The sequence below is a fragment of the Pteronotus mesoamericanus genome, unplaced genomic scaffold, assembly GCF_021234165.1.
Source record: "Pteronotus mesoamericanus isolate MK-2021 breed Mesoamerican mustached bat unplaced genomic scaffold, CSHL_Meso_final scaffold_99, whole genome shotgun sequence".
In the NCBI taxonomy this organism is placed as follows: domain Eukaryota; kingdom Metazoa; phylum Chordata; class Mammalia; order Chiroptera; family Mormoopidae; genus Pteronotus; species Pteronotus mesoamericanus.
Genome location: NW_026555330.1, coordinates 2314540 through 2568352, shown reverse-complemented (window position 1 = coordinate 2568352; position 253813 = coordinate 2314540). Strand labels below are relative to the sequence as shown.

The 253813-nt window shown below is 39.2% G+C and overlaps 1 protein-coding gene across 2 annotated transcripts; it reads left to right on the top strand.

The window, feature by feature from the left end:
* The first annotated feature begins 108777 nt into the window (after positions 1–108777).
* MAN1A2 (mannosidase alpha class 1A member 2) lies at positions 108778–240350 on the top strand. 2 transcript variants are annotated; one of them, XM_054564910.1, is made up of 13 exons: positions 108778–109815; positions 134249–134504; positions 141393–141489; positions 153420–153538; positions 159604–159684; positions 177538–177632; positions 187162–187285; positions 188468–188561; positions 208419–208534; positions 212009–212225; positions 218146–218318; positions 221717–221832; positions 234503–240350. In XM_054564910.1, exons 1-13 carry the CDS (start codon positions 109514–109516, stop codon positions 234633–234635), a joined length of 1923 nt encoding a protein of 640 aa, XP_054420885.1. In that variant the 5' UTR covers positions 108778–109513; the 3' UTR covers positions 234636–240350. The 2 variants fall into 2 exon arrangements, with proteins under 2 accessions (XP_054420885.1, XP_054420886.1); XM_054564911.1 differs by having other exon boundaries at positions 109750–109861.
* Positions 240351–253813: the final 13463 nt, after the last annotated feature.

Sequence of the window (253813 nt, the reverse complement as noted above, 5' to 3'; positions counted from 1 at the left end):
CCTGCCCTGCCCCCTTCACGGTTATTTTGAGACTCCACAAACACACTGAATGTGCATTCCATAGGCTATTGCTGTCGGGCGGGTGGGTTAGAGAGAGAAGCTCATCTGTGACCTTTCACCCAGCGCTCAGATTCCCAGCAGGACAGGACGCAGAAAGCTCGCTCTCCTCGCGTGGTCTCCTCTACCCCCTCCATAGCCAGGAGGAGGACCCTGGATAGCAAACCCGCTGAGGGGCTGACTGGTTCACAGGATGCCGGCTGAGCAACCGCGTATTTTGGGGTGAAGGATTAAGGTGGGAGGATTCCAGGGTGGGCACACTCGCTGCTGGAGTAAGCATGGCGCACACACAGCTGGGAAAGGACAGGCCGGGAGGACTGGGCACTGGGAGAAGACAGCAGAGGAGAGGGTAATTCAACGGTGGAAAGAGCTTTAGTCAGCCAGAGCCAGGTCCGAGTCCTGGGTTCTTCACCCATCGCATGACTGTGGGGGAAGTACGGCATCTCTTCCCGAGTTGGACTGAGGAGTAGGTGACGGGGTCCATGTGCCTTCCCTCTCCCCAGAGTAAGTAAAGTGGTGGTACCCGGGACCTACGAAGTGCCTGTGCTAACTGGATCCTCCCCAGTCTGGGTGGCTGGGGAAATGAGAGCAGCGATTTCAGTAATTTCTATACAGGTTGACCCCACCCTGCAGACCCAGGGTTTCTGCCCATCTCCTCAGTGAGCCTTAGAAAGAGCAGCCCCTCCTCAGAGGCCCCAGAACAGAGTCACTGAGTCTCCTCCATTTATCCATCATCATTAGGGATGGGATAAGGGGGCCCCTGGGGTATATAAAACAAGACAATCCACCAAGACGCCCTTGAGTGAGAGATAAAGTGACCAATGGGCAGCTTCTGTCAGGAGGAAGGCGGGAGGAGCCCATCCACCAGGAAGGCAGGCACTATCAGGCAGGGGCATGGAGCTACCGCTGGAGAAGGAGGGAGACATTGCTTTGCTTTTGACTGCAAAGTCCAAAGATCAGTGAACATGAAATAATGGGGAAAATTCATTGCAAAGGAACAACTAAAATTGCAAAATGGTAGAATAACATGAACGCGCGCGTGTGTATGCATGCATGCATGTGTCTGTGTAGAGAGGGGGAGAGAGGAAAGAGAGAGATTTTGAAACATTGACCTCTCTAGGATTTAAGAACCTCCCTTTTTTTCCTTTTCTTTTTATTGTTTATGCAGTTACAATTGTTCCTGTTTTTCTTCCCTTTCCCCACCTCCTCCCAGCCCCATCCTCTCCCCTCCCTAAGTAAATCCCTGTTTTGTTGTCTGTGTCCATGGGTTGTGCACAAATGTTCTTTGGTGAATCCCTTCACTATCTTTCATCCAGTCCCCCTCCCCTGAGAGCCTCTTTTGACATTTTCTTCTCTGAAAAATGCCTAGTGCTCCCTGCTCTGACCTGTGCCCGACTGTCTTCTTTCACCTCTCCCGCAAAGGATGGTGTCCTCTGTCATTCTGCCATCCTCCTTCTCACAGCTCTCACATCTCTGGCAGCCTCGCCCACTCCTCTGCCTCAACTGCCTGTATGTCTGAAGATCTCGATGTCCCCAGGCTGTACCTCCTGACTGAGCCCTGCCCCACACGTCCAGCTGCTTAGTGGGCATCTCCATGTGCCGTCCTACAGGGACCCAGAACTGAACGTGTCTGAGCTGGAACGTGTCATTTTTCATGTGTGACCACCACCACCCTGGCCCCCACCTGCTCTCCCTTGGCTAACCAGCCTTCTTGGAGAACGGCTGCATCCAATGCCAGATTGCCCGAGTCGGAAAACTGAACCTCACCCTCTACTCTCTCTTCCTCATGCTCCCCAAGTCTCCTGATTCTTCCTCCTTGTATTATTTGCTCTGATTCCCATAACAGAGTACCACAGACTGGGTATCTTAAACAACAGAAACTTGTTTCCTCACAATTCTGGAGGCTGGAAGTCCAAGATCACAGCATCAGCAGGGACAGTTTCTTCTGAGGCCTCTCTCCTTGGCTTGTAGACAGTTATCTTTCCCTAGTGTTGTCACATGGTCTTCCTTCTGTATATCCCTGTGTCCATATTTTATAAGCAAAGCAGTCGTATAGGATTAGAGCCCACCCTACCCACCTTCAGCATAATCACCTCTTTAAAGACTGTCTCCAAATACAATCGCATTCTGAGGTAATGGGAGTTAGGACTGCAAACATAACATTTTTTCCAGAGGAGGGCACTATTCACCCCGTTATGCCTTCCAAAGTCACCTCCTTTATCTGTCTATCCCCAATAATATCACCTCAATTCAATATCTCATTATTTCCCATTTGAAGTGAATTATTAAACAGTCTCCTCTTTCATTGTCCTGCTCCCAGTCTGCCCTATGTGTGCCAGTCTGCTCACTGCTGCTGGAATGACCTTTCTAAAATGCAAATCTGACCAGACCACTTCCCAGGGTAAAGTGACCCTGGTTCTCCAGTGCCTGTAGTCTGGCCTCTGCCTACCTCTCCAGATTTTGCTTTCATGCCCGACCCCCCGCCCCCATCGCCGCTCATTGGCATACCAGGCATGCCAAGCTGCTTTGGGTTTCTTGAAAATGTCATGCTCTCCTAAGCCACTCTGCCATTGTCCATGTTGCTCAGCCTGCCTGAATCCATCACTCACCTTTCTCTTGCTTTATGTAAATTCTATGGGAAACTTTTCGCCATCACTTCAATCTGACAGGTGCCATACTCTCAGCTCCCGTGTGAAACTCATGCCCACTTCGTGTTCCTAAATTGTGATTGCTGACTGATCCAACTCCTTCTCTAGATACCTCTTATAAATAGAAAGACATTTTGCCCTGGCCAGGTGGCTCAGTGGGTTGGAGCGTCATCTCATAAAACAAAAGGTTGTTAGTTATATTCTTGGTCAGGCACATACCAAGGTTGTGGGTTTATCCCCCAGTCAGGGTGCATATGGGAGGAAGGCAACCAATGTTTCTCTCTAACATTGATGTTTCTCTCTCTCCCTCCTCTCACTTCCCCTCTCTCTAAAAATTAGTAAACATATCTTCAGATAAGGATTAATTTTAAAAAATAGATATTTTACTCACTTTTGTGTTTCACACCAGCATAAGGCAGGCACAGAGTAAGGGATCATTAGCATGTTTGTTGAATAAATGCACGTTTTTCTTTCATAGCACACAATAACAGTACTATTCCCTGTCTATGCATCTATCTCATCACTAGTCTATGAGTTCCTAGAGGATGAAAACTATGCCTCATTCATCTTCGTGTCACCAGGCCCTGGCACCATGCTAGATACATAAAAATGACTTGGTAATATTTGATGGATGGGTGAGCTGGGATCAACTTGGAGTGTAATCCATTAAATACTCGTAAGCTGAGACGTCTTAAGCTAGGTTGAGGTTCTTAGACGCTAGAGAGAACAAGTTGCATATGAGATAGAGAAACAATTTAGGGTTAGAATAAAGGTAGAGCAGATGTGTGAAACAAATACAAAATCTGTTTTCTCTTTGCTGGTCTTGGGGAGAGAGAAACAGAGACCGCGGCTAACTTAATATTATCTGTAAAGAAAAGGTCTCGTGAATTTTTTAAAAAATGATTTAAATAACACTAGCCAGATGACTCAGCTGGTTGGAGCGTCATCCCATACACAGAAAAGGTTGCAGGTTTCATCTCCAGTCAGGGCACTTACCTGTGTTGTGGGTTCGATCCCTGGTTGGGGTGCATACAAGAGGCAACCGACCATTGTTTCTCACATTGATGTTTCCCTCTCTCTTTCTCTCTCCCTTCTTCTCTCTCTAAAATTGATAAAAATATATCCTCATGTGAGGATTAAAAAAATAATAAATAAGTAAATAAATGCAATCAATGAAATTTCATTTAAAAATAAAGCATTCAACAGCCCACTCACTTGGAGCTCTATTTTCTCATTGACTATCTATGTGTTTCCCTGTGCACCAGCTTAATGTTTCCCTCACAGCTTATCCTGGCTGATGGAAGAGCATCTGTTTACGTGTGCAGTTTTGCACTTTTCACAATAGGCTGGGGGAACTCATGTGATTCTTACCATAACCCCACAGGAAACTGAGTCTCAGGGATTAAGGAATTTTTTCAAGGTTAATACTTTGAATTTCTCCAGGCCTACTTACCTGTGTGTATAGATAGGATCATAGTCATGAAAGTAACAAAGATATCACTAGCTCTTGAACCTACCACTGAAAGTTGAACTTCAGCTGTTGGCAAATTTTACTTTTGAGAGCCTCAGGACAGGTTACAATGGTTCTCAGAAAAGCAAACTGTGGAAGATTCTTACACTAAAGGCCCCCAAAGAATCATGCCTTTGTGTAACTAAGCCTTTGTGTGGTCCCCTCCCACACTGGCTCTGGGCTTGGCCTTGGGGCATTAGCAAGGGGGACGTAAACAGAGGCCCGAGAAGCGCTTGTGCGTTTGGGCTAGTCTCTCCGGCTGCTGGGGCCTCTTCACCACCTGGTGACAAAGCCTGCGGGGCAGAGCTGGGTCATCTCAGCTGAGGTCCCCTGCCTCAGCCAGGCCCTCGACCGCTGATAGCCGACTGCAGCCACCTGCGTGACCTCAGGGGCATGGAAGAATCACCCCACTAAGCCCAGCCTAAATTACTGACCCACATAATCATGAACAAATGAAATCATTGTTGTTTTGAGCCACTACTTTTGGGGTGTTGGTTACATAAACAATAGGTAGACTGTCTTTTCATTTCACTCTGCTCCAAGTTTCCCGCTGATGGTCACTGCCTCTGAAGTCACTTCAGATGGCATCTCACCATTCCTGCTACTGCTGGGAGCCTGATAACTTAACCCTGATACCTACAGCGGAAGTGCTGTATTGCTTCCAAATTGGAACGGTGCTCCATAAGCGCCCAGCACGGTAAAATATGTACACGAATACATACACACACATACGTATGCATGCACACAAACCAATGCCTCAGAGTTTATAATAAAAATGTTTGTTGTTGAATCTGCCAGCAGGAGGGAAATAAAGAGAGCTTCTCCCGTGCCAAAAGCAACTACCACACCCACACCTCTGCACCTTTTCTTCAATATTTCAGCTTTCTCTTATATACTAACACACTCTGAGACCTGCTCTGGGAAACGCCTCATAGTTAGCAAGACTTAGGAATCTTATGGAACTCTGCTAGAGGTGAAGAAATCTCACAATACTCAGCAGAGCTGGGAAGAGCAGACCTGTGGTCTTAATACAGCAAACTTCAAAAAGGCTAATTGAAAGGGAAGCCAGCATCTAGTAAAATATTAAGGAGCTGTCATTTTGTTTGGGACTTTGACATTCTTTTAGCAGTTGCTAGAACTCTGTTATTAGGGAGGGGTGACTGTTTCATCACCAGCCATGCTGGGGACCACTGTCCAGGCAGGTGCCTTCCTGCATCCTTCAGCGAAGCCCTCAGGCATGGATTCTTGGCAGCCCTGGCCATCAGCTCACCAGTTCACGAGTTTGTGTGACTCCTGCTGCCATCACAAAGTCACAGTGTGCTGGAGCCTGCGTGCATGATCTGGCCAGCTGACTCTAAACTTAATTCCGCACCCCACATTCATGGAAGACCTTACCAGCTGATCATGGGTCTCTTTCCTGCTAGCCTGGTATGGCCCTAGAAACTCTTTCAAAATAGCTTCCAGACAGTCCCTGGTAAGCAACTGGAGATGTTCCCCATATTAGTTTGCTAAGTAACCTTTGCCATAACAAAGTACCACAAATTGGGTGGCTTAAAGAACAGGCATTTATTGTCTCACAGTTCTGGAGGCTGGAAGTCGGAGATCAAGGTTAGTTGGCAGGGTTTTGAGGGCTATGAGGGAAGCGTCTGTCCCAGGCCTCCCTCCTTGGCTTATAGAGGGCTGTCTTTTTTCTGTGTCTTCTTATCTTCCCTGTGAATGTGTCCGTGTCCAAATTTCCCCTTTCTATAAGAATACCAGTCAGGGTTGGACAAGGGAAAGTGGTGGTGTTAAAATGTAGACAAATGTATTTGAACAATAAAAAAACTAAAAATAAAAAAAAAGAATACTAGTCATATTGGGTCAGAACTCATTCTAATGACCTCATTTTAATTTAATTACCTCTGTAAAGACACTGTCTCCAAGTCAGGTAACATCCTGAGGTGTTAGGGGCTTAGGGCTACAATATATCTTTTTGGGGAGACACAATTCAACCCATAACAGTCTGTGGATAAGGCCCATTGGTCCTTCCTTTCTATACTCTGCTGTTCTAAACTACACACATGCCTTCTGTCCTGAGCAGAATGCATACAAGGTTTGAGGGGAAAGGTTGGGTGTGGGACTGTTTTGGCTCCAGAGATGATGTTCTGGACCTACCTGGTGAGATGAGGTCCCCAGCCTGCCTCAGGCCCCATGCATGTCCTTTACCAAAGCTACACATTAACAGAAAGGACAATGACGGAAGATCGAAATGTCGATACCAAATATTTGTTGTTCCACCTCAGAGAGGATTAGACTTCTCAATCCCATTGGCATCAGGATTGGTTGTGCGACCAATTTAACCAGTAATGTGAGTGAAAGGGGCATGTGTTAATTCTGAGAGGAAACTGTAAGGGCCACTTGGTCTATGTCTTTCTCCTGTGGAAGACTGGCAATGTCCTAGATGGAGAGGGTCTTGTCAGCCTGGGTCCCAGGGTAAAGTCGATGTGGAGCAGAGCTTATGCTGAACCATGATGGGCATGTAGCAGGAGACTGAAATAAACCTTCCTTGCTAAAGCCACTATGACTCGGCAATTGTTTGTTACTGGGTATAGCTTTGCCTCTCCTGTCTGATACATCAACCTTCCCAAATAGAGGGGGTGGGGGGGCTATGTGTTATTTAGGAATACGAAGTGTGAAGTGAAGACAAGAATAAATTCCAAATGGGTGCAAGTTTAAGTGTAATCCATGAAACCACAAAAATACTAAAAGAAAAACAGGGATTATTTCTAACCTTCGAGTAGGGACCAGATACCATGATAAAAAGAAAGATTGACAAATTGTATTATATAAAATTTTAAAACTACACAGAGAAACAAACAACCATAACACCAAGAAAAAGAACCAAAACCCCAAACAAGAAAACAAGCAAATCTCTAAGTACGGTATATCGTTTGCAAAAGATGGCCACAAATTCCCTTCCCTTATCTACACTCTCAGGGATTCCCTTCCCACCCTGACTCCAGCCTTGGCCATGTTACTCGCTTTGGCCATTGGGACAATAACAACTGTGACACAAGCAGAGGCTTAAAAACACTTGGCCGTTGGTGCTTGCTCGCATGCTGTTTTTCTGAACCTGTGACCGCCATGGTGTGGACGAAACGGGTCACACTCTAAACCTGACAAGAGGCCTGTGTGGTGGCCTTCTAGACTCCGAGACTGAAAGTAACTACATGGGATGGTCTGAAATTAAAACTTTCTAGCCAAAAGCAAATCATGGCAGGTAGTCATGTCCTAGACTGGCATATTTCTTGACAAAGGTCAATCTTTACCTTAACCGAGCCTGTCTATTGTCTTTTTGCTTCTACATAACATACCTTTGGAATGTCAGGGTAATTTCCTTTTCCTCAACTCTTCAGGATACAATCTCCCACCAGAGCAGGAGACCGCAGAGCCCCTCATTGTTTTGATATTGTGTTAATTGTTAACCATTAACTATTCTATACTCATTTATGTAACAAAGAATGTCCATTTTACTTTTTATCCAATCCCAGAGATCCCTGCCCCCCCCCGCCCCCCGCCCCCCACAACCTGCTGCTTTGTTTCCTCCTGCCTCCTTAGTTTCTCACTAATGGATTTCATGCAAACCCCTTAAGTCTTCTCCTTGGATTCCGATGTATAAGATATGTGGTAAAACTACATTCTTTGGAACATTTTCTCAATCCACTGAGATTTGACTTCCAAGCAATTGTTACCAGTTTGGCTCAAATAAACTCATAAAAATTCTTACATGGATAGTTCTTATGTCAACAATGGGAAGAAGGCAGGACTAATCTGTTGGGATAGCTAGTAACCTCTCTTCTACTGACAGCCAGTCAACCACCAGACCTCTGAGTGAGGCCACCAACCACCGGCTGACTTTAACACTTATTGATAGAGTTTTGGGCCTTCCTCTCTTATTTCCTCTACTTGCTTTTAAGTTTCTTAAGACCTGAGGTCAGACTTTGTACAATTTCACATATGGGCTTGTTATCTCTTTCTAATCACATCATTTCCCAGCAAGTTTCTGACTCCAGGTCAAACACTACTGTGACCAATGTTGGCACCCAGTCCCATCTCTGTCCCTGGTCTGGTCACAAGATATCTCACACATTCCAACCTAAAGCCTGAGATTGCCATTGAACAAAGGGATCTAGTTATGTAAGAAATAGTGGATCCATTTATAGTATAAGGAGAGGGAGGGAAGACTGTTTTAGAAGCATATGAGGAAGTTGCTATTCAGGTTGTGATTAGGTTACGCAAACAGAAATTGGTTAACTGTTGGGAAAACATAAAGCCAAGTTGGAATCTCAAGCTGAAACCATGGTTTCAAGTGACTATTTTTTGCTCTCTGAAATCATAACCTTATTTTCTTTATTCCACAAGAGCCAAAGCCAGTGACCTCTGCCAGGGCCTTGTAAATCATTCTCTTCCCCAACAGTAAAACCCATAGTGTATTTCTCAGCTTGCTATTCATGAACTACAGGAACACAGACTCCAAGCTTGTTGGGTCCATGTGTCTCATTCTTTGCAGTGGTTATAATTAGGTGAGAACTGCTACGTGACTAAGCAGCTGGGTTGGCCAGTGGCTCCTACTGCTATTAATTAGGTAAGGGGAAAGCAAGTATCCCTGAAGGAGTCCTGGCCAAATATCTAGGGGGTCACTTAAGGGGCCTGAGGCTATGTGTTCACTGTTGGGATCGCCTCTGACACTGACCTGTGGTGTGTCCTTGGGGAAGGCCCTTCCTCTTTCTGTGCTCAGTTTTCTCATCCATAAGTCTATGCTAATGAAAGTCTTTACAACCATTTATTTGATTCTAAACTTTTAAAAACCAGGGCCTCAGCTACCTGCCCCACTGGTTTCTCTTCAAAAGGGTGTGTTTTTCTTCTTTATACAGTCCATTCGGTTTCCCAAATACAGTGGGTAGTGTAATAGTTTGGATGATTGGCTCATTGCAGTTTTTAAAATAGAACAAGTCATTTAGAACTCCTACTAATTGCCCCCCTGAGGCTGATAGAATCAGTGGGCAAAGAGGCAACACTTTCACCTCTTTTAGATTTAACTTGAAATGCACATATTGTGTGGTGTTTGAGGGGTTCATGAGCAATGGAGCTGCCAACTCTAAGTATCAGAGGACATAGAGGAGAGAGGACTATTGACCCAGTGGCTCAGGATTTCTTACATCTGAGCCCTTGATCTGTTCCTATTAGCTTGCCGGCTGCCCTTCCACATGCTAGGCCCAGCAAAGTCTGTCCCTCTTCCAGGGCTCCCGAAGCTTCTCCCATGGGACCTTCCTCAAGCCTTCTCCTCATTGCCCCACTGGAAGGGGCCCCCCCTCCTCGTTTCCCTCCATAAGCACTACTCTGTTGTAACACTCTGCTTTGTGCCGTGGATGTTTGTGCCTGTTGTCCGTTCTCTTTCTGGAGGGCAGGAGTTAGTTACATGGTCTGCAACCTTATATCCCATAGAACACCCCCATAGAGCAGATAATGGAGGATTCACTCACCTGGGTTGCATTTCCTTCCTCTGTTGCATGTCCTGAACCCTCTCCCCATCTGTTCTGTTCTTCAAACTCAATAAGTTCATTTCTCAACCACTTTCTTAAGTGCTGTGGTAGGCATTGTGAGGTGCCTCTCTGATCTCCCTTCAGAAATGGAGGAATTGTTTCCCCAGCCCCGGGAAGTGCAGTGAGGGCTCAGCTACCAGCCCCCTGCACAACTGCCTGGATAGAGAAGAGCCCTCCTTCAAGGCCATGCCCCCTGCTAGGGTAACCCCCATGAACGGCTGATCTACAGGAATTTACACAGGCTTTCCTACCCAATTGGAGACCACTCTGAAGAGCCCCCCGCCCCCTCCCAGCTTCAGAGATCGCTGTGAGATTGGCTGAGGCCTTCATTAAGTTGGTATCACCACCCACCTTCTCTCTCTCTCTTCCCTTTTATAGCGATTGATCCCAAGAGCACTCATAATAGAAGTCACGCCTACCAAACTCCATCTCAGAGCCTGCTTCCAAAGTACCTATTGTGTGCCAGACACTATTCGAAGTTGTGGAGTTAGAGTGGTGAACAAGATCGGGTTCTGCCCCAAAGGAACATTATTCTATTGGGAGGAGACGGACAATAAACAAGTACACATGTAAGTTAAAGGGGGTTATGGACAAAATAAGGGGGAGAGAGAGTGACTCCGGAAGTAGAGGAGAAATGATATATACCATATTCTTGTCATATATAATGTGCATTTTTTTACCCAACTTTTTGAGGGAAAAATAAGGATGCACATTGTACATGGGTATAATGATTACATTCCATGGGTATAATAATGGGCATAATAATCCCATGTATAGTGCACACAAAAACATGGGTGTGCATTATACACAGCAAAATATGGTATTTTTTTAACAGCAGCCAGTTTGTGCTTTATTGACGCCAGGATGCTAAGGTCTGACCGAGTACTTCGGCAGTGGGTATAGCTGCTCCTTCTACTGCTGCTCCTTGGTCTTCAGGTTCTTTTCGTGCTTGTTGAGCCAGTGGTGCATGGCATGTGTTTTCTTGGGCCTCAGATCCAGGGGCATATACTTCTTGCCTTTGTAGACTTTCCTGAGGTTCTCTCTCTGAGTCTGGTTAAGGACGTTGAGAACATGGGCAATGGATTTGCAAACAACTCAGATGTTGGAGCGCATGCAAGCTACCCCACCTGTCACTTTGGCGATGCACAGCTGGGACAACTTCACCTTCAGGTCATCCAGCTGTTTCAGCAGCTACTCCTCCTTCTTGCCACTAAGGCGTTCAGCCTCACTGAGTATTTACTGGTCCATTGCTTGAGGGAACTGCTGAATTGTCAGTGTAGAGAAAGATAAACTTTTCTTCTATCCTCTTAGGTTTAGTTCCAGGAGACTGAATTAAACTGAAAAAAGACAGATTAACAGGAGCAAGCTTTATTTTGCATGTATGTGGAGGCTTCGTTGAAAAAAAGTGAAAACTCAAAGAGGGGGTTAGACTCAGGGGCTTATAGACCGACCACTTTAACTAAGGGCGATAAAATCATAGAGAAGTGACTAGACAATGGAAAGAGCAGGGTGGTTTGGGCTCTTAGGGGCATTAAATTGTGGGAAGGTGACTAGGAAATGTATGGTAAATAAAGGTTGCTAAGGTTTGTTATGCAGACTCAAGTTAATGCTATCTTCAGAGATAAGAGTCATCTCCCCTGATTAAAAGTATTCTCTGCTTCTTGGTGCTGGAGAGGGAGATACCTTTACAAATGGAAATTTATGCTACCTTTACAAAGAGAAATTTATGCCATGCTTTTAGGTGGTAAGAGGGAGGACAGACAGTTCCTCCTGTGTATATTTCTTAATTGCCTTCAGCTCAAAATAATCTTTAAGCCAAAGTGGCATATTTTGGAATAACATATCCCGATCCCTTCCATCAGCTAAGGAGGTCCTGATTTCCAACAGAGCAGTGTCTAGAAAGCATGAAGTAGAAAGAGTAAATGAATCAGAAAAAGCAACACTTTATAATACCTGTCTAAAACTAAAGAAAACCCAATTATTTATGAACCCACCTCCTACTCCTGCCCTTCTTATATGCCCATTGCCACTGCTCTACTTCAAGCTCTCAGTTCTCAGCTGGACTCTCCCAAGAGTCTCCTAGCTTATTTCCCTTTGCCATTAGTGTTCTCTGTCAGCCGGCCTGTAAACCTGGTTAGGTTATTAATGCGTTACGGTAACTGTCAATGTGTCACTGTCCCGCTCCGAATCCCAGCTTCTCAATCTCTGCAAGATAAAGTCTAAACTAATTTTTATTTTCAACTCTTTTGTCAATCTGGTTCCTAATCTACCCATGCCATTCTTGTATCCCCATCCTCCCTCACCCGAATATCCTGCTCTGTTTAGACTCATTTACTCGATGGGCCTTGACCAGTACGTGCTCCTGAAATGCATCATGCTCTTTACCTGGAGTGCTGCAGCCTCCCGGCCTGTCTCAGGCACTTCACACTTCAGGGACTGCTCAGGTAGCATCTCTTCCTACCCCTTCTCCCCTCACCAATACCACCAATTTAGATTACTCCTTTAGCCCTTACCTATTCCTCAATGGATAGTTATCTTTTATCTATTTCTTACCTCCCTAGCTAGATTTTAGGCCTTTAGCAAGCCAAAGTTATGCCTTATACTTCTTTGTCTGACCCTCACAGTTGGGCCCTTGGAAAGTCAACCCTTTTTCAGCGTTTTATTTTGTGTGCTTCCACTAGGGAGCCCTCCTGCGACGCCTCTGATTGGTGCTTCCAGTTACAGGAAGTGCGCATGGAAAGCCGCCTCCCATTTGTTTTTACTCCATTAGGAAATTCTTTGTGTTAATTCAACGTGTTGTCCTATGACCCATTAAGTAAAACTTCTTTGAAAGCAATTTAATTAAAACCCCATGATTTTTGCAAGATTGCCAACAGTTGCAGACACTCTAGGCAAAACTATGGCTTATTAAATGCAGCATTTTCAGATACCACTCTAGCAGCGGAGGAGCCCTGCAGCTCAGGCTTATTTGAAGATGAAGTTCTGATGAGTTCCTCCCACAATGCTGAGGTCACCTGTCTGGTAAATAGATTTTGTAAATGTAGCTTACTGTCCAGAAGCTGCAGCGACAGCTCGTGGGGGTGGGGGGAGGTTAGGGGGTGGAGGGATTGAGCAGAAAAAAAAAAAGACTCATGTACAACAGTGTGGTGATTGATTGGGGGGTAGGGAGGTATAAGGGAACTAAAAGGTAATATAAAAAAATACAATAAAGATTTTTTTTAAAAAAAGAAAGCTGCAGCATTGGCCCTGGCTGGGTAGCTCAGTTGGTTAGAGCACCCTCCCGACCCACCAAGGTAGTGGGTTTGATCCCTAGTCAGGGCACGAAGAAGGATCAACCAATGAATACATACATAAGTGGAAAGAGTATCTCTCTCTCTCTGCGCCCCCACCATTTCTCCCTTCTGTTCTCTCTCTATAATAGTTTTTTTTTTTAAAGCTGCAGGATAATAAATACAGTCCCCTGTTGCCCACAGAAACATATACATACACACTCTTTCTTTGCCTAAATAAATATAATGGCAATCTGGGTATGCTAATACAGCCCCAGCCATTAAAATTAAAAGCAGCAATTACCACTTTATAGCATCTAAAGTTCTTCATTCTCCAAATGAAAAGTCACCCTCTTTGAAACTAAGTCTTTTCTGCTACCAAGAACTGTCATTTTCTCAGCAAAGATTTATTGATAGCTTGCAATTCACCAAATTGCAGTAAACAATACGAAGAAAAATAATGCCTGGGTTCTTTCCTCAAGTTAACAATCTACTAACAGGTGGCAGGTAATATAAGGTTATTAAGTTCAAGTTCAGGTGCCAGGAGAGATGTGTACATTGGAAAAGATGGTAATTAATACATGGAAGGAGGGATATCTTGGATGGAAGGGAAAGGATAGGTCAAGAAAGACTTCAGAAAGGTTATCTTAAAAGATGCTCACTTGGTTGGCAGTTCCTCAATAAGCTAAACATAAAATAAACATAGGACTCAGCAATTCCACTCCTGGGTATGTACCCCCCAAAACTGAAACAGGTGTAAACAAAAACTTTGTACACAAATATTCACAGCAGCACTATTTACAATAGCAAAAAGGTTGAAACAACCCAAATGTTTATCAATAGATGAATGGATAAGCAAAATAAAGTATATCCATACAACGGAATATTATTTATCCATAATATAAACTGATGTGCTAATATTCTACAACATAGATGAACCTTGAAAACATTAAGGTAAGTAAATGAAGCTAGACACAAAAGCCACGGATTGCATCATTCTGTCTATGTGAAATACCTAGAATAAGAAAATCCGTAAGACAGAAAGCAGATTAGTGGTTGCCAGAAGATTTGGGGAAGTGGTGGAAATGGGGAGTCACTGCTTAATGGTTACAGGGTTTCCTTTTTGAGGATGAAAATGTCCTGGAACTAGGTATGTTGACAGTGAAAACAGCACCAGGTACTAGACCAGTGGAGACAGACTGGACCTTGGCTCAGCAACCTTGGTACTTGAATTCTGGCTAAGAAAGAATTCAGAGCCAGATGCAAACGATAAGAGAAAGTTTATTTAGAAAGTTACAGAGGTAGAAGAATTGAGCTGTCAGAGAAATGGGCTCAGGAAGCAAGTTACAGAGGCAAAAGAAGGGCCCTTGGAGCTTAGGAGAAAGAGAGAGGTAAGGAAAACGCACCTTGGGGAAGGGAGTGGGGAAAGGCGTTGGCATCTCCATAGAGAGAGCTGCCCTGGGTCCTCTGTCTGGAGGGTATTTACGTGGAAATCTCAGAGGAGGATCCCAATAGAATATTCATCAGCCTTCTAAGTGCATCCTCTCAAAGTTGTGGTCTCTGCTGATGGGTCGGTGCCAGGGCAGGGGGTCCTTAGTCAATGCAGCCAGTCGTGATGTCAGCCATGGCGTCCCTTGTCTGGTTTTGCTGCTTTCCTGGGCCTGGAGCTGAAACACAACTGAGACTCGCACAAATATATATCCTGAGACGTGGGTCAGAACCTCATTGTCTCGGGGGCTTAATGCTTAAGGGCTATTCTCCAGCCCTCTTGTTCTTTCCCTTGTCTGGAGGGTCTAACCCGCACGACTAGCAACACACCAGGAGAGGAAAGGTCACCCTGGGGGCAAGGTCACCCAGTTTTGCCCTTTATTAGGCACCTGGGGCTTTCCACCCTGGTGACCTGTGCCTGGTTCATCATCCTTGCTCTGCACACATCTGTCTAACTGCTTACCTAGTGCTAATGGTTGCACAATTAATGAATGTACTAAATGTCACTGACTTGTGCCCTTTAAAAAGTTAAAATGGTAAGTTTTATGTTATGTGTATATTACCATAATAATAATAATAACTGTAATAAACAAACACACATACACAATCAACACAGGGGGACAGAATGTTGTGGGAAGAGGGATCAAATACATGAGGACCTGATACTGCCTGGTGGGTGGCTTTAAGAGATATGATGTGATTGGTGCCAATAGCATCTCCCAGTCATTGCGGCAACCAAAACATGCTCCCCCACTCCAAACACCCCCAAGGGGTAGTGTCCATAGCCAAGAACTGCTGACTTACGTGTTGGGCGCTTTCTAAATTAAATGTAAATACGCCCTTCTTGATTACCAGGATATTTAAATTATAACTCATTTCCGAGGGAAGATCTTAGCTAATTGATTCAAGGCCATTAAGAACAGGTGAGACACTATTCTGGTGTGGTATTAGCTGTGATATTGTAAGTCCTTATAGAGTAGGCAGATTGTTTGATTAATTAAAAATTATTGCTCCATTAGGTATGACATGTACTGAAATTCAGGAAATTGTATTAAAATATGGGCAGAGAGATAGTTTTATGTCAAGACAAAAAGTCTTTATGATATTTTATTTAAAGGTAATTTTATAGCAACACAGACTTGGAATGCGGCCTTCTTTTATGAGATACTTAAAACTAATGTAGTGGGCCACTCTGAAAAAGATTAAATGTTATACATATTGAACTACTTCTTTAGGATTCTATCCATTAAGTGATATTGGATGCTATTGACTGGGTTAGGGAAAGCCTTTTGAGACCACATTTTCTAACCGAAATAGTTTAAAGGGGGCACAAATTGAAGGGAAACACAAGTTTATTTGTGCTTAGAAACACCATTCCAAGAAGGGCAGTCTGCTGGCATATCCATTAAAAACCAGATTCATCACCAATTCAGCTTGAAAACAACATCCACCCCCATTTGTCCCTGGGCCTTATTAAGGTATGGCATTGGTCAAATTCCTTTGTTCCCTTTTGGATTACTAGGATATCTAAATGAGAACCTTTTTCTGGGGGAGTATCTTAGCCTATTGAGTCAAGATCTTTAAAGGCGGGTGGCAAAGAATAGAAGAAATGAGGGAAGGAGAGAAGAAAGAAGAGAGGGAAAAAGTTCAAGAGACTGCAGTTCACTCGCACAAATATATATCCTGGTAGATATAGACACTATTCCTTTTTAACAGACACTGCTCTCATGGACCCACACCCCAACAAATGGGTAAGCACAGTACTCATCTACACATACATACTCGCACACATGTCCCTATAAGAGATTGAAAAGAATAACTTAGCACATAATTACAGTGCTTTTTTTAGGTATCAGCGCTTATTCAATTGTCTTAGTACCGCCCTGGACACCAGCTCCTCCCTTCCGTCATCTGTATCAGCACAACCATACCAAAGCCCGTTCTCCACTGCCGACCTTCCCAATTGCCTCTGCGCACTGTCACCTTCTGGCACAAAAACACAACTTCCTTTATGTCCCTGATCTGGATAATAACACCATCCTCCACCTCACCTCCCAGCAACCTCTTAATTACACCATCGAATGGCTTTCCCCACTCCGCAAGTTCTTAGCTATTTTGCCGCACTGAGTCTTTCAATAATTCACCCAAGAAATATTTGTTGTGAGCTTACTATGTGCCATTATCAGTCAAGACATTAGGAACACTAACACAAATAGACTCTACAACCCTCTTTTCCTTAGTTTCCAATGTGGGGAGGGAAAAGTTTCTCCTCTTTCCTCTTTTAGTTCTTCTGGTTGGCCTCAGAATTAAATTGACATGAGACAGATTAACAGAAGAAAACAAGCAACCTTATTACATATGCATGTAATGGGGGTTCTGTAAGGCTATGGGACCCTGAGGATATATTGGGCAGTTTGATGCTTGTATGCCATCTTGAGTGGAGGAGAAAGGCGGAGGGGTGGTTTGGACTTCAAAGGGGAGAGAGGCAATTCACAGGGAGATGAAAAAGAGCAAACCTGTGGTAAACAAACTCTTCCTGGGCCACCAGAAACAATGGGACACTGAGGAGTATCTAACAAACAGGCTTTGCTAGATATTTCTCTATCTACCACGCTTTATTCAAGTATGCCAAGGTGATTATGCTAAGGTGAATCGCTAAGATGAACAGCTAAAGTGAATGGCTCCTTTCCTTTCAGCAGATTTTTCCATTTGAATTCTTTCAGGTAGATAAGGGGGAGGTTCAAAGGTTCTGAGTCTTTTGTTTCTTAAAAATAACCTGCTTAAAATAATCGATATCCCAAAAGGCATATTTTGGTGTAGCAAACTTTGATCCCCCTCGCTGTTCACACCAGTCTCATATTGTTCAAGCATCTCAATGTCATGGAATCAATACAATTGTTATTGAGCTGGTATCTGTCTGCTGTCTAAATCACTCAGCTAACCTCTGTCACTTTTTCAAAAGTCATTGTTACCGGACTAAAGGGGTTCATTTGCCTGTGTGCATCAAAGCCGAATCAAACTTGAACAGGAGTTTGCAGCCAAGAAAGTAAGGTTTTATTATTTGAGCAAATGATGCTGAGCCTGGTGTCGCAGGTAAGCTGGTGTGCTTCAAGTCCTGGTTCCCTGATGGCTTCTAGGGGATGGGTTATTTAGGGGACAAGGTGTTAGGGTCATGGTTAGGATTGTGGCCTCCGCTGATTTGTTACTGCGAGGGTAGCAGCTGGTCCTGATGTCAGCCATGGTGGCACTTCATCCGGTTTTTCAAGGATGTGGTCAGTGGGGTTGTCATGGAGCTAAAACGCAGCTGAGGCCTAGGTGTTATCTGTAGTTTAAAACTCGATTTCTGTGGTGAATAGACCCAAGACTTTGTTCCTAAGTTTATTTGATAATCATCCAGAACCTCATTGTCCTGACGGCTTATTAATTAATGGAGTGGACAAGAAAGGGAGGGGGAAGCAGGTAAGACAGGGTGCTTTTAATCTGGACAAGGCCAGTTTGAATCAAGAGGGAAGAAGGAAAACAGGTATATTAAAGAAATGAAGCTTCTGCTTGGTTGCACCATCAGTGGTTTCCCATTCCCTCCCATCACTTTAGAGCCTGTCTCTGTAACGGATCAGATTATGTACAAATTCCTCAGGAAACTTCTCTCATCTCAGCTGATGTCCTCTCCTCCTCCTTTGTTGCCCAAAGAGCTCTGTCATCTCTTTCACTACTTATTCATTTTATCTTTAGTAGAGTTATTTATTTATATGTTTTATTTCCTGTAATTCATGACTTCCATGAGCGCAGGAAATGTGATTTATTCATCTTTGTGTACTCCATGGACTCAGCTCAGTAGTTGGTACTCAATAAATGTTTGTTGAGTGAATGATTGAGCTCATGTTTCATTCAAAATACACTTTATCATTGTGTTTCTTTTTTCTCTCCCAGTAGTTAAAAACAAACCCCACCAGACATTAATTCAAAAAATGTGGATCATTTATTTCTGCTAAAAGGAAAATACAGCCAAGTACTGACATCTATTTGCGATAATGATCAATTTAGAGATTATATTGAAATTTGAAAACAAATTAATTATAATCAAGCAACATAAAACCATTCACTAATTATAACAGAGAGCAAAATAACCTTTGAGTCCTCAATCATGGTCAAAAAACAGGATTCTAAATTAATGCAAAGGTAAGCAGTCCTTTGTGAATATTTGATTTATAGAATAATTTAAACAAGAATGGGAAAGTTGACATTCAGAACTCCACTCTTCAAGGTAACTTTTCCTCGTCCCCCAGCTGGGAGAAATTTTGCCTTCTCTTGGGCAGATACACAGCTTGCGTGGATAGCAGGTAGCTGGGACCACCTGCCACAATTGTCCCCAGCACTGCAGGTCTATGTCTACCACTGGGCTGAGGGACATATGTTCACAGCATTGCAGCAGGGAACACGAAATGGATTTTTTTATCCAAAAAAAGAGATGCTATAAATTAGGCTAAATATATCAAAATAAAGCTCTTAATGGTCCTCTTATATTTTGAGTTAAATAGCTCTTGGAATCAGGCCCGGTAACCTAACCATAAAACCTTAATGATTTGGACAATTGCATTTTGAATTCCTACCAGCAAACAGACTTTCAAAACTCCCTCTTTCAGTATATTCTTTTAGCAGCTGGGAAAAGTCCTCTCCTGTTCTCCCATAGTCCTACTGACCTTGCAACAGGACTCTAGGTCCCGTGGCCTCTGTCCTGGGGGGTCTGCAAGATTTCATACGTAGGCATGTGACTTGCTGAGTCGTACTTGAAACCCCGTGCCCATGGCATTTCTTAGAAAGTAAGAAAAATAATACAAAAATGAAACTGTACAGGAAATGAGGCATTGAAGATGATTCTTGAAATATTCTTTCTGAGATTCATTGCCATTAGATTTTATTCATTTGTGCTAAGAACAATTTATTTTCTCATATAATTCACCTAAAACCTATGCTGTGTTCTCATCTGCCCTGAAATCATAGACTCACAAGGTGAGAGGAGCCCTTGGGGATCATCTGGTCCCGTGCCCTCATTTTTCCTGCAAATACAATGAAATTGCTTCAGTTTTATCTTTATCATAAATTGTACGTGCAGCAAATGGTGTGAATACCTCCTTTGGATTCCCAATGTAGCTGACTGGGTTTTATATTGAACCAGCTTTGTTTATAAAACTGGGGAGAATTAATACAAGATGGAAGAAAATAATGTCAGAATCAAGTCTATAAAGTGAAACCCTGGAAATAAGAGACCACAGACTCAAAATTTTAAATTAAGACTCTGCATGCAGGAAGAAGAAACAGAAGTAGCACCCAACGGCAGTGGCTTATCTCCCTGACTCCTCGGCACCCTGGAGGTGCACTTATTCTTTCACCTAACTTTTTAGAAACTAGCTCAGTAACTTGAGCAAATAGCCAGAGGCCTCTTTGTAAGGACTGCCGTAGTGATTGGTGATATCTTTGTGCAAAAACGTTTTTCCACCACGGTTGGGAATTTCTTATGACACAGGAAAGTGTAAGCAGGGGTGCCTGGTAAAACGAGAGTTGTCTTTTTGGGTCTTTCGTGATCCAGGAGGGTTATGGATACTTCTAGAGAGAGTGAGTGAAGTCTTTATCAGGTGGTGGAGAAGAGCAGGAAGTGGAGGGATGTGGCATAAAAGCAAATCTCTTAAACCCAGGTGCAGATAGGAAGAAAACCAGAATAAAATAACCTCTGGATCAAACTCATTTACTCTCCAACCAGATCAGTTCCACCTTTATCTGAATTACATATTGCGATTCTTTGTAACATTTTATTTTATTAAGGGGTATTCAAAAAAGACTTAAAAACTATTGATCGATTTTGATTCCCCTTGATTTAAATCAATGAAAAGACATTAATTAAGCACCTGCTATTTTATGAGTTATGGTGTTTCTGGGTTTATAAAATTGAATTAAGGCACATTTCCTGCTATTCAGAAGTTTATCATCTTATGGGAAAGACAGACTCATCTATCATCACAACAGAGATGATAAGAGCTATGGGAACACAGAAGAAGAAGCAATTAATTCAGCCTGAGACAGCCAAATAAAGCTCTAAGAAGGTAACATTTGAGTTAGATTTAAATGTTAGAAGTTTGTCATGTGGACAAATAGGACAGGTTTACTCAAGAGCAAGCGTGCCTGGTGTGGCTGAAGTTAGGTGCCTACAGGGGTAGGAGGGAACGAGGGAGGGGCCCTGCCGAGGGATGCTGGGGCCAGGCTGCAGGGTGCGGCGAGGGACAGGCAAAGTGGTCGCCAGTTGTTGTTATTGTTTTAAGAAGGTGGATGAAAGGATCAGATCTATGCTTTAAATAGGTAACCTTGGAAACAATCCGCAGGGTGGAAGAGGCAGGAGAGCCCAGCTGGGAGGCCTGAAAAGAGTCTAATTGGGGGAGGATGAGCAGCTGGACTCCCAGCAGGTCTGGCTGGGGGAGAACACGTGCAAGAAATGTTTGCAGGTGGGATTGGTTGTATTTGCTGATTAACTGCAGTGAAAGGCAAGGAAGAAAAGGCACCAAATGGAATCTTAGGGCTATATGTTGGGAAGGGGGTGGATATGGTTCTATTATTGTCTCCAAAGGATAGATACTCAGCTTGGGCAAAGCGGTAAATACCTCATCCTGAGAATCTAAATGTGGGTTAAGAAAGCAAACTGGAGATGCAGCTGAGCATCTAGAACAAGAGATTTAGACACTATCTAAAATCATTCTTTTTCTTGTTTGCCCTCCTTCCTAAACATACACTTCTCATTTCGGCTTCTTTCTGTGTTGACTTTCCCCCTCACATTTGCTTTTTTAAATAACAGCTTCATTGAGGAATCAATGACATAAAATGAACTGTACATATTTAAAGTATACATTTTGTTAAGTTTTGAAATGGAACTATCGTTACAATCAAGATAGTGAACATATCTATCACACCCAGATTTTCCTTGTGCCTGTTCATAATTCCTCTGTCCTGCCTCCCTCTGCCTCTCCTGACCCTTCTCTTCCCGGCATTACCAATCTGTTTTCTGTCACGGTAGAGTAGTTTGCATTTTCAAGAGTTCTATATAAATGGCATCATGTAGTAAGTACTCATTTTTGTCTAGGTTCTGTCACTCATTAATTCATGTTGTCGTATGTGTCTATCGTTCGTTCATGCTTATTGCTGAGTAGTTCCATCACTCTTTTTCTCTGTGTTAGTTTCATTCTTTCATCGCTATTTGATTATCTCATGTGGAAGGAAGCCTGGCCCATGGATGTCCCAAGATTTACCTTTTATGGCTGCCTCTAGCAAGAACTGATCCTCATTCTCATCCCAAGTTCGAAAATTCCTGGGAAGGGATCTGACTGGCCTGTTGTGGGTCAGACACCCAGCCCTGGGCCTCAGGACTGCGGTTGCATGGGCAGCGACACAAGAAGAGCATAGCAGAGCCACAAGAACCTTAGCATGTGTTTGACTCCAGCCGTCAGCTCACACGGAACATCCTTCTGACCTTGCCCCGCTCTTCAGATTCACAGTGAAATTGTGAAGTGCATCTTTCTAGGATCCATTCCAAATGCATCACATATTAAATGTAAAAAATAAATCCCAAAAGGAAAGTTTCTTTATAAATTCAGAGTATAGAAGATCTTTCTAATGATGATACGAAATCTAGCAGTCATAAAATAAAAGATTTAAAATTAAATTCCATAAAAATAAAAATCCTTGCTTGGCAAAAAATTTTCTTGAGCAAAGTAAAAAGACAAATGGCAAATTGGGAGCAAATTGCTGGTAAGTCATTTCACACACAAAATCTAATGTCCTTAATATTTGAAGAGCTCCTAGAGGTTAATAAGAAAAAGTTCCATTACCCAGAAGATAACTGGGCTAAAATGTAATGAGATAGTTGACAGAAAAAAATACAAACAACTTTTAAGTTCACAAATAATCAACCTCCCTTATATTGAGAGCAACACAAATTCAAACTACAATGAAATACCATTTTCCTATCAAATCAGTAAAAACCTAAGTGTAGTAATGCAGTGTTGGTAGAGAAGGGAGAAATGGGCGTTTTCCTACACTGCTGTTGCAATTGTCAATTGGTGCCACACGTACGAGAAAAATTTAGTAATAACCATAAGAATTGGTTAGTCCTTGCAATATTGTTTGCATGGCAAGAAATTGGCAACAGCTCAAATGTCCACCAATAGAGAATTGGTTAAATACAATCTGGTACATCCATGCAACAGAATACTGTGAAGCTGTAAAATGAGAATGTGGGCACCTCAATGAATCGACATGGAAAGATTTCCAAGATGGATTATGAAGTGAAAATAAAAACAAGATGCAGAATAATATGCATAGCATGCTCTCATTTGTGTAGAAAGAAAGGGACTACATTTTAAATGTGTATTTGCTGGTCTCTGTGTTTAAAGTCTGTGGAAGGATTCACAGGAAATATTAACATGGTTACCAGTTTGGGAAGGTGAAGTGAAAAGTGAGCACAATGGAGGACAGGGGTAGAAAACAGACATTTGTATATATTTATTTAATTAATTTTGAATCATGTAAGTTTAGCTACTTAAAAATTGAATGACTTTTCAAAGTTTATATTGCTTGTCTTAAATTGAAGCAAGCTATTTTCTTCTAAGTGTTGATTCTGATTTTCAGATTTGCCTTAGCCAAGCCAGCATGTTTCCTTTTCGGTTTGGCTTCATGATTTTGGTTTCAGTGTCATATCTAGATCACACAATACACACATTCACAGGCACACTGGGGAAAACACTTACATAGACACGTGCAGATACTCACCTAAGTCAGCATGAGCTCTGCGAGGACCAAGCATGCACTCAACTCAGGAAAAGAGTTGAGTGAGTGGGCATCTCTACAGAGGAAGGATGCTGGGTTTGAGGAAGTGTGATTCTGGACGTAACTGGAGGGGAAAAGAGAAAATGAATGGGGGAAGGGAGGATGGGATTGACAAAAAGAGAAAGTTCTTTTGCTGCAATTGCTGCAGGTCCTCACAAGGAGACAATCGTCTCTGACTCAGCAGATCTCAGAGCTGAGTCACCTTATCCTATAGCACTGTGGGGGCCTATCCAAGAGGCCCCAGCTGGCCCCTTACCTCTGATTCCATGTTCCACATCCCTTTAATTTTAGGTACACCCCAGGAGTTTGAGGACAACCTAGAGCCCTCTGGGCACATCAAGAGGCTATCATGACCTCCCCCTTTATTCCTGATAACCAGAGATAAGACCAGAAGAGACTGCCCACTTTTAATGTCCCTATTCAGGGAGGTGAAGGGAATCGTTGTGTTACTGTGCTAGATTCAAATTCAATTCTCCCTCTAGAGGGAAAGGTTTGCTGACTTGAAAGCCTCTGAGGATAGAATTTTCTTTCCTGGCTCAGGTATAGGGTGTGTCTTCTTGACCAACTCATTTTCTGAATCACCTCCTTTCTGTCACCACTGGGAGGTGTTTTTAGCCAGCTGCTCTGCTTGCCCTGGAGTGTGGTCTGGAGTGCTTCCAGCTGACGTGAAAAACTCCAGTGTGCAGAGCTGTGGGTCTTCACTTCCCCATAACAGAACTGGTAGGTGAGGTAGGATGATTAATTACTGTGAACATTTATTGAGCACTTAGTATGTGCTAAAAAACTTGCATACATTATTTAATTTTCACAACTACCCTATACTCTTTACTATTATCATCCCATTTTATAGGTGAGGAAAAAGCTTCAAGGTTAACTGCCTTCCCATGTTTGCAAAGTTGGTGAGAAGGAAGCCAGTATTTGAACTGAGATTTTAAGGACAGGGCTTTCTCCCAGAGTATGCTTGTAAAAACCATTTGTAAAGAAGGTCCTGCACACATTACTTGTTGTTACTATGGAACATGAAGATAGCTAGCAGTTACTGAGTACTTATGATGCACCACGTATGCCATGTATATCACCTCATTTAATCGTAACAATGACCCTTTGAATATCTTGCTGTCCACATAAGATTCCCTTCCAGGGTAGCACAGCTGATGAATTTGGAACACTGGAAATCTGGCATCAATGCTTCCACTATGCGATGCTGTCCTTCCAAAGACTCAAAGATTCATGAAAAATATTCAATGAGGAGCTGAGAATTGCAATATTCCTGTATCTGGCAGCTTGGAAGTTCAGTTCCTGCTCAGATTCATTTTGATAAAGACAAAGTGTGAGTGTTCCAAATCCTATTCAAGTACCTTTCTAACTCCATCACAGTTTTATGTCTCAGTTACTTAATGCCCTGTGCCCTTTCTACTAAGATCATTAAGGATAAAGTAGTCAGCACAGTTGTTAATTAAACTCTCCTCTCCTTCCTCTCTCTTCCAAATGGATTGTTTGTCTCATCAAACAGGCTAAATATTTTTCTTGTGGGATTTTCATCTGATTTCCCATGGAAGAGCGCTTATCTGCAAACCTACCCTTAACTCAACTTGGCATAGATAAACCAACCCCCTTTCTTTCAGGAAATCAAATTTAGTTGTCCTAGGGAAGTGGTTCTATCTGTTTCCCATGCACTACTAAAATGCAGTTTAGGCACGCACGCATGCATGAGGTCTGTCCGGAAAGTACCCAGCCATGCACTATGAAAAAGAGAGACATTTCCTGAAGAAGATACAAAAAACATTTTTCATAGGACAATGATGCCTCAGCCCCCTTCAAAGTAGGCACTTCGGACCTCACACAGTTCTCCCAATCGCCATCAGCTGCCCCGTTGTATTTTTCCGAATCTTATCAATGGTCTAAAATCTCTTCCCTTTCAAAGGTGATTTTAGTTTTGGGAAAAGCCAGAAGTCACAGAGCACCAAAGCTGGTCTGTAGGGGGTCCTGAGTCACCTGAGTGATTTGATATTTCATCAAAAATCTCTGCACAAGACATGATGCATGAGTTGGTATGTTTTTGTGATGAAGCTGCCAATCCCTAGTTGCCCATAGCTACAGCTGTTTTCATTGTATTGCATCTCTCAACCAACAAAGAACATTGAGGTGTTATCCTTTTTAATTGTTTGGCCTGGAGAGACATACTTGTGATGGATAACACCTTCCTAATCAAAACACACAGTTAACATGGTCTTGATCTTGCTGCGACTTTGCCACACCTCCTTTGGGTGTGGAGAACCAGGCGACTTCCAGTGGGACAGCTGGGCTTTTGTTTCCAGATCATAGCCATAGACCTACAATTCACCTCTGGTTATGACCTTCTTGGGGAAATCTGGTTCATTGGTAGCAGTTTGAATCAAGTCACTAGCAACTGCAGCACAATGTTCCTTCTGCTCGGATAGCACAAGCCATGGAACGAATTTTGCTACAACACATTTCATGCCAAGATCCTGCAACAAAATCTCAAGACACAGTAGTTTTTGGAACCCCCAGATCAGCTTCCAGTTCTCACACTGTCAGTCGCCAACCTTTGGTTGATTGCAACCCATACACGTTCAGCAGTCTCAGATGTTCTGCTTGTTGCAGGCCTTCCAGAATGTGGATCACTTTCAACAGATTCTCAACCATCTTTGAGGTACTTGCGCCACACTTTTATTTGCACTGCACTGATTGCATTGTCCCCGAAAGCCTTATGAATCATCCAAATAGTTTCCACAGAGGAATGTTTAAGCTTAATGCAAAATTCGATGAGCTCTGCTCACTCAGTCATTTTGAGTGCAATGGCCACACGGTACACATCTTCTCTCAGTGGCACCTACTGCGCCCGCAGACTAGTTCAGTGAGGTTGTCATTGTTCATACATGTGCATTCCAGTCCATTCTCCTTGGGTGCCTGATTACATTGACGTTGTGCAAACCATTCTCATTATATTAAAAATGGCTGGACTTTCTGAACAGAACTTGTACATTTCATATGCCCTCAAAATCACTCCTGAACAATCTTTAAGATTAAAAAAAAGAGAGAAAGAGATGCTATTTTTTTCTTGACTTCAAATTTACAAAATTCTCCTCTGTCTTCTAAAGACACAGTGCCAACATAGTATGTGTGTGTCTCAGACTCTACTGTAAACTTCTTGAAGACTGGGACGATTTTATATTCACTTGTATCTCTCACAGTGCTTTGTACATAGTATGTGCTTAGTATATATTTGCTGACTGTTATTTGTAGATCTAGAAAACACTGTTTCAATCAAGGAGTATTTATTCTTTATTATTTTTCATAGCCTCTTTACCTTCACAATTTTTATTGATCTGATAGTGCTGATGACCAGTTGTATGGAAAGCTCCTACTATGTGACAGGCAATCTGTCAGATCCTGAGGATACAAATGGGATGAAATATACTTTCTCCACTTCAGGAACTAATGTCTACACTTTAGCCTTTTTCTCTGAGGGGAGAGTGCCATCAGTCTCTTAAGGAATAGAGATGTTTCTAGTGTACAGGAACTTTCCCTACATCCCCAGATGTAAGCACACGTTGCGAAATGAAGCAGCTTAGAAAGGAAAGGCAGCCTGTCATGCTTGTGCCCACAACACCCTTGTTATTGTTCCAGGTGGAAGGCAGAAGACAGAGGAGCAGAGAAATGGCAGAGGAAGCCTTTTAAATTGCTGGCAATTAATTCTTTCACTTATTTTAAATTAAAATGTTCAGCTCTTTTCTCGTCACCCATCAACAACCGTTAACATCAGTGTCTTTTCAGCATTTGGAAGGCTCTGAGTATAAACAGCCCATTACCTTGAATGAAAGATAAATTGTAGAATCTTGATTAAGCAGAATCCTCTGGGAATTAGCTTTATCGGTTCATTGGTTCTTTTACTTATTGGAGATTTAAGCAGAAAAGTTTATTAGCATTTGTTCATTCCATCAATTAATCAACACAACATGGTATGGTGGTTAAGAGCAGCCTCTGGAGCCAGGCTGCCTAGATTCAATCTCAGTTCCATCACTGCGTTACCTTGGGCAGCTTGCTTACCTCTCTGTGCCTTTGTCTCCTCTTCTGTGAAATGGAGTTGATAATGTTTTTTATTTCATAGCATATTTATGAAAAATTAGGTAGAGTAACATATATAAAGTCCAAAGGACAGTCCTAGCACATCCTAGCACATGGTAGGTGCTATATTACTTGCTGTGATTATTGTCAGTCCCTCCTAAAATCTATCCATGAAAAGATAATGAGCAGGAGAAGCATGATCCCTGACTCCCAGTGAATTCCTACTATTATAAAAACAGTCAAACAACATAGAGTCATATAGAGTAAAGTATGAAAACATACTCCATCTCCCTTAATTCTACTCCTCAGAGGTAACCACTCTTAATAATTGTATGTGTATCCTTCCACACTATTTTTCTAGGCATATGAAAATATATACATAGATACCAGTTGTTTATTTTTAGAAGAAATATAGTAATGTTGCTAAAAATTTATATGTACATTTCTGCACGTCATTCCATACAGACCTATCTTATTTGATGTGGCTGCCTTTACCTTCTACAATAAACCATACTTTTTAATTTCACCGTACTTTTTAAAAAAGCTCTCATCCAAAGACATGTTTATTGATCTGGGAAAGATAGACATTAATGTGCCTCCTGTATGCACCCCAACCAGGGATTGAACCTGTAATCCTTTGGTGTATAGCACAATGCTCCAAATAACTGAGACAGCCGGCCAGGGCTAAACTTCCTTTTAATGCACATTAGTTTGTTTTAAATTTTTGAATAGTGCAAGCAATGCCAAAATGAACATCCTGTACAGTTAAATTTGCACATTTGTAGAATATTTTTTAGCATACATTTTCTAAAATGGACATTGTTTTTAAAAATGGATGGTCCCTAGCATTTTAGCATTGTTTCTTAAGATGGACGTTCTATTTATATGTTTATGTGAACATGTTCACTTGACAAAGCAGGAATGAAACGGGATTGGAAAGACAGCCTCACAGCCATCATGGCAATGCCTGTCCCACGCACCAGGCTGTGGAGAGAAGTCAACTGGGTTGAAACAGCTCGTTTGGTTGCAGTTTTCTTCCTTTTAAAGATGCCATAGGAACATTCTCATTACGAGCTGGGATTAACCAAGTTCCAGGTAACTAAGGCTTTTATCTCCATCTCAGAATCTCATTCACATCCCATTTCCCTCCTAGTCCACTCACCCCAAGACATTGTGACCTGGCAAAAAAGCAAAAGCACATGAATCCATGACTTCTGTTCTTCTCCAAATATTTAGAGCATCTGGACAATGAAGGAAGGAGCAAGTGAGCAGAGAAAGAGGGGAGGAAGAGGTAAAAAATGACAGCCAGATGGGGACCATGGTATGCTTATACTGGCAAATCGCTCAAGAGAATCCTCATGCTGTAACTACACACAGATTATGACAAATTCGGTAAATGCATCTGTGGTCCCGAGCTAACTCAAAGAGAGGCCAAAAGGTGGGCCTTGAATACACGACTTAGGGTACAGGCTCAAGTGCCCTCCAAAGAGGCCAGAAGATACAGTGGTTCAAGACGAAATTTAATTCTCCCTCTTGGAAGGGTAGGCTGGAGGTCCAGAGCAGACATGCAGGCCTTCCCTAAGGTCATCCAAGAGACAGGCACTGGGGCAGCTCTTCCATCCTCAGTGGCGGCTCCCCGCTTTGGTCTAAGGTGGCTGCTGCAGTTGCTGCCATTTACCATACAGTAGGAAACAGAAAATGGAGCACAAGCCCTTTCCTCTGTAAATAACGTGGTACTGATGTTGTTCACATCACTTCTGCTCACATTTCAATAGCGGGAATTTAGCCACATGTCCCTCCTAGTTGCGATAACAAAGTACCACAAACAGAGTGGCTTAAAATAACAAAAATTTGTTGACGCACAGTTCTGGAGGCCAGAAGTTCAAATTTAAGGTGTTGGCAGTGCCGTGCTCCCTGTAAACCATGTAGAGAACAATCCTGCTTTGCCTCTGACAGCCTTCATTTTTTTCCTGGCCTTCTTTGGCCTTCCTTGGCCTTGCCTGGCTTATAGATGCCTCCAGTCTCTGCCACCATCATCACATGCCATCTTCTCCCTGTGTATCTCTATGTCTTCACATGGTCATCATTTTATAAGGATTTTTGTCATATTGGACTAGGGTCCACCCTAATGACCTCATCTTGGTATGATTAAATCCACAGAGACTATTTCCAAATAAGGTCACATTCACAGGTAAGAGAGATTAGGACTTCAGTATATCTTTTGGGGAGGGACACAATTCAACCAATAACAATGATGCATGTTAACAGTGGCTTTCAAACTCTTGCATGTACCAGAATCACTTAGAAGATTTGTTAGAATACAGATCGCTGAACCACATATCCAGAGTTTCTGATTCAGTAGGTCTGAGGTGGGGCCTAAGATTTGCATTTCTTTCTTTTTCTTTTTTTTGAATCCTTACCTGAGGATATGTTTATTGATTTTAAAGAGACAGAAAGGCAGAGAGAGAGAAAAAAAAACATTGATGTGATATAGAAACGTTGATCAGTTGCCTCCCAACCAGGGATTGAACCTGCAACCTAGGTATGTGCCCTGACTGGGGATTGAACCCACAACCTTTTGGTGTACAGAACAATGCTCCAACCAGCTGAGCCACCCAGCCAGGGCAGATTTGCATTTCTAATAAGTTTCCAGAAGATGCTATAGCTGATATTATTGAAGGAATGCTTTAAAAACCACTGACGTAGGACCTTGCAACTCAAAGTGCAATCCCTAGACCAGCAGTGTGGGCATCATCAGCCCTATTAGAAACACAGACTCTCTTTTGGCCCAGTCCTACTGAATCAAATCTTCATTTAGCAGGTGATGTGTACACATATTAAAGTTTGAGAAGCCTGTTCGAGGAGACCCACTGTTCCAGCACAAGAGGGAAAGTCAACCAGCTCCAGATACAGACAGAGGGTTCTATAAGATCAATCCAGCAGGCTCAGTCCAGGTAGAGCTGGCCTCCTGAGAGGCCTTGAAGAGCCTCAGTTGGTATCTGGCTCTCTGAAGAAGGCACATCTCTCCTATAGGTCCCCACATCCACCATCATACCTGCCCATGCTTGCAGGATCCTGGGAAGTCATACTTGAGATCAAGTTTTCAGATAAGTAACTGAACTTCATGTGCAACCGCCACATTTGCCAAAGAGAAAAAAGGGCTTACTCTAATTAGCCCGTGAAATTTACACTCACAGATGGTGCTAGGCCACAGGGAAGTGGGAGAGCCACAGATACATGAAAGAGCATATAAGAAAAATGGGTCATGAGGGTTTTTTCACGGACCTGTGCTTGATCTCTTGATGTATCTTGATTTCTTTTAGTGCAGTCTTTTGAATAACTATTTGTTTTCATGGCTACTCTAATTTGAGAAACAGGTGCTCTTTGTTGTGATGCAGTTTGTGCTTTAAAGGGAGAGAAGAAAACAACTCCTCTGAACACACTGAGAGTTTGCTAAATTCTCTCTAATACAGTTCCCAGTGATATTGTTTGTGGTGAGATGTTTGCTCTGGCAAGAAATGTTTTCAGTCATCATTATTATGGTTTTCTAAATAAAGAACCCGGCCAGACCTGGCCCTGCACTAATGTAAAGGAAAGCTTTGGCATCCGAAACTGCTGTAGTGATTCAGGCCACACCTCTGTCTGCTGGGCTAGGTCTATGGCCTCTCTGCTGCTCTGAACTTGAGACAGCCAACGTTGTTTGCTCCTTGCCTGTTTATTGTAGCCACTGAAGGCAATTTACAGAAACTTGCCCACCTCTGGAAGATATGCTCCTAAAGGTAGTCCCTCTCACGTGAAAATCTGTCCTACTAGCAGTAGCATAGAAGAGTTTTAGAGCTGGCATCTGCCTCAGTCTCTTCACCCATCGATAGGTGCAGAGAGGAAAACATGGCTCACGCAACTAGCCCACAGCAGAACCTGGAGTAAATTCCCGGCACTTGCCACATCACCTCTTCATGCCGCCATTCCCTTTAGAGGTGAACTGACTTTGGAATCAACCATAAACTAACTCCCTGCCACGTTGTTCCAAACCATCATCAGCTTACTCTTGTGTTCTCTGTTCCAAACCAACCAGATACATGAGTGCTAGCCCAAAATTCTGTTTCCACAGCAGTACAGGTCAGGGATACCTACCACCCCAAAGTCATGGAATAGTAGGCTGTGTAGTAGTACGAGGCCATTCAGGAGCACATGGGAGTCACACAGGTGGGGAACAGAACCAGCCTGCTGTACTAGGTTCTGTGGAACCTGGGGAGGACAGGCCCCATCTAACGAGGTGGCAAGTACCTCCAGTAGATAGAACTCTTTGGGACCGGAGATCAAATGATGGCAGACATATCCATTTTTTAAGAGATACTAGAATTTTGTATGTGTTTATATGGGAAATTTCTTGCATTTTAAATATTGGCTCACATTTTTAAATGTCTTTTAAAACACTGGCAGGCTAAACACAGTCCAGCCCATGGACTGCCAATATGGCCTCTGCAGCATGGCACTGGGGCTAGGAAAAAAGGGACACCAGGCATTGCATAAATATTAAATCCTTCTTCATCTGTTGTCTTCCATGCCCATAAAAAGAACTGGAAATAGACCAAGAAACATTTCTCAATATTCAAATATGCCTGGAATTTATAAAATATTCAGGACAGTAACTTTCACAGAAAATAGGCCTTCTCCACTGCTCAAAATGGAGGGGTCTATTTTTAATTTCAGTGGCCTCTTTGGTTTATATAGACAGTGTTAGGCAAAAAGACTTTGAATGTATCATTTTTTTTAAAAATCTCTTAAAAAAGAGGTAACTCTATGAAGGCCATTTTCAATGTTTCAGTCCCTCCTGCTCAACCCCACTCACTTCAGCAGCTGTTCAATCCATTTCTGACCCTTTAGTAAGTGAAACAAATTTGCTTGCATTTCACCAAGAGCACTAAGACCCCTTACCCCAAACCCCATGGTCAGGTTAGCACTTCTCATCCTCAGTTCCTTCCCATCCTTGCTGGGGACTTAAGAAACACCCAAAGCACTGGTCAGGCAGCATTCCAAAGAGTTTTCAACCACATGTTAACTCGCCCCCCTATCAGGCACTGCAGGCCAGATCCCAATCTCAGGCACATCATTCATCTACGCCTGCCTTGGCTAAGAAAAAACAGAGCAAGACTCTCGGGTCACAGGCCACATTCTTCTATCAGATCATCTGAACTGTTGCTGGGAGGGTGTTCATTGCTTAGACCAAACACCTCGGGCCTCGTGACAGAAGCCATGCCTTCCTCTGGATATGCTCACAGCCCCTAGCCAGGCCCTGACACCTGCAAGGCTCTCCCGAGCGGTGTGCGCGGCCTGCCACATTTGCCCTTTCTATCTGTCCGACCCAACAGGGAGAGACCATGGGGAACTACCTGCCAGGGTGCTGTGCTAACACAGAATGCTCAGCAGAAGATAATTGCCCCCAGGACAATGTTCCAGGAGCTGGCTGCAAGGGCTGATGCGTGCTGGCTCTGCTTTAGAAGGCTTTCTGGGCGGGCTCTAGGACCTTTAGGTCTTCAGGATGCAATGTTACAATAATGGCAGTGCTAACTTCTATTGGGCATTGATTATGTGCCTGGCAGTGTTCTAAATGCTTCACCTATATTATGTCACTTAATCTTTCCAAGAATATTCTGAGATAGGACCAATATTATTCTAACTTTATGGATGAGGAAACTGAAGGTTAGAGAGTTGCCTTGCTCAAGGTCACAGAGAGGGGTTAAGCCAGGATTCACACCTGTCTGTTTGGCTTAGTGTCCACTCCTTTTCTGGGAAAATCCAAATCTCTTCTCAGTGCTACAGATGAATCAACTGTTTACAGGAACCACAGAGAAGCACCCCGTAGCATAGTTTTAAGAGGTGGTGTGTTGGTGTTAACTTGCCAATGTGTTGGAGTCAGACATAATTGCATTTCAAATTTTACCCCACCACTTCCTAGATGTGAACTTGGGCAAATTACTTAACCTTTCTAACCTTAGTTTCCCACAGCTATAAAGTGCAACAAAATTAGTATCTATCTACCTCAGAAGATAATTCTCAGAAACAAATGAGCTAGTGGATGTAAAGTACTTACTACTTACTACTAGGATCAGACACATAATAAGTGCTAAATTGATGGTAGCTGTTGTTAAAATTTCCCTTCAAATATAGCTCTTTAAAAAATATCCATATTTTCAAAAATGGTGGTTCCTTTAAGTGAGGTCTATGTATACTAAGATGTTCCTAAGATGAAGAACGAAAACCAAGGCAACACATAATCCCTTCTATGCCAGCAGCTCCTGGTGCAGTTGGGCTCACCCTCAGGGCAGCCTGCGCCATCTCAGCAAGGGCCCCAGAAGGCTCCTCTATGAGTTCTCGGCCTAGCGGACCTTCAGGACTTCCTGAGTTGGAACAGAATGACAAGACCTTTATACCTTCTACAGATCAGTCCCTGGGTGTGGGCCACCCCGAGACAGGGGCCAGTCCAGGTGCGGAGGCTCCCTGCCACTGAGGGTCATTGGCCAATAGCTCTCCACAGCTGGGACAGCCAGCCCTTGACTGAAAGGGAAGGGGCCGTTTTCACTACAGCTCAGTTGTACTGTTTTGTCTTTTTTATTTTTACCAGCATTTTTCTTCCTAACAGCTCCCAACACTTCACAAGCTAGCACGTTTTTCTCATTCACTTGTAGAAGACTCTTAGGCAACAAGGTGCTCCCCTGCCTGCTCATGCCCATTTTTCACACAATGAAAACTGACATATGACAAGTCAGTGACAGTGACAGTGACAGGGAATCACACACAAGTCTTCTGCCGTTCAGCCCAGGTTGTGCCTCTGCAATATTGCCTACTTCTTATTTTGCTACCACCCAGATTCCGTGAAGCCAGACCTGACATTGTGTTTGGTTTCGTTTCATGGGGAATGATGACCTCTCAGGGTTCTGCCCCATCACGAGAGCATCATGAGCTTTCTCTATCATCTTCCGCTCCCACACCTCAGGACCAGGACCAGGACTGGGTGGGAGTGGACAAGGGTGTCCCAAACCACTGCTCATCGTGCCAAGCAGAAGAGCCTGGGGAAATAGCACTCCTGTCCGGCACTCGGGCCTCCCTGTACTTTGCGCCTTATCCTGGCTCCCATCGCTATGCTTAGGAACCTGTCTGGCTGTCTCAGATCATGGTCGGCACCAGGAGCTTCTTTAATAAAAGCCAGTGCCATAGTCCAGGGTGAATCCCAACTGTGGCCACTTTGGAGACAATCTTGATGGACATTGTAGAACATTTCTAAGCTTGCTGACAGGTATGCAGTTTTTGGCTCTAGTATAGTTGTACTTTGAGCACTCCTGAAGCATTCACCAATATATCCTCTTTTTTTTTTCTTGTAGGAGAAGGTTTTGAAATATACAGTGTATTAAATTCCCCTTTGAATTCACCTTGCCCTCGGGGTATCATTTTAACCTTTTGTTGTACATCAGGAAAGGACTCCTGGACCCATCAGAGCTCTAGGCCAGAGGTTCCCCAATTCTCTCTTCAAACACACATGCACAAACACACAAAGGAGCTGGGTGATGGCTTATTTCAGACAAATAGAATTCATGGTAAGAAGATTAAGTGGGTCAAAGAAAAACATTTTATACTGAACAAAGGCATAATCTACAATACAGATCTAACATCTGGAAACTTTCTGTGACAATAACAGGTATGTTAGAAATGTAAGAAAAAGAATGCTTGACATACAACATTTGTGAGAGATTTAAACATACTTCTCAAACTTTGACAATTAAAATCAACAAAAATTGTCAAAAACAACACAGAAAACCTGAATCATAAGTAGAATTCTTCTTTATAAAGAGAAAAAATGTTATCTTTTTCAGCTTCTGTTGAACATTTACAAAAAGTGATCCTATGATAAGGTACAAAGATGAACTCTAAGTTTTAAAGCATAAAATTTATATGAGCAGTTTTATCATATCACAAAGTAATAAAACTAGAAATTAAACAAACAAATAAACTATCCACTTGAGGTGAAGGACAAACTTCCAAGTAGTTATTTTTAACAAAATGAAATAAAAAGTATAGCTATAGTTTATTGTTTTTAAATCCTCACCCAAGGACTTTTTTTTTAAATTACTTTTTGAGAGAGGAAGGGAGAGAGAAACACTGATGCTATAGGGAAGCATTGATTGGTTGCCTCCCATACACACCTGGACCAGCAATAATGTGTGCTGGACCAGGGATCCAACCCACAACTTTTCAATTATGGGACGATGCTCCAACCGAGCCACACTGTCCAGGATAGGCTATTTTTAAAATAATGAAATTGAGAACACCTTTTATATATTTGTGTAATAAATGCTTATTGATCACTGCTAGATGATAGACATTGTTTTAAGAGCAAGATATAAAGCACTAGAAAGATAAAATCTGTTCTTGTGGGCTTATGTTACTACTACTAGATTGGGAGAAGATAGGTAATAAAAAAGGACACGAATAAAAAAAGAAAATGTCAGGAGTGATATTTGCTTTAATAAAAATAAAACAGGCCCTGACTAGTGTAACTCAGTTGGTTGGGCATTGTCCCACAAACCAAAAGGTAGCTGGTTTGATACCTGGTCAAGGCACGTGCCTAGGTGGTAGGCCAGGTCCCCAGTTGTGGGCATGCAAGAGACAACCCATTGATGTTTCTCTCATCTGTCAATTTTTCTCTCCCCCTTTCTTTCTCCCTCCCTCCCCCTCTCTGTAAAAATAAATAAATAAATAAAGTATTTTTAAAAATAAAATAAAGATAAAACAGAATAACTTCTGGCCAACATGGAGGGATAGGTAGATACACTTTGCCTCTTTGCACAACCAAAAGGACAACAACAAATTTAAAAACAAAAACAACCAGAACTGCCAGAAAATCCAACTGTATGGAAGTCCAACCAAGGGGCTAAAGAAGATACATTCGTCCAGACCAGTAGGAGGAGCAGAGATGGGCAGTTGGTGCAGAGAGAACATGTGGCAAAGCGGCGGCTAGAGAACCAGGCAGGTGAGGTGGCAGCAGGTGGACTGGGTGGTCCCACATTGGCATGCAGATAAAACATGAGGAACAGTTGGGGAGCAAGACAGACGGCGCAACCCAGGGTTCCAGTATGGGAAAAGAAAGCCTCAAAACCTCTGGCAGTAAAACCCTGTGCAGTTGCGGCAGCGGGAGAAACTCCTAGCCTCACAGGAGAGTTTTTAGGAGACACCCACTGGGTCCTAGAACATACACAATTGTGCTGATTCCTGGGTGGGTGGTACCCAATTTGCTTGTGGGCAGCGGGGCAAGCGACTGAAACCCGCTGGTCAGGAGTCCAACAAGAGGCATTGTTCCCTCTTGGATCCCTCCCCCCACATACAGCATCACAAGACAGAGACCTGGGTTGCCCCGCCCTGGTGAATACCTAAGGCTCCGCCCCTTCCCATGTAATAGGTGCACTGAGACAAAGAAATATGGCCCAAATGAAAGATCAGGTTAAAGCTCCAGAAATAGAATTAAGTGATGAAAGATAGCCAACCTATTAGATGTACAGTTCAAAACACTGGTAATCAGGATGCTCACAGAATTTGTTAACTATCGTAGCAAAATGGAGGAAAAAGTGAAGGCTATGCAACGTGAAATAAAGAAAAATTTACAGGGAACCAACAGTAAAGGGAAGGAAACCAGGACTCACATCAACGATTTGAAGCAGAAGAAAGAAACTTTCAACCAGAACAGAATGAAGAAACAAGAATTCAAAAAAATGAGGAGAGGCTTAGGAACCTCTGGGACAACTTTAAACGTTCCATCATCTGAATGATAGGGGTGCCAGAAGGAGATGAGAAAGAGCAAGAAATTGAAAACTTATTTGAAAAAATAATGAAGGAGAACTTCCTCAGTCTGGTGAGGGAAGTAGACTTCCAGAATGCAGGAAGCTCAGAGAGTCCCAAAGAAGTTGGACCAAAGGAAGCGCACACCAAGGCACATCATAATTACATTACCCAAGATTAAAGATAAGGAGAGAATCTTGAAAGCAGCAAGAGTTTTCTATCAGCTCATTTCTCTAAAGAAACCTTGCAGACAAGAAGGGGCTGGCAAGAAGTTTTCAAAGTCATGAAAAGCAAGGACCTACATCCAAGATGACTCTATCCAGCAAAGCTATCATTTAGAATGGAAGGGCAGATAAAGTGCTGCCCAAACAAGGTAAAGTGAAAGTAAGGAAATAAAGCCCTTATTATATGAAATGTTAAATGGACTTATCTAAGAAAAAGATGAAGATTAGAAACTATGAACAGTAAAATGATAAATTCACAACGATCAACAACTGAACCTAAAAAAAAAACAAACCAAACTAAGCAAACAATTAGAACAGGAACAGAGTCACAGAAATGGAGATCAGAGGGGAGGGGAAGGGGGGAGAATGGAGGAAAAGGTACAAGGAATAAGAAGCATAAATAGTATGTACAAAATAGACGGGGGCGGGGGTTAAGAACAATATAGGAAATGAAGAAGCCAAAGAACTTATATGTAGGACCCATGGACATGAACTAAGGGTGGGGGGCGGAATACTGGTGGGAGGGGGGTGTAAGATGGAGGAGAATAAAGGAGAGAAAAAATGGGGCAACTGTAATAGCATAATCAATAAAAAATATATATGTGTATATAAATATAAACACATATAAAAATATATGTGTATATAAATATAAACACATATATAAAAATATATATGTGTTTTATAAATAAAACAGAATGATGTGACAGAGAATAACTGGTGTGGAGGTGGTATTACTTTTGGTTGGGAAGGCCTCTCAGAGGGCACTTAAGCTGAGCTCTGGACAGTAGGAAGAATTTGCCATCTGAAGATCTGGGAATGTACATTGCAGCAGAGAGACGACCTATACTGTGTATCAGAGTCAGAGGCTGGATACAGCAAATGCAAAAATCAGTGACTCCAAATTTTCTCATTATTGAAGGAAGAACGAAAATAATTGAATTGTTAATTTAATTCAAGAATTTAGAATAAGGATTAAAGGTTCTTTAAAAAGAAGAAAGGAACAGTAAACAACCACAATAAATGCAAAAACGAAAACAAAAAGAGAGTAGGATTGATTTGAAAATCTAGGTTTAGTTGTTTGGGAGGAAAAGTATAAAAGATAAGCATTTAATCAAAAAATTTGTTAAAACCATATGAAAATAAATATAGAAAGCAATCGAATTTTTAAAAGAAAACTCAAATAATTCTAATACCAAATCTGTAACCATAAACCTACTAAATTGAATTCATAGTATATGAAATGATTCATGATTCACAACCAAGAAAACTTCATTCCAGAAATGCCAGGATAACTTAAAATTCAAGAAAAAAAATATAACATGATTTTTTTTTCCAGCAAGACCTATTATATAATTACAATGGATGAACAAAGGCTTTTGATAAAATTCAACACTTTTTCTGATTAAGAGTTACTCTGGCAACTTGGAAGAATAAGGTAACTTGGACCCCTTGCTTCATGCAACACAGAGAATTGGTAGATGACTTATAATACATATAATTTAAATACTAGCTGGGCTCCTAAGAAAGAAAGAAAAAACTAGTTATATAAACAGTGAAGGAACTTAAAGCCAGAATTAAGAGCTGATAAAATGATGACTTGGGTGTATCAAATCCACAATAAATCAGCATTTTATTTTATTTTTTTTGCCATTAAAGGATAGGATACATGGTTTGGGGCCTGCAGAAAGTGGGAGGCTGTGACTAAAATTGTTTTACAAAATTGGGATGTTGAGGAGAGAATTAGGAACAAGAAACACTCCATTCCCTGAAACAGAAAAGAAATAAGGAAATTTGAATCTTCTTAGGACTCTGATTAGAGAAAAAACTCTTCTGGAAACCCAAATCTCGAGCTTGTACTTTGCAGGAGCATGAAGACCAAATGTTCACTACCCAGGTGGTGGAGGCATCTCCAAGTAAAAAAATGAATGTAAAAGTGGTTTGGGGCTAGCAAGTCCCTAGGACCCTCACCCACGGTCTGCTTTTGCTCGACTTGTGTTGAGAATGGTTTTTGCATTTGCAGGAGAAGAAGAGGAGAAGAATGAGAAGAGACAGAGGCTGGATGTGGCCTGCAAAGACTGAAATATTTGTTACCTGGCTCTGTTGAGAAAGGGAAGTTTGCTGATACTAATCAAGACCACAAACAAAGCCCAAAGGAGGAAAATATCATCCATTAAAGAGAACCTTACAAAAAAAAATTACTATATGACAAAATCATCCACCGGTTAGGACCTACAATCTGAAGAAACTACCAATAAGTATTTTTTAAATGATTAAGTTAAAAGGAGGTAGATGGTAAAAATATTGAAATTAAAATTCAAAGGAAAAACTAAATAGCAGATTTAAATACCATTTAAGAAGGTATATCTGAGAAAACTAGGATATAACAACATAAAGTGTAAAGGGGTAGAAAATATGACAAAGAAATTAAGAGTCAGGAAAGATAGACTGAAAATGAGCAATTAGTTTTAGTTCCAAAAGTAAAGATTAAAGAAAGTAATAGAGATAAAATATTTTAAAATTGTTATGATATTTTCAGAATCGATAAAAACATAAAACCTTAGATTCAAGAAGCATACTAAGTCTTCAGCAGGATCAAAAAATAACTCTACCTAGATTCATTATGGTAAATTAAAACACACACAGGAAGAAGAGAAAAAATTAAAAGTAAGCAGAAAGAAAACACAAATTACCACTGTGGCAAAACTTGCTATTTATCTACCTAATATAGTCTAAATCTTCTGGAAAAACATAGTTTTAATTGGGCATATTAATGCTAATGATAGAATTCTATAACTGAAGCATGCCTTCTAGATGTGACTTTAGAATCCTGTAATATTTTACATAATTATGAAAAAAATTTTAAAAGCAACTCCTAAAAGTTAAAAGTAAAAAGAAATGGCCCTACCTTGCACTTAAATGGTGGCATAACCACATGGAAAGAAACTAGTTGAAGTGACTTTAAGGCACAGTAATTTGATTGTATATCTCTGGTAGTATATACTCTAAGGGCAAAATAAATTACCGAATTTTAAAAAAACACTCACAGTAGTCATAGTGTTAGTGAGTAGCAATGGCATTATTGTGAGTTCATGCGGGATAAAGCTAGCGAGTGGTTAGGGTACTGCATTAGCCTCTGAGGGCTGCCATAGCAAACCACCACAGCCTGGGTGATTGAACAACAGAAATTTATTTTCTCACAGTTCCGGGGCTAGAAAGCCGAAGAGCAAGGTGCCATGAAGGTTGGTTTCTGGGGAAGCACCTATTCCTGGCCCACAGACAGCTACTGGACCCTACGTGGCCTTTGCTCTGCATGTACACACACACACACACACACACACACACACACACACACACACTGAGACAGATCTCTTGCATCTCTTACTCATCTTATAAGGACACAGGTACTATCAGATTAGGGTGCTGCTCTTATGACCTCATTGAACCATAATTACCTTTCTAAAGGTCCTATCTTCCAATACAGTCACATTGGGTTGAGGGCTTCAATGTATAAATTTGAGCAGACACATTTCAGTGAGAATTGCCAGGTGTCAGCTCAGCTACCGATTCTCTTTTGCTGCTGCCCCTTGCCTTGCACAGAGCTCCCTTGGGAAACTAATGGCAAGAAAGGGCACTTGACAGGGCAGAGGTATTCCTGGGTTCCCCAGATGGGGGCAGAAGAGAGGAAACACCATCTAGTAACATTCAAACCCCTCTCATTCTTACAGAATCACCAGGAGATTAAAAGCAGAAAATACAAGAGAACTCAACGTAGGGGCCAACATTTCAACACCATGACCCTCACGTTTATTATTAGGGGCTCTGACAGGTGAGAATAGGATAGAAAGAAAGAGTGGAGGAGGCAGATGGGAGGGGAAAGACGGAGGAGTAAGAAAACGACCTCCTCTATGTTCCCCACTACGTTTTCCTTACCTCATTCCCCCACATTATTTCCCACCTACACATCTAAGGAAGAGAGATATAAAAGGGGTGATGAGGATGAGCCAGGTTCAAAGGGATTTTATTGGTCACATCACTCTCATGGATGTGCATGTCTTGGGAAGGTCTCTGCCGTTGTGCGTGTCGTTGGGCACCTCTGGTGTGCTCGGCAGGACTGCGGTCTGTAGCCCATACCACTTCTACTCTGGGTCTTTAGGAGAAGCTCATTTCTCTCTCCATTCCTCAGCATGCTTGGGTTCATCTCTCCTTGCCATCAGAAAGTTAAAATATAGAAGCCCAAGAAAGAGGTATAAATTTAGGGGAGAAGGTGTCAAGGAGGTTCGTTGTCTACATATATTGTTGAGTTTTGCCTTTAGCGTAAGGAAAAGAATCCTTCGGTGGCTACTCCCAGCCTCTCAATGACTCAGAGTAGTGTCTGGGGACAAACTGCCGCAATAAAATGCCTGCATTTGTTTGGCCCTGTCCTCTGAGCATGATGTCCCTCTTGCAGACTCCATGGGCAAAGGCATAGCTCTGGCAAGAAGGGCTCTAGGTGTTCATAATCTTGGACCCAAGCCCAATGTTACCCCAAAAGTATAACACCTCACCCCAAACAACCTTAATGATCATAGATCTGCCATTTTAAGACCTCTGTGGCTAATGCCTTGACAGGGGACTATCTGCTGAGCCCAGCTGGGCAGGGGCTGCTCATAGGGACCTAAGGGACCAAATGCACAACTGTGAAGAGGAATCAGTTCTTGAGGAGCTGTTGCTGTGCCTTCCGTGTCTGCGCCTTGGCTGGCCATGCCTCGCAGTGTTCTGCCGTCTCCATCAGGCTCTTCCTGATTGGTCTCGTAGTGCTCCCCAACCATAGGAGACCTGTTCCTCGTAGAAGCCCTAGGAAATATGTCCTGGTGTGAGGTGGCAGTTTCCAGCAATGGGGCCTCACTTTCTGCAGATGATGTGGTTGAAATGCGAATGGATCTCTCTGAGTGGGAGGTAACCAACAGTCAGAGCAAGCTCCCAGGCTGTTGCTGCCTCATCTTAGGTTTGTTCCCAGGTCGGGACAGGGGCCTCAGGTGACATCCCAGATCCTCTGCTTCCCTCTTCTGGTCAGTTGAGGAGAATCTTTACAACCACTAGAGTTCAGGGAAAGGAGTAATATGATGCTACCTAATAATAAAACCAAATCATAATCTCCACACAGTCACCATTCAGTTCATAAACAGCTACACCCAGGAAGCAGGACAATTGAACAGAGTATCATTGCATTTCAGATACACTCACACAAAGGCAGTCATGGCATTTGTTCTGCTGCAGAGAGCTAGTGGGAAGAGGTTAAACCAGCACTTCCCAAACAGAATGTCAATGTGCATTTTTGCAAAAAGAGAGCTCTGTGACCAGACAAGTTTGGAAAATCTTAACATAAAGTAAGTTACATGGGTTTCTCTACAAACATTTCTCACAGCCTTTACATTGCCAATGGGCATTGTGGATCCCTGAGGGGGTTAGAACATAAGGTTTTTGATCAACGATTCCTTTTTTGAGGAGCATTCCAATGGCTAGTGTTTCATCCTGCAGAACACCACGGGGGGTGGGGGGAGCAATGAGACACTAGACAGTGAAGAGGTGAACTACAAAAGAGAGATCTCCATACTATGAAATGACAGGCGTTACCTCAGCCAGGCCAGCACAAAGACCAATGAAGCAAATGACCACCAATACCTCTTGAGGTAATATTGGACTCAGTTTTAATGACAACTCAGAGTTGGAAAGGATACCAAAGGTCTAAACAGCCCTTGCATTTTTTAGAGAAGATGACTGAGACTCAGAGAACTATAAAGTAAACAATAGTCTCAAAACCCAATGAAGAAATATAACCATAATATCTATTTGTGGGAGTCCAGGATTCATGACCATTTTGCCCAGAGGAGCTATGCAAAGAGTCCTCATTTTGACATATTAGATATGCAGGTAGAAAAAAAAACCTTTGTTTAGAAGACCATCCCCTTAGTATATATCAGACCATTCCCTTCGCTGGAAAGAGTGTACAAGATTTGTAGCATCTGGCAAAACAAGATCAGACTTACTATTGACTTATAAACCCACAGAGGGCACTTTTATAAAAGTCATCATCTTCATTGATACACCAAATGGAAAGTCAGGAAATACAGTTTGTGTTAAACTCCCAAGTGCTTCGATGCTTTGGGAGAGCACCACAGCCATCTACATTAGCTAAGACTCTCCTGGTTGCTAGAGACAAGAACCCAGATTGAACTAGCTTAGGCAGAATGCAAAGGAGGGCAGGGAGTTCTTTTTTGGAAAGCTCTTAGAACAAAAGGAAGAACAGAGAGAGAGGGACCGCACCACCAGGATTCTCACTCTTTCTGTCTTGTGTGCTTTTCTCTGCCAGCCAGCTTCTCTCTCTTCTACTGCAGATGGGATCTGCCACCCCACGGGGCTCAGAGCCTTGCAATGTCCCCTACCAGAAAGGCATAGTCTCAAGGTCAGAAGTTCCAGAGAAGGGCTCTAACTGGCCTTGCTTTTTAAGATGTTTCTTTCTGAGACAAGGGATAGAAGGTCTTAGGAGAGGCAGACAGCATGGTGGGGAAGAGGTTCAAACACTGACTCCCCTGCCTGCCTGCTCTATGACCTTGGGCAAGTTACTTACGCTCTTTTCACTGTTTCCCTCTCTGTAAAATGGGGATGATAATGGTACCTGTTTATAGATTGGATATGATGGTTAAATGTGATAAAAAATGTAAAGAATTTTATGGGGTACCTGCAACAAGGTAACCAATCAAAAATCACTAGCTATTGTCATTACTGGTTCTGCTTCGAACCTTGAAAACCTTGTAAAATGGTTTCAGGAAGTAAATGATATGATATATGTCAATCGTTTAGCATCTTGTCTACCACATAGTAAGTACGCAACGAAGGTTATCATTATTACTATCATTAAGGCCATGTGGGTGGCCTGTGGGAAAAAAGTGATAGCTCTCATTTAAAGGAGTATTTCGCTCATTCACTCATGCAATAAATATTTACTGATGTTTGTGCTGCACTAGGTGCCATGCCAAATGGGAAGAATGCAGAGCAAAGAGCAAGACCAGCAAGGCTCTGTCCTCATGAAGCAAACATCCTAGCAAGGTTTTCAGAGGAGACCTCTTGTTCTGTTCAGGATAAACAAAGGGTGTCCACTGCGTCTACCAAATGTCAGGTTCCTGACTTCCCTGTCAACAGCCAGTCAGTCCTTCAGATTTCCTGTCTTCTGCCTTTTCTTAAAACACTGTCCCTTTCACCATCATATCTTTCTATCTCCTTTTAAAGGGGTACCTTTTTCTAGTCTTGGTAGATGATAATCACTGTTATTTTTTTATGTATGTGTGTGTTACATGTATAAATTGTATTATATGTATAAATTCTTTTGACATTTTATTTTTTTAAGATGGTAAATTTTATGTTATGTAAATTTTGTCACAATTAAAAATTAAAATGCAGAATCTCAGGCCCCCACCCAGACATACTGCATTTCAGCATCAGCACTTTAACAAGATGCCAGGTGATTTGTTTAAATTTTGAGAAACCCTGTATGTTGATATATATTCTTAAAATATAAAGCCCTGTCATTAGTTACTACTCCTAATTAAGACGTATATTTTATTTTTCTCCCTCTATGTTTTTTCTCTTGGAATCCTTCATTTGTAGGAAGAAGGGGGAACACAGTGGCAGCTGGCAGGCTCCAAGGACAGTGTGATGCCATAGCAACCGCTTCCATCAGTAACTTAATTTCATCTCTGTTTTTACATCTTTCTCTCCCTAATCCTGAAGCTGGGAATTTTTAACAAATTATGTATTATTGATTACGCTACTACAGTTGTCCTGGTTTTTTCCCCCTTCCCCCCTCCACCTTGCATCCCCCACTCCCTCAGGCAATCCCCCCACTTTGTTCATGTTCATGGGTCATGCGTATAAGTTCTTTGGCTACTCCATTTCCTGTACTGTACTTTACATCCCCATGGCTGTTTGTAACCACCTATTTGTACTTCTTAATCCTCTCACTTCTTCACCCATTCCTTCATACCCCTCTCCCATCTGGCAACCGTCAACATGCTCTCTGAATCCGTGATTCTGTCTCTCTTCTTCTTGTTTGCTTAGTTTGTTCTTTAGATTCAATTGTTGATGGATTTGTATTTTTTTGCCCTTTTATTGTTCACAGTTTTGATCTTCTTTTTCTTAAATAAGTCCCTTCAACATTTCATGTAATAATGGATGGTGATGATGAACTCCTTTAGTTTTTTTCTTGTCTGGGAAGCTCTTTATCTGCCCTTCAATTCTAAATGACAGCTTTGCTGGGTAGAGCAATCTTGGCTATAGGTCCCTGCTTTTCATGACTTTCAATATTTCTTGCCGATCCCTTCTAGCCTGCAAAGTTTCTTTTGAGAAATCAGCTGACAGTCTTATGAGAACTCCTCTATAGGTAACTAACTTCTCTTGCTGCTTTTAACATTCTCTCTCTATCTTTAACATTTGGTATTTTAATTCTGACGTGTCTTGGAGTGGGCCTCTTGGCATCTGTCTTGTTTGGGATTCTCTGTGCTTCCTGAACTTGCATGTCTATTTCCTTCACCATATTAAGGAGTTTTCTTTCATTATTCTTTCAAATATATTTCCAATTTCTTGCTCTTTCTCTTCTCCCTCTGGCACCCCTATGAGGTGAATGTTGGAATACTTGAAGTTGTCCAGAGGCTGCTTACAATATCATCATTTTTTTTGGATTCTTTTTTCCTCTTGTTTTTCTGATTGGTTGTTTTTTGCTTCCTTATGTTCCAAATCAGTGATTTGATTCTCTATTTTGTCCACTCTATTATTATTTCCCTGTAAGTTGTTCTTTATTTCAATTAGTGTATCCTTTGTTTATGACTGGGGATTTTTTATGCTGTCGAGGTGCTCACTAAGTTCCTTGAGCATCCTTATAACTGGTGTTTTGAGCTCTGCATCTGATAGATTGCTTATCTCCATTTTGTTTGGCTCTTTTTCTGGAGTTTTGATCTGTTCTTTCATTTGGGCTATGTTTGTCTCCTTATTTTGGCAGCCTCCTAGTATTTGTTTCTAAGTATTGGGTAGAGCAGCTTTGACTCTGTGTCTTGGTAGTGTGGCCTAATATAGTAGGTGCCCTGTAGGGTCCAGTGGTACAGCCTCCCCTATCATCTAAGCTGGGTACTCAAGGTGTCCCCTTTGTGTGAGCTGAGTACATCCTGCTCTTATAGTTGAGCGTTGGTTGCTGTTGGCAGATCTATGGGAGAGATTTACCCCGGCCAGTCAGCCACAGGGATTGGCTGTGACCACTTACCACAAACTTCTGCCCTCCATGGAGGATCAGCTATGCAGGAGCAGGGTTGTAGTGATCCAATGTGGTCTGTAGTTGTCCACTGGGTGCACTGGCCCTAGATTTCCCCAGGTGGTGAAGGCCAAGGTTATCCCCCACCTCTGTTTTGCCCAGCGCCACTCTTTCTGAGCTACAAAGCAATCTGAGATGGCTGCTAGTTGTGATGGGTTTGGACATTTCCAGGGGAAGCCAAGCTGTGAGTCTAGGCTGGCTGCTGCTATTACCGGGCCTGGGGCTCCCTGAGGCCAGCTGTTGTTTATTTGAGAGGATTTAGGAAGTTGTGAAGCAGGGGCCAAGAACAGCCATTCATATTGAGAAGCAGCTTAGGTTGGTCCATAAATTAGGTGGGGCAGAGTCTCTGGGGATCTCCAAGGCAGGTCAAGCAGTGCTAGCCAGGTTGATGGATTCTCAGATATGGTACCAACTTGTCAGCTCTGTGGGGGGAGGGTTTAGCAAAGGGACAATGTCCTCTGCTCACCTTGATGCCAGACACTTCAGTTTCTCCCTGTGTGCCACTGGTGCCTTTCAAGCTGATAGCCCAGTGCTGGAGCTCAGCGGGAGTAAGTCTGAGTAGGCAAGTCCAGGTGTGGGTTCTTTAAGAGGAACTGCTTGGGACTCCAGAAGTTCTCTTTATCGAGTCAAACCCTGCTGATTTTTGCAGCCAGAAGTTGTGGGGTCTTATCCTCCTGTCAGTAGAACCCTGGCCTGGGGTTCTGGTGTGGAGCTGGGACTCCTCACCCCTGAGATCTCTCTCCCAAATGTTTATCCCCCACACATGGGTGAGGGACCAGCCCATTCCATGGCTGTGCCCCTCCTACCAGTCTGGATGGATAGGTTTCTCTAATTCTGTAGTTGTCAGACTTCCATTCAACTCAATTTCTGATAGTTCTGAGTGATGGTTGTTCTATATTTTAGTTGTAATTTTGATGTGGTTGTGTGACGAGGCGAGCCATGTCTCCCTACACTGCCGTCTTGATCAGCAGTCTCTCTTTTAGTATTTGAAAGACCTGGTAGATCACTGCTTTGTCTAGGTGTTTGGTAGACTTGCCACCTTGATTAACCTCAAATCTAGGGCATATAGAACCAAGGGTGCAGAAGCTCAGCTTCATAAAAAATAGAAGAATCCTTTAAAAATTGATCAATAAACTCTTACAGTGCACTACATACAAAAATCATTCCCAGGTGATCAAATGGGAAAAGCAAATCAATAAAGCTTCTAGCAGACAATATAGGAGAATATTTTTATGAATTCTGGATCAGGAAAGATTTCTCAAATAAGATACCAAAGCACTTGTAATTAAAAAAAAGTTTGAAAAAGGTGACTATATCCACATTAAGGACATATTTTCATTAAGGTTTACCCCTAAAAGAGAGAAAATACAAGATTCAAAGCAGAAACGATATTTTTAAATGAGTCTAAACAACAAGGGGTATGTATCTAGAACACATAAAGAATTCCCACAAATCCTATAAATCAAAAAGAAAACAAAAACAAACGACACAATAAAAAATGGGTAGAAAATTTGAACAGGCATCTCACAAAAAGGAAACCCAAGTAGACAATTAGCACAGAAAGGTGCTCAGCCTCAGTAGCTGGCTGGGAAATGTACACTAAAATCTCCCTGATCAACACTCACTAACATTGAGTGTTAGTATTGGAGTCAACACCAAACATTGCAAGGATATTGAATACCAAGAACTCTGATACTCTGCTGGAGGAAGTGTAAGTTGGCACAATTACTACGGAAAGCAGATTGACATAATCTAGTAAACTACAAAAAGTGCATAATTTACGACCCAGCAATTCCTCTTCAAGGTAAATGTGCCCATAAAACATATGCTTATGTGCACCAAGATACATATTTAAGAATGCTCATAGCAGTATTGAATAATAGCTGCAAACCAGAAACACCCTAAATGTCTGTCAAGAGTGGTGTAAGTAATACATTATGACATTGTCAGACTATGAAATGCTGTACTATGAGAAATAGGAGGAAAAAAGCACAGCTCTATGACACATAGAAGATGAATCTTAAAGACATAATATTGAGTGAAAAGAGCCAAATAGAACAGGATACATACTGTATGATGTAATTTACAGTAACATTTTTTAAAGGCAAGTTAAACTATTTTTAGGACTTAAACTATAAAGAAAAGTAAGGAAGTCAATACTATAAAAATCTCTTAAGAGAGTATTAGTGTCTAGGGAAGGGGAGGGGTTACAAATCAGAAAAGGGATTTAGGGTGTCAGTAAAATTCTATTATCTCAACACAGGTAGGTTACTCATGGGTTTGTCTTATAAATTGTTAAATCATATCTTTACTTGAAAAACCTTTCAGTATGTTTGTTATATTATACACACACAACTGATTACACTGCAGACATACTAGATAGAGACAGAAATTAATACAGGAGTATAAAGAATAGCATTGTTCAAGTTCAGTCACAGCTCTCTAAGAAAGTGCTGAAGGTCACCAGTTTAAGGATGATCACCAGAGCAAGCACTGATGTGCCTTGCCCAACCACGTTGTACATTCTATTAGTATAACTTGTAGGAAAGGGTTGTTCTAGAGAAAACATATAGGAACCATTAAATCCATGTATTACAACCCATCAAGGCTAAAAGTCTCCCAGAACTCTATCTTGGGGTGAATGTGTAACTCCGCAGATCTACACTTGGTAGAGGGGAAACTCACAGGATGGATGGAGAGTGCCAGCTCTCAGAGCCTGTGCTGCTGGGACACCCTCTACTCCTAGCATGCCCCCAATTTACTGGTCCCTGAGCACCTGACTTGCTCCTCAGCTGCAACAGATGCACCTGCAGGGACAGCAATCGTTTCCACCCTGCACCAACACCTTCCACACCCTGTGGTACTGCCATTTTACAGCCTCCCTATCTTCCCCACAACTCTCTTATTTAGATTTTTTGTTACCTTCTAAAGCCAAAGCAGATCATGTCTGCTGGGAGAGACTAAGGTGTGTTCTATTGACTTACAAACTTATCAACTACACAGCTGCTTCTTCAGAGGTCTGTCCCAGACTCATGGGAGAGTTGAGAGGACACCTGTCTGACCAGGGCCCAATTCCAGACATGCATTCTACGCTTGCGACCATCATGCTCAGAGAGGTTTCTGTGTCCATGGGACTTATCCTTCCATGTGACTAGGACTTGTTGGGTGGCTGTACAGAAGGAATATGCATCAGTGTTCTCGTTCTGGCTTTGATTTCATCCTCCACCTTCTGAGCAAGAGAAAAAGAATCACAAACCCCCTTCCCACTTCCTCTTTTACTGGGTTACCTCAGTCTCTTTCCACTCATTCTTTTGAGGATCATTCCAGTAGGTAGCACAGCTAGAGTGACAATTCAGTGAGTCAGATTATGGGAAAAGCCTGGGAAAGTTTCTAGCTTGCAACACATGCTGGTTTTCCTCCTCCCGAAATGGAAAATCCGGTATAAAGTCCTGTCTAATGAGTTCACACAGGATTATCTTTTCAACTTCTGGGGCTCAATTCAATAAACATTTGATTCAATTAAAGAAGCATGTATAAAGCACCCACTGTGTATACACAACAACATGGGAAACATACAGAAGAAGCCTTGTGTTACAAGGCTGAATAATGTCACTCAGAGATAGCAGGTCCTGCCTTGGCTGTTGTGGCTCAGTGGATTGAGTGCTGGCCAGTGAACCAAAGGGTCACTGGTTCGAATCCCAGTCAGGGCACATGCCTGAGTTGTGGGCCAGGTCCCCAGTAGGGGCCACGTGAGAAGCAACCACACATTGATGTGTTTCTCCCTCTCTCCCTCCCTTCCCCTCTCTCTAAAAACAAACAAATAAATAAATAAATCTTAAAAAAAAAAGATAGCAGGTCCTAATCCCTAGAAACAGCAATATTACCTTATTTGAAAAAAGCTTCTTTGCGGATGTGGGTAAATAAAAGACCCTGAAAGGAGGAGATTATCTTGGATAATCTAGGCAGGCCCTAAATACTATCACATGTATCCTTATACATGTACCTCCTTATACAGGGAGGACGAGGAAAATTAGACATATACACAGAGGAGAAGGCATTGTAAAGACATAGCACAGAGAGATTTGAAGGTGCTGGCCTTGAAAACTGAAGAGATGCAGCCACAAGCCAAGGAATGCTGGAAACCATGGAAAGCTGGAGGAGGTAAGGAACAGATTCTTCCCTAGAGCCTTAAAAGAGAGTATAGCCCTGCTAATTCCTTGATTTTGGTCCAGTGGTACTGATTTTAGACTTCTGGTTCCAAAAGTGTAGGAGAATAAACTGCTGTTGCTTTAAGTGACCAAGTTTGTAGTAATTTGTTACAGCAGCAGCAGAAAACTAATACAGTATATAATCATTTGGAAACAGCCCCCCTCTCTGGTAAGGATATGAGAATGGGGCTGTGTTTGCTCATATATACACACCCCAAAATAAAACACATATGGGGTGACAGAGTGAAATTCAGCATTGAAGTGTGTGCTACCCAGCAGCAGCATCATATAGTGTGAATGGCTTAGTTCAGGTAGTCATTGGTGCTCATTTGATGCCTCTTGCTCAGCACTCGTTTATGTGTTCTCCTCACACATGCCACCACTTGTGGTGACCAGGCCTGGCACAAGGACCACACAGAACCTTAAGCTCAACAAAGATAAGGGTTGTGTTGGAGCTCTGTGAAGGAAGTCACTCTCAGAAAGACTGTTGGGACTGGAGAGCTTGTTGGGAGTGAGTAGAAAAGGAATAGAACCAACTTCCTGTTTGAAAAGCTCAGCTGGACAATGTGTGGATCCAACGTCCAGAATCTCCTAGACGTTGACAGGCTGGCCGTGGGCAGAACCAGAGCTTACGCAGCCGTGGGGAGGCAAGTGGTCTCCACGGGACTGCTCTGGGGACAGAGGAATCCTGGGGAGTGTCGACAGGCTGTGGACTCCAGGACAGTTACCATCAGAGCCCTGAGGAGAGTGGTTCCATCTCTAAGTGGTCAGCGCTATTTCGTCTCAGAAAGGAAAGGCCTCACTTAATTTTGGTGGTGCTATCAACAAGTATGAGAAATGCTACGCTAGGTCATGAGGATGACTGAGACCTCTCAGCATCACAGACGGCGATGGCTGATGGCGGAACAAGTGGAGCTCTGCGGGCGGACACTCTCCGAAGGTTACAAATGTGTCCTTTCCCCACCAGCCCCTCTGACTCCCCTCAAGTATGATCCACCAACACCGTTACATCCATCAGTCTTGTGATCCTTTAATTTGAGGATTTGGGGCAAGGACTCTGGCCATTATATTTTCTGCTCAGACGCTGGAAAAAGCAAGGCTTGCGCTCATAATTGAGAATGGTCAGTGGTACCTTCATGAAGTGCTTACCAAGCAGTCCCAGGTTAAGGTCCCTGTCAGCACAAGCTTTCTCCAGGCGACAGCGTATCCCCTGTTGCCCTCTGCTGTGGCACACAGAGTGAGCTCTCCCAGTGACCCGCACACTCCGCCGCCGCCGACTGCAGCGGCGCAGCCTGAGTTCAGCTCCCCACGAGTTAGACGCTGGTGGGCCTGCGCTTCATTACAGATATGATTTCCATGCTCTTCTGCTCCGCTGGAGCGCAGGGATTCACCTGGAGGGCTGCTGTCATTACTATGCAGATTGCTTCCCTATCATTCGATTGAACATTTAGGAAGAGGAGGTGACTAACGGACCTTCTCCCTCAGTTTCTCGGTGTAGGAAATTGGGCCGCAGAGCCAGGCATCGGCCAGCACCCCGCCGCCCCCCGCCCCGCCCCGCCCGCTGTCCCCCGGAGCAGCTTTCACGGAAAGAGGCAGAGGTTCAGAAGTGGGCTGTAACCAGAGTCAGAGGAACTCTCAGAGGGCCCGTCTCATGGAAATAAGTTCGCCAAGCGCAGCTGGGTCCCCCGCTGCTCCTCAGGGCCTGCATTGCTCACGTGCTGCTCTGGCAGCTTTACCTGCTCTGGCGTCCATCCAGTGGTGTGCAGCAGAGGGAGGGCCGTCTCCACCCCAGGCCTGGAAAAAGCAAGGGGGAGCTGCAAGGGGGAGCTTGGGTGTCACCCTACGGATCTCCTTAGAAAAGGACCTGCCTGCAGTTTGAGGCAGACCCATGAGGAACAAGGTAACACATTTCCGATGTACTGCCCATGTTATTCTATCCTCACAGCCCACTTAGCACTTAGGATCAGCTGCTATCAGTAAGTCAAGTTTGGGGGAGGCAAGAGACTTGTCAGGCCAGCTTCCCCACTGTGGCTTTTAGGTCACAGTGCCCTGAAGTGGACATAGCATTGTTATTCCATTTCATTCTCCTTATCCAATCAATATACCAAGAGAGATAGAAATGACATTTACTGAAGTACCAAAATAGTAAGAGATCAGAAAGGATCTAAATATCCAATAACAAAAGGCTGGTTAATTAAACTAGAATACATCTGTGTAACGGGATACCTTTAGCCAATAAAAAGAAAAGAGTTGGTTAACATATACTGATATAAAATTACTTCATAAAATATATTAAGTGAAATTAGTTCACAAATATATTAAGTGAAAAAAAGGTGCAGAAAGTATGTATAATAGGACACTTTGTGTAAATTCAAAATATGTGAATATATATATATCTATTAGTACATTCATAAATTTTTTCTAGAATGTTCAAGAAAAGTGGTTGCTTTGGGGGCAGGGCTTTTTAATTTTATTTCTTTCTATATATTTTTAATGCTACATGTATATTGCTCTTAATTTTATTTTTATTTATTTTTACTTTTTAAAAGATTTAATTATTTTTAGAGAGGGGGAAGGGAGGGGGAAAGAGAGGGAAAGAAACATCAGTGTGTGGTTGCCTCTCATGCACCCCCATTGAGGACCTGTCCCACAACCCAGGCATGTGCCCTGACTGGGAATCGAACCGGCGACTCTTTGGTTCACAGGCCGGCATGCAATCCACTGAGCCACACCAGCCAGGACTTAATTTTATTTTTATAACAGTTTCCCAAAGTTTCCAAGGCTACCCCTCAGAGGATCTTTCCAAGCTCTCCCTCTTGACTCCAGAGCAACCTTCTCTGTCTGTGCAGATTGTATCCTGAACACAAGCACGCAGCCTGGGGGACAGGTGGGGCAGGAACCCAGGCAGCAGTGTGTTTGCTGAGCTGTGAACCGGGCACAGGCTGCGTGCACTCAGAGGCACATCTTATCCTAATTCCCAACATGCTGCCATATGGCCTGGTGGCAGCTCCGCACCGCCCTTCATTTTACCTTTCGCTGCTGGCAGCCGTTTATTTCCAGCACAGTTTAATTGGGTTCTTGCTCCTCCCTCCCCACCGCCAACCCACCTCTGCAGACCATCCTTCCTACCCTGGCTCCCACCCCTAGTCTAGGACTCATTCAAACTCCAAGCCCATCCACCACCATAGCCAACCTTGGTCTGAACTCAGGCAACCCACTTGCCTGACCTGAAGTGAAGTCAGGCAAATGTTTATGTTTCCACAACTTCTGCATATGTGTGTGCCAATATTTATCAGGTGCAACTTGCGGACAGTCAGCTCTCCATTAGTCACACAAATGGCAATGAATATTGGCACAAGTGAGCCCTTCAGATAATTGTTCTTGGAATGTAACTGGTGATTTTTTTAAATACAGATTTTTTTTCCATCATAGATTTGCTTGAATAAAAATAACTTATATTTTTCATTTACTCGATGTAGGAGACTAAGGGAAGGTAAAGCAAATCCATCAGAGATTAAATCAGCCAGAGACTAAAGATTTGTTCTGGATAGTCTGCGCGGAGGGGCTGAGTTCACCAGGTTTAAAACTGTACTGTGGTTTCTCCTTCTGTTGTAACTTAGGCCTTTCTGCAAAATTACAGACTAATGCCAAACTAGCCTTTCTTCACAATGCTTTTTTATTTGGTAAAATGTGTGTGTGTGGGGGGGGAGAATTAGTGAATTTGATTTTACAAAGCATTCAGAATCTTCTCTTAATTTAACTGAATCCTGAATTCAGCCACTTTCCGCGGCCTTGCCTTCAGAGGGAAGCCTCATTAGTTTATGAATTTCTAGAGTTTGGCACTAAATGTCATTTAGAAAACCCTGCTGCATTGTCATTGCTACAAAGATAAGTGGAATTTCACACTTTGACTATTGATTTTCAGGATTAGGGTACCAGGAGAATGGTGTGTGTGTACCTTTACTCATCTTCTGTGGTGGCTGTGCCTGACCTAGAATGTTGGCACATTTTATCGGAGTAACATATATCCATAGAGCAATACTGGTCCTCACGTGACAGAATCAAGTTCACATATTCATGACTGGGCCTGTCCATTTGACCCTCCGCTGAAAAGTATAAAGCAGGTCATTGTTTTCCACTACTGGAGCAATGAGAAGCAGTAAGTTCTCTTTCTTTCTCTTCTTATTTTCATGGCTCCTCCACTGCCCCATGCCTGGCAGTCTGTGTATAAGTGACCCCAGAGATTATATCTGAGGAAGGGACAGGAAGAATCGGCCTAGCTCACCAGGTAAGCTTGTCAGGGTAGAAATGTCCATTTGTGTTTTCTGTTTTTATAATACAATGTAGAAAGACAGAACGGTTGTCCTAGTGTAGGAGTTTCTGTGAGTGTTAAATTCAGAACGAGGCGGTGCGTACACAGGCAAGGAAGGAGGAAGGCACTCCATAGTTTAGCGAGAGACTCATGCTGCCCCCACCCTTTACTGTGCAGATTTGGACAGGCACTGCCGCAGCTGGGCGCGCTAACAGCCGCGCCAGGCCGGAGCGCCGGGAGGTTCCGTGATTAGAGGAGCCTGGCTCGGCACCGGCTTGCTCCTCACGCTCAAGGGCAAGAGAGGCCACGGCAGGCGGGGCTGGGTTTGGGCCGGGATCTGCCACTTCCTGACTGTGTGACCTTGGACAAGGAGCCCACTCCCTTACCTGTACAATGGGGATGGTGACAGTGCCTCTAATAAGGGGACTAACAGGATTATGAGTAATAATACCCGTGAAGGGTTTGGCACTGTGCCTGGCAAAGAGTAAGTGCTTGATAAAAATATCCTTACCATTATGCTTACGTATTTGAAAACAGTGTCCTCTTAAGTAGTCTAATAACGCACCTTGAATATTTTTCAACAAATACTTTCTTCATAGAATATATGCAAGTAAACTGCAATCAGCCTACGTGAAATGATCATAAATTCCAGATTTGTGGCATCTTAAATAAATGCACTGTCGCTGTTTCTATTACCCGTGTTAATAGCCCCCTCCATTCATACAGATGACGGAGAGCTGGAGGAAGTCAAAATAAAATGTGAGAGCTGTGATGCCCAAGTGGAACTTATTTAAGGAGTGATTATGGCTAGAAAATGGTCCATAAAAATAGCTCTCATCCTTACATCACCTCACTTGTTCCCAGCGGCGCTTTCAAGACTTCCTGAAAGCAGGCCTGCCCCCCTGCAGACCCGGGACTCTGTTCTGCCTCACACCCCCCAGCACACTGCCAGCTGAGTTCTAATTGCAGAATCTTCATTACCAGGATGATTGAAACTATAAAAAGAACCCAGCTGAATTTTTCACATCCTGCTGGGTGAGCACAAGGACCGGCTCCTGTTCCTGTCCCCTCCGCCCCTTGGCAATTACACAAAAAAATTATACCTGTGTGGTCTGGCTTCTGCAGGAAACTCGGAGCAGTTGATAGATGTTACCTCCCTTCTCCTCTGCACCCCCCTCCTCGGGGGTGGGCTGATGACCATGATGGATGTGCCCGGCCTTCCTTGACAGCTGCAGAGACAAGAGCTTCATTTCTTAACCTCCCCAACTAAGTATCTGCCTAAAGTCACCTAGAAACGTGCAACTGGAGAGAGGTAACAGACATTGCTTCTGGCCCCGTAGGCCGTTGTGACAACTTATTGGTAGCTATATCTGCAAATTGGCCTGTTGCAGTTACATCCCTTGTATTTTAGTCCATCCACAAGTCTTTGTAATACGCCTGCCAAGTGCTCAGTACTGAGTTAATTGCAGTGGAGGGAGATATCCAGAAGCAAGAGGCCACCAAGGAATTTAAAATCTAATTGGAAGGCAAACTAGACAGGACTGCTCTTGGTTCTATAGCTAATAACTTTTAGAATCAAGGGAGTGATTTATGCAAATTTTATATGAAATTTATGCAAAACCTTTTCACCTTTTTCTGTCAGAGAGAGAGCATGTATTTGTATATCTAAAAAGAGAAAGAAATGTCTGGGAGGATGTTCACCAAAAAAGTTAACAGTTGCCATGACTCAGATCCATGTAGCAAAATGATTGGGAAGTAGTCTGAAGACACAATGGAGGTTTAAATCCCGATTCTGCCACTGTGTTACCTTGTCTTTGTTATATTTAGCCTCTAAGTTTCTGTTTTCTTAAAATGGGGTAGTAACTGTAGGATCTCATAAAGTTCTTGCCAAGATTAACTAGGATAAAGTATGTAGAGCATTGTGCTGGGCCTGGCATTTAAATATCAGTGCTCATTAAATGTAACTGTTCACAGCCATGAGATGTGGAAAGGGGAGAGGATGGGAGGGGAAGTCTTGGAAAAGGCAAGAGTTGAACTGGTCCCCGGAGAACGGTGACGATGTGGAAAGCTAGAGGGGAGGGCTGGGATGGGTTATGGACACATTCTGAGCAGAGGGCCTGAAGTAGTGACAGGAAGGAGCCTCATCTGTTCTCTGAGACAGGGAAGGCAGTGAGTGAAGTGAGAAACCAGGTTGCCTAAGACGGGGCGCCAAATTAATGGCGGGGCTCAGGGATTTCGGCTGTTGTTCCATGGGGAAAAGAAAGCTCTGGATTGTATTTGAGCAAGAAAGAATCTTCTCAGTGGAGTGTGTTAGAAAATTGTTCTGTGAAGAAGTTTTGTTTCTTTTCTTTTCTTTTTTTTTAATGGAGCTAGAAGAAGAATAGAGGCAAGGTGGTGGCTATGATTGCGTGATTTTTAATCTCCCTGGTGCCCCCAACAGAAATAGACAACTAACATAGTAAAACAAGCCAACAAGAAGAAAGCCACCAGACTAGAAGGCTACGCAGGGAAGACTGAGAACATATGACAGTCCTGAGAGCCAGAGGATTTAATTACTAACAAGTATTTGCCCTCAGAAGGAGGGAATTTCACAAAGGTGTTAAAGCTGAGCATGTGAAGGGTCTACTCAGGCTCCAGGTGGTGGTTTATGGTAGCATCTGGCCAACTCCCCTTCAGAGGGAGAGTCGAAAGTGAAGAAAAATTTTTAAAAGATACAAAAAGAGAAGTGCTCTGGATGGGTCATTTCCCACCCAACATTATTGAGAGACAGGGAGATAGAATCCCAGGCTGGCAGGGAGTTGGTGTGTTAATATTGTGCGAGGCTAGAAGGCTTTTGTGAGGAGGGGTAAAATGGACGGCCACAAAAGCAAAGGGTAGCCTGTCTCTTCTTCCTGCTTCCTGTCAAGGAAATAAAACCCCTAAAAAATTTTCTTAAAAAAACAAAACAGTGCTGCGGACAGAAGCTGGGATGACTTGGCCTCGAGGGCTTTCAGCCCCAAGGACCTGGACTGGGTTTCGTCACGTGGCCAGGGAAGGACGCCCAAGCGCTTGAGCCTCTGCTCGCTTGAAATTCAAATTGACCGATGTAACAGGAGTCAAAACGAGTCACATGATCCCAGGTGCACGCCCCTCCCCACATCACGGCAGGTGAATTTAATCCATCTCTGATGTGCCATTGGTCAAAGGTATGTGACAAGCTCAGCGTCCATGTGCAAGGGGACCAAGGACACATTGGGAGAGAGGTGCTGCTGGGGCCGGAGTGCAGAGCCCGCTGCATCTTCCTCCTCAGACTCCTGTGCACGGATGTTAACGTTTCTGTATCTGGCTTTCATTACTTTTACCTTTTCCAATACATTTTTCTCACTTTATTTCTTCTTGATGCTTTGTGAGATATTGTTCAACCTAATTTTTTGTTTACTACTTCAAATTTGTATCTCTTCTGTGATCCATTGAGTTCCTTAATTAAACTATTATATTTTTCCTAGCTGGTATTTTTACTTGATGTTTTTAAAAAATTATTATACTCACTTTAGTTAACAATATCCCTTGAAATGTGGTAGTATTTCAAGTTTTTTATCTGTCTATCCCATGTAGTATGGGTAACTGGGTTTATTACCTTTCTGTTATTAGCAGTGGCCCTCCTCAGCTATCTGGGTACTTTTATCTTTGATTTTTTTTCCCTTTATGTCTTATAGGTGTCTGCTATTTGTTTATGTGTCTTTACTGGGGAGAAGTCAAAACTCAGCCTCTCATTTGTGTCATTCCTGTCCTGCTTTAAAGGGACACGGGGGTGGGCACCCAGGGAAAAGAATCAACAGCTCAGAGTCTGAGTGTGACCGTCCCTGATTGCTGCCCTCTCATAGGGCAATCTTGTCCCCATAGCCTAAGTCATTAGAAATGTAGGTCCAGCCCTGGCTGGTGTGGCTCAGTGGATTGAGCACCGGCCTGCGAACCAAAGGGTCACCACTTTGATCCCCACTCAGGGCACATGCCTGGGTTGCGGGCCAGGTCTCCAGTAAGGGGCATGCGATAGGCAACCACACATTGATGTTCCTCTTCCTCTCTATCTCCCTCCCTCCCCCTCTGTCTAAAAATAAATAAATTAAATCTTTAAAAAAAAAAAACAGAAAAGAAAGAAATATAGGTCCAGAACTTCAGAGAGAGGTCAGGGCAGAGGATGTAGACTCACCAGAGTTTGGGAAAGTGTTTAAAGCCATGCATATGCCTAAGATCTCACAGACCATGAGTGTGCAAGGTAAATGCCAGGTGGCCAAGGTCTGCAGGAGTCTGTAGTCCATGGGGAGAATCCAGTTCCGCCTTTGACAGGAGCAGGGAATGCCAGGAAGGGAGAGCCATGTTTTGGTAACTGTCAGATCACATCTGTTTTCTGTGGCGTGGTTTCTTCCCTGACTGACAATCAAAATGCATAAATATATGTGACATATCAAACAGACAAATCCACTTTGGACAGATCTGCCTAAATATTTAGACATAACCAAGCAGTGACAGAAATTATGAAGAAATTGGAATTCCAATCACTAAAGGTGAACTGTCAAAGAGAACAGCACTCCTTGCAACCTGTCTGTCATCATCAGGCTGGGGCCGACTCATCGCTCCGGGAATGAGGAAAGGACAGTTCAGCAAACGTGGAAGGTGCCCTCTCTGGTTAACTGACTGTGTGTCCCTTATCCCTGAATTGCCCTTTAGAGAATTTTCTTCTCATGGCATCCCACCGTGAGAGGGCAGACTGGGGACGTGAGCAAAGGGCAGGGTTTACACAAGGTCAAGTCCCAGCTCCACTGGTGGTGGCCTGTGTGTCAGAGCCTCCCTGGGCCTGCTCTTACCTGTAAAGTAAGGGAGGGGACCCCCAGCCCCTCTGCCTCACAGGGCACGTGAGAGTCAAGAGCCCACAGATGTCAGTGGTCTCCGAATTGTGTTCCTCAGGCTCCAGACTTCCACAGTGGCGCCTCAGGAGCCGCAGCCACGAGGGAAGGAGAGCAGGAGAACCCCCCGCCCAGTACTCTTCCCCCCCACCCGCCTACCTCACTACACCAGGGCAGCTCTTTAATCCACTTTATATACTGAGCTTGCAAAGGACATTTCGTTTTAAACTATGGATCTGCTGTTGAAAACAGCCTTGAAAACCACTGATGTATATGAAAGGGCGACGCATCAACATGAAATTTTATTACTGAGGTGTAATTGACGTATTTAGCATTAGACTAATTTCAGGTGTATAGACAGCATAATGATCTGACATTCGTATATTCTGTGAAATGGTCACCGCAGTAGGTCTAGTTACCACCTGTCACCATACATAGTTAACACAATTTTTGATCTTGTGATGACTAACAAGAATTATTATTACCATTAGAGAATAAGTTCACTGCCCTGGATAAATGTTGGATGAAAAAGAATATACATCTGAAATGAGCTTTTTGGATTATCTCTGCTCTGCTGTTTCTGGTGTCCTCTCTTGAACTTCGTTATCAGCTAATTAAGAATTCATCGTATGCGAATTCCTGTGATGATAATTATAACTCGGCTCCAAGTACTGCGCTGAATTGCAGTCTCCTCCTGTGAGGCCACAGACTTGCCTATCGTGAGTGCACCTATGGACTCGGGGCTGAGCAGCCTGTGACCAGTCCAGGCCCCCAGGTGAAGCACAAGTCCCCATCCTGCCGCCCAGGGGGACGGTTGGGCCCAGGGCCTAGGCGGTCCCCACTGCAGAGATGCCATCAGGAGAGTGAAGAGTCCCTCAGGCCAGACAGCCTGTGAGGAACTCAGCTTCCTTCCCCGCATCTCATTGTTTCACATCGTTAGACAAGGCTCCATCACGGAGGAGCGTCCTGGGGATGAGAGGCAGGGCGTCGGTTTCTGCTGGCAGACCCTTAACGACCTCGCTCTGGTCTCGAGAGGACTCTGGGCACCTTGGGATTTGAGTGGGCTGCAGTGCTAACCTTCCAAGTAAAGGGAAATGGGTTAACAAAGGAAACATTTCAGACCTGCTCTAGTTTTAAAGAGAGCGAGATAAATCCTGATCGGGTGTAGTAACCATGGAAGCTGGAGGTAGTTAATTGTCATTCATGTAGAAGAGTGCCGTGTGTTAGCCACAAGTTCCTCCCTTTCAGCAATGATGTCCAAGAAATGCCAGTCAGACATAAAGGGAACATTTAATTGAACAAGGCTCATAAGTTCTTAATTATATTCGCTTCTGACAACTGCAGGCCTTTCAATCGGTGTCTCTCCAGGCAGCCACTTTTGCGGTTAACTTTTTCCAAAGTTTGTTTCCACTTTCTTGGGGGTATGGCACGCAGCAGCTTGTCTCTCTTCAAGTATTGCTTTCTCCAATGCCATCTGGCCACCCACCCAGGACACTGGGAGGAAACATTGCAGATTTTTTTCATTTCAACTCAACCAGGGAAAAGGGGGGATTGGAATAGTGTTTCCTAAGGTCAAGTTTAAGGCCTGGTGACCTATATCATGGTAGGACAATTAGAAAAGTTTAGGGTCTCTAAATGGAAAGCCACAAAATCTCATGTAGGAGCTAATGGAAAATTCCAGAATCCTTCATTTGTCCCCAGCAGAAGGAGCACAGAGCCCTGTTGACCCTGAGGAGAGCCATGAGGTCCCAGCTCCCATCAGCTTATATCATAGAGGTTTGGAGGAGAACACTGTAAACTAAGGGGTAGGACCCAAAGAACATGGTTCATACTGTCAGTCCTCATTTTGGAAACTTCCAGAACTTCACCAGGGAATTCCTAGTTGCTTCCTCAGAGAGCTTAAGAATATAAGCATTGCTGCATGACCCTCAAACATGACATACCCAGCCCAGAAGTTGCTTTATCATGAAAACTTCGGAGAGGTATTTTGGGAGGACACACTGCCCCCCAAACCCACATGTCCTTAGCATCCAGCGGGAGTATCTCTAACAGCGGAGTGTCCGTAGTTCAGAAGAGCACTTCAGCAGTAAGGCTGATTTTATTACTCTGCTACTTAGAAGGCTTTCATGACTCTGACATCTACAGGACAACCACCACACTCCTCTGCGTGACTGAGGCCCTCCGTGGCCTGGTTCCCACAGCTTCTCCCGTCTCTTCTCTGGCCACATTGATTCAAACACTAAATCCTGCGCGTGCTGCACTCTCTTGCAACTCTCCAACTTGCCAGGCTGTTTCACGCCTTGGTATAGATGGCTCTCTGGACTGTAATGCCCTTACCACCCACTCTAGACTGTCTTGGTGAAGCCTTCATTCTCCTTTACGTCCCAGCTCAGAGCATCACCTTCTCTGTGGAGCCTGCTCTGAGCCTCACAGGCTTAGAAGCTCCGCCCCCAGGGCAGTGCCTTGTGAACAGGCTCCTTAGGGCCTCCAGGGCTTTATATCGCAATTGGCTCTTTAGGGCTGTGTGTGCAACTTTGCCAGACTCAGCTTCTCTGGAGAGATATCGAGTCTTTTTCATTCCTTCACCCCTCATGCTTAGCATACTGTGTTGCCCATAGTAGAGGCTTGATAAGAACTTGTTGAATAAAATCAGTGAATTAATTGAGTGAAATTTTAGAAAACTCATTGAATGAAAGAAATGAATAAATGAAATTTTAGAAAAGGTATCTGACTCAAAAGCTATTTAATAAAGGAATCTTGAATCATTGCTAGAATGTTAAGATTTCTGTTGTAAACATAAAAGGAGTAAGAAAAGTAATTATAGAATAAACTTGATATGTAGATTTGAATTTTAAACAGAAGGTAATGTTACTCATTTCAGTTTTCAAAAAGTACACACAGAACTGAGATCAATTACATTTACATAATATTTCATAGTTTCCAAAGAATACTTATATATTCTATCTCATTTGAATTTAGCAGCAGCTCAGTGGGGTATGGTAGAGGAGGTGTTTATTATCCCCATTTTTCAGATGAGGCAACTAAGGGTCACAGAGGTTAAAGAGTCGCACCCAAAGTCGCACTGAGGCAGAGGTGGAACAGATCCCCAGCGTTCCGAGGGTGAGTTTAGCAATCTTTCTGCTCTACCAGGTGGCCTCTGGTAGGAGGTTTGATCACTGCACTGACGGTAAGAGGGCATTCAATACTGTGACGTTCTAGTTTAACACTCTGGACAGACTTCTCAACTCCCCTTCTAACAATAGGCAACAGGGTCCCAGGCACCTCCAGACCCAGGCTCCTTAAGACCTAAGGCAGGTAAACTCCTTCAGAGTCACAACGCCACTCCCTCACACTTCCTACCAACAGTCGACACTATGATTTGGCTGCTCCATTGTCTCAAGCTTTAGATTCATTTTTCTGAAGACTGCAGCCAGAGAGGGTAGGTAGGGCAAGAACAAGGCAAGGGTGGGAACAGAGAGGTGGAGGGAAGTGGAAAGACAGAAAAACCTAGGGTCAAATCTAGTCCTACCTATTTACTTTTCCATGTAGATGTCCCGTTGTCCCAGCATCATTTGCGGGAAACACTTTTCTTTCCCCTTTGGATTATTTTAGTGCCTTTGTGGAAAGTCAATTGCCTGCATGTGTAAATGGTCTATCCTTGGGCCCTCTATTCAGTTTCATTGACACACTTGTCTCTTGTAACACCACACTGTCTTCACAGTGCAGCTTCATAGGAAGTGCTAAAGCCAATTGAAGTCCTCCAACTCTGTTCTTTTTCAGCATTTCTTCGTGCAGTCTAGGTTCTCTGCATATACATGTGAGATTCAGCTTGAGAATTTCTACAAAAACCCTGGTGGGGTCATGATTAGAATTGTGATGAGTCTATAAATCAATGTGAGAAGAATTTACATCTTAACAATATTGAATCTTCCAATTTATAAACATGGTTTTCTATCCATTTATTTAGGTCATTTAAATTTTCTCTTAGGAATGTTTTCCAGTGTAGAGATCTTGCACATATTCTGTTAAATTTGCTCCTGAGTATCACATGCTGTTTTGCTGTTATTGAAAATGGTGTTAAAATTTAAAAAATTAATTTCTTTTTCCAATTCTATCTACTAACAGCAAATCGAGTCAATAGGGCCTAAGCTTCAGAGTCCTTCTTTGCAAAGACCCTTTGCAAGACATTCGGAGGTACTCTAGCAGTTTTGTAACCATAATTTCATATTATTTTTCTTAAACAAGTTTCCCTAAATTGTAAAAAAATCAGACCACACAAAATTTAGACCCATCCAACAGTAATGTTCTTGATCTCTCTTAGAGCCTCAGTCTTCTTATGTGTACAGTTGGGATCATGACAATTAGCTCCTAGGATTATATTTTTATTGTGACAAAATGCGCATGACAAAATTTACCATTTTAATCATTTTTAAGCACACAATTTAGTGCTATTAGTACACAACATTGTACAACCGTCACCTCTGTCTAGTTCCAGGACTTTATTACTCCAAAAGGAAACCCTGTATCCATGAAGCACTTACTCCTCATTTCCCTCTCCCCTAGCCTCTGACAACCATGAATCAGCTTCCTGTCTCTATGGATTTGCCTATTCTGGATATTTTATACAAGTAGGATCCTTCAGTCTATGGCCTTTTGTGCCTGGCTTCTTTCATTTAGCACACTGTCTTCTAGATTTATTCATGTTGTAGCATGTGCCATTACTTCTTTCTTCTTATGGTTGAGTAATATCACATTGCAATACACCCCATTTTGTTTTCCTGTTCCTCTGTTGGTATACATTTGGGGCGTTTCCATCATTTAGCTCTTGTAAATAGTGTTGCTATGAATGTCAATGTACAAGTTTTAGTTTCAACACCTGTTTCCAGTTCTTCTGGGCTAGGAGTGGAATTGCTGGGTCAGATGGTAATTCCAAATTTAACTTACTGAGGAAATGCCTAACTGTTTTCCCTTATGGGGTTATTTTCAGGATCAAATGAGCTGACACATGTAAAGCTTTTAATGTAGTGCCTGGCACAAAGGACTTAATAAATCATTGCTAAAAGATAAAATTCAAATTACTTACAAGGTACTGGCAACAGAGAACATCTATTGTAAAATATGTCATACAGTGAAGGAACAATTAGTCTCTGCTCTCCATTGTTTTGGGCGGAGGGGCCATCCTGAGAATAACATTCCAAGACCCTTTCCTTCCCACTTCCAGGGAAAGAGGAGCGACTTTCTACCCAAAAGACCCAACTGGGTACACTTATGTCAGCCCATCTCACTCTTCCCTTGAGATCTCCATGCCTGCAGGGGCCACGCACGCAGTCTCCTCTACTCAGCCAGCCAGGCCCCTGCACCGGTGGCCTGAGGCTGCCCGCCTCTGACTAAGGCTGCCAGGGCAGGGTGGGGGTAAACGTAATCTGGGCCAGGCCACTAGCAAGCACACCAGCTCACAGATCCAAACCACCTTCTCAAACACCTTCCTCATGAACAATAAAGACTGTATTTTTGCTTTACATCTGCCTGACCTCTGTGTGCCTCACATAAGTGGTTCTGTCTGTGGGAAAGACAAAGATAGGATATATTGCCTGTCCCCTATTCTCTGCCCGCTAAAATACCCTGACCAGATCCAGGAAATGTAACAAGACTGCTTCTAATTCCCAAGTTCTTCTACCTCAACTATAAGTAGGTTAAAATAAAAACTTTCAGTTGGAATCAAATATCATGAGTGACTGTGTGTTTTCAGAGAGTTTTTTATTCTTTCGTCTTAGAAAAGTTGAAATTAAAATAGGAAAGCTTTGGGCTATTCTGTGGTATGGTTATAGTAAACATTGACGCAGAAAATGCTGTGTAGGCAGTTCTCCGTTGTGGAGAGGCTTCACTCCGGAGTTCCTACATTCTTTGCTGCTGCTGTTGTTGTTGACGCTGTTACAGATGTCCTCAAATTCTTAAACCGGCAACCTAGAGGTGGCGTTTGTTTTCACTTTTGCACTTAATAGAGCATGGCATCACATTCATGTTTTCTCTCCTGGAATGAGGGTAGAATTGCTAAGTAGTGAATGTTTTCTTTTTAGTTTAATTCAATAAGCATTTATTGAGCATTTCTTATATGCCAGGCACTCTGCCAGTGGGCATTTTGGAGGAGACCAAAATGAGTAATTTTCAGTTTCCTATAAAGGAGTTTTTAGTTTGGTGGCAAATGAAGGAAGACATTACATAAGTAAATACACAGCAAAATTTAGCTGATCTGGTTTTAAATGGGCTTCAGCCATTTGGTTTAGATAATTAAAATCTAATACATCTCACCAAAGGAAATTGGATTCAGAATTTTTATTTCATTACTATTCCCATGTTGGTTATCCTCCCTTCTGTCAAGCTAAATTCCCCTCTCCCTTTGGAAAACAACATGTTTCCTATAGTTGCCAACATATCATGGCCCATTCAACAAATAGTTTATTTTATCATTATGGGCCAATTCTTTAAGTAGCTTCCCTGTTTAGTTTTTTTTCTTCTTCTGCTACTTCTTAAGCATACAGTAGACAACATCAGGCTAATGAATGAACAAACTAATGAATAAATAGAATCCTAGCCTGAGACTCAGAAAACCTGAATTTTAATTTTATCAATAATTAGGGGTATTCAACCTTTTGGCCTCTCTGGGCCACACTGGAAGAAGAAGAGTTGTCTTGGGCCACATATTAAATACATAAACACTAACAAAAACTGAGCAAAGAAAAAAACAAAACTTTAAGTAAATGTATGATTTTGTGTCAGGCCGCATTCATAACCATCCTGGGACACATGTGGCCTGTGGGCCGTGGGTTGGACACGCCCCAAAGCTGCTCCCCACGGTCCCAGTTCCCACCGTCTACATTTACATGACATGTAGATTCAAAGGATTGGAAAACAATGACATCCAGAGCATCTTTGTCCACAAAAACCTAAGTATGAACATATCCTGAAGGGCAGATATAAGTACCTTCAAGGCCCAAAGGACAGGAAGCTGTCACTAAATGATTTAGGCTGGGCCTTTGAAGTCTCCACTCAGCTCTTTCCCGTACTAGCTGTGCAATCTTGAGCAAGTCACTTACCCTCTCTGGGCTTTAGTTTCAAATGTTCCATGGGGATACTAATACTTCCAAACTAATAGGTACTATGAGGTGAGGAAGTGTGTGTTTAACTCAAGAGGTCTCAGGATATCAGTTTGTATGTTGAAGCATTTTATAAACTTCAAAGGAATCCGCACCCATAAATATTAGGGATTATTTTATGGCCTTCAAGTCTATTTAGTGTTTTTCATTTTGAGAGTGATATTGCCCAAACACTTTCTTTTTCTCCCCATCCAACTGATTTTAAAACTAATTGAGAATCTCAGTCAGTGGAGAGATTTCATAGCTTCTCTGTCTGCCCTCTGTGGGCTGCCTTCCTAGCTAACTCTTTCCCTCTGGTAGCTGTAAAAGCAAGAACTACTGCCAGAACAGCTCTTATCAAAATATTTTAGCACTTCCGCATCTGGTCCTGGCCATAAAATAGAAGTGAAGAAACACTTATGTAAAGCTTTCGGAGCTGTGAAGGAAAAAGAGAGCTCCTATTTTATTGGCTCCCATTCATATATCTCCAGGACAGGAAGGGAAAAAAATCACTTAAAGCTTTAAACCAAAAAGGCATTCAGTGAAAGAAACTTCAAGATATGACAAGAGTACCAGCAACTAAGATAAACAAGAGAGGAAAAAAGAGTGAATGTTGTAGAGTGAATTATCTTTCCCCTGGGCTCTGTTTAGCTCTGTGTACCAAGTAAACTAATGAGCTGAGCCAGTGGGAGAGCTCAATGATCCATATGCTAACAGATCAGCTTTCCACGCAGCCCTGCCCACCCTTGCCCAACTGCTGCGCTGGCGGCCCACATCCTTACCAGCTGGTCTCCCGGCCCCGAACCCCTTCCTACCATTTTTTTCTGTGGCCCAATTCTTTCTGTCCCAGCCCTCCTCCTGATCAAATAGAAAGTGGGTAAGAAAGACAGCATTCATTTAACACGCACTGGGCGTTTACTGGGTTCCAGCCACTAAGCTAGGACCTGGGTGCAAAGATAAGTAAGATAAAAGCCCCTGCCCCGGAGGAGAGTTGGGCAGCTGTGCACACAACTCACTGCGGGGACGCCCTGGGGCCACAGATGAGGAATTGTCACGTTTTGAGGGCCAGGGAAAGACAAAAGCTTCAATTTGGCATTTCTTATATCCATTATATCCCTTGTCTCATCGACTTCATGATATTCCTTAGGAGGGAGGCATTATTTTTATCACTTTATAGATTAGGAAACCAGGGCTCAACATAATTAAGCAAATGATTCAAGGTCACAAGTGACTGAATCTAAATCTGACTGCAGAGCCTCTAGTTTTTCCAATAACCTTGTGTTGCCGGCCTTGGACAGGAAGATACGGCTGGTGAGGTTCAGCAGAAAGGAGAAGGGGTCACAGGTCAGAAACCCCAGGTGCAGCTGTGGGCGATAAGTGGCAGAGGGAGAGCCCTCACGTGGCAGTGAGATGAAACGGGAGTGCGGAGAGAGCTTCTCTGGAGAAAGAGAGGGGAAACAATGGCGTGCCGAAGGCTCTCCTTGCCAACTCCCAGCTTCGGGAATTTTCTAGCTGCTTGGCAGACTGTTGGTAGCTCAGTCTGCTACAGTGAAAGAACGTACAGGGCAGAAATTGCTTAATGTTACAGATCAGTATTCCCACCCCCGCCCTCCCCAGAAAAAGCCAGGTCACCAGCACACAATGGGAGGGAAGGCATGGGAGAGTGTGGATGGTCAATGAAGCATTTACAGATAATCAGTTTCTTTGTAGTAGTTGTTGGGGGTGGGGGTCTGAAGTCTCAGCGGTGTCCACCCCATCAGTTCCCATACCCCTATTTCTAGTGGTGAAAGAGAGTTCTGCGTGTGTCAGTATTAACTGACTTTTCTTTTCCCTCTTTTTCACGTGCTGTAATAGTCAGACTTCTTTGGATTTTGGATTTTGGATTATGAGTGACAGAAACCAAACTCAAATTCCCTTGAGCAAAAAGGGGCCTTTGTTTGATCAGGCACTCTAACCAGGAACTTGTAGGAAGGGATTGGCCTCAGGGATCCCTGAGAGTCAGAAAGCGCTGTCAGTTGCCAGTTGCAGATCTCTTCTCCCTCTTTATTGTTCAACTTTATGCTAGGTGTTTGCCTATTCTTTCCAACTGCACAGAGGGTTTCTATGTAGGGGACGTAGGTGTAAGCGAACCTGGAGTGGGAAAGGGAGGAAATAGCCACAGATGTTGTCAAGCTGTATCCTCACACCGCAGAGACTCCAGAGGAAAGAGAGAGATCCTCCCTTCCGGTATCCAACTCGTCCTGAGGAACAACTGTGATAGTTCTGGCTTAAGTCATATGCCCATGTCTTGGCCAATTGCTGTGGTCAGAAGAATGGGATATTGTGACTGCCTAACCCTAGGTGATGTGCGTACCTGTAAGGCCAGCGAGAGCAAGGTTCTGTTTGTTTGACTTGTGTAGCTTGGAGTAAGCCAACAGGGTACCGGAAGAAATGGGAAAGATAAGTTAAGTGAACCAAATCAAAAGATGTCCTCTGTTATCTGCAAATCTCATTTTCAGAAACATTAACATCCTGGATCTTTAGACTATTTAAATGAGGGATTTATGCTACCTGGGACAAAGAGACAGTCATTTGCCTTCAGGATTATTTCCCTACCAAGTTGATTTTTCACTGCACTTAGAATAAAATCCAAAATCCTTATAAGGCCCTACAAGATCTGGCCCCCTGCCTACATGTAATTCTCTAATTTCTTTCCCTATCACTCCCTGGCTACCCAATCTTCCCTTCATTTACTCCACTCCCGTCACACTGGCTTTCTTTCTGTTTCTATAGGAGGCCAAGTTCATTCCCATCTCCTGGCTCTCCAATTGCTGTTCTCTCAGCCAGAAGTGCTCAGCTGCTGGCTATTCCCGTGGCTGACTCCTTCTCATAACTCATCTCAAATATCACCTCTCAGAAGGACTTCCCTTAGTTAATACAAACTAACTTTTTTCCCAACTCTAAACAACTTCTATCTCATCATTGTCATATTTCACTTGGATCTATCATCATCTCATATTTTCTTTTTCATTGATGATTTTTAAAAATTGTTTTTATCCTGGCTGACCCTACAATGGAGACATGGGTTAATTTCTCTTTTTCTCCTCTGCAGACAGCAATGTACTCAGGTATCAATTCCTCTGCCACAAAGGGCATTTTAGTTTGGAAGTTTAAAAAAAATTTTTTAAGGGCTTAACACAGTGCCATGCATATCCCGAGTGCTCAATAAATGTGTCTTCAATGAGTGGGTGAATTTCTGAAAGTCCTCTTAAATCTCCTCAGCTCATTTTTAATCTCTGTCCTCATGGCTACGCATCTCTCCCCCTCAACATACACTGACCTCCTCAGGACAAGGGACATTCACTCATTCACCTTTTTATCTATTTGTTTTTTTTTATTCCCATCCTCCTACAGTCCTCCTCTTTGGCAAACCATCAGTTTGTTCTCTATATCTATAGGTCTCTTCCTGTTGTGTTTTGTTTTGTTTATTCATCTGTTTGTATCTTTAGATTCTGCATGTAAGTGAAATCATACAGTATTTGTCTTTCTTTGTCAGACTTATTTCATTTAGCCTGATACCCTCTAGGTCCATTCATGTTTTTGCAAATGGCAAGATTTTGTTCTTTTTTGAGTGCTGAATAATATTGCAATATCAGTAATATATCACATCTTCTTTATCCATTCATGTGTTGCTGGACATCTAGGTTGCTTCTATATCTTGGCGGATATTAGTAATGCTGCAATAAACATAAGGGTGCATATATCTTTTTGAGGTAGTGTTTTTGTTTTGTTTGGATAAACACCCAGAAGTTGATTTGCTGGATTGTATGGCAGCTCTACTTTTAATTTTTTGAGGAATCTTCATACTATTTTTCATAGTAGCTACACCAATTTACAATCCCACCAATAGTATATGAGGTTTCCTTTTTCTCTATATTTATTTCTTCTAGATTGTTTAATTTGTTGGCATATGTTTGTCATAGTATTCTTTAAAGATTCTTTGTATTTCTGTATTGTTTGGTTATACATACTCTTTCGTTTTTTATTTTATTTCTGGGGTGCTTTCTCTTTTTTTTTTCTTGATGAGTTTGGCTAATTTTTTGTCAATTTTTGTCTGTCTTTTCAGAGAACCACCTCTTAGTTTTATTGATCTTTTCTATTGTTTATTAAATTTTTATTTTGTTTTTCTGCTCTGATCTTCCTATTTCCTTCCTTCTGTTTACTTTGTGTTTTATTTGTTCTTATTTTTCTAGTTCCTTTAGCTGTAGAGTTACAATGTTTATTTGGGACTTTTCGTGTTTCTTGAAGTAGGCCTGTAAAGCTATCAACTTTCCATCTTAGGACTGCTTTTGCTGCATTCCACACATTTTGAAAAAGTTGTATTTTCATATTTATTTGTTTTAAGATCGTTTTTGATTTCCTGTTTGGTTTCCTCTTTGATCCATTGGTGGTTTAGTAATTGTTGTTTAGTTTCCTGTATTGCATTTTTTCAGCTTTCTTCCTGTAGTTGATTTCTGGTTACATGCCTTTGTGGTTGGAAAAGATACTATATATACAGATTTCAGTCTTCTTGAATTTATTGAGGCTTGTTTTGTGGCCTAATATGTGATCTATCCTGGAGAATGTTCCATGTACACTTGAAAAAAAAATGTCTATTCTGCAGTTTTTGAATGAAATTCAAAACTATTATTCTACTAATACTAAGGGGCCTATTATTCTACAGGCCCCTTAAGCTATCCTCATTTTGTAAAATTCTTTTTTCCTTCTGCTGTTGTGATTGGTTCATTTCCAGTAGTCTGTCTTCAGGTCACTGATTCATTCTTTTGTCTTGGCTAATCTGCTGTTGATTCCTTCTAATGTATTTCCACTTCAGTTAGTGTATTTTCCAGGTCTGCTGGTTATTTATTATACTTTCTCTTTGTTAAAGTTCACCCTAAGTTCCTCTATTACTCTCACAAATTTGGTGAGCATTTATATAACTGTTTCTTTGAATTCTTTATAGGGCAAATTATTTATCTCTATTTCCTTAGGATTTTTTTCTGGGGTTTTTTCTTGTTCCTTCATTTGAGAGATGTTTTCTGTCTTTTTATTTTGTTTGACTTTCTATGTTTGTTTATATGAATTAGGCAAAAGAACTATCTCTCCCAGTCTTGAAAAAGTAGCCTTATGTAGAAGAGGCTCTGCGCAGCTGGGTGTGCTGGGTGGTTTTGCCCAGGCCATAGGGGTTGAGCGGTTGCTCCAGATATCCAGGTGGGGAGGCCAGGTGTGTGTTCTATTGATGCTGTTTGTTCCCCTTGTTTAGAACCAGGCTTAGGTGATGTGTCTGGAGATGCACTGCAAAGACCTTACAGGTAAGCCTGAGTACCTGGACAGAGCCCCCACCCACCAAATGGAGGTGGAGGGGGATGTAACAATGTTGATCACTGACTCCACAGACCCCAGAGAATTCCCATAGCCCCCCACCCCCACCCCCAACGAGCGCTCCTGTGGCTCCCAGATTTCTCTCTATAGCCTTTCTCTTATTTATTGTATAGACAGTGGTCTTGCATGGACACAACCTCTGAGTAGGCTATATGTGCTGGGTAGTTTTGAGAAGCTAGTTGGATCCAGGCAGGTGGTTGTAGCACCTGGGGCACTGGCTTGGCTGGAGTGGTTCTGGCAAGGCCGTCAGGTGCAAGCTGTGACATCCTGTTGTTCCTGTTACCTTTGTTCAGAGACAAAAGGCTTCAGGCAATGTAGCTGTGAGTGCACTGCTGTGACCTTGCAGATAGACCAAAGCACCAGAATAGAGCTCCTGCTGCCCCATTGAATGGAGGGGGATGTAAACAATGGTGATCACTGGCTTCTCTGGCCCAGAGAGTTCCCACAGCTCCCAGAGGGCTCCCTGGCTTCCCAGCCTTCTCTATTTAGTCTCTTTTTCTTTTTTGTTGTTCAGAAGCCATTCATTCAGCTCTAAGTTGTCTGGCAGGAGTAATTGCTCTCTATATACATGTATGTTTGAGTTTGCTCAAAGAGAAGACAAGTTCAGCATCCTTCTATGCCACCGCCATCTTGGACCTCCCAACAATTTGTTTTCTTGTTAACCAACTGTATCTTTCTATTAGAGTATAAACTTGATCAGAACTGGAACTGTATCTGTCTTATTCATTGCTGTGTTCCTCTGCCCTGACACAGTGCTCATAATAAATAGTGCTAAGTAAATACCTGTGGAATGAGAAAATGGACACAATTGAATTATTCTACTCTAATCAGCAGAATAAACTTGGGGAAAAAGAGGAGGTTCAGGCTTTATGTGATGTTAATTTTGTTGGTGCAATCCATCTCTCTTCTAAATTCATTTCTGCCCCACTTAAACGGCTCAAAAGTAAATGATGTTCACTTTCTGGCCAAATCTAATAATGTCCCTTTGGTTCACTTTATCTTAACCTTTCTGCTGCCTTTGGCACTATCACCCAACTACACACTTGATTTTTTTCTTTTTAATTTCAAGTTCCACTGCTCTGTTACCTTTCTTCCACTTTCTACCTCTTCTGTCCTTCCTCGTCTCTTCTTTGTGGGCTTCAAGTTTTCCTATTAATCCTGACATCTACCAAATCTCAGCTTGTTTTGTTTGCATATTTATGATCATGTGAACAAAGCTCAGCCCAAAAGAAGCTTCTAGAAACCATACAATTTGTGGAAACCAAAGTTAGTTAACCAACCGAGAACAGGAGGCTGAATCCACTAGTGTCATTGACATAGCCTATAAATATTTTTTCCAGGAACTTTAACATCTAACTAATTTATATACTGACTAGAATAGAGGTAGGAGTATTCCTAAGTAAGCATTAATCTATTCACAAAATGTGATGTCAGAGGTCTTACCCTAATGCAAAGAAAAAATCAGAGACAAAGGCAAATACTTACGCCTGAAGTTATCAGAGATTTATTCATAGTAAGAAAGCACTTGTAAAAAAGCCAATGTTCAAAATAATAGGAGAAGAAACAAATATGATTTTATAAATCATGATTGTTGCCTTGGCCAGTATGGGTCGGTTGGTTGGAGTGTTGTCCTGTAAACCAAAATATTGCGGGTTCTGTCCCCAGTTGGGGCGCATAGGGAGATTGATGTTTCTCTCTCACATTGATGTTTCTGTCTCCCTCTCTCTCCCTATCTTCTCGTCTCTCTAAAATCAACAAACATGTCCTTGAGTAAGGATAAAAAGTAAAAATAAAATAAAAATAAAAATCATGATTGTTTAAAATAATTATGCTATACTATTAAGTGAATAATGAAGGACACAAAAAATTGAAATATGTATGTATTTTATGAATATATTATATATATATATACACACACACAGAGAAAGAGAACAACCAAAGGTAGATTTATTTATGACTGATTGTCAGTTATGTTATTAGATGTTTTTGTACTTTTAAAATATTTTCTAAACCATCTACAATGAGTACAACTTTATGATACCATTAATTTTTAAAGAACATATGACTTTGCTTTACTGTAACTACCTTATATACATTTTTGCATATATATTTCACAACGTAATTTTTGAAAACATGACTTTGGATTATTTGCAAAGGCATTTTTTTTTGTAGCTTTTGAAAAGATAAAGTGCACATAAAGTTCTGTGTAAAGGAGGCCAGGGGGTTGTCAATCCTGATATAAACAGAGTGAAACAACACTATGGTGTATCCAGTGTCCAGGGTGTAGGAGAAAGTGGCAGGGTAAAATATGGAACCAACCATTTAAGTTTCTGTCAGTGAAGTTTGGGCTTGTTTAGTAAAGAAGGAGGTTGTCTGTCAATAGCGGTTTCCTGAGTTTTACAGTCAAGCCTCACAATGAGAAAACAACTGAAATAAGAGACGATGGGATGAATATATAATAGACAAGAAGGGCCAATGTGTAAAAAATGGGATGCTGATTCATAAGTTGAAATACATAATTTAATTTAGTAGAGGTAATCAGTAAATCGTTATATACACTAATGGAATAAAATATAAATTACATCATCAGCACAATTCAGAGCATACAACCTATAAGTATAATGTAACACAAAGAAAACAGCTAAGTTAATTGACCATTATTAATTGGAGAACTATGTGGCATTCACTTAAATTAGAAAGAACTGTATTTTGTGGATGATACATTGAGTCATACCAGCAGATATCTTTTTTGGTAACATATTTATCTTTGTCTTGTTATTATGTTATTTTTATTATTGCAACTTTTAATATTGAAAGCCCAAGCAGTAGGCAGAACCTCTGGGCCTTTGTTCCCTCATCTGTGCCATGCGGGCATTGGAATGCTGGTTCTAATACCTCATCTCATGGCCGTGGGGCTGCGGTGCTTCACAAACGTTTTATTCCATTTCAGGGAAGCTGATATTGACATAAGACTGTGAGTATCATCCATATCCTTGGAGTTCAATTTGTCTTAATCAAACAGCCTTAATCATCATGTTGATAAGTTTTATAGCATACAAATTTTATACATTTGAACTTATCAAATAAATTTGCTCTTATGTTTTACTTATTGGGTAGAGCTCCATTTAAGATTTTGTTGGGGAGAACATGATGTTACTGCTTAAACAACAATAAAAAGTTTGAAAACTGATGAGCTGGAGGAGCTTCAAGGTTGTGCTCCGTTCTCAGACTCTGAGAGCACATACAAGCATCATTCACAAGCTCCTTGTTCCAAGAATTATTAGATCTAGGCTTTGCCCTAACCTAGTTCATCACCTTGAACTAATACCCTCAAAGGGCCAAGATCCATTCCCTACACTACTTTTCACTTTTGAAAAATCACTTGAGGGATCTAATGGTCTCTTTGCACTTTTAAAACTGTCACACAAGGGAAGAAGTTCATGCTGTATTAATAAATACAAAAAAATAGGCTACAAAAATATGAATACTTCCTCCCCACTTTATAAAAGTTATAGCTGGATCTAGATAGATAAATGCTAGGTAGATATAGATAATATTACTTTTATAGATCTTACTATGCACCATTACTATTTGAATAATTTTGTATATTAATTCACATTTTTCCCCAATCACTCTATGAGTAGATATTATTATCTTCATTTTACAGATGAGGAAACTGATGTACAACAATTAATTTCATAACTTACCTGAGGTTATACAAATTCACAGAAAGAAATTTCTGCCAGTATTTGTTTCAAAAGTTTTTTGTTCTAAAAGACTATAGGGTGATGTTTGTTCTTTTACCTGTGTGTAATTTCTAAAAGAAAAAAAAATTTTTTATCTTAAGTAACACAATGAAAGAAGAGGCTCATCAGTGTCTCCATGCTCATTTTTCCTGAAAAGGGTCCAGTTCAGTCTGAGCTGCAGAGACCGCAGGATCATAGACCATGCTCTGTTTGGGAAGGGGAAAATGATCTACTAGGATTTACGGATGATTTTTTTGTATAATGTGGGACAGTAGCAATTCAGTTGGAGGGAAGAAATGGTTATGATAAAATGCCTTTGGAAAGAACCTTTGCCCTTACAGGGCATCTCCCTTTTACTAAGGGTGTGTCTTGAACATGTCCTACCAGGCCATCAGCACCCCACCCCAGATAAGCCAGGTTTGCAGAAATCATTCGCTTGGCTCCACCAGAATAAAAAACCTGGCACCAGCTCCTGCCAGTATTTTGATGAACTGCTTATTTTCGATTTGTGTTACTTATTTGCTGTAAGTCTCTGTGTTTAATTATCCCAGTGAGATTGTAAACTCCTGGATGTCATTGACACTCTGGGAAATCCTTTCTTATTTTTCCCAGGGTGCATTAAGCACAAAAAGTGCTTGATGACTGGTAGTTGAATGAGTGGAATCATGTCTGTATGTAATGGTAGATTTTGACAATTTGGAGTATTTATTTTCTGTTTTAGACCAACGGAAAGCACATGGACAATTAAACTCATCACGTCAAGGTGGTGTCCCATTGAAAAAAAGGTCACTTAGAGATATGTTACAAAAAAACGTCATCGAAAGTCCCGGTTGGACCACCTGGGTTATGCCAGGTCATACTATAGTGAGAACCCACACTACAAAGGTGGACCTCGCTGATGCCCGCTAAATAAACCAAGAACAGAGGGGTCTTTTCCTTCCCTCCCCTCCCCTTCTCTTCCTCTTTCCTTCTGCTTTCTGAACAGTTCAGTCCTGAAGCCATTATAAGGATCAGAGCAAGGCAGCTATCTCTTCAGTGGGGTAGCCGGTGTGGGGTGTCAGAGCCCAAGCTGGACGAGGACGGCGATGGCTCTACCCAGGGGAAGGGGCAGCGGCGATGCTAGGACACTGGCTACAGACAGGGGGTCTGGTCACATAAATAACTACATTAAAAATAATGAGTTCCAAGTTTCTCACTGTTGTATAAGAGAGTTCGAAATAAGGAAAGGGGGAAAATGAGAACAGGATGGTGTTGAATTGACATAGGAGGTATCAGTGTAAGCTTACAGGTTTCAATAAATACATATAAATAGACATAGATATGGAAAGAAATTCAGATGTAAATATGTTTATGTATATCTATGTCTACATAGGTGTCTAAATATATGCGTGTGTGTGTATATACTTACATACATATATATGCCTTCCCTAAATATTTCTCTGGCTTTTTAATATTTTCAATCCCACATTTACTTTATCTGGCATTTACTTTTGTGTTCTGCATGAGAAGAGACACCACATTTTTTTTTACCAAATAGCCAGCCCATTACCCCACACTAGTTATTGAATAATTTATCTCTCCCCACTGATCTGAGATACTTCCATTTCCATATATTATGTTAACTTCAAACATATTAGAAAAGCAATCTTGATTGTCTGCTTGTCTCATTAATGATGAGAAATTCTCATCATTGGGGAAAATAATGATGGGGAAATTCTGACATATCTCTGTTTCTTCACCTTGCTGGGCATCAATGGCCTGTTGCCAACTGAGTGTCCCATAAAGCATCCTTAAGCTCAACTCTTCCCAAACAGACCCGATCCTGTTTGTCCTCATGCATCCCTGACCTCAGGGAACGTCAGCAGCTGCCTAACTGCCCGGCAATAGATTCAACTGAGTCTGACCCTGCACCCTCTCACTATGAAGTCTCTTCCCTCTTTCCCTTCCCACTGCAACTCTCTAGTTTAAGCTCTCGTGACTTTTCCCCTGAGTGACTGCAAAAGCTTCTTAATGCTCTCTCCTTCTAATCCATCCTTCATACTGATTTCCGAATAATGCATATACATAATAGATAAATAATACATGATATTAATAATAATCTGAGCCTGTCTCTCTGACTGCAATTTGAAAGTTCTCCAGTTGTGCGTTGTCTTAAACACCATAGAAGAACACTCAAGGCCGCTGTAATTGACCTTCCAGCTGCTCTTTTTCTGCCTTTCCTATCCCTTGTACTCAGCTCCAGCCCTGGAATATGCCAGATACTCCCCAGTTTTGTTTTTTGTTTGTTTGTTTGTTTGTTTGCGCAGCCTGAAAAATCTATTCTTTATTTTAAGCAAATCTATTCTTTCCAGGCCCAGCTTCAACACAGCCCCCTTCCGTGAACTGTTTCCCTAATCTTCCATTTAGAACGCGTTACTTCCCACTGGTCTGCAAAACACTTTGTGCGTGTCTTACACTACATGCTTCATTATGCCTTGTGTGTATGTGCTATACAGCTGAGCTTTCCCGTCTGGATTCTGACCCCTGAAGGCAGGACCACCTCCTGGTTACAGCTGACCTCTGCCTGTGGCTCACAGTCTTAGCCCACTCACTTTAGCAGCTCACTGAGTGCTTTACCTCCTTCCTTCCTCCCTTAATTCAGTATTGATCTAATAAGTGACAACTGTACACCAGGCACTGTTCTAACACTGGGGACATTTTGATTAACAAGACAAGCTTCTTATCCTCATGGAGCTTGCATTCCTTGAAGAGTCTTATTTCATCTTATTAAGACTCTGTAGCATAGAGGTTATTGCTCTCTCCTTTTAAATTATCCCTCAAAAATTGTCATATATTTGATAAGCAGCAGAACTGGAATTCAGATTTGCCTGATAGCAGTAACACCATGCCTTGAGGAAATATTTATGAAACTGAAAAGGAGAGAGAAAAACAAGTACATGTCACTATTTAAAAACCCATGACTTACTTTGCTATTTCTATATGCTTAGGAACTAATTAGAGAAACTGAGTCTTACACCCAAGTTGGATCTTTATTTTGTGGGCCCACATTGCTTTATTACAGAGAATTGAACAGAAGGAGACTTACACTTATCAAAGTAGACATACGTACATACTTTTTAAAATCTTCACAAGAACAGTGGAAGAAAAAAACAATAAAAATAAAATAAATAAAAAATAATAAAACATGCAAAGGGAAAAAAAGAACACCGGAAGGCACATACTGTTGACTCCATTTTTACAGGTGAAGTAACAGTCTTGGGGAGGGGATTGGTTTAAACACGGTCCACGATCACATAGCTATTTCTCACATTATGTTTTAAATAGGACTTTTATTAATGCATATATAGAACTTATATAAATTAAATTATATTTAAAATGTACATGGGGAAGTTGCTATTTAAAGGATTCCTATAAAAGGTAGATTATTCAATAAATGGTAATTGGATTTACTGATTTTCTATTTTGGAGGAAAAAGATAAGTAAACTGGATTCAGATCTCACTTCTTACACCAAAATAAGTTCCAGATGAATTGAAGATTTACATATAAAACATGAAATCACAGACATCCTAGAAGAACACATAGATGTATGTTTTTATAATCCTAGAATGGGCAAGACTTTAAAAAATATTTTTACCAGACGGGGACTGGGCTCAGATCAGGTCTGCCTCGGGCTGGCCAGTAGGGTGTGGGTTCTTCTTCTTCTTCTTATTTTTAATTTTTAGAGAGAGGGAAAGAGAGGGAGAAGGAGAGGGAGAGAAACATCAATGTGTGGGAAAAACATTGATCGGTTGCCTCTTGCACATCCCCAACTGGGGACCTGGTCTGCAGCTCAGGCATGTACCGTGGTTAGGAATCCAACCTGTGACTCTTTGGTTCACAGGCCGGCACTCAATCCAGTGAGCCACACCAGCCAGGGTAGAGTGTGGGTTCTTGACTTCATTCAGGTAATTTGACAACATGAGTCCAGGTGATTTTGAGAATATGTTTATTAAATCTGGGTACAGTGGAACAAAGGAAGAGCCGAAGGTAAAAGAAGTACCAGGAGAGAGCCTAGGTGGGGCTGCTTTGGCTCCCTGAGAAATAAAAGTCACAGTGACAGAAGTGAGCCAAGGCGGAGCTGCGGTTAGTTCACTAGGAAGTCAGAGGAAAGGGGGGTCTTGGAGCCCTGGCTGGTATGGCTCAGCTGGTTGGAGCCATCCTGGAGAAGGAAGGGTCTTGGGATAAATTCCTGGTCAGGGTACTTCCTGGGTTGCAGGTTTGGCCCCGGTGGGGGCATGTGCCAGAGATAATCAATCAATGCTTCTGTCTCACATCGATATTGCTCTCCCTCCAGCTCTCCCTCCAGCTCTCCCTCCCTCCTTCCCTTCTTTTCTCTCTACAAATCAATGAGCATGTCCTCATTGCACGGTGAGGAAAAAAATAAAAAACAAAAAAAGGGGCCTTGGAGACAGATTCAAGGAGTAAACTCAGGTTGGAGCTGCCTTTGCCCCCTGCCCCCTTGGTTGCAAGTCTCATGGAGATGCTTAGAGTTTAGGAGAAAGAACAGAGATACGAGGTGAGAACCCGTCATGGGTCCTTTGTCTTGAGGCTTTTTCTCTCTCTTTGGCTGGTGAGAATCCTAGAGGAGGTCTCAGGGGAGAGCCTTAACAGAATATTCATTAGCTTTCCAGGTGTCTCCTTCAATATGCTGATTCATCAAAATATGTGTATAAAAGGGTCAGGGTTATTTTCTGGTTAATTTTTAAAGAACGATATTGAAGAGGGACTGGGACTGAAGCTAGTATGCCCCGATGCAGTCTGGAACGGGTAAACCTTTTGCTCCTAAATGTCTTCAGGGAGCGAAAATAAAGCCTTGTGATTCATTAGCTGACTATACATTGCTCAGATTGTTTGGCCTTGTTTAATTATTTTGTCTGTTTCCCTTATTCCACTTGTCAAGGAATTTCCCTAGCTTCTTACTATTCTGCCTCAATATGACACAAAATCCAGGAGTCATAAAGGAAAAAGATTGATAAATTTGATTACATAGAATTTAGTTTTATATAGCACACTTGAATCTCTTAAAAAATAAAAGATAGCCCTGACTAGTGTGTCTCAGTGGGCTGAGCACTGGCCTGCGAGCGGAAAGGTCGCCAGTTCAATTCCCAGTCAGGGCCCACACCTGTGTTGCAGGCCAGGTCCCCAGTTTGGGGTATGCAAGAGGCAACTAATTGTTCTCTATTCCATTGATGTTTTTCTCCCTCTCTATCTCTCTCCCTTCCCCTCTCTAAAAAATATTTTTAAAAAGTCTAAAAAATATTAAAACAAAAGATAAAAAAGGTAGACCTCACCAAAGGACTGCACTGGGGTTTGGAGTTAAATCCCTGCACATAATACAGGACCGCATGGACTGCACGCAGATTTTGCTTGACAAATTCGTGTTAGTAGACAGCCATTCAAAACTAGGATTTGGGTCTGTAATCTCTATTCTGGACTATTTTTTTCCTCTAAGTCTCAAATTACAACTACAGTTGATCCTTGTACAACATAGGTTTGAACTGCATGGGTCAATTGAAAAAATCTGAATTACACTCAACTGTAATTCACAAATTACTTGTTGGGGACCTTAACATAGGAAAATAGGTGATGTACTTTTTGAGGCTTTAAAAGAGAAGGAATAGATGTGAAACTGAAATATGTGGTCTGTTTGACAGGCAGGGCTGATTTGATGGATCTGAGTGACCAGATCCCCAGAATCCCTATCACTCCTTGAAGGTGTGTCTCAGTTGTAGAAGAAGAACAAAAACAAGTGTGAAAAAGGCCCTGACCCATGTGGCTCAGTTGGTTGGGTGCCCTTCTGCAAAGCAATAGGTTACCAGTTCAGTTCCCAGTCAGGGCACATGCCTGGGTTGTGGGTTTGGCCCCCAGTTGGGGCACATGTGAGAGGCAACCAACTGATGTTTCTCTCCCTCTCTTTCTTCCTCCCTTTCCCTCTCTCTAATAATAAACAAATGAAATCTATTTAAAAAAAAGAATGAAAAGGCAGGTGAAATCTATTTGATTCCTGTTGGAATTAGATTTTCTATGCAAGGTACTACTTTGCTATCTTTAAAAGAAATTTAGCACTGACCAGTGTGGCTTAGTGGTTGGAACATTGTCTTATAACCAGAAAGTTACAGGTTCAAGTCCTAGTCAGGGCACATGCCGAGGTTGCGGGTTCATTCCCAGTCCAGGTACGTGCAACCCTGAGTCCGCTCTGGACATGTATGGTCCCCAGTCCCAGCATGGGTCCCCGGTCTGTGTGCATACAAATGCAACCAGGCGATGTTTCTCTCACATCGATGTTTGTCTCTCTGCCTTCCTCTGTCTCTCCTCTCTCTCTCTCTCTAAAAATGAGTGTCCTTGGATAAAGATAAAAAGAAAAAAGAAAGAAAGAAATTTAGTTGAAAGGAAGCCGTGATTGAGTTTATGTGACCTCCCTTAGAAAAATTATGGAATGTATTACTTTAGAAAACATTTGGAACTGGGTTACATTGAAATTTGCAAAGTGCATATCTTCTATTAAGCTATTTGTTAGACATGACAAACGTGAGCTTATTGGGGATGAGCAATAGACCTTTTTTTGGTATGGCTGTGTTTTTATTTTCCGTAGTCATTTAAGTTATTTTCTAATGACTTTTTGAATAATGCTGAAACTTGACAATAGAAAGACAGGTGTTTAGGAAGGCAATTGACCTCCTCCCAGTCTAGTCATTTTCCCTCTGTAATGGAACCTTAGTGTTTGGGGGCAGGTGAGGGGGTGGTGTGGGGAGAGAAGGAGGAGGTGTTTGTAAGAGAATTGAAGGAGCAGCACAATCAAAGGGCTATAGCACTTTGGGGCCAGACAGCTTTGTCGTGACCCTGGAAAAATGGCTGAAGAAATCTCCTTCCTGGTTCAAAAAAGATTAATGAGCTGTCATAGAGCCTCACAGAGCCCCGAGAATGAGGCATGAGACGAGGAGGCCGACCGTGAGGTCCAGGCGGGGAAACAAGAAGGTGACAGTGAGATCAAGGTTGGGGAGAGAGTCCCAGACACACGTGGTCAGGACGGGCAGTTACAGAGCGCGAGCTTCATCAGCCAGCTGGAGAGGAGGTGTGCGGACGTTCACAGGAACTCGCGGCCACGGTTAAAGAGCGAAACCGAGGAGAGACTGGACGGCCAGCACATCGGTCAGGAGAGAGGGGGCAAGGGCAGGAAGTGTGCTCAGAGACACAGCAGTTTGGGTCTAACTGCCCATGATGCCTCACAGGTTAGTGAAGTCTGAATATTGTTACATTTTAGGGTTCTTTCCAGGATTTTTGTGGATCCTAGTAAATATATACATACTTGTATGTCAAGAACTTTTATTCCAAGAGTTATAGTCTATTGGAATTTGGAAATGACATTGATATTATAGGAGGCCTAAGGCATGGAAATGGGTGTGGATCCTCAGTTTGTTTGTGAGTGCCAGTGAAGGGTGAAAAACCTCAAGTCAAAAACACCTGCTAGGCCCTGGCTGGTGTGGCTCAGTGGATTGAGTGGAGGTCTGCAAACCAAAGGGTTGCCAGTTTGATTCCCAGTCTAGGGCACATGCCTGCATTGTGGGCCACGTCCCCAGTAGGGGGCACACAAGAGGCAACCACACATTGGTGTTTCTCTCCCTCTCTTCATCCCTTCCCCTCTCTGAAAATAAAAAGAATCTTAAAAAAAAAAAAAAAAAAAACTTTAACAACAACAAAAAACAAAACATCTGATAGGTTTCTTTAAAGACCCTGGAAAGGGATAAAGTGCTTGGCAAGTTTTTCAGAAAGGACAACAAAACAAATGTAGCCTTATTAGAACTTAATTACTTTGCATCCCCTGGTGAGATAACTGTCTGAAAAGTAGTTCTTCCAGCCTGACCCCCCAACCCATTAAATACTGAATTTCTGAAGAGACTGAAACCTCTTCCCAGATCAAGACAGTCAATGAATGTCAGACACGACCAGAGTCCTTTGGTCCACAGTCAGCGCATTTAAACGCATGCAGGTCCCCTGCCGTGCGCACACAAGCTCCTGTTCTGGGACAGAGTGGTGGAAACCATGGGGGTTAAAGGCAAAAGCTGGCGTGTTCCTCGCCAGAATTAACACAGCCCTGGGGGAAACGGACTGAAGCTCTGGCTAAGGAAAACCGCTTCGACATTGCGAAAAGAGCAGGTACCAGACGTGAAATAGTAAGAGAACCAAGCGCAACCATGACAGGGGCTCCCATTTACTGATTGCTGGCTAGGAGCCAGGCATCTTGCAAAGCGCTTTACGTGCGTTAGGAAATTGAGGGAGATGAATGGAGAGCCTTGGAGGCTTGACGTCTGAGGTCATATGTACCCTAAGTCATGGGGTACTTCAGCAAGAGTGGCTAAATGTTTGAGGACCCTTGAGCAGGTACTTCACAGTGTTATCAACTGTGGCACATACAAGCAAAATTGCTAAATCATCAGTGGGCTGAAAAATAGAACAAGAAGCTTACTTCCTAAAACTGGAGACCCTATGATGGTGGAGAAGGAAATGTAGGTCAGGCTCGCTGTGAACAGGCTGTCTTGAGCAGAATACTTCCGTTAAAACTCCAGCTGCCAGTCTAAGAACAGGCTCCTAATTCCTTCCAGCTGCTTAGACTAGGGACAGGAAGCTGGACTACCTCAAACCCCTGGGTCAGCCACTGAACTGCTAGGAAGGCAAGGGACTTGCCTCAGAGCTAGGGTTTCTGAGAAGACCTACAGGTGGCCCCTGTCTAGTCCCGAGGCTGTCTTCCAAGAAACAGTGTGCAGAGCAGTGCCCAGGAAACTGTGGAACAACGCTGCCCTTCAATGGGTTATCAAGGCTGCATGCAAAAAGACGGCGATCGGGAAGAAAATCCGTGCTTAGTATTCCTGAGGCACAGCACAGAGTGTCAGGCATGGCAGAGTGGCCTAAGATGTAAATTGGCTCTGTCCCTCACAATAGCAGTCACAGGGCACGCAGAGATTTGAGAATATCAGAGTAGTGCCGGACCGTGGGTCACATGCCATCATTACTTACCAATCTCTCCATGACCTGCGCCCGACCCCCCACCTCCCTTTATAAGGGCAGATAGGATTGTGTAGTTTTAGCATAAAGGCTTTCCCCCTCCCCACACGGGAACAGTGAGTGCAAGGCTTGAGTTTTTCTAAAGGAAAGGAAGAGGTGGATGTGGACGGCAGTGGCTGTGTGCCTGAATCCAAAAGGGGTAAGAACCTGCTCTAGTTTATTCAAAGTGCTTGGTTCATCCCGTGGGCTGCAGGCTGGAATGGAGATCTGGAATTTCCCGCAGACTCACCCTGTGCAGACTGAAGACTAGAAGATAGGTGGGGAAAGGAGCCAAAGGCTTCTCACTCCTGAGGATGTTCCGCCTGGATCCCCAAGAATAAACTTCACAACGTTAGCGAAAGCTGGGTGAAAAGAGAGGCTGAGGAGGGTGTAATTCCCTAGGACCAAATTCCCCCTTTTCTGTGCATGGACTGAGCGGTCTCCAGGGAAAACAACATAGGAGACAGTGCATGACCCTTCTCCCTCAGTGGGAAGTTTGCAGAGATTGCCTTGCTCGGGATTAATGAGATCACCTGGAAGAATGCCTAACTAATAAATGTCAAAGTCTTGGGGTCCCAGGGCCTGTACACTTCCTCATGGCAGAAGCGGGGAAATGGGTTTAACAAAAGGTTAGATGTTAGCACTCTGAACAGATTGATTAAACCAGAAGACTGTCCACAATACTTGCCCCACACGGCCTGCTGGAACATCGAGGATTTTCATTGTCTGTTTGAGCAGAGGATTGTCAAAACACTATGATTGAAAGGAAGACGATGAGACCATGAAATAGTCTGTAAGATTTTGGGGAAATTTGGAAGCAGAATGACTTGTGTCTAGGCGTACATGATACTAACAAATATTTTTCAAAACTATCACATAATGCTATAGAGCAATAAGAGAATAACCAAGGGAGTGGCTGCACAGAGACGCTGGAAAAATCTCGACTGCAGCTGCTCTCTCTCACAGGGAGGAGCAGGTGGAGGGGGGACACCCTCTCCCCTCCCCCCACCCCCTCCAAGCATGCCTGCATGCTGGGCGGCCTTTTCCCAAGTTCAGGTGTCTAGTGGGCCGATGGCAAACTCTCCTTGAGGCCTGTGCGCCAGAGCAAAGTACAAACTGCGTCGGCCAGAGTCATGGCAGGGCAGGCCTTTAGAAAGTGTTTTCCCCTCTTCAACTGAGTATCAGTTGAAAAGAGTGATGAGAAACTGTAACCAAAGGAGGCATTATGCTTCCAGACAAACCTCAAGGAAAAGGATTGCAAGCAACAATGGTAACTGCTGGGTCTGGCTCCAAAAGAAAGTGGGGAGAGGTTCAACCAGTGGGCATGAAAGTTGGAGATAGTTTTTCTTTCAGAATATGGAGGCACCAAAGTAGTTCTAGGCAACAAGGATTATTTCTAATTTAGAGATGGTGACATTCTTGGAAGGTATGTAGACTGAAATAAATCACTATGGAGTTGGCATCATGTGAAGCTGCCTGTTGCACTGAAGTTCTGAAATCTTTCACCATGTAAATAATTTCTGTGTCTCTTTTATAATAAACTAATGGTATCAAAAAGAAAGAAAGAAAGAAGAAAGAAAGAAAAGAGAAAGGAAAGAAAAGAAAAGAAACAAACAAAAAAAATAACAGTGTTGGATTGCGTGCATCTAGGCCGATATTTCCCTAACTTCAGTCATTCCCATGCCAGCACCTTCAGCATTTGATGCGCAGCTTATACTTACACACACCCTTTTAAAGAAGAAAACTTTATACCATGACTCTAAAAATAAAAACCATATCACTTAGCATAAATAAGAGGTAACAGTAAAAACAAGTATTTGTGTAGTAACAACCAAAATGTTGTAAAACAATAGCTAGACACGATTACATGCCCAAGTCTCTCAGCCTGAGGCCAGCTGTCTCTTGTAAAAAGGGAGGTTGGCAAGGGATAGACCTGAGAGAGGACTGGAAGGTGGGTGACTCCCCCACTAAGGGACCCAGCACCATCTACTGTCCGTGTGCGGGCAGCAGTGACAGTAGCCGTTTCCAGTTGCACTTCGGTTGCAGTTGCGGTTCATGTGCTGCAGACTTTGGGGAAACACAGTTTCTGACCACCCTAGGGGGATGCAAACCTCATCCGCCCTGAATGGGGTAGAAATGCGATGGGGAAGGGAGGCATTCACGAAAGTCTGAAAAGCAGATTGGAAAAATTATGAAGCAGAAACAAAGCAGGGGCAAAACATAAAAGGAGCTGAGAGGATGAGCGGATGTTTGAATGTAAACAAAGAGCACTGATAAAAGGAAGGGGCAAGTCTCTTTAAAGTCTGAAAGTGGCTACAGAGTGACATCACCGCCAATCAAGATCAGCGTGAACAGAAGCGCAGAAAGTGATCGGAATAGGCGTGTGGGCAAACTGCAGGCCATAGCAACTGCTCCTCATAGGGAGGAAGTGGAGAAGTGGCCGAGAGAGGGCCGGCAGACACCACGGTTAGGTCATCGCGCGATTGGACCGGCGGGCTGAAGTAACAGGACCTGTTGCCGAGTCAGGTATTTCAGCTACTTTAAAACAAACACATTCTATCTCCTTCTCCCGCCTTCGCCACCCACCCACCCACCCAGATAAAAAAACGGAATTTGTCCAGCTGAGTTTTACTTCTCAGACAGCTGTTTTGCATGTAGGATGTGAACTGCCCATCACTTAATTTGTTTTTCTAGAAGGAAATAAAAGGTGATTTATGGTTCAGTGGCCAGTGAAAGTGATAAAATTCCCATCCCAAAGAAAGCATTGGTATTCAGTACCTTTAGCTACTCCGCTATCTAATCTAGTTTACAGCAAAGCAAAGATGGGCCACTTGGGGCTCCTATTGTTGCCATACATACCTTAGAAAATAATTTCTAATGATTGGGGCAGGGGAAATAAATAGCCCAAGATAAAAGCTATGTGTAGATCATATCAGAAGCTACACATATGCTAACAAACACAAAACTGTGTTTTGTTGCTTTAAGAAGTCCACCATCTGGGTTATAACAGTGACTCAACATAATAAACAAAAACATGTAATGCTATACTTCCTTTATACATAATATACAAATGTGTAAATATATACAGGCATGGCAGAAGTACTGCCTGCTTGAGTGTGGTTGGTAGGGTAAGAATATGGGTGTAATAATTTATAGTCCTAATTTGAACATTTCACCTAAAATGTCATATGGTGTGCTTGAGTGTGATATTGTTATGTCACAGAATTACATGCTTATGATTTTGTAATAAAAGGTTTTGTAATAAAAAAGGGGCATTATTTGTGCCAGAACCCTGTATATTTAAGTTTCAAAATGGTGTTTCTCAAGTACTGTTCCAAATGTGATTGTTCTGAATTTTCAGACCCTTCCAATTTTGGTTTATCTTCACATTGACAGAAAGAAGCAGAATGATAAACTTCCCAGATTTTAATGTAAGGTTTTAAAAAATAATAGATATTTGTATAGCGCATTGCAGTCTATGGAGTATTTCTGATTCATAGCTTATCCCCACTGATCTTAATCATGATCATGTGAAGCAGGTAAATTTTACAGAGGAGCTAACTCACTCAACAAGATTAAATGGCTTACCCAAGCCCGCACAGCCAGGAAATGAAGCTGATACTCCACGTGAACATGGGTTGAAGCTGCTGTGCTGCCAGGGGAGGAGAGGCTGGCTGTCCCCTCGGAGACCTCACAGGTGGCCTCACTCCACTGAGTCGCCAGGCTGTAAGATCTGTCCTTAGCTTGTCAATGTCCCAGGATTTTGCTCTCAAAGCCAATGGAAGCACCCTTACCAAATTCATAAGGGACCAAAATCTACATCAGAAGGCTGGTTTCTTCATGGTGAGAAATAGTACCACCATGTGAACCAGAGGCAGTGCAGTTGCTGGCATAGCACTGCGCTCTCCTCTGTGGGCAGAATTAATGGGACGACAAATTACAATCACCGTGAGAGATGGGCATGAGGAGGCGAATGTCGTTATCATCATCTGGCCCGTCGTAGAAAGGAGGAAATTTAGACATGAAGAGATCAATGGGCTTGCACAAAGTCACGCAACTAGTATGAGAGGTAGGATTCAAACCCAGGTCTATTTGCTTTCAAGGCTCTTGGACCTTCTAGGAGGAAATGAGTAGTGATTATATGGGATGGTGGTGATGGCTGGGGAGGGGGAAGGGGAAGGAGAGGAGAGGGAGAAATGAGGAAGGAGAAGGGCAGGGGAGTAGGAAAGGGAAACAGGAGAAGCAGGACTAAGAGAAGGAAGAGAGAGAGGGAGGAGATCAATCAGGAAAGAAAGGAATAGGGAAGGGGCAGAGACAGAGGAAGGAGAAGGGGGGCCAGGATGCAGCCTCTAATTGAAATAAACCTCCACACTTTCTAGGAGCTCTCATAGTAATCCAAGTGTGAGCAAATGGCAGGGCAGGGCGGGGACAATACTGCTCTGCCTGGCGTGTGCGACCCTGGGGAGCAAGGCTATTATTCTGGGGGCAGAGGTGGAGGCAGGGTGGGGGGAGGACCGGGCAGGCAATGCAGCACAGCTAGCGCCTGTGTGCTGACCTTCTTCCCACTTGTGATGGAGCTAATCTACCATTTGGGGATTTGTACAACAACCTATTACAAGAAATTCTGGCCCATACCACTTAGAAGTGACTGTACTATATCACCAGACCACTAACTTGGGGTCCTGGCCCTGCTGTTTATTTTCTAACTTAAACATATCATCAGTTAAACTCTCTGAGCCTCAGTTTCCCCATCTGTAAAATGCAACTAAACCTACTTGCTCTACTTTCCTTATAATAGCTAATATTTTTTAAGCATTTACCAGGTGCCTGCCCGAAGCACAGTGCTCTCTCTATAGGCACCATTGCTTTTGTTTTGTTTTTAAATTTATTTATTTATTTTTAGAGAGAGGGGAAGGGAGGGAGAAGGAGAGGGAGAGAAACATTGATGTACAAGAGATACATCAATTGTTTGCATCCAGCTGGGGACCTGGCCCACAACCCAGACATATGTGCTGCCTGGGGATCGAACTGGTGACGTTTCAGTTCAAAGGTTGATATTCAATCCACTAAGCCACACCAGCCAGGGCAACACCATTGTTTTTAATACTTATAACAATCTTGGGATTCATAAATAAATTATGATTATACTTATTATATAAATGGTTAAAATGAGGCTCAGCAAGACTAAGCATCTAGCCCAAGGTGGTCTTCGGGTAACTTTGTTATAAAAATCTCAAAGATTTAGCTTAAAAGCCTTTTGACTCAAAGAGTAACTTTTTTTTCTTCTTTTAAAAAATCCTAGCCCTGGGACCAGTGGAAGCTCCTGAGGAGGAAAGCATCTGTATGATCTCATTTCTAGGCAGTGTCTCCTGAGATGGTATTCTCCCACTTGAGCCAGAAGCCACTTGCTCTGAATTAGAGCAGCAAAAGCGGGGAGAAAAGAGCTTCTTCTCCCAGAGTCGGCTGGGGTGCACAGGCTGGAAAGGAGCAGATCCAGCCTGTGGGTGAAACGCCCCCGCGAAGGGCTGGGTTCATTGTCTTTGAGCCCCAGCAGCACCGGTGAATTTGCGTGTAATAGCAGAATGCTTTCTACAAAGCTTTCTTCTGAAATGCCATACTCTCTGGAGGTGCCTTTCCTGGTGGTGCAGGCTTACCAGACAGGAAGTGATGCAGGACTTGGATTTAAAGTTTTCAAAAAACTTCTTGAAATTCTTTTTTCAAGAGCAATGGAAATACCCTATTACTGACATATAATTTGATGGGCAATAATAGGGGACCCTAATCCCCTCTCCTTTTCTAATTTTATAGCTTCCACATTATTTTTTAGAGGTTTAAAGATACCATCTCTTTAGGACCCTGTAGATTTTAATTACCAAAGCAGCTACATCAGTTATTACCAAAAGCAGAGTGACCTTATTTTATAACTGAAACCAAACCTGAAGCTTGGTCCCAGCGGCAGGCAGTTAATAGGTCATTCCATAAAGATTTATATATACTTTGTGGACAGAGAAGAATTTCAAATAGGGTAAGTCAAACTATGAACTCACTTATCTTTAATCACTTTAGGCAAGTTAGGATTTACTTCAATTAGAGGCTGCATCCTGACTAAATGGGGTTTGTTTTTATGGAGCTTCCAAAAAACACTGCCATTAAACAATCTTGAGAACAGTAAATTCAGCAACTAATTTTGATCTACCTGCAGGGGAAACAAAAACAACCACCAGGTTTTCTTTCATTTCAGCACGAAGGTAGCTCCCTGGTGGGACCAGGGAAGCGGGCGGTGTTTCATAATTGCATTTATGCACCTGACATATGGAAGTACTACTCCAGAAATGAAAGCAAAATCTGGGACAGAAATAGCTGGGTGTTGGAGGGAGGGGTGGTGTGTGTAGGAGAGGGTGTGGGTCCCTCTCCTCTTATCTCTTAGATTAAGTGACAGTATCAACCCAGCTTCTAGCCCACTTTGCTGCTGTGAAATTCTTGAGAAAAAAAAAATCCGCAATTAAAATTTTCAATCTCTTCATCCCTAGTCCCACACCCACTATCCTCTTCCCTAAAAAAATCTGTTGCCAGCACCTTTGTTACGATCTTTTCTTGTGGGGGATTTTCTCCCTGGGATAACGGCGGAATCAGGAAAATATCTTGACCACAGTTCACTGCTTCCGTGACCACCTCGAGCCAGTTGGGGACCCACAGGCTCAGACTCCGGCCGAGTGCCACAGAGGCAATTGCTTTGAAAAGCAGCTTCTCTAGTCACCATTAACCTCATGCAGAAAAATGAAATGGGAAACGCAGTGATATTTTATTCAGTTTGCTGCTCCTCATTCTAGAAAATAGAACCAAGGCAACATATGATTAGAATGAAACAAGGTTATTCTTAGCAAATAAACATTCCATATGCAGAATCAGTACAAAATGTGGTTTAGAGAATATTCCGAAAAAACATTCAAATGGCCATTCCTCATCTTCCTATCAGTGAGGGTAGGATGGGGTGAGCAGAGGGGTGGGTCGTAAACAATGGCCATTTAGAGAATAGGTCTCATTATTCTTGTTTTTGAAAATAGCCTCCAAATGTACATAAGCTTTACAAATAAGTTTGTCATCACAGAGAGAAGTATCCTTTAAGCGTGCTTTGGATGAGATAGGAGCAAATGTGGTTATTAAGATGTACTGAGATATCTAAATGAAGACTACTAGGATTTTCTGCAATATAGGGTATCCTTCACCGGAAACACGAAGCCAAGAGCACCTTTGCTCTTAGGGAGGGAGATCAGGAGGGACCGGGCCGCAGAGTGAGAAAGACACCAGGCACCATGGAATAGAAGCGACAGCGTGCCACCAAATAAGTGTGAGCCGCACGTCTTGGCGCTGCCATAGTAAATATGCATCTCTAATCACCTGCCCTATTCTTGGCTCTCTTTGCCCCCAAAACTTGTGCTGTTGGTTAATAGTCTCTTGCATCTGTCTGAGTGGCTGTGCCCCTCAGTGGGGGAGCTCGCTGGGGCTGGCACGCATGAAGGAGCAGAGAGGAGTCACCTGGTGTGATCCTGCCATGAAGTCACATGGTTCTCTTCACTGTGGGAGAGGCTCCCTACAGTCCAGAAGTCACGTGAACAGACAGTATCCCCCTGCTTCATCACACTAAGACAGATGCTGCTTAGCTCCGGGACTGGAAGAGCTCCGTCTCAGAGGACCAGGCTTCAGAATGAGGTGGCAGTCAGGATGGGGGCCCGACCTGCCTGGCCAGCGGGAGAGAGGCTGGCTGGCGTCTTAGGAGGCAGCTCAGAGCAGCGGTTAGGAGTCCAGGCTCTGGGGAAGACCGGCTGGTTCCTACTAACCAATCAGGCACATTTCTAAATCTCTACGGTTTCAATGGCACCATGGAATTTCCTATTTTCAAAAATGGAAACGCTATGTTCTGATAATTACAAGAGATAATGTGCAAATTGTCTGGCATGTAGCAAGCACTCAATAAATGTTAGATATTATCATCAAAAGCAAAACAGATTCACAATATATGTCAAACCATTATGCTGTATACCTTACACTTACATAGCAATGTATATCAATTTATCTCAATAAAACTAGAAACATTGAATAAAATAAATAAAAAATAATAATACAGTAATTATTTTTACAAGAGTAAACAGACACAGATTTTTCCAATGGCATCCGATGAGCGACTGATGGTCTTTTGTCCCTGAGCCCAGGTTCTCTGAGGGGCAAGTAGAGGGGCACATGTAGCTGGGCTTTAAATAGGCCTTTCACTTCACTTCCACAAATGTTGACTTTGTGTGGGATTAATTTCTGTGCAGAGGAGCAGGCATGAAAGCAGGCTGAGCTCTCAGTTGGCCATTTTCCCTTTATGCTCTACCTGGTCTCTACAAGCCATCTAATGAATATTAATGAAGCTGTATTAATAAATGTCTACCTGAGAGAATTGCAGAGTGGTAACCTCTGCCCTTTCATCCTGTTTCCCCTGTTTGCTGGGGTTTTGAGAGTGACAATTACTCTTGTAACATCAATTTTTATTAAATAAGGGAAGAGATGAAATTATGAAAATGAAAGGCTTGGGTGCAGTTGGCTGTGGTGCTTTTTAAAAAATGTGCATTAACTATTAACATTAACTTTGTTCTGGGCACTGTGCCAGCTGCTTTCCTCATGCTCTGCCCTTCAGTCCTTGCAAGACCTACGTGGAAGTCATTTTAACTCTACTCTGCGGAGGATCAGAGAAGTCAAGTCATCTGCTCTGGGTTACACAGCTGCAGTGGCAGAGTCCTAATCCATCAGCAGCTGCATCTAACTATGCATTCACTTCTTAAATATTTTTGGAGTGCCTGCTACATGTTATTCACCATTCTAGGTGCTGGGGACAAAATGGGGAGCCAGAGAGGCCCAATCTTGGTCCTTGCAGAGCTTCTAGCCTCCTGAGGACAGTGGACAAATAAATAGGCAACTATAATTTGTCACAACACAGAGAGTACGGGGTGGTAAAGGCATTCCAGGCAGGACAAACAGCCTCTGCTAAGGCCCAGGGGCCAAAACGAGCGAGGCATTTTGGGGGAACTGCGAGGAATCCACTGAGGTATTCAATGTTGTATAATTTATAAAGGCAGGCGCCGTGGGCTCCCAGGGAAGGGGCCACTGTCTCTGTTCTAGGAGAGGTAGGCCGGCTTTGAGTTTATCTGACAAACTGTGCTGACTCTCTGATGTTTTCCAAAGCAGTATTAATGGTCTCTGAGAATGATTATTTCTCTGACTATCATTGTCCGAAAGATCGGGACTTAAGGCTTCTTCAGGGTTGTTCTGTGCTCCTGTGCCTCCAGAGGACGGAGAGGTGGCCCTGACTGGTCACAGTACATTGGATTCACCAGAGAAGTCACAAAAACAAGACACAGCATGCTCATGCAGGCCCTCTGCAAGGTCCCCTTGTTCCAGATGGGCAAAACATCTCTCCTAATAACATCACTTGACCTTGACCACCTAAGGTCAAGGTGTGCCAGGCTGTGTTCTCAAGCTGCGCAGGTACCGACTCATTAAGTCTTCATAATAACCTTATGAGGCAGAGCATTACTCCTAATGCTTCAGATGAGGAAACTGAGGTGCAGAGAGCTTAAATAAGACATCTATGGTTTTGCACAAATAGGTGCCAGAACCAGTATGTAAACCCAGAGCAGCATGTGAAAAGGATATTCAGATTGCTAAAAGTTCATGAAATCTCTATGTAAATTATGAGCAATGAGCCACAGTTCCATTCTCTGGCAGTATATGAATTAAAGCCATTTATGGGTAATATCATGGATAAATCTACCACCGCCCACATTCGCCCCAGTGCTTTTGACTCACTGCCTCTACACCTTCGCCAAAGAACCAGGTGTGGTAAGCTTTGTTACTGTTAGTGGAGCAGCGAGCAAAGGCTTCGTGCTCAAACCTCATCTCCACGCAAGTAGAGTCACTGCCTGTAGGTGGCTGTTTTTTCTCCACTCAAGCTTGAACCCAGGCTCCTCCTCAGATTGTTCCAGAAAGGCTCAGCCTTAGGTAGGTGGCAGTGACATTGCAGCAGTCTTTTGTTCCTAGGGAAGCACCTTAGGGTTCAGGACATGATCACGTCCCACTCCAGAAGAGATAGTGGCTCAGGGAAGGGGCTGGGAGACGCAGAGTTAAAAAAAAAACAACAACTCCATGGGTAATTATGATATACTGCCAAAACTAACTGAGAACTGGGGGAACTGGCCAATCAGAGGGGGACATTAATATGTCTGGTTACGAGAGAAAGGTGAAGAATGTCTGACACCAACAGTGATGATGTGATGATGATGATGATGATGATGATGATGATGATGATAATTGAATTAATGCAGTAATGCTTCCGTGAAGACTTGGGATTTAAATGCTCCCAGACTATTTGGCTATTTCATTAGAAATAAACAAACAGAGTTCCCTGCGTTGGCTGTGCCACAGTCTTGCCATGAGACCCATCCCTTTTATGGAAAGTTACAACCCTAGAGCTCTGTGTCCCTTTTTCATAATCAGCTTGCAGCTCTCTGCCTCTTGGTCCATCGTCCCTTGGGGCTTTATTCGGATCGCTGCCAGCATTTTTCCCTGTATTTACATAGTGGTTGGTTGAATGCCTACCTTGAGGTTAGTGATTGCTCCCCAGCTCTTTTATCTGTATAGGAATTTCTGCTTCTCTTGTTACATTAGCCTAAGTGAACCTGATACCCAAGATATGCTGCGACTATCGTTTTCCTCAAGGCCTATCAGAATGACTGGTAGAGAAGGAAAGAAGTCCAGTTTAGATGTAGAGACCAGCTCTGTATGAAATAGTAAGACAGACATTTGAAGAGGCTTCATTTTCCCCAAATTCATAAAAATAATGTAGTCAATATCTTGTGGGGATACTTTTTTTAAAAATAAAGGACAGCATTAAAGACCTTTCCAGGTTCCTTGTTATTATATTATCATAGTGATTAACACTGATACTGTGGAAATGACACAGTTAACTTTTTTTCTGATGGGTGATGATTCTATCTCCAAATTTTGATGAATATTTCTGTGCAGTGTGTATAAATCTTGAGCATTATTCACATTTGCTGGTGTATCAGTTCCTTCCTTCCTTCCTTCCTTCCTTCCTTCTTTCCTTCCTTCCTTCCTTCCATGCATCAATATTTTCAGGAAGCACAAAGATTTGAAGAAAAAAAATTACCACCAAACACAAAAAACCCTCAAGTTTAATACATATGTTGTTCTGGAAATATAAAGACCTATAATTTTATTGCCATAGCCTAATTTTGTTCATGCTGTTTAAAACAAATTATAATTTTGAAAAATATTAGAAAAGCAAAGTGCATCAGCTCTCGCATCTTACATTAGGGAAAAAGCACCCTACAACAACTCAATAGAAAGACCTGTGATTTTAGCATTTCTCCATTAACGGAGAGATGTCTGTATAGCATCATGGCACCTAAATCATGCATTAGGTTGAGTGACGTAGTGACTGGCCCTGAAGGAGAAGCCCATTCACTATTTTGCTTGCACTGCCCCTGCCTGGAGGCAGAGGGCTGCAGACTGAAGAAGCAAGATGGTCTAAAGTGAAATGATACAATAATGGCTGGTAATAAACAACAGCCGCCATGTGTGAAATTTAATGCAATATTAACTCTCAAATAAGTGATAACTTTAAAAATCAGACAGAAAAAATTGGTTTTGTCTTTTCAAAACACATCCTTGCCATCATTTAAGAGGCAATACTAGAGTCACAAGTCTCATTATGGTTCTTTTCCTCCCAGGAAACTTTCAGTCTGCAGGCTCCCGGTCTGCGGGCTCCCCTCTAAGTCTCCAAATGGGTCCTCGGCTGTCGGGACTGTTCTGGGTTACAGGCTCAAATTCTGCTAGGCTGTCACTCTGTGACAGAATGTTAGGTTGAAATTGCACAGCCTGTCTGAACTTTAAAACCGAGTCTCACTTGCATTTTGGAATGGCTGTAAAATAAATACGAAAACTTAAAATTCACAGTTGGAAATCTGTAAGCCCTTTCCACCTTTTTCATGCTTGAAGCTACTTGATAAAGTGCTTTTGGAAAAATAGCTCCTTAATTTTCAGCCCTTACAAGTGAGCTCAGTTAGGCTGTGCAATATATTCACTGTTCCCAACTTCAGTCAATGCGAAAATCATTGTTTGTTGAGAGATAAACACATATTGTAAATTCAAACAATAGTTTATGGTAATTAATAACAAGCAGGAAAAGAAAAGAAGTTATGTGCTACAAAATCTATGACTGTAAGAATTCAGGTCATCAGATGGGATTTATTTGTTAATACGAGCTCTGCCCTAAGGAAAGTCATGGCCAAATTATTTCTTCAGTAGTTAAGCATATCGGTGTGTTTGAAATTGCATTATGTATAGAAAAGTATAAAAATATGCAATAAAATATAAATAATCTTAAAGGACTATTATTATTAAGTGGAAATGATTATTTAGAATAGACAGACATTTTAGGGATATTCTTAAAGTATAATATTCCCCCAGATTATTGAAACATTCCCTAGGCAACAAAAGTTTAAAATAAAATTTTTGAGTGTTCATTTTGTTGAACTCTTTGGTAGACATCTTTTCAAATTTATTGACATTGTATATCTAGTGTAATTTAACTTTTTAATGAACCAGCTTGAATGTCAAAATGGAGGGGCCGAGAGTTAAGTGGTAAAATCAGAAAAAAGGACACAGCATCACCTTTTCCCCCTATGCCCCGTTCTTCTTCTTCATCGCCATGCCTGGAGTTTTCTAGGGCAGGAATATGGATATTATCTTTGATCCTCTCCCCTGCCATCCAATCAACTGTGCTATCTGGATGCCTCTTGAAATGCCTACTCTTCTTCTTCACCAATGATATGGTTCAACGATAAAGTTCAAGTCATTCTTATCTCTTGGCTAGATAGCGGAAAGAGTTTTTTAAATTGGTGCGCCTGCCTTTGTGTAGTCTGACCACCCTGAAGTCCACTCTCCATTTGATAGCCAGAGTGCTCCTTCTAAAAATGCACGTCTGATCTAATCATTCCTCTGCTTAAAACCCTTTAATGGCTTCCTGTTGCTCTCAGAATAAAACCCAGCTCCTTAATGTGGCCTCCTTAGAGGCCCTTCATGATTTGATCTCTATTAGCTCTGTTTTTTTGTCTGCTTGATCTAGCCGTGTCTTATAGATTGTTAAAATCTCCCACTCAGATGGTGGGCTTGTCAATTCCTCTTTGTAATTCTGGTGGTTTTGCTTTCTGTAATTGAAAGCAATGTTATTAGGAACATTTAACTTCTTGGTAATGAGCCTCTTTATTTCTATTAATAAATTTGGTTTAAAAGACTTCTTTTGTCTGATAATAATGCTTCATCAGTTTTCTTTTTGATAATATTTTGATAATTTCTTTTTTTATCCCTTTATGTCTAGTATTTCTGTGGTTCAGTTTTGTGTCTTGTGCTAGCATTATATACCTGAATATTACTTTACACCAATCTGATAATCTACCTTTTTTAAATAAGTAATTTAAATCTGTTCAGTTTTGTGTTTGCTGGCAAATTTGCTATCCTCTTGTGTGTATTGTGTTTGATATACCTTTCTTTTCTTCTTTTTTTTTTCCTCCTTTCCAGCCTTCTATTCAATAATCAGTTTTGTATATCAAATCTTCCCAACCCTTGGTCACATTTTTCTTGGTGCAGGTTAAGAAGCTCTAGATCAGCTTTTTATTAACATAAAAATTCTTATAAAGTATTCAGACAAAGTCATTATTTTGCTTTAACTACCCATTATTTCCTTTTTTTCTTGTTTTTATTTTAACACTAGAGTAGTTATTTTTAATTCTACCATCATATTTTATTAATTTCTTCCCTTGTCAATATCTCTTATATCCTATGCTTTGCCTCTGGGCTTATTTTTCTTATTAGGAGAAGTATATTCTTCAGTAGTTCTTTTGGTTTAGGACTGTGAGTGTTAAACCCTCTTAGTCTTTTATTATTAAAGTGTTTTTGTTTTGCCCTCTCCCTTAAATGACAGTTTATTTAGAAATCAAATTCTTGGTTGTGAGTGTTCCATTTAATACTTCTAAGATACTTAATTGTCTTGTTTCTGTTGTTGCTCTTTAGCACTCTAGTTATAGTCCTTTTGTAGATAATCAATGTTTTCCCTTTTGGTAACTTGAGATTTTATCCTTGTCCTTGTTGCTCTGTGGTTTCACTATAATGTGACAAAAGTGTTAGTTAACTTTTATTTATCTTGCTCATTGCCCATGGTGTTCTGATGTTTTGATTAGAAACCTCTATCATTTCCCCCTTTTTTAAAAGCATAGTTTCTCTACTCTTCCCTCCAATTTTCAGATTTTCCCTCTGGAACCCCTGTGACACATAAGTTGATGCCCCTCAACAGAACCATATGAACCTTAAATTCTTTTACGTTTTAAAATTTCTTCATTATCCTCTACTATGTTCAGGATGAATTCTTTAGTGTATCTCTTTACTACTTTTTCTCTTCAGCTTCGGCCAGCTCCCTAGTTAACTCCATCTATTGATTTTTTTCATTTCAATGAACGTATTTTTATTTTCAAGACTTATATTAGTTCTTTTTCATATTTACCTCTTTTCAATTCAGCTTGTATCTGTTCCCCAATTTCTTGTCCTTTTAAAATGAATGCTATGCCTTCCATTTACCACTTTGAATTAAAAAATATTAATTTAAAAATCTTTGTCAGCCCTGACTTGTGTGGCTCAGTTTGTTGAGTGTCATGCAGCAAAGCAAAGGGTCAGCAAAGCGTCACTGGTTCCATCCCCCCTGAGGGCACATGCCTGTGTTGCAGGGCAGGCCCTGTCCCCAGTTGGGGGTATGAGTGTCAGAGGCAACCGACTGATGCTCCTCTTCCTCTCTTTCTCCCTCCCACCCTCTATCTCTAAAAATAAATAAATAAAATCTTTAAAAAATAAAAAGAAATCTTTGTCAAAGATTCCATAGAGTTAATTTTATCTGGAATAAATTCATGTTCTGATTGTTCATTCTTTGGCCTTCTTAATATTAGATATTTGTATGGGTTTGGAACTTGGTGGTCATGCTCATATTGAATAGGAGGTTTTTATTTCCTTTTGTTTCTTTTGGTTGATTTAGTATTGTTCTTTTCCTCTTGCCCCCTCTGCGCTCACCCCTCCATGTTCAGTGATTTTTGCCGCCACCTGCTTCCTTGGATCTCCATTCTAGAATAGGATCTAGTGTTGGCATTTTGATGCTCCTACCCCACAGTGATGTGAGGATGTGGCAGAACCAATCACATGGCAGCTGCTTGGCTTGGTTCCTGACTCCAAGGCCATGTCTTTGTCCTCCCGCTTCCCCAGGCAGTGGGCTAGCAACCGTTTATTTGCAGCCTCCTTTCATGAGCTTCTGACTTCAAGAACAAAGTGTGGCTCCTATCCTCCAACTTGTTGGGAGCATCTTTAGTTCCTGTCCCACTGCAGGAAATAGAAATCTTGGCTTTCAAAATAAGCCCACTGGGGTCCTGTGGCTTCAGACTGGCTAAGTGCTGCTTCAGTTCCATTTCTGATTTATGAAAAGGTTTGTTTTTGGGCCTGGTTATGTCTTCTTGGTTTTTCTCTTTCTATATTTTAGCTATCATTATTATTTGTGTGTAGCAAAGGGAGTGGGTCAAAACATGACCTTACTGCACCAACTTGAGCAGAACTCCTTTGGTGTTTACTTCTCTAGCTTTCTCTCTTACCATCTCTTTGTCTACAATCTATCTTCTAACTATAGTTGATTTCTTTATAAGATCAGTAAGTCGTATTTCCTTCCCCCTCCCCTCACAAAAAGTTTGGGTGAAATAACACAAAGAGGATAGTCAAGATTTTTAAAATGTCAGTTTTATTACAGATAAGTTAATAAAGAACAAAGTTCTAGATCTGTAACCCAATAGAGCTTGCTAACATTCTGCAACTCTCAACCATCATAGAATTTAGCCTCAGAAAAGTCCACCAAAGGGGAAGTCTGTGTCTGCTGTGCAGAAAGGTTTACTCAAGTTTATTGTCTGCGCTGGCCTGGGGCAGAAAGGGAACAAGAAAATGAATCCTCAGTAATCGGGGGTCTTTTTATTTTTACCATTATTTTAATTTTTTATGTGCCTCAATGGCTAAAAAGGTTGACAAGGGTGACAGTTTGGAGGTCTTTTAATAGATTAGCTGTACCCAGTCAAAAACTATGAGCCAATGAATGTAATGATGCTTACCAATCAAGTGACTCAATTCTGAGTGTGAGGCATATATTTATATAGTCACATGGTGTCAGAGCGGGAGGTTATATTTTCATGGAATACCCTTCCAACACACCTCTGCACCATGGAAACATGGGGTTGGGAGAAGGGAAGTTCCCCGAACACATGCCATCCTCTTTCTCCTCCATCCAAATCTCTTTACAGGTTCTTCCCACCCCTTTCTCTGCCAACTCCTGACTCACCCTGATGGCTGTAATTAAAATAATAGTTACTATTTACCGAGTCTCAACTATGGGGAAGCACTATCACATACATTACCTCATTTAATTCTGGTAACAACCCTATGAGGTATTGGTTTTTATTTTAATCTTAAGGGTGAAAAAACTAAGCATAAGGAAGGTTTCCAGTGTTTTCACAATCACACAAGTAAATGGCAGAGGTAGGATTAGGCCCAGACTTCTCTAGTTTCAGAGCTTATATTCTCTTCATTATATCCAGCTGCCTCCCATATCTTCTTCTTCTTTGGACATGCTCAAAAATATTTAATGAGTGAATATGTCAGTCAAACATTTTCAAGCTAACTGCCTTGAGCAGATTAAAAACAACTTTCTTCTTTTTAAGTATATTTTAATATGCTATTACAGTTGTTCCATTTTTTTCCTACCCTTTATTTCTCTGCATCCTGCACCCACCTCCCACCAGCATTCCACCCCCTTAGTTCATGTCCATGAGTCATACGTCTGTTATTTGATTTCTCCATTTGCTATATTACTCTTAATCTCTATTTTGTACCTACCATTTATGCTTTTCATTCCCTATACCTTTTCCCTGCTTCTCCCCTCTCTCCCTTCCCACTGATAATCCTCCATGTGATCTCTATTTCTGTGATTCTGTTCCTGTTCTAGTTGTTTGCTTAGTTCTTGTGTTTTAGGTTCAGTTGTTGATAGTTGTGTATTTGTTGTCATTTTACTGTTCATAGTTTTGATCTTCTTTTTCTTAGATAAATCCCTTTAGCATTTCATATAATAAGGGCTTGGTGATGATAAACTCCTTTAACTTGACCTTATCTGGGAAGCACTTTATCTGACCTTCCGTTCTAAATGACAGCTTTGCTGAATAGAGTCATCTTGGGTGCAGGTCCTTGCCTTTCATGACTTTGAATACTTCTTTCCAGCCCCTTTTTTTGCTTGTAAGTTTTCTTTGGAGAAATCAGCTGATAGTCTTATGGGAACTCCTTTGTAGGTAACAGTCTCCTTTCTTGTTGCTTTTTAGATTCTCTCCTTATCTTTAATCTTGGGTAATGTAATTATGATGTACCTTGGTGTGTGCTTCTTTGGTCCAACTTCTTTGGGACTCTCTGAGCTTCCTGGACTTTCTGGAAGTCTATTTCCTTGGCCAGTTTGGGGAATTTTTCCTTCATTATTTTTTCAAGTAAGTTTCCAATTTCTTGCTCTTCCTCTTGTTCTTCTGGCACCCCTATTATCTGGATGTTGGAATGTTTAAAGTTGTCCCGGAGGTTCGTAAGCCTCTCCTCACTTTTTAGGATTCTCACTTCTTCATTCCATTCTGGTTGGATGTAAAAACAACCTTCATGTGAGGATTTACAAGGAATGCTTAACCTCCTTTGGCATCAGATTGCTCTTTGTAAAGGTGGACATGAGCATCCAATTTTGAAGTGTGTGTAAGGGCTACAAGGTTCGCTATACCTCTGCCGTCACCTCTGTCCGGCCCTTTCAATTTTAGGCCTTCTCCTCCTGGTTGCCCAAGAAGACAGCTGTTCTCTCTCTGTTCTTCTCCACTTTTGTCCCTGGCCCAAGCCAGCTGGCCACCTTAAAGAGTGGGTTCCTCCGGTCTTCGATCCTTTACACTGGTAGAACGGCTGATGCTTCACACCCCATTGGCAGTCGCAGCACCTGTATACTGTATATTAGCCAGGACTCTGCACTGCATGCCACAGAAACTAATTTACAAAAAAAAGAAATTTATAGGCTTGTGCAAATGAAAAGTTCACAGGACGAAGTAGCCTTAAATATGGCTGGATTCAGAACAGAAATAGATTTACTACGAGCCCAGGGGAGCTACCTTCTGGGTTCCTCATTGTTTGGCTGTCTTAGGCACTGGGAGAGGCCCTAGTAATATATTTACATGGTGGTTTGTTTTCCTAAAAGTTGTAAACTTCACTTCCCCAACTCAAGAGTGTTGGGGGATTAGGGCCAGAAAAGCTATATACCAGAAGAGTAAAGCTGGGGAGGGTTCTGAATAAGCGGCAGGACAAAGCAGCTATGGGTGCCTGTGCATGTTCTGCTTCCTAGGTTGGAACACTACCCTTCCCTCCTCCTGATGAATTAAAGACTCAGCTCAGGTAGCACTTGATTCCCTGACACACTCCCAACCTCCTCCCCTCACTGTGGCGCTCTCTCAGTGTTCCCATGAGCCCCTGGGGCTTTATTCTATCAGTGTTCTTCTCCCTGTCTTGCAACTGTCAGTGCTCATCTGTCTCCCCATATCAACTGTGAGCTCATTGAAACAGGAAATCTGATTTATATCTCCAGTCTTAGCACCTAGTAGAGGGTTTGTCACACAGTAGTCCTTCAACAAAGAATTTTTATAAGCAAATAAGCAAGTGAGCTTTAAACACTTTGGCCCAGAGAGATAGCTGAAGCTTTCTTGGCCTTGCTAACTTTCATGGAGCTAAACTGAGAGTTTAATAACATTGAGCTTCAGCTTACCCCTGGCCTCTGAGGAAAAAAGCTTCATAGAACAGCAATTTTCAACCTTCCTTTTATCTCATGGCACACAGAAACTAATTACTAAAATTCTGCAGCCCACCAAAAATTGATTTTGCTCCATTCACACTGGATGGCTATCATTGTGTTGGCTGTTGTCATTTTTTAAATTTGACAATCTGAGGGAAAAAAGGTGAGTGCCCCTGACTAAATAGTCAGGTATGACATGTTTTAAAAATTCTTGCAGCACATCAGTTGAAAACTGCTGTATGGAAAAATGCAAGGGCAGAAAGAGCACAGCTGAAACCTGGTCATTTTTGTCCCTATATATTTTTTATAGTCCCACATTTCTCTACACATGGTCATGTCTGGTAATTTCTTTCTAACATCCTTCTTGGATACTCTAGAAACTAGTCGAAAGTAAAAAGGAAGGTTATATAAGTAAATCAAAGCCTATTTTTGCATACCAACTGTATTTTTTCCCCCTCTAGCATATGACTTCAGTTTCATTACCATAGAGCTAGAAGGGGTGTATGTGTGTAATGGGCATTAAAATTGTTTCAATAATGGAAAAGTAAACATACGATTGAACAAATACAAGTAACTTTTATGTGGCAATACATAAATGGATCTCAGGAGTGGTCCTATAAATCTGAAATATGTAGGGGTGAATTTTGTTTTGTTAGGGATTTAGTAATTTTAATTTCCTAAAATACCATTTAATTTATATAGATTTATAAAAGGGAAATGACCACTTTGTGGCCACTTTGGAGTCTTGTCTATATCTTTGATGAAAGCATAACTACTCTTGGAAGATGACATTTTGTCCTTAGACCCTCTAGAATTAGATCTTTCTCTGTTGTATATACAGGGTCTGGCACAAATAACATCCTTTTTTTAATTACAAAATCATAAACATGTAATTCTGTAACATAACAATATCACACTCAAGCACACTGTTCGACATTTTAGATGAAATGTTCAAATTAAAACTATAAATTATTACACCGATGTTATTACCCTACCAACCACACTCAAACAGGTGTTACTTGTGCCAGACAATGTATATTGATTTGTTTCATGTACACTCTGCTTTCTGTTGATTACCCTCAGATGGGCCCATTCATATGTTCAGCTTGATAAAATTGAGTCCACCTATTTGAAATCTGACCCTAATTTTCTCAAGTATGAGTTTCTTTAAAATTATTTATTCATTTAATTATAAAAGTAACATGAACAGAACCCTTGGGGAAAATCATGTGTAATCATCTTAATGCAATAGCTATATTTTTCTAATATTTACCTTTGATCCTTTTATATGCACATTTTTAAAAAGATTTCATTTATTTTTAGAGAGAGGGTAAGGGAGGGAGAAAGAGAGGGAGAGGAACATCAATGCGTGGTTGCCTCCCACTGGGGACCTGGCCTGCAACCCACGCATGTGCCCTGACTGGGAATTGAACTGGCGACCTTTTGCTTCGCAGTCCATTACTCAGTCCACTGAGCCACACCAGCCAGGCACACATTCTTATATACTTGTAAGTCATAATTTAAGAATAAGTTTGCAACTGCATTTAAAAAGAGTAAAACAGTACTGATTCTTTTAAAACATTTGAGATAGGCTTAGACTCTGGAAGAACCCCCTCCCAATACTTTTTGCTGCTGGTGTAGTATTACAATAAAGTAACTGATAGCATCATCAATGGCCTTATATTGTAGACTGCATTTGGACATCTTGCAGTAACTCCAGATTTAAATAATGTTTTTACTCTCCTGAAGGGAAAATGAATTTTGCGAAACAGGCAAGGACAACAAAATGGAAGGGGCACATACAAGCCTTCTCCACCAGCTAATAGGTTGAGCCTGCGTAAGTCACACTTAACTAGGTGATGGTAGGTTTCACATATCCCTGTAGTTAGGTGTTAAACCTAGATAATATCTACTTTTCAAGACTCATATAATTTGCTATTTCATTCAGAGGTCAATACTTACTTTCCAAAGTGTTTTCCTTTCAGAAAGTCTCAGTATTAGAAACCTACTGATAAAATTGACAGTTTATAAAGACACATTGGGGAGGCAGTGAGTTATTACATGTACTCTTCACAAGTGCCAATGGAAATCTCACTTCGGATTGGGCATTCTTTGCCGCCAGCCTGACTGGCTGAGCTCTTGAATGCTCGTCCTTAACATTTGTATGTCTTTGATTTGGTAAAGCAGGGCCCATGACAATGACTTCTTTTGTCATATAGTAGGTAGTCAGATATGCAGAGCTTCTGGAAATGGCGCAGGCTGGAATGTACTTTGGATTGTGCCAATGAACATGAGGATATTTATTTTGCTTGTTTTTAACCTATGGCTGACTGATGCGGGCCCCCAACCCCCCACCGCCGCTGCCATTTAAGAGCCCCCTCTCCAATTCCCAAGCATCAGTAAGCACACATAGAGGGGATTCCAATGTATCATAATATCAGAACAAAACACGACCTGGGAGCGAAAAATGCATATATTACAAAGGTTTTTTAAAACTAATTCGCAACATGGTTCTTCTCAATACAGTGGATCTCAAAACCCACTCAGACTGCTATTAAGCCTGATTTCAAACCATGCTGTTGTCTTTTTTGAGGTTCCAGCCCCTCCTCATGAACGCTTAGTCTCTCTTTCGTGGGAGGGGCGGTGGCGAGGAGCCTGAAGACGACCGGAGGACGTCTTCCAGACGCTGAACCAGGAGGAGGCTGCCGTCATAGATTCCCCGGAAAGGAAATCTAATGGAAAGGGCAAGTTTGCCATTTTATTTTTATTTTAAAATTTTTATTTAGTTATTGATTTTAGAGAGAGAGGAAAGGTAGGGGAAGGGAGAGAGATATCAGATTTCTTGTTTCACTTATTTATGCATTCATTGGTTGCTTCGTACAAATGCCCTGACAGGAGACGGTACCCACAACCCTAGCGGTGGGGACCACGCTCCAACCCACTGAGCAACCGGCTATGGTACCATTTTATTATAAATACAGAGCCTGGCTGGTGGTTGGAGCTCAATAGTGATGGCTGGAGAGCCGCGGATGCCCAACTACGTGCACATGGGCTGCGTGGAAGAAGTTTGAGATCTCGTCATTGGGTCCTAGGGAACACTGGTCTATAATTAAGACAAAACTTCCACACAGCAAGATTAAAGGTAAACCTTAGCTGTCAGAACCCTTAATTCGTTACCCTTAATTGCAGGGGAAGCTCCGCCACCCGAGCCTCCTCCCTCCTGCCCAAACGCCGGGTCCATCCCCCCCAGCTGGAGATAGCAGAGCTGTTGGCACCGGTGAAGTTACCAGTGCAGCGTAGATAGGAGACCATCACTCCCTCGGCGCGCCCAGACGGCGGCGGCAGGGCGCTTCCGGGGGCGCGCGGCTGGCTAGCGGGCGGGCGCTGGAGCCCGCAGCGGCGCGAGGCCGGAGCGCGGCCCGGCGGGGCGGGGGAGGGGCGGCGGCGGCGGGGCCGGGAGCGTGCGCGCGCACCTCACACTCCGCCGCCCGGGGACGCCCACTCGCGAGCCCCGGCCGTCAGGCCAGCCCGCGCCCTGGCGCCCGCCCCCCCGCCCCGAGGCTCCCTCTCCGGCGTGTGCCCAACGGGCGTCGGCCCCCGGCTGTGCGGCGCTCTCTGGGCCTAAGGAGGCAGAGGCGAGGACCAGGTCGCAGCCCCGCACCGCGTGGACGCGCCGCCTCGCCCGCAGCCGCCGTCAGAGCGATCCGCTGCGAGGGACCGGAGGCAGCACGGAGGAGGCCCTGACGGCGGCCGGCTGCCGGGCCGACCTCTGCCCACCCGAGGCGCAGCTCCTCCGGCGCGCCCGGGGCTGCCGCTTCCCCAGAGCTGACCGAGGAATGAGCAGGCGCCGGCCCCAGGCTCTTGGACCGAGGGGCTGCGGCTCGGCTTCTCCCCACGCCACGGAGCCGCGGGGGCTCGGTCACCGCGACCGGGCACGGAGGAGGCAGCGGCGGCCTCGCTCTGGGGGCAGGCGCCGGGGTTAACTCCACCGGCCGCCCGGAGGAGGAGGAGGAGGAGGAGGACGAGGAGGAGGAGCCGGCGGGGGCGGCCCCGCGCTCCCTCCCCCCTCACACGCCGGGGCTTCTCAGTGGCCGCCCGAGGAGGAAGTTCCGCTCCCTGACAGAGCCGTGCGGTAGCAACAGCGGCAACGGCGGCGGCGGCCGGGAGGGCGCTGGTACTTGGGACGCGGATGCCCTTCGCGCCAGCCGTCCAGTGGGCAGCGTCGGAGCTCTGCCCGGAGCCCGGAGCCGGGGGCCGCGTCGGGAGGCGCGGGCGTCGGAGACCTGCCACTTCGCCCAGCGCCGCTGTTTGGGCTTTCCGGCGAGGTGGGAGACCGCCCTCCCTGTTGGCCGACTTCCGAGGAGACCCTGATTTTTCCATCACTGAGGCTGAGCGGTTCTGGAATCGGAGCATAAGAGGAGGAGAAGTGAACCTTCTGTAACTCTTCGGATCTGGCCAGGCTCTGGTCAACCCTTCGCGGGCGGGAGATCACATTGGAGCAGCCACTGGGGTGCAGGAATGGAAGAACCCACCTTGCATCTTTCCTGCGGTGTTGCTTGCCCGATCCACCTTTACGAATGAGGAGGACACTTTTAAGAATCCCGATGAAATCCTGAAAGCCAAATGGCAAAGAAGATACCACAGGACATAAACTAGTGGTCGTTTGGGGGCCACACACGTTTCTGGATGTAATTGGACAAGCGTGGAAGAGGTGCCCTATTTAAAAAGCACAACAATCCCTTACGAGGAAAAAAATTGAGTTTCCCCATTTTTGCCAAGATTTTTGAAGACTGTTCAATGTATTGTACATTTGATATAAGATGAGAGCTTTATAAAATATTCTGTCCAAGAGCGTAAACGATGACTACCCCAGCCCTGCTGCCCCTGTCTGGACGAAGGATACCACCTCTGAACTTGGGGCCGCCTTCCTTCCCCCATCACAGGGCTACCCTGAGACTTTCTGAGAAGTTTATCCTCCTCCTCATTCTAAGTGCCTTCATCACCCTGTGTTTTGGGGCATTCTTCTTCCTTCCAGACTCTTCAAAACACAAACGCTTTGATCTGGGTTTGGAAGATGTGTTAATTCCTCATGTAGATGCCAACAAAGGGGCTAAAAACCCTGGAGCCTTCCTGATTCATGGACCCGATGAACACAGACACAGGTTTGTTTATTTCAGAAGTTCTGGTATTAACATTTGGCAGAGCAAGGTATGGTTTATTGCATCAGATCAATCTCTCCCCCCTCTCCCCACCCCCACCGTCCTTTGCAGTAAAATGCAATTTTCCCTGAGTCGTTAGACTTACTTCAAAACTGGTTGAGTAGAACCATAGACTGAAAGGGCTCCTAGAGCCCCTCTGAAGTCCAGCTCCTTCGTTTTATGTAGGAGAAACATTTGTGTCCAGGTAACCTAAAGAAAGAGTGGCATATGTTGTACCTTCATTTATTAAGAATGTGTTGCATTCAGTCGTTGTGCCACCCAGTGAAATAGATATATTGAATCCTGACAGCTCCTATGGGTTTGTCAAGTATTAGAAGACGGTCTGTTAGAGTTCTCATTCTTTCAAGCCACCAAATCTGAAGTGAGCTCTAGGGAGAGTTTGGCCAAATTAGAATAAAATGGAAGCTCTAGTAACAAATTTTAAAATCGTTTATGTAATTTGTATAAAAAGAGTTTGGGAAAGTAGTTTACTTTTCTCAAACCTACACTTTAATCTGCTCTATCCCTCTTTATTTCTGAAAATAATTTTGAGTATGTGATAAAAATCATGCTTGAATTGTTTTCACCTGATATTAGTTTTAACTTTTTATCAAGCATGGACAAGTTTGGAGAAAGCTTAGGTTCAAATGTCAGCCTAAGTTAAATACTTGGGAAAATGCTCTGTTGCAGTGACAGCTGGCTTTTCCTTTTTCCTCTATCTTTTTAATTTACTATTTCCTTGCTGGTTCTTTTATTTTTGGCTAAACCTTATGGGGTAGTCCTAACATTGTTTCATGCCATTCTTTTGTAACTAAATTATTTTGGAATTCTTGCCAACATTTTCAACTTCTGTACTCTTTGTATTTGTTTCTTTTATTTTCCCTTTTGCTCTTTGTGACTTCAAGAAAAATCTCATGTGGTCTGTGAGATATATTACTGAAAAATTAACACTGAAAGTATTGTTTTCCTTGAAAATCTAACTTCCCATGGTATTTATATAAGCTATGACAAATAGTTAAAAAAACATTTTTTTTAAATCTCTTTGATGACCACACATTAACATTTAACTGTCTGCCCAGTGGTAAGCAGTTTTCCTTCTATTTTAAGTGTGGTCTGAAGGTTAAAAAGATACACGGTAACCTTCTAGTTTAAAAACATTCATGTAGAAAAATTCTCAGCTAACTGGAATTAAGATTTAAAATTTGAATGAAAATACGTATATGTTCATTTTACTCACATTTTAAAAAGCCTACTTAAATCTCTTAAACAGGAATTCTGAAATTTACATATCCAGTGAACACATATATTTGAGTATTGTTATCCAAAACTATTGGGTGTGAGTTTGCAGTGAGAGGTTGATTATTGAGTTCGGAAATAAGTGAGTCAAATCCTGAGTTCTGGGTAGTGAAAGTCTGAGTAGCAAGTTATATATGTGAGAATTTGTCCAAATCTGTTTGGTTCCTGAATTCTGAAAAGCAAGAAGTTCAAATAGGGTTCAGGTAGTGAGGGATCTCTGCATAAATATCTGGGTTATATCAGTTATTTTTTTATTTGCTTAGTATGTTGTCAGTTGTTGCTTAACTATATTTGAAAACATAGGCTATAATGATAAGAATCCTTGTAATTTGAGCAGTGAAGTACATTTCAAATTAGAGATCATTCAAACAGTAACTTCAAACGTGAGACATAAAACATCAAGTCAGTTAAACATTGGCTTATTTAAAAATAATTCAGAAGATAGCATTTTAGCAGAATTAGTTGGTACTAAGATCATACCTAATTTGGGTGTGGGCCAAAAAAAACTTTCTCGATTTGGAAAATATAAATTCATAATTTATTTTAATTTTGTATGTATGGAGAAGGGTGCAGGATAGAAGGATGAGGATAAGTGAAAAATAAATCATGGTCATTTTTTAAAAAAAGATTTTATTTATTTTTAGAGAGTGGGGAAGGGAGGGAAAAAAGGAGAGAGAGACATTGGTGTGTGAGAGAAACTTTAATCAGTTGCCTCTTGCACGCCCCCAACGGAGGACCTGGCCTGCAACCCAAGGCCTGCGCCCTCACCAGAACCGACTTGAGGACCTTTTGGTTCCCAGGCTGGCGCTCAATCCACTGAGCCATACCATCCAGGGCCCATTATTTCTTATTCATGGTATTTAAGGGGTACTCTTTGAATTGGCTTTTCTTTATTAATGAATTAGTTTAGTATAAGAGTCAAGTGCTTAAGCTCTGGAGTTAGACTACACGGATTCATACCCTAGACCCTAGTTTGTTACTGATTATATGTGTGCTCTTGAGCAGATTTTTAAACTTTATACCTAATGAACTTCCTCTGGGTGACAATGGCATCTATCAATACTTTGCAGATTGTTATATTGAATGAGATAGTACATGCAAAGTTCTTAACATAGTTCCTAACATTTAGTAAATGCTCAATAAATAATAGCTATTATCAGTGATTATAGTTTTAATTGAATATTTTAATTCTGAGCCTACTTACATTTAAATACTGTACATGTTTCTGAAAAGTTGGGTACAGATTAATATTTTCGAAGCACATCAGAACTTTATTGTCTAAAGGAACATTTTATAACCAAACTAGTTAGCAACAAATGTGTTTTGCATGTCTGCTGTGTGTCAGGCCCTGCTTTTATGGACCTTCTAGGGAAGCGATGTGCATTAAATGAATACATTTATTTTTGGGGTGTGATGAGTGTTAGGAAGTTGTTCTCAGTGCTATCAGAGCACATGTGGTGTGATTTAGCCTGTGGAAGCCCCAAGGTAGGGATGGAGGGATTGGGGGTGGCATTGGAATAAGGAAGGCCTCCTGGGGGAAGCAATAGCTTGCATACTTAGAACAAGTAGGAGATCTCTGAGTAAAAACAGAGATGTGGGGAAAAAGTGGTCAAAGCAGAGGACACGACCTGTGTAAGTCCTTAGGTAAAAAAAGCTTCGCATCATGGAGGATTTGAGAAATGTGCAGTATAACTGATGTAGAGATTGCAGTGTAGGGCTAGGTGAAGAGATTAGAATGGAGATCAGATTTGGCCCCCTTATTGTGGTTGGAAAAGTTTGAGTTAGCTGTCAGCATTCACATATTAGGGGATTTCATGTAAAAGTCTGGATTTCTGATTTCTCTTGATACATTAGAGGATATGGTGACACCCACGTTTGTGTTCAGAGGGCAGCACTCAGCTGGATCTGGGTAGCAGCTACTATCTCTAGAGGGTCATGTGCTCCTCACTTCATGCCACTCAAGTTGCCAGAGAAGTAAATCTAATGAATCAATATATTTAAAAAATATTTTATTTATTATTTTTAGGGAGAGGGGAAGGGAGGAAGGAAGAGTGAGAGAAGCTTGGATCAGTTGCCTCTCTGTGCACCTCTGACCCTGGGCCCAACCAGCAACACAAGGCTTGTGCTTTGACCAGGAATCAACCAGCAACCTTTCACTTTGGGGATCGATGTCCAACCAACTGAGCCACAAGGGTCAGGGCTAATAAATCAATATTTACCCTAGGTGTTGTTGAGTTTGCAACCTCTAGGCAGGATCCTGGAGTTTGTATTTCAGTGTTTCTATGGGAAGTCATTGAAGGGTTTTTATTAAAGCAAGGGAATGACTTAATTATAGAAAAATTTTTAAAAAGTGAATTACTTTTGTTGCAGTATAAACACCAGATTGGAGAGGCATAGGAGATATAGTGAAATCAGTTAGAAGGTTCTAGGTCACAGGATAGTATTGGCTTAGACCACAGTGGTGATAGTGGAGAAGGAGAAAATGTTAGTGGAGAAAAGTGGTTGATTCAAGAGCTGTTCTACTGTTCTTTCACAGAATTTGTAGTTGGTTGAATATGGGGGTTATGGTAGAAGGAGTCTAGGATAACTCCCAGTTTCTGGGTGACATGGCTGTGGATTACTAAGAAATATATAATATTTAATTCTATTTAGACTTACGTAATTGTGGTTGCTGGGGGGAGGGGGCTATAAGAGGACTAAATGGTAATGGAAAAAAATACACTAAAGATTAGATTTATGTAATTGATGTTACATGAATTTAAGATAAAGTATTTTTATCAGAAAACCTGTATGTTCCTTTATTTTTAGTGGTTCATAAACAATTTAGAGTTTACAAACAATATATATACCTTCCAGATGATAACATGAAGTATGTAGTGTGGTTTTGATGATAGTCATTTTTAGCATCTGTGATTTTAAAGTAACTAAAACATGTTATAATACATATGGATGTCATAACTATATACTGCTACATGAGTTATCATGTTCATAATTTCCATATATAATAGACCTCATTAAAATTTTACTTATTAATTTTTTTTTGAAACCAACACTTGTTTTATATAATGGCTTTAATATAAATGGGATTTGTGGTTTCATTTTGTTTTTTAAATACTTATTTGAATTGCCAGCAAGTTTCATCCATCACTTAGGATTTTGTTAGTGCAAACTGAATACTTGAGGGTTAGATGTATGTTAACTTCTGATTGTTTACTCAAACAGAAAGAACATAGGCTTAGGAGTTAAAAGGGCCTAATGTTGCCCCTTGGTTCTACTAAGTATATGTGTGACGCTGAACTAGGCTTAATCACTCTCAACCCATGTTGGCCAATATGGTAGTCATTAATGATACTGAAATGTGGCCACTTCAAATTGCAGTGTGCTTTAATGAGAGTTTCTCAAGTTTTTGATATCATGATTTGTATTTTTTGCTTGATTCAGTTTTGCATTTTCTTGCAAAATTAGAGATTTAAAATCTCATTGTTGTGATTTAAATTTTCTCTCTTTTCTCATCTCATTCCTCTTCCATTCTTTTTCCCCCCTATCCTGTTCTATACTTAGTGCTTTCTGCTCCTGTTTTGGGGAAGTTACATCATTTTATCCTGTAAGTCTGCTGAACTTTTCCTGGTAGTGTATTTCCCCTCATTGGCTCATGGCTATTTTTCCTAGTTCTCCTTACTCAGATGTGAATAAGATAGGTCTCTTTATACTTGACATTTATCAACAATCTGTGCTGTATGCATTTTTGCATTTTTTTATCTCCTGATATATTGAGTGAATACCATTTTCAGCCTTGTATTTGGTCAGTTGATCTGTACAGCTCTCAGCCTGTTTTTTCTATTCTACTATGTTGGTAGAGTCTCTCATCCTCTCAGTTGTTTAGTGATGGAGTAGATTTCATGTCATTCCCAAATTCAGAGTACGATTAACTGGCAGCATGGACAGCTACTGAGATTATTTTGTCTTGTCCCTTACCACCGGGAATGCAGTTTTCATTCCCATGCACTTTATTTCCCCTGTGCTCCAGGAGTTGCTCTCACAAGAGCCTAGCTGGTTAGATAATAAGGTAAGAATTGGGAAGAGACTGTGGGGAAAGGCAGGTTGAACAGTACGCTGACTGCATGGAGGTCTCCGTCTCATTTTCTCATCTCAAGAGACCCTTGGTCTCTGAGATAAGTTACAACTAGGGTAGGGTAGTAGTTTGGGCATTTTTTATTTTATGAGGTAAGGCTTGGTGTTCTATATATTCTAGGTATGGTTTTAAGTTAGTAGACAGTTCTTTCAGATTCTGCCATGATGGCTCTTTCTTCTTTGATAGTCTGAGTTTTTATTATTTGCATCATCTTTTCGGAATATTAATAGTGATTTGGAAGAGGCTGTATTTTGGGGCTGCTCACCAGATGACATTCTGTATACTTTTCTTTGAAACATAATTTTGATCGTAAGCAAAGTGACAGTGGCTTTTTTCTTTGTTTTTTGTTTTTTTAGTTCAGCATTATAACATCACTGAACATATCAGTATGTTTTCATTCTTCTCAGAAATGAATAAAGTATTAGTATGGTATGATTAAAATGCAGAATGCCAATGTATAAGTCCTGATTTTTATGTTGCTCAGTAAGTGTTGGAAGTCTAGGAAATGACATACAGTACAGTGCCCCACAAGTTGAATGTTAATAGATGAACAGTATTTATTGGATGAAGTTAAATGTTTTAGGGAAATAAAATTGGTTCAAGCACTGATTTATTTGCTTTAGAAGCTGTATTAGCCTTTTCAGAATTTCTCTGGGGGTTTTATAAGAAGTGTTCTAGGGCTATGAAATGTTTATTTACTCTTTTTTATTAATATTTCTTTTGGACTTTCTTATTAAAGGATCAAACACACAATCTCAGAACCCGAATTATTAATGTAGACTTATGTTAATTATGTAAGCTTCTATAACATGTAGTCTAAAATTAGATGTTTTTATCATGATTATTTATTGTAAAACCATGCTTGAAATTACATTGAGTGATATGCATTTAATCTAATTTCCTAATAGTGTTCCCTGATCTACATGGTTCCTGTTAATATTAATTTAGCCATTAACAGCTGAGATTGCCCAGATTCACACATAGATTTATTCTCTTACCTCTCCTGCGTCTAGGTAGCCTTTTTCCTTTGTATTTCTATCTTTCTCATGTATTGTCTATGATTACAGATTTACGGTTATTTGCTTACTTATCTGTTTCTCCCAGTAGACCATGAGCTACTTGAGGTTAAATGACTGTCTTATTTAATTTATATATCCAGTGCTTGAAATGTCCTTAGTAAAAGTGAGTATCTATTGAATAAATGATGCCCATGGCATGGTGACAACTTCTGGAAGAGAAGGTATAAGCAGAATGCAAGGAAGAATTGAGAGAATAATACTAGAGTAGGAGCAATGATGTCATAAAGTGAGGATAGTTTTAATAAAGGCCCTTTACAACAAATAATTTTAAAAATTAGGGAATAATTTGTATTGACCCTATCTAGAACATACTTTTTCCTGTAAATGTATCTCAGGTATTTTGCATACCCTCACATTGAATTTCTCCTTGTTTAGGAAAAAAGGAAGAAAACAAAGAGTATTTAATGAGTGTTTTTCACATATTTAACCATAAGTCTTCACATCAGAGCTGAAAGTTTGGTATTACTTATCTCATTTTTACAAATATGGGTACCATAAAACTTAGGCCATTCTAAAAGTTGGCACCACAGAAGCCAAACATTTTATTCAGTAGTGTATGATAAACATTACTGTAATTGATCAACTGGGCAAACTTTAAGTTTATTATTGTTTGAAAATTATAAAAATATTTGGGCTGACTCTACATATTCATTGGCTGGGAAAATCATTTTGCTACTTTTCACTTTCTGTAACTGTCATAATTCAATCATAAAGTTGATGGCCATTTTTCATAATTGTCATAATTCAAAGTTTATCTTGATTGTCATTTTTCATAATTGTTATAATTCAATCACAAAAGTTTATCTTGGTTGCCATTGAATTTTTGCAAATTCAGACTCTCATAAAAGTTTGTCTTGATAGCCATTGATTGTTTACTGGATCATTTTTTTATTTTAGAGCATGGCTATCATGAAGAATGTACTGGAGATTTATTTGAAGATTGGGCTTTAGAATTTATGATAAGAAAAATCTTCAAAGGGCATTTATTCCAATGATCTATCTTGGAATTTTATGTAGTCCAAAAGGAAAGCACCATCGTATATTTAAAGGTACATTGGGCTCAGTGTTAAGAAATAGATAGAGACTCTGGTTTCAGCATTGTTCTTACCTGTTGGAGTATATTTAGATAAGCTATAAACCTTCCTGTGCCTTATTTATAAAATGAGGAAATTGAATCTTTAAAGATTCCTTCTAGCTCATATGTATGAAATATGAGTAATTTTATGAAATAGGGAATTGAAGAATGTGCAGTAATTTAGTTCAAGGCATCACAAATACTGTGAAAATAAAATGTATTCTAAATAAAGTTAGCAGTGCCTTTAAAAAAAAAATCTTCACCCAAGTATATGTTAATTGGTTTTAAAAAGTGAGGGAGAATGGGGGGAAGGGAGAGTGAGGAGGGGAGGCGGGTGGGAGTGTAGGGGAAGTGAAATACAGATCGATTGGTTGCCTCCCAGTAGGTACCCCGACTGGGATCAAACCCACAACCTAGATACATGTCCTGACTGGGAACTGAACCTGCAACCTTTTGGTTATGGGCTGATACAACAACTGAGCAACCCGGCCAGGGATATTTTTATTTATAACAATTAAGGTTTAAAAAATAATTTTATAAATGACTGTAATTCATTTATATATTACAGTAGCTCACCCTGCCCCCCGCCACCATCCATGGTTTTGCTCTTTGTGGTTTCAGTTACCCGAGGAAAACCATAGTCAAAAAATATAAAATGGGAATTTGCAGAAATAAACAATTCATAAGTTTTAAATTCTTTGTCATTCTGAGTCGTGTGATGAAATCCCTTTCCATCCTGCTCTGTCCCTCCTGGGAAGTGAATCATCCCTTCGTCCAGTGTGTCCACGCTGTATACAGACTACCTGTCTGTTAGTCACTTAGTACCTTTCTCAGTTACTGTATTGTCCTGGTATTGCAATGTTTGTGTTCAGGTCACCCTTATTTTACATTATAATGGCCCCCAAAAAAGACTAATCATGCTGACAATTCAGATATGCAAAGCAGAAGCCGCTGTGTGCTTTCTTTAAGTGAAAAGGGGTGTGTGTGTATGTAGGAAAAAACATATATAGAGTTTGGTACTGTTTGCAGTTTCAGGCATCCACTGGGTGTCTTGGAATATATCTCTTGTGGATAAGGTGAGGCTACTGTATATGATTATTTATATAATGAAATCTGTACCAACTGAAAAAGTAAATGAATGATATGCTGTTCTATCCTTTTTTGTTTTTCACTAAGTTTTAAAGTAATATTTGTTGAACATTTTATGTACCTGACTGAAGGTAATAGGTATATTTTCAGAAGTATTACCAAGTATCATTTTTGAGCGGTTAACAATTACATCTCTTCATTTGTGTAAGACTTTACGATAGATTTGTGGAAAACCAGACTCCTTTTAGTAATTTAGGCCTCAGGCCTTGTGCAATTTTATTTCATTTAAGACTGTAATTTCCTAACCATAATATTGTAAAATGCCTTTGAAAGTGTCTCTTCTCTTTTGTTCTCCATATCTTAACAAGAACTTTGGGGACAAGTTATATAGTTAAAAAAAAGGGGGGGTATATGAAGTAATCTGCAAAGAATGTGTATTGCTTTCTTTTTATATTTTTGACATTTACATATTTATAAAATCAACCTCACTTAGATCTCTTGACATCTCGTTAGTGATACTGCTGTTATCATTTAAAAAGTATTGGCCACCATTATTCAGCAAATATGTTTAAGCAGTTATGATGTACTAAGCATTATACTAGTATTGGGAATTATTGGAGAATAGTATAGACGATTAATTTTGACTCAGGCACTACAGAAAAATTTAAATCTTAATTTCAAATCTTATTCTAAAAGTGAATGTTATTATCTTTGGAGTTGGATTCTAGGGTTTCTTAAAGATATTTTTTTCACCTAGGTGAGGCTCTGGTGCATGCATTTAGGTCATTGGCATTTTTTGAGAGTTAAGCTATTTGTCTTCCCTCTTTTTGTTTTCTTCTCTATATGCATTTATGTCATTAACTTATGCATTTCTGGCACATGGACGAGGTTTTCTGGATGTAAACTGCAGTATTCCTGCAGCTTTTTTCAATAAGGAACTAGACCCTAGCATCTGAAAAAAATGTGCTAATCATTGTGCTAAATTGAGATCTGGCATAATTGTATACATTATGTATCTAAAACTATTTATATAGAGAGAGCTATATGGTTATATTTGTTTAGTTTATAAAGTTACGTGTGCGTATTTGACCTCTTTCAATTGCGTGGCAGTAAGGTGCCATCTGGTATGAGTTTATATCTGCTTGGTATATATCTGTTATGTGTATAATAATAAGTGTGAATTATTTTTCTGTCTATTCGTGACATCATTATGAAACATTTCCTTTTTTATGACCTAAATTTTTTCCCCTGTACTTAAAAAGATTGGTAATATCAAAGGCGTGGTGAACATTGAGCAGCTGGTTCATCTTGTCTTACACTGTTGGTGTGAGTCTAAATTAATAGAGTTTTTGAAGAACAATTTAGTAATACCAACTAACTTAAAGTACATATTCTTTGATCCAGCAATTCTTCAAAAAACTTATTCTTGGTAAATCTTCACATCAGTGCACAAAGTAATGTTCAAGAATGTCCCCTGAAGCCAAAACACGATGTATTGTAAATGATCCAAATGTCTGTTAACAGGGGATTAGTAAATAAATTATAATATATCACTGTATGTATTCTTTTTTAACCCCTCTATGGATTTATCTGGTTTCAAAAGCACCATACTATTTTAATTTTATAGTTTTATAATAGTGTGTCTTGATATATGGTATATTTTCTCTGTGTCATTCTTGTTTTTTAAAAAGTTATAAGCATACATAAGTCTTAACATGATATTAATGTCACTGTACCCATATTTCAAATCTTAACATTTTAGCTGAAGATTATCCTTCTTGAAGCAAACCCCTGAGCCTGACATTGTCTTTCTCAGTACATGGTTTTATTCTTCTACAACATATATATTGATGTAAATTATATATTAGTAAATATATTGTTCTGCATGTTCTTGAACATTATATATATATATCATTCTGCAAGTTTTTCTTTTTGTTCTACCTTTTTTTAAAAGATTTTATTTGTTTTTAGAGAGAGCAAAGGGTAGAGAAACATCAATATGCAAGAGAAACGCCAATGCATTTCTGGCACACGGACATGAAACACCTCTTGGCCTGCAAGCTAGGCATGTGCCCTGAGTGGGAACCGAACCAGTGACCCTTTGGGTCACAGGTTGGCACTCAGTCCACTGAGCCACACCTGTCAGGGCTTTTTGCTCAACATTTTTAAATGAGTTATGTATGTTGACATATTGGGCTGTGGTTCAGTTCTTTTATCCACTTAGATATATATATGATTAAACCTTAAATTATTTATACATTACCCTGTTGATAGATTTTTAGGTTAATTCCATATTTTTGCTGCAAACACATTCTTGTACATGTATTCTTGGCCACCTGTGTTTTTTCTACAAGGTAAAAGCTTACTATTAAGCTTATTATTAGAACTATTAAGTTGTAAAGTATGTGCATTATGGACTCCTAAGTTTTGTTGCTTAATTAGCCTTTATAGCGATTGTATCAATTTACACTCATACCTGCATCTTTGCAAACCACGGTATTGTGTAATTAAAAAATCTTTACCAGTCTGATGCCAATTTTATTTTTTATTTCTCTGATTACTAGTGAGATGGACTATTTTTAAAAACATATTTATTTTTTGTTAGGTTTCCTAGCCTTTGGGTTACTCACTTTTTTTTTTTTTTTTGCCAGTTTTTCTTTTGGATTGTTCTTTCTCTTATTCATTTGTTGGAATTATTTATACATCCTGATGAATTCTTAGGTTGATGCACTACATGTATCTACTTGTAATGGATGTCTTATTTTTATACTTGGTTTATAATGTCTTTAGTTTTACAGAAGTATTAAATTTTAATGTAGTTGAAATTGTCAGTGTTTCCCTTTATGGTATTGCTTTTTTGATGTTTCTTTTCTACCCTGGAGTTATAGTCTCCTTATTTTCAATTTTGGTAGTTTTAAAGTTTTTGTTTTTCAGATCTAGGAATTTAATCAGCTTGTTTTCAGTTTTTGTCTATGATGAGGTTAGGATTGAATTTATATTTTTCCATATGGGTGACCAGTTGTCCCTGTGCTACTCATTGAAAAGTCTGTGCTTTCCCATTGATTCATAATGCTGTTTCTGCCATATAACAGTTTCTGTTATTTTCATGGATTTGGTTCTGGCTTATGTCCCTTTGTATATTTCTGTTAGGCTTTGCATAACATGCTGTTTTAATAGTGATAAGTGTAGCTTTAGGTAATGCTATGAACTGAATGTTTATATTCTCCCAAGTGTGTTGAAATCCTGGCTCCCAATGTGATAGTATTAAGAGGTGGGGCCTTTAGGAGGTAATACCTCTATAATTAGGAATGGGATTAATGCCCTTAAAAAAGACATGAGTTTGCTTTCTCTCTTTACTCTTTCCTCCATGTGAGAAGTTGACAGTCTGCAACTCAGGAGAGGATTCTCATCAGAACCTGACCATACTGGCCCGTGATCTTGGATATCTAGCCTCCAGACTGTGGGAAATAAATTTTTATTGTTTATAAGCCACTCAGTCTATCATGTATGGTAATTTTTTATAGCAGCACAAAGTAACTAAGACAGAAAGGGTTCTTCTACTTTGTTTTTAAAATTTTGTTTGTCCTTGCTTCTAAGCTCTTCCATAGTACTTTTTTTTAATTCAGGTAAACTTTGTCTCACATAAAACTGTCCATTTTGAAATGAACAATTTAGTGGCATTTAATACAATACGGTATTGTACAACCACCACCTGTCTGTCAAATAGTTCCCTAACATTTTCATACCCCAAAGGGAAACTCCATGCCCATTAAGTAGCACCACTCCCTATTCCCTGCCAGCCCCTCGCAAACCACTAGTCTGCTTTTTGTCTCTAAGGATTTACATTTTCTGGTAAATATTATTACCTGCATGATAGATATTTCACATAAAGAGAATCATGCTATGTAAGACCCTTTGTGTCTGGCTCTTTCACTTAGCATAATGCTTTTGAGATTCATACAGTACATTCTTTTGTATGGCTGAATAATACTGTTTGTACATACACAGTTTGTTCATGCATTCATCTGGTAACGGACATTTGGATTGTTCTCATTTTTTGGCTGCTGTTGTTAGTAGTGTAGCTTGAACACGTGTGTGAATGTATTTGTTTGAGTACCTGTTATCAGTTTTCTTAGATAGCTGAATCATTTTACATTTTAATAAGCAGTGTCTAAAGGTTCCAGTTTCTCTACGTCCTTGTCAATGTTTTAAAAAAATGACATCCATTCTCATGTATGTGAAGTGTAGTATCTAACGGTTTTGATTTACATTTCCCTAATGACTAATGATGAGCTTATTGGCCATTTGTATTTCTGTTTTGGATAAATGTCCATCCAAGTCCTTTGTCCACTTCTAAAACTGGGTGGTTGTATTTTTATTGTTGAATTGTAGGAGTTCTTTATATCTTCTGAATACTAGACCCTTATCAGAAACATGGTTTGCAAATATTTCCTCCTTTTCTGTAGGTTGTCTTTCACTTTTTTGATAATGTCCTTTGATGTCAAAAGTTTTAATTTTGATGAAGCCCATTTCATTTTCTTTTGTTGCATATGCTTTTGATGCCATATTTAAGAATCTGTTGCCAAACCAAGGTCATGAAGATTTACTCCTGTTTTTTTTAAAGACTTCATGATTTTAACTTTTATATTTAGGTTGTGGAGCCATTTTGAGTTTTTGTGTATGGTGGGAGACACGAGTCTGACTCCATTATTTTGTATATGGCTCCCTGGCTGTCCCAGCACCATTTGTCAAAGAGATTGTTTTTTCCCCATTGAATAATATTGACATCTTTGTTGAAGATCTGTTGGCTGTACATGTATGAGTTTATTTCAGGATTCTCAGTTCTGTTTCATTCATTTATATATGTTTATCTTTATGTCAGTATATACTGTTTTGATTACTGTAGCTTTGTAGCAAGTTTAGAAATTGGGAAGTGTGAGTGCTCCAACATTTCTATTCTTTTTCAGTACTGTTTGGACTATCTGAGGCCATCTGCTATTTCTTATGAATTCCAGGATCAGCTTTTCAATTTCTGCAGAAACAGCTATTGGAGGGTTTTTTTTCCCCTTGTTGTGTAATTACAGTTGTCCTCATTTTCCCCCAATTACTCTCCCCTGCCCTACCCACCCCCACCTCCCACATTCAGTCCTCCTCCCTCACCCCGTTGTCTTTATTTATGGGTCCTTTATACGTGTTCCGTGTTCCTTGATGACCCTTTCCCTTCTTTCCCCCATTATCTCCCTCCTCCCTCCCCTCTGGTTACTGTCAGTTTGTTCTTTATTTCCAAGTCTCTGGTTCTGTTTTGCTCACTTGTTTGTTTTGTTGATTGGATTCCACTTATAGGTGAGATTATATGGTATTGGTCTTTCACCACCTGGCTTACTTCACTCAGTATAATGCTCTCTAGTTCCATCCAGGCTGTCGCAAAGGGTAGTAGCTCTTTCTTTCTTTCTGCTTCATAGTATTCCATTGTGTAAATGCACCACAGTTTTTTGATCCACTCATTTACTGATGGGCCCCTAGGTTGCTTCCAGCACTTGGCTATTGTAAATTGCACTGTTATGAATGTTGGGGTACATAGGTTCTTTCGAATTGGCGTTTCGGGATTCTTAGGGTATAATCCCAGCAGTGGAATTGCCCAGTCAAAAGGCAGTTCCATTTTTAATTTTTTTGAGGAAACTCCATACTGTTTTCCACAGTCGCTGTACCAGTCTGCATTCCCACCAATGGTGAACTAGGGCCCCCTTTTCTCTATAACGTCGTCGGCACTTATTGTTTGTTGATTTGTTTATGCTGGCCTCTCTGACTGGTGTGAGCTGGTATCTCATTGTGGTTTTAATTTGCCTCTCTCTGATGGCTAGTGATGCTGAGCACCCTTTTATATATGTTTCTGGACCCTGTGTATGTCCTCCTTAGAGAAGTGTCTGTTCAGGTCCTTTGCCCATTTTTTAATTGGATTGTTTGTCTTCCTGGTGTGGAGTCATGTGAGTTCTTTATATATTTTGGAGATCAAACCCTTGCCCAAGGTATCATTGGCAAATTTATAGGTCTTGGAGTTTTGATATGTATTGCATTGAATCTGTAAATTACTTTGGATAATATTGTCATCTTAATATGAAGTCTTACAATCCGTAACTACGGGATCTTTCTATTATTTAAGCCTTCTGTAATTTCTTTCAGCAATGTTTGTAGTTTTTAGTGTACAGGTGTTTCACCTCCTTTATTAAAGTTATTCCTAGGAATTTTTTCTTAATTTTCTTTCTTTTTTTCTTTTACTTTTAATTTTTCATTTATAGAAACACAAGTGGTTTTTGCATATTGATCTTGTGCCCTCAACTTTACTGAATTCATTTATTAGCTCTAGTAGTCATTTTTGTGGATTGTTTGGGATATTCTATACAATTAGGATGATGTCATCTGTAAATAGAGATACTTTTACCTTTCCCTTTCCAATTTGGATGCTTTTTCTTTCTTTTTCATGCCTAATTGTTCTGGCTAGAACTCAACAGTACATTGTTAAACAGCAGTGCCAAAAGTGGCATCTTTGCCTTATTCTTTTTTTGTTTTTATCTTCACCTGAAGATATGTTTACTGATTTTAGAAAAAGGAAGGGGGAGAGAGATACACGCACGCGCGTGCGCGCACACTAAAACACAGATAGATATTTAGAGAGAAAGAGAGAGACAGACAGACAGACAGACATCAATGTGTGAGAGAGACATCAATTGGTTGCCTCCCAAATGTGCCCCAACTGGAGATCGAGTCCACAACCCAGGTGTGTGCCCTGACTGGAAATTGAACCTGCACCTTTCTGTGCACAGGACGACACTCCAACCAACTGAGCTTCCCATCCAGGGCTGCCTTATTCTTGCCCTTAGGGGGAGAGCTTTCAGTCTTTCATCTTCAAGTATGCTGTTAACTCTGGGTTTTTCATAAATCCTTTCTATCATATTGAGGAAATTCCTTTCTATCCCTAGTTTGCTGAGTATGTTTATTATGAAAGGGTGTTGGATTTTGTCAAATGATTTTTTTCTGCATTGAATGAAATGTTACGTATTTTATTCCCTTTGTTCTTTTAAGGTGGTGTACTACATTGATTGATTTTCTTATGTTGAATCACCTTTCTTATGAAATGTTATGTATTTTATTCCCTTTGTTCTTTTAAGGTGGTGTACTACATTGATTGATTTTCTTATGTTGAATCATCTTTCTTATTAAAACATCATTTTAATATGCTGTTGGAATCAGTTTGCTAGTATTTTTTTGAGGATTTTTGCAGCTATATTTGTAAAGGATATTAGTCTGTAGTTTTATTGTGTTGTGGTGTTTTATTCTGACTTTGATATGAAGGCAAGACTGGCTTCTTAGAATGAGTTAGGAAGTGTTTCCTCTTCTACTGTATTTTGGAAGCGTTTGAGTAGGATTGATGTTAATCTTTTAAATGTGGTAGAATTTACCTGGAAACCATTAGGTCCTGTGCTTTTCTTTGTTGGGAGGCTATTGATTTCTTACTCAAGTTCCTCACCTGTTAGGGGTCTTTTCAGATTTCTATTTCTTCTTGATTCAGTTTTCATAGTTCGTTTCAAGGAATGTGTTGAGTTTATCTAGGCTATCTAATGTGTTGCTATACAGTTATTCACAGTATAGTATTTTCTTTTAATTTTTTATTTCTGTAATGTCAGTAGTAATGCATTCATTCTTATTTCTAGTTTAGTTATTTGTATCATCTCTGTTATGTTTTTCATCATTTATCTAAAGGTTTATCAAGTTTGTTGATTTTTTTGAAAGATCCAATTTTTGGTTTTGTTGATTTTTCTCAATTGTTTTTTGTTCTCTCTTTTGTTTATCTCTAGTGTAATCTGCTACTAGCTTTGGGATTTTTTCTTCTCTTTTTCAATTTCCTTCAGTTTTAAAGTTACATTAATTTGATTTTTTTTAATGTAGGCATTTACTGCTATAAATTTCCCTCTGAGCATTCCTTTTGTTACATCCCTTAATTTTTGATATGTTGTATTTTTGTTTTTAGTAGTCTTGTATTTTCTAATTTGCCATGTGATTTCTTTTTTAAACATACTTTATTGATTATGCTATTACAGTTGCCCTAATTTTTCTTCCTTTGCCCCCCTCCACCCACGGCCTCACATTCCCTTTGGCAGCGTCCCCCACTCAGTTGATGTCCATGGGCCATGCATATGTCATACATGTAAGTTCTTTGGCTACTTGATTTCCTATACTGCTTAAAAATAAACAAACAAATAAATAAAATCTTAAGAAAAAAGGTTCTCTCTTTATCTTTAACCTTTGGCATTTTAATTATGATGTATCTTGGTGAGGTCCTCTTTGAGTCCATCTTGTTTGGGACTCTTTGGGCTTCCTGGACTTGTATGTCTATTTCCTTCACCAAATTAAGGAAGTTTTCTTTCATTATTTTTTAAAATAAGTTTTCAGTTTATTGCTCTTCCCGTTCTCCTCCTGGCACCCTTATGATATGAATGTTGGTACATTTAAAATTGTCTCAGAGGCTCCTTCATCTATTCTTGTGTGTGTGTGTGTGTGTGTGTGTGTTAAAGATTTTATTTATTTATTTTTAGAGAGAGGAAGGGAGGAAGAAAGAGAGGGAGAGAAACATCAATGTGTGGTTCCTTTTCAGGTGCCCCCTACTGGGGACCTGGCCTGCAACCCAGGCATGTGCCCTCACTGGGAACTGAACCAGTGACCTTTTGGTTTACAGGTCAGTGCTCAATCCACTGAGCTGTACCAACCAGAGCTATTATTGTATTGTTGGATTCTTTTTTCTTCTTGCTTTTGTGATTGAATGCTTATGTTCCATATCATTGATGTGATTCTCACCTTCATCCACTCTACTGTTGGTTACCTGTAAATTTTTTTTTATTTCACTTTTTGTAATCTGCATTTCTGCCTAGGTCTTTTTTATGCTGTTGAAGTACCTAATGTGTTCCTTGAGCATCCTAATAACCAGTGTTTTGAACTGTGCATCTGATAGGTTGCTTATCTCCATTTTGTTGAGTTTTTTTTGTTCTGTTCTTTCATTTGGTCCATATTTCTTTGTCTCCTTATTTTGGCAGGCTTCCTGTGTTTGTTTCTATGTATTAGGTAGAGCTGCCTTGTCTCCCTGTCTTAGTAGAGTGGTCTATTGCAGAGAAACGCATGATTAGTTAGATCGGGCGGAGCCTTAGGTAATTGCCTGGGTGGGGCAACTCTTGTGAACCAGCATGGTGGAGTCTCTGATACAGTGTCCTTGCTCTGTGGCTGTGTGTTGGGGAGGGCACAGACAGGGGACACTGCCTCTGCCTGGATTCTGGAGTTTTGTCCTGGAGGAAGCTGTCCTCTGGCACGCGCCCTGATGCCAGACACTTCATTTTCTCCCTGTATGTCACTGCTGCCCTTCCAGCTGCTGCCCTGGTGCTGGACTCAAACAGAGTGAGTCTGTGTAAGTCCTAAGTCTATCGCAGGCCTTTTAAGAGCAAACATATGAGAGTCCCGCAGTTTCCTCTGCTGCTCCAACCTCTACTGAGTTTTACAGCCAGAAGTTATGGGGACTTATCTTTCTGGCAGTGGAACCCTGGGCTGGGTGTCCTGGTGTGGGGCTGGGATCCCTCGCTCCTGAAATATCCCCCCTGACTTTTATTTACCACATGTGGGTGTGGGGCCACCTATTCTGCGTCTTTTGTGTCTCTGCCTCTCCTATGCATCTGGATGAGCATGACTTCTTTAATTCCTTGGTTGTTGGACTTCCTTACAGCTGGATTTTCTGATGATTCCGGGCCATGGTTGTTTTGTAATTTAGTTGTAATTTTTGCTGTGGTCGTGCAAGGAGGTGAGCTGTTTACCTGTTCCTCCATCTTGACTGGAAGTACACTATGCGATTTCTTTTTTGACCTCCTGGTGCTTATGAATGTGTTGTTTAATACACACCTATATTTTTTAATTTTAATTTTAATTTTTTTCAAATTTTATTTATTTTATTTTTAGACTGAGGGGAAACGAGGGAGAAAGAGAGGAGAGAAACATCAGTGTGAGAGAGAAACATCAATCACTTGCCTCTTGTACACACCCACATTGGGGACCACACCCGCAACCCTAGCATATGCCTTGACCTATAATTGAACTGGCGGACTGTGGCTTTGCAGAATGACAACCAACCAACTGAACCATACCCGTCAGGGCTCAGTTATTGATTTCTAGCTTTATTGGCCAGTGAAGATACTTTGTATGACTAATCTTTTTACATTTATTGAGAATTATTTTGTGGCTTAACATGGTTTCTGTTTAAGAGAATGTTCTATATGCACTAGAGAAGAATGTGGATTCTGTTTTTGGGTAGAGTGTTCTGTATGTTTGTTAGGTTTAGTGGGTTTATAGTGTTGTTCATATCTTCTGTTTCCATATTGGTCTTCTGCCATTCTAGCCATTCTAGCCATTATTGAAGGTGGGGTATTGAAGTCCCCAACTACCATTGTAAAATTGTGTTTTGTCTTTCCTGTCAATGCTTGCTTGTGTATTCTGGGGTGTTTTTATTTTTTTTTTTTTTTATTTGTTTGTTTGTTTGGTGTATATATTTATAATTGTTATATTTTCTTGATAAATTGACTTTTATAACTATTTTAGATTTATGTTATCAAGCTCCCATTCTTCTGCTTTCTAGTATCCTTTTAGTACTCCCTATTGGTTGAACCTAATAGGAGACCAACTGACAAAAAAGAAATGGAGGTAATTTGGAGAGTCTAAGCCCCAGCCTCATGAAGTAGAGTATAGAAGAGTGGATTTGGAGTTGAGAATTTTGGTTTACTTACTGGTACTGTATGGCTTTCTTGTTTTTAGTGTATGGACTTTAATTAGGTCTAGATGAGCAGTCAATGGAGCAGTTCATGAGGGGCCTCTTTGTGGAATTGTAGTTGAATAGCTCACAGCTCACCGCTGGCAAAATGGATGTCTGTTGAGATGGGCCTTTTTGCTGGAGAGCTTTTCAGTCTCCTGTAGGTGAAGGCTTTGAACAGGGTAGATGATCAGGAGGATTTCTTCCAAGAAGTGACTGAGACACGCCTTCTTAGCAGTTCTCAGCTCAGGCATATGAATAGCCTTACAGGAAAGCAGTCTGTATAGGTTAGTGCCTTGGGAAGTCCTAGGTCTCTTTCTAGATTTCTGAAAGTACCTTCTATATGATCGAGTAATAGTAAATAGTAATTATAGGCTGGTTGACTGCCTTCCTATGTTGCATCTTGTTCTCATTTTGCCATAATCAGAATAACTTGGGAGTTTTAAGCATGTAGGTGAGACTCTTATTTTTCCGTTGTGTTAGTGGGTTGGAATTTTCCATTCTACATTAGTTGAACTGCCTTAGCAAGAATTGAGAGGCAGTGAGTCAAGGCAAGTGCTTAGGTCATAGTCCTACAATACCTCTTCCATTTGTACTAAAAAGACTTGGAGAGGAGTCTTGGATACAAGTATTAGAAACCAACTATAATGCATGGAAAATAGGTATTTTTTGGAAGGATGTTGATTGGCTTTCAAAATTGACATTAGGTCTGTAGAACTACGTTTAGAAGATAGGCATTTAAGAAAGGCAGGTATGCAGAACCATACTGAGGGTTAAGGAACAGTAATGTACCATGGCTTGTGCTGCTGGTCACCGAGTGCTGGGTTATGACTTTGCTACCTCCAGATGCTGTATTCCTCTGCTTTCTCAGTGATTTCTGAAATTGAGTTTTTGTTTGCTTATGCCACTTATTCCAGATCTGTAGTTTCAGGCAGAGCATCTGATTGCCTAAGGGTAGGTCAGAGGGCCTTGCCTTGCTGTTAGACCATAGAAAGATATAGTACCTAGAACCATTTGGCTTCTGTAGAAAGAGAAGGGATTCTGTTACCAAGATACTGGTGAATTTCTGAATTTAGATAGAGGATTACTTATTAACATCTTAAGAAATATAAACTGAGAAGAACCCTAAGGTTTATTACAGTGACTTATAGTTAGGGATGAAGTTCTTACTTGTGCTGTGCTACTTATTAGAAATGTAGATATAAATAGTCTCCGTAGACTCTACCCTACTAGCACTTTTTGTGCAGTGGTTTAACATGGACCAGTAGTATTCTCCTTGGAGAGAGGTCTTGGAATCATGGGGGCCTTTTTTGTTTGTTACAATGAAGAGAAGAGTGACACTATTGGCATTTTAGTAGATGAGGGTCAGGAATTCTAACCACTCCACCACAGTGCCCTGGTGTTCTGCGCAACAAAGAATTGAATTATTTTGCCTAAAATGCCCATAGTGCCTTTTACCATACCTAGAAACCTAGTGTCTCTAGTGTTTACCTAGAAACACTAGGTTATATGGATCATTTAAATGAAGGGCTAGAAATTATTACTGGCCTCCTCCTTTCACTGTTTGCACTGTATAGCTTGAGCATTTCTTCTTACTTTCTTGTTTTGCTTCTGGTCCCTTTCCATAGTTGAAGAGACTTGATTGCTTTTCAAGCCCTCTGCTCCCATTTAAAATCTGCCTCCAGCACCATATATAAAAATTAACTCAAAATGGATCATGCTTGGACTGCCATAACAAAATGCCATAGACTGCTGATGGCTTAAATCTCACAGTTTTAGAGGCTGGAAAGTCCAAGATCAAGGTCTTGCAGGGTCAGTTCTGGTGAAGGCTCTCTCCCTGGCTTGTCCTGGCTTTCAGGTAGCTGCCTTCCTGCTGCATCCTTACATGGCCTTTCATTTGTGCTTGGGGCGGGTCAGGAGGAGGTGGTGGAGGTAGGGGGAGAGTTATATATAGAGATATATTTCTCTTATATAAATTTCTTTCTCTCTGCCTTCTTTTCTTTTTAATAGTTTAACTTTTATTTATTTATTTTTTAATCCTCACCCGAGGACATGCTTATTGATTTTAGAGAGAGGAAGGGAAGGAAAGGGAGAGGGAGAGAAACATCGATACATTGCTTCTTACACATGCCCCGGCTGGAACCAAACCCACACCCCAGGCACATGCCCTGATCCTGACTCGAACCGGCCACCTTTTGGTTTATGGAAGGTTGCTCCAACGAGCTGACCCCACACTGGCCCAGGCTCTATTTGACTTCTTAGCAGTTCTCAGCTCAGGCATATGAATAGCCTTACAGGAAAGCAGTCTGTATAGGTTAGTGCCTTGGGAAGTCCTAGGTCTCTTTCTAGATTTCTGAAAGTACCTTCTATATGATCGAGTAATAGTAAATAGTAATTATAGGCTGGTTGACTGCCTTCCTATGTTGCATCTTGTTCTCATTTTGCCATAATCAGAATAACTTGGGAGTTTTAAGCATGTAGGTGAGACTCTTATTTTTCCGTTGTGTTAGTGGGTTGGTGGGTCTATAAAACCACCAATTCCATCACGAGGGCTCACCCTTATGACCTAATCTAACACCGATTACTTTCCAAAAGCCTCATTTCCAAATACCACCATGTTTGGGATTAAAGTTTCAACATATAAATTTTTAGGGACACAAATGTTCAAGCTCAGAGATAGCATCTTGGGAGAAGCCAAATGAACCTGGGCAGCCACAGAAACAAATGATCAGTACTATAAATTTGGATCCAGAGTACTTAGTAACTTGGTAAAGGCTGACCATATGTGTTTTGTTGCAACAGTTGAGAAAATAGAGTTGGATGATGTTGAATAGGAAGAGTATATTAAATAAGAACAGAAGTGAGGATGGAATACAATATTTTTGGGGTGCATTGATGATAGAGCCAGTGATCAGCAACTTGTAAAGGCAGGCCTAAGAAAGAGGGCCTTTCAAAGGAAGGATAAACTTGGTTACCGATTTTTATCTGTGGTGGATATAAGACTGATGGGAGGTTGAGGAAAGTGGAAACGCAGGTGTAGTATTCAGGGGAGGACGGGAACACCAATGAAGGCAGAGGAGGCAATTCTGAAGGAAGTTTTTATTTATTTATTTATTTATTTATTTATTTATTTATTTAGGATGAAACTTTGTGGGTGAAGAGTAAAAGTCTACTAGACAAGGAGTGAATATAAAGGGGAAATATTTGTATCTTTGCCTAAATCTTTGCCAAACAAGATACAGTGTAATTTTATGTATCCTTATGTAATTGAGGATTGTATTTGTCCTTTACAATGTTTCCAAATATGATTCATTTAAATACACTAATTGGAGAAGGAAATCTATCACTTGGCTAATGTATTTCTGGCAAATCAACCCTCAGATGCTAATGAGAGCCCCAGGGAAAGAGAACATCTAAGATGGAATGTGGCTCAGTTATGACTAGGTTATTTACCAGCTATAAAAATCACAAAATAGCAGTGGCTTAAGCAAGATAGTTCATTTCTGATCACATCAATTCCGTGGGAGCAGTTTCAATAAGGCAGGCTAAGAAATAGACTTTTTATTTAGCAGGATCATGTGCTTATCTAAAAATTGAGGCCTTTAGTACTAAGAAGGGAGAAAAGATATTGAGAGACAGATGTTAGTGTCTGTACAGTAAAAGAAAAACTCTTAAATAAAATGTATCCCTTACGTGAAAGGCATAGTGTTCATGAAGTCAAAATGCATGTGTTTGTAACCAGGTTCTCTACTTACTAGCTCTGTAACCCTAAACAAATTACATAATTTTTCTCTTTGTGCTTTACTGTTTCATAAGGTGATAACAATATTTAATAGAAGGTACTTCATAAATTGTGATAATTTAATAAGATAATCAATGTAATTCACTAAGCCAGTGCCTCATACATCAAAGCCACAACAATGATTAGTTTTGTTGTTACTTGTCTATGCTTTTGAAGGACCAAAGGGGTTTGCAAGGTGACTCTGGTGACTATTGGGTTAGATGTTTACCCTTGGGGTAGCCATCATTGGCTGATTTAGAAAATAGCACCTACCACTCCTGTATTCATTCACGTGATTTGGGGTGGAGGCTGAGAGAAGATTGAACTCTTACAAAGCAGGTCTGGGTAGAAAACCCAGTGTTCACTGTGGTAATGGTTTTCAAACGTTTGAGTACACCGGACTCATCAGGGGAGCTCTTAATAATGGAGATTCATGGGCATCACACAAACCTGCTGAATTGGAATCTGTATTTTTAACAAGGGCTCAATAAAATTTTAAGAAGTCATACCCGCATTATTTGGGAACCATTGTGTTACAAGCTCTCTGGTATTTCCAAAATGCAAAAGTTTTGGAAGTGTATGATGTACTATATAATAAATGAAACATTTCCCGTCCTCTTATTTTTCGCTTTTCTCTTTCCTTGACACTGTTTATATTTTTGTCCATCTTGATACTTAGTTCTTAATTCTATTTTTGATTTTCTCTCTCCCACCTAGTTTTTCATGGGTGTGACTCCCTTCTTTCCTTTCTCCCTCCTCCCCTGCCTCCTTTTTTTCTTACCACGTGTCTACTGATAAGTTAGGGATTGCTGTTTTCTCTGTTCTCATTGGCCCTGAAATTTTAACTTTTTTGCTAGGCTATCTCTTCCTGCATTGTGTAAAGTGTTAGCATGTTAGCTCTTCGTCATCCAGGGCTCATTCCAAGTTATATTTATCCTGTTCTTTGGGCAGATAAATCTGAGCCTCTCATAGATCATTCCTACCTTTAATGACAGGAATAGGAAACAGCTATCAGGGTTTGGTGGAGGAAACCTTAAGATTTATATTTAAAGCTTGAAGTTCTTAAGGGTCATTCTAACCAGTGTTTTTTTCCCTCCTTTTCTTACAGGGAAGAAGAAGAACATTTGAGGAATAAAATTCGAGCTGATCACGAGAAGGCCTTGGAAGAAGCAAAAGAAAAATTAAAAAAGTCAAGAGAGGAAATCCGAGCAGAAATTCAGACAGAGAAAAATAAGGTAGTCCAAGAAATGAAGACAAAAGAGAAAAAGCCACTGCCACCAGTCCCAATACCAAACCTTTTAGGAATAAGTGGTGGAGACCCTGAAGATAATGACATAAGAAAGAAAAGGGAAAAGATTAAAGAGGTAACAATAAGCTGATATTTATGATACAGAGTGGTTATGGATAGATACTGGAGATACAGACACACACACCATTTATGTTGTCATACTTTAGCCTTGTTTGTTTTTGGGTCATAGTTCTAGTTCAGTTTTTAAGTTGGCAGTAAGGGCTAGAACTCCCTCTTTTTTAACATGGATTATAATTATTGAACACTTAAAATTTTGATACAGTGTTTGGATGGTTACATCACTCACCCTGTCTGCATTCAGAGATCTTTTGATATTCAGCATTTTATAAATAATGTAGAATAGATTTGTAAATAATTTATCATTGAATAAGAAGTTTCTTAAGTGTTAAGAAGTTTTAAGAGACTCTGCTAGATGCTATGCATATCTCCTCATAAACATGCTTCTGAAGAGTTAGCATTATATTTGCCATCTTTTAAGGAACATGTCATGAAACTCCATAACCATACAGCAGATTAAGAACATATATTTCTTCCAAAGAGTTTCAACGGATTGGAGAAATGGAAGGGATTGATCTCAGAATTCTTTATATTTGTTTAGTCAAAGAAGACTTTCAATTTTTTATTTTAGGAATGACTTGGAGATAAAGAGACTACTGGGGCGGAGGTGGAATGGGAATCTAGTGACTATTTCAGTTGAATTTTGTTAATTAGAACTTCAGCTAATTCCAGGTATAGTTTACAGTTGTACTACCTCTGTAGAAAAAGATTCTTTCTGGGTTTAATAGCATCAATAAAGGTATTGTCTGTCATAAAATAAGATACTAAGTTTAGTTCAAATAGTCAAATATCTATATGAATATATTCTAGTGATGAATATGAAAGATTTAGTAGGTACTTGAAGCTTGGCCTTATGAATTATTAGAGGACCCTGACCTTGATGGAATCAAAATAGAACTGTACTCTGATTTTACCTCACCCTGGCATCTTGTTTTATGCACAGACTGCTTAAGGCACTTTCTTTGGACAGTGTTGGGGAGACATGGATAGTCTTTTTTTTTCCCCAGATGCCTGGCCTTATTTTTTTAGATATCATTAGAATTTATTGCAGTACTTTCTCATGTACATAATAATTTAGGTGGATAACTGTGTGCTTAGGGGACTCCAAGACCGCCCAAAGGCTCAATGATTTGCTAAAAGCACTCACAGGAAGGACTCAGCAAAGCTGTTGTATTCGTGGTTTCGGTTTATTACAGCAAAATTAAAATTAGTAATAAAAAAGGCGCATAGGAGAGAGTCCAGGTGCAGGGCTTTAGTTGTCCTCTCCCAGTGCAGTGATTTGGACAGTGTCTGGTTCTCCCAGCAGTGATGTGTGGCAGTGTGTGTGAAGTGTTGTCAACCAGGCAAGATCCCTGAGCCTTGGTGTTCAGGGTTTTTATTGGAGACTTCTTATGTATCTATCATATATGCTTGGCTGAGCTCAGTTCTGCAACTCCTCCAGAGTTCAGGCTGATACCATGTGGGCCAAGGCCCCTACCATAAATCACATTGTTAGTCTAAATTGACACAGACCAAGGCTTCAGGGAAACAAAGATACAGGTAACAGGCAGGATAATAAAGGGTTAGAGGTTATTTTCCAGGAGCCCAGTACAGGCCAAATCTTTCTTTGGGATCTGCTGGGTTTGGGTTTGGACATCCTAGACCTGCTGAATTAATCCTCAGAGCACACCGTATTACCCAGTGTTCTTGTAAACCAACAGAAAGCGTAACAACCCCTGTGTAGGTTCCTGTTAAACTTTATGGTATTGACTTAGCAAGCAGAGAAAGTTGAAACCTAAGTTTTCAGGAGAATGAGCTAACAAGAGACAAGGTGAGGTGAACTGCAGAATACCTGGAAGTGTCAAGAATTAGAGACCATTTCAAGAATTAGACACCATTTACCCCTAAAGACAGGAGTTAAAAATAGAGCTGGAAAAAGGATTATTGGAACATTTTAAAAGGAGCTCTTAAACCCTAGATCTCTAGGGTAGCCTGTGTATCCTAGCCACTGCTCTCCCTTTCCCAGCAGAAGACAAAATTAACCTTTTGGAAGGATGAATTAGAGAATATCTGGATTTTGGGAGTACCAGGTATGGCTGAGTGAAAAGCACAGAGATCATTCTAAAATATGAAGAGAGTGGTGGGAGTAGAGGGAATTAGGTAACTAAAACTGCATTCTGAATATTGAGATCACTTTCTCCTGCTCACTTCTCAGAATTCTGAAAGCCAAATTTATATTCAACATGGTGGAGAATGGAGGACTTCTCTCTGGGGAGACTGGTCCAAGAGAAAAGACCTATACTGTTCCTCATACACCCTTGGGTTTCACCTGATCTCTCTAAGATGAGACTCAGTCAACTGTAATAGTTTGCTCATTCACTGACAGCCTTTGTCTTGTAAGTGCCTCACTCCTATGGGGAGAGCAAACCAAATGTCACAGGACATTTAAGGAAAGCTTCTCACATGAGAGAACGAAACAGATGGACTAAAGGAATCAGAGGATACAGAAACAATATGGGGAGCAGAAAAAAATACATTAAAAAATTAACATCATTGGAGTGACCAAAAAGAAATGAATTCATGAAATGAGAACAGTAAGTTATAAAAAGGAACATTTATAAAATAACAAAGAGCTTTTAGAAATTAAAAATATAGAATTTAAAAATTTAGTAGAAAAGTTAGGAGATAAAATTGAGCAAATCTCTCAGGCCAAAAGAAATGGAGAAAATAAAAAAAATTATAAGGTCAATATAGAACATCTGACAAGTGATTAGATTGGTATGGTAGGAAGAGAATGGATAATGGAGGGGAGGAAGTCAAAGAAATTCAAGAAAATTAGCCGATCTAAAGTGAGTGAGTTGCCAGATTGAAAGGACCTGTCAGGCATCCATCACAATGAGGGGGAAAAAAAAACCCCCAAAAACCCAAGCAAACAAAAAACAAAAAAATTTTAGAAAAGTAGCATTAAAAAAAGATCCTAAAAATTTACGGGAAAAAAGAAAAAAGGTTCCACTCAAAAGACTGGGATTGTACATAGTGGCATATCAAGGTTCTTCAGCAATAGTATTGGAAACTAGAGAGAATTATATGTCTGATCAAATTTTGAATCAGATCTGATGGTAAAGATATTTTTAGGCATTTTCTCAGATTGCTACTGTAAAATATGCTTTAGCACAAAAATAGGAAGAGAAGGGATTTTGGAAACAGGGTATCTGTCACTATAGAGAATAAAGAAGGGCATTCCTAGGAGTGGGACTGAGGGAATCAGCAGTCGATGACTGTGCTTCTTGTGGAGAGAACAGAAGTCTCAGAGGAGAGTAGGATAGAGAGCTTCAGGAAGGATATATCACAGAGTAAAGTAGAAGTGATGGTTTATCTGATTTGGAAGTAAATTCATAATTGTTACATTACAAACTAAGGAAACAGACAAAAACCCCCACTAAACCCTCAGACCAGTAGATAATAGCAGGGAAAACAAAGGTTGAATAAAGTAATATAATAATTATAAGAAAAACATGTTAACTATATTGGGAGTGTGTGAGTCAGGGAAATAAATATATATGGGAAGTATATGCGAAGAAGAGTTGATTGAGGTATTAGAGAGCTGAGTTATCTTTAACTATAAGAGGACTTAGGAAATATCTAAAACTTAAAAACAAGAAATAGCACTATAACCTATATTTAGAAATACACTGATAAATAGGAAAAAAAACCCCAAACAGGTGAATTGAATTGCCCAGGAGAGTGGAAATTATGAGTGGGGAAGATATGGAAGGTTATTAGATTTTTTTAAAAAATTAACTTTATTGAAACAATTTATGTACAACAAAACGTACCTGGGTTAAGAGTACAGCTTGATGGGTTTTGACATCTGTGTAACACAATTACAATCAAGATTTGACTGTGTCCATAATCTCAGAATGGTTTTCTTGTGCCCCTCTCTGGTTGGTCCATCTGATTCCTTGGGCCCAGGCAACCACTGATCTGCTTTTAGTTATTTCTACATCAGATTTGTCTTTTCTAGAGTTTCAGTCAAATGGAATAAAATAATAAAGTATGTGATATTTTGTTGCTGGACTTTTGCTTAACATAATGTTTTTGAGATTTATCTGTGTAGATGTACGTAAAGTTAACTTTTTTCTTAGTAGTGTTCCATTTTATGGCTATACCATGATTTGTTCTGTTTTCATTTACCTGTTGAACATTTGCTGAACATTTGTCCCTGTTTTTGGCTATTATGAATAAAGTTGCCATGAACATTTGTGTTCCAGTCTTTGGGCACTGTTTTAGTTTTAGTTTTGACATTTCAGTCTGTGATCGATTGGGAATCAGTTTTTTTATTTGTGAGAAGTAAAGGTCTTGCTTTATTTATTTTTTACATAGGCCTTTCTAGTTGTTCAGTTGTTGAAAGAATTGTCTCCTCCTGATTGAATTATCTTGGCAGTTTTTGTTCAAAGTCAATTGACAAAATCAATAGGTGTTGAGTCTCTTTCTGGACTCATATCTATTGCATTAATCTCCATGCATATCCTTAATGCCAGTACGATACTGTGTTGATTCCTTTAACTCATAGTAAGTTTTTAAATCAGATAAGCCCTCCAATTTTGTTCTTTGTGTAAATTGTTTTGGCCTTTCTAGGTCCTGTGCCTTTCTAGAATTAACTTTTCTACAAAAGTAAAAGGTTGCTGAATTTTGATGGAGATTTTATTGAATCTGTAGATGAATTTGGGAAACTTATCATCTTAACAATAGTCTTCCATTCAATGAGCATGTTACATCTTTCCACTTTTTAAGGTTTTCTTTAAACTCTCTCAGTGGTGTTTTGTAGTTCCTGGTATATAGTTCTTGCATATATTCTGTTATATTTTTCCTAAGTATGTCGTGTTTCTTGATACTATTATAAATGGATTGTTTTAATATTTCAATTTCTGTTGTTTATTACTAGCGTATGTAAAGATACTTAATTTTAGTTTATTAAGCTTGTATCCTATTATTTTACTGAAGTCATTTGTTAGTTCCAGTGGCTTTTTTTCTTAGATTGCTTAGAATTTTTCTTGTACAGAGTCATGCCCTTTGTGAGTAGAATCTTTTACCTTTTTCCTTTTTGATTTTTATGTCTTTAATTCTTTTTTTTTATTGCACTCTCTAGGACTTCTAGTATTACTGTTGGAAAGAAGTGGTAAGAATGGACATACTTAATTTGTTCTCAGTTTTAGGGGTTAAGCATTTAGTCTTATACCATGTGTTGTTAGAAGTAGGTTTTTTGAAGATACCTTTTATTAGGTTGAGTATGTTAACTTGTAGTTTACTGACAGTTTTTACCATGAGTGGGTGTTGAATTTTGTCAAATGCTTTATCTACATCTGCAAAGATTACTGGATGGTGTTTTTCCTTTTATTCTGTTACCATGATGAATTATATTGATTGGTTTTTTGAATATTGTATTAGCCTTACATTCCTGGGTTAAATTGCATTTGGTCAGTGTGTCCATCTTATACTTTGCTGATTTTTCTTCAGCAGTTTTGCATTTGTGTTTTATATTAGTTTTTAGTTTCCTTGTAATGTGTTTGCCTCATTTTGGTATCTGAGTAAGACTGGCTGCAAAAAAACAAGTTGAAAAGTGTTTTAATGAATAGTGTACTGTTAAATGAAAAGATTTTTGATACACTACAGTCTACGATTAAATCAACTGATATATAATTAAATACTTTGCAGTTGTGTTGCTTAGACTCTTTGGGTTATAAGAAACTCAGTACAAACCAATTGATATAAAAGTATTTATTAGTGTAATGGCTCTGATGCATTCACACTTGGCTGAATCCAAGTTTATAGGTGGTATTGTCAATAAAATGTATCCGGCTCTTTCTCTTTCTTTTGTTACTTAGTTTCTTCATATTGGGAGAGAGTTAGCCCCCATCAACTCCAAGATTATATATTACGCAGACCTTAAGGTTGCAAAATGAAAGAGTCCCCTTGTCTCCTACTGTCTATAATAATATGCATAAAAGGACTTGATTGTCCCTACTTGAATCACATGTATACAGTCACATTGTCTAGGTCAGAGGTTGACAAAGTACAACCTGTAGGCCAAATTCTGCCTTTTTAAAAAAATTATTACTATTTTTTTAATCCTCACCTGAGGATATGTTTATTGACTTTTTAGAGAGAGAGGAAGGGTGGGAGAGAGAGAGAGAGAAAGAAACATTGATCTGGGAGAGAAACATTGATCAGTTAACTCTCTTATGTGCCCTGGCTGGGGATCGAACCTGCAGCCTAGGGTACCCTGACTGGGGATCAAACCCGCAACCTTTTGGTGTACAGGAAGACAATCCAACCAACTCAGTCATCTGGCCAGGGCTCTGCTTTTATTTTTTTTTAAATAAAGTTTAATTGGAACAGACATGCCTATTATGTATTGTCTAGTGCTGCTTTTGTGTTACAATAGCAGAATCAAGTAGTTGGTACAGAACCTGTTATTGACTGCAAAGCCTAAAAGTATTTAAGGAAAGGGTTTGCTGATCTTTGGTTTGAGGTTAAGAGGTTCTCTAGTGAGGCTGTGTTAATTGGTTGTGGAACCAGGGCATCCTGATTGACAGTTCGATCATAATGACAGTGAGGCAAGAGGAGCAGCTACCCAAAAGATGGCAGTTCCTAAAAGAATGCCAGACACCTTCCTTTTTAATAAAAAGAACTTGTCTATTACACTCAATTTTTTTCTTGTGCTGTATAGACCCTGAAACTAAACATTATGTTTGTTTCACACTGGTACAAATGTTAATAGAATAACATATTTAATATAGGAGATATAGGAGATTGTATAAGGATAAAGAATCTCTAAATTATACAAAATACAGAGGTAACAGTGTGAATAATGTAACTTGATGGATTATAATTTTTCTTTCCTCAGATGATGAAACATGCTTGGGATAATTATAGAATATATGGATGGGGACATAATGAACTCAGACCTATTGCAAAGAAAGGCCACTCCACTAATATATTTGGTAAGTTTAGTTTACTTTTTCTAATTATTATTTCCATTTTCTACTTCCATTTTAAAAACAAGATCTAATTTTTAAATACTTTCTAAAACCTGAGTATTTCTATGGAATGGAATTATTATTTGAAGCAACATGTATTTTTTTCTCAAGTTTCAGTCAAGATTGGTTATTGTTGCTTTGGAATACACAGATATGTGGTAGATTTTCCATTTACATAGATGCTGTTGGTCATTTATCTGAGTATTTTGAAGGTTTTTATGCATTTTTTAAAATCCTCGCCCAAGGATATGTTTATCAATTCTAGAGAGAGAGGAAGGGAGAGAGAGATAGACAGACAGGCAGACATAGGCATCAAGTGGTTGCCTCCCTTATGTGTCCCAATTGGAGATCAAACCTGCAACCTAGGTGTGCACCCTGACCCCTGACCGGGAATCAACCCCGCAACCTTTTGGTGTACTGATGATGCTCCAACAAACTGAGCCATCTCACCAGGGCTGCATTTTTTTTTTAATACTGAGAATTTAGGTACCTATTTGTAATTCTTTCTGTTTAACACAGTACCAGTTCTAATACTCACACATTATAGAACCCAAGACGGAAGGAAAGGAAATTTCAGTAGTGCTGTGTACATGCATAACTTGGAGATATTGCAGGTTTGGTTCCAGACCGACTGTTACAATAAAGTGAATATTGCAATAAGGCAACACACATGAATTTTTTTTGTTTCCCAGTGCATATAAAAGTTATGTTTATACTATACTGTAGTTTTTTAAGTGTGCAATAGCATGTCTAAAAAAAATGTACATACCTTAATTAAAAAATATTTTATTACTAAAATTACTAATCATCATCTGAGCCTTCAGCAAGTCCTAATCATTTTTCTGGTGAAAGGTCTGGCTTCCATGTTGATAGCTGCTGACTTATCAGGGTTGGGGTGGCTGAAAGTTGGAGTGCCTCAATTTCTTAAAATGAGACAACACGAAGCTTGCTTCATCAGTTGACTCTTCCTTTCACCAATAATTTATCTGTAGAATACAATGTTGTTTGATGGACTTTGTCTACAGTAAAACTTCTCTCAGAATTAGAGTTGGTCCTCTCAAACCCTGCTGCTGCTTTATCAACTAAATTTATGCAATATTTTAAATCTTTTGTTGTCCTTTCAACAGTTTTCACAGCATCTTCATTAAGAATAAATTCCATCTCAGTAAATCACTTTTTTTTGCTCTTTTATAAAGAAGCAACTCCTTTCCTGTTAAAGTTTTATCATGAGATTGCAGCAGTTCAGTCACATCTTCAGGTTCCACTTTTAATTCTAATTCTCTTGCTATTTCTACTACATCTGTAGTTATTTCCTCCACTGAAATCCGGAACACTTTAAAGCTATCTATAAGGGTTGGAGTCAATTTCTTCGAAACTCCTATTAATGTTGTATTGACCTCTTCTTGTGAATCACAAATGCTCCTATAGGTATCAAAAATGGTGAATTCCTTTCAGAGGTTTTTCAGTTTACTTTGTCCAGATCCATCAGAGGAATCACTATCCATGGCAGCTATAGCTTTATGAAATGTATTTCTTAAATGGTAAGAATTAGAAGTCTAAATTACACCTGCAGGTTGGATATTGTGTTAGCAGGCATGAAAACAACATTAATCCCGTAGTACGTTTCCATTAGAGCTCTTGGGTGACCAGGTACATTCTCAATGAGCAATATTTTGAAAGGAATCTTTTTTCCTGAGAAGTAGGTCTCAAATGTTAAAATATTCAGTAAACCATGTTGTCAACAGACGTGCTGTCATCAGGCTTTGTTTTTCCATTTCTAGGGTGCAGACAGAGTAGATGTAGTATAATTCTTAAGGGCCCTGGGATTTTCAGAATGGCAAGTGAGCACTGGCTTCAACTTAAACTCACCAGCCGCATTAGCCCCTAAAAAGAGAGTCAGCCTGTCCTTTGAGAGGTTTGAAGTCGGGCACTGACTTCTGCTCTCTCACTGTGAAAGTCCTAGATGGCATTTTCCAATATGAGGCTGTTTTGTCTACGTAGCAAGTCTGTTGTTTAGTGTAGCCCCCTCCACTGATTATCTTAGCGAGGTCTTCTGGAGGATAACTCGGTGCAGCCGCACCCTGCCTCTCTATCAGCTGTTGCTGTGTCACCTGGCGTTTTTATTTCATGGATGTGGCTGCTTTCCTTAAACTTCACGGACCACCCTCTGTTAGCTTCAGCCTTGTTTCCTTCAGCTTCCTCACCTCTCTCAGTCTTTACAGAATTGAAGAGAGTCAGGGTCTTGCTCGGGATTAGGCTTTGGCTAAAGGGAATGTTGCAGCTGGTTTGATCTTCTATCTAGACCACTAAAGCTTTCTCCATATCAGCAGTAAGGTTGTTTCACTTTCTTATTCATGTGTTCACTGGAGTAGCACTTTTCTTTTTCTTTTTTTATTGTTCAGTTACATTTGTCTCCATTTTCCCACCACCACTTTCCCACCCCCCACCCTCCACCCTCAATCCTTCCCCACTTTGGCTTTGTCCATGGGTCCTTTGTACATGTTCGTTGACTTGATGCTTCCCCTTCTTTTCCCCATTACCTTCCTCCCTCCTCCCTTCTCGTTACTGTCAGTTTGTTTTTTCTTTCAGTGTTGCTGGTTATATTTTTCTTGCTTGCTTGTTTTATTGATTAGGTTCCACTTATGGGTGAGATCATATGGTATTTGTCTTTCACCACTGGCTTATTTCACTTAGCATAATGCTCTTCAGTTCCATCCATGCTGTCGTGAAGGGTAGTAGCTCTTTCTTTCTGCTGCGTAGTATTCCATTATGTAAATGCACCGTAGTTTTTTGATCCACTCATTTATTGATGGGCCCGTAGGTTGCTTCCAGCACTTGGCTATTGTAAATTGTGCTGCTATGAACATTGGGGTGCATAAGTTCTTTCAAATTGGTGTTTTGATATTCTTAGGGCATAATTCCAGCAGTGGAATTGCCCGGTCAAAAGGCAGTTCCATTTTTAGTTTTTTTGAGGAAACTCCATACTGTTTTCCACAGTGGCTGCACCAGTCTGCATTCCCACCAATGGTGTACTAGGATCCCCTTTTCTCTTTAATGTCGTCGGCACTTATTGTTTGTTGATTTGTTTATGATGGCCATTCTGGTCAGTGTGAAGTGGTATCTCTCTGTAGTTTTAATACTCATTTCTCTGATGGCTAGTGATGCTGAGCATCCTTTCATATATCTCTGGGCCCTGTGTATGTGCTCCTTGGAGAAGTGTCTGGTCAAGGGACATAAAGGAAAGAATAAACAAATGGGGCTGCCTCAAAATAAGAAGCTTCTGCACGGCCTAAGAAAATATCAGCAAAATGAAAAGGGAACCAACCATTTGGGAAAATATATTTGCCAATGATACCTCGGACAAGGGTTTGATCTCTAAAATATATAAGGAACTCACACAACTCCCCTCCAGGAAGACAAACAATCCCATTAAAAAATGGAGTAGCACTTTTCATTTCCTTCAGGAACTTTCCCTTTGCATTCACAGCTTGGCTCACTGGTGCAAGAGGCCTAGCTCTTGGCCTATCTTTTGGCCTCCCTTGGCTTTTGACATGCCTTCCTCACCAAGCTTTATCATTTCTAGCTTTTGATTTAAAGTGAGACATGCAAATTGTCACTTGATTAGTTAGAGGCTATTATAGGGTTATAAAGTAGCCTAATTTTAATTTGTTGTGTCTCAGGGAATAGGGAGGCTTGAGGAGGGGGATGGAGTTGGGGTAACAGCTGGTTGATGGAACAGTTGGAATATACACAACATTTATTAAGTTTTTCATCTTATATGAGCACTCCCCCCAAAATTACAATAGTAACATTTAAGATCACTGATCACAAATCATTATCATAGTAATGAAAAAGTTTGAAATATGGGGAGAATTATCAAAACATTGCACAGAGGCATGAAGTGAGCAAATGCTGTTGGAAGAATTGGCGCTGATGGACTTGTTTGACATAAGGTTGCCACAAACCTTCAGTTTATTAAGAGCACAGTATCTGTGAAGCGCAATATAGAATGGTACATGCCTGTATATAAAAAACCTAACATTTCCAAGGGGATTTATTTGATAAATGAGTGGGTTATGTTATACATTCATAGTTACAAGGGAAAAATCAGCCATGTGAATGAAAATCTGCGGAAGGGCTGTGTTCAACTTGAGTTCAGTCCACTTATTAAAGTTCTCAATGTAAAAAATTTAACTTACTTAACTAACATCTTTTACTCAACCCAATGACAAGTTTTGAGAATTACCAAGCTATTTTTATAGGCTCTACTTCTTTCCACTATTTTAAATCCTTCTAGTTATGACAGGTATCTTTTAAGTATTAATAGATGTAAATATTAATGGGGTAACAAGACACATAAACTAGTCATATGCAGTGTAATTGTTTACTAATTGTAACACGCCAGCATAGTAATTCAAATAACAGCATTTTTCTTTATGAAAACTATGGGAGAATTTTTTAAATGCCGTGTTTCTCTTTTAATTTGTTTTTTTGCTTGGGTGTTTTCTGTAAAAAAAGAAAATTAATGAAAATATAATTTTCCCTGGGTTTGGAAGGTGTTGGGATGGAGAAATGATGGAAAAAATTTTTTAAAAGTTATATTATTATTTAAAGATTTAAATTATAATGAGATTCCAGAGATCTCATTATATGACATATAATTTAGCAGAAATCACACTGAAATAAAATATATTTCCTCAACCGAGGTCACAGATGGACAAGTTCCCATTGCTTTGTGGTTGCCACAGTGTGAGACATTAGTGCAATAAAATCCATTATATTTAATGGTTAATTAAAATTAGATCCTCTCTTCAAGTAAATATCCCTTTATATTAAACTGAGTGATAAACAGCGAGCCCTTGTAAATGATTAGAGTATAAAAGTGTACTGAAAAAAAATTGGATATTAATTTTCTACTTTTTAAAAATTTATTGAGTTTAGAGAGGGAGGAAGGGGGTGAGTGGAGAGAGAGAGAGCTTGATTGATTTATTGTTCCATGTATTTATGCATTCATTGGTTACCTGACGGGATCAAACCCACAACCTTGACATATCAGGATGACCCTCTAACCAACTGAGCTACCTGACTAGGGTTTCTGCTTGTTTTTTTAAAACCTTGTTTCTCAGAACATTTAATGTATTAACATTTATCAAATAGGTCCTAGGTAAGGTAGTAGTTAAGTAACATACATTATTTCATTTAATCATTGCAATAACTGTGTAATGAAAGATTGTTTGCTGAATTTAAATTCAGAAGATAAATGAGCTTTCATGTAACTTTAAAAATTCCATTCTTTAGAAGTCAGTACAAACCTTTTAGTGAGCAAAAGGGATGTTTCTTTCTTAACTGAATGTAATGTTCTTTAAATCCTAATGGAGAAGTTTTGACTTACTGTTTTTTCTTTTAAAATAATGGAATTTAAAAAAAATGAAGGGCAGTTTTAATTTTTGGTAATTTTGTTACACTTCTTCAAATGTAAGCGTTGTAGATCACTATTTGGTTAGGCTGGTAAATGGTGAGCGGAGCCTGGCAGGTTCAGATCATTGTCAAGCGAGTTCTTGCTAGATGGTCATTAGGAGCACTTAAGTTGATTTACTGGGCACACTAAGAGTTATTTGTAAGGTCATGAAAGTTAAGAAAGTTAGAGTTGGAAAGAGAAACTTTACAAAATAAGCTCGTTCATTCTGGGTTAACTGGGTATAGAAGCACAATTTTCCCAGTGGTCCTCCATTTCAGGGGGATCGTTATGTAAATGAAGTATAACTAAGTATATATTCCAATAAAAAGTTTTATCTTCTTTTACCAATTTGATATGAGGTCAGTTATTTGCTTTGGATTGTGTAATTTGGTCTGTGAATAAAACTTTTTTCCTTTAGAACAATAGTCATATACACATTAATAGTAAAAATATTAACAGTATTTATATAATTCATACTACTGCTATAGACTATATTGTCTTTCACAAATTAATATGTTGAAGCTCTAACCCCCAATGTGTATTTGAAGATAGAGCCTTAGGAAGTAATTATGGTTAAATGAACTCATAAGTGTAGGGCCTCTTAAATGAAAAGGAAGAGAACAGACACCAGAGCTCTCTCCCTGTGCTCATGCACCCAGGAAAGGCCATATGAGGACATAGTGAGAAGGTGGACGGCCACCAGCTGAGAAGAAAGGCTTTACCAAAACCTGAAGCCTTGGTCTTAGACTTCTAGTCTCCAGAACTATGAGGAGATAATTTCCATTGCTTAATACTCCTAGTCTATGGTATTTTTTTATGGCAGCCTAATAAGGATACTATATTCGAAGGACTTATTTCAGAGATTTATGTGAACTGAACTTATTTAGTACTAATAGCAAGCTTATGAGATAGATACTGTTACTGTTCTTGTTTTATAGATGAGAAAGCCAAAGCACAGTTAAGGTCAACTAACTTTCCCAAAGTCACACAATTAGGAAATGGAGGAGCCAGGATTTGAATCCAAACATTCTAGTGCTATGATCCATGTCTGTAACCACTATTATATACTGTTTCATATGCAATGTTTGGATTCCATATCAGGAATCCTTCAAGATAGAAAAAGTTAATATCAGCACACAGGAAAAATCCATAGTGAGAAGAAAACAATGGTGAAATGGTAGACAAAGTGAACATGCAGTCTGCAGCATTTTCAGTAGTCAAAATTAGGCGCTTATATCTTTTATTACTATTTTTAAGTTGGCTACAATTATTTTTAGATCTGCAGTTAATTTATTAAAGGATTAATAAATAAAACTTAAGACTTGTTTCTTATGTACTCTGTTCCTTTTCATCTCATATTCTTGCTAGTGAGTAGGGAGTTGTTTTTGTTTTTTTAATTTTTTTCTTATTCTTTTCTTTGTTTAAATAGAAGTCTAAAAGAGGCGCAGTAGTTCTGAGTGTCTCATTTGACGTCCAATATTCAGTATGTCTTTCCAAAATCAGGATCCTAGAGTTGGAAGGAACTTTAAAAGCCTAGCCACTCTATTACTATAGGAACATGCAGGTGAGCGTTCCTTTACTTGCCATATTCCAGAATATATGGAAAACAACTTAAAACATGGCTTTTTCCCTTTTTTTTAGCTTTGATTATTAAATTTTTGTGTATGTGTTATAACTAAAATCAGTGTTCCTCTGACTTCTATATAGTTGGTCCTAGGCATCAGAGGATTCTTCACGCACAGATAACAGAAAATCCATTTCAAAATGACTTAAACTAAAAAGGAAATTTAATCAGTTTAATGAAGTCCTGGAGTAGATTGGATTCCAGCTTAGCTGTTTTCTTTAATTTTTTTTCTGTTTTCTCTTTCCTCTCTGTTGATACTTTCAGGCTGGCTTTTTAGCAGGATGGTTGCAGCAGCTCGAAGCTTCCTACTTTCACGCAGTCACATCCATAGAAAAGAGAACGCTGTAGAGAAAAGAGTGCTAGGCTTTTTTGGAAACCTCATTGAAAGAGGCACTGTTTCTTGTTGTGTCTAATTGAGTTTTGTGCTCGTACTTGAACCAAATGCTATACCCAGAAGGACGGGACATATTTGTTTGGTTTTGCCCAGTTAGGGCTCACCCCTGAAGCCTGTGAGTGGGAAGAGAGAAACGTTGCTGGACATAAGTTAGCACTGATACTAATTTTTCCAACAACGATTAGAGTCTGTTTATGCTACCTGCCCATCAGTCATTTAGTAGCTATCTTGGTTATCAGATTGACTGTCGCAGTGCTTGTATTCAGGTAGCCCGTTTTTGAATGACCTCAAAGCCATTCACATAACTTTTATTACAGTATATTGTTATAATTCTATTTCATTGTTAGTTATTATTGTTAATGTCTTACTCTGCCTAATTTATAAATTAAACTTTATCATAGTTATGTATGTATAGGAAAAAAAAGATAGTGTATATAGGGTTCAGCACTATCCACAGTTTCAGGCATCCACTGGGGGTCTTGGAATGTATCCCTTGTGGATGGGCGGGGGGCCGCTGTACTCAGTATTGCTGTAATGGCAATTCTCTCGAAATTCAGATTTAGTCATTTTCAATAAAAATGACTTTAATGTATACATGATAGACTGACTCTAAAACAAAGCATGTGAAATAGAACATTTTATTAAAAAAAAAGTTGAAGGATTTACATCACTTGATTTTAAGATTTATTGTCAAGCTGCAGTAATGAGGACAGTATGATTTTAGCATAAGGACAGATAGAGATCAGTGGAAAAGAATAAAAATAGTACTGCGCATGCATGGTTAATTGATTTTCAGCAATGGTGCTGAGGTAATTCAGTGGGTAAAAGGATGGTCTTTCCAATAAATTGTGCTGGATTCACTACATGCTTGTGTAGAAAAATAATGAACCTTGACTTTTCAACATTATGCACAAAAATTAACTTGAAATGGATCATAGATCTAAACATAAAAGCTAAAAGTATAAAAGTTCCAATAGAAAGCATTTGAGAAAATCTTTGTGACCTTGAGGTAAGCCAAGAGTTTTTAGAATACAAAAGCATAAACCATAAAAGAAACAAATTGATAAATTGGACTTTATGAAAATTAAGAACTTCTGCTTTCCAAAAGACAGAAAGAAAATGAAAAGGCAAGCCACCAGGCTTGGAAATATATGTCATATATGTATATAAGGATGGATTCAGAATATGTAAATAATTCACATAGCCAGTAAAGCAAATTAGTCATCAGGGAAATTAAAATTCAAGTTACAGTTCAATATCCCCCACACCCATTAGAATGACTAAAATTAAAAGAAAAACAATTCTGAGTGTTGACAAGGGCGCTAGAGCAACTAGAACTCATACATACCTGCCGGAAGTATAAAACGGTGAACTCTGGAGATCAGATAGTAGTTTAATTTTTCTTACTACGTTAGATTGTTGCATCAGTGATATTCAGAATTCACAAATTGAATTTTAAGTTATTTCTCTGTATGCTATAAAAATTTATGTAGGAGTTTACATCCTTAAAATTAAAATAAAATTTATTTTATGAAACTTAGAGAGTATGGTAGTTTTATACTGGGTAGCCCTTTGAGAGCTGAGTTTTTTCTGTTTCTTGGTCTTTTTGTTAGGAATTTGTTTTTTTCTTTCATAAGTCAAAATGTTATATATATATTTGTGTGTGTGTGTGTGTGTGTGTATATATATATATATATGAAAACCATCAATTCCATTCATTTTTTTTTCAAATTTATTGGAACGATATGACTAAAGTGGGCTTTTTATAGTCTTCTTAATTTCCTCTGTATCTGTTTGTTAATGCATTCCCATTTCTTATTTTAAGTTTTTGTATTTCTGTGACTACTTTTAAAAAATTGGTTAGTGGTAGATTCATTGTATAGGTCTTTTCATAAAACTAATACTGAATTTATTATTTTGACAGTTTTCTTCATTTCAAATTCATTAAGTTCTACTTTTAGCTTTTCTGATTCATCTGCTTTGTTGTTCAAGTTTATCATTCTTTTTCTTCTTAGTAGAATATTGTGGATTCAGTTATTTTCATTTGTTCTTAGTGGGTAATATAACATTTTCAACTTACGAGTTTTTCTCTGAGTACTGCTCCAATTGATTTCTGTGTTCTCACAATAAATTTTATTAATGTCATATATTCTGCAGTGTCATATTTTACTTCTTTGATCCAAGGGTCGTTTTAGCCCTTTTAGTTTTTCCAGTTGAAATCTTGATTTGTCTAGGTAAACAATCCTAGTGACAGCCAGTATTTCAACTTTGTCTCTGCTTTGAGCTTTTAGCTGATGGCACACACCTATAGCTACCTATAAACTTTGAAATAGGAACAAAAGGTGATACTCTTAAGGATTTAAAATAAGCATGATAAATATTTTGGACAAAATACTAAAATGGGAAAATACATATTTAGGTGATTATGCAAGAGATAGGGATATGTGGGTGATTAAATAGCCTAATAAAGTTTTTGTTACCTGAATAAAAGATGAGGACAAGAAAAGTAAAAGGAAAGTATGTCTGTAATAACCCAGAACAAACATTCTAGTTAATATCAACATGAAGAGAACTGAGTTGGGAAAAGACCAAGGAATTTATCAGAGTGTGGTGGAATATTTGCCTTGTTAGTGATACACTTCTTGATAAGATGAAGAAATTGTTAGGAGCACACAAACAAAATGTGATGTAAGTGAAGGACAACTATTATAAGAACAAATTTTTATAGCTTTTTTTTAACTACATCAAAACATTAGGATTTTTTCAAATGCAAACCTATCATATTTCTTTGACTTTTTCAGATATATTTTAATTTATTTAAAATTTTTTTGTCTTATTACACTTATATAGCTTTAGACCTTCATAAGAAAATGCTATTTACCCAGTAGAGAAAGGAATAACATAACATAACTTAAGTAATGTCAAATGCTGACTCTTAAAATATCACCAGAATAACTGGTTGATAAGACAAAACTTTATCTTTGTTTAATGTTTACTTTGGTAAGGTAGATAGCCTGTCAGACAGGGAAGGAAAAGTTTAGATATTTATTGAGATTTAAAATCTGGTTTAAGATGGGCCTTTCAATTGGTGGATGCTTGTTTATGATGATGAGTTAAGGATCATGATACAATAATTCAGTATTGGTAAGAAGAGAATTTGGAGGCAGAGTTCAGAGTTTTGGGATGTGAGCCATCATTTGATACTTTCTTTTGAAGAGTTGACTGGTCTGTCAGGAAGCTCCTGGAATGAACAATAAAGTTATTTAGCAACTTTTATCTTTCTGAGCAAGAGACTCCTGAAACAGTAAACTCTTGATGAAGACAGCATAATAATAAAGTCATGTTAGTGTAGATAGTAAGCTGTGTGGATGATTTTCATTTTCAGAAGACAGAAATAATAATCTTATTCCTGAGATGGGAGAGGACCCATCTGCTCCCTGCGATTTATTTTTTTTACGATGCTACTAGGTTTGTTCGTTAATATTTTATTCAGGAATTTTGCACTTACATTCATTAGTAAGATGGACCTATTTTCTTGTCATGTGTTTACAGTATCTAGTTTTGGTATCAGCTAGGTTTTTTTTTTATCCTCACTTGAGGACTTTTTTTTCCACTGCTTTGGGAGAGAGAGACATTGATGTGAGAGAGAAGCATCGATTTGTTACCTCTTGTTTGCACCCCAGCTGGGGCTCAAACCTGCAACCTGGTTATGTGCCCTGACTGGGAATCGAACCTGTGACCTTTCCATTAACAAGACAACACTCCAGCCAACTGAGCCACACTGGCAGGGCACCTAGCTTTTTGGAGTTACTCCCTCATGGAAACGTTTTCTTTAAGATCAGGATTATCACTTCCCTGAAGATGGGTAGATCTAATTATTTTGATTTTCTCTACTCACATTTTGTTTTCTGACTTACTTTTTCGGTATGATCAACCTGCTTCTTGATTGCTAAGGATTATTATAGTTTCTGTTCTGTGGTTATCTAGCCTTATTGTATTTGTGTTGTTATTTTTAGGTATAAATTTGCCTTTTCTACAAATTTATACCAGAAGAGTATCATTGTCTTATGACTTAGCTTGTCACCTTAAACTACCCTCCCCATTTCTTGAATTAATCCTCCTCTGTTTTTTAAACCTAATTTATTTAAATAGATAGATCTTATATTATTATGACCAGGAAGAAAAGGATAATTATAACTTTAATTTTTCTTTATCTTCTTATTAGTTGTCAGCGTGCCATTTTTAGGAAAATATATCAAACAATGTATATTATCTGTTCTTATGGAAAAGTGAACCACGTTGGATATTTTTTTGCTCCTTATATTCCTACTATGATTTGCTTTTTATATATAAAATATTTTAATAGACCTTATGTGAAGAGCATTATTTTAATGACAGTTTTTCTTCTCCAAATGTAGGAAGTTCACAAATGGGTGCTACCATAGTAGATGCTTTGGATACTCTTTATATCATGGGACTCCATGATGAATTCCGAGATGGGCAAAAATGGATTGAAGACAACCTTGATTTCAGTGTGGTGAGTATGAAGTTAATTTCTTTGATTGACTATGAAAGGACACCATGTCTAACCATAATAGTTTTGAGCATTATACTGGCAGCTTAAGGACATTCTGAGTTCCCCTTTTTCTTTTGGGATTATCAGATATTTAATTTTTGCATAAAATATACATTCTTACCATCTTCCTTGTACTTTTCTTGCCCTTATCATTTGAGGCCATGTGTTAAGGCAGCAGTTAGGGGGAAAACACATTGGACTAGAAACATGAGGAAAGCATAAACTGTAAATAGTAAGTGTTTTGTTATTATTTTTAAAGATTAAATTATTTGGTACAACTTTGATGAACCTTCCTACCTATCTAGCATTAGGCCTTCTAGCATTTTGGCACAGTTGTTCAATAGTGCTACATACGTTTGAAGCCCAGCACAGCTACATTCTAGCTGTGTGACTTTGGAAAGTTTCTTATTCTTTCTAAACCTATCATAAAATTGCTATTCAAGTGCAATATTGTGAGGATTATTTGAGATAATCTGGTACATATAAGTGCTCATCTAATGGTAGCAATTATTTTCTTTATTACCAGTCTTCATCTAAAAGATGTGTGGACTGTTTTACATCTTCATTATCATCTTCCACGATATTTGTGCTTGCTGTTCCTCTGACTGTAGTCAGAACTCACTCCTTTTCTATGTGTTTTTCTCTGGCAGATTCTGCACTATTTCAGTTGTGATTTAAATCCATAATTATTTCTTCTCCCATGTTTTTTCCTGATGCTAACTAGACAGAACTGATTGTGTTCTTTTATATTGTTCACGCATTTTGGACACATCTCAATTAGAACAATTTTTATTATCAGGTAGGTTTAGGTTTGGCTGTGAGTGGCAGAAAACCTAATATAAAATAGCTTAAACAGGATAGATGTTTATTTCTCTTTCATTCGAATTAGGTACAAAGATAAGCCGTTTAGGGTTGGTTTGGTTAGCTCCTTGATCATTAAGATCCTAGAGTTCTTGGTCTTGCTGCTCTGCTCTACTCATGGACGAAGGTGATTCTTCAAGATAAGGTGGGTAAACCTTCCAGTTGCAGAAAAGGGGAAGGGATAGAGAAAGATATGCTGTGTATACTGTTGAATAGCTCTGACTCATATGGCCCAGCCTTACTGTAAAGAGAGGCCGAGAAATGCAGTCTTTTTTCTTTTTTCCCCCTGTTTGGCTATGTAGTCCTTATCAGGTGGTACTTTATATATCTTGTTTAAGAAAGCCCTACTCCAGGGTGAAGTATATATATACATGAAGATATATTACTGTATTTAATTTTAAATATTTAATATTTGCTTTTGCATTTAGGTCTTTAATTTATGTGGAATTGATTTTTTTTTTATGTAGGGCAAGATAGGCTACCATCAGTTGATCCTAGTACCATTTATTTCCCCACTATTTATACATGCCACATTAGTCATATTAATCTATTTCCTGTTGGCTTTTTTTCTTTATCCCTACATCATTATTAAACTCTCTTAACTGCAATATTTTGGTGAGAAGCTTGATATCTATATTTGAATCTTGATGTCTGGTTTTGTTCCTCTGGGGAATTATCTTAATTCTCATTTATTTGTTATTCTAAGCTCGGAAATACTGTTGAAATTTTGATGGGGATTATATTGAGTTTATAGGTTAATTTGGAGAGAATTGACATCTGTGCAATTTCAAATACTCCTGTTCATTAATGTGGCAGGTTTATTATGCCTAATAATTTGCTGCTTTATCATTTTTATCAATGGGCTCTATCTGGAACCAGAACTATACCATTTTTTTTTAATTAGAGGATTTACTGTTTAGAATTCTTAACTAAATAATGGGGAACTGAAAAAGCAGAAAGAGGACATTGTGTTATCACAAGGGGTAGTAACTACAGTAAACAGCTACCACCCCTGGGACTTTGAGAACAATGTGAAGAGATTGGGATAATTAAAGTTTAGTAGCTAGGGATCTATTTCTGGTACCACAGGAATTCTTAGAAAGGCTCTCTCAGAGCTAGGTCTCAGACTTCTGGAGAGGGGCTATCTAGTGCTGTGTATCGCTAAGGGTCGTAATGAAGCTGCCTTGGAGATCGTGTATGTGTGGCAGGGAACCTGGAACCAACTGCCACCCCCAGGGTAGAGGTAAATTAGGGAGAATAAGTCCCTTCTTCTTCTAGCCTTGTATATTATCTTAGTAAACCTCCTACTGGCAAATGAGAGCTGCATTTGCAGAGTTCCAATTCTAGTATTAAGAAAGTAGAGTATGGATAATGGATTTGAACCTGAGAAAAGATAGCTTAATAATCAGCACAGTCAATCATTTATCATCCCTTTACTTATACCTTGTGTATCATATGTTTAGCTGTATATCATACATATAGTGGTATTTTGCTTTTGTTACTTTTATCCAGCCTTGGAGGCTGTTAACTGCTAAATTTGAAATAATTACATTTATTATAACATTTGGAGCTGTAGCTTCCATCTTTGGCTACCTATATTATTATGCTTTTCATTTTCTTTTATTTTGTCTTTATTTTGAATTAAATTACTTCATGTTTCTTTTCCTCTCTACTAGTTTGGCATTTATACTTTTCATTTCCATAATTTTGGTGTTGCTCTTAAATTTTATATGTGTTCTTATCAAAATTTAAAGATTTTTTAAAAAATTTATGATTTTAGAGAGAGGAAGGAAGAGAGAAAGAGAAACATCAATTTGTTATTCCACTTATTTATGCATTCATTTGTTGCTTCTTATATGTGCCCTGACCAAAGGTTGAGCCCACAACCTTAGCATATCAGGACAGTGCTCTCCAACTGAACTACTGGCCAGGGACTCAAAGTTTAAGATCAGCCAGGTTCTCTATCCTCTTTCTGAAGGACACAAGAAGGATCTTAGACTGCTTTAACTTAGCTTCTCTCTCTTGTCATATGTACGATTCTTACCTAGTTGACCCAACTTGTATTTGAAACTTCCAAATAAAGTAATGAATAAATAAATATATTTATTGAATGCTTCCTCTATAAAAGACACTGTTGTAGATTTTGTGAAAAAAGTAATGAACAAAACAGAGTCTTGCCCTGACTGTTGTGGCTCAGTGGTTTGAGTGCTGGCCTGTGAACCAAAAGGTCACCAGTTCAGTTTCCTTCACTTTCCAGTCAGAGCACATGCCTGGGTTGTGGGGCCAGGTCTCTGGCTGGAATGTGCAAGAGGCAACTGATCAGTGTTTCTCTCTCACATTGATGTTTCTCTGCCTCTCTTTCTCCCTACTTTCCCCTTCTCTCTAAAAATAAATAAAGTCTTTAAAAGAAGCAAAAACAAAACAGAGTCTTATCTGTTTTTTTAGTTTATATTCTAGCTTTGGAAGAAAAACAGTTGTTAACCTAACAATAAAAACCTAAAGTGAGAGGCAACAAGCATTTATCTGAGATTTAAAAAAATTGCTATCTGGGGGGATAGATTTAGGCAGAGATTTAAGTTATGTTCTGATTAGGAGGGAAGGCAAGGGGTTTTTATGAGAAGGGAAAGGAAAATAATTATGTGATTAGAAGGAAAGAATTTCTATTGGTGCTAATAAGCTGAGTTTTTCTCTAGCTGTACACATGGTAGTGCTAATTCTAAAGAATGTTTTTAATTTTAGCCAGGATTTCTGCTTTTCTGTTAGCTTTAGAAACAGCTGTTTGGAATATAATGTTGGTTTTGCCCAGTTCATAGGTTATTTTTGTCCAGTTTAAATATGTATTCCAAAGGTTTGAGGGGTAAGACATGCCAGGTAGTTTCTCTGGGATGATGGCTCTGATTCCATTTTGAAATGGCTCCATTTATAACATTTGTCACACAGTAAACAAAGATTCCAAGTTATATGTATTGTAGTATATCAGTTGGTGATAAGTGCTGTAGAGAACAATAAAGAGTAAGTAGGACTAGAATAAGTAGTACTGGGGATTCCTGTTTTACATAGGGTGGTCATTGAAGGACCCTGTTATGGTGACATTTCTGAGAGGAGACCCAAGGGAACCATGCGCATATAAGGCTCTCTCCTACTAGGTATTATAGGTGAGTATGGAATTAGAGGCTGATGATTATTTTCTCTTAACTTTCTGAAGATACACTTCCATTGTCTTTCAGTTGCTGTTATGCTGTTGAAAAGGGTCTAATTTTTCAAAGATAATGTCTTTTTCTCCTTGTTTTAATATTTTTAATGTTTTTGCTTTGTTGTAGTATAATTCCATTACCATATTTCTATTATTTTTTAAAGGATTTATAGTGTTTTATCAGCCTGAGGATTTATGTTTTCATCAATTTTGGGAGATTCTCAGTCATTACTCCTTTAAATAATGTCTATCTCCCACTCTTTCCCAACTCTCCCTCTAGAACTTCCCTTATTTTCTGTCTCTCTTGTGAGGGAAGGTATGAATTTTACAAATAAAGAATTATACAGTAATCAGACAATAACTGTTAATCAGGGAAATAACGCAGTGCCAGGGATATTTTTGATGAAGGATTATTTTACTGTTTTATATTGTGTTGTTAGAAAGACCTTCAGTGTAAAGACTGGCAGAGGAGTTTGGCAATTCTGGAACAGCAAGTAGAACCATTTGGTAATAAAAAAATTGGGTTGAAGGAATATTGGTAGGAGATAACATCAGAGAGGTGATGGAGAATCTGATTATGATGGGTCTTATCAGTCACTTTACACTTAGTGTAGCCAAAGGTCATTGTAAGGACTTGCACAGAGTAGTAACCTAAACTGAGTTAAGATTTAAGAGGCTCAGTCAGCTATAGGATGCTGTATAAATAGAGTGTAAGCAGAAGAGTAAGGATGAAATCAGGGAAACTATGAAGCTAGAAGATTATGAAGGTGGTAGAGGCCCTCCCTCCCTCTTCCCTTCCTCCCTATATTTATGAATGTCTATTGCTGTGTGCTATGTATTGGGAATATATGGAGTAATATAAACACTGCTTTTGAGTATGGGGTGTGATGACAGTTATTAAAAATTACATTGTATTGTGAAAATTCTACATTGGAGAAATATACTTGTGTTATCAAATGATGTGTTCTGTTCATGAATGCTGGAAGGACTTCAAGGTAATATATATTACCTTTTAATTTTTATTAAAAAATTAATCATAAATATTATCTTTATATTGGTCAATTGTGTATATTCTCTGAATTCTTTGGTCATGTTCTTTGCCACTTCTACTTTTCATTCTATGTATTAGGATTTTTCTCAGCAGTGCCTGTATTCACATCTAAATACAAATGGACTCTATGTAGTAAGGTTATTAATACTGCTATGTTTATCCCAAACTTTATTCTGTTGTTTGCTTTTTAATTTTATTCATAATTTTTTTCTCATAGGTAATTTACATCTTGGGGAAACTCAAGTCTTTTTATCAGCATTTGTTATCAATGCTGTTGATTTTATGCTTACAAAGTAACTTCTTTCTCAAGGAAGTTTACATATTGTCACATTTTCTTCTACCCTTTTGATTTTTTTCGTATATTTGTGAAGTCATTATTCAAATTAATTTCTTACCTAGGAATTATTTTCCCAACATTATTAATTGAATGATGCATCATCCTACCATTATTTTCTTGGTGCCTCTTTTAATGTTTATTAAATTACTATATGTTAGGAAAAATATTTACAATTCAGAGGAGAGATAGAAGTGAAAATGGATGTTATACTGTAGTGATTAGAACAAGGAAAGGACCAGTAGAGAGTGCTAATTCTAGAATTCAGGAAGTAGACACTTCCTACTTCCTGGAGAGAAAATAGTCAACAGTATCAAATATCTTGAGAGTTTCACAATAAAATGTAAGGGGCATGAAAATGGCCCATTATTTTTCACAATTAAGAAGCAGTAGATAGAGTAATGGAGGAGTTGCGATTACATTAACAAACGGGAGGGGAGATTAGAGATAGTTGCATGAGAAATGAAGGTGTAGAAAGTGGAAAAACATTTTCCACAGGATCTTTGCAGGAAACATATGCGGTATTGAAAACCTTCTGAAAACTAAAGTTTTAAGTACATGTGAATGTTTTCAATATGTTTTCACAGAATTCAGAGGTGTCTGTGTTTGAAGTCAACATTCGATTTATTGGAGGCCTACTCGCAGCGTATTACCTTTCAGGAGAGGAGGTGAGCAAGATCAAGTAGTACATTGTTTGTTTTGGGGAGGGGGTTGTGAGTGGAATTTAATAAAATGAAAGATTCCCCCAGGAGCATACCGCTTTCTTAATTATTGAATATTGAGCTAATGTTAAGGTTTGCTGAAAGAACTGGATGCTATAGGTGGGACTGTCCTTGGGAATGGTGATTTTTTCATCTTGAGAATCTCAGTAAAACATAAATTGATCACAGATCTTAGCTTCATAGACGCCAGGCCTCCTTTGCAGGAGTGATCCTTCTCTAGGATGTTGCCGCTGCAATTAATTACATGGTTGGAACAAAAGAGGGAAAATTATTAGGACCATATTTAAGGAGTGAATGGGGAAGATTGAATATGGATCCTCCTAAGACCAAAAATTAATTATTAAAACTGTCTGGAAATTGAATACAGTTCTTTTTGCTATAAATTGAAAAACAAAATACAACAACTCTGAATTCTCCTTTCTGGACATCTTGGTGTAACAAGACATTTCTATTTCATTTTCTGAGAAACTACTTTGCCCATATATTTAATTAGTTTGTTGGTCTAAATAATTGTAAGAGCTCTTTGTAAATTTAAGAAAATTCATCTTTTGTTATATGTGGTGTAAAGATGGATTTCTGTGTTATCTTCAGTTTTTATTTTTTGTGGTTAACCATAACTCATCATTTTTAGGATTTTTTAAAAGTGTTTATAGCTCCTAGATTTTGTTTATTAGCAAGTCTTCCCCATGTCTATTATTACAAAACAAAAATTCCCATTTTCTTCTGGATTTTTATGATTTTATATGCTTATATTTAAATATTTTATCTATGCTGTGTGCTTGTGTAAAGAGTGAGATAATCCTGTACTACAATTTTTTTAGAAGTAATATGTTTGAAGATGCTGGTATTTAATATAAATATTATATATAACGTTTATTTAGTTTGTGATTTTACTGTCAGACTTCATTATGTAACTTCATTATCCCTGCAACCTATGTTCCATAGCCAGAATACTTCAGTTTGCATTTAATAAAATTTAAAAAGTGAGTTGTACTCTGGCCAACATGTTTTTAAACTTTTGTGTGTATCAGAATCACGTAGGGTGTTTTTTAAAAATGAAGATTCCAAGCCCTGCTCTCAGGGCTGAGATTCAGGTCATTCAGTGTGGAGATCATTATTTATGTTTTTTCCCCAAGGCTCCTTGTTAAAGGTGACTTTGGAAATGGTGCTTCTATACTTTGGGAAACTTTGACCTTAACTAATTTTAATAAAGTCAGTGTAAATTAAGTGATAATATTTTTAAGGTCTGATTTATTGAGATATTACTTATTACATAGAGTAAAATTCACCCATTTTAGTGTATACTTCTATGAGTTTTGATAGTGAATACAGTCTAATGACCGCTAGCACAGTCAAGATACAGGAGAATTCTTCCTAGAAAATTCCCTTTTACTGTTCATAGTTACCCCACCCCCTACTGCCTGCCTATTGGTCACTTAGCTGTCTCAGTTGTCAGCTTGACCATCATGGTATCACAGTGTTTGTGTTGAAGTAACCCTTGTTTTACTTACTAATGGTCCCAGATTACAAGAGTAGTGATGCTGGCAATTGGGATGTGCCAAGCAAAAGCCGTAAAGTACTTCCTTTAAGTGGTGTATTCTCTCAGTTTCTGTTAGTCCGAAAGTCTATATAAATTCTTTTCTTGGAAAGCTGTTTCCTCTGTATGTAACGTGTTGTCCTCCCCACTTCGCGGCCCCCCCCTTTCCGGCTTTGGCTGCCTTTATCTGTTCATATTTTGTTTCGTATGAAGAACCTGAGTGGTTTTTGAGGGACAAGTAGGATTTACTTATTTTGGTTAAGGGTCTCTGAGCTTCTTAGATGTATGGTTTGATATTTTTTGGGAAATTCTCAGTCATTATCTTTTAAAGTATTTTTTTCTGCCTCCTTTCTCTCCTGGTATTTCACTTACTCATAATTATTCAGTTTGAAATTGTCTCATAGCTCTTGAATTTGCTGTTCTTTTCAATTTTACCCACCGCTTTTTTATTCCTCATGTTTCAGTTTGGGTAATTTTTACAGCCCTGCCTTTAAATTCACTGACTTTTATTCTCAGCTCTATTCAATCTACTTTTGAGCCTGTTGAAGGCATGTGGCATCTCTGTTACTTTGATTTAAAAAAAAAATATTTTGTAGTATTTCATTTGACTTTTACAGTTTCAATTTCTCTATTATAATTTCTCATTGTCTTCATGCATGTTTTCCACTTTATCTACTCTCTTTTAACATATTAGTCATAGTCCTTTTAAATACTGTTTCAACTTCAGAGTCTGCTGGTAGGTTGCTTGCTGTATCTATAGAAAGTGGATTTTTTTTCTTGCTTTCTTAGGCACTTCATAGATTTTGATTGAATGCCAGATATTGTGTATGGGGCAATAAAAACTGAGGTTAATGATATTTATGCCTGGATTGGCATGCCTGTGCTGTCTGGAATTGAACCACGTATGGGTTTTCTTACTTGTTATGGTTCCCTGCAGTATACCACTAGGTTTAAATTCCTCTATCATTACCTTGTAATTAGAGTGGGCCTGGTTTGCAGACAAGTTTTTCTTAATGTTTTTGGTCTACCACAGCGATGCCTGTGCCTCAGAGGGTCTCTTTCTATACATACCTTACCTCTCCCCCAGCTGTCTCTCCATGCTTCCTATCCTTTATGTCCTTTCTTTTTTCTGTCTTGATCTATCTGTATCAATATCAACATGTCTGTATCTCTCTATCTAGCCATGAGTTTACACCAAACACAATAAAGTTCATTCTAGCTTTCAGCATTTTCATATTTCCACTTTTCTTTTCTGTTAGTAAGAAACCTGCCTTCTAGTATTCCTTATTTATTTATATATTGGCTTAGTCTTGCTATATGAAACCACTTTCCTGACCTCGCCAGGCTGCTACTTTGTTAATGCACCTTCTTCACATGGACTCCTCTGGGGCTTGACTGCTTTCCTCCTATTGATCCCAGCACCTCTCCAGGACACTGCTGCCCACTCCAGTCATACGTTCTGGGCTCAGACCCTTGACTTCAGGAGATTCTGGAGTGAAATAGTAAGCAATGAAGGGAGGAAGAAAATGGAACTATTTTGATGCCTTCAATTTCAGATATTTTTCCAGATGTCCTTGAGAAAGGAGAGTATTTTTCTTTTTACTTTCATGCTTATCTAATTATGTAGAAGTACTAAATATTTTGTGTGTAATTGGCATACTTGATTAATTTTCCTTCTAAAAAGCATATGATTCAAAATTAATTATGAACAGCTCATGAAAGAGAAGTGCCAGCCTTGGCTGTTTCATATCAGGCTCCCTACCTGAAGGTTGAAGCAAAATGTTGAAATTTTGGTTGCTGTGGTCATAGGAAAACACTAAATGCTGAAAAATATGTGATGTTACTAGCATTGCTATTTTTGCCATTTTTATGTCTCAGACTTTAAGAAGAAACGTTTTGAGGTAGAGGAAAGTATTGATATACATGCCTTGAAGTTAAATGTTTGAGTTCCTACTGTGCCTCCCTTTTATAATGATATTTGGTAAGGCATTTACCTTCTGTAACAAACTGATTCATCCATGAAAATGTGAGAGTTCACTTGAGAGTTGGGAGGTTAAGTTATATGACAGTGCCTAACATAATACCCAACTCAATAGATGTTTACTTTTCTTCCTCCTCTGACTTTTTCCTATGTGGTGATTATTCTTTTTTTCTAATGGGTGGGGAATCCTTTTATTTATTTAAAATAGGTATCATATATTAATTTCTTAGGATAGAGTCTACTCAAAAATAAAGAGAGCATGTTTTACTTTTGTGACTTTCTCATGCAGTAGAATATTACTGACCTTTACTTTTCTCTTTGATCATTTTACATCGAAAGCTCTAATCTATATGTTCCAGGAAACCAACAATGAGTCCCTGAGGCCTGCTAAAAAGAAATAAAACGTAAAAAAATAAATTGAATATGACATTATTCTAATACTTACAGACAATGAATTCCTATGTGTCATGTAAGCCAGAAAATTACCTGTAATTTATAACATGGCAAAGTGCCTCTTTTATAGAATATTATGCATGTATTCTATGTTCTGGTAGAGGGAACAAAATGAGCATTATATGTCATCTAACGAAGTGTCCTTCTTCTTCTGTTGCTTTATTAATATCATAAATGTGAAACTTTATCACTTTATTTTCTTAGAACAGGGCTATTTATATTAAATATTCACAAGTTTAAAAATCTTGATGATTTATTATGTTTACTTGCTGCTAGCCTTAAAAAATGGCATATCTTTTACAGGATCATCTCATCTCATTTTTTAAGGGTTATCAAAGTGGCATCCCTTCCTGAGTAAGATAATAACAATGTGGATAACTTCACCTGAAATCTGTCAAAAAGAGTGGAGAAATGGTTATTTGGAATTTATATGCATTTCACAGATAATGAAAACAAAATTAAAGAAACAACACCAAAATCTTTCTTTAGCAGAACACAAATGGTACTGTATTACCTGTAGGGTAAGATCATTTCTGAATAAGTTCACAGATACTTTCTAAGATAATAGAATATCCCTTTTTGACCTAAAGTCCTTTAAGAAAAGCTCTGAAGTTAAAGGAATGTAGAATATTAATTTTTTTCTGGTTTAAATATTAATCATTATTGTCCTACTGCACTAATTCTATTTTTGTAAAACCTGATTTTGCTCCAAAGATTGCTGTTTTCACTGAAAATTTGATATTTTCATTTTCTCCAGAAATGTGGTAATTGGACAAAACATTCCACTATTCTTTGCTGACTCAGATAACATTTTAAGATATACTCTCCAACATTTTCTTCTTAAATGTGAGAGTTCATCTACATGTTTGTATGCATTCACACATGTTTAAAGTCACGGTACTAATAACAATTCATAGTTGATGATTATGTTTATGATTACTGGTTTGACAAATCAGAAGACAGAGTTTGGAGCGGAGTTTGGTGTCACCTATCACAGGAGCTAGAAATTTAGGGGTGAAATCAGGAAAGAGTGAGCCAGAGAGGAGAAGCCCCAAATTCTGCATACAGGAGACTATGTATTTAGACCACATTGTTCCCTGTATTTTTATAGAGCTATTCCATAATTTTCTGCCTGAAATAAACTCTCATGCTTCCACTCTCTGCCTGATAAAGAACTTCAAGGCCCTAATCAAGGCTCAGATTACTTTATTTATTTTAAGCAACTCTGTTAAGGTTAATGTACATACAATAAAATTCACCCACTTTGTATGGTATATAATTAAATATGTAGGTTGAATTTTAACAAATGTATGATAAGCTGTTGGAGGGAATACAAATGATAAGAATTTTTGGAAAATAATTTGGCAGTGTCAAGAGAACATTTTTAAAATTTAAAATTCTCTTTGACCCAATAATCCACTTTTAGGAATATATTCTCTAAAAGTAACAATGTGGGTATATAAGGGATACTTAGAAGGATATTTCATTGCAGTAGTGTTTGTAGTAGCCAGTATTTGAAAAGACCTGAATATTCATCTAGGGGGGAATAGTTGACTAAATTAATACATCTCTTACTATAGAATGCTGTACAGCTATGAGCCTATTGTTAAGTTTAACATATGACAAGGTCTGTTTAGAAAAAGCCCAGCCATTGTTAATATGAGAATGGTTTGCACGACATTGATGTAACCTAGCATCCAAGGACTGGACTGGAATGTGCATATGCAAACAATGATGACTTCACTGTACGAGTCAGTGGGGATTGTAGATGCCATTGAGTGAGCATATGTACTGTGTGGCCGTAACATTCAAAATGAGTGAGTAGAGCAACAAGTCTGTATCAGATTTTGCGTTAAGCTTGAGTATTCCTCTGTGGAAACTATTTGGATGATTCAGAAGGCCGCAGCTGTGAGCAGCTGGTGATAGGCAGTTTCATCATGACAACATGCCTGGTCATGCATCATGTCTTGTGCAGAATTTTTTGGCAAAACATCAAATCACCCAGATGACTCAGCCCCTCTACAGCCCAGATTGACACCCTCTGACTCCTGGCTTTTCCCAAAACTAAAATCATATAGAAAGGGAAGAGATTTCAGACCCTCGATGAGATTCGGGAAAATATGATGGGGCAGCTGATGGTGATTGGGAGAACCGTGTAAGGTCCCAAGGTGCCTACTTTGAAGGACACTGAGATGTCATTGCCTTATGTACAGTGTTTCTTGTATCTTCTTCAATAAATGTCTCTATTTTTCGTATTACATGGCTGGATACCTTCTAAACAGGTCTTGTATTTTAGCTAGGAAAAATAGGCTTGTTCTGTATGTGTGAGTGTGTTTTCTGTTGGCCAGTTAGCCATGTAGTATTTTGGGTAAGACATAATGGCAGCTTGGGGTAAGATGGGCTGTAGAGATGAGAGAGAGAAATTATTTCAAGGGGTTTGAGAGATACATTAAAAAGGATTGGTGATATTTTGGAGGGAAAATGAAGCAGAAGGGGGAACTGGTTCTCCAGATTTTTGATGTTTGGTACTAGACTGATGGTCTGAAATTTATTAGATATTGAACGACTTAAGAATATTAGATTGGGAGAGGAAGGTCATCAGTTCGTTTTATGTATTTTGAGCTGTAGGGAATTTTGTTATATTTAAGTGAAAACAGATAGTAGACAGAGGCAGTAGATCTGGTGCTTATTGGAGAAGTCTTGACTCAAGATATAAATTTGGGAGTCAGTTGCTATGTAGCTGATAATTCAAAACAAGCACATGTGAAATTGCTCATGGAGACAATATAGTGGTTAGGAGGAGAAACACAACATTAAAGGTCAGATATGAGGAGGATGAATCAGTGAAGGAGGCAGGGAGATAGTAGGATTACTGAACACAATAGAAGAAACTGATTTAAGGAGAAACTGCTCACTAATGTCTGAAAATGCTTTTTGCTCAAATGTGCAGCTAATTCTTTGCAAGATCTGTTTCAGCGAAATGATGGGGCAGAAGCCATGTTGAGATAGGTGTAGGAGTGAGTGGGAGGAGAGGAAATGGATACAGAAAAGTAGACAATTTTGTAAAAATTGGAAAGGTGCTTGTGTTATGTCAGTAGCAGGAAAAGATAGAATAAAAATCCAACTATTTAATTGTATGTATGTACAGAAATAAAGAGGATGTAAATACATCAAAATATTCATTGTCTTTTATTCAGAATGCAGGAACTGTGTGATTTAAAACATTTTTTCCATTTATAATTTTTATTTTCCTGGTTTTAAAAATAATCATATATTTAATAATAGATAATAACAAAAAATATAGGTTACTTAGGTATCATTAGAGTCCAGTTAGGAGACAGAAACCATGCCAGTTATTTGAACAGAATTTAAAACAATTATTAACTAGATATAAAATTAACTTGGTCATTGCTAGATTATAAAGAATACCTAGAGGGTATTATGCCAAGTGAAATAAGTCAGAGAAAGACAGATACCATATGATTTCATTTACATGTGGAATTAAACCCTGAACAAACAAACAAAACAAATCGGAAACAGACTCATAGATATAGAAAACAAACTGATGATTGCCAGGGGGAGGGAGGATAAAGGACGCGTGAACAAGGCAAAAGGGAATAAGAGACACAAACTTCCAGTTATAAACTAAGTTAGTTATGGGAAAAATATATACCACAGGGAGTGTAGTTGATAATACTGTAATAACTTGACGGTGACAGATGGTAACTAGCCTGCTCATGGTTATTATATCGTAAGATATATAGAATCACTGTAAAATGTAGAATCACTGTGTTGTATACCTGAAACAAATGTAATATTGTATGTGAATTATATTTTAGTTTTAAAAAAGAATAATGTATAGCCCTGGCTGGTATGGCTCAGTTGGTTGGCGTGTCGTCCTATAACTGAAAGGTTGAGGGTTCGAATCTGGATCAGGTTGCATATGGGAGTATTGGATGGAGGCAGCCAATCGATGTTTCTCTCCCATCCTTCCTCTCTAAAAGCAATGTAAAAATGTCCTTGGGTGAGGATTAAAAAAAGAAAAAGAAAGAAAAGAATAAGGTATCATGGAGGTGCCTCATACTGGAAGCAACCAGAGCTGAGGGACTGTGGAGAAAAGGTGTCATTACTGAATCTTAGAAACTTTAAGAGGAAGGGCTGAAACAGACCTGTAATGACAGTGTGCTAGCAGGTTGGTGTTCCTGCTGCTGTCCTTGGAGTGAGGGTTGAGGATGATGAAGCTGGTTCTGCGAATGTTGCAAAAACTGCAACGTGGATTCAGCTGCTGCTACAGAAAGGCAGCATTGCTGTGGTTGATGTGAAGGGTTAGGAGAGCAGTGAACCATAGTGCTTGAGTGTCCTTGCACACTTTTGCTGGGAATAACAAGAATATAAGACCCTGACTGCTCCTTACCCAGGTCATCAGGGTTATGCCTGTAAGGATGAGTTAACGCTAAGTAGGCTCGCTTCAGTTATGAAGGAGATTCTCCAAGCTTAGTGTTCTCCTGAAACCCACTGTGTGTGCAGGAGTCCATAGTGGGCCCTTTGGATCATCCCTGTGGGATTTAGGTGGTTGGGTGAAGGTGGGCATTTGCAACCAATGTAAATGAACTCGAAACTCTGCTGCTACTTTGCTATGAATATTACAGGGTTGTTTGTTTGTTTGTTTGTTTGTTTTTTAAATCTCTGACCCAGTGGTCTTCTGTCTTCTGCCAACATTTGTGAAACTGTGGCAGACTAACTTGTTATTTTACAGGTTGGATAAAGTTCTAGATTTCATCCTGAGTTTTAAAACTTTGCTTGCAGGCTAATGTTGAAAGGGAGGTGTGCATGAGTGTGTTTCTACCTCTGTTAACCTCTTTGCGGTAATCTTTACTTTGGGCATAAGGAATACCTGTGCTGCCTTTAAAGATACTCCTGTTCATGGTGATAATGAAAATTCACCCAAAATGCAGTATAGAGAGTCAAAGAGAGAAATTAAGAAAAAGAATTGAGAGATATAAAACAGAGTTCAAAGTTCAAAGGATGTTTAGTGGGAATCTCAGATGAGTTAAATGGAACAGATGATAGAAAGGTAGAGAATAATTCTATGTGACAAGATATCAAAAATAAGGAATATTAAAAGCTGCCAGAGTAGAAGGGCTGTATACTTAAAAAAGAATGATGCCTAATAGCAGAGTTCTCAGTAGCAACAGATGCTAGAAGACATTGGAATAGTATCTTTAACCTGCTGAAATACAATAACTGCCTTGTTTGTTATTCAGGAGGGAGGATATAAGCCCTGACTGATGTTGCTCAGCGGCTTGGGCTTCGTCCTGCCAAACAAAAGGTTGTTGGTTTGATTCCTGGTCAGGGTATGTGCCTGGTTTGTGGGCTAGGTCCCTGGTTGTGGGCGTGCGGGAGGCAGCCGATAGATGTTTCTCTCTCACATTGATGTTTGTCTCTCACATTGATGTTTCTCTCCCTCTCCTCTCCCCCTCATTTTCCCTCTCTCTAAAAATAAATAAAATCTTTTAAAAAAAGAGAGAGAGGATGTAAATGCAGGGCAATGAGTTATGTAATAAATTAGTAAAATATTTTGAGGAATTTAATTGACTACAAAAATTAAGATTCAATAATGCAAGGTATAGGAATACATTTATATCTAGATATAGACATAGATGTATTCCTATGCCTGGCATTATTCTTAATATGTTTGTGCCTGTATCTGCCCTCAGGGGTGTTTACATGTCATAGGCATTTGGCGATTGCAGTATCATGGGCTTGAGCATAGGTAGTTTGGAGCCACACAGGAATGCAAGGCCTTGACTGCTCCTTACTCAGGTCAGCAGGGTTATGCTTGCAAGGATGAGTTAATGTTAAATAGGCTCGCTTTAATTATAAACCACTGCTGCATTTTCCTCTTTTATTCTCTCTTATTTTTTAATCTTTGGTTTTACCTTGAAAACCCTGTGATGAGACAGTCCAAAATGACACATGAGATAATGTCAGAAGATGAAACTCCCACATCAGAAAGCACTCAAACAATTTTACTGGGAAAGAGCAGAGAACAAGTCTAGTTGCTAATGATGCAATTAGGCCAAAGCTGAAGGGTGTCAAGTGGCTGCTGTGTGCAAAGGTAAAAGGAAAGTACGATGCTTGCACAACATATACAGTCAGAACATGGAACATAGGAAGCATGAACCAAGGTACACTGGAAATCGTGATGCAAGAAAAGGAACATCTAAACACTGCAGTGCTTGGTATTAGTCAACTAAAATGGACTGGAATGGGACAGTTCCAGTCAGGCAACTACAAAGTATTCCACTCTGGAAATTATAAACACGAAGAAGAAATAGGGTGGCTTTAATACTGAGGCAAAATGTAGCACTGGTCTGGCAGACTTGTGGGAAAACATATTTATAGAGCCATCATTCAAGTCTATCCTCCAGCTACAGAGGCTGAAGAAGAGGAAATCAGAAGCTTTTATACAAGTATCCAAGAAAATATTGATTACACATCAAAGCAAGACATGCTAATAATTTTTGGAGCCTGGAACGCAAAAGTAAGTAATATAGCAAAGTCAAATGTCATCGGAAAATTTGGGCTAGGGGTCAGAAATGAAGAAGGAGATTGACTTGTGAAGTTCTGTGAAGCCAACAACTTGTTTATTACAAACACATGCTTCAAATAACCATATAACTGTATACATGGTCATCGCTCGGTTGCCAATACAGAAATCAAATAGACTATGTAATTGGAAGCAGGAGATGGAGAAGCTGTATTTTCTCTGCCAAAACAAGACAAGGAACAGATTGTGGTACTAACCATGAACTGTTAACATCAAACATTGGAGCAAAACTGAAGATCATTAAAAGAATCATAGTGCCAAAATACAATGTAAATAACATTCCTGTTGGATTTAAAGGCCACATAAAAAATATATTTGCACTGTTAAACTTGATTGAGAACAAGAAGAACTGTGGGCTAAAATAGAAATATTATTAGGAAAATATGGGAAAAGACAATGCCGGATGACAGAGGAAGCACTAGAAATTGTTAAAGATGGGCAAGAAGCAAAAGCTAAAGGTGACAAAAACAGGGTTAGAATCCTGAAGGCAGTTTTTCAATGAATATCAGGTAGAGATAAAGAGAACTATTACAAATTGTCATTGTAAGAAGGCAGAAAACAAAAAGAGGAAAAGAAGAGATCTCTACCACAAAATTGAAGAAATAAAAGGGAAATTCAAAACTAGATTAGGGACTTATCTGACCAGGACACAATAAAGGGAAGGTGGAAATAGTAAAGTGAAAATCTATGTAGAAGAGACAAAAGAATAACAGATACCTTTGAAGAAGATTCCTATGAGGAAGAGCGAAGTAAAAGCTGCCCTGAAAGTATTGGGAGGAAGTAAGTCACCACGGGTAAATGAGGTAAATTATTTCAAGCCACAGAGGCCAAGTCTGTCAAAACTCTAAAAAGAATATGTCAACAATTTTGAAAAAACAATGGCCTACACACTGGAAATGCTCAACATACATTCCAGTCTTCAAGAAAAGAGATGCTGAGGAGTACAGAAACTATACAACCATTGCTGTAGTTTCCTACACAAGTAAAGATGCTCAAGGTGGTGGAACATAGTCTTCTACCTTATAGGGAACAAGAGATACTGCGTGTTCAAGCTGGATTCAGAAAAAGAAGTAGCATTTGAGATCTAACTGTGCGCATTTTTTGGATACTGGAGTACCCCAAAGAGTTTCAGAAGAAGCTTGGTCAGTGTTTTATAGACTACAATAAAGGCTTTGACTGAGTTGATCATGAAAAGTGATTGGTTGCTCTGAAAGAATTGGCATGTCTCAGCACTTGATTGTCCTGAGACAGGAAGCCACTGTCAGGACAGAATGTGGAAAGACAGAACGGTTTCCTGAAGGCATAGATGTGAGAAAAGAGTGCATTTTTATTTTCATATTTGTTTAATCTGTATGCAGGACATATCATGAAAAACTGGGCTAGACTTAGAGGAAGGGAGAGTGAAAATTGGTGGAAGAAATATCAGTAACTTAAGATATGTAGATGGCACTATTTTATTGCCAGAAAATAACAATGATTTCAAGTGACTTTGAGTGAGAGAAGGAAGTGCCAAAATAGGATTTCTTTTGAACAACAAGAAGACAAAAAGTCATGACTACAGAAGAAATGCATAATTTTAACATAGAGAATGAGGACATTGAAATTGTTAAAAGTTTGACTTTCCTTGGTTCAGTCATCAATTTGTATGGATACTGTAGTCAGTCCATCCAGAGTAGGGTGAGACTTAAAAGGGCAGCAGTAGAAGAATTAGGAAAGGTTACCAAGAACTAAGATGTGTCATTAGAGACCATGGTTAAGATCATCCACAGCCTCATATTCCCAGTTACTATGTACAGATGGAAAAGTTAGACAGTGAGGAAGTCTCATAGGGAACAAATTGATTCACAGTCAGACCTTGTTTCCTGAACATGTCCCATTTCAAACAATTCAGTTCTCAACCAAGCTCATGGAAAAAAATGTCTTGGTTGTCAAACAAAACTTTGGTTCTTGACCCGACAACACTTTCATGCTGATGCATTATTTCTAATCAGAAAAAATGATTTAGTTTTCGAGCAAATCGCTTCTCGAACAGCTTTCCAGAATGAATTAAGTTTGAGAGCCGAAGTTCTACTTCATTTGAAATATGGTTTTGGAGGAAAGCTCTGCAGATACCATGGATCTCCTGAAAGAGAAACAAGTAGGTTCTGGACAAGCCTGAAACATCACTGGAGGTAAAAATGACAAACAAAAGCTTACTTTGGGCACATCATGAGATGGCAGGGTTCTTTGGAAAAGATAGTAATGCTGGGAAAATAGAAGGCAGCAGGAAAAAAGGAAGACCAAGTATGAGATGGATGGACTGCATGAAAGACGCTATAGGCATGTGGCTACAGGAGCTGAGTAGGGCTGCTGAGGACAGGACATTGTGGACATCACCCATTCACAGGGTTGTCAGGAGTTGGAGCCTACTCAAAGGCATGGAATGCACAAAATCTGTGCCTATATCTAGATACTAATATTTAGATGTCTATGTCTGTATTTAATATACTCGATTCTTGAGCAACATGGGTGTCAGCTGTGTGGTCCCACCATATAAGTGTTGTTCAATGGTCAGCTTGTATAGTGAAATAGTCACGCGGGAACAAGGACTCTAGAGCTGAGCTACCTGGGTTTAGGCTTCCCACTTACTAGTGGTATAACCTTGGGTAAGTTCACTTACCTGTTTTATACCTGTTTCCTATTCTGTAAAATGGGATTAATAATCATACATCTCATTGGGTTGTTATGAGGATTAAATGGGATAACATACCTTTTTGACATTATCGTCATAGTCGTCATCCCAACATTTTTGTAGAATATCTTAAAAAGTGCTTAAAACCTTTGTACATTAACATCGTATATCTCAGGGAGGTGGGGGTTGGTGTGGAAGAGAGGGAAGATGATTTATACAACAGTGAAAAAAATAAAAAAATTTCTGCCCATCTACTGTAGGGGTAACAGTCAATAAACAAGATAGGTGGGGGAGAGTGTACACACACCTATACATACATGTACATACACTAAAAATGGTAAGTGCTAAGGAGAAAAAAAAAGCATGGAAGGGGATAAACAGCTTTTAATTTTAAATACTCCAAATTTCAAATATAATGGGCAAAGGAGTATATGCAAAAGTAAAATTTATGTAAAGACCCAAAGGACATGAGAGAGCCATGTGGATATCTTTCTATAAGAGCATTTAGTGAAACAGCAAATGAAAAGACAGTGTAGCAGAAGCATAACTCGCATTTTCAGAGATCACCAAAAGAGGTTGGTTAGTTAGTGGGGCAGAAGTAGGTTGCTGGAGGGGGACAAGAGGGACTGCTAGGTTGAATATAGGCAGAAGAGTATTATCTTAGTACAATAATTTAAATAATCCAATAAAGAAAATAGAGCCCACATGGATTCTAATATTACTTTCCTTTTCAAGAATGTGCTCTGGTTCTTGTTATCTCCTCTCTTGCTTTATTGCTTATATTTTAAAGCTCTTTGTAATCTTGCCACATCTTTTCTGTTTAGTCCCATTTCTTCCAGTTTTTTCAGATCTAGAAATAATTCTTCCTGTCCTAATTTTTCTAAACCTAGGACAAGTTTTAGCATAGTTCCATTACCTATAATTTGTTCTAGTAAAAATAGCTGGGAGATTTTACATAATGGACATTGAACACATAAAAATTTTTGTTCTGTAAATAAATGAAATGTTTTAGAAGTCTTCATTTTAATACTGTTGGGGCCCTTAAACATGCAAATAATTGATTTTTTTTTCACTTTATTGGTCAAGTGTCCTAGTTGCAGGAGACAGAATCTGTTTTATGTAGTGACTTATTAAAGGGTAATGACTAGCTAACAGAATATTTGGGAATATAGCTAACAGAATTAGATATTTTTGTTACATAGCTTGGAACCAGGCAGCCAGGAAAAATACTCAAGCATACCACATAGCTGGTCAAGCACCAACTCCATTCATTGCCTTCGTTGCCCACAAGGTACCTATGAATGACCAGTTACTAGAATGTCTTTATTAGAGCTACCACAGAAGAAACAGGCCCCTTAACCACTGTGCTTGCAAGACCAGTGCCTCAGATCATCTACTGCCTTCCAAATGTTGCATACTTATGTATGCTTGCAATGACTGGGCCATTGTCTAGGACCTTAGCTGGAGTGGAGTCTGGAAACCGTTGTGTATGGTGTTCTGTCCTCTGCACTGTATGAAGGTATGCCTGAAAGATTGGAATGAGTGTTGAATACCTACCACATTTATAATAAAAGAAATGAAATAAAAATGACAATGGGATATCCTTTTTCATATTACATTGGCAATATACATTTGAGTAACTTTTGTGTTAAAAAATACAGGGAAATAACCACTCAAATCTTGGTAGGAATATAAATTAGTTAAACATGTGGAGGCCAAATTGGCATTAACTATCCAGACTGCAAATGAGTATACCCATTGATTTAAGAATTTGGGATTTTATCTTACATAGTCACATAACTTGGAAACAAATGTCTATTAATAGAGGACTGACTAAATACATTACAGTATATTCACAAAAGGGGAAGTTCTGCAGCCACTAAAGAGAAAGAGATGGCCCACCTTTGTGGACTGGTTGGGAAAGATCTCCAGGGTACATTAAGTGAAAGAAACAATATCATAATACAGTGTACATGTATGATATTCTGTGTGTGAGGGAGAGACACAAAGTCTGTGTGTGTGTGTGTGTGTGTGTGTGTGTGTGTAAACCGTAAGAGAACTTGTTTCTAGGAGACCTAGAAAATGAGAATTTGATGTGACACAGCTGGGACTTGTGCATACCATGAACCGATTTAGCATAAAATATTTACTGGATACTTAGGAAACTAATAGTTGCATTGTAGAAGAAACTAGTTGAGGGACAGGACTGGAAAAGAATTGATACTCTTTGGATTTTGTATGTTTTGCCTGCATTGCATACTAAAAACTAATTTCTTTTAAATGAGCTGTTCCTGTTGTCTACTAAAATATGGTTCGAAAATAGGCCATGTAAGGCTAGGATGTATTTTTCATTCAAGAGTTTATATACAAGGGGGGATCCCCAGAAAAACAGAATTATCTTCCGGAGAGTGGACCCCTTGTAGTACAGAGTCCCCTGCTAGGAAAGTATTCTAAGAACCCATTTGTGTCAGTGTACCAGCTGATGTTGTTGTGAGAGGCTGCATTTGGCTTCAGTGAATTTTTTTGAAGACTGTTTCATCGTGTTTGCCCATTTCATGATGGGTGATTTACAAGCTAGTGCACTTGCCCACACCGTGCTGAGCAGTTTTTGACAAAAATATGACATGCCCCACATGCCCCACCCTTCCTGTTCATCCTGGTGACTTTCTTTTTTGTTTCCCATCCCGGCAACTTTCTTTTTTGTTTCCCTGGGTGAAAAGAAGTCCTCAAAGGGAAACATTTTGCCAATGTGGAGGAGTTGAAACAAAAAACAGAAGCTCTAAAAGGCATCAAAATGCCTTTAAGACAATTCAAAAACAGTTTTGAGCAGTGGAAGAAACTTCTTGATAGGTGTATTGCATCCAATGGAGAGTACTTTCAAGTTGACGGAAGTTTAAACATGTAAGAATAGATGCACAATTTTTTGTAAATAAATTTTGTCGGGTTTTTTGATCCTCCGTCATATTCATGAATAAATTAAGATAAACATACTATATAAGGACATTTTTCTTAATGATATTAGGATGTTGCTTTTTTTGCGGAGCTGTGTGCTGTAACTATTATTAATGACACAGGTGGTTAGAAATTAGAAAATATGTCATTGGTTAGTTCTAGAAGTGAAATGGGAATGCTTTCTATTTTAAAAAGAGTTTATGTTTTTTAGACATTTTACCATTTTGAACATTAGTTTTATAAATAAAAAAAGATGTGATACAAAAGTATGATTAACAGATACATGACATTAATATTTGTTCTTATATAAAAACTTAGTCCCTTTGTCCTCATGGTAAACAAAAGCAGTACTGTTTTTAATGTAGTGTAACATGTCTTTACTAACATATAAACGTTAATGCAGAGAGAACTGAATTTACATTTGCTTTTGTGAATTAATGGGATGAATATGAGAAAATTATTAAAACTTTTACCTTAAATTGTTATGTTTTCCATTGGGATTTTTGTGTTAAAGTGGGTATTCAAGGAAATGGTAAATTGTTGATGTAGGAGACTATCTAATTAAAAGTTCTGATAATAAGTTTTGCCTTACTTAAGGAGATTTGCAAAACATCTTAACATTTCTTTGACTACTTGCACATATTTCTCTCATGGTTTTCTACTTGCAATAATGTTGGTATGCTTTATTTAATATAATCTTAGTTTAGAACTTTGATCTGGTCCAGATCCTCAACTGCTTCCTTATTTGAATAATCTAATAATATTTTATGAAAAACAGTGAAAAGAGGGAACCTTAGATAACCGATCAATTTGAAATCAGTTTGAGAGGAGGTAGGCTTGAGGCACAGGGGAAAATGTGCCACTTTTCCTAATAGGTATTAAGATCCAATCTCAGTTTGGAACCTGTAAGTCAGTAGTCTCCAAAGTAGCATACACAAATTTATATATTTTGATATGCTAAGAATATTAGAAATTTTACAATGTGTATCTTGGTAATAGTACATGATTTTAAGTTTGGAAACACTAATATTTAGGTAATTGATTGTTTCAGGTACAAAAAAAAAATGTAGCAATTGGAACCAAGGGGTGAAACATTTATAATTCTGAAATTAAACTTTGAATGTGAACTCAAATGTTTTATTTCCCTTTAATAAATTGGATAAACCTTGATGGAAAATGTTGCAGCATAAACATGCTTATAGTACTTCAAGGGCATTTATCCAAATTGGGTTGTATCTCTTTTGTTTTAATATTTGTACTAAGCTTGTATACCATGGATGAACATTTCATAACCTGTTTTCAGTCCTTTGCCATCTGAAAATACAGATACTCTCAGCACCAAAACTATGTCTTTCATTATCAATTAATTGTAATTTCAGCCTATTACTCATTGAGTAGCTTTCCTCAGTATCCTATTTACATTTTCCATTTGTTGTATGCCACATGGTTCAAAGAGATGCCACTTTTCACCCTGTTACTTCTTCTGTGTATTCTGTACATTGCAGTAGGCATTGTATGAGAGACCAGCAAATGGTGATGACTATCATTTATGAATTGATGACTGTAATTTATGAATATTCATATTTTTATCTCAGATATTCAAGATTAAAGCAGTCCAATTGGCTGAGAAACTCCTTCCTGCCTTTAACACACCTACTGGGATTCCCTGGGCAATGGTGAATCTGAAAAGGTAAATTCTATTTTTATGTGGTATTCCTGTTTTAGAATTCTATGTTAACATATATATTAGGATTTAATTTAATTTATTCATTAGCTATTTTTTAGTGGTTGCTATAGGAATCAAACTATACATAATTAATTTTTCAGTTAACAGAGTTAATATTTTAACACTTCATGTAACAGACAGAAACATTTCAACCATACCTGTTCATTTACACTATCTCTCCCATCATTGTAATGTTAAGTTGTCAGGTGAATTACACCTAATACACTATTAACCTCAGAATACACTGTTAAAATAAACAGACTTATTTATTTTATAGAATTGAGGGGAATAATGGTCTAATATTTATCCACATGTGTACTGAATAATAGTCTAATGTTTATGAGGCAGTATATCCAGTGTTCTTCATTTCTCTTTGAAGATCTGAGTTTTAATGTGGTATTACTTCCCTTCCGCCTGAAGAATTTCAGTTAGCATTTCTTGTAATGCTAATCGGTAGGGGTAATTCCTATTGTGGGTGTTTTGTTTGTTTGTTTGAGAAAGTCTTTACTTTGTAGCATTCATTCTTAAAGGATATTTTCAGTGTGTGTAAAATTTTTGATTAATGGATTTTTTTCTTACTATAAAGATGTTGTTTCTCACCTGGTTTTCATTGTTTCTGATAAGTTAGAACTTGAATGATTATTATCCTATTTTATTCTTTCTGTATCCTGCTTATTATCCTTTGCTCATGAGCTTGTTCAGCCTGATATGTCTTTCACTAAATAAAACGGTAAAATTTTGGTTATTATTTCTTCAAATATCTTTTCTGCCTGCCCCCTTTTTTTCTACTTCTTTTTGAAATTCCAGTTCCTCGTATTTTAGGTTTTTTATTACTGTTCCACAGGACCCCGAAGGTCTTGTTTTTTTTTCCTTTTTTCCCTATGTTTATTAATTGAAGGATTTTCATAGGTAATGTTCATCAACTCTTTCCTTTGCTGCTGTAATCTGCTCTTAAGCCTACTTGTGAAATTTTTTTTTTTTTTTAGATTTTTGATTTGCTGCTCTTTCATTCTGATTCTCTGCTGAAATTTTTCTGTATTTCCTTTCACTATGGACATATATCCCTGTATTTCATCAAGCATAGTTAGAATAGCTGATCTAGAATCTTTGCATTCCTCCTAACGTCTAGGTCATCTTGGAGTTAGTTTCAATTGATTATCTTTCACTGAGTCTGGGTAACATTTTGAATATATCCTAAGACATTCTGAAAGTTTTGTTGTGGAGACTCTGGAATTTCTTTTATTTTTCTAAGGGGTAAGTGCATGCATATGTATCGTCTGTGTGTTATTAAGTAGTTATTTAATTTAATTGGATTCAAACTTTAAACTCCCTAGGATTTCTCCTCTCTCTTTTTTCAACAGAACACTGGTTTCCGATTCTTAAAGACAGAAAGGCTACAAGCTTTCTATCAGATGTTAGCTCTTTTGCCTAGTATGGACTTTGTGTTTGGGCTAAAAGCTATTAAAAAATGGAAAACTTACCCCATGGTTGCCTATTTTTCAAAGTTCTCATTATTCTCAGGATTGCCTGCTTTTGTTCATTCCTCAGTGACCTTAGGTCATTGCCATTTTGTATTTTGTCCAGTTTATAGGGGTTTTTTTCCCCATGGAGAAATAGTTCAGTCACTAGAAGATATGAGCATCATAATGCAAACAAAAATTAGAGAAGTTTTGTTAGATTTGTTTCTTAGAGTCTTGATTTTTAAAAATGCTCTGATAAATGGTATTTGAAGTTTTTAATTTTCTACTTCTGGAACTTAGAATACAGTTTTTGTAAACTTTGAATTCAGTCTTGCTGAATTTGTATTTTCTTGATAAAATCAATAATTTATCTGGAACCCCTCCCAATCCCCCCCCTCCCAGTTACTGTATTGGCTACAATATGGAATAGGAATGGCGATCACAGACATTGTTATCTTAGTAGATAGTGAGATTTTTACCATTAAGTATGATGTTAGCTGTAGATTGTTCTGTAGATAATTGTTATTAGTTTAAGGCAGTTCTATTTATTCTACTGGTATAAAAGGTTTTTAAAATTATGTATTATTGCAACTTTTTCAAGCAATTTTTCTGTAGTTTCTAAGTCTTTTTATTGCAGTCATTTACATTGATTTGTTTTCCAATGAGAAACCATAACTGTATTCAAGGAATAAATCCAATTTGATCATGATGTAGTATTCTTTTTATATATTGCTGGGTTTTTACTAATATTTTGTTTAGGATCTTTGCATTTTTGTGTGTGTGGTATTGTTCTGTACTTCTTCTCTTGATATTCTTGCCTAGTTTTGAAATCAAAGTTGTGCTTCTCTTGTAAAACATGTTGGGTAGTGTTCTTTCTTCTCTGAAAGAGTTTGTATAAAAATTATTTTTTTATCCTTATGCTTGATAGAACCTTCTGGTAAAGCCATTTGGGTCTGGAATTTTGAGAAAGTTTTAATACTGCTGATTTTATGTCTTTTGTCATAAGGTATTAAATACCTTAGATAATTTGTATTGTATTTATTTTATTTTGAAGATTCTATTTATTTATTTTTAGAGAGGGAAAGTGAGGGAGAGAAACATCTGTGTGTGGTTGCATTTCGCGCACCCCCTTCTGGGGACCTGATGTGCAACCCAGGCATGTGCCCTACACTGGGAATTGAAACTGCGAACCTTTGGTTTGCAGGCCAGTGCTCAGTGTATTCTATTTATTTTAAAAAAATTTTAATAAGTTATACTTTTCTAGGACTTTGGTAATCTAGCATAATATAGTAATTATGTCCTTGTATTTGTTTACTGTCCGTATTGTATGTTACATGTTTTCATTTTTATCCTAATATACACTTGGTAAAGAATGGCATTTAATTTTTTTCTGCACACTCCTAAGCAAGATACTGTAGATATTTTTGGGTGAATAATACACAGTTCTCACTTTCAAAGGGCTAACCAGGACTATGTGATACTCAGTGGAGTGACACATGGCAGGTACCAAACTAATATGTTGTAGAGGGCATCAGTTTGCAATCAGCATAATATGAGATCATCAGAGAGAAGGAAGTTACCTTTTATTTAAGAAGATTAGGGAGTTTTCATGGAGCATTTTAACTTGCTTTTGTAAAGGAGTAAGATATTAATAGGTGATAGATGGTATAGGGCATCTTGAGTGGAAGAAATAATTCAACCGAAAAGAGATGTGGAAATGAGAAGGTATTGGGGAGAAACAGGTTTTTAGAGAAATGGATGGTGGTGAAATATGGGGGACCAGTATATTTGAACCTCCAAATGCCTCAGCCAATCCTTTAGATAAGGAGATTTGTGAAAGGGCAAAAGTGCCATTTTTGTGAAGAGCCTTACCCTTTATGCTCACCTTGGAGTTACTGAGATAAATTTTAGTATCAGGAGATTAAAAAAAGATCTGAAGAGTATTTGAATTTTTTTTCTCTGAAAAAGTAACAAAGCATATATAGGGCATAAATAAAGAAGGTCCTGATCACCATTGATACCCCCTAATTTGGCGAGTTAATTCATGGAACAAACTGGGAACACTTTTCTTGAAGTCCTTTGCCCCCCTGAAGACAACAACATTCAGCAATGATGTTTAACCCCTTCACTAGATTCAGTCCTCTTGCTGTGTACATACATCCAACAGAGCCATGCCTGTTTTGTTCACCAGTGTATACTTAACACTTAACATGGTGGCTGCATGCAAGTAACTTATCCCAGATAAAAGTCTGGTAAGTGATGGTATGCTTCTGACATAGTCGGCAAAGGCACAAGAAATGAAGCTTAGCTGAATATGCAGAATAGAAGCTGAGCAGAAACCATGCATGAAAGGCTTTATTAGAGACAGCAGAAGAAACTACACCGAGATGGCATTACCCTGCCAACATCTTTGGCATCCTCCACATAACCCTTTAACTGCTGTATTGCTGAATTTCTCCAGCTTAACTGCTGAAGGAAATTCTTTTATCCAGGGTTCACTGAAGGGTTCTAAGAGGAAATTGTCTACTGTGATTTTGGATAAGTATTTAGTTTGGATTGATCTCTTCGGTTTCAAGAAGGAGTAAGTGGGTAAAATTAAGACCATAAAAGGATTTTTACACCTTAAAATTTGGAGAACTCAGTCAAAGAGGCCGAAGAAGCAGGCATTTCATGAAGTTTACTTTAGGAAAATTTAAATTTTAAATATATGCTTGCCTCTCTTGAATTTTTCCATCATGTTGAACTTAAAGATATTACAAGTCAAATAAAATTTAAGGGGAATAACGAACTAGGAAGAATGTTAATAACAGTAATGCTATTGATAGCATATGAGTATTTTCTTAATATATAAATCACCTTTACAGGCTGCTATGAAAAATACCCATCTATTATTTATAAAGCTGCCAAATACATGAATGGGTAATTCAAAAAAGAAATACTGTTAAAAATAAACACTAAAAACTTTAGCCAGTTTAGTAATCAATTTTTTTTTACCTAAAAAATTGACAAAAAGAGAATGATGTTATTTAGGATTGACAGAGTGAAGAAATGAAAACCACATATAATTGTTCGGATTGGAAATTTGAGTAACTTGGAAGATAGATTGGCAGTAGGTTCCAGAAGCCTTGAAATATGCCTGCCCTTTGCCCTTGTAATTTTACTTCTAGGAATTATCTTAGTGAAGTGACAGTATCCACAAAGATTTAATTATAAGAGATTTATGGCAGTGATATTTATATTAATGAAAATAGAATCATTACATAAAAAGGAGTGGCATGTCCATACAGTGAAGTGTGACAGCCATTTGAAATGATGTTCTAGAAGTGGAGTTTTGGAAAAGGATAATACTTGTGAAGTATTAAGTGAAAAAACAACATGCAAGAATATGACCCTATTTTTAATTAAATAAAATATATTCTATCATGTTGGCTGCTTGCTTCTAAGTAGGAATCAGAATTCACTTTCTTAGTGTATCTTCCTTCTCCTTAGACGACTCCTTTCTCCTTTCTCTCCTTTCCCTTTCTTCTCTCTCTCCTTTTCTCCCTTACTTTCTTTTCTCTTTATGTAGCTAGATACATTAATTGGAAAGAGAAATACATGTATTGGATGAATGTACATGTATTGAAATGGCATATACTCACTGTAAAGTAAGGTTTTGACTCCAAACCCCTAGTCTTTCAGGAATACCACTGTTAAAACTTTCTTGACTGTCCTCTCTATATGTGCAAATGTGCCCTTGTGTATATGTATTATTTTCTTGTCATTTTCATTTAACGGTAGTTCTTTATTAAACAAAAGATTTAATGAAATGTTGGAGTCATCATGTTATAATCAAGAACAAGATAGTATTTAACATTACTCTGGAGGTTTTAACAAGAGAAACCAAATAGGAAAAAGGAATAAAGATAATGAACTGGAAACAAAATTTTAAATAATTATGGATCATATGACTGCTTGCTTGGGGAAAAAAAGATGATCAACTAAAAAACTGTGAGAATAATAAAGGAGTTGACCAAATTGAATGGTTAAATATTAAAACATCTTTTTGAACACTGTGGATATTGGATCGAAACTACAGAAAGCTAATGTCTTAGTAAAGTAAAGGCATCTATAGACCTGTCTTAGCAAAGCCTAAAACAATCCTTGAAAGAACCTAGCTACCAACAAGTTATTTAACTGTCAAAAGGAAATTAAAAATGCTTTAAAGGAAGAAAAAATTCAGATATTCAATAACATTTTCATACTGTCGAGTCCAATAAAAAATTGCTACCTATGCAAAGAGCAGGAGAATGTAACCCATAATTAAGAGAAAAAAACTGGACTGTCAGTAGAAACATGTAGAGAAATAACCAAGATGATGGAGGTAGCAAGAAGGGACTTTAAAATAGGTGTCCTAAGTATGCTCAAGAATTTAAAGGAAATGTGAACATAATGAGACAAGGATCAAATGGAATATGTAGTGCTGAGAAATATATGAAATGAATTCACATGACAAGCTTACCAGCAGATTTGATAATCCATCAGAAAAGATCAGTATGCTGGAAGACATAGCAGTAGAAATCACCCCAACCAAAGCACAGAGAGAAAAATAAAAGGAATGTAACCAGTGTGACCTGTGGGACAATATCAGATGGCTAACATACATATACTGGAGTGGTCTGGGGGACGGGCAGGAGGAGTGGCAGAAAAACTATTTAAAGAAGTCATGGCCAAAAATTTCCCAAATTTGATGAACAACTATAAATCCATGGATCCCAGACAGTGGCTGTAACCCAAACAAGATAAACAAAGAAACATAATGAATGGCTGAAAGTCATTGAAAAAAGAAAAAAGTCATAAAAACCGCCGTAATAATAATAATAATAATAATAATCATTATCATAAAATAATAAAAGATATTTTGCACAGGATGCCAGGTTAACAATCCTGCTTGCTTTGTGTCCACAGCAATGCGAGCCAGGAGACAATGGAATGCATTTTGAAAGTGCTGAAAGAAAAAAAAAAAATCAATCTCGAATTCTATAATCACCGAAACTGTTTTTCAAAACTGAAAGTGAAACTGACATTTTTAGACAAAGAACTTAGAGTATTGTGAGCACACCTCTATTATCAGAAATGTTAAACTTTTTAATAACACTGGGTGGAAAAGCAGATCTACATAGAGAAATGAAGAGCAACTGAAAGAGTAAATATGAGTGAACATAAAAGGTGAAGTTGAAAATCAGGGCATTTGTACTAAATTATGATCTGATTGGTTTTTGTCAGCTCATCACCTTTTTATAGCTGGAGCTTTTCCGTCCTCATCAGATTTATATTTGTTCTTAGGGATTTTCTTATTTTTCTGAGATGTTAGAATGTATATAAGTATAAAATTTAACATTTTATATTGTTCCTGCGAAGCTGTGTATAAGATACATGAAAAACTTTGTTTAAAATTTAGTTTTCTGAGAAGTGTTTAAATGCACTATGAATGAAACTTTCATTTGGGCCTTTCGTTGGGAGAGTGTTTACAGGGAAGAGTAAGCAATTGGACTTCCTGGGAACTTTGTACTTATAATTCACACGATCATCCATTTGCCATGCTGATGCCTAGGTAATCTTTCTACTGGTATGCTTTGTTCCTTAAATCTTATGTTAGTTTCTTAAAATCCTTCATGACTTTTTATCACACTTAGAATAAAAATTTTACTGTGACTTTCCAGAATTCTTACATAATTTAGATTACGCTCTCAAACATTCATTTCCCCTTCCTAAGTTCTAGCCACACTAGCCACCTTCTTTTTCCTCATCTAGGCATCTCTTCTTCCAGATCTAGGCATCACTTGCTCCTTCTCACATCATTCAGGTCTCAGTTCAAACTGTGTCTTTTTAGAAACACTTTCTGTGAACATTATACATAAAGAGCCTATCTGCTAGCTCACCTTCACTAGTACCCAATATTCTATTTCTCTATTTAATTTTCTTTATAGCAATTATCACTATTTAAATGGTCTTATTTATTATGGGAGCAGGAATGCTATATGTCAGTTTCACTGCTGTATCTCCCAGAGCATAGTAGGCACTTACTATTTGGAAATGAATGATGTAATTACTTACTAATACATATCCATATTTCATCCTTGATTTTCACTTCTAGCTTCAAAAAAAAATAATCTGTTAGTGACATCATATTTTCAAAGACAGTGTGAAAACTGTACCAAATGATTAAAAACCTTTAAGTGAGGTAGTGATTATATCTTGATATCTATTTTAATGTTTTCTCAACACATAAATAAAATATGGCATAATGAATTGGCAGCATACAGCTGGATATAAAGTGAGAGAAAAATTATATTTTTACTTTGTCATCAAAGTAGAAAAGATCCTGGAGAATGGTTTAGAGTTCTAGTAGGAATAACTCTGCTACTTGAATAATTAATTAATCTAGACTTCCAGTTCCAATCATGGAATAGGTTATATCAGACTAACCCTACCACCAAAAGCAATCATGAAAGCTTGGCAAAATGGTTTGGCGGCACTGGAGAGCAACTGAATTTCCTAAGAGGAGGTCATCTCCTTATAAACATTGGCTTTTGTTTTTTTTTAACCCCAAGGGCATTTTCCAAGTCATTCTACAGGGTGGTAGAGGCCAAGCCTCACATGGTGGTCATTTGGGGCGAAGAGGCTGTGTTCAGGTCCTGGAGCTGACTAAATGACTGAGACATGAGACACAAAATCTCAAGACAGAGAGGAATTCTAGAGGCACAATTTTTGCACAGATTTTCCTCAAGTTGTTGGCTGATTCTATGATTGCACATGCAAGCGGAAAGACTCAAGGAAACCCAGCAGAAAACAGCATTTGGGGGCTAAAGGGCAAAAGAGAAAATTTAAGTCACACGGTACTGGGGAGATAGAGGTTAGTGCTTAAAGCTGCCAAGGTGGAAGTCCTTTGATAAACACCCCAGGCTTTCCAGTGGGCCTCGGAGGGCCACTCTCTAGAAGTAAAGGTAAAACTGAAATAGGCTACCCTTAAAAAAGCCTGAAACCAAAGTAATCTGCCTGTATTCAACCTGTGTTTCAGAAAAACTTAACCTTCCCAGAAAGAAGATAATGTCCAGAGCCTTGACACTTTTTCATTTATATTGTCTAATTTTCAATAAAAAATTATAAAGCAGGCTAAGAAAAGAGCAGAGAGGTATAGCAATATCTATAATCAAAAAAGGCAGGAAGGTATAGATATAACAGTGCATCTGCACAAAAGAAATGTACATAAGATTATCTACTCTAAAAGTTTTCATAATAGCAAAATATTAGAAATATGCTAACAGACCACCAATATGGGGTTGATTACATACCTATTCACATAGAAGTAGTTGGTTTTCACACTGCCACTGTTAGCATTTGGGGCTGGAGAGATCTTTATTGTAGGATATCCTGACCATTATAGGACATTAGGTCTTTGGCCCCTACATGATAAATGCATATTGTGCCTTCAAGGTTTACGATAGTTCAGGATGCTCTCACACATTTTCCTAGGCCTCTGGGATGGGGTATTCCAATTGAAAATCATTACTGTCATGGAATTGTGTGCAACTGTAAAAAAATGAGTAAACTGTTTACAAACTAATATGGACAGACCTCTGAGATACATCTTAAGAATAAAATAGGAGGTACAGAGCAGTAAGTATACTTTGCTATGTGTTTTTTAAGGAGGAAAATAAGAATATATATTTGTATTGCTTATACATGCATTAAAAAATTCTGTACTAACTCATAAGTTAATGAACGTGATTATCTGTGGGGTTTGGTGGTGTGAGGAGAGATGAGATTTCTGGGGTGAAACATATGTACTATATACTTTTTTATGTTTTAATTTTTAAAACATATGGAGGTAGTACCTATTCAGAAAATTTAAATAAAATTTTAGATATAAATAGGCTGTTGTGTTAGATATAATAATTCCTAAAAGATGTATTTAAAGTTTATGTATTCACTTAGAAAATATTTTGGTTTTTTTTTTCCAATTCTGTCTCCTTTTCCCTTTGCTTTCACAGTGGAGTCGGGCGGAACTGGGGCTGGGCATCTGCAGGTAGCAGCATTCTCGCTGAATTTGGGACACTGCACATGGAGTTTGTCCACCTCAGTTACTTGACAGGGGACCCAGTTTACTACAAAAAGGTTAGCTTTCTTCCATTCTTTTCTTTGTTATTAAAGAATCCTTCAAGATTTACCAAAAGACTTGACTAATGCTGAAAATGGTTGCCTTGCCTTGACCAGTGTGGCTCAGTTGGTCGGGCATCAATCCGCAAAGCAAAAAGTTACTGGTTCCATTCCCGGTCAGGGCACCTGCCTGGGTTGCGTTTGCATTCCCCGGTTGGGGCATGTCCGAGAGTCAACCCGTCAGTATTTCTTTCTCACATTGATATTTCTCTCCCTTTTTCCCTCCCTTCCCCTCTCTTTAAAACTAAATAAAATCTTGAAAGGGAGGGAGGGAGAGAGTGAGGGGTTGCTTTTCCCAAAATATGTTTATCAGGACTCTGGGCTTTTCTCTTTTTAAATTATCTAAAGAAATGTCCTTTCTATTTAGAACATATTTAAAATATTTACTGTTATTTGAGAAGTTTTAACCACTAGACGGCTTTTTAAAAATTTGATTACCATCTCTGTTCAGCATTGTGCTGAAATTTGCCACCAGCATGGTAAGGGAAGAAAAACAAAAGGTACACAAAGTTCAAGAATCAAAATTTACTTGGAAAGGAAGAAAGAAAACAGTAATTAATCACAAATTGCATGATTATCTATGTAAAATATTAATATAATCTTAAGATATTAAGATTGTCTAAATATTAAGATATTAAAAATCAATAGCATTTCTCTGCATCAGCTGCAACAGGCAAGAAAGTGTCACTTTCCAAAAACATACATTATGTGGTAGGAACAAAAAGGTAAGTTTTCTACAGATAAATCTATCAAAAGATAAACAAAGTTCAAAACTGTTGAATACTATTGCAGAGGACCTTGATGGAGAGATATGTCATATTCATGTGTAGTTAAACAAGATAAAAATTTCAGTTATACCTAAATTGATTTTTAACATCAGTTCATTGCCAATGAAAACCTCAATGGCATTTTGCTTTATTTTTTTATTGTTGCTGGATTTTAAAATAATTATATGTTATCATAAAAATGAGACATTTTAAAAATAGGAGCTTTTCTTGACCACCACACATGCAAAAAAAAAAAAAAAAAAAAAGCAGGGGAGGTGCTGGAGATTCTGAGAGAGGAAAACACACAAATCTTAGTTTAATAGAAGCCATGATGACATTTATTTTTGTTAATTGCATTATTTATTTCGTTTAGGTCATGCACATTCGCAAACTACTTCAGAAAATGGATCGTCCAAATGGTCTTTATCCAAATTATTTGAATCCAAGAACAGGTCGCTGGGGTCAATGTAAGTATTTCTAGTACAACTGATGCTTTCTTAAAAGATTATTTGTGTGAAACTTCTGCTTAATGTAGTGAAAAGTATACTACATGTAGGGTGAGAAGCCCCCAGTTAGTGTCTAACCCTGTGTTTTACTAGTCCTGTTATCTTTGGCAAGTTTCTAATCTTTTTTAGCTTCAGTTTTTCTACTTGTAAAATGGAAACATTAACAACCTGTCTCATAAGAGTTATTTTATTTCTCGTATATGTAAGTACTTTATTAAAATATGGTGGAGCATTTGGCAAGGGTTGTACCTTAAGCCTGTATTTATAGAGTATACCTTCATGTAAATAAGGGATAGGTATTTATTAAAGGAATGTGAAAAACAAAAGAGTATCTTACATGACTAGAAATAGGGGTTAAGCCTATTAGATAAGCTATGGCCAGTCATTTTAAAAGAAGGTATCAGTGTCTGTTACTTTCTAGGCTCTGTGCCAAGTTCTTGGATGAAACTGAAGATGGGGGGAAATATGTAGGACTTAGTCTGTATTCAGGGAGCTCCCAGGCCAGCAGGCAGATACACTTAGGATATAATGTGTTGAATGTTAGAGCAGAGGAATGTTCCAACTGTTCTGTGAGACTGTGGTGGAAGTAATTCCTTCTGTCTGAGGAGTAAGCATTTTGTCTGGCGAGGGGTGATTTTCTTGTTAGAGCTTTAGAATTGCTCTTTGAAGGAATTGACTTTTTAAAAGTAGTATTTATGTGGAACTTACATAATTTTAATAAATTATGGGTTTATCAATAGTATTCTCTATTAAAAGTTTGGAAAACTGAAATAATAAAGTTGTGACTTTGCCTCTAGTGTAACATGTTTGGATTACTTTTGAGACAAATAATATAAAGTAGTAAAAAAGAGGTAGAAATAACAATCACCTAATTTTATGTGTGGGAATCACTGTTGAATCTGCCAGTCAGAAATTATGCAGGCACATGCTACCAAGAGTAGGAAAACATTTGCCACAGGATTGTCTTTTGGGCTCCCCTCAAGGAAATTGTCCTCTATTTTATGAAGAGAAAACAGACTGGTCAGTACAAGTATACCTTTCAAGGATCTGAGAATAAACCTCAGTCTTTTGGTTCCTCATATATACTTTTCCTTTCCTGAAATTCTTTACTTGTAATTCATCTTGTATGTCTAATTCCTAGGCTGAGTAAAATGATACTTTATTAAAAAACAGAACCAGGAGAGAAGCATTTCTAAAATATAAAAGTGTACTTTTCTTATTTTAGATAAGGATAACTGGTTTGGATGTCTACTCAGTAATTAGGACGAATTTTTTCCCCCCGTAGAGTTATGTTAAGATTTGGGAATACTCTAACATTGAGGGGGAAATTATGTTCATTTTCTTCCTTAGATCATATGCCAGTCTATGTTTTATATGGCATAACTATTTAACTGTAAAAAATGAAATCTTAAAAGGAGTTAAAAAATAGTTATAATCAGGAAAGCCTTTCCTAAACATGTCACATAAAGCAGAGATCATAAAGAAGAAGGTATCAGTTTTTACTATATTTAAATGTTAATCTTCTACAGTCTATAACAACAGGCAAATAACAAGCCAAGCAAATATATTTGGACATACTTGGAAAACAAAGTTTTTATATCCTTTCTATATTAAGAACTCTTATAAGAACATGATAAAGAGATCATCAACCCCAATAGAAAAATAGATTCAGAACAGTTCACGTAAAAACAAAACACAAATGACCAATAAACATGCTTACATTTAACTTTAAAAGTGGTGTTACTGGTGTTGAGTGCGACGTGGAGACAGTGTAATGCGATGACATTCTCTGTCCCTACTGCAGTAGGATTTAGAAGGGCTTCCATCTTTGGTACCGTGTTTGTGTCATCTCCGTTGACCAGAGGCCTCTGTTGCTCTCTTTTCCCACTTCACCATCTCCCTCATCAAATCAATGCAGCTTTTAAACAGAAGACACTATTCTTTTCTTCCCCCGGTATTATTGGCAATATTCTAAAATTTTTAATTTAAATTTTATTTTTCAATTACAGTTTACATTCAATATTATTTTAGGTATATACTGTGTACCTAAAACTAATAGTGGTTAGAAAGTCATATACTTTACAAAGCGTTTCCCCCAATGTTTCTAGTACCCACCTGGCACCAGACAGAGTGATTACAATATTGACTATAATTCCTTATGCTGTACTTTACATCCCTGTGACTACTCTTATACCTGGCAATTGTACTTCATAATCCCTTCAGCTTTTCCATTCAGTCCCCCAACACTCTTCTCTTGCAACCACCAGTGTGTTCTCTGTATTTATGTGTCTTTTAATTTTGTTTGTTCGCTTATTTTGTTCTTTAGATCCTCCATATAAGTGAAATCATATGGTATTTGTCTTTCACTGACTAATTTCACTGAGCATAATACCCTTTAGGTCCATCCATGCTGTCACAAATGGTAAGATTTCATTCTTTTTATGACCGAGTAGTATTCCATTGTATAAATGTACTACAGCTTTTCTACCCACTCAGCTATTGACTGGCACTGAGGTTGTTTCCATATCTTGGCTATTGTAAATAACACTACAGTGGACTGAAGGATGTATGCATTCTTTTGAATTGGTGTTTTGGGTTTTAGAAGACACTATTCTTTATTTATGAAGTTGTTAAAGGAAATGAACACATCCCTGTATGCCGTGGTTCAAGAAGCATAGAAATTTGTATGCCCTTTGAACCAGCAACTCATTTCTAGGCACTTATTCCAAAGAAATTGGCAGCTATATATAAAGTTTATTTATAGTACCTTTGGTGTTTTTTATAATAGGGATATATTGGAAACATTCTAAAGCAGTACTCTTTAGTAGAACTTTTTCTTTTTTTAAGAGAGAGGAGAAGGGAGGCAGAGAAACATCCATGTGAGAGAGAAACATCAGTCAGCTACCTCTCATTCGTGCCCACACCAGGGACTGAACCTGTAGCCTAGGCAAGTGCCCTGACGAGGAATCAAACCGTGACCTTACAGTCCACAGGATAAAGCTCCCCCCTAGTGAGCCACACCAGTTAAGGTAATAGAACTTTTTATAATTAGGAAAATGTTTTATATAGGTGCTAATACAGTAGCCTCTAGCCACATATGGTTATTGAGCACTGAAAATGTTGCTAGTAGTGTTGTGGAACTGATTTTAAATTTTATTTACTTTTAATTAATTTAAATTTAAATAACTACTTGTTGCCTACTGCACTGGACAATACAATTCTAAAACATCCTATTCAAGAGATTTGGTTAAATAAATAAGAGTCCCTTCAGATATGATGTATTAGGTTGGCCAAAAAGTTTGTTTTTCTGTAAAATGGCACATTTTTTCATTTTCACCAATAATTTTATTGATTTGGATATTTTGAGTATGTCAGCTATTTCTCACGTGGTATAACATTGATTGTTCTCAGTTAATGTCTCAGTTTGATCACTAGCAACTTCAACTGGTGTACACGACTGTAGCATCGTCCATTGAGAAACTCTTCAGCATAAAACTTCACAGACCACTTTTGACATGTTCTATCAGTCGCAGCGCCTTCTCTATGCACTGCACAAATCCTTTTTTTGCATTTCAGTTGCATTTTTACTTTTCTTGAAATAATAAACCACAATATGCCAAAAATTTTGCTTATTTTTTTCTATCTTCAATATTAAAATGGCTACACAAAAATTCACCAGTTTTGATAAGATTTTTTTTAATGCATGCTGCAGTGACAGCTGTCACAATACAATCTAACAAAATTGTTTCAAATGAACTTAAAAACAACTAAGCACTGCTAGAGCCATTTTACAGACAAAAACCCCAAATGAACTTTTTGGCCAACCCAATATTATTCAGTCATTAAAAGTTACTTTGTACATTACTTACGTAGATAATACGACATATGCAGAAAGATATTTAGAGAGAGAAAATAAACTACAAGAATAGAAATCAAAGAGTTGTTTTTTTTTCTGAATGTTTATTTTTTTGTTTACCTTCAGTAATGAACATCTATTGATAATGAATATCTATTACCCTTGAAATAAGATTAAAAACATTTTTAAATAAAAAAGGATGCCATCTTCTACCCCCAAATCTTAGAATACTGAAAAATATAAGCCATTGTTTGAGGATTGTCAGCCTTTGAAATAACTAACAGTATAGCATTGATTGCATCTTACTTATTAAAAATAGAGCACTTTCTCTTTAGCAAGTGGGGTTGTGAAAAATGGATAGTCACAGAATGAGAGAAAATATTTGCAAACCTCATATATAAAGGGCTTAATATCAACATATATAAATAACTTTTACAACTGAACATCAGAAGACAGATACCTAAGTAATGGGCAAAAGACTTGAGACATTTTTTCAAAGAAGATACACAAATGGAAAAACAAATGAAAAAGGTGCTCAACATCATTAGTCATTAGGTGAATGCAAATCAAAAGCACAATGAGATGCCACTTCAGATGTACTAGGATAACTATTCAAAAATACAGAAAAGTCTTAAGGATGTGGAGAATTTGGAAATCTCTACATTGCTGGTGGGAATATAAAATGGTGTAACCACAGTGAAAACAGTTTGATGCTTCCTCAAAAAGTTAAACGTTGAATTTTATATGACTCAGCAATTCACCTCCTACGTATGTGCCCAGAAGATTTGAAAACAGGGACTCAAATAGATCTTTGTACGCTAATGTTCACAGCAACATTATTTACAATATCCAAAAGGTAGAATCAAAGTGTCCAACAGATGCATAGATAAACAAAACTGGTATATATCCGTGTAATGGGATATTATTCAGCATAAAAAGGAATGAAGTTCCAGTATGTGCTACAACATAGATGAACCTTGAAAACATTATGATAAATGGAAAAAACCAATCATAAAAAGGACAAACAATGTATAATTTTACTTAATGAAATATCTAAAGTAGTCAAATTCATAGAGACAGAAAGTGGATTAAGGGTACCTGGGGCTTGGGTGAGGGGAATGGAGAGTTACTGCTTAATAGGTACAGAGTTTCCATTAGAGGTGATGCAAAGTTTGGAAATAGTGGTGATGGTTGTACAACATTGTGTAGTAATTAGCACCACTATATGGTACACTTAAAAAACAGTTAAAATGACAACTTACATGTTATACAATATGTATTTCATCACAGTAAAGAATTGCAATAAAAATAATCCTTTCATTCTTCCTTGTTTTTTCCCCACAAAATAAACTGAAATTACTTCTTCAGAATGCATTCACTCTTAGCAATATTAACGTGAGAATGCTAAATAGAAAGCTATTCAATGGCCGTGTTGGCCAGGGGCCTTTAAGATCCCAGGGGAGTCGCCCTGACACCCTATAGCAGCTGCAGCCCTTACTGAATTGTCTCATTTGTTCCTTTTAATGTTTTTGTATATTTTTTATCAGCTTCTGAAAAGTATATCAAATTTCATTATTATCTTTGAGCAGTATACATCTGTCATATCCATAAATAGTCTGCAAAACAAACAGTGAATTGAACTGAAATTTAACAATTCAGCTTTGGCTAGCTGTATTGTAATTAGAATAATGATAATGTTTGTGACATGCACATAGCAATCACAGAGAATAATGAGTGGTAATTAGCTTCAGGAAAAGTTCTTGGCAGCAGATATAAAAGAGTATAGTCAGAAACTAGATTTAAAGGCACATTGTTAGTATTTTTCTTTCTTTTTTTTACTTAATTTTTTTTTTTACTAGTTTTCCTAAATACAATGCTTAGCCAATGCCATTTAATGACTGAAGTGAGGAAAATATAGGAAATTAGTCATTACTGATAGAATAATTTTATACTACTAAATTAAAAATTGTGGATAAAACAAGAATGGGTATATTATTTGAAGTTAGAAGACTGTGGCTTTCCCATTTAATAATTTAGATTAATGATAGATTTAATAATTTAGAAGTTATTTAACTTCTCTAATGCTTTTGTTTCTTCATCCGTTCTAATTGTACTTATTTAATAAGATGATCATTTGGGCCATATTTTTGAGATAATTTATTTGAAAATGCTTCATAAACTTTAACACATGATACAAATATTTTTATTCTAGAATTCTCTGTAAAATACTTCAGTAAATAGCCTCTGTTAGAAAACTGCCATTACCTTCATGACTTGCTGACATAGATTCTATGAATCATTGATATTTAGTAGTATTATCTGAATATCAAAAGGAGCTTTGATTGATGTGGGTCTCTGAATTTGACCCCTAGCAGGCATGGTTCAGTGGTTTAAGTAAAAAATCAGACTGCTGGGTGATAAATCCATAGTTATAATGGATCTCAGGCTTCTGCTGTGTATTCATTTGTTAAGCATACAATATTGCACTAGAGCGACAGCCCAGACGAGGTGGAGAGAACCTGTCAGCAGGGCTGTGACTACACCCTGTAACCTAAGTAACATACAACTAAATCTGTGAACTCTGGCAATAATCCACAGATCCAAAAAGTACTTCTCCTAAACCAGGATGCCAAAGACTTCTGCCTTTCCCTGCTTTTCCCCCTATTTCACTTCCTTTAATTCTGTCATATTTTTTAAATCTTGTTTTCTTTCCTGCTCATTTGTTCTTTCCTTAGGTCTACAGCATATCAAGATATATATGTATGAGGCCAAAGTACAAAATTTTAAAAAGCCTTGTATGTTATTCCAGACTCTTACATAAAAGTGTTATGCTCCAAAGTACCATTTGTGTCCTTTAATCACTCCATGCATTCTCTCTGAGTAAACTTGCATGGCTCACATCCATTTTATGTATTGATAACTCCCTGATGTGTACCCCCAAGCTGTCTTTTGTGGATTCCTACATATCTGATTGCCTGTTTATCATATTCATTTAGATATCCAACTGGTACCCCAAGTTTACCATGCCCAAAATTTAAACTCTTTTAAGAGTCTGGCCTTCATTTCTTCTTCCCTTTGGTTAATTTAAGCCTTCAGTTCTGTCCCGCAGTTCAGAGTCACCCCTTACCAATAAATTCTCCAAAATGGCCTCGATGTTGATGGCTGCTGACTGATCAGACTAGTGATTGCTGAAAGTTGGAGTGCCTGTGGCAATTTTAAAAAATAAGACAAAAATGAAGTTCAGCATCAATTGAGTCTTCCTTTCACGAATAATTTCCCTGTACCATGGAGTGCTGTTTAATACCATTTTATCCATAGTAGAACTTCTTTCAAAATTAGAACCAGTCCTCTCAAACTCTGCTGCCTCTTGATCAACTAAGTTTCTGCAATATTCTAAATTCTTTGTTGTCACTTCATCAGTCTTCACAGCATCTTCAGCAGGAGGAGGGGATTCCATCTCAAGGAACCACTTTCTTTGCTCACCCATAAGAACTCCTCATCCATTGAAGTTTTATCATGAGATTGCAGCAATTCAGTCACATCTTCAGCCTCCACTTCTAATTCTAGTTCTTGCTATTTCCAACATATCTGCAGTTACTTTTTCTACTGAAATGCTGCAGCTCCTCAAAGTAATCTGTGAGGGTTGGAGTCAACTTCTTCCAGACTCCTGTTAATGTTGTTATTTTGACCTCTTCGCATGAATCACGAATGTTCTTAAAGGCATCTAAAATGGTGAATTCTTTCCAGAAGGTTATCAGTATACTTTGCTAAGATCCATCAGAGGAATTACTACCTATGGCAGCTTTAACATTACAAAAATGTATGTCTTAAATAATGAGATTTGAAAGTTGAAATTACTCCTGCAGATTTGGTATTGTGCTAGGGGAGGCATGAAAACAACATTAATCCCGTAGTACGTTTCCATTAGAGCTCTTGGGTGACCAGGTACATTCTCAATGAGCAATATTTTGAAAGGAATCTTTTTTCCTGAGAAGTAGGTCTCAAATGTTAAAATATTCAGTAAACCATGTTGTCAACAGACGTGCTGTCATCAGGCTTTGTTTTTCCATTTCTAGGGTGCAGACAGAGTAGATGTAGCATAATTCTTAAGGGCCCTGGGATTTTCAGAATGGCAAGTGAGCACTGGCTTCAACTTAAAGTCACCAGCCGCATTAGCCCCTAAAAAGAGAGTCAGCCTGTCCTTTGAAGGTTTGAAGTCGGGCACTGACTTCTGCTCTCTCACTGTGAAAGTCCTAGATGGCATTTTCCAATATGAGGCTGTTTTGTCTACGTAGCAAGTCTGTTGTTTAGTGTAGCCCCCTCCACTGATCATCTTAGCGAGGTCTTCTGGAGGATAACTCGGTGCAGCCGCACCCTGCCTCTCCATCAGCTGTTGCTGTGTCACCTGGCGTTTTTATTTCATGGATGTGGCTGCTTTCCTTAAACTTCACGGACCACCCTCTGTTAGCTTCAGCCTTGTTTCCTTCAGCTTCCTCACCTCTCTCAGTCTTTACAGAATTGAAGAGAGTCAGGGTCTTGCTCGGGATTAGGCTTTGGCTAAAGGGAATGTTGCAGCTGGTTTGATCTTCTATCTAGACCACTAAAACTTTCTCCATATCAGCAGTAAGGCTGCTTCACTTTCTTATCATTCATGTGTTCACAGGAGTAGCACTTTGCATCTCCTTCAGGAACTTTTTCTTTGCATTCACAGCTTGGCTCACTGGTACAAGAGGCCTAGCTCTTGGCCTACCTTGGCTTTCAACATGCCTTCCTCACTAATCTGAATCATTTCTAGCTTTTGACATGTGAAAGACACTTTTGAGACGAGGGACATGTGGCTCTTCCTTTCACTTGAAAACTGAGAGGTCATTATAAGACTATTATTTGGTCTGATATCATTATTGTTGCATTTCAAGGAATAGGGAGGCTTGAGGAGGGAGAGAGAAGGAGAGAAGGGGGAACAGCTGGTTGCTAAGAGCAGTCAGAACACACAACATTTATACATTAAGTTCACTAGTTTATATGGGTGCAGTTCGTGGTGCCCCAAAACAATTACAATACTAACATCAAAGACGATCAATCACAGGTCATCCTGACAAGTGTAATAGTAATGAAAAAGTTTGAAATGTGAGAATTACTAAAATGTGACACAGAAACACAAAGTGAGCAAATGGTGTTGGAAAAATGGCACCAATAGACTTGCTTGACACAAGGTTGCCAGAAACCTTCAATTTGTCAAGAGCACAATATTTGTGAAGTGCAATAAAGCAAGCACAATAAAATGAAGTACATATTTCATTATTTAGTATTTTTCTTGGGCTTTAAACTTATGTCTCTACACATACAGGGTATTTGTTTCTGGCTAATTTTTAGGTACCTTAAATTCAATGTGTACAAAATTAAGCTTATAACCTCTCTTTTAAAATTTATTCCTCCGTATGATTTCCTATTTCACCCACACTCTACGTAGCCTAGCCTCTGCCAGAAACGTGACAGTATGATCAGGCTCACATCTTACTGTTTTTACCTTCTTAGTAACTGTAAACTCTGTTCCTTCATTTCTTCTTCTCTTTGGCTCATTTAGGCCTTCAGTTCTCTCCCACAGGATCATCGCACCTCTCACCAGTCCACCCTCCACAATGCCCTTTACATGATGTCATCATCTTACCCTACATTAAAATTTATTTGATGTGTTGAGACTGAGAAATAACTATTAAATGGTAGAGCATCATTTGATTTGGCTTTGTGGTGTAAGCTAAAGGCAGAATGTAGGGGGTTGAGGAGCAAGCAGATGATAAAGAAAAGTTCAAACTCTTTTAAGAGAGAGGAGAGGAATGGAATTGGGTATTCTTACAAAGCACACTTCTACACAGTCACCTGAGTAGCCTGAAATAGTTAATCTGGAGAGTGAGCTATGACATGCACCTAAAAGCTGTAGGTGCAAAGATGTGTTTACAGAAGATTATAAAACCCCAAAAGGAAAAGCGTAGCATCACAGTTTTGTGCATTTTTCTGATAATCCACATTATTGAGGTATTACAAGTTTTTTTTAAAAAATTATCTTTTCAGTGGCTGTTTCATGTAAACAATTTAATGTATTATAATTATGAGCATCTTAGTACTGGGAAAATTAGGAAAGTGTTTAAAATTTTACATGGAAATTTTATTAAGACTTGAAATAATGAGTACTTCAGATATTTAATGCATTTATTCTATAGACATTTTTTTGTTGAACTTGTTTAAGTATTGTGCTAGGTATTACTACTTATAATTTTTTTTTCCCTAAACTGAAAAAGAGTGAGAGACTGTGAAAATGGAGTCATTTCTAAAAAAACTTGGTGCAGTTTATTTAAAAAAGAAAAGTATCTTAATGGGAAGTTATTATAATTGTGAATACTTGAAAATGGAAGGTCAGCCGTTCACTTAATAATTGCTTATAGAGCACATGTTGCTGTAAGTAATAATTGTGCAGGCATATAAAGAAGCTTAAGGCAATAATAATAATGAGTGGCTGTTGTCAGGTTGCTCCTAGCTTGGCAGAGACTTTGATTTCCTTTTGGGTAATTCAAACTTCTCAGCATATTAAGACTGTTTTCAGATTGATTATCTAATTTTTTCTTTTTTAAAAAAATCATGTTTATTGTATTACTGTTGTATCAATTTTTCCCTCTTTGCCCTCCCCACCCATCCCACCCTGACCCCCACTCCCACAGTCAGTTCCCATTCTGTTGTCTGTGTCCATGGGCCATTTATATATGTTCTTTGTTTAGTCCCTTCTTCTTTCCACCATTGTTTTCCTTCCCCTTCCCCTTTGGTCACTTTCAGTCTGCTCCATGCTTCCTTGCCTGTGGTTTATTTTATTAGTTTATTTTGTTGAATAGGTCTCACTTATAGGTGAGATCATATGGTATTAGCCTAGCAACGACTGGCTTATTTCACCTAGCACAACATTCTCCAGTTCCATCCAAGTTGCAAAAGGTTCCTTCTTTCTTTCTTTTATTTTTTAAATGCATATTGATTTTATTTATTTTTTTAATGTCCAGATCCATTATAAAATATTAAAAAATTAAATCTGTTATAACGTCTCAGCAATTAAAACAACATGACACCAGCACAGAAATAATCAAGTAGATCAGTGAAATAAAATGAGCATTGCAGAAGCAAATGTATATATCTGTATAACAGTGTAACATATGATTAAATTGATATTTCAGATCAATGGGGAAAATAAGTCTTTTTCAACAAATAAGGTGCATGGACCACTATGACTTGAAATAAAACAAATATAGAGCCCTATTTCACACATTATACAAAAAATATTTAGGTGAGTTAAAAATCAGTATGTAAAATCTAAGGAGTTTTAGGAGGAAATACGAAATAATATTTTTCTTACCCTGAAGTAACATTTTCAAACCCAGAAGCTATAAAGTAAGATATTGACAATATGACCACATTAAACATTTAAGACTATATAGTAATATACATATAAAGAAAGTTAAAGGGGAAGTAATAGAATAGGAAAGTATTTGCAACACATCTAAAAAAGGGTTAATAGTTTTTGGGGGGCTTTTTTAGGGAAAAAATTCTATAAATATTTAATCAAAAACTGGATAAAGAATACCAAAAAGTCATTTAAAGCTTTTTAAAAATACTAGAAATAGGCAAGAAATATACAAAACCACGTTTAGTTTCAACAAATAATAAAGTAACAAAATAACACATCATTGTCACAATCAGATTAAGTATTAAAAAATATCGATAGTATCAAGTATTGGTGACTGTGAAAGGAACTGGGTATTCACAGACTCTTTTTCCTCATCTTCTTAAAGCAGTTCCTTTAGCATATTTTGCAGTGCTGGTTTGGTGAAGGTGTATTCTTTTAGCCTTCTTTCGTCTGGGAAACTCCTTATTTCGCCTTCCATTTTAACTGAGAGCCTTGCTGGGTAGAGCAGTCTTGGTTGCATGCCATTGCTTTTCATGACTTGAAATATTTCTTGCCATTCCCTTCTGGCTTGTAGTGTTTCTGTTGAGAAGTCAGCTGCTAGCCATATCGGAGCTCCTTTATATGTTACTACCTCTTTCTCCCTTGCTTCCTTTAGGATTCTCTGTCTTTGGTATTTGCCATTTTAAATTCTGATATGTCTTGAGTGGGCCTCATTGGGTTCCTCTTGAATGGGACCTTCTGTGCTTCCTGGACTAGTGTGACTTTTTCTTTCCTCCCATTAGAGTTTTCCATCATTACTTTTTCAAATATGTTCTTTATCCCTTCTTCTCCTTCTGGTATCCCTATTTACGGATATTATGATGTTTCAGGTTGTCCTGCATTTCCCCAAATGCCTCTTCATTCTTTTTGAGTCTTTTTTCATTTTCTTGCTCTTTCTAGGAGCTTTTTTTCACCTTATCCTCCAGCTCACTGATTTGATCTTCGGCCTTATCTAGCCTGCTTTTGGTTCCTTCTACTGTGTTCTTCAACTCAGAAATTATATTCTTCATTTCCACTTGCCTCTTGTTGATCGTTTCTATGTCCTTTTTCATGCTGATATAGTTTGCAGTAAGTTCCTCATAGTTTCCCTGTAGTTTTTGTAGTTCTCTCTGAGCTCACTGAGCTCATTGAGCTTCCTTAGAACTGTTGTTTGGAACTCAATATCTGATAGTTTACTTGCCTCGATTTCATTTAATACTCTTTGTGGGGATTCTTCCTTTCCGTCTGACTGGGGGGTGTTTCTTTGTCTTCTCATTTTTTGTGAGACTCTTCTTTTTTGCTTCTGCTTCTGAAATTGATTTGTCTTGATTTCCTGACTTTGTGATGTGAACTTCTCTGGTAGGAGACTGCTGTTTTTTTTCTTTCTGGATCTGCCTCTGATGATGTCAGATGTTGACCCTGTCCAACCTTAGGCAGCGTGTTTGAGACTTCCAGGAATCTATTGTCTGTGGCTGTCTCCTTCTGCTCTTAATCTAGTCACTCTGCACTCAGCAGGCCAGCTTAGAGACACCTCAGGGCAGAGCAGAGTCCCTCCTGGGGGCAGGGTTATTGTGTCCTCTCATGCTGCTGTTGCTCAGGGGCGTGGTCTGCCTGAGCCAGATGGCTGCTGCTGAATTGGGGAGGAGGCAGCACCAGGATCCTGCTCGCTACTCCCCCCGTTCTCTCCCCAAAGCCTCTGTCTCCATTTTCTCCTCAAGAGCCTCTAGACCACTCTGCACCCCCTTTAACCAGGGATCCACTCTCTGTGGCTGCCACTCTGTACTCAGCAGGGCCAAGTCCCTCCTGGGGGCAGGGCTGTTGTGTCCTCCCACTTTGTTGCCACTCAGGGGAGCAAGATGGCCACTGCCACATGGGGAATGAGTCAGCACTGGGATCCCACCAGCCACTCTCTCTGCTCTACCCCTAAAGCCCCCCTCCCCAGTTCTTCTCCGGCACCTCTAGCCCACTCTGCCCCCACCTCTGTTGGAGACCAGGGTAAGTGGCTGCAACTAAAAACTTATATGTTGGCCCTTTAAATGGCTCTTTGCGTCTGCAGCCACCTGTCTCTGGCAGAGAGCAACCTTGCCGCTTTTCACAGCTGGCTGTTGTCTGTGTACTTTTTGGGCTCTGGTGCAGTAGGCTGGGGATCCCTGCTTATGGTTTAGACCCTGCTCTTCTCAGGGGGATCCAACTGGCTGTTTCATTATCCTTCTGGTGCTTCTGCCTGTGGGCGCCCCACCTGCATTCCTGAGTCTCTACTGCACTCCTTACCAGTTAGGTTGCACTAAAGCTGATTCTTCTGTCTGTCCGAAGTTATAAGTCCTCTCTCGTTAATTGTTCAGCTTTGTTCCATGTGATTTCTCCACAATTTAGTTGTAATTCCAGGTTGGTCCTGGGAGGAGGTCAGTGTGATTTCCATTCACTCCTCTGCCACCTTGATCATCTGATTATCTAATTTTTTCTGATCTGTTGTTTTTCAAATAGGTGTATACAATCTTATATATTTGCCAATTTTTCAGTGTACTTTGTACTTTGGATGATATGTATCTTTACTTTTGCTCTCACACTTTTAAAATATACTTACTTTAAAATTGTTTTTTCAGAAGGTTGCTCCATTATTTGTTTTTTTTGCTATAGTGAATTCTCCCATTTTGTATTGTTGAATTTGTTAGCAACTCTTTCATGACTAGTTTTGTTCACTAGTCATTTGGAAATCTGGAATTTTATTTGGAAGCTCATCTTGAGTCAGAGCTTCATGATATGTATGTTATTCTTTTCCACTCTCCTCACGTTTTCCTCCATTCCTGAAAGTTTTATTGTAATTTCCATTGACTCATCAGTTCAGAACTTGCTGTTTTTAATACTAGAATCTCAGTTTTGAGAATAATACACATCCAGTTCCCAAATATGGAGTTTATCCCAGCCTGAATTCTATAGCTGTTTCTACTTTTCTCTGCAACTGTAGGAAACTAATTTCATATCCAGAGTCCCCACCACAAGTGAGGGCTTTGAACCCTTTTACCTTGGAAAAGGCCAACTTGTAGGTGTTTTTATTTACTTCACTTCTAAGAAGTAGAAATTGCTGCTTTTAACACTGTGAGTTTCTTTGTATTTCTCCCCTACTATAATTTTTGTTTTCAACCATGGCTATGCCTTTTAAATAATTATTGTATCTTTTATCTTTGGTATGTATTTCAGGAATGGAATGGGACTTTGCATGAAGTTAAAAGGTCATCTTGATAAGATTAATTAATAAAATTATTAATTTTTTTAAAAGGTTTTCTATATACCACCAAAAATCACCTTGAATAACAGTGGTTATAAGTGTAAAAGCCCAATGCCACCAAGGAGCACTGGAGTAAACTAAGCTTCCCTAGGCTTCCACATGCTGTGGTTTTTATTCATGATCTTGCAATGGGAGCAGATTAATTAGTGAAAAATTAAACATATATAACAACTAATTACAGTTACCCAGAAAGACGTCAACTCAAGAAAGGTTTATCAGGACTTCTGCTTCCTGGTAGAAGATTGAACTATAACTTTACTGCTGTGGCCAACTATCATCCTTCCTGAGCCTGCAATGAAATGAAAGTACAGAAATGTAGAAAGGAATAAATGCATAATAGTGAAGAGATTTGGAGCCAAGTAGGAGATCATAATGGACAAGATATTTCAGCAAATTGTCAGAACATATTGTGGCTGGGAGTGGGTGAATAGGTCTAAAAATGCCATAACCTAGAATGTACTACAAGGGGACTGCAGAAAAGGTAACTGATGTAATTCTAGAGAGATTTAGGTTCATAAACAATAGGTACAAATAATTGAATACATGAGTGAAAAGTAGAGCTTGTTTTAGGGTCGTTATAGGGAAAATGGGCTTTACGTGAAGTCTTTTCTACCACCTTATTCTTGGCATTTACTAGTAGGCATTATTATGCAACTCTTCTTTTGAGAAATTGAATGATTTCCTTGAAGAACAGTAAGACTTTTTCACTTGGATTTGGTACCCCAGAATAACACCTCCTTTCATTCTAAAATTCAAGCAGATCCACAGTTTCACAATACACACCTTGTTCCTGACTCTAAAGCAAAGCCTGCCTGTTAGCCTACCTTTCCTCAACTTAGCCTACACAGAAAGCATCTAGTCAGAATTTCCCTCAGCAGAGAGGCCTGGTGGTGAATAGGTTTACTCAGTGGAGGAACACTCACTGTTCAGTGGAGGAAACCCACACTAGCTGCCCACAACTTCAGTGATACACAGCTATATATAACAGCATGATTGAACCTCACAGTGTTGAGGTATAGGAGCCAGACACAAGAGAATAAATTATGCCATTTATTAGATATACCAACAGGCAAAACAACAACATTGGTTGGGAGAGGGTGTTAGACAATAACCATATAAAAAAATCAAAGTAATTACCCAAAAAGTCAAGATATTGCTTACCTTTGGGAGGTGGCAATTGTGATTTAGAAGGGGTACATAAAAGGCTTTTGGGGTCCTGGCATTGTTCTGAGCAGAAACTATACAAATGTTCTCTGTGATGAGCATAACACTTATGTATTAACATGTTTTTCTGTATGAATGTTAAATCTTACAGCAAAAACATGTTTGAGTTCAGAAAAGGGATCCCAGAGGAAATTGGGGCAGTTTTATAAATAAGCATTTTTAATCCTCTCTTTCATTCTAAGAATTCTAAAAAGATAATATATTCCTAAAATAGGAATAGGATACTATGAAAAAGAGGCAATTAAAGAACAGAAAAGAGCCCAGAGATTAAAAGTATGATTGCTGACATTAAAGCTTGAGTGAAAGGTCTAAAAGATAGAATTGATTTTTTTAAAAAAGTTCCAGAATATAGAGAAAGATGACTAAGAGGCTAAAATTTGAGAGGGAAAAAATAATAGAGAGTCAATCCAAGAGGTATGGTTTCTAACTAGTATAAGAGAATTAGTTTCAGAAGAGAGAACTGAGTAAATGCAGTGGAGAAAATAAAGCAATGATGTTAACAGCATTTCCCCAGAGCTGAAGGATACTAATTTTTAGTTTGAAAAGTGCTCAACCCAGTGAATATAGGGGAAAAAAATTAACCGATGTCAAAATGAATATTTAATTCAAGAAGGCCAGTTGAGTGTGAGGAAGGGAGATTGAGAACTCACTGAGCCTGTACACTAACATCAGATTTCTCACCAAAGATATACTTGTTGTTAGAATGTAGGAGAGCACCTTCAAGAAGCTCCGAGAGAGATGATGTCCAACTTTGAATATACCTGTATAAGATAAAAGTAAGAGGGGAGCATAATAAAAACATTTTCAGACAGCATGGTTACATTCCACATACTCTTTCTTGGGAAATTATATAAGAATAAGATTCGGTAAAACAGGTGTAAACTAAGACATAGGCCTGAGGAAATAATGGGTCTAACTCAGGAGAGCAAGAAAAGTCTCAAGATGATCGCTTGTACAATGTGCTTAGGAAATAAGGTTGGAAGGAAGATCTCTACGGGAATGAGAAGGACAGGGTGACTCAGTGTAAGTCTAAGTAACATGACTAACAGGCTAGGAAACAATAAAAATGATTAAAAAAAAATATGGGAGAAAATAGGAAAGCAACTGAAAAATCCAGGGGAAAACTGAAAGCTATGCAAGAAAGGCATGGTTAAGATCTGAGGACCACTAAAATACAGCTGGATTTTAAACACTTGATGAAGCCTAAGAAAAGACTGGGCAGCTGGTCAAATAGTGATAGCGCCATTCCCTGATTGAGTCAAGACATTTTACTGTAACCACAAAATTGAGGTAGCAGTGTTGATGGAGATATTTTATCATAGTTGTTTTGAATCAGCTGTATTAAATGGTTGTGCTCTTAATATAAAACCACTGTCTTTTTTCCATTGCCGAGTAAGTGCCCAAAAGGCATCCTTAATCCTTACTGTGTCCCAAATGCCTGTTAAGTATGAGAGACTTTCCCTGTCTACTCTATTTCATATTGTTTTAATGTTTTATAAGTATGTTGTCTCTCATGATTTTTTTGTAATTATAAAATGTTTAAGTCTGTTGGAATTAATTTAACAACTAAATGTTAATTTATCCTCTAAACCCATCATCATATTTACCATCATTATAAAATTCTTAAATGTAAGTACGATGAGTATTGAACACTGTTAGAAATCTAATTGTGATTTTTGTGTCTTTGTGCAGTTTGAGGCTTAGAGTAAGGGATCACATTGTAACTGTCTTCTCTTCCTCTAAGTGTGTTGTCTGATACCTAATCATTTAATGTTAGAAGATGCAGGATGTTAAAATAAGCAGAGATGTCTTCCTTCTGAATAGGTAGATGGAAAACAGTGGAAACGATTATTAAGCTAACAAATCACAATTGAAAGTAAATTGCCATTGTATGTAATGGCCATTTATATAAGTTTATATATGAACTTGGCAAAACTAATCTGTGGTGATAGAGGTCAGAAAAATGGTTATATTTGGAGGTTAGGTATTGATTGTGAGGGCCAAATATGGAAAACTTTTGGGATGCTGGAAATGCTATATTTTTTCATCTTGGAGGTTTTGTGGGTACATGCATATGTAAAAATTAATCTAAATGTGATTTATGGTTAAAGAAAAAAAGTAAGAAATAAGAGCACCTGAGATGCAGGTTGTTTAAAGTACAAGTGAATTATTAGAGTATTGGCAGACATATTGCCTAAAGTGAGTGAGGACACTTTTTTCCCATTTATTACTTTTATAACAAAAAATATAACAAAAGATGACTTAATTATATAGGTTGCATGTATTCTGATAAAATATAAGTATATAAAATTTAAAAAAAATGGAAGGGCTCCGTTCTTAGAGGTAATCACTGTTGACAGTTGTCTTTCAAACCTTTCCTATGTGTACAATAGCATTCTTTAAACATACAAATTTTTAGTAGTATCAAACTATGTTGTTCCGAAACTTGCTTTTTTGCACCCAGTCAACAACATATAATAAATATCCTCCAATATCAGGTTACACATTCATCTGATTCTCTTTAATGATTTCATGGTCCGCTAGAGTTGTTTATACATAATTTAGTTGGCCACTTCCCTAGAGTTATGAGGTATCTTATTATTTTACTAATGCAAATAGTGCTGTGATGCATTTCAATCTGTATTTGTATATTTATGCAAATATTATAGAATAATTGAAGAGCTAGAAAACCTAGGTTAATTTTGATAGCTGTTACAAGATTGCTCTCCAGTTCCAGCACCTGTGAACCATAACCTTATCAACATTGTTACCAATTTTTGTTTCTTTAGGGATTTAAAAATAAGGTTAATATGTTTATTTTATTTTTTAAAGGCATGGAAATATGTGATTTATTATTGTTATTTAAATAATTTTTTATTTTTCAATTACAGTGGACATACCATATTATATTAGTTTCAGGTGTACACTCCAGTGATTAGACATTGTATAACCTACTAAGTGATCATCTGATGTTTTCAGGCTTTTGAAATATTTGCCGATTAGCCTGGTCCATGTGGCTCAGCTGGTTGGGTGGTGTTCCACAAACTGAAGGTTTGTGGGTTCGAGTCCCATCAGTGCACATGACTGGGTTGCAAGATTGGTCCCTGGTCAGAGCGTGTGCTAAAGGCAACTAATCGATGTTCATATCCCTCTCTCCCTCCCCTTCCTCTTTGTAAAAGCAATGAAAAAAAAAGTCCTCAAGTGAGGATAAAAAGAAAAGCTTGCTATTAAATGGCCAGAAATGGAATATCATTGTCTTATTTTGCTTTTCTCAGATCATTAGTGTAGTTGAACTTCCTTTCTTAGGTTAATTATCAATTTATTTATATTTTTTGTTAATTAATTCTATGTGCCCTATGTCAGTTTTTCTTAGTTTTAGAGTTCTTTGTGTAGGACATGAACCCTTATTTCTGTTAGGCACATTGCAGGTATCTTCTTCCAGTCCGTTTCATAGATAGTAATCAAAGGTTTTAATTTAACAGTTTACTGTATTATGCAAGGTAATATTACAAAGGAATTCTTGGTTTTTTTTTTTTCTTTGCAGATTTATTTTACAGCATAGAAATCACCGTTCATCATCCTACAGAAAAATTAGCTATTTTTGGTTAACATCAGATTTAAGTATATCTCATATTTAATCTTATAGCTTATATAAGTAAAGCCATTAATATATGAAAGATAATTATTTTTGATTCTGGAAATGTTTGGATATGTGACAATATGCAAACTAGTGGCTGAAGAAAAAGACTACTAAATATGTGAAATATTATACCATATCCAGCAGAAAAAGATTTCTAAAACATTGGGTATACACGTAGAAGAGAGTGATTATGTTAGGCTCTTATGTGAAGTATGTTGGAACTAGAGCTGTCGATGTAATTTTTAAATTTTAACCTGTATTATAGTCATTGTAATTGATAAACATTATTTAATTGTCTTCTGTATTCTGTTTTCTCTACCTCCCTCCTTCTCTTTTCTTTTTGGTTACAGATCATACATCAGTTGGCGGGCTGGGAGACAGTTTTTATGAATATTTACTGAAAGCATGGTTGATGTCAGATAAAACAGACCATGAGGCGAGAAAAATGTATGATGATGCCATTGAGGTAATTATGGTCAAGAACACTTACCTGTTTAACATATTGAATATCCAATGTATTTGATAGTGACAGATGAACACCTTATATGTTATTTATTATATGCATTTGTTGTAGAGTTTGTTAGTATTTTTATGTAGAAGTCATACTAAGTTTTCTTTATTGTGGCATTTTAAAGAAATTGTTGAAGGAATTTAGTGTAGCATATTTATGTATGAACATTTATTTTAATTACTTTTAGTTATTGTCTACAAAGACTGGAAAAACTTCTGATTTTACATACATTTCCATTAACATTTATTCTTTCAAATGACTCATTTAACCTTCATATTGAGAGCCTAATCGGTCCAACAATAAGGGCAAAACATGCATATAGTACTTCCCACGTGCCAGACACTATTCTAACCCCTCTTACATATGTGATGTAGTTTAATCTTTCCTACCACTTTACACACGAAGACCGTAAGGCACTGGGAGCATAAGTAACCTTAAGAAGCTCGCATAGCTAGGAAGTGATGGAGCCTGGAACTGAACAGGCTGGCTCTAGAGCCTGTGCTCTTAACCCCTATACCATGTTTATATAACCTCATACCACAGTGTTGTGACACTTTAAAATTGGAACAAGTTTCTTTCTTAGAAACACCTGTGATATTTCCAAGCAAAAACTGTATGAAATAGAAAAAGTATGTTAACCAGTTAGTAAGTTATTTGCTTTCCAATTAGTATAAACATATCCATTTAATGATTTTAATTACTTTTTTAAAGTCATATATTTTGTATATACTACAAAGTATATACAATTCTGATGGTAGTCATTGATCAGTATTGAGTTACAGTTGTTGTTTGTCTTTAAATTAAACCAAGGATCTTATTACCTATTTTATATCTTTATCTTTTAGGGAACCAGTTTTCTATAGCTGTTCTCAAAAGTGCACAGGAGTTGACCTAATATGTCACACGTAGTACTTTGTCCATTGTAGGCATTCAATAAATGTTTCTTGAGGGACCATGTTAACTAAGAAATTCAACTAAATTAATGTTTATTAAGAAGTCTCCATTTTGGTACATGACTTCCAAAATTCTCTGTGAAGTCTTATGTTTTGAAAAGTTGGAGTTTTATTCTGTTATTAAACTTTAAGCCTAGACATTTTTATGATCAAAGAAAAGTCATTATCTAGGAAGAATGTTATATTCTTAGAATCATAGTGTTGATCATAGCCCTTAGTTATTCCCACTAGATTACAGATGGGTACCTTGAAGGCAGACTAATTGTTTATCAGTGTCTCAGTGCCTTGTACAATACCTGAAACCGTAGGTGATTCAATAAGTATTTGGTATTTGAAACAATAGGTAATTCAATAAGTAAAATGTTAAATATATTTGTTAATATTTTAAATATATTTTTATTTTTAATTATATTTATATTTAAAATATATTTAATGCACTACATCTTAGCCCATTTTTACATTTATGTACAGTTATAGATTTTATATTTAATCATTAATTTTTTAAATATGTAAAAATTTTAAGAATATGTACCTTTTTAAAACTTCATTTTGAATAAGGAAGTGGTATCAGTATTTGTGAAGATTTGTTGAACACATAATAGAAGGGCAATCATATTACTCTTAACTGCAATTCAACAGTTTGGCATTTTATTTAAGTTGAACTCTTAGACATTTGTCATTTTTTAATGAGAGAAGAGAGCCCTACAAGAAATTTTAGGGGCCTGTAAGTGAATTACTGGTAAAAATGTCCTATTTTTACCTGCTCTTTAATCCTAGTAGATCCATGGGGATATGTTTAATATCTTTAATTATAACACAGTAAGATTTATGTTGAAATGAATAGCAATAACAAAATGACAAAAATATCATACAGTGGTCTAGGATCAAACTATGGATATCATTCTGTAGGCATTTACTGAGTGCTTTCCATGTGGAAAACATGCTAATGCTAGATGCCATGAGGTCCACAAAGATGAAAAACATTGTCCCTATACTTAGAACACTAATCTTTTCATTTGTGCTTCAGAATACTATGGTTAAAAGAAGATAACAACAGTAAAAATTTATAATCCAGTGGTTTCTTATTTTGCTCATTAACTTCTTCTCATTTCCCTAACAGGTGAAATATAATTATCTACCATTTATTTATAAAATGGCATTAATTAAACATTTATTGAGTTCATATTACACTTATAAGCCTTGTGGTGTATAAAATGATAAATAAGGCATACTCATTATAGTTCTGTAAAACATTAATATAAAGAATATAGAATATATTTTACTAAAGCTGATTGTTACTGAGCTTGTCAGAGAACGACCCACAAGAAAAATGTGGGTTAATTCTAGTTCCTTTTTATTGTCAGAAAAGTATAGTCTCTAATCATATAATAATTTCCACCAAAGAGAACTGAATTCATGCAATTTCTTGAACTTTTTTATAGAAGTATCTCTAGAGGTAGAGAATCCATAGACTCTCTCAGCAAAAGGGAGAACATAGTCCAAAGTAACAAAGCTCTTAAAAATCTCATTTTTAAAATTAAATGTAATTGTTGGACTCTGTGTAATATTCAAATTTAATATAAAATACTTCTCTTGCCATCCTCATGACTTTTGAGTAAAATTGACATTGCAGGAGGGTGGACTGTGTTTATCACATGACCTCTCTTAAACAGGGCACAACACCCAAACAAAGGCCTCCGTTGAGAAGAAAGAGACTGAGGGGTTCAGTTTCACCTTTCAACTAGTTTCTAAAGCTTTATAAGGTGCAAGGTACCTTACCTAAAGGTGCCTTTTTAAAGTACTTTGAGAAGAGGTATAGTTACATGAAAAAGGAGAAGCCATTGGAACTAATTATCAAAATTAAAATTTTCTGATTAGCTTAGGTATTCTTGATATTCAGTTTTTGTTGTATGAAATAGAAAATAAATGGATAGTCTTTGGGATCTAATATGTCATCATTATCTAAATTGAATGATTATTATGAATATTATTTAGCTCAAGGAAAAAAGTAATCTTTAAACTAGTCTCCCCTCGTCCACCTTGTTTTGTTAAAAGTAGTGATTTGTTCAAATTTATGCAACTTAATTACTCATTCAAAACTTAGTTATTGTAAATTAAGCCTTCCAGTTTGGAAAAGTTAGTGCTTTGTGGAATATCATATTACCAAGGTTTTTTAAAAAAAATAGTTTTAAAAAATATTTATTTATTTTTAGAGAGAGGAAGAGAGAGAGAGAGAGAAACATTGATGTATGGTTGCATTCCGCGCGCCCTGTGTGAGAGACCTGGCCTGCAACCCAGTCATGAGCCCTACGCTGGGAATCAAACTAATGACCCTTTAGTTCACAGACTGGTACTCAATCCACTGAGCAACACTAGCCAGGGCTATATCACCAAGGTTTTATATTCAGAAAGCTGCAGTAAGTTTGAACACTAACATTTTGCTTATGGCATTTTGAATATCTATTCTTTCTTGTAGGCTATAGAAAAACATCTTATTAAGAAGTCCCGTGGAGGCCTTACCTTTATTGGAGAATGGAAGAATGGGCACCTGGAAAAGAAGATGGGGCATTTGGCCTGCTTTGCTGGGGGAATGTTTGCACTTGGAGCAGATGGTTCCAGGGACAAAGCTGGTCATTATTTAGAGCTAGGGGCGGAAATTGCACGTACATGTCATGAGTCATATGACAGAACTGGTAAGAATATTAATAACACTAATACTTAGCCCAGGATAACCTACTAATTAAAAATATGTCCAGGAATCAGAAGGAAAATATATAGCATTTTTATTTCAAAATAGATTCCTCTAATACAGTAAATTGTTTTCTTAAGAACTTGAATTTTAATTCTGAACTGTGTTCCTGCATCATTTTCTTTTTATTATTTCTGAAATCTATTGTTTTGTTAATAAAGGTTTTGAAGAACTTGTCTTAAAAATAAGAGGTAGGGCATTTGGCGATGTATGGGATAACAGTATTTATTTTATTATAGTATGAACCTATTTAGCCATTCATTTCAGCTTTTGCAAAAACAGTTACTTAAAAGGGCACAAAATAGATTGATTTAGGTTACCTGCGTTGTCTATCCTCTTGTGAAAATAAGAAGATAATAGTAGTTATATTGAATGTATAATTGGTATCGAGGTAACTAGTAGTTTCTCTCTTAGTTCACCAATAATTTTTGAGTTGTTGGTGCCTTTATTTATTTTTTAAGATTTTGTTTAGCTAGAGGAGAAAGTAGGGAAAAAGCGGAAGAGAAACATTGATGTGTGAGAGAAACATTTATCAGTTGCCTCTCGCATGCGCCCCAACTAGGGACCAGGCCCACAATGCCTGCATGTGTCCTGACCAGGGGTCAAACTGTCACCCTTTGGCTTTGCAGATGACACTTAACCAACTTAGCCACACCAGCCAGGGCTGTTGGTGTCTTTAACTAAAAAATCCTATGGCATTGCACTAGGCAAATTATGTAATGTTTCTGGGCTTCAGTGACCTTACTTGGAAAATGAGATGATTCTTAATGATGACAATAATTGGTTCTCGGCAGTGAAAAATATATTTTTTATGTATACAGCATAGATATACATACAGTTATAGGTATGTATTAAAATTTTATGGAGAAAGAAGGCAATTAGGTTTTTTAAAAGTCTGAAAATAGGGTTAAGAAAAAGTGGACTAGGCCTTCCAAGGTTTTTTGTGGCTTTAAAAATATATGTTTCTGTATGAAATAATAGATAATAAGTTCCCTGGAAGGTTAAAAACCAGTCATTTCTCTTTGTGATATCAGGAGTTGAATTGTTGCCTATATTAAATAACTGAATTTCTGTTTTAGGGTTAATTTATTATTAGGTACCATGACACAAATACAATTGACATAAAATTTATTCTGGTTCAAAATCTGTCAGGTTCTTTTTACATAATAAGGAATTGAGCTTTTGGTGAAATTGACCCTTCGATTCTCTCAGTGACTAAATCAAGGATTCCACTTCTTAACAAAATAAAACTAAGTCAAAAGGACATTGGAGCAGATTTTATTTTAGGGTAGTTTAAGTGTTAGTGTATAATACATGTAAAATAAGTGGCCCGAGTTACAGATACAAGCTAAATTATCATGATGATAGAGAGTATTAAATATATACTTAAAAACATATATACTTAAAAACAGAGCTCAAATTAATAAGACATTGAGGACCAGAATGGATATTTCGTGTTTGTATTAGAACACATAATAAGACTTGTTGTTATGCAGATTTTGACTACAAATCAAGTAATGAATGTAAAATAGTAATATTTCATAACAGCATATTAAAAATATGATATACCATAGTTATTGTAATGAATCATTCTCTCCATTAAACATGGAGCACCTATTGTATGCCAAGCATTATGCTGGATGCTCATTGGTTAAAGTATGAACAAGATGTATTTCTGCCTTTGAAAAATTTGTAGAATGTCAGGTAAGTGAAAGAATCCTCTATATTATATTTCTCATTTTCACAATTCATAAAGACACTGCTGATGCTGATATGAAACACTGTGATTATGGAAAGAACATATGAGCTAGGATTCAAAATTCCCTTCCTCCACTGTTTATTATCTGTGAGCCTTAGGCAAATCATTTGAACTTCCTAAGCCTCAGTGGCTACACATGCGAAAAACTGGAATGGTAATATCTACTGTGTCTTCTTCATAATGTTGTAAATATAAATGAAATTTTTAAAAAATGCAGTCTATCATTGTTTCCATCATGCTTGTTCTGATTGTCATCCTCACATTGTAAATGTGCTGCAAAAGATTACTGTTTGATTTGTGTACTATATTTCAGGTCTTTCACTGTGTTGTACTTATCTTTAATCCTAGCTTAGATGCTTTAATTAAAAAGTATGATCTGAGTTTTGCTTATTTCCAACCAGGTCATTACATCTTCTGCTGTGTTTTCTTATAGCTGTGCTATAATTTTTGGCCACCTCATTTAAAATATCCACCCACTTCTTACCAGTTATTCCAGCTAAATTCATATGGCAATTATTTCCTTGGAGTTTCACTTTCATTTGTTGTTGGAATTAGACTTAACATTAACTCAAAATTTGGTAATCTTCATATATTTCACCTTATTGGTAAACATGTCCTGCTGCTTAATATTTAGCTGGGTTTGTAGGAAACATTGCTGAATCTGTTCATGAAACTGAGCAGTAACTTAGTGGTAGTTTCAATCTGGTATAGCTCCAGGGGAAGCTAGATTGGTATGTTATTTTAGTTTGTTCTGGGTATAAATGCAAAACTGGTGCCAGGACTTCCAAAATACAGTACTGTATTTTTGGGATTTCTGGATTTAAAAAAAATGTCTAAGCATCATTAAAATAGTGACTATTTTACAGTTTAATTTATTTCATATTGAAATTGGGCAAAACCTCCCTTAGACCGTGTGCTATCACATTTGGCAGCAGGGGAATTTAATCTCTTTAGGGGCATATAACGTTGTCCAGTGGACAAAAGATCCATTGAACATGGAATACTAACATGGTTGATGTGATTCAGTTGGTTGGAGCTTTATCCCAAAGCCAGAAGTTTGCCGATTCAGTTTCCAGTCAGGGCATATAATCTAGATTGTGGGTTCATTCCCCGGTCTGGGTGCATACAGTCCCCAGTCCAGGTGCATATGAGCGGCAACCAATTTATGCTTCTCTCTGTCATCAGTGTTTCTCTCTCTTCCATCCTGACTCTCTGAAAAAATGTCCTTGGGAAAGGATAAAAAAAGTTAAAAGAGTTTCCACAACTCTTTTTTTCCTTAGAGGGAAGGATACAGGAAAAGAGTTTAAGTTCTTCCCTTCATGTTAGCCCAAACTATAGTCAGATCGCCTGTCCGACAATAGTCCTTGTGCTTTTTTCTTTTGTTGTATTTCTTTTCTTGACTGGAGCATACTTATTTTTCTATCTATATGGGTCCTCCGTATCTTGGAGTACTCATGTGAATTGCATTCCCCATGACTTTATAAAGTAATCTGTGCCTTTAAACTTTCATTATCTTACTACTTACTTTTATCACATTTGATATTTTACTTAATTTTTTTATTTGTTCATGTCTCTGTACCCATATTATGTGATTTTTGCATCCTCTGGAATTCTTTTTATCCAGTCACTAAATTATTTATGGTTTCGCCTTAATTTTTAATTTTTAGACTAGTTATTTTCCTTTTAGGAATGAAATATCAAATGTAAGTGGAAAATTTAAGACAGGAAATAAAAACTAAATGAAATTATTTTTTACATTTCTTAAACAAAAGAGCACCTAAGAATAGTGCCTTCAGAAACATGAAGCTGATGGTTTGGCCAAAATAATGCATGTGGTAGCTCATTACAGTTGCACTCACCAGCTCCTCACAGGATGAATATGTTCTCTTTCTGGTATGCTTTATTTGTGAAATTACGAATGACCAATAAATTAAGCATGATTTTTAGTGAGAAGTTTAAAATATTAGTTCCATACAGCCAATTTCTGCTTCAGTTCAGATGATACTATGATTGTAATTACTGAAGTTATTTAATTTAAAGTTAGTCTTAAGATTAACATTTGAGCCCTGGCTGGTATGGTTCAGTGGATTGAGTGGCGGCCTGCAAACCAAAGAGTGGCCGGTTTGATTCCCAGTCAGGGCACATGCCTGGGTTGTGGGCCAGGTCCCCGGTTGGGGGAACCATGAGAGGCAACCACATGTTGATGTTATCTCCCTCTCTTCTCCATCCCTCCCCCCCCGCTAAAAATAAATAAATAAAATCTTTAAAAAAAAAGAATAACATTTGTAAACTCCATATGATCACTTCTTAGCACACATAGTCTTAGGAAAATGTGTAAGAAAATACCTTACTTTTTTTTATTGGATTACTATCATATCAGTGCTTATGATGTTTGACTTTTATCATCATTTTAAAAGTATTTATTAAATACCCATTAAATTTGATTGTCAGACCTCTCAGTAGCTGGATAGAAGTTTTCTTATGAAATATTGATAATTTATTGGTTATTCCTAATTTCAAATCCCATTGAGGAGCTGTCCAGTGCTTTTTGTACACACATAAAGTTTTGCATAAAATTTCAGAGGCATCTTAGACTCAAATCTGTCTCCCTCTTCCAAAGCCTACCATAGAATTTGTGACCCTCTATGGTAGTTAAAAACCCCTGCTTGAGTTCTCTTTCAGCTCTCCAAGACTTAGCAGAAGACAAACTAGTTATTAATTCTTCTGGGTCATGTGTTTTGCTTTTCATCAAACTGTCTACCGTCACCACAGTGTTTTTGTTTTGTGTTTTGGGGTGGGGAGAATGGTAAGAAAGGCTTTGTTTTCACCTCCTTTGAATTGTGATTATTTAGACCTTACGGTGTCAACCCTGTAATGCTAAAATTTGGCCACAGCAACACGTGTCATGCCAACAGCTCAGCCATGATCTTTTTTGTGGCCCACCAGCATTATAGTTCTTTTACTACCTTTTCATTTCTAAGAAAATATAAAAATGTGCAGCATTATCATGAAAGAGGTTGGAAATCTTGAAACTATTTGCCAACAGTGCAGCCTAGTAAAAGAAAGAAAGATGACCACTGAGAATGGTAATTGTGTGCGACTTCAGCATCCCAATGAAAGATGGCTTCATTGCCCAAGTGTAGGGTGCTGGGTGTGATTAGAAAGTAGTTCTTAAAAAGCTTTTCCTGTAGTGCTATATTCCAGCCTAAATGGAAATCACATCATTCAAGGAATAGTATGTAATATAGAAACATATGTGTATGGCTATGTCAAACTGGATAGAAGTTTTCTAACAAAATATTGGTAATTTGTTGGTAACTTGTAACTTCAGGAATAAATGGGCAAATTACTGGTGAAATTTCGTAATGATTGGCAGTGTCAACTCTACCTTGCTGAATATTTTGAGACTACAGGAGAAGAGAGTTTAATTTTAAAACTGATTTAAATTTTAAAATATACATATTTATATATAATATATAATGTATATAATTATATATAATATATACATTATATATAAAATATATTAAAAATATATATTATATAAAATATATATTTTATATATATATATAGCATGCTTTTTTAAAAAAAAGTACATACTCTAAAACTAAATGTAATTCAAGGTCTAAGCTCTGAGCTCTAAAATGTCACTAGGGGGAAAAAATGACCTAAGCTCTAAAATGTTTTCTTATGTGTATGTTATTAAAAAGACTTTAAAATTGCCTTGACTTTTTAAAAACAATTATGCACAGTACAGTTATCTGTCTCATTTTACTTTGGGCCAAAACAGAATATGTAATGCCTTCTGTCTTACCTTTGCATTTGTTTCCAAAAGACTACCAGACCCTTGTCTGTATAGTTAGGTTTAGCAGTGTGTTGATGTACATTATTTATGAGAGAGATTTTATGTCAGAATAATAGGGATATTTATGTCTATTGTAAGAAAGCCAAATGTGGATTTGTAAAAGTCACTGATTTTGCAAAACAGCAATGTAAAAATAAAACAACAAAAATAACTTTACCCCCATTCCTTCAGGGGAGAAAAAAGCTCTGGCATAGAAACACAAGTGGTTTATTGTGACCATTTATTTCTTTTGTCATGTTACAGCATTAAAGCTAGGCCCCGAATCCTTCAAGTTTGATGGTGCAGTAGAGGCTGTGGCCGTCCGGCAGGCTGAGAAGTATTACATCCTCCGTCCAGAAGTCATTGAAACCTATTGGTACCTGTGGCGATTCACTCATGATCCAAGATACAGGCAGTGGGGCTGGGAAGCAGCTCTGGTAAATAAACCAGTTTTTCATGTCATGTGCAAGAGTGTTACATCAAGGCCTTCTCTAGTGTCGCGTATCCTCCCCCATATTACCTCATCGTGTTCAGTAACTATGGGACTATTTCTGTTTATCTGATGGAAAACTTGTTTAATCGGTTTAAGTTTCTTAATAAGCAAAAGTAAACCTTAGACTCCAGTTTAGTTCTCTACGAGAAGTATTTTCCTGCTAGTATTCACTCATTATAATTGAGTAACTACAAAGAGTCATTTAAAAGGCAGTTTTTCACTATGATTATAAACTTTTTATACTTCCCTATTAATGCTCAAACTCCAAAAAGAACCCCAAAATTACAAAACTGTCTAGATTCACAGTTTGGATAGGTTACCCTATTCTTTTCAGCTTGTTGTTCTAAGCAATTCCTTAGTGGATCATCATGAGAAGGATCAGTGGATTGTTTAAAATGTTTTAGATTGATGGACAAATATATATATATATATTTGAAAGGAAGGATTTTTAATGGTTAGTAAGTAAAGAAAGCAAGTGGTTTACTTTTAGCAATACTTGGCTTTGAGAGAACTCATGGCTCTCAGTACCTGGGGAGAAAGAGAAACATTAGTCTTTTTGTGAAAGTATAGCTTATTCCTGAGAATGAGGAAGTGTTTTATTCACTGAGATGTACTAATTATGATAAATAGTAATTAGGATGAATATTCCTATTTAAATTACTTAAGCCTATAGATGGAATTCTAGGTGAGATAAGTAATGTCAGTAAAGTGCTCAGACGAGAACATGCAAGGTATGTTCTAGGTCAGAATGTAGACCAGTTTGTGTAAAAAGGTTTCACAGTGGCAACCAGAGAAAGGAGTCTGAAGCCATTGTGTCTGTGGCCTTATGTGCCAGATCAAGGGATCTGTACGTTACTCAGTGACTGAGAGACAGCACACACACAGACACCTCTCTCAGTTACTACGGAGGTGTTTCTCCTGAGGGTACAGAAAGCCCTTTGCCTATCTAAAAGCCATAGATGTTTTTTATCACCACCTCCTCCTACCCACCACACCTCCCTAACTTTAAGAGTTCTTTATGGGGCTACTAAAGAGCTCTCAAAGGGGGAGGAACTATTAAAGGCTTTTCAGTGGGAAGTAACAAAACAAAAGAGTCTGATTGTAATTTGCAAATTGGTGGGTTTTGAAGGTGAGGAGGCTTACATGCCATTTGTCATTCAGACTCTGATAGTCCTTATGCAGCTAACAGTAGAGAATAGTAATGGAAGGGGATTACAGAACAGGAGCAGAGGGGGCCGCATTTGTTGATGCTGCTTTTCCACCTGCGCCCAACATCGGGAACGTAGCTGCCAGGGAAACTGTGTGCCACCGTTGAAGAGGGAGCCCAGCTGTAATGCAGAGGCTCAGGAATGCGACATACACACTTGTGGTAACAGTGGCTTGTTAATGCTATTTTCAAACAATATTTTCTATAGGAGCAATGGATAGGCAAAGTAATCCTGCAATAAATCTGACTTGACTGTCCGCTAATATTGCATGGTTCTTATTTAGAGGAATAAGGGAGGTGGATCTGAATCAGGGGTCAGGGGTGGTGGCAGAAACCTCCTCTTATTGAGAAATACTAAGATAATTTCTTCTGTTCCTAAGGTCGTTTTTTTCCTGTGCCACTTCTTAATGTATGGCCCAACTTTCACCCATCGAAGAGAGGATTGACAAATGCAAACTTTAACCTACATCTGTCTAAATTTAAATTAACAGGAGTTCAAATTTTGCTCTTAATAGCCCATCTGGCCACACACAAACTCACAAGCATAAAGAACAAGATTGTGAAATAGTTAATGCTTTCGATTCTAGTTTCAAAAGTATGTTTGATGAGAAAGGGGTTAGGCATGGAGACAAAGGAGGAGGATTCACATCTTAAGTAGAATTTGCTTGCTTGCTTGCCCACCACTATCCTCCCCTGTTGGATGTGAAGAAAATAAAGGGAAGATGGGCTGAGACAGAGTAGTGGTATCTCTGGCCTTCTGTAGCTTTAGCTATTACGTGTACATTCTCAAACTTCCAAACATTTGAGGACGGTATGCATGAAAATTAGCCTTTAGGGAGTGACTTTAAGTGGCTTAAAGATTAGTCGTGCTTCCCTGTTCGTTTCTCAGTATTCTTCAACTGTTCTGATAGTTCTGTGTGGGTAAAGACACACAGTCATTTTGCAAAACACAGTGTTTAAAAACTCTTCTATTTAAAATATGTTTAAAATATTTAGATTGAGGAAAGTACCAAACCCTTTGATAAGAAGTCTTGAAAATGTAATCAAAATGAAACTGTATTAAAAAGAACAGTTTGATTAAGAAAACACTTTCAATGTTAATTAGCTTTTCATCAGAAAGAAGACCAGAAAAGTAAGAATAGTAGCGAGAACAATGACCACACTTTCATTCCACAGTATCACTGGGTCAGGTGGAGAAAGAAGTCCACGTGTGCTTTCAGCTTTTCATGAAAGGCTTAATTCTGGAGGCTTATGCAGGCTTAAAATACACCTGCATAAGCAGGATATTTAGTTGCTTTGAATTAAAAACAAGGTTTTGAAGAGATTCCATTTAATTTAGTATGTTTTATTTAGACATGTTCAAAGATGCAGAAAGAGACATAAATTAAGAATTTTTACTCCCAGTCAGTAGTTAATGTGGAGCAAATTAGTTGGCCTCAGTTTTCCCACTTAAAAAGTAGAGCTAACACAACCTCATAGGGTTGTTGGAAATTTAAATATTAATGCATTAAAGCTCTTAGAAGAGCCTTCAGCATGATCAAATGCTTCATAATTGTTAGCTCTTAATATTGTAATTATTATTGTAGTAGGTGTGTGGGTGGGTGCCTCCTGCCAGCTGGTGCCAGCTATAATGCCTAACTCACAGAGTGGTGACAATACAATCTCTGTCACATTGTATGTTTGCAGTACATATGATCTCATTGCTGTTACTATGCAGAGCCCCTAAGTAATGCTTTCTTTAGTATGTTTGGGTTATTGTTTATCTTTGGAAATTATAAAATTGCATTTAAAATTTTTAATTCAAATTGACCTCCCTCTTGATTTGTCAGAATTAGTGAGACTTTATTGTGTCATACAGGCCTTGAATCCAGGGTGAATAGCCTAAATTTGACTCCTAAGTTAGGAAAATGTAAGATATCTTAAAAGGATTTAGGAGTTTTGAAGAGGGAGAAATTCCATAGGAAATAGCATATCTTAGTTAATTTTTCCAGGGGGAACTATTTCCATTTGATAATAAACTTTATTCTTAAACAGTCATATTCTCATATAGAGCTCTGTGAACTTTTGACTGTTGTCCCGTAACTGTAAAACGTGAAATTTGTCGAATTGATTCTTTCATCTGCTCTCTTTCACAGGCTATTGAGAAGTATTGCCGAGTCAGTGGTGGGTTCTCTGGGGTGAAGGATGTGTATTCCTCGACTCCCGCCCATGACGACGTGCAGCAGAGCTTCTTTCTTGCTGAAACGTTAAAGTAGGTAGAAGCCTTTTTAAACATTTTGTATTGTATGCTGGTTTTGCTGTATGATTACTACATGATGAATTATGACTGTAGTATGTACCACTGGATTTTATTATCAATATCTTTTTATTAAATTGGGTCTTAGATTTTTAGCTGCACACCAAGAAGAATGACTTAGCCTATCTATGTATGAGGTAGATACTTTGTCAAAAAAGAGTTTAATACCTTTATTTTGTCCTTAGTTCTTTAGTGTGCATTAGAATCATCCGGAAGGCTTTTTAAAAAACAGGTAACTGGGCCATCCCCGCAGTGTCTGATTCAGTAGCTCTAGGGTGGAACCTAGGAATCTGCATTTATGACAAGCTTCTGGACAATGTGAATGATTCTGGTCCGGGAACCACGCCTGAACTCCTCGCTCTAGCTGATGAAATCTGTTGGGAGTAATCATGGTGTTTTGATGGCACTAGAGGATATATGACCATAGCTACCCATCCTTTCAGTGGAGAGTTCCATAAAGATATACATGAAAGGAATGATGGAAAAGAAAAAAGACAATTATTGGGCTTACACTCAAACCTCTGGCACTGCTCTCTATCTACTGACAGGAAGAAGGTAGAGATCTTAAATATGTCCACTTCCTAAAGACTATAAAGTAAATATCTCTTGATACTTTCTCTTAAGCTTCATATTTCTATTTCCTGTCTATCTGTACCTTAATGCCTCATAAACTGTCACTTTATTTGTTCAAAAAAATGTTTATTTTTTAGTCATTGTTCAGGTTACTTGAGGATAAATCAGTAGACAAAAAGTATAAAAATTCCTACTTTTCTGAAGTTTACATGCTAGTATACTTCTAGCTTACATTTTGGTATGTAACAATTGAAATTTGGATGTCTCAAACTAAGTTTCTTATCCTAATGGTGGTTTTATTTCAGTTTTTCTTTTATTATCCCTAGTACTCTAACTTTCCCATCTTTTCAGTATTGCATTATAATTTATTTTTTCTCTTTCTAATATATCGCTGTCATCATGATTCTTGTGACGTTTCTTTCCATATCTGCATTTGACCCTGTGCCACGCTCTTATCTGCTGAGATGGCTTAGAACATCCTCTTGGTAGTCAGTCCCCTACCTCTGATAGTCATTTCTGTTTTGATTTATCCTGCATGATTAGGCTCGCGGTTATGAGCTGGTTGAGAGAGACTGGACTGGCAGATAAAAACCACAGGAGCTTTAGTTGTGCACTTGCCACAACCCAGCTAAACGAACATGTCAAAATAAAATTTCTTTGCTTTCAGTTATCATATCTGTAAACTGTAGAATTTGATCCAAATGATTTAAGAGCTCTTTTTAATATTTTTAATACCAGAAAAATTACAAGAATAAAACAAATGAATATTTCTGTGTCTTTCACCTTTACCTATTGTTAATTTTTGCCACATTCCCTCACTCCTGTATATTTTTTTGTATACACACACAAACACAGTTTTACTGTTTACTTATTAAGAATATTTTTGCTTTATAATTTGAGAGTTACCAGATTTCTGATACTTACACAAGCGTTATCAAGAAAATGGCATAACTCTGTAATCGGAGTATAGTTTTCACACTTGGGGAAACTGAACATTCGTATAATGCTATTGTTTAATATGTAGTCCATTTTCAAATTTCTCAGTTTTCCTAATAATGTACTGTAAACTATTTTTTTAAAACTCTCAAAGGATCTTTGGTGCATTTGGTTGCCATGTCTCCATTGTCTTGTTTAACCTAGAACAAAGTTTCCTTGCTTTTATGACATCGACTTAAGTATTTAGGCTAGTTGCATTGAAGAATATCCCTCAATTATGTATTTGTGATTATCTCCTTATGATCAGATAGAAAGATTTTTGACACAAATATTATATAAGTGATGTATTCTCACTGCACTCTTTAAACAGGCACATAATAACAGTTTAGCACCTAACTGGTGATTTTAAGTTTGATCATAAGGTTAGATTTGATTATAAGGTCATGTGAAGAATTTTTTTTATAGTTCATAAGTGATCTGTGCAGTGATAACTTTGAGACTGTGAATGTCCTTTTTCCAGCAGTCCTTCCCCCAGTGTTACTAGCATCTTGCCTGAATCAGATATTGTAGTAGTAGCGGTAAAATGCTCATTTTGAGGCCTCTCTTAGTCTTAAAAAGAAATTACTTTGATTTTCAAAATTTATATACCATATTCCTCATATCACTTTCCTCCCGTTCAAAAGCTACAATGATTCATTCCTCTCTAGCTTCATTTCTTACTTCTTTTACTTATAGATTCTGTCCTTAAACCAAGCTATTTTATATTCAGGTATTCATGTATATAAACATACATGAAATTTGTTCCTTTGCATATCATTGTTTCACATTTAATTGGTTCTGGCAGGAGTACCTTTATACTCTGTCAATTAATGCCCCTCTCATTTTAAATTTAGCTCAGGTCTCACCTTTTGCAGATTGGCTTTTGCAATTCATTCTCAAATGCCTCGTCAGTACAGAACTTGAGCACTTCGGCTTAGGGGATAGGGCCATAAATGTGTGGCACTGCTGGCTTTCCCCTTCTGCTGTATACGTGGAATAGCACCAGTTGACCTTGATAACTTTCCCTGCCAAATTCAGGAAGGATCCTTCTCAACACAGTACTCTAAATAGCCAGTTGTATACATATATAAATTGCTATAATACTTTCAGAAAAACATATATACGAGTACATTTGGGTTAATAAAAGTAGAAAAGGTCAAACAGGAATCATGCAGATAAATATAATGAAACCTAGGCTAAGAAAATTGTCACAGTTGAGTGCTGCATTCAGCGCCGAGCTTCCTGGCAGCTGAAGCAAAAAGGAAGCATCCTATTCAGTGTGGTTTTTATCTTTTTGAGTTGAAAGGACAAGTTTCTTTGACACATGAAACAAAAAATTTCCCTTCTAAATCATAAGATGTCTTAATTTGCTAGTTCATTATTTTAAAAACATTGAACTATTAGGTGAACCATATGAAATTGCTTTTTTAAAAGTCAAAAACAGTTGAATACTGATGATTTCATATGGTTCAACCTAATACATAATGATAAATATCTTCAAACATTGATGTTATAGAAGATGCAAAAACACTCCTAGTGTGACTTACTCTCTATAAACAGATGACACAATATTAAAATGCAATATTAAAAGGTGCTTATTATTAAGATAGAACTTAAAACTCTGTAGAGGAATGAAGATTAGGCTGACTCCATAGAACTTCCTCAAATATCAATTCAAATAGGCTTTTGTCAGAGGCTGAGTAACTATTATTGAAGTTGTATATTCTATCAAGTAGTTGAAACTTATTGCGAATTCATTAAAGGGTAACAACACACATTTTAGCTACTCAAAAAGGTGAAATGACACTGAACAGGATGCTTTCTTCTTGCGTTAGCTTATTATTAATTAAATTATAAAAATAATATGTGGATATGGCAAAATGGATTTAATAGTATGAAAAAGAAAAAATGAAAAATAAGTTTCTCCATACCCCACATCCAGTCTCACTTCCCAAACATAACTGTATTAAACAGTCCTTGATATATCTTTTTAGAAATTTCTGGATACATGCAAACATATAAAAACATATATTTATAAAGTATATATCCTTTTAATAGCCTTTATTTTTTTCCCTACAGATATATTTATATATACCTACTGTCCTGAAACTTGAATTTTTCATTTTAATCTAGAAAACGTTTCCATATGGATGCGTAAATCCACTGAGGAAAAACATATAATCTGTTTAATCAGTAGTACCCAGTTGTTAGGTATCTGAGTTGGTCTAGTTCTTTACTGTTATAATGGTGTTGCAGTGAATACCCTTGTGCATATTTCTCGCTTCCTCTGTGAATATAAATATTGGTAAGATTCCTAGAAATAAAATGGCTGGGTCAAAGGGCATATACATTTGAATTATGATAACTTTAATTAAACAGAATAAGCCTAGAGAGCCTAACTTTTCTCGAAACTTCTTACAGACAGAAAGCTCTTGAAGTTCAGGGGGGAAAAAATGTGTCTCACAAAATTACCCTATTTTGCCGTGTATGATGCGTACCCATGTGTTAGTGCCACCCATGTATAATGCATATCCTTATTTTTCCCTAAAAAATTTGGGCAAAAAAGTGCTTATTATACACAGCAAAATATGGTAACCAATTAGAAATGTTGGAATCGAGGGTATTCTGAGAAGAAACATTTAGATAGTCCTTGATAGCTAAAGTGAGGTTTGACTGAGCAAGCTTTTTAGAAAATCCATCTAAAATTATTTTGAATTTTAAGTAATTAAGAATCAACTCAGACAAGAGAATAAATCACTTTAAATTTTTTTTTTTTTTAAATAAAGGTTAAGAATGGGTAAATCAAACAATCAGAGGTTCTTGGGAGGTTAATGGTGATAAGTTTCAGTGTTTGCTTGCCCTTTTAAACTATTATTTCCTGGGATCCTTAATTCTACCTCTTTGTTCATTATGTAGATTTGAGCTCTCTTTTTAATCTAAGTAAATGGTGATTAAAACGTAGAGATGATACAGTATAATATATGAGATAATTCATCAAACAAATACTTAAGTGCCTCATATATGCCATTGCTGTTTTAGGGAAACATCCTGATATCAAGGAACTTACAAATCACATCACACTTGCCCTAGCTTGCAATTGCTATATTCTTTGAGTATCTGCCTGTGAAAATATGCCCTATGTTTGTATGTATGTATGTGTGTATGTATGTATGTATGTCATCTGTACTCTCCATTATTCTTTCCCCTCGTCCTGCTTTATTTTTCTTTATATCACTATACCCACCTGACATATTTGTTGTTTATCTTTCTCTGTCAGTAGATTGTAAGCTTCAAAATTATAGGGTCTTTTCCTTTTAACTACTCTCACGTCCCTGGCACCCAGCACACCATACAAGAGACACTCAATAAATGTGTTGAATTTGTCGAATACCTCTTTAGTATCTGTTAAGTTAAAAAAAAAAAGGGGGGTTGGCTTTTTGTATCTGTACTCTGATCGCTCTTAAGTAGGAGGGGTTTTTTTTTCTTTCTTTTTGGTTATAAATAAGTAATAAAGATTTATTTAAGGGTCTTAGGGTTTGCTGACAGAAACACGGCTAGGCAAAAACCCGGAAATATTCTGAAGAAGAAAAGTCAAGAGTTCTTACGGTAACAGCTGCGTTCTTGAGAACACTTTGTCCTGTGTTCTTAGCCCTAGGATTGGTTCAGGGTGGTTATCAGTAAGATGTCAGGTGGTCTGGGTAAGGTGAACGTTCTTTTCTTAGTCCTTCAAGGGGGTAGTCAGACGGTTATCTGAAGGTGTGATGTGTATCTAGGCATTGCTGCAGAACTGGAAAGTTCAAAAGTTGAAGTTCCTAGGATAGTTAAAACAAGAATAGAATAGTTTTCTCATACCTCAACCTATTTGATTTTAGTAATTTAACAGTTTGACTATAGTGACTCCAATTTGCATATTCACTCTAGTCCTCATATTATGTAAGTTTAAGGTGTGCAATATGGTGATTTGGGATATATTTATATATTGCGATCATTACCATAGGAGTGTTAGCTTACATCACTTAATTATGATTTCTTTATTGTTGTGAGAACATTTAAGATCTACTGTCTTAGCAGCTTTCAAGAATATAATACACATCGTTAACCATAATTACAATGTTGTACCTTAGATCTCCTGAGCTCACTCAAGTTCTAACTGGAAGTTTGTACCTTTGACCAACATTTTTCTAAACCCCTTCCCCTGCCCTCCAGCTCATGGTAATCACCATTCTATTCTGTTTACACATTGTTCGGCTTTTTTAGATTCCACATGTGGATAGTATGCAATATTCGTCTGTCTGATTTATTTCACTTAATGCCCTTAAGGCCCATCTTTGTTTTCCCAAATAGCAAGATTTCTTTCTTTTTTATGGCTGAATAATACTCATTGTGTATGTTTATCACATTGTCTTTATCTGTTCATCTATTAATGGGCACTTAGATTGTTTCCATATCTTAGCTATTGTGCATAATGTTGCCAAAAACACGGGAGTGCAGATATCTGATATCTTGTGTTCATTTCCTTTGGATATGAACCCAGAAGTGGAATTGCTGGATCATATGGTATTCTATTTTTAATTTTTTGAGGAACCTTCATACTGTTTTTTTAAGCATCTGTACCAATTTACATTTCTACCATCAGTGTACAAGGGTTCCCTTTTCTCCACATCTTCTGCAATACTTATCTCTTAGCTTTTTGATAATAGCCATCCTAATAAGTGTGAGGTAATATCTTACTGTGGTTTTGATTTGCATTTCCCTGATGGTTAATGATGTTGAGCATCTTTGCACGTACCTGTTGTCATCTGTATGTCTTCTTTGAAAACTTGTTTATTCAGTTCCTCTGATCATTATGTAAAATGGATTGTTTTTGTTGTTACTGAGTTTTATGAGTTCTTGACATAATTGGATATTAAACTCTTACCAGATATATGATTTGCAAATATTCTATTGGCTGCCTTTCTGTTTTTATTACTGTTTCTTTGACTGTATTAAAGCTTTTTAGTTTGATGCAGTCTCATTTATTTTTGCCTCCTTGCTTTTGCTTTTATGTTATATCCAAAAAATTGTTGCCAAGGCACAGGTTAAGGAGCTTTTCTGCTGTGTTTTCTTCTACAAGTTTTACAGTTCTAGGTTTTTAAGTTGTAGCTTTTAATTTCTCTTTTTAAAAAATTTCTAATTCTATTTTTAAGGCATTCCCTGATCCTCTTACATAAAATTTCTAATTGCTCCCTTGTTCCTTATCATTTTACCTTACTTTACCTTTTTGCATACACTGATCTCCTAACATACCATATAATTTCCTGAGGTATTCCCCAACTAGAATATAAACTCCATGAGGGAGTGATTTTTGTATGTTTTAATGGTTATTGTTTCCCTAGTGTTTATGGTGAGGCCACACATTCATGTTTCCATATTAAGTATTTGTTAAGTGAAGGAGTGAATCATTTGATTCCAAGAGAGACAGCTGAAAAACAGCGATTTTTATAAGATTTTTGCCAAAAATGGGAGAGGAGAAAAGAATAACAGATCTATTTCATTTCCTGATTGGGCTCAGGGCCTGAGCTCAGAATTCAGTTAGTGCTAGAAGAATAGGTCAAGGAATTTATAAAGCAAGCAAAAAAGGCCCAAGGCAAGATGGGAAACATTAGGGAGTGAGGGCAGTGGATCTGTTTTCAGTAAAGTCAAAAATTCAGATGCGCACGTGAAGAGGAAAAGCAGAAACAGTGTAAACTATTGTTGGAAGTTTCACAAAGTTGGTAAACCTAGGACAGTGGTTCTCAAAACTTGAGCCTGCATCAGAATCACCTGGAAACCTTCTTCGAACAGATTGCTGGGCTCCATCACTGAAGGTTCTGATCAATAGGAATGGACTGGGGCCTGAGAATTTGCATTTGAGACAGGGTCCCAGGTGATGCTGATGGTCTGGAGGATCACACTGTGGGAACCAATGATACTGGTGGCCTAGTAGTAAGCAATTAGAGATGAAGGAGTTACTCACACTGTATGACAAAGCATAGTTAGTACAAAGACTGGCTAGTACATGAGGTCAGGGGGGCAAATCATTGTTTAACTATTTCAGGTTGTCCAGTCTCCTCACATGGTGCACGAAGGGCCAGGACTACGGTCTCCACATTCTTAAATCCCTCTTAGTACCTATCACAGATCACAGTGCAATCCAAATTGTAGACTGTCAGGAACACACACACACACGGAGTGAATTTCACTTGCACTGTTTAATACAAGTATTTTTTCCAATTTCAGAACTCTGTACTTAGAAATATTTTTGTCAGTTTTTTTCCTACAGTAGAGGGAGCTACAACCCAAATTATTCTTATGTAGCAATAACAAATAATGTTATTCTTCCCCATCCTTTTCCATTCGTCTTTATTTTTCAACTTTAAAAGTCATCTTTATTGCAGTATTATAAGTGGACAGCTTATTGCCTTTTGGCAAATATATAAGACTGGGTAGCTACCACCCTCGTCAATTTTTCCATCCTAGTCTTGCAGTGAATTCCACCCCACCCATAAACACATAGCTTTCTGTAACTATAGGTTGCCTCTTCTAGAGTTGCATGTAATTGGAATCATGCAGTATGCTGAAGTAACTGAATTTCTGTATGCATAAACAAAAATCTACTCAAAGCGGATCATAGATCTAAATTGAAAACCTAAAAAAAAAAAAAATGCAACTTTTAGTAGAAAACATAGGAGAAAATTTGGGGGACCTTATGGTAGGAAAAGGTTTTTTCAGATATCGCACCAAAAGCTTAATCCATAAAAAAATGAATTGATCAGTTGGTCTAAAGTTTAAAATCATCTGTTCTTTGAAAGATGTTTGTAAAAGAATTAAAGAAAATGAAATGAAATGATGAAAAGTGGCTAGAACATACACAGACAATAACATAACCTGCAACCCAATTTAAAACCAGGAAGAAGAGTTGAAGTGCCTCACTAAAGAAGATTATAAGGATGATGAATGAGCTCATGAAAAAATGCTCAACATCATTAGCACAAATTAGAACTGCAGTGAGATACCACTCCACGCCTAGTAGAACGTCAAAATAGACCCACACCTGAGAGAGGTCTGCTTTTACTTTCTCACTTTGGACCTTTTGTTTGAAGATGTAAGGCAGGGTGGGTCTTAAAATTCTGAGGACAAAGTCAAGAATATTACAAAGATCCTGATTACTGGGGGAAAGAATTAAATAACAAAATCTGCCAACTGAGAAAATCTTTGTCACAAATGTAACAGAGAAAGCAAACATTTTTACTGTTGAATAAGCATGAAGCCAGACAGCAGTTTGCATCACAGGCACATTGTAAAGACAGAAGGAAACCTCACTTTTCCATGTAATCAGGTTAGATGCAATCCATTGTATACACATTCTGAAGGTAAACGATCACTGGTCCTCATGTAAGAATACTTTCTCCAGAGCACCATTTGCTATATATACCATAATTCATTCTCAATTCACATGGTAATTGGGGTGGCCATCTGTATTAGTTAGTTGCCTTTATCCAAAAGGAAAACTAATACTTCTAATTACTGCTTTGAGAAAGGGACCTAAACTGCCCTCCCATAGTGACAAGGAGAATGGGGTGCTCTCTTCCTTGATGTTTACATTTCAAAGACAGAGCGCCCTGGCCTTTAAGGAAAACATTGCTGGATTTTAAAACCTGACAACAGGTTTGTTTTGCTTTTTAAAAGATTTACATACATATCAAAGGGAGAAATAAAAGTTTTCTTAAAGCACCAGGAAATTTTTAATAATTTTATCACTAACCTTTACAAAACTGGGAGCTCTGACCATATTTTACTGCTGACGTAACTAACCTCTATTACCATCTACCTCTGGGCTGTTATACGAGATAACCCCTTTTGTGTGTATAGTTTAAATGTGACCTGTTTCTATGAGCAAAATCATCCTGACTTATTTGATCCCTAAAGGCAGAGGAAAGTGAATTCCCCTTAGCAGTGCAGTGCTCCTTTGTATCTCAGGAGAAAGCCTAACTCATCGCAGCAGACCCGAAATGTCTGCCACCTTCAGTTTATCTTTAAAACTGCACATATATTTTGCATTTGAATCCATGATGTGGCTGTGTTTCTTTCAATAATTTTTCTTCCCCAGCTCTTCCGCCCTGCTCCCCGAAAACAGGTTTAAGATTTGACAAAAGATGTGGGGAGGGGCTGAGGGAGGATGATCTTTTGGAGAGATTAATAATTGTATGTTTTAATGCACCATCTTTCAGAATGTCATTCCCACTGGTTATCTTCAATTTAATTTGATTTCTAACCAGTCAGTTCCAGAGACATTATTTAAACACTAGAAGTATAAATAAATGGAAGTTTGAAACAAATTATTTTTCAAACAATCTTTTCTTTTTCTTCTAATGAGGTCCTTGCCGTCCTTACTGCAGGCCTTTTATGAGTTGTAACATCGCCTATCTATAATACAGTGCCACTGCATTTGGTAGTTGTGAAAAAGAATAACGTGTCTCCCAGGCTCATTTGATAAAGAAACATAAAGGACCAAGTGAGAATACATTCACCTGGTGGTTGGTTCTTTTAGCCTTATCTTTCCTCTGTAGACACCTAAACGTTTCTCTCAGATTTGGTGGCTTCTTTCTGAAAAAGTTCCCTATTCAGTTACTGTGTCAATGACTTCCGGCACCACCACCTCCTCTGAGTGTCTTGTCTTTATGTAAGAGGAGGAAAAAAGAGATGTATGTGAACAGTATTTAAAAATAGCTCTAAAAGGTACCCAGGACATCCAGTGAAACTAAAGTACTTAATAGCACCTTTTTCTATACCTACAGGCTTCCGTCAGTGTCATATGTAATGTATTATCTCTAACCTTGAACTATAGTTTAAAAAAAAATCTTCATTAGAAGTAAAAAATACCTAGCTGTCTGATAGCTATCTAGATTGTAGACTTTTCTCAACTTTTACAGCAAAGATCATGCTTCTCCAGTTGTTCTATTTTTAAACTCGAGGTTTAAATTTCAATGAGTAATAGTATACCATGTCCTTGACATCCTCTTCTGAATTTATAGTCCAAAGTTAAAAAGAGATATTTAACTATATTACTTTAATTTTAAACATTGACTTTGTAATCAATTTTTACATGTACACTGTATATTATTTAAGTCTAGTGGCAACTCCTGCTCACCAGCATTGCTCGACTCTGCCAGAAGGGGTCAGTCTTGCTCCAAACCTCTGGGACCAAGCTGCAGTGCTTAAGGTCCAGAGGCACCGAGAGGTAGGGATGGAAGTTGTGTTCTTTTTCCTGGCGGCCGTAACAAGTTACCCCACACTCCGTGGCTTGACAGAAATGTGTTCTCTCACAGTTCTGGAGGCCAGAGGCCGGAAATCAGTTTCCTCTAAAGGTCTCCCTTGGCTCATGGCAGCATAACTTCAGTCTTTGCCTCTGTCTTCACATGGCCTTCTTCCCTGCGTGTGCCTGGGTCCAAATCTCCCCCTCCTTTCTCTTGTAAAGATACAGGTCCTTGGATTTAGGGCCCACCCTAAGTCCAGAATGATTTCACTTCAAGGTCCTTGAGACCCTATTTCTAAATAAGATCATGTTTTGGGGCTCTAGGTAGAAATGAAGGGGGGGCACACTATATATTTCATTAAGATTCTTTTAAAACATAGCATTTTTTGTTAGCTAAAATTTTCACATTTGTTACCTTACTGATTTTTCTAACACTTATGTTTACATGAAGTACTTCCTTATCATCTTCCATGGAAAGGAATCATTCTTCAGGAAACTCTTGTATTTTCTATCTTTATTCCTTTGTTCATTCTTCTTCCAAGAAGTGATGATCCACTAGCCCACATTTAACCAAGAGACATGCAGAGACAGGGGCTCGCACAGAACGTAGCTTTCCTGGGCATGTTTGTGCCCAGAACACCAAGAGCTTGTGCTTCCAGTTTCCGTGTAGTAAGCAGACCCGACCAAGTCTCACTTTTCAGTTCCAAGGTCTCTGCCTGCAACTGGGTGAATACATCAGTCAAGTGGGGTCTCCAGGTCTGGGGTCAAGGAGAAAGATTGAAAGTCCCGCTGCTCTGGATTCCAGCTTTATCAAAGATGATATGCGGTCTCCATTTGCCTCAGTGCTGGGTGATTTTACTCCATCATCTTTACTCCAGATCTGTAACAGCGAACAGAAAAGATATTAAAGTACCTGTTTTTAAAATAAATAAATTTTAGCTAAAATACTATAAAGGAATTCCTCAGTAAAGCCTGGTAAGGCCCAGCTAGTTGTTGCTAAGGTTAAGAGTTAGAGCCCAGATTTCCTGACTCTGTGTAATTAGTTTTTTATGCTCATTTTCATGACCCCCCCAACCAAGAGAATTCAGATTGGAATTTGCCCAACAGTGTAGCTAACAATCATTGTATGTGTTAAATGTATCATTTTTTACTGCTATGTAACCACTCTGGCTTGTGTTTCTCTGTGTGTGTGTTTGAGGGGAAGGATGTCCAGGAATCCTTGCCTTTCTATTATAAACAGTGCTACTACCCATGTAGAGAGATTAATAATTATTAAACCTTCTATAAATCCATGTTTCTGAAACCTTTGTTTAATAATTTGCAACACCTGCAAAACTGCTAATATGTAGGAGTGTGTAAAAGTTCTTGCTATGTCCAAATAATGTACTTATTTCCTTCAGTGTTTATTTACATATGTCAATTAGTTAATTTCTAATTATACTATGTAAGCTGCCAAAACATATGACTGATATATGTTATTTTTAAAAGAATGTCTGAAAAATTATGAAGTTGTTTGTCTTAGGCCATTTTACAGCTTGTCATTTTATGTGCTTCCAACAGGTATGTGGAACTTGTTTTCTAACTGTCTTACGTCAGAGGTCTCATGCAGCTTGCTTGACTTTTTAGGCACTGTTCTGGAACACACTGTGTTTTAGATCATTTGAGTGACTGGAGTTCACCCTTTGGGTTTTTCATCAAAGCTGCTCAAAAGAGGTTATTGGTGTCCTCTGCCATTATAGCTGGGTCACTTGATCTTCCTGTTGAATTCTAATTGACGCTAATTTCCCTTCCTTTCATTTTCAGGTATTTGTATCTGCTGTTCTCCGGCGATGACCTTTTACCTTTAGATCACTGGGTGTTTAATACAGAGGCTCACCCTCTGCCCGTGTTGCATTTAGCCAACACCACACTTTCAGGAAATCCCGCTGTTCGATGAAAGCAGCTTCAGAAAGACCATTCTCACCTGTGTTTTGTTTACATGGACCACTGTAGAAGTTCATCTGGAGTGGGGACTTCTGAAAACCTGAACCTCTTAAGTCAACTTGACAGGGTGAAACATGACTCATTCCCCATGGACTTGTCAACTTGTAGATATCTCAACTTTGAAATGATTCCATTTTATACCTGACCAAAACATATTCCAGTATGTGTAGGACGGAGACCTCATGTGCTTTGATTCTTAAGGAGATGGTCACATGAGAAATGCCGGTTATGACGATACTGTTTTTAGAGTCCTGGAATCTGGAGGCTAGACTTCCTAAGAAAAAGGCAAGAATGTGGAGCATCAAAGCAGGAGTTAGAGATGGCCTTTGACACCAGTTTATACTTGTCTCCTCCCAAAGTGGAGCAGCTCTCAAATCAAATATGTATGCATTGTTTAGCCCTTTTTTTCTCCATTTTTAATAATGGAGTGAACTAAAATAAACAAGAACAAATGAACAGTGTCACTGTATCAGCAGCAAGAAGACCCGGAAAAGAAACAGAAGTACCTACCCCTGCCTGAATTTTCAAGTTCCCCATTGGATGACCAGACTGGCAACCATTTCAAATCCCAATCTATTCCATTGAAATTTCTTAGTTAAATTTAATTTTCTCTGGGGGCATGATCTTACAAAGAATATTCTTCAAGTTTTGTCTCCATATGGAATCACTGAAACTGTTTGTCATAACCGCTACTTATGAGCCTGGGTTTGGGATTTTGTGCATGTCGTGTTGGTAGCATGACAAAAAGTGGGGGAAATGCGCAGTTTGTTCCCTTGAAGCCTGTTCTAAGGGAAAGCATTGGTTTTGTTGGTAGGAGATTATTTTTCCAAACCAGCAAATCTACCAAGTAACTTTTAACCATTTTAACCTCATTATAAACTTAGTAGAATCCCTCAACTTACAACATTACTTAGATGGCTTGACAAAATCCACTATCAGCTCTGAATTTACCTTGGTGAGCCAAAGTACTTCCACAGCTTATTAAGTCAGAAACAAAATACATAGAGTGAAACTTCCTTAAGTAGTCTTTATCTGAAATGGGGAAATGGGATCCTTTATTATCTCATCAGATGAGTGAGCTTTTCAAAAATATTTTTATGTAAAAATAAATTTAACTTTTATTTTCTCCAAGAATATTTATAGAAATCCAAAGAGTTAATCAAAGTAGCTGCAAAATAATTTTTGGTGATAAAAGTGTGCTGCAATTAATCATATTACACTGAATTTGGGATACAATAGCTAAAGGATATTCTCGTACCATCAATAGATTTTGCAGTGATATTTCTTTTTAAATAAATTAATATTTCTTTATATTTGGGGGAAGAGTTTAAATTTTATCAAGAACTATGTTGTAAGATAAATATCTAATGCTTACAAATTTTCTGTCCCTTGAATTTGTCACAGTGCAAGACACTTTTTCTTCTTTATATTTAATACAAAAGCTTCCATTGACAGTAAAAGTTGGGAGTAATATAATTAGTCTAATATTTACTGTGCAAATTTCATGAAACAATGTTTGTGCAAGAAACCCACCTTGGAATTCTGAAGGCTTACTTCCTTATTTATCTAATTGCTTTTCTTTTTAACCTTTCTTGGACATGTAGTAGATTTAAATTGGAAAAAGATTTATAAATAAATATAATTGAATATTTTCTAAGGGCGATCATTTAACCTCACAAATAGTCAAAAAATCTTCACATTCAGCAAATGCTCAATAATGATAACTACCCCAAGATTGTTTAGTATACATAGAAAACAAGTATGTGGCCAGTTGCATTACTTAAGTCTTAAAGAGAGTTAAATTTTAGCACGTATTTTGAAATTGTATTATCTTTTACTACTTGAAAATAAAAATTTTAAGTGAGACGTGTAGATGACTGTAACTTCAGAAGAGAAAGGGAAAGAAAGTACTTGGTTCTCAAAAACAAGTGGAAAACCTGGGTGGGCAAGGACCCAGAAAAGCTGTGTAGATGGCAATGACCCCTCCCTCACTTTATTTAGAAGAATTCAGAGTAAAGGGCCCTTCTGGGCTCCCCGGGAACTCCTCGAGGAGTAAGACACAACCCTCACTCCTAAGTGCTCTGTTGTATTTCTCAAGTGACTGGAACTTAAAAGAAAGCAGACAAATGTACAAGCCTGGCCAGTTCTGGAACAAGCACAGAATTTGAGAGGGACAGTGGAAGGGTCTTCCTCACCACCCCCCTACCTTCTTTGTAATGATGAGACAACTAGAGCTTAAAATAATGCTTCCATTTTTTCCTTCTGAATACCAAAGGCAATTAAATTAAAGTCGGCTACAAGTGACTTGCCAGCATCATGTTTTATTTTTGTTACGGATTTTTAAAAGTATTTCCTCCAAGATCAATCCTTATGCCATATTCTGCTTAGTTTCCAAGACTAGTCTTTACTTTCTTCTGTTCTTGACAGTCCTTTGCATTCTGTAGACCTATTACTCAGGTTAAATAACTTGTTACATATATACAACCTTCTGCAAAGGGACTAGATACGCTCCTTTCCCGGTGTCTCCTCAGAGTAGACACCTTACTTTGTGCCTTTGGCACAAATATGCAAAGTAGATCAGTTGGTACATTAAAAAAAAAAAAAAAAAAAAAGAGGTGGTTGAATACCCCTCTAACTTCTACGTGTATTTATTTTACAATTTTAGAATCACACCATTTTGTTCAAACCAGTATAAAGTTGTCAAGGCCAAGAGAACGTGGCCCTAACCAAAAAGAAGGCTCAGTGCAGAAAAATTAGTCCCCAGTTAGAGGGTTCTTCCTTTCCGGTGGGTGTATGCTGTGTGGTGTCTCTCCGACACCAGCTTATCCCTGTCTTTGAGCAGATGTATATGTGTAACTGAGGACTGAAGGAATGTATTCCTTTTGTGGAATATTGACCCTGCTTTTCTGTGGTGTAGATTTTAACCAAGCAGTTTGAAATTCTGATCTCATCTCCACTCTCCATTGCCAAAGTCTTTGTCAGAACTACAAGTATGTTGATAAAAGATTGTGCCTGCCATTCTTATTATGCAATTTCTCCCAGACCCTGGATTTCTTATAGTGAACGCAGGAGTCAGCGAGAGAATGAGTGAACAGCGTGAAGCGTCCACCCACGCTAGACATTGCGTTGGGCACTATCAGGCATCAGAACGTTTTGTGATTCCACTGGCGTTTTCTGTGAGAATAGTTTGTACCATTTTAAATGGTTTCCAGTATGAATCATGTTTCAAAAATCTTATAGTCCATTGAAATTACAGAGCAAAAGAAATTGTTTATAATATATTTTAAACACTGTGTTACTGTATAATCCCAAGAGCTATAATTGTAGTTAGTAACTAAACTCTCAGAAATGTCAAAGAAATACTTGATTTCTGATGCAACATGGGCTAAAATATTTAGAAATAAATGCAAACATTCTTATTTTGCTATATCACTTTAATTGCATAATTAAAAATGTTTTCTAGAAATGCTGGCTATTTTATATTCAGAATTTTTTGTCACATAATTCATGGGTAAAACTTGGAGTTGTATATTGTTTTTGCTCTGTGTCCCAGTAATGGTTCCATGCTGTTAAATATGAAGAAAAATATACTAAAATATTTCTAAGTTCCAAATAATAGTTCCTAGTAATAGTACTTTAAATAGTTATTTTCCTTTAGGTTTTCTTACCCTTAAACTGGCTAGTTCATATCTTATCCATTCTTTACATAGATACATACATAAATACAATTTTACCCATAGAGGTTTTCAACACCATGTGTTTATTCATTAACAAACACAGTTGTTAACTGGTTTTGGCTGTACAAGTTCTAAGCAGAATATTTGGGTAACCAAATATGCTCTGGAGATATTTTAATGGACTTGTTCTGGTTCAAGAACATTGGTGATGATGATTTTCTGTTACTTTAGCTCATTCAGATCATGATGGAGATGTTCTTTTTGTTCTATCATGCCTCAGCAAGCTTTTCTGTAAAGGTTCAGATAAATATTTTAGGCTTTGTGAGCTACCCTGTCTCTGTCTCTACTATGCAGCTCTGCTATTGAAACGTGAAAGCAGATACAGGCATTATGTAAATGAAAGGGCCTAGCTGTGTTCCAATAAAACTTTATTTACAAAAACATGGAGGGCTGGATTTTGCCCATGGGTCACAGCTGTTAACATTGATCCCAAAGTTTACTTTGTGTAAGACCCTGTAGTCTTTGATCTGTACCTTTTCACTGTATTTGAGTTACACGATTCATTTTAAAGTAAAAAGATGTGTGTATGTACGAGTGTATGTATCTGTGTAACCTAAAGCTATATATTTTGTTGTCTTGAAAATAGATATACTCCTGGAGTCAGTCATGGAACTGTCATAGAAGAGGCATATTTTTTGCTCTTGCGGTGTGCTATCAGCCAATACCCTTACCTTGCCATTCTGTGCCACAATGCCAGAGTCCCCATGTAAAATGAAGTGATTCAGTGGTGTCAAAATAGTAATTCTCTCCAAGTTCTGCCTGCTTATTGACCTTTGGACCAGGACTCTGGATTGCTGGGGCTGCAGAATCCCTCCATGAGTACTCTTAGAGCCCTCTGTTAGGAATAGGACAATTTCTGACCTTTGTCCTGCAGGAACCAATCTTGAAAATTCCCAGCAACAGAAAATGGATTATGTGCCACATGGCAGCCACTATTACTTCTTTAGACTGCAGAAGGGTACTGCCCATTCCCTCTAGAAATGCCTGAACCTGAGGAGTGCAGAGAAAGGTGTATCCACAAGGACAGTTCCCCCTCCTCTTCCCTTGCGTAACTCTCCCGAAACCCTTCACAAGTCACTAGCATTATTTCAGAATTTCAGTATGCATCATATTTCAATGAAAATGTCTGTCGCAACCTTACACTTACACTGTTTAACAAGTAATCCATTTTAAACTTTGAGTTCAGTGGAACTCATGAAGTGACCCCATGTTACTAGTGTTGCAATGCACAATCATCATCCTTAGAGATAATAGATTTTTTGCTAAAAAGTTTATTGAATATTTCATGGTTTTTGGAAATTCTGGAGGAGGGGAAGCCTGTATTCTGAGTGACAGGGAGCTGCCTTTCTAAGTCCAACATCCTATGCAGATCACTCCAGCTCAGTGTGAAGTAAGCGTACAAATACACAAGCCCACATTAATTTATTACACACAGGAGTTGAAACAGTTGCAAATGTCGCACAGCTCTTCGCATGTCACAGAATTCACCCGGACAGCGCCAGGAGCTCCATGGAGACAAGCTTAGCTCTCGGGGAAAATTATTTTTTAGAAAATTTAGAAATTAGATTTTGTTGGATTAATTAAATAACGTATCCCCAGTTTTAATTACTGGATTTGGACGTTGAAATGCAATTGCTCGAACAAACTGGTCTTAAATTCACCGATACCATTTTTCTTAAACTAGAAGTGGGGTAGGTGTAACCTCTTAAATCGGTTCCCACGGGCCGCTCCTGAGCTGATTTCCAGTCATGTCCTCCATATGTAATTTTTATAAAGTAAAGGTAATATTGTATATTAAAGGTCAAATAAAGATGTTCTTTAAGTGAAAAATCTTGATTTATCCTTCATTCACACACGGATGACAACACAGTTCAATGTTCTTCCTATTTACAGAACAAATTTGTCTTTTACTATAACTGACAGTCTTCAGTCTCCCACAATCAAAGTATGTCCTTTGGTTCAGCTAACTCACATTCCTCTATGTTACAGGAAGATGAAGAGTGGGCTTAAGGGTAATTTTTACTTCACCTGATTTAAAGAAAACTGCTACTGTCCCTGTTACCTTTAAGACCTACCTCTGAGATTAATTATCAGGCTTAAAAATACCGGAGTCACTGCATCTCATTCAGATCTGACCTGATTGTGCTGAAGTGATTCTCGAGCAAAAATAGGCCCAAGAGGCCTGAGGAATGGAATCTGCCAGCCCACAGGTAGTGGTTTAATCCATTGATACTGCAAATGCAGAGGATACTGAAAACCCTGTATTCAGGGAGCCTCAAGCAAGGCAGTGATAAAACCTGAAGTAACAGCCCGTTCATCCTTGAGGCCTAATTCTCCCTGGTACAGTGGATTTCAACTTAAATCAAAATTTGTAACTAGGAAATTTACATTGTGAACATAGCAGAATTATTGTGGATTTATCTTTTCAGAAGCAACTAAAACAGGACCAGAAAAAAGAATATGGGTCTCTGAGTGACTCTAGTTTGACAAAATCTGGGCCTCTCTCTGCTAGGTAGTGAAATTTTCACCTTTTGTTCATTGAGTTAGAAAAGACTGTCCCCAACATGCAGATGGCATTCATTTTGGGAGCATGGGTTCCTCATGGAAACAGAGAGCAGGCCAGCGATGGCCATGGGCTGGGGGGTGGGGCAAACAGGGAGAAGTCGGTCAGTTGTAACGGGAAACATAGCACGGGGACTGTCGCTAAGGATCCCATTGTATTGAAAGTTGCTGAGAGACAGTAGGTCTCAAATGTTCTTACCACACACACAGAAAAGTAACTATCTGAGGTGATGGCTGAGTTAATCATTTTGTGGTAATGTTTGCACGATATGTGTATATATCAAATCATAGATACCTTAAATTTATACCATATGTTGCCAATTACATCTCAAAACTTTTCTTAAAATACGGGTTCAGATGGTGAGAGGCTGCATGCACCTTGTTGATTAACCTAGCACAAAAGTCTTTAAAAATTTTTTTGTAAATACACAAAACTTGCTACTTTAACCATTTTCAGTGTATAATCCAGTGGCATTAATAATTACATTAAGAATGTTGTGCAACAATTACCGCTATTTCCAAAACATTTTCATCATTCCAAACAATCTCTATAACCATTAAGCAATAATTCCACATTCTCTTATTCTCCCAAGAAAAATCTCAATTTTTTTAACTCAAGAAAATTTTAATTTTTTGCCTATAAAATGGATTTGGGGAAGACTTAAATGAGAAAACTCTATATACCCTGGCCTGAAATAAGCTCACAAGTTTAGTTACTATTTTAAATTATTTTTGTTGGCAGTGGATTGGAGTAATTCCTAAAGGAATGGAAATTTGAAAGGGTAGATGCAGAGAAGTCAAGAGCGAAGAAAACCGTTTAGTTCTACCTCGTTTTACACGTAAGGATATTGAAACCAAAAGAAGGTAAATAGAGCTTAGATGATCTTAAAGATGGTTTTCCAATTTTATCATTCATGATTCTATGAAATAAAACTCATGTAGTTTTGTTGTTAAAAAAGTTTAATGACATGTAAATGTATTCATATTCTATATGAACCTAGCAGTTTAAAAACTAGAAGTCACTCTTTGTTAAAACACACGCAACAAAAATTTATACACTGAAAATTAGCAGCTATCTTTGGTAAGGATATAAGAGAATACTTGCTTGTTTAACTTTGAAAAACATTAACAGCAATATCAAGGTACGGTTCACAAACTAAGACGATCCCATTTTAAGTGAAAATCTCAGTGCTGTCCAGTGAGCTTGTGGGGGGCGCGCCCCTCGCACAGACACGCCCACCTGCAGCGCACATCTATCCCTACCCCAGCCCTGGCAACCACTCATCCGCTTTGGATCTTTGCAGCGCTGCCTTTTTTGGACGTTTCATATAAATGGCATCATACAATGTAGTCTTTTGCATCTGGCTTTGTTTTGAACCTTTATGCTGTAGCAAGTATCAAGAGCTTGTTCCTTTTTATTGCTAAAAACATTTCATTGTCTGGATATACCATATTTTGTTTATCCATTTACCAATGATAGATATTTGGATCCTTTCCACTTTGGGGCTGTTCTCAATAATGCTGTTAACGTTTGCATGCAAGTTTTTGTGTGGACGTATGTTTTCATTTCTTGTGGGTATGTACTTAGGAGTGGAATTGCTAGGTAATAGAGTAGAAGTTACGTGTACAACTTTTTAAGAACTTGCTACCCTGTTGGTGGCAGCGAGAACAGCACCAGGTGTTAGACAGCTGGGTCAGACCGGACCTTGGTTCAGCAACCTTGGTAGCTTGAGTTCTGGCTAAGAAAGAATTCAGAGCCAAGACTCAAACTATAAGAGACCTGTTCATTTAGAAAGTCACAGAGGTAGGAGAAGTGAGCTGTGTAAGGAATAGGCTCAGGAAGCAAGTTTCAGAGGCAAAAGCTAGGCGCTTGGAGCTTAGGAGAGGGGAAGGTAAGCTGGGGTAGGAGAGGCGAGGGGAAAGTTGCGAGTGTGCTCTGGGGAGGGAGAGGGTGCTGGGTCCTTGGGCCTAAGTGCTTCTAAGGGTGGAGATTTTAGGGGAGCATCCAGAGAAGGATCTCAACAGACTGTTCAGTTTTCCAGGTGTGTCCTTTCAGGGTGGTGGCCTCCACAGGCTGGTGGGAGCCCGGGCAGAGGGTCATTAGCCCCTGCGGCTGGCCCTACCGTCACCTGCCAGGTTTTGCTGCTTTTCTGGGCCTGGAGCTGAAACACAGCTGAGACCTAGACATTGTCTCTAGGAAGGAAAGGCCAGGGGTTCCAGGCCATGTGACCGGCCATATGCTAGGGAAGGAAAGGTTACTCTGGGGGCGAGGTCCTTGTTTTCCCAGTTTTATTTGTTGCTAGGCACCCGGGGCTTTCGTCCCTGGTGACCTTCTGTGCCTGGCCTGCCTTCCTTACTCCGCTCATGTCTGTCTAACTGCCCGCTACACTGTCTTCAAAGGTGACTGTTTTCGCGTTCCCATCAGCAGCATGCAAAGGTGGGCGAGCCTGTGCCTGGTCCTCCCCGTCCACAAGCACCGTCCGCCCTTGTTGCGGCCATTCCATGGCGGGGAGTTGTAGCTCAGTGAGGTTTCAGTCTGCTTGTCCATGGTGACTAAGGATGTCGAGTTCCCGGAGCTGCGCTGTAGCTGTAGTCTTTGGTGAACGTCTATTTAAATATTTTGCCCATTTAAAAAATTGTTTACCTTATTGAGTTGTTAAGGGTTTTTTATATAGGTATTCTGTATTTGCTCTAAGATTGTGGTTTGTCTTTTCATTCTTAATGGTGTATTTTGAAATGAAAAATACTTTAATTTTGACAATGTGCTATTTATCTTTCTTTTTTAGTGGATGGTCCCTTTCTGCCTAAACCAAGGTCACAAAGACTTTAGGTCTATGTTTTCTTGGAAAAGCTTTATAATTTTGGCTCTTTTTTTAGGTCTGTGATGCACTTTGAGTTTATTTATCATGTATGGTAAGAGTCTAAAGTTATTTTTGCATGGGGGTATCTATGCCAGTGCTGTTTATTGAAAAGTCTATCATTTTCCTGTTAAATTGTTTTGGGACCTTGGTGATTCTTAATTTTGTCTCAACAATCTTTGTCTTTCCTTACGTGAAGACCACATAATGTTGATGTTGTGGATGTCTGTAGCTTTAGAGCGGTGGCTTTCAGCTACGGGGGGATTTTGCCCTACATCCCGGGAGGCATGTGGCAGGTCTGAAGACATTTTTGTCTGTCACACCTGGGGGAGGGGGTAGATGCTGCTGGCATCGAATGGGTGAAGGTCAGGGACAGACAGTATTTATTGACTGCCTTCTTTTCCCCCTGAAAATAAGTCACTTTCTTATTTCTTTGCATCTCTTGTAACTTGTTTTTGAAAACTGGACATTTTGGGTAATACATTATTGTAGCAACTCTGTATTCTGATCTGATTTGTTCTGCCCAGGGAGGTGGTGGTCATCGCCACTGGCTTTTTTGGTTGGTTGGTTTAGTGCTATCCCTGGGTAATTCTGTGGAGATTGTCTTCCTATGGTGTATGGCCACTGCTGTCTCTCTGCTCAGTGTTGCGTTTTTAAAATACTATTTATATTTTTAAATCTGGCTTTTGAGTACTCACCCTTGTGTTGGCACAGCTCAGTGGTCAGCTAGTGATTTGTCAGAGGTCGTAGTCAAATACCTTTCGCCCGTAAGGGCTTCCACCCTTTGCCAGTGGATCTAGGTGTAAGTGGGGGACATGTTCAAGGTTCAGGCAGATACTTACCCCGGGCACTCGGGGGAGCTTTCTCCCTGTGCTGAGGGCCTCACATTCAGCCAGTTCCCTCCCTAATGTGGCCTGTGTCCTGCCCTTGCGTCCAGCCTTCCAACCAGCAGGGCCCTGTGGCAAGGTGCGCTAAGTCTGCTCCTTCCACGCATCCGTCTCCCTGTTAAATTTCCAGCTGGTCTGCCAATCTGTTGCTCGTCTCAGCCAGAACTGAAACGTTAGGCTACCTGCGTGGACCTTTCCCGTTCATTTGCCACCGAGATGGCCTCTGTTTCTAACAAGCCCAGGGGAACGGCATTTTCCTGCTCTCCGCTCCGGATGAAGCCACCCCGCCCCCGCCTGCCGGTCCTGCTTGGGGAGCTGGCAGGGGACAGGAGTAGCCCTAGGCTAACAGCAGCAGTTCTTACACTAAAGGTCAGTGATTTTTCTTGAATAAATTCCTCTTCATCTGTCATATGCCTTTGCTCAGTTTCTAGGAATTTTGTCCACTTTATTCCTTTTGGGGGAAAGGATTTGCTTCTCTTTCTGTCATTTGCCATCCCAGGATTGAATAGGAGATGGATGGATATTTTTATTGATATTTTTAATAAATTCCTCTCCAAATGTTAGCCTTCTGAAAGCTTTACTTTCTCCACCTGGGAGGTCTTTATCCCATTCTATTAAAATCCTATTCATCTTTGTGTTCTCACACTCTGAAACTTCCACCAAACTTTCTTTGACTTCCTAACTTTGAGGGATTCCTTCCACATTTGTACATATTCCATTCCTGTTCTGTACTCACAATTTACCACATTCTGCCACATGTGCTTGTTCATTATGACCCCTTTACTGTCTCTCTCGGATTGTCAGCTGCTGAAGGACGTAGACAGTATCCTAGTCATCTTTTTATTCCACTTAACATCTTTAAAAAAATTATCAAAGCCATAGACACTAAGAAAAGTTTAAATGTTAGAAAAGTAACATGATGTACCTTTTTCTGCAGTTGTGCAAAATAGTGCTGTCGGTGCACACAGCGTCAGGAGGGTCTAATGGGAGAAACAGGAATCTCTGAAACTATAGTCCTTTATCTCCCCCTGACTGACTCTAAGGCCTGGGGAAAGTTACTCAGTTCTTCTGGACCCCAGTATATTTTCTAGAGAAGGAGGGACCAGAACTAGAAAAGTTGTGATTCATGAGATAGTTAATATGGTTATTATATTCCATACACATTTATTGACCTTTCATTGGCTGTTTCCAAAAGCTCTAATAAGCTTTAGGCATACAGAGATAAAAATAAAATCTCTACCCACAAACAGGGACTGGCCTGCTTAACATTGTGACGAATGGTCTGATGGAGGAATGCAGTTATATCCTTGGGGTACAGTAGGAGGAGCTTCTAATGAAGCTGAGGGTAGATTTGGAAGGGGAGAGGATAATCAAGAAAGACTCTTCAAGTGACTGACATTGAACTGAGTTTTAAGAGGAAGTAACGTTTGTAGATAAAGGGAGAAAGGAACTATTTGATAAGTCAAAGATACCGGAAGAAGTAGTGGGTACGAGGTCCAAAGCACAGGCCCAAGAACTAGCCTTGAACTTGAGAAAGGCCATCCATTTCTGAGACCCATAAAACAGTCCTCTCCTGCAGTCCTTCTCAGGCCTGAGCCTGCCCTGTTCACTGCCCGAGGGCAGCCCCGAGGTCCCCACAGTGCCCTCCCTTCTGCAAGCCTGGGTTCAGTCATCCACCAATACCAAGGAGCCCGTAAGATACCAAAAAAAAAAAAAAAAAGAAGAAGAAGAAGAAAGAAAGAAAAAGGAAAAAAAGCATGGTATTTTAGAAGAGGATAAAGTGACTCCCCCGGAAATATCTTTCAAAAATATTCATCTCAAAACTTCAGGTGGCACCCAAAAAGAATTAGCATGGACACAGTGTCTTGACACAGATCAGCAGTAAGAAGCCAGAAATGTGTGCCACCAGGGGGCGCCAGTCAATCGGTCGATCAATCTCTCTCCCCACCCCCACTCCCTCTTTCTCTCTCCCCCTCCCTTCCTCCCTCCGTGCGTGCGTGCGTGCGTGCGTGCGTGCGTGTGTGTGTGTGTGTCTGTCTGTCTGTCTGTCTGTCTCTCCCATTTTAGAGATGCAGTAAAACCTCCGACGGGGCTCACAGAGGGCCGCCACAGCTGTGGCTGTTCGGTAAGCCTATGACTAAGGACTTACTGGGACCCACAGCAGCCTCAGTTCAGGACTCCGGTGGCCTGGGGCTCTTGCCTCGGTGAAACCAAGTCAGCGATGAAATATTTGCCAAGCAGAAGACAAATATTGCCGTCAAAAGACTTCCTTTTTTCCAAATATGACCTCCCTTCCTTTAAAAAGGACTTTGAACTAATAGGTAAAAGTTATTAGAAGATGAAAAATATCTCATATCAGAAGCTAAAGCTAGTAGAATTCTAATTTGAACCCTACAAATAACTTTCGCTTACATAGGCCAATAGATACATTGTGCCATAGTCAATTGAATGACATTTGGTAAATCAAATTGTAATTACAGTTCTTTTTAAATTTTAATTGTTTATGTTTCTTTTTTTCTATTTTATTGAATGCATTGGGATGACATTGGTTAATAAAATTTTATAGGTTTCAGATGTCCAGTTCTATAACACATCATCTCTATATCGTATTGTGTGTTCACCGCCCCAAGTCAAGTCTCCTTCTAGCACTTCTCACACTTCCTCTTATTTATACTACACTGACTGCTTAAGCCCTTTCAGAATTATTTTTTCTCGAAACATTTATTGAACAGGTAGGTGTCGAGAATCGTGTGAGGCACTGGCGCTACAGAGCCAGCTACGATACTTAACCTGTGTGTCTTCTGGGCTAGAAGAGGATAAACTGGCAAGCCAGAAATTGTTTTGTAGGAAGGGTGGATGCCAAATGCTCCTGGGGCACAGGCAAGAGAAACTGCCTGCGGTGGGGGAGCGGGGTGACGGAACCGTAAGGACTGATCGCCAGCCCGACTACCCGTCTTCCCCTTCCGTGAAGCAAGGACGAGGTTTGGGGCGGATTGCACCTGTGCAGTGGGCAGGCTGCGGGGGTGAAGGGCAAGCGCAGAGGAATCCAAACCATCCCAGCTCGAGCTTTTGGAGAGGAAGCAGTTGACTGAAGTCTGGGGAATGACAGGTATGTTGGATGTGGTAGGAATCTGGCAGTCACAAGGCAAGGACATTCTAGGAAAAGGAAACATATTTAAGATTTAGGAGGGATGCAATTAGGAATTTGTTCTTCAACATATTTGCAATTCCTATTAGACATCTCAGTGGACATGGAGCATAAGTAGCTGACCATGTGAACCTGGAGTTCAGGAGCCTGGGCTGCAGACAGAAGGTTGGCCAGCCATCAGCAGGTAGCCATTTAGACTCAGGTCACTTAGTAGAGAGACAGGAAAGAAACCGTCCCAAGGCACGCCAGTGTTTAGGGGTGTGCAGGATGAGAGAGGTGGGGGGAGAACCCGAACTCCGTGAAGACAGTGGCTTAACAAGGCTGGACGCAGACCCCGTTACTGAGGACCCAGGGAAGTGAGTGCTGAGAACTGACCAGTGGACATGGCAACGAGGTCAGAGTGACCTCGGCGGAAGCCACTCTGGGCGATGGTGGGGACAGAGGCCAGCTCAGAGTGGGTGCAGGGAGAAACAGGAGGGGAAGAGGTGGAGGCAGGGTCAGCAACTCTTTAAAGGGGTTTTGCTGCTTTGTCACAGGGAGGAGCATGCAATATGGACTCAAGGAAAGATTTACTTTCAGCCAGAGACACCGAAACATGCCCATACTCCGATAGGATCATGCAGGGGAGAGGGAGGCTTGGCTGTCGGAGGAAGAAAGAGCGCCCCCCGCAGGGCCATGGGCAGGGGTCCTGGGCACAGAGAGGCCCTGGCCTCCCATTCCCTTCAGCAGGAGGGACCACAAGACATGGGGGAAGAGGGCAGATGAGAGCAGGGGGAGGTAGGATGTGGGGCGGTTCTCCCTGGACTGCTTGGGTTTTTCCAGTGAAGCAAGAAGCGAGCCTACTGGATAAGATCGGGAATGGGGGAGGCGGCCTTGGGGCATAAGGGTGAAGGAGGAGACAGGATCAGAACAAGGAACAGGTTCTTGGAAAGCAGGACTAGGGCCCTAGGGAACTGCCCCAGGTTTATCTCTGTCCGCCTGAGCTCATCACGTTACCTATGGCCTTTCTCTCCACTCTTGCATGGAGGACAATTTAAAAAGCCAAATTCGATTTTAAAAACAAAAGAAAAATCTTTGCTTAAGGCGTCTAAGAACTGCAAGCTAGTGAGGGATTGATCAGAGCAAAATCTGGGAGGAGAGAACCCAAAGAAGTCAGCCCGCCCTCACAGCTACCTTTGACCCGCAGGCAGGGTGACAAGGAAGCAGATCTGGGACACTGCGTTCCTCAGCCGTGCCCGAGTGGAGCCTGAAGTCAGCCACCCACCTGGGTTTCCAGTCCTCTGATGTCCAGGCGCTAATGGGGCACTGCCGGGCACCCCGTGAAGCACCCTGGGGAGAGGGCTAAGGCAGGCCTCTGTCCTGCAGTCCAGAAGGCTTGGGTGCAGTTCAAGCTCAAGGGTGAATCCACGGGTGACCTGAAGACCTGGAGGGGACCCTCGTCCCTCTCACCACCTCGGGAAGCAGACAGCCGTGTGGCAAAGGAGGGGCCGAGGACAGGCAGTGCCCCCTCGGGGGCCTGTCCTCACTGGCGAGCGCAGCCGTGCAGTGCAGGTAGGTCTGGGCAGGTGCCCCCTCTGCGACCACCGAGAGGGGCCACACACGGTGAGGACCTCCTCTGCTCCTGCGCATGAGGGCCAGGCCCAGGACACCAGCTGACCCCAGCTCTGCACGGAGGGCCCAGAGCGGCGCCCACCCGCCTTTCCTCGGCCCGACAGGCAGGGTCCCCGAGGAGCAGCCCATGTGGCTTTGGACAAGCGCTCTTCAACGCAAGGGGCAGGAACCAGCTCTGGATCCTTAAGCAAAAGGGACTTATGAGGAGGACATGTGGCGGCTCAGAGCACCTGCAGAGAGCGGCAGATACAGGCCTGCAGAACAGGCAGGAATCAGGGCTTCAGGAACCCCGGCCACAGGGACCATGGGGCAGGAGGCCACCGCCAGCGCAGCCTCCGCCGTGGGGCCATCGCTGGCCTGTTCTCAGTGGGCTCTTGCTTTGCAGGTGTGAAGCTTGTGTCTCTGGGTGAACAATGAGGAGGGGCTCAATTGCTCACACTGGCTGGCAGGGCGAAGGAGCTTGGTGCTCAGCGAGCCTCTGGTTTTGTAGTAATGGAGTCCCTGAAACTTGGAAGTCTATCTGGGTGCTGGCAAGTGGCATCAACAGGAAGGACAGATATTCCTGCAGAGCCAAATACTCAGGGTGCAAACCCCATGTCTGGTGCATAGTCACTGTATGACCATTAGCCACGAATCTAACACCCCTGAGTCTCAATTTTCTCATCTGAGAAAGGGGCTAATAAGGCACCTTTCCCAGGGTGGTTGTGAGGGTTAATTGGCTCTTAACCAGCTTGCCCCTCATGGCATCACCAGGGCAGACCAGCCGAGGCTCAGACCATCCTTGCTTCCTTAACTGTCCTGCTGGACAGGAGCCCGGGCTGAGGGTAGGGGCTTCCCTCACTGCTCGGCCATCGCACCCCAGGCTTGCTCACCTCCTCCCTGCCCACTGCGCTCCTACAGGGGAGGTGGCTGTTGTCCGTCGTGTGGAGACTCTAAACCCTCTGCGACTCAGCTGCTTGTCTTTCAGCTTACAAAGAACACCCTGGTATTCTAAGCCCTTCTAAAATGCCAGGCCCCGTGCTTATCACGTTACAAACACCCTCCCGTGTAACCGTCGTAACAGTGCAAGGTAGGCACTGCGATGATCGCTCTCCACCCAGGTGGCAGCGTGCAGGAGCCCTGCTGCCCATGGCGCGACTCCAGCGCGAGGGAGCGAGAAGAGGACTCAGCCTCTGGAAGGCTCCCAGGCTCCGACGGCCCCGGTGTGACGTGGCTGTGGGCTGTTCCCTCTGGCCGCTCTGGGCCCAACTGCTCAGGACAAATACCCAGAAGCAGCAGCCCTGCTTGTGCAGGACAGAGGGAAGCAGTGCTCACCTGGCTCAGGCAGAGGCAGCGCTTCATTGATGCCTTTGAGGAAACGCTTCCAAGAAACAAAAAGAAGTATTCTGAGGATTGGGTATTTTTCCACTTGGCAAGCATCTTGATTTATATGACACACAGTCCTCCTCGCTGACTCTAGTCCTTTCTTCCTTCCTCCACCCACGTTCTCTGTCCGCCCAGCTCAGGCCAGGGCCCAGGGCATCTGTGCACACTCCGCTCATGGGCCTCTGTCCCTTGGTGGCAAGGACCGAGGTCTCCTGGAAAGGTGCTCCCCAGCAGACAGCCGAGCCTGCAGCTTGTGCTCAGGGGCCTGCAAAGTTTCTGGAAAGCAAAAGCAGGGAGACAGGGCCTGCCTCGGTTTCTCCAGCAGCTGGTGGGTGTCAGAGGCCTCAGCTGACATGGTTCCTGGTTTCGCAGCAGGATCAGGAGAGTAGAGGGCAGAGCCCCCAGAAGCTTAGCCGCAGAAGGGAGCTTTTGTGGCTTTCAGCACCTTGGGCCGATTAGCCACCAGCATCTTCCTCAAAGAAGCTAGATTTTTTTTTTTTTTTTTAAATCTAGCTAGAAGGGGTCCCAGAGACTGCTCTTGGGAACAATTTGCAAATTAAGGGGGAAAAAAAAAAAGGGAAGAGATTTTTAAAAAATGTATTCATGCAACATTTGTTTATTTACAAAGCACATTCTGTAGTCCTTAGTGCTGGGCTACTGGAGGGTTTACAAAGATTAGTTATATTTAGCCCCTACCCTCAGGGACCTATCAGGAAAATCACCCCAGAAAGGGCTTCATCCTTTCCAGTCTTTTTGTCCATAATTTTAAATCCAGTTTGCTTTGGTGGAAGTGACTCAGCTAACAATTAGGCTAAAGACTTTTTTTTTGCATATATAAACATTATTCCACTTAGTCCTCATAACAAATTCATGAACTCAATGCTATTAATAGTCTCCATTTTACAGATGGGGAAAATTATTTTTTTAATTAGAGTTAGTATAGCCAGTATGGGTCCAGTTCAAATCAACAAGCTTTGAGTGAGCACCTGCTATACAGTAGGTATTGGGCCAGGCATCAGAGGTGCAAAGGTGAATGAAATATAGTCCCTCTTCTCAAGATCACAGTCTAAACATAGCCAAAATATGGTGGAATACATGCCATAAAAAGGCGTGACCTGCCGTGGGCAGAGAGGGTTAGATCACACGGCTGGAAATTAGGAATGCTTTCTGAAGAAGGTGGCAATAAAGAGTTAAAACAACCTACCCCAACTCTGCACCCCCTTCTGTCTGTCCTATCCTTGTTTTTCTCTTCCCATCCATGTCAGTTTACTCATACATTTAGTCATTCATTCAGACACTTACCAAATATTTATTAAGTTTTGAGGTGTTCCAGATATAGGGTTACCAGATGAGTAACACAGATAAAGTCCCAACAATTTGTACACATCCCAGTAGGTGGGGATGGATGACAAATACCAACAAACGAATAAATAAATAGTGATGGTGGAAATTAACATTGGACAGGACAAAGGGGACAAACAGTGACATGGATGGGGAAGACAGTTGTGTTTCGTTCCAAACACAAACACAAACAGTGATGTGGGTGGGGAAGACAGTTGTGTTTCATTCCAAACTGAGCAAAGACCTGAACGAAGCGGCAGAGTGAGCCTGAGCACTTGGGGGGAAGAGTTCCCCAGGTAGAGGGAACAGCAGGCACAAAGGCCTTGAGGTAGAAACATGTTTGGCCAGCGGGCAGGAGCATCATGAACGAGCAGAAGAATAGTGAGAGACCTTGGCTGGAGAGAGAAATAGGCAAGGTCAGGAGGGGCCAACATAAGGAATCTGGGTCAAGTTCTAAGGGTGACAGAGACCACTGGAGGATTGGATGATCCGATTAGGTGTTTTTAGAGGTGATTGTGGCTGTGCGGTTGAGAAGGAACTTTAAAAATTCAAGAGAGGAAGCAAAGACAACTGGTAAAATATTTTTAATTTGAGAAACGAAAAAATAGAGTTGACCTTTCTGAAGAAGGGAAATAACAAGAGGGGTTGGGCTGTGGGCGGGGGACTGTAGGGGCTCAAGTTCGGACAGGAGTTTAACACGCTCATTAGATATCTGGAGATACCGAGCAGGCAGCCAGAATTCTTGGGTCTGAACTTCAGGGAGGAGTCAACAATACCCACCGCCACCCAGAAGGCAAATGAGATGAGGACTTACTAACAGAGTACTTTAAGATTTGGTATGCAGGACATTTTTACAACTTCCTTTCCCAGAGAAACCTCAGTAGAATGATGAGGGTAAAAGCCAAATTGTGGGTGTGAAGACAATAACTATAGGTTATTCCTTCAATAGAACCAATTTTGGCTTTGCTACCTCTCTATTTCTTTGTTTTCTATTTCATTAATTTCCACTCTTTATTAATGGGAATTAGTAAAGAATGGAAGAAGAATTCCATTCTTCCCATTTTCTATGGGTTTTCTGTTCTTTTTCTAAACTCTTAGGGTGGAGTCTTACCTAATTTTTAGCTTTTCTTCTTTTCTGATGGAAGTGTTTCAGGGCATAATAGCTTCCAAAAGTCACATATGCTGTATTTCCCAAGTTTTGATATGTGGTGACTTCACCCTTATTTAGTTCTGAGTATTTGAAAATGTTCACCATGAATTGTTCCTTGACTCTGCCTCCTGCCTGTATTGCAAACAAGGATGCAATTACAAAAATAAGCTTACTGAAGAAAACCAACAAAAATGACCGATTTGAATAACAAACAAATGGAAATTCTGGGAATGAAAAATGTAACCACTGAAATGAAAATCACATTCAATGGATAAAACAGAAGATTACACATGTCAAAAGATAATTTACTTAGATTGCAGGAAAGAAATATAAGAATACGGACAAAATGAAAGAGTTGGACATCAAAGAATGAGGCCTCATCTATCTGACTGGAGTTCTGAAAAGAGAATATAGAGAGAATGGAGAAGAGGCGATACTAAGGAGATTCCAGAAATGAAGAAAAACACAGATG

Bases quoted from the DNA above. Each gene is read 5' to 3' on its own strand.
- MAN1A2 (XM_054564910.1), top strand. From the start codon at position 109,514: ATGACTACCCCAGCCCTGCTGCCCCTGTCTGGACGAAGGATACCACCT. The intron at 134,505-141,392 runs GTAACAATAAGC...TTCTTTCCTCAG, and splicing joins AAAGGGAAAAGATTAAAGAG to ATGATGAAACATGCTTGGGA. The intron at 177,633-187,161 runs GTAAATTCTATT...TTGCTTTCACAG, and splicing joins GCAATGGTGAATCTGAAAAG to TGGAGTCGGGCGGAACTGGG.